The following is a 219,715-nucleotide window of genomic DNA, read 5'->3' as shown; positions in this document are numbered from 1 at the left end:
CGGCTCCTGCCCGCAGGTGCCGGCTGTTCCCCACCCGGGCGCGGCGGTTCGTCCCCCGCCGTCCCGGGGCAGTGCCGGCTGCCCGTGGGCAGACGCGCGAAGGCGGCCTTTGCGCGACACCCGTGGGACCCGCGCACGACGGAGATAGGAACAGATATAACCAGTTGAGAATGCAATAACCACCCTTTCTCCCCTGCTCCCTTGAAGCGCGGTGACCAACCCCAGCGGGAAAGGCGAGTTGGGATGCTCGCTCCTCGCCTTCACTTTTTCCTTATGTTCCCCATGTGCTTACATCCTGCTGTAGGACCTATCAAACATTTGTTTCACCCATTGAGGTCTCCTGGCACAGGCCTTGCTGCCCCAGAGGCTGCTCACTTGCTGTGGGACGGAGCGCCCCGAACCCCGGCTGCGCGCCGGGGGGTCAGCTCGGGGCACAGCCCTTCAGCCGGGCTGGAGCCTCCTTTCCCGGCAGAGCTGCGGGGCCAGCTGGCTCCCCGCGGCTCCACCACCTGTCTGCGCCGCCATGGGAAGGTGCCAGCTCCTCCGGCTTCCTCCTCAGTGCTTGTTTACAAGCACTGGGTCCCGAAGGCTGTCTGAGGACATGTCCTTACGTGGGCCACACAGACTGCTACATGCAGTTGATCCAAAACTTCAGGTGACCAGGAGGATACGAGTCAGAAGGATTAGCGCCTGTGTGCTCTTACCTTTGTTCTGTCCCTTGCCACCTTGTTACCAGCCACTGCCCATGGCAGGACGCTGGGCAAGACGTTCCACAGTGTGACCCAGTCCAGACACTCTTGACGAGCTCGTGATCTGGCAGATCCAGACATGCAGGAGAAGCTGAATACTCCCTGACACTTCAGCTAATCCATTTCCACACACCAGCTTTACACTTCATGCAGAACTGTTCGTACACATAAAAGCATAATATTTTGCTGAAATGGACTGCTTCGTCTTTTCTCATAAGAGGAGGCTGCAGAAAGTTCTGCCCATGGCACCACTGGAAGCATTCAAATTTACTCTTCTGATACCAACAAATGTAAGAGCGATACCTGAAGCAATAGATGTGGGTGCTTCTTAATGTGCCACTCAGCAGTAAAGGTAGAGAAAGAGAAGGTTACTGTTTTTAGCACTGATCCTGCTGACTGTCATGGTGAATGATGTGCCAAGGTCAGAATCACTGTCTGTAGCAGAAATTAGTTATTCAATATGTATTTAAGTGGGGATAATCCATAGTTTTCCTGCTCATACAGCAAGAAGAAATAGCTTAAGCTTCGTAAACTATTGTCTTATTCAGATGAGAGGTGCTTGGTGAATGCAGGATGGTTTCTGTTCCACAGCCAAGCGCCAGAATTCGTCCTCTGTTCGAACCAGTAAAACCCAGTCACAGGCATCTTTGCTTCTCTGCAGCCTTCAGACACAACACATGCAGTCAGAAGGCTAAGAGTGACTTCAGAGAGAAAGAAGAGAGTAAATAAACAAGTACAGAACATTTCAACAACAGCAGTGTTTGAAAACTGTCGCTGTAGCTGTATACTGTGAAATTTGAGGCTTGAAATGGGCAAGTGTACAATAATATAAAAATATTTTTTACCATGGAAGGATTTGGTTCTTGAAAGTAATGATATTGACCATCTTGGGTCTCTCCTTACCTTGAAGTCTGTAGAGGGTAACCAATGCAGAAAGAGGTAGAGAACGAACTTGTTATTGGGCAATTTAGAGTACACCACTCAGTCCTATTTTTGAAACAGGCTTAACCTGAATGTATTCTTTGCTGCATTCAATGAAAGGAGAAATCTGAACCATGAGTTATATATACCCCTTGAATAACAAACCTCTCCAGTGGTAGTGTGTACAAAACAAACTTGCGCAGCAAAGCATTTGAAATATAAATTACTTGGGAGAGATTACATTTTAGACTTCAGTTCTGTAAACTACTGCACAGACAGATCCTGCTGCCTACATAACTCTCCACTGAAGTTTGTGGCATTCCAGTCCATCTAGAGCAAACTGTAAGACGAGAGCTCTAGTTTATAGCATACTAAATAAGCACATAATAGATTTCTTCACAGCGAGCAATTGTGTGTTTGATACTATCTCAGAGAACCGTTCCAGGAAGAGACTGATACTTTTTTTAGTGTCCAAGGTAGCATATACATTAATTCCATAGCTGCATATTTTATTTCATAGGGAGTATGTTTAAGAGAAAAACCACTCTTTATTTTGTATAAAGACATTTACTTTTCTTGTGTTTGTTGCCATGGCAATACTGTCTCTGGTAGAAAGCTAAATTTACATTTAAAGAGGCATTTTTTAAAAAGGTAAAAGCAGATGGCTCCTAAGAGTAATTTATCTTGCTAAGAAGATTACATTTTATTTTATAGAATGTTTTGAGACAGTGGAAGAAGTTGGGTGGTGTTTGCTGGGCCCCCAGCAGACAGACGAGGATGCCACAAGGACTTCCTCATATTCCAGTTTGCACAGAATGATAATCCACACTCCCGCACAGCAGAAACACAGGGAGCGGCATAGCAATTAAATCCATGCCATGTACTTATTCAAACTTGGGGTGTCTTACTCATATGTCTGTCTTTTTTATATGTAAGGAAGAGACTTAGAGCTATCTCATTACAGGATACTTTTAAGCCCCCCACAAAAGCCACTTGATGTAGTTAAAAGTTGCTTTAAATAGTTTTAACAGTGTTTGGAAAATTGCTTGTAAAAATCACCTGCCCTCAATTTTCTTTGAATGTCTTTGGGACAACACAATGCCTGTATACAAACATTAATGTTTAACTTTCGCCTTCTTCATAGGTAAACAAACATTTTTCCTACTTTGCAGCTGTGAAAACAGCAAGTCGAGTAACATTTAGGAAGATGCCGGCTAGTTTGACAAAGCTTTTGCTGCTGACTGCAGGGTCTGTGGGATCTGGTCTTCCGTGCAGGGAGGATGAGCTCCCCAAATACAGCACCGCTTACATGCGACTCCCCAAAGTACACGTGCAATAATCATGGTGCTGGGTTTTTCTCAACTTTGCTGTTTCATATGAATGTATTCTAAATTACTCTCAAATATAAACCAATTTGAAAAAAAATGACAGAATTATTTCAGTTACTGAATCATACCAGAGACATTTATAATTTTGGAGCCAGAACAGGGATGAGATGTTACCAGTTTATTTGTTGAAACAACAGAATACAGAATGGGTGAAGATTATTATAGGATTTCATCTGAGAGTGAGTATTGGCCAAAACTGTGGACATTTCATGAAACCAAAGAAACCGAAGCTTTTGCACAAACTTCTGGATGTGCCACTTCTTGCTCGCATGTGTTCCAGCCCCACAGCACAGCATCTCACTGGGGAACATGGCAAAGCCACTTTGTGTCTAGCACAGCTCTAACTTCAGTGATTTTTTTCCTGGTACAGACACAGTATAACAAGAAGCCACAAGTTTATTTTTTTTCCAGGAACATGTTTGTATGAAATTTATTAATATTTCAAATTAGAAATGTAAAGCATGCAAATTAATGAAAAAGTAAAATAAAAAGTTTTAAACAGGTATTTCTGCATTTTTTTTAATCTAATAGGTTTAACCACTGTTGTTCTCAGTTTTATTACACACAGTCTGACATTCCTTTTAAAGCTCTTGCTTCTATACTAATGAATAAAATTCATAGGTTTTGACTAATTTCTTCCCCTCTTGTTAGCAGATATACCTAGAAAGCCGAAGCCCAAAAGCTCCAACAGCAACATAAAGTTAAATTCATTATTTGAGGAGTTTCTTCAAGTTCATTTCCTGACTTTTGAGGCCCTAACAATTTCAATTAGTATTAATTTTAAGAAATACGGGATTTAGAGTTTAAAAAAAGAGAGACATCTAACAGGTTGCAGGAAGACTGAACTGCATCATAGAAAGAAATCTTTGCAAGTAGAGAAGTCCACAAATGCAAGAACAGACACAGAGGGTATTTTTCAAGAGTACAAAAGAATGATGTCTAGCACTCCTAATTCAGTGAGCTATAGGTTAGAGAAAGCAGATAAGGCCAAGACAAAGCACTGAAAGAAATCCAGAACAGCCCTCCTGTCAATATAAAGCCGAAGCATTTTCATCACTCCAGCATTATCCTGCTTTGAGAGAAGCGTAATAGAATACGAGCAGGCAATATAGGCAGAATCTGATTAGTAGTATGAATATTTAAAAGGTACTCTACCTACATTTTAAAGAAAATTCACCACACTGTGCAAAGGCTTATCACACAACTGTTGATTGGTTATATTAGTTTTTAAAGACTGGTTCCAATGGGTTAGATGGCTCTGGTTCCTTGTTTCTTAGCAGAAACAGAAGAGCATCCCTTTGGATTTTTTTCCCCTCAAGGGAAATGTGATCTAAAGAGGAAGGGGAAAGTTCAGAACAGCTCCATCTGAGACTTGTTCTCCTGGCAGCACTCGTGTGTCCATCCCACCTTATTGCTTCCATTTGGAGATGAAGACATACGAGGTGCAGCCCCACATGGGAAAGCAGTGGCAACAGAGGAGCTAGTTTGCGGACCATCAAAAGGACCCGGGACACTGTCACAAAGCAGCAGTGCTGTACCTGTCGCTCTCCTGATTCTATATTGATAAGCTATAGACGGAGTTTTTACAGGTGTTGCACGTGGACCTGCAAACATTACTCTGTAGATAAGTGTAACCACACACCAGGGTTATGCACCTGGTCCACTGGGTGGATTTTTGTGGTTTATTTTCCCCCTGTTCCAAAGTAGAGTGACATTAAAGCTGTTAACTTGTTCAAGAGCTGCAGCTGAATATTACAGTAAATATATGCCTCTCTCATGAGAGCAAACCCGTTTTAAATGACAGGATACACATATTTTGGCATCTGATGATCCTCCCTCTCTCTCTCTGGGTTTTGAAATCTGTATACAGAGATGCAGACCAAAGCCACCTGGGTAGTATCACCTCAGCTATATTCCATCACTAATTGTGATGCATTACTTTTCATAATTGTAGCAATCTGTTGGAGATTTTTTTTTAAATACACTTTCTGCTTTTGATGTTTCTGATCACTATGGAAAGCTTATGCTATTTTATAGTCTGCTGACTAAGCTCATATGCACACCAGCTGCATTTTATCAGGGAACGTTTACCTTTTGAACTGGCTGATAGATTTTACTTAAAATGAAGAGAAGATATACATTCTTTGGCAACACTTAGAACCTTGTTCAGCACAATATCCATTTACAGAAAGCCATAGCCTCCAGCTAAACAGTGCACCAATCCATGTCTATCAGGCCAAGAAAGGCCAAAAAAAAAATTTATATCTATTACCTAAGAACCAGAAAGGACCCCAAGCTTGTCTGCTGCGTAACAAAACCAGGATCAGCACACGTCATTTGGACAGATGTCTTGTCCTACCTGTTTCTGAAACCTTTCAGAGATGGCACACCTTTTCTGAGCTATTTTTACTAGTCCTTCATTATCTTTCTTTTCCTTATACCTTATACCTTTCCATTTCCTTATACCAGCGTTAAACTGAGTCAAGGGTTTTTATCCCGCCTCCTCCAAGCATGAAGGTAAATTTGTTTATTTCCTCTTGCAGCAACTTTAAAAACTGAAACCAGTACTTAAGCTGTTACCTTGAAGAAGCAATCCCAATTCGTCAACCATTTTATGGCACATTTTCTAGACCTTCCGATTCCATTTATTACATCCAACTCTTTATTGAAACACAGCCCGACATACAAGCAAAACTTAGTCTTCAGCCAGCTGACTTCATTATGCTTTCCCACCCATCCTAAGACAGGTCTAGTAAAAACTGCTGACCACCAAATACATTTAAGGAAAGCTGTTTTGTTGTATAATACCCTAATTTTTTTTTTCTTGGAGCAATGCTTTCTGCCTCACCATTGCTTGGGTTCCTTTCCTCCTCTAAATTGTGAAAGAGGTCTCTTTTTATAGCTCTTAAAACTGGAAGGGAATATCAAATCATCTCACTTAAAGCAGAGACATAGAAATCATTCATTTACGTGTTGTGTCAGACAACCGTTGTTTTCTAGAAGCTGTGCTGCTGACAAAGAATATCGATTTGAAGGCATCAGAACATTGTTGTTTTGTTCGATGTTTTTGGTTTTTTGGGTTTTTTTGGTTGTTGGTTTGGTTTTGGTGGGTTTGTTTTGTTTTTTGTTTTCATCGGTAAATTGTTTTCCCCTATAGGAAACTGGGCACATGCTTTTAAACTTGGAATTTGCCTTTAGTTTCCAGTCATTGGCTCTTGCTATGCTCTGAAGTGATAGATTAAAGAGCCCTTTCACACTCATTCTCTCTCCACAAGGATTCATGCATGCTTAAATCACCTTTCGATCTCTTTACAAATTAAACTGCAAGCTTCTTTAAATGCCCTTTTTTTCTCTCTCCAGTCCCCGACTGCTTTATAGTAGCTTTCTAGCTCTATCTCCAAATTTTTCCAGCACTTTTATAAACTGACATTGTAACTGAATTTCTGCTAACTCTATATAACTTTGAATGCCATAAGACAATAAATCTGCCACCTACCTTTTATTCTCATTAATAGAGGTAATAAATTTTATCCTTTTAGCCACTCTGTCACATTAGGTGCTCACACTCCATTGTTTGTCCTTTGATCCAGGCATCTTGCGTGCTGCTTCTCAGTGCTGTGGCTACCAGTCTGAAGGGCTTTTTTGTTGTATATGTTTAAAACAGCAAAATGTACTCTGCTTTGAAGAGCCCAGTTTATGAAGCACTTACACAAGGACGCTCTCGCTGGAAGCTAAGAGGGGTCCCCAGGAATCCTCGGCCCCCAGGAAAGAGGGAGCTGGGACAGACCTCAGGACAGGAGCTCCTCTGTGTCCTCACTCCTGCAAGTGGTACAAGGGTTCAGCAGGTGATAGACAGCCCTCCCTTCCTCCCCATCTCTGACAAAGCCTCCCAGGCTTGTCCCGGGGTCTGAAATCAAAGCTGTCTATGATATATAGCATGATCATACACGGTGTGCAGGTAGATTAACGGCAACAGGATCATCAGCTCTTGTCTCGTATCCAACTTCCAGAGTCTACAAAACTTCTAGAGACAACATCCATTTCCACCTTGCAGGAAAGTATTAATACTTGCTCCTTCCTATACAGAGAGTGACTATGGTCAGCACTGGAAAAATGGTAAAACTTATATAGAAAAAAAATTACCCTTTTTGTTTAGGATTGCTAAACCCAGCAGATACGCACAGCAAAATACATCTGTTGATCCATAGGTTCCACACTTGAAATGGAAACCATTCGTTTCTGCCTCAAAGATCTTTACCATATTCCGTGGTGAGGAAGCCACCCTTTAGTCCCTTCCTCTGCTATTTTAACAGAATGTTACATTAACAGCTCACGGGGTGCATTTCTATGTAGTCGTGTATCCTTAGAATACAAGTGCAAGCTGTTTAAGACATTAGCAATAATTGTCAAAGGCTTGAAGCCTCTTTGGGGAGCAGGGGGAGGCTTGCACAGGAATTTTGAGCACTGCTAGAAATCCCTACCAGGCTCTGTTACTCTGCACTTGCTTCAGAAGGCAGCTTGAAGATGCATCTCATACTAGGAACTCTGCCACCTATTCTTTCCAAATAGCCTTTTAGTTCTTAGTGAAGTTAACTTTGAAAAATGGAGCACAGACAGCCTTTCAGCCTGTCTAGACATTCTGGATGCTGAATGTTTCATGCCCTGGTATAACATAGCTGGACCATAGCAGTGGAAAGTGATGAAGGCAGGAAAAACAATAGGCAGAACTTCTGGTTTAACAGGCATAAATAAACCCCTGCTTTAGCTGCTCCAAGCTGGTAGTCTGCAGGAGGCTAGGAAACAATTACCTATACTATGACAAGGAAGCTCTGTCTAGACAGATCAAAACCTCCTAGCGTGGAGGTTCACCCTTTTTTGCATACCCCTTGTCTCTCAGAAGTTGCTGGAAAGAACTGTTAGCCATCAAAAATCGACTCCAAAAGTCACCATTCAACAAGTCAAAGATGGGATCCGAAGCTGGTTTAACTTCCTTTCCTACCATATTCCTTTATGGACACAGTTCTTCCACATTCATATTTTTTCAGTCTTCTCCCCTACACTTGAAAAACAATCCACCAAGGTACATGAAACTAGATGTAACACACAGGAGGGAGAAAAAAACCCAAACAAACCCAAACAAACAAAAAACCTACAACCAACCGAACAAAACCAAACAAACAAACTAAAAAAAAGCCCCAAACCACACACACAAAAAACCCCCACCCCCCAAAAAAACACACATACAACCAACAAACAAAACAAATAAACAAAAGCTGAAATGCAACCCAAAACTTGGGAGCATCAGCAGCTCATCTCTGAAGTACTTAAGACCACTAACTTCAAAAATGAGGGATGCTTGACAATTAAGTTGATCATCTGAATTGAGAAACCTGAATCCACCTTTATGGTTTTGAGTGGCTGTAAAGTTTAAGTGGCTTACCCACTTGGTTCTCAGATACAAATCAAGTATCCAAGTTCCATTAGCCTTGGCATAGCAGAAGTCTCATAGCTAATGCAAATGCAGAAGGGAAAACATCACTATCTTCCCTTACTTCATTGTCCTGAAGGTAACACACAACTGTAACCACCACTACAATCTCTTGTAACAGCAATTTCAGTCTTCAATTGGACTAGCAGTTAACACAAAATATGTGCTTTCAGACTCATTTTTGTATAAAAAGTTCACTTAAACAACATGAAACAAGTGTTAAATTGATGGGACACAGAAGGTTCAAAGCAGATTAAAACATAAGAATACTGAAGTCAGCAACTGAGGCTCTGAGACGGTGTTTATTATAATCATGTCCTTGAACTTCCATTTTGCTTTCTGTTGTCGGTAACTTCAGAGGAGAAAGACAGCAGATTTGCATGACATTTGGGCAGATGAAAGCCCCAAATTACAGGTTTAATAAGAACCATTTGAGGCCTCCTCCTGTAAAGGGAATGTCACCCTCCCATCCAGGACATCAGCGCAGCCTCACAGACTGGCTCACCGCCCACCTCAGACCTTGACCTTTCTGAATCATATCAAATAGAGCTCCATGTAGTCATCTAAAGTCTGCTTCAGGTAAATAACATCGCTGGGATTACAAAGCCAGCAGAAATGACTTGCTGGCCTTTTCTGGAGTCCAGGTTACACATAGTGCTTTTAGACGTGGACCAGCTTGTGTTGGGGTAGTTTCTTCACACTGTGTTCTCTCATCGCAGCTCCAATTCCAACTCAATGTTTTATAATTTGGAGTCCTCTTTCTTTAGTTGTGGTCAGATAATGGATACTGCCATATAGTTACTGCTGCAGCCCAGTAGTACCAGAAGAAAGTGTTCTGGAAACAGCGTTTTGATTAAAAGGAAAAAGATGACAGTGGAGGGAAAAAATAGAGGACTAAGACATGAAGGTTCATCTTCAATTACTATTCTTCCTTTTGCCTCCCTTCGGCTATTTCTAATATTGGAGCTAAAGAGTATATTGTCCTGTTACTCTTAAAGCATGGTTAGTATCCAACTACAGAAGGGGTGGTACAGCACTCACTCTGGCACTCGTTAGGTTCTTGGATTTGGGACCTGACAGCGAGAACAAGCCCATCTGCAGACCACTCACTGGCAGGAAGTACGTCTCCTGCAGACCTGCACAGTCTTTGTCCTGCATGCAGCCACCTGCACACACCTTCAAGTTTCCTTCAGCAGGTGCTGTATTAAAAGTGGTTTCGCATGTTATGAACCTGTACATCCTAAAGCAGATCTTTCCTTAGGGTTGTTGAGTATTGTCCTAAAAAATAGTATGGGACAGGATCAGATAGGTACTTGTACAGATGAAAATCTGAGGAGACTAATTTATTAGATTTAATAGAAACTCTCTGGTCCAGAAGTGATATGGAACAGGAAAATAATGGTACAGGGAAGTACGATTGAGTGTCGGTTACACTGGGAACAGCAGCACTGCAGATACCTGCACCTACTGAGGACTGAGCACATCTTCCTCCACTAATCCTTCTTTCCAATAATGTTTTTTCCAATTGTGTCATGTTTAGTGTCAGTCGATGCCTCAGCTACAGAATAGGTGCTTTTCTAAGTTTTGAACCTTGCCATGTAGTTAAGACATACCTCAGGGAGAGAGAGAACTCCCTGGTGTGTACACTAAAGCAGCTGGTCTATGCTTGCAACCACAGAGCTGTTTTGCCGAAGGCAGGAGAGCTACCTGCAGGCTGAACTTCAGCAAACTAGACTGTGAGAGCCAATTTCTGCTTCCACCTGTTCCAGTCTGGGGTCACGAGAACCATGGGAGCACAAGGCACAACGTGAGCAGCAGCAAGGATGCAGATACAGCAAGTAGGCAGCACTGCTGGGACAGGAACCCAAGGAACACAACTCATAGGGGTGGATCAGGACAGAGATGCAGATGCCTTTGGCACCACAAAAATCAATAATTAATGTATAATATAGACTTAATAATAGTCAAGGTGTTTATTAATACAAATAAGAGTGGTTGCTGGAATCTTTTTTGAAGATGGAGAAGGAGGAGACAGCTTCTTCTCAGTGGTGCCCACTGAAAGGGCAAAAGGCAATGAGCATGGACTGAAATACAAGAAATCCCATTTAAACTTAAGACTTTTTCTACTGCGTTGTTGAACACTGGAACAGGTTGCCCAGAGAGATCGTGAAGTCTCCAGCCCTGGAGATATTAATAACTTGACTGAACATGGCCCTGAGCAGCGGGGTCAGACCAGACAATCTCCACAGGTCCCTTCCAACCTCAACTAGTCTGTGACTCCGAGACAACCTCTTCAGTCAATTAAATGACACAGCAACAACCAAACACAATATTCTGCTGTTAAGTTCAAGAAGATGAGCAAGTCCTTTCTCATCTCTCTGCTGATGTAGGTCTGCGCCTTTTCAAACTGTCATTATAAGATGTGATGTTTCATTACCATTCTTGCAGTAAGGACAGAGACAAATCAATTTCCATTCCGGCACCAATTTTGAATATAGCCTGAACAAATGTGAAAGATAGACCCTGGAACACTCCTAATGAGAACAGTAAATTAGCTGAAGAGGTTACTGGCTGAGTAGAAAATTTGTGATAGTTTTAATTGGGATAACAGTGCCAGTAAAAATAAGGAAGTCCTGTTGTTCAGTCAGTGTGGTATCAGTAATATCATTTGTTTACATCCTGTGCCATACAACTCTATGAAATAATATAACAATCTTTAACAAAGATGTAAATATTGTTAAATAGCTATTACTGAATTGCAGGACACAATCAACACTAATTTGTTATGCTTTTCTGACACAGAAACTCAACGAGACAGGCAGCTGGAATACAAGAAAGAGACCTATGTATTGGTTTTAATCCCATATGGAGACAGTTTACCAGCAGGAGAAAAAAACCTGCATCACACAACAACAGAAAGCAGAAAAGTTTGTTAAAGGGTAGTTACCACATGTGATAGTTACTGGTTTAGACAAAGCTGATATCAAACAATTGTGCTTAATGGTACATAGATATAGGGAAAGTACTACAGTTACATCAAGAAAAATGTAAACAAGTTTAGATAGCAGAGTAGTAAGAGAGTGAGGCTAAGATAGGAGAAATTAAGAAGAAGGGATGCTATAGAACCTCACAAAAGAAAATGTAGCTAGATTAATTTTGTAAGTGATCATCTATGAGCTTTTCTTTCTATCTCAGTTTCAGAAAGACCCAACTACTTTTTTTTTCCTAGACAAGAAAGTACTAATAAATAACATTGTCAAGTCAATAATTTTTCCCTACCTAGTGTACAGTTTAGTGATGGCTAACTCCTCTATTTCTCATCTCAGCTTTAGAGCTTCCCCAGACCCAAAGCTTCCCAGCAGCTTTTTGTTTTGTACTATGTAGCAGCACACTAAGCCATTTCCTTAAAGAGGTTACAGTATATCAGGATAAGTAACACCAACATCCAAGTGTTTTCAGGCTAAAGATCCTGTCAGCAAAAGCCCCTAGATCTGAAAAGCTCACAAACCTCAACATGATTCATACAGAAACTGGGCGCATTCAGTAGCAAGAAATTACCTGGATGACAGCAACAGCACAGTTTTTAATAGTGTTTTTTTGGTTTTATTAAAGATATTTAAGGAGCTTTGGGATAAACATCAAGAAAGTTAAATACAGAGTACTAATCAAATTATAAGGCTTGTGCCTCCTGAGTTAGAATTGTTAGAGGTGCTCCAGGTGCTCCCAGCATCCTACACATAGTAGATAGAGCACTTGGAATAAAACATCATAAATAAACATTATAAATAAAACATTTCATCTGGAATATTGTGTCCAGTTCTGGGCCCCTCAGTTCAAGAAGGACAGGGAACTGCTGGAGAGAGTCCAGCGCAGGGCCACAAAGATGATTAAGGGAGTGGAGCATCTCCCTTATGAGGAAAGGCTGAGGGAGCTGGGTCTCTTTAGCTTGGAGGAGACTGAGGGGTGACCTCATTAATGTTTATAAATATATAAAGGGTGGGTGTCACGAGGATGGAGCCAGGCTCTTCTTGGTGACAACCAACAGTAAGACAAGGGGTAATGGGTTCAAGCTGGAACACAAGAGGTTCCACTTAAATTTGAGAAGAAACTTCTTCTCAGTCAGGGTGACGGAACACTGGAACAGGCTGCCCAGGGAGGTTGTGGATTCTCCTTCTCTGGAGACATTCAAAACCCGCCTGGACGCCTTCCTTTGTAACCTCATCTGGGTGTTCCTACCCTGGCAGGGGGATTGGACTAGATGATCTTTCGAGGTCCCTTCCAATCCCTAACATTCTGTGATTCTGTGATTATAGTCACAGTTACTAATTTATTTTTTTAACTCTTTACTACACACTATACCATTGATGATAAAAGTCCTGATCTAACTCCCAGTTAATTCAAAGCATATCTATAAACTTATTTCAGTGCTAAATATATGCCATTCTATTCATCAGTGAAAGTACCTACTCATGAAGCAATCTGCTTAAACACCTTTCATCCAACTTAAAGAAAAATTCTTCTAAAAGATTCTGGGAGAACGTAAAAAAAAAAAAAAATCTTAAAACTGAAATAAAAGTCTGCTATAGAAGTAATAACCGCCTTCACATAATTGTTTGTTTTATTTTTTACTGTTGTCCATCTGCTAATCTCAAAAACCTACTAATTGCAAAACACAGAGCTAGTAATAGCCAAACATTTAGTGTCAGATAAAAATAAATACAAATACTCACACACTGGATCATCCACAAAGCTGGTGCTCCATAAACCTACATGATAGAAGCATACATTTCTATACACTGCTATGCCACTACCTAATGCCCTGCCAACAGCAGCAAAGCTCGCACTGACCTTTATATAGCTCAAGTGGGAGGAACCACTATTGCAGGTGAAGTTTCCTGGGAAAGTGATTCATCCATTTTTACGGGTGATTGGTTCCAGGTTTTATGTGTGAGTGACTGACAGGAGAAAGGAGCATCATTGCTGGGAGCAGCCAGCAAACGGCCAGTGTTTTCAGGATGAACACCAGCGCTGCTGCTCAGGCTCTGAATGTGCCCAGTCCCTCCTGGAGTTTTACTTTGTAGGCAGATCCCTTCAGCTAAATGAGAATTTGTTCTCAGTTCTGCCACTTTCTTCCAGGTGTTCCAGTGTACATTGTCCCAGAGAGCTCTGTTATGGGCTGACAGATGAGACTGCTGCCTGGGCCATGCCTAAAGCTCAGTTTGATTCTCAAGAAGTACCAAAGCCCCAGGCTGGCATCAGCAGCTGGCTGAAAGGTAGGGAAGAAACCTGAATGGAGATCTAGCATTACTAAGGTGACCACAAAAATGTTATACTGCTGCAGCCTGTGCATTGTCCTTGCTTTTAATGTTTGCACCTGTGCTAAGGGACCATTAGCCAAGGCAATGGCATCTTTCATAGAATCATGTCCAGCTTGAGGAAACTGAGAACATCTGCCCCCAAGCAAATTCAAAGAGGTTATTTTAGAGAGAGGTGTTATCTGATAAGGCTGAAGCAGGGCCCTGAAATTTTATCTGAGGAATTAAGCCTGTAGGTGTTCAGAGAAAGGTGGAGACTGAGAGCTTCGCTGTCTCTGTTCCCCCACCCCCTGCTTTTTACCTCTACAGGGTGTAAACTCCCCATGAATGAGGGTGGCTGTTTGATGCCAAGGTGCAGTGTGGCTCTAATGAAGCTCTGGCCTCAGGCTGCACTTAAATACTCACTGCAAAAAGTGGTGGCAGCTGTTAAAGGCAGTGCCAGCCCCAGCTAGAAAGAGGTGGCCAGGCCCATGGCAGAGGGCAAGCACATCTCAGCAGCTCCAGGGTTCAGCAGAACCTGCCCCTGAGGTTTCATGGAGCTGAGCTGGCTGACTGTGTACTTAAAACAGATGTGGTATGTTCATGGGGTCTGTTTTGCTGGCTGAAGTGTAAGGCAGTGATAAGTGTTTGAGGGTGACAAAAAGGAAGGGGAGAATATGGATGGTTTAATATCTCAAGATGTCAGCAAGCTTCTGAGGAAGGGGGTGCATTGAAGGCCATATTTGTTTAATTTGTTCAGCCATCTTCTGGTAATGCCGCAGTAACTGGAACAGGAAGAAATGTTGGAATCAGAGTGTGCTCTAAGTATTCATCTGTTCTAGGTTATAAATTGACTGTGAAACATCACAGGGAGGCTCAGCAGTGCTCCTTACTGTTGTCAGCATTGATGGAGTGGCACCCTGTGAACTGCAGTGTTTTCTAGTGCAGATATGGTTGGACTGATTTGCAAATGCAATAAACTTAAATCTTCCTCCTTTGTGTTGTAGCAACAGCCAGGATGGTATCGAGGAAGTCCTGAAGGCAATACCTGGACACTGTGAGGTGCTGCAGTCACCTGCAGTGTAAATATTGCAGTAAATTGGCAGCTGTTTTATGAGTGAGAAAGCCAAGAGACAGGAAAAGACTAGGACTGGTCAGTCAACAGCCCCAGGTAGAGGTGTGGCTGTAGACACTGTGATGCAAGTAATAGTAAATTGTCATATGGGATGTTAGCGGTAGAGACGGGGAGGTAATCCCATGAGCTTCAGCTCTTACTGTCATGGACCTTTGCACCCACAGGTGTTAAACACAGCCTTTGCACCCGTGCTAAATAGTGGTCTTTAAATAATCATAGTTTCCCACTGAACCTGTGACCCCTTCCGTGTTTAAGGACTGCCTTGCTACCTAAGTGATTGTTTTCAAGGAAGATGTTTTTGGAAGGATGCATTAAGAAAAGCCCTTTGACCTTATGTGGAAGATAAGGTAAGAGAACTGGAAATGAGAAGTTATTTTGTAGTAGAAATAGCTGTTTTTCTCTTGGTTATCAATTTTCAAGTTAAGTAACTTTTAAACCAAGTGATGCAAGTTGCTGTTAAATATAGATTCTTAATTACCTGATGCTGAATCCTGGAAGAGATTAAATGTGACTTTGCAAATTTCTGAGGAATTATGAATTCAGAGGAAAGTAATGTTTGCTGTCTCCCAAGGAAAAGTAAAATAGATCTAAATGCATACAGCACAAGATTTTAGGAAGAGCTGGTTCTGTATTCATTCTGCTTCAGAGTTATGCCAGTGAAAAGTCATTTTGCCTTCCTCTATGAATTTTCCTCCCAGCAAAGGAGAAATAACCATTTCTAAATGTAGTATTTATCTGTATGCAGAAAGTGCAATTACTGCAAATACAGGCCATCCAGCACTTGAACTTGAAAGTTAGAAAGAGCTCCCAGTAAGATCCTAATTTTGCAACTGACTGATGTGTATACTTTCAGAGAAGTGAGACTGAAAATATTTAGGAAAAAAAATACCATTTTATTTAGCACTCTGTGCAATTTAAAGGATAATGTTAATACACTATATGTATGAGAGCCTTTTCAGGTAATTAAATGCCCAGCTGAAGTGGGCTATATAGCTATAGAAGCCAAGATATAAACAGCACCATCAATACTTTTTCCAATTATAGCAAAAGATAGAAGATGCCGTGATTTTGAAATCATGGAAATTGCTTTCCTTGTTGCTTGAATGAATAGAAAACAGAGCCTTGTTTCCCCCATCTTCCCATTCCTACCCCTTTGCAGCAGGACCAAGCTGCCTCTTTCAGGTGGGCTCAGGCAGTTAACATTGTTTTGATATGCAATTTTGGGGGAAGAGAGGATAGACCTGGCAGGTCATGTCTAGTATTAGTGTTGGGTTTTGCTTGTTGGGATGGCCAAATGTTTTTACTGTGCTGTAAATCTTGGTAACTGAATTGATCAGTCACTGTATTTACTGCCAAAGCTGCACTGGGGCCACGCAGGAGTGTTAGGGTGGAGTTTCCCAAGAAGAGCCTCCTTCCCTGGGGCTCAGCCTAGAGGCATTTTGCTCCTGGCTTTATTCTGGACTTCTCCAGCCTTAAAGTGTCAACTCTGCTTTGGTGTTGCCCATGGGCTCTGAGTGTTGTTGCTGAACTCAGAGCAAAAATCCTCTGACTTTCTCATAGTAATCTAGGAGAAGAGGCTTCCTTAATGCTATTTTCTTCAGAAGATGCCCCAATTCCTACCATCCCTAATCCTTTGAACCCTGATAATTTCAGTGCTTTGAATTTTAAGTTCAAGTGTTGCATAATATTTATGAAGAAATGGAGGAGGTGTTGCTTTGAAAAGGGAATTATTGTATTGGTTTGACACCTGCAAAGGCTTCTGAGAAAGGCAGAAGCCCTACTGAAGGGTGATAGAGCACAGACTGTCTAAAGGTCCATCTCTAGGCTATTTTCAGCCCTTGGGCTGCAGCACAGCATCATTACTTTGTTTTGTTGCGTCTGGGGGGGGCTCTAAATTGATTTATCCACATCCTGAGTATTTAGTGCTCTTGCAGTTTCCAGCACTTTGCAGAGAAACAAGGAGAGAAGGAGAAAGCAAAGAATAAATGGGTAAGGGAACAGAGGCAAAGAAAATGAAGTTGCTGAAGGCAGAAAATAATGTTCAGCAACCTGTGGGTCTCTTGTACACTGACCCATCCGAATGTAGTCATTTTGGCTGTCCTAAAAGCATATATGGGTAAAAAAAAAAAAAAAAGGTGTTCAAAGCTGAATGACTGCTTGCAAAAGAGTGAAGAGCTGAGATGTGGGGTGACTGGGGAGTGAAGCTGTCCCGGTGACACACCAAGGCACTCCCTGAAGCTCTTTTCCCCTGGTCTGTGTGAAAAGCTGATCCAGAGCAATGCTTGGCGGGGAGCTGGGCAAAGGTCCTGCCCTTCTGCTTTGGCACCTGGGATCTGGCAGCTGACCATGGGAATTAACACCTCAGCACTGGTGTTACTTGATCTTACTGATATGTTCAGGTGATAACAACTATAAAATAATACCGCGTTGAGCAACAGCCTTTAGTGAATTCTAATATATATTAGAACATAATTCTGGTGCCAGCAATTTTTAATTCGTACCAAAAATGCATATCACAAATACTTGATTCTTAATATTTTGATATTCTGTGATAAATTCACAAGTTTTGTCTATTGGAACCATGTAACAGCATATTTTATGGTTTGCACACTAGTCTAAGTATACAATTCAATCATAATCTCAAATTACTCTTTAGCTAAACAAGAGAATCTAATAACTACAAAGAGTTTTGATCTGATTAATATTTACTTAGTTGTCCTTGTAACTTCTTTTTATGTCTTATGAATAACTGTCCTATACTTATATGTTTTTGCTCATTCTGCGAGACTGTGGGACCTTTTTGGCAGTTGTAGCACTACCTTGAAATGTGAATGAAGATCTCAGCTCAAATGCACTGTGGTTTCTCCTACAGCTTCTGAGGAGCACACCTCCACGCATCCCTAGTCTGCCACCAATGGGATGTCAGGCAGCTGTAGGTTCTTATAGAAATGTTATGTCTTGTTAGTTATTCTAATACTGTGAACAAATATGGTGAATGATGAATTTTTTTTTCCTTTTCTTTCTGTTAGTTAATTTCTCTTGTAGCAGAAGTGTTGTTCCACTGAAATATATGGGAATGCACTAAATTGGCACTCTAGATTTATTGCTTTTTGCCTCATGATCTATTTTTCAGAAGTCCACTATTCAAACTTGCTTTCTAGCGCTAGGTGAGAGATCATTAACCTGCTCTCCTGAGAGCAAGCGGACCAGCAAAGAAAGGCAGAAGTTCATGAATGCTACATCTCTAGATAACATGAAGGTGAAAAAAACCCTCTTAAGATGCACACACGGTGTTACCACAGCATGACTACAGGCTTCGTGGAGCAAACAATAAACTGATAGCAACTGCTACAGAACATGGCTTTGTCATGTGTTGCAAGCCAAGCTGTTGGTTGAAGCACACGGAGTCTCTGAGCTGACTGCTCTCTCAGCCTCTGCTCAGTGGCATCAAACAGTGTTTTCTAGCCCCGAAGTGCTGTGCCCGTAAAAGCCTAAGCTGGGCTGAGCAAGCGGTGCATTCCCGTTGGGCTTCGTGGTCCTGCTGGCAGTAAGGGAAGATGGATGGTTGTCTCAGCTCGGCTAAGAAGAGGCTGAGCCGTGGGGAGAAGGAGCTGCCGATGGCAGATCCGCTCCTGGGGAGCCGGGATCACCGGCAGCCCGGGCTCCGGGAGCCCCGCCGGCGGCAGCCACTGCTCAGGGCCAGGGGAAATGCCCGCGACAGGCTGTGTCTGACACCCCGCCGTGCCAGCGGGGCCGGGCGGGGGGGTGAGTGAGGCTGTCGGTGCCAGGTCACCGGGGAGCTGCTTCCCCCGCGGATGGCGCAGCCGCCCGCACCGGGGGTGCCCCGGCGGGCAGGTGAGGGCTGGGCGGGGGGCGGCGGCGCGGGGCCGTCCCGGCGCGGCCCCGGCCGGACTTTTCGCCGCGCGGCGGCGGTGACCGCTCGCCCCCTCCCCGCGCGCGCTGCCTGGCGGAGGGAGACGGCGCGCGGCGCCGGTCGCCATGGCAGTGGGCTGCGTGGGCGGAGTGGTCGGGGCCGCAGCGCGGCGGTGAGCGAGCGCGCGCCCCCGGCCCTCCCCGCCCCGCGGCGTCGGTGTCAGGCTGCTGGCGGCGGAGCGGCCCCGCGGCGCCCACCCCCCCCGCCGCTCAGCCCCACAGCCCCGCGCCGCGCACCGCCATGGGCGGCCCGTAGAGCGAGCGAGCGGGTTCGGCGGCTGGTGCGGTGCCTGCGCGGCGGCGGCCATGGCGGTGGCGGTGGAGACGCGGCCGGAGCTGGTGGGGAAGCGGTTCCTGTGCGTCGGCGGCGAGGAGCCGCCGGAGAGCGGGCGCTGGCGGGCCGGGGTCATCCGCGCCGTCTCGCAGCGGGACTCCCGCAGCCCCGACCTGGCGGTAAGAGCCGCGTCCCGGGCCGGGGCGGGGCGGGGGGCTGCGGCGGGGCCGAGGCGGCGGCGCGGGGCCTGCGGCGAGGGGCAGCGGGGCGGCCCGGGCGGGCCCGGCGTGACACAGCCCTCGGGCTGGGGGGCGGCGGGGCCGGGGGGAGCGCGCGTGCGGGCGCCCCGGGGCGGGCCGGCTGACGTGGAGCCCGCACCGCCGGGCTCGGGGCCCGGCCGAGCCGCGTTTCCCCGCGGGCCGTGCGGCCGCGGGGTGGGGGGACGGCGGCGGCGGCCCCTCCGTGCCCCGGGCGCGGATGCGGCTCCCGGCCGTGCCGCCGCCTCCCGCTGCAGCGGCGGTGGGAGAGGGCGAGCGCCCGGCCCGGGCGGCGGGGGAGCCTCGGCGTGCGCCTGGAGCAGCGCAGCCCGGGCAGGGGGCACGGCTCTGTTCCAGGGGAACGCAGAAACTGTCGTCGTGTAGCGCTGACCGACTGGGTCTAACGTTGTGGACGCGGTAGTGAGCGTTGTTATTAAAAGAATGGCATTGTTTCCCTTCCTTTTATGTCCGCTGGCACTGTTTTCCTGAGGGGTGTAGGAATGTGCGCGGAGGTTAGCGAAGGAGCTGGGTTATGTTCTGTTGTGCTCAGACACACTCTCGCTGGGGGGAAACACGGCCAGGATTTCCTTGGGTTAGTGTTCTGAATGCATAATTGTAAAATGGAGTTTTATTGTGCTCTGTGGACTTGGTCGTTATTTTATTTTGTGAATTCTGTGGTCTGACGAGTGTTCCGTTACTGCCGTGGTTGTCGCCTTCGATGTTTTTATGTTATTTGGTGCTTCTGAAAGCGCACTTAAAAATATCACGACTATGTAAATGGGCATTACGTAGGCTGAAAAAAGGAATCACCGAGCTGTGCTGGGCAGCCCATGTTGCTGTGGTGAGGGGGAGGCTTGCACAGCCGCGCACGGTGCAGGGGGAGTGTTGCCCTTTTCACAAACTCATCAAGCAAACAATTGCCTGGTTTTAGGGATTATTGATTGCTTGGTGCAAGAAGTGTGATTCACGAAATTAAGAATTCTTGCTTTCGTACGTCTCAGGCTTTAAGCTTTGTTTTAGAAACAGAATGTATGTGACACTCGAAATGCTACTTCACTATATTGTGGGTTGGTTGTTTTCCACTCTCCAGCTATAATTCAAGTAGCATGCTGTTCATGCCCTTCTTTATGAAACGGCCTGTGTTTTCAACCTTTGGTTATATGTGAGAATCGTCTAGAATGCTTTATTTTTAGAATCTATTTTGGATGTTATTCTTGCAGGATAGTATTCTCTAGAAGCTATATACGATTATGGAAACATTGAGTAACGTTTAAGGAGCTATTTACTAACATTTACAAGTCAGAGCCACAATTTGTAAACTCCAGGAGCAGAAGTGACATAAACGGTGCTAAACCAAGGCATTTCAGGGGTTGTATCTGTTATGTTAAATAGGTAATGGATGTTGCCTATTCGAAGTACTTGCTCTTCTTCCTAACTTTGGTATCTGAGTGTTTTGCTCTTCAGATACTCTTTGACTACAATTCTTGGTAATTTAAGGGAGAACCGTCGTGTTATGGTTGGTTTCTGAGGCAGGACGACTAAGGGTATGCTCGCGCGTGTAGTGGAGCGCCATTTGGGTAGATCCAGACCGCCTGAGAAGCAGGATGGATGCTCCAGCTGGCGCTGGGTGCCGTGTTCCTTCTGGTATTCCGACTAGCACTGCATTATGCTATGTGGATATACTCCTAGCCACCTGGGAGTGCTGGAACGTTTTGGAAATGCTATCTAGGTCTAACGAGTCCCAGACTAGTACTTGACTACTGGGTCATCGTTGCCCCCTCTAAGCGCAGTATTTGGTTTTTGCGTTACTTGTTCTCTGTCCCAAAGGCACAAACAAGTATAAATCATAAAGGGGAAGGGTAGAGGAAGAAATGATAAGGTTTCTGTTAGCAACAGGTAGTTTCTGTGGTTTAGGCTCTCCTTTTGCATTTGTGATTAAGGTTAAACTCTCATTAGTTGATATTTACTAACCTGAGTATCCTCTTCCCCTGCTGCACCCAGTGAAGGACAAGGGTATTTTTCTGTCAGCCCTGGTTCCACGTGTACTATCCTAGATGGAGTGAATGCTGCCCTTACCCTTCCATGGCTTTTGTTTTAAGGTGGCCTTCCCTATGAATAGCTCCAGACCCTTCTGCTACTCCTCAGTGGAGTGAAATGGTAATTCTTGTTGACAGTTTCATTGCTGCCCACAGGGTGCAGCATAAAAATGTTGAAATTGACTTTTTGTCAATTTTGTGTGTTCCTGCTCCCTCTGAGTGGGGTGGAGGTTGCAGAAATACAGAAGATGCCCTCAGCTGCAGGAAAGGAGGATGACAGCAGTGGGCATTTTCAAGATGCTTTGCAGATGACCAGAACTGAGTTACCTTTGAATCCCGACTTCAGAAGGAAGTATCATTTACATTGCCTTTGTGTCTTGTCTTCCTTTGTAAGTGTGGGCCCTCCTCCCAAAAAACATAAAGACAAGGAGGTCACAGCACATTTTGTGTGGTCTTCCTGGAAGCAAAGAGGTGACCTCCAGCTGGCTGACCAGCATGCACTGAGCTTCAGACCAGCTACAGCAGATGCTGCCTCTTGGTCAGCACCATCCAGAGACAGGCAGGTGAGGGGAGGTGGAGCTGACGGGATGCGAAGGTGGGTTTGAGGGCATGACAGAGCTGTGCATTAACAAAAGCAGGAGAGTAAGCCTGAGTATTTGAATGTGGGGAAAAATGGAGAGTTTTATGAGGTGAAGGATCTTAGGGAGACATGGACAAGCTTAGAGGCAACTGATGTAATTAATGTTAAGTGGCCACAGGGCTTGTAGGAGCAAATCTGCAGGAAACCAAGCTTCATTAGTTCTGCTGTAAACAGAACTACTCATTAAATCAGGAACTCCAGACTTGAAGGCTGGACTAGCTGCTCTCCACTGGTGAGCGAGCAAACGAAGACTCCAGATTTCATATGCTGCTAAGTTGGCTTCATGATTTTATTTTCGTAACTAAGTTAATGAATATTTTCATAGTTGAAATTATCGTCTTGGTAAGAAAATGAAAAACTGCTATCCAGTGTTTTCTTCCTAATAGGTCTCTCCTACTCTGTGGAAGTATGTTAAATGACTCTTTCTTGATATTTCTTGTAATTGCAGCATAGCTGATAGGTAGTCTGTGTTTTCTTGAAATGGATTTACCTTTTTTTTCCTCCAAAGAACAACAGTATCACAGTGTCTTTCCCCCACTATTTTATGGAAATTTTGCCCTACTCAGCTTTCCTATTAATTTACTGCTACTGAGGAATGTGGTGAGAATAACTGGCACTGGTTGTGAGTACTGTTGGTCTTCTGGAAGATGAATGCTCTTGCCGTTGCATGCAGATCCTTCTTGCCAGGATTTGGAACCCACATCTCTTTCTTAATGAGCCTGTAATGTTTACAGATGTTTAAAAACACCTACTGTACAGGTACAATATATACAATTTGGTCCAGGAGTTTTCTTGACGATTTCATGGTCTGAGTCACAGCCTGACAGTGAGATCTCGTGATCTTTCGTTCTTGAACATTACTTTTACATGAAAAGCATTTATTTAAAAACAAAAATACAAGCAAAAAGATTTTTATATACATATTCGTGTGTATGTATGTGTGTTTTGCTAGTCCTTAAGAGAATCCATAACTATTTTTCCGTTTAAGTAGCAGCGGGTGTTATTAGAGGAAGCTGGGAACTATTTTTCCTCACTGCCAACTGCCTGGAAGAGCCTGTGTGCTCCTCTGATTGCAGTGATAACTCTGGGCAAAGAAAGAAATGGCCAGGAGAAAAGAAGTGGAGTCAACACCATATGATCTCCCTTGTCTTTCCTGTTCCAAAAGAATTACTCTCTGGGCTAAGATTTGGCATGGTGATGGCAGAGATGTTTTGCTATATTGTGCTTAAAAAGTGATTATTTCGAGGAGTAAATTAAAAAAAAATTACAATTATTTTGCTTCCTGGAAGTGCTTTAGACTTCTGTGAATTTCCATGGTCCTGCAGTTGTATATTGAATACAGTCATATATTCAGCTATATATTTTCTCCATGTGAAAGAGAAAATGAAAATAAGCTTTGAAACACGTAACGTGTAACCCTTAATAAAGAGTATAGTTCTAAGTTGCAGTGATTTGTAATTGTATATTTATTGATGTGTGAATTTTGCTGCCATGATGTCCACGGACTGGAATCAAAAACTGAGCACTTTGGTAGTGGTTCATATCTCACGCTAGGCAGATGTACCATTTAGTAACTGTGCATAGGGAAATATATTGTGTCAATCAGCAAGTTAGATATCCGTCATATAAACCTAAATATTAGTGATAGTTTGACGCAGTTGTTTGGGTTTTATTTACAGTAAAATTAGTAAGATATAGGTGGAATAATACATAATTTTGGTAAATTGTATTTTTTTTTAGTAGCTCATCTTTGGTAATTCGCAAATGGGGAATTGTTAAAAATTCACTATGTCTGGTAAAACCATTTGAAGAGAACAGCAGCAGACTTTGTGTGTCTGTTTTAACTGAATTTACCCTCACTTAGCAGTAAAATGGAAGTTCACAGAATGTAATGGAAACTTATCAGTACTGTATTAGAGAGAACATGAAAATAATTTGAAATAATTGCTGATAATTTAAGAACAAAGGAAGATATTTTTGAGAAGTACTCCATATGCTGAGAGTTTCTTACTAAAGATGAATTTAAATTTGCCTTTGCTGTGTGTGGAGCTGCTCTTACCCGGTCTTTTTATGACTGTAATTGTTTTAGTCTTCCTGCTTCTGCAGTCCCAAGCGTTCTGAATGTGGTGTGGCTTTGTCATACAGGCACAGAATGACACTTCTGTAGGTTACATTTGTTTTTTGCCATATATTGATTTTTAGTGCCATGTTTAGCGTTGTCCTCTGTTTTCTCTAAGCTAGTATTTAAGGAGAAGCTGAATGCATTAATTTTTGAATGCATTTGAGCTAATCTGTTTAAAAATGAAATAGATTTTTTCATTACTTATTTTAGAAGTACATGCTCTGCAGCTTTTACTTGTTAACTGGGAAATAAACTGGAAGATGCAGAAATATGCTTTAAACTAGTTGTGCATAGCTTGTTGGTGGTTAATGTAATTTAAAAACACTACATATTTCTGTACCAGCATCTGGGTTAAAGATGAAGAGCAAATTGTTGGTGGGGAGCCTGTCACATTATTTACTCCAGCTATGGGAGGTGGTGCTAAAAACATGCCGGAGTTCCTCATGTCGCTGCTACCTCTGGATCCAGACAAGGGGTGTTGTTGTAGAATGCATTTTGTGTGTATTTTGAAGTTAGTTTGAAAGGAGTGGGAGAAGCTCAAAATGCAACAGTGATTTAGACCATTTTCAGTTGTTTCTACTGTTCTGTATCAGTATAGAAGCCAACGAATCTTGGTGCATATCAGCTGGGCAATATTTTCTTGGCTCAGCAATAAAGAAAACTTCCTATTTCCTTTCTGTGTTTCTAATAAGATTGAGCTTGTCATCCTGTGCCTGTGAACGTCACCTCATCTGTCTTTCAGAGTTAGTCCAGTTAGTGTTCAGGAAGGAGTATTTCTTTCATAGTAATTTGACAAAAAGATCAAACACAGGAGTGTTCCTGTGAAACTGGCTGCAAGGATTCAATGCTTTATACTCTGTCCTTCCCTCCTCTTTGCTTTTGTACTAATAGAAACCTGAAGATGATGTAGATCAACAAGCAAATATACTTACACTGATGGGTTTTGAGGAAGGTTTATTTGAATGTCAAGATTGCAAACAGAATTTAGGTGTCCCAAGCTAGGGATTAATCAGTTTATTAATGTGTGTGATTTGCATAGTTGCAAAGTGTGCAGCATTGAATGAAATATGGAAAAAGAAGGTTTAATCATATGCTTAAATCTTTCAGGAGGCTTTAAGAAAGATATATCAGGTATTAATCAAAAAAGCATTCACTTTTGCCTTTACATCCAATGCATACAAATAATATATTATTCCACATTTGCATTACGAATGCAAACTTTGTGTGAATCTTTGGAGATACCTCAAAAACACAGGGTATAGCCATCCTAAAGAGTTATGAAGAGTGAGTAGTCATTTTATAGGAAGCCATTATTTCTGTGCACATGCCAAGATCTCAAAACTTGCTTGAGAGCAGCAGAACTGTTCTTTAATATTAAACTGAGTGAATGTAAAAGAGTGATACTTTAAAATTTGGCCAAAAATAAGCTCAATCGTCTTCTGATCCTACTACCGGTGAATTGTAAAGATGCTTAATTCCATCAGTGATCTTGAATTTCTGCTGGGGTCAGGCTTGACTTTCTTTTTCAGTAGGACTCAGTGAACTGCTGTCTGCTTTTGCTGGAAGAACGTAAGTATTGATCATCTGAGAAGTTTACCTGAGGTTGGCAACAAGGTGCTTGTGCTTTGAAGCTGGTGGATAATTCCAAGCTAAACTAATGCGATGTTGCTTCAAAATACTGACTTATTCAGAAAGTTACTGTTGGTTGATGTTATGTCCATGTACCACTAACTTTCATGTTATAAGTTGGAATGAGAGCAGGGGAACCAGAAGAACCTTGGGCATTTTGCTGTGTTTTGCTTTCTAGTAATTTTCTTAAAAATATTTTTATTGATTTCTTAAAATATTTTACTTTAAACAGCTGTTAATGCTTCTCATAAATAAGTGGGATGGGGCAACTTAATCTGCTTATGAGGAGGTGGCCTCTGTGTACAGACAGAAATGGGGTTTGAGCCAATTCATGTGCTCTGTTCAGAGCTTCATGGGCACAAAAGATGCAGGGTGAGCATTAAGGCTTTTAGTTTGACCCTCCCATGGGAACATTTCTAGAAGTTCTGGAGACTGTGGTTCTGCAGTCATTTCTCTTGGTGGCAGTGCTGGCTTATTTTTTTTAACCCTGAGCAGTTTCCTGATCCATTCACCATATGGCACTTCAAACAGTTGTACTGAGGCTGAGAAGGTGGTATGGGATCCATCAGAGGCAAATGGCAGAGGGTAGCAGCAGCTTAAGCTGGCACCATTTCCAGGAGAAATGTCTCTGGACCACGACCTGAATGAAGAAGTTGAAAACTAGCTTAAATATCTTTGCGAGATGTTCTGTCACTGTAACTAGTAAATGTGTCCTAACCTGCTCAGCTGTAATGTGGGGGTTTTGTACTGCAGTTGAATTAGTGATATTTATTCACTCAGTGTGAATAACTTATATTTCCTTATTCAAGTGAAGGAATATGTTTAACATAATCCATAATATGACCATTTGATGTCTGTTGACTCTATACTTACTTGCAAAGGCAAGTTTTAGAAGAATAGATGTGAAATCAAATGCTTTGAGGAAAACCTAAGCATCTATGTGTTAAAATGCATACACCTCTGATTCCTCAGTAGAATATTGCATATAATATTTCTGCATAAATATGATAAATTTTGAGTGTTCTGATCAGCACTGTAATTAATGTAGATGTTGAAATGATTGCAGTTATGCTTCACTGCAAGTAATGTACTGCCGCGTATGACAACTAAAGTAGATGCTGCTGACTTAGTAGTTAGATTGAGTCACCAGGTTTTTACATTTTTGCTAAGAGAACAGGACTCTTTTCCTAAAACGATGGTTCAAAATCTAGAGTACGACTGCTCTGTGAAAGAGAGAGAGCACTTGCTGAGTCATTGCCAGGTGGCCCAAGTCAAATCTCTTTAGTCTTGCATGTCTGGTGAGGAGGGACTGGAAAGCTGTATTTTGGTGGAGCGTTGGCAAAGACAGTTTTGAAACAGTCTTCCAGCTTATTTCTGTGTTTTTTGTTCTTCTTGGCTTCTTTCCTTTCATGAAACACAGAATGTAAATTCGACTACCTTTCAAAAAGAAACAAAACAACCCAAAACCTGATATCAAACAAAGAAACTTGTTGGGATCATCGTAGGAAATACATGATTTAAACTGTTCAGTTAGTATAGAAAATCTTGGAGAAGTGGTGACAGGAAATTAGTAGTGAACTCTTAGACTGGAGTCTGTCATTTATCTGTAGTTTTTCTTGCATCCTAGTTCTTCCTGAAACAAAACTCAAAGACTTCAGTTTTGCAGCCTTGGTCATCATCAAGGGCCGGAGTGAACAGGTGCAAGCAAGGCATGGGGCTTCTAGGGGAGAGGTTAATGACTTGGGCTGTAGGCCCATGGTGATCTTCAATGAATTAGGAGCTAAGAGTGGCCTTGTGCCAGCATTTTTGTCAAAAATACAGAAGCTGATAAAGTCAAAGACCGAATGTGAACGAGGTACTGTGGTTTTAAGAGCTGTTGTTGTGACACCTAGCTGTCGTATCTCTAAAATTATGGCACATGGTTGCACTTCCTCAGTGTTTCCTTATGGTTATTTGGAGCTCAGGGCCTTCATCCAGCAGAGGTCTTTGGGTTTTGTAGCCCTTGCTGATTTTTTTCCTAAATGAATTTGTAGGAAGCTGTTTTGAATCCCTGTGAACTTTTCAACAGGCTGTGACAAAGAAGGGTCAGGCTGTAACTGCACATTGTATTGGGGATTGCTTGCTGTTGTTTCAGGTGTTGTGAGGTACAAGGCAGCAGTCTCCCCGCGTTTGAAATCTGCATCCCACTTATTCTTTTATTAGCTCTGCTATACTACTTCATACTCTTCTCTTGGAGCATATAAATGTTGCTATGTTCTTTTACTGTTTCTTAATCCAAGAGACTTGGAGTTATCTGTTCTGTCTGTCAGTCCCTACCAACCCTGTCAAGGTAAATGTCTGTTTGAACCAGATTATTCCGAAGAGTGTGCAGTTTGTTTGCATATCTTAAATGGCTATCTACACCAAGATGCATATCTTTATGTTATTTCCTTTCTGCAGGTTGTTCTGAATAGATTTAATTTAATACTGTCATGTTGAGTTTAAATTTTTTCAGGAAATAAAGTAACATTTTAAATTATTTTTAAATTGTAAAAATTTATTTATTCACTGGAATATATTGAATTTTTTTCAGTTATGGTAATGTAATTGTCTAGTGCAAATCCATTTATATTTGGTATACGTAGGTGTTGGTCAAACCTCAGTGGTGATCTGTTTAATAACTGTTAAGCAGTGAAGGTATGGGGTGGTAATGAAATACTTCTGGCTTGGTAACTATTAATCCAGGTGGACTGTCCTAAATATACCTGATCCTTCTGTATACTGTCATATTTTAACATTTGTATATAGGTCAGAACATGACACGTGAATATTTTTAGACAGTGTCATTACCACTTCTTAATTCGATGGGTAGCTTTTCTGTATAATGCGGTACTTATCTCATTTTGCATGATGTTTTAAAAGAGCTCTGTCTTTGTATAAATAGAAGATATTTCAAGTGCTTTGTTATATGTGCCATATTTTACCTCTAGAAATTTGTAGTCTAGATTAATCTGTTCCTTTACCTGAAGTTTTTTACAAAATTTCAATTCAGTGGGAGTCAGGCCTAAGACTATGTAAAATATAAACCAAAAAATCTTGTTTGAGAAATTATTTATTGACTAACTTCCTAATTCTCTCAGATGGTTTTGTTTGAAACTGAATGTAGTACTTCTATAAAGCATTGTAAAGATTTTTGTATTTTAGAATGGAAAGACTTGACTTTCTGTTGACACTTGGAAGAATGGGTTGCTGACACTACTGTTTCTTTTTTGAGTTATGTAGTAGTGTCTCGTCCAGGTAAAGTGAGATAATGTTTGTATACTTCGCTATATTTTTTCTCTATGTCAAAATTTTTTTGACATATAATAGATTTTATGTTATCTAATTTTGAATATTTAAAAAATATTTTAGCTTTGAGATACATTTGAGCATGGCTTATGTTTCAGTAACATGGCAGTTGATCACTGCTCACCGTATGGTTTCAAATGTGATAAACAGAATACAAGTTAAGTCCTAAGTTTGCCCACGTGTTACTTTCTGCTAAATTAATGAGCAATAAAGAGCTAAGTAATGGCAAAACTTAACAGGGCTCTTCAGGTGGTACCTTTCAAATGGATGAAGTCTGTATCTCCAGAGGGTTCTTGGGTTCATTGGCTGAGGTAAAAGGACAGCCTTCAATACCTTTTTATGTTTTTTTCTGGGATGTGTTTTATGTTATGGTAGTCTACCGGTTTCTAGGTGCCTGGAGCTTGTGAGTTCAGCAGTTTTTACTGGTATATTTCAAAGAGTTTAGTGCTTCAGTGGAAAGAATGGAAAATATATATATTTTTTTTTTAATTTGGGAAACATCTTTATCAGTTCTTGAGCTTTCTTTGATCAGTGCTTCTTATGGAAAGACTGGGCAGGCACGTACAGGAACTAGAGTGTACAGGTCAATCAGCAGAGGAGGCAAGGAAAGAAGAGAGGACCATGATGGTTTAGATGTAGAAAGCCATACGTAGTTTGATGTAAATTGACAAAAGGAAGGCTCCTGCTGTCTGCACAGAAGCCGGCATCCCTTCCTGTGAGGCTCCTGAAGCAGTGGGTCCATTCTGTAACACAAGGAAATATTAATTTGTAAAGAAAAAACCGTAAATGTTGAAGTTCAATACCTGTATTCAGTTTTACTCAAAGCCAATGGTTCCTTAAACTCAGAGAAACAAAACCTCAAAAAGCATCGGTTATTTAAAGTCAGAGAGCGGAGATGAAGCTAGTATTGCTCTTTCATTATTGATATGTAGCTTGGGCCATGTGCAGTTTTGTTCCTAAGGCTGTCAGTCTGGCATCTCTCAGGGCAGTTGTAGAACTGGGCTTTTTTGCGACTCTTTTTAATTGCTTTGTTTCGTTCTCTTCCCGGGACTGACCTGCATCTACTTGTTAGTTGTCAGATTTTCACTAAGGGACGCTCATTTGTAATGGAGCAGGCATACACTGCTCTTCCGTGGGACTGCATGTACAGGACAGAGAGCCTGAACTCAAACCTTACTTTATAGCGAGGTAGATAATTACAGGCTGGCAATCTAAGTATCATGGAGAATAACACAGCAGCATAATTCTGGGAGTTGGAATGTTAGGTCTTATGAACTACTTCCCTAATAAATATTGTGATGGAGGGAGATTGGCCTGATACTGTGGTAGATTTGGACTACCTGTGGATCACAGAAAAGTGTCTGTGCTAATGCAGTCAAGTTGTCTCTGAATTTGTGCTGCTTGGTTGGCTGCTCCTTCAGCTGATTTTTAACTAAGGCTGCTGCTGAGTTGTGTTAGTTAGAAGAGCTCAAACAGGCAGGTAGCCTTGATGGGGATTAGTTTATCAGATGTCTGGTAAAGTGCAAACTCTGACTGCAGCTTTATCCACCCTCAGGCTATTCAAACTCTCTCTGCAGTGTGATCTTAGTGTCTGAACCAGTGGAGCTACAGACTTAACCTTTTTCAGTGTGGAGAGGTTGATTTTTTTTTTTTTCTTTTTCCTTCAGAGCTTAAAAGACAGTGGTATCTAATTTGAATATGTGAGCATGTCACTGAAAGCTACTTTTAATTAATACCAGGTGCTTTCTTCACTGCATCGCTGTTGGCTTTGCCCACATCCCATACCTTTCTTTTTTGGGCCTGTCACCTGGGCACTGGCAGCACATGGTTTGGAACTGCAGGCGTGCGGATTAGGCAAGCAGCTGGCTCGCCATCAGTAAAGCGTTGTACGGGTTTGCAAGCCTCTCATAAGAAATTAATGTGTAGACAGAAACTTCCAGATCTTCTGAAATTTGGCAGTTGCTTAAAGTTAATAGGGAAGTCTTGACTGGAGAACATGCTTGAAAAAATATATACCTAGAAACAGTAGTAGAAAGTAATTAAAAAAAAATCTGTGGTAATAACATATTGTCTACTAGTATTGGCATTTATGGTGATAAAAACTAGAGGTATTTAATAAGAAAATAATGTATCCACTTTGCTACAGAACTTGAAAACTGCTGCTGTAATATTGGTGCTATGGAGCATGCAGGACTTTACCTCTGCTGTGTTTTGTTGGTATTATTGGTTGGGAGGAGGGAGCTGGGGTTGTGGGTTCTGTGGTGTGCAGCACTTGTCATAGTGGTGAAGGCTGTTACGGCGAGCGGTAGTGATGGACTAGGAGCAATATGTGCTGTCAAAGTTGTGCTTTGAGGTATTTTCTGTTTCTCCATTGGTTGCTTCTGTATAGTCCTTGTAATTGTTTCCTAACACTCTATTAACATTATTTAAAATGGAAAATACTTGCTGAAATGCTCTAATGAATGATCTAGTAACAATCTGGAAGAAAATCAAGTCCTGTTCTAGCAAAGTCATGCCAAATGGGTGATTAGCCTGTGACATTGGGTCAAACTTACAGTGGTTTATAACTTAAAGTATGTGTGCATTGTGGGAAGTGTACACCAGGGGAAAAGTTACAATAAAAATTTTCTACAGGTTATAATGTACAAAAATAAATTGCCAAGAGCAGTTAATATCATGGGCATTCCAGCTGAAAGGCATTGTGGAGGTGCTTCGAAATTAGTGCTGTAAAATAACATCCCTATGCACATTGCTGTGTTCTGTGGTTTTTCATATCTTCCAGTGTTAGAAATAGTAAACCACCAAGGTAGCCAGCATGATAAAATTGGCAATGGTTAGTGTTATCCAGGGAGACCCTGTCTTACCGTTGTGTAAGTATAAATAGGAGAAGATCAGACTCTGTTTTTTCTGGGTGTCTGAGTCAAAATTGAAACAGCTTTAGTCTTCCTCTCATGCTGTGCAACACACTCTATCTGATGGTGTCCTAGTCCTGTTTAGCATTTCCTGTTCCCTACCTACCCCACTGATGAACTATTTTTAAATTTCTCCTTAGATCGCATCTCTTGCATCTTTCTATCGTCAGAGCACTTCAGGCCTTTCATAAATACCTTGTCCTGTCCTCACAGTTGGAAGACTTCCAGTAAACCTCCCTCCTCTCAGGCAATAAGATATTGTTAGCTAACTAATAAATTCCATTTTTACTGTGAAGCTCAAACCTACTGAAACTGTTCATCGCTGATTTTAAGAGAGACATCACGGCTGCTTCTGTTAGCAGTAGATGGTTGCACAGGTCTGGCGGTTTGGTTCTGTAGGTAATAAATGGAGCAAAGATTTAGTAGTGGTGTGTTTTTGTTGAAGGTGATCTGAAAGATTGGGATGATTACCTTCAAAAATGGACCTGTGCGTATGTGATTTTGTTTGTCTGAAGGTAAGACTGAGATGTTCTAGGGTAAATAGACTGTGAATCGTATGATAAACTTCTGCCAAGTCTCCTTGCTGGAATTGCTGAGATTACTGTTTCTGTGTCCATGCAACTCTTGTTTACTTTGTAGGACCAAGACCTCTTTGTGGTAGGTGCTGTGCAAACACAGAGCTAAAATTGTCCGTGCTCGGAGTTTATGAAACCCGGAAGGACGAGGAGCTGGAATGAGGTTATAATGATGTGTTGTTTGTGTACAGCAGCTGAACCTTTGGGAAATCTTGTGACAGAGGAGAGGCAGGAGAGGTTTTTGAGATGTATAACAAAGTGTTTCTACCAGTGTTTCTTGGGTATGTCTGTCAAACATAAAGGATAGCCAAGGATAAAACTCAAATGTGGCAGGCTGAAACTTTTATCCTTTTTTTTTTTTAATTAAAGCAGCTAATGACAGAGGTTCTGATTAAGCATGGATCAGAAGCGGGAGTTGGCATTTTTGTAGCTGAGTCTGAAGACTGTGAAACCAAGCCTCAGTAAGTTATGTTGATAGAGAAAGGACGCAAAATGATGTAGAAAAGACAGGTACTGTCATTGTAATGCAGTAGGATAATTATTGTGTAGCAGCATTGTGAGAGGATGTGTGTGGAACAGGGTTTTGTGGAGTCCAAAGGAGAAAAATGATGTAATAAGTGAGGCGAGAAGCTTGGTAAGACTTAAATATAGGTGTGAGGGTAGGGACCTTGGAGAAGTTGATAGAAACAGTATTGGGATGAACACTGAAAGCTCTGCCTTAGCCATGTTGTGCTTGAGGGTGCAAACTACACAAGTGGGTGAGTTTAAGTGGTTTTTGTGACCCTAACCATGGGGTTTGTTAAGTAGTCTGATTCAGCTCCTATTTTAAGTACATTCTGGATTTTTTTTTTTCCTCAGCACAGAGTGTATATTTTTAATTTCCATCACACACCTTCTGTTTCTGTGATATGAACTTGGGAAACAATTTTTTAAATGGATTACACTAGTGACTTTTGAATTGCGTGCAGACCATTTGTGGTCTATGAAACTTAAATGGTAAGTGGAATGCAAGTGCCTTTGTATTTTTAGTAAAAGTCTAAATGAATACTAATGTCACAAAGTTTGAATGCTAACAATAGCTTTCTCGTCTTAAAGGCTTTGGAATCGCTTTATTTGAATGTTTTTCTGATGATTTAGTAGGCCCACAGGCACTGACATCTCAATGACAAGGGTTGGTGGCAACTTGAGTTGCCAGCAGGCTTTTTCATATAACACTTGTGAGTTGTGGTCTATGTTTTAGATGTGGCAAAGACTCCTTGCTTTTCACTGTATTGTAGAGGTTTGATTAATTGGGAGTGGCAGGAGTTGAGTAATAAACAAATGAACCTGGATTGCTTAAACATGTAACAGTTGAGATTCTTTTTCTGTGAGGAACTGACTAATTTGTCAAGATATCAAACTGGTCACAAGCCAAGCTAATCACTTCTGCGGGTTGCATCAAGAAAGACAGAAGAAATGCTCCATATGTTCAGATTTGTATTCATTCAGTTTTGCCTAACAAAATTTTAGGTGTTAAGTAGGGTTTGTGACACCTTCTTGTTTTAACATCTCCAACTTGTGAAAGTGGTAAAACATGATGAAATCTGGACCATGCTATCATTAAATGCCCTCATGATTTAGTTCTTAATTCTTCCACAGGATGACAACCTTAGGGTTGCCAGGGGAGGCAAAAGCATCAGTGTACTTGCAGTCCTCTGAGGTTTTATGCCTCTTGAATTGGGAGGGAATAATTATCCTAATTTGATAGATGTGGAGGTACTCTGGGTATTTTATATTGAGCAAGTTATTGGAACGGTTAGCTGTGTGAACATATTGGTTTAGTTTAATGGGGAAGAGGAGGTGGAGGTGTCTGGGGAAAATAGGCAGGAACAGAAAGATTTTTATGTCTTGGCAGAGAATTTGAGTGCTGTTAAACCAGTGACTCTGTCATCCCTTGTTTTTCTTTTCCTTTGCTTTTTTCTGACTTCGTTTTTGATTAAGCCTACAGGACTGGTGTTGTTCAGAAGAACCAAAGCTGAAAACGTAAAAAGGTGGTTTTTTTTCTTTTTTTTCATGTTTTCAACTCCCACTCAGAAGAGTGGGTTGTAATAATTCAAGGATTCAGACTGAGATGTAGGAGTTGTGAAAATGGGTGTGCCTGAAAAAATCAAGATAGCCTTAAGTATCATCACAAGATGTTAAAATAGACATTCTCTAGGCTTTTTCCTTAATGTTTCTCTCTTCTTGTGCTTAAATACAAATAGGAAATCCATTTGATCACAGATCTCTAAAAAGATCATCTAAAGTATCAAAGTTGGTAAACGAGGTAGACCCACTGGATGATGATGAGTAGTAATGGTAGTTGTCACAGGGTTTTGTCAAAGAGCGTGATCAGAGGAACTGGATGTATGGATAGGTTCTGATGGAGCATCTGGGTCCCTGGAGGTGGATGTGCTGAACCATGAGTGAGAGCAAAAGCTATTTCTGTAACTGAACACAAATTTTGGTTGTCATCAATTCACTGCTTGGAGAATCAGTGAACTTCTGCCTTATCCTGCTATGATGGGAGAGAATCTGCCTTTGTAAGGAAAAGCCTTAATGAACTGGGTTGATGTCAGCTTTTGTATCCTCTGTTTATGGGGTATGTGTCTATATAGTAGGCTGTCAGTTGATAAGGCAACTGAGAAAGGGGCATCATCTACATTTGGCAAATGTGTGAAGAAAAAATAGGAACCCTTGAAACATGGACATTATTGTGCAGCTGTATTAGAGTGTAGACAAAACAAGTTTCAAAGGTAGAGAAACTATTAATTGGGGGTGGGGGAGGCAAAAACTAGACAAGCTTTTGGCATCCAAGCCTTTGTCTTTGAAATGGAAGCAATTGGGATGAGGGGATGGGAAGAGGGAGTAAAAGAAGTGCTAAAATGATGTTGTCATCCAAGGAAAGCAAAATAATTTAGTTTGATGTTTGGAACATGAAGAGGTGAATGGAGGGGAGTAAAATTATTTGGTTTGTGACACTTTCTATCTACTGAGTTCATGGTTTTTGGTATTCAGTGAAGCTTGTTCCCAGGTTCATATTTTGGAATACGTTTTTCCATCATGGATCAGGGCAGAGATGATTATTTTCTGAGTGATGTCCCACTCTGGCAGATTGATATTTCTGTCCTTTGTAAACGTCTCTTTAATGAGCTTCAGTATTACAGCGTCTGCTTAGCTTCCATTAGGCATGTAGTGCATTGGATGAGTAATGTTACATTCTGGAAAGTGCAGGTGCAAGATCCCGGGATTTTGATGTCTGTATTGCAGAATGTGTTTACTGTGGTGGCACTAGATGTGCTGGCAAGTCATTTTCTGTCACTAATGTAGCTGCTAGGCGTTGCAACAGGAGCCAGCTTAGGTTTTTGTGCAAAAGAGAACCCTCTAAAACAGAAACATAAACTGATTTTATGATCTTTTGTGCTGAGTAGCAATTGGTTTATTCACCATCAGTCCTGCTCACAATTTAACCGGTGGTTGTGCATTGACTGAGAATTTTGACAAACCGGAGGTTGCAGTAAATTGCAGGTTTGACCACTCAGGTGCTGCTTGTATTCATGTTCACAGATCACTCTGTCCAACTCCTTTCTAATGTTTTCCTAGCTGCTCTTTGTGTATCTTTCTTCCAGCATTGGTTTTGCTCATGTGGCATTCCAGGCTAATAAATCTGTTGCCAGTTAGGTACCAAAACTCTTGAGTTCACTTAGGCAAATGAACTGCTGCAGTGCAGATGCAAGGCAGCTGCAGATCCTTTGTAATTGGCGCTTGCTGGTATATTCTGTTCTGGTTTATTGCTGAAACTAATGATAAAAATGAAAATCTAGATTTCTTATGTTTATAAATGTCTACTTACTTGTTAGTGCACTATATAACACAGTGAAATCTTGAGCCATAATTAGTGTTCAGCACTGTTGTCAATAAAAAGTAATCCATTTAGAGGATCTAATAATGATCTCTTGATTAATCGAGGCTATGAAGCTTTATTGTAGGTTGTCTTGCTGGGTTTTCAAAATACATTCACCAAGCATATTTTCCAGGAACAGCCTTTAGGCTTGATTTGAAGGTTCTGAGTAGTGATTCCATCTTCCTTTGTTAGTGATTAATCATTGTTGTTAGAATAACATTGTATTTCCTTTTGAGAAGCACAACAGGGTGAATTTCAAGTCCTGTGATTCCCCTCTCACTACTCTGATGCCTGTTACCAAGGCTCTGTCTAACTTCATTGTGAGTCTCGCTTTAGTACTTGAGCCTTGTGAGTTATAGATTGGCAAGTCCATGAGATCTTGGAATCCTACAGTGCTGTCCAGAGGCAGGCTTTCAGTACAAGTGAGATGTAGCTAAATTTTAAAGTGAATAACCTTTTGTTAAAGTACTGAGCTTTTTGAAAGAAACAAAGCATCTCAATGATCATTGCTGGTGCTCGGCTTGGTTTTCAAAGTCAACTGTGCTTATTGCAGCTGAGAACTAATGGAACAGATTTGCAGCATGTTAGAAAGAAACTCAGTTCCTCAGTTCGTTTGGCACCATCTTCCCCAAACTGGAGCTCATACTGGGGCAAAACATCTTTATGAAAATTCAATGTACATGTTGTTGTGAGACTTCCTGCTGCTCAGAGCCTTTGTAATTAATTACTTGAGGATATCAATTTATTAGCATTCTGCTAATGAAAAGCTGCCTGATGTAGCATTAGGTTTTTGTAATGCAAAAATGCTTTTTCAAAGAAGTCTCAGATCCTGGTGGCTCAGACAGCATTACCACTTGTCTTCTCAGCAGATGATCTGTTTGGATCATGCAAATATACCTTGCCTTCACAAACAGCAAAGAAGAAAAGAATCACATACATAAGTTTCATATAAAACTGGTATCTCTATACATGTAACTTTGGGACTTCTGACTGTTCAGACATTTTAGTGCTGATAAGAAATAAAGTTTATTTGTGGTTTTAGGCAGAGAACAAAGATAAGTGGTTTTTGGTTTTGTTGGCTTTTTGTTTTGTGGTTTTTTTTGTTTGTTTGCTTTTTTTTTTTTTAAAAAAAAAAAAGGAACGAGCCCCACTCATAGTAGACTTTTGATATCTGGTGTTTTCCTATGAAGTATTTCCTGGTAATACTTGCAAGTTAGAGTCATGTTTTTCTCTCTCCTTGTTAGTAATCTGAGTATATGGCACTAAATGGATATTCCTACTTATTTTCAGTAACTTTTCAGCACTCTTGTGCATCCTTCTTGATTATTTTTTTTTAGCATGTTTTAAAAAATGTCGATATCAGAGGTGGATGCGGTACTTTAGCTTCAGTCTCAAAACATAAGTCAGATAAAATAATTCTGTTGCTTCCTGTTTCTGGTGTTCCCCAAAGTTTCATTAATTTGGCATCGCATTACTCAGAGGAGTGCTGCCCTGCCACAGTTGAATGTATAGATCGTGATCAGCACTGTTCATGGTCATAAACCATTTATTGACTCCCAACATTAAATTTTTCCTGTTTGTCTTTTTACATAATGATCTTCTGTACTCTAAATATAACCTTTATGTTCAGATGCATGACTGCACTTCTCCACTGTGGGTATGTTAAAATTTTGACAAACAGTCCCTGAATGTGAGGTCCAAACATCAAGTCTGATCCTCCTGGAGGGAGCCTACAAGCTCTGACATGGCAAATTCAGTGTTTCAGCAAACATTGGCTTGTGAGCAGCGGGTCATACCTTTTAGTAGAAATAGCTCTCGGGTCCCAATTTGGAGTGAGCCTCTTTCAAAATGTTTGCACGCCCACTGTTAATCAGCCACGGGGGCAGAAAGCTGCCGCCTGGCTTCTGCTGAGCTTCAGACCTCCAGAGCTCAGAGCAAGGAGTTGGCATCTGCCGTTTTCTCGCTTTTGGTGTCCTGTGTCTGTGAAAGTTGGTCTTTGGACTCCTGATGAGTTCCAAACTCAGTGGAAACACGAAGGCGTGAGGAATAATGTTACCAGCATGCTTAACTTCAAGTGTAAGGGAAAAAATAATACTATCCCAAACGCTTTGAGAAGTTGCCAGCTTCTGTTCTAGCAAAAGAAATGAAGCAGTGAGTTGTGCTGGTTTCTCAGGCCTGAGAAAGGAGGTGAGGTTTTTTTTGAGATTTGCTAACATTTATATTTTTTCCAGGGTTTTTACTTTTACTCCCAGAGATAGCGAATTACTACATTCAAATCCCCAAATGGAATTAAACACCAGAAAGAAGCAAGTTAATGCTTAAGCACATGCAGGATTTTTTTGATGTGGTTGTGACTCTGGATTTATTATTGTTCTTGTTCCACTTCTGTTCTATTAAGTGGCCCACCCTTCTACTGTCTGCAGTTTCTGTTGTAGAACTGTCCCGATGGGCTTTCCACCCTGGCATTTCTTGGTGTGGCTCTGGGCACTCTTATAAATAGTTCTCTACATGTGTTTTATTTATGTATCTCCAACATATTTCTTGTATGGGTTACTTTGAAACCGTGTTGTTAATTTCTAAATTACTTGTGAATTTAAGAATGTCACTAGAAATCTTCTGTTAATGGTTCTTTACCTCATTATTTCCTGCCTTTATGCAGCACCCATTTGTATGGACAGCCTTCTCCACTCTTTGAGAGGCTTGACAGACCAGGACCAGCTGTGATCAAATATGCCCTTCTTATAAAATACATTCCAACCTACGAGACCCAGCTTGCTGAAGAAAGGAGAGCAGATAAGTGGTGAGGCCCAGCACTAGGGCTGGGCTCTTTGTAGCTCCCTTTGCTGTGTGGAGCCCGTGAGCGGAGTGGCAGCAGGGAACAGGACTGCACAACTCCAGCCCTGTGAACCAGCTGCAGCAAGTGGTGAGGAGAGAGGGCCAACACTGCGCTGAAACAGCAGCAGCTCTCCTTCCCATAGCGTCCCTGCTTTGCTGAAGCACTGACGTTCTCATTCTAATCTGCTCTTTACTCCTCTGGCAGCTCTGAGACGCCTGGCATTGCCCGTTGAATATTCTGACAATAGCACCAGTGTGATCCAGCCTTCTCCCTGCACAGTCTCCCCTGTTTCCCTTTGGCTGTTTGTCCTCCCGTCTTTCTGGAAATCAGACAGCAGTCACTCTGTCTTTCACCAAGGAAGAGTACACCTGAATGGGCAGATCAATACTCATTGAAATGTCTGTCTGGGGAATGGCAAGAAAGTGGGATCAGCCAAATTGATTTGCTTAGATGTGGATAGAGGGCTCCACCTAGGCTGCAAGCGTACTGAGCATAAAAACCAAACCAAAACAACCAAAAAACAAACAACAAAAAACCCCAACCCAACCCACAAAACCCCAAACAAAAACCCAAACCAAACCACCTCCCTGCCCCCCCATTTGACAGTCAGCAATGTTTTCTGCCATGCCTTGCTTATTAATACAGTGTTACCTGCTTACTGATTGCTGGTTTTCTGAAGTGAGGTGGAAAGAAGTTGGAGCCATTGTTTTGGCATAAGAGGCTGGCTTTCACAGGCCTCTTTGCAGAGGAAACTTACTCATAATTTCTTCCTAGTGAAGAAGCTTTGTTAGGTATGCATGGCTTGAATTTCCTCTCCCATCTCAATGTTACTGCAGAATGAGTAAGATCTGCATTTATGCTTTATTGAATATTGTCTGTAAATTGTTTGGCAGTCCTAAAATTACATTTGGCCCTTTTAAGGCAACTGCAAGGCTGATGTGGTCCCCAGTGAGAATGAGTTTGACACCCCTGGCATAAAGCATCCTGTTTCAGAAGGACCTACTTTTAAAATGAATGTTTAACTAGAAGAAATCTTTTCGGATTTTCAAACAGCTCTCATCGTGATAAGTGCTGTATCGCTGGAAAGATGTGCTATGTGGTCTTCATATAAACGTATGAATTTCTCACTGAAAGTGAGATTTCAAGGTAAGGATTCTAAACGGTGGAGTTATTACTGGAGTACTGTAGTATAATGGTCTCATGCAGTTGTGATTTAGTAAGCTGTACCAGATTTCAAGCTGTCTGCATTGCAGCCTTTATGTTATTAATAGTTAATGATATTCTTCTCTGGCTGTAAGCAGATCCTTGCTTTCAGCCTTCCCTTCACTGCCCCCCTCCCGCAATCCATAGGACCTTATCTTTTGTCCTCTCAAGTGGGAATAGGTACAGTTGCTTTCAGAGCTCTTTGGTAGATGGTCTGAACAGATTTTGCCTGAGCAGAAGAGGAGCTGCCCTGTGTCTGGCCCTGGCAGCGCTGCTGGGCATGAGAGTCATCCCACTCTGCTCGGCTCGCCTGGCAGTGCAGCCGCTGGCTTTAGCCTGCTCATGACCCTGGATTATGTTCTTGTTCATGACATGTCTGCAGCGAGTGCAAGTTTTCCAATTATTTTTGCCTTCAGGCGGTTCTCAAGAGATTGTGGGGGGAGGAGAGGCCAGGGAAGAAGATAAATCATTTGTGGAACTTAGAAAAGTCTTTGGAAAGACCGTTTCAGGGAAGAAATCTGGATTTCTAGTGTAATCCTTATCTCAGACTTGTAAATCAAAATACAAATAACTACAAAATACGAGTCTACCTCTTGTTTTTTAATTTCTTTATATTTATCTTCACAAAAGGAACATTGCGAACTTGACAGGATTGTTTCGTGTGTAGGGGGGTTTTTTGGTTTTTGTTTGGTTTTTTTAAGCTAATGTAAGTAGAGGGTACATCCCAGAAAAAAGACAATTTTAATGTCTTGTACTTTAGAAACAGGCGACAACAGAACCGTGAACAGGAGCAGTGGAAAATGCTTTATTTTGCCACAGGTTTTTCTTTTTGCTGGTTGAATAATGTCACCAAAACTGCTTGGACAATACATTCTTTGTCCTTACCTCTGTGCTTGTCTGTTATCTCTTCAGTTTCAGTTGACTTCAGCTTTCCTACTGCTTTTACTGGTAAGCAATCTCTTTCAGGGCCTGGGGGCAGAGAAGGCGTGAACTCTTCACATAGCAATGAATGGGTGATATTGTCATGCCAAATGCATGACAACATAAACTATAATTGAGCCATCAATAAGACTTTGGAAATGACTATTCATAGCTTGTCTTGCAAACATATTAAAGAAAATAAAGACACTATGTTTTCGGCTACAGCAACAGTCCTGCAAGTCTTATTTGTATTTTCAGATAGATTTTCCTATTAAAAATGTTAAAAACAAAATGTTAAGAGACAGACTTCGCACAACTTTGTTTGAAACCAGTTGGTCGTAACTTTCATGTTAGTGTTCAGGTGACTGGTGTAGCTCCTTACTTGCATTTTGAAAACTAATTCAAGTGGAAAGCTGCTTGATGGCTTTGGTTTTTTTTTTTTTGTTTTTGTTTTTTTCCAAATATTTTCATTCTTCTTCTACCTAGAAACAATGCAACATTTAGAATTTTCAGAAGCTATCTTTGCTATTATTGAATTAACCATGCAGTTCCTCTAAGTCAAGAGTCACTGTTGGCAGACACCCTTTGCATGGGAGATTCGGCAAGTTTTCCCCAACAATACACACAAAGGGCTGCGTGCGGAGCCTTCATGTCATTGTGCTGTTCACAAGGGCGTAAAGGGCATTTTAAACTACCAGCATGTTCTACAGGGCTTGGGCAGAGAGTTGGGGTGAGCTCGTTGTGCTTTGTGTCATGAGGGTTTGTTCCTGTAAAGAGTGCGGCTCCAGCGGATGTTGTTTCTTTATGTAGTCTTATGTGAACAACTAGAAATAAATCACCTTCTAGTCTGTGGCGGTGTGCTGTTTCAGCATTTAGAAGAGAGATGTGTGTGTCACTGGTGGGCCTGAAGAAAACAGCAAAACTTCATTGCCTGTGTGTTTGAAAAAATAATTTAAATTTTCTCAAGGTGCTCCGTGGAAGACATACTGAATGCTGTCAGTGATCCAGACATTTGAGGGTGACTTAAAATAGATAATAAGTAATTAGGCATAGCCCATTCCCTCAGTGAGATTTCATAGAGTGTTCCTCTTACTGAGCAGACTCCACCTCTGTATTAGGACACTCGGAGTTCGGAGGTGGATTCCTAAGGGAATATAAGCAGAAGGCAAAGGAGCCTTGTGTAGAAAGGTACCTGAAAGGGCAGTAGAAATGAAGGAATTCAGATTCGGAGAGTCATAGAAAGACTGTTTAGCTTGAACCCAAATATCTGTTAATAGAACCAGCATGTCTATTCTGGCTTGGTGGATCAGAGGGATTTTCAGAAGCTTTAGTAGAAAGGGTGTTGTGACTGGTGATTTACTGGCCTAAATGGATGCCATTCATGATCAGTTTCTTGTAATCAATGATTCTGTTTGCTTTAAGGAGACAGTCTTCAGTGTTACGAATTTTGTCCCAAGGACAAAGGAAGAAAAGACCTATTAATTGCAAGTTGCATCTTGCATTAGCGAAGATAAAGAAAACCCGATCCTCTCATCAGTGTTTGCATGTGCTTTGATATTGCAGACATGAGTATTACAGTCACTGCGTATTTGGAATTGCCAGCAAGAGTGCGCTTACTACTTACTTGCAGTGCATTAACTTGTGACGTGCCCTAATCTAAACGAGCTTCATTCAGCAACAGGACATAGAGCTACTTTTTACTTCAAGCAGCTTTAATTGGTAGCACAACTCTCAATACCTCATATTTCTACACGTGGCAAAAAAGTAGCCTGCTTTTCTGGCTTTGAGTCTGCCTATAGCAATGCTTTTGTGAGCTTTCGGCCACGGCAGAGTGTGAGCCTAGTGGTGCTCGCTGACTGAGGAGGGTTTGCAACTTGGAGGAATGTGTGGCAGTGGAAAAGTCTGGGAAAATTAATATTCCTGCAGTTAGGATGTAAGAAGGATGAGATGGGAAAGAAGCTTTGTACCTCTGCACTGAAGACAGATTAATAAAAAGATAAGGGAGGAAAAAGCTGCTAACTTTTAAGGGTGCAGTGTTTGAGTAAGAACTCTGCAGCTAAGTGACTCAAAATATGCTGTGCTTGAGATCTTCCTTCTTCTTGATGCACTTTCAGGATAGAGGGATCTTTAAATGCCTCTCCTTTTTACAGATCTTAAACCAGATTTCTGGCTGTAGCTACCCAAGCAGGTTTTTTTATAGCTCCCTCAAAGTTGACTGGTAAACCAAGACTTTACTCATTTCTCAGCTATGACCTCAATAAGAGGAGTGATATCAGTGGAGTAAAACAGGTGGTTCATCAAAGTTGTTTCTTAGCCCTGTTCTGGCAGAGATCTCAATGTGAAGATGACTCCTGTGGTAGGTAGGTAGCTTTAAGGAGAGGACTTTCAGGAGCTATTAAAAAGAGCTAGCGGTCTTTAAATTCTTTTAGAAATGGTGCAGTCCTCCTCACACCACTAGACATCAACCCAAATGCCTTATTAGTACCTTTCAATCAGCTGCTTAAAATAGAGTAGTTTTACCATGAAAGATGATACTTTAAAGCCTGCCAAAGATCTGTGGGCCACATTATCTTCTGTTTCCACATCATCATACCATGCTAACCACATGAACTGGATACCTTCCAAGGGTTTGAGTATCTTCGCAGTGCTCTGCAATGCTTTCTAGCAGTTACGGCAATTAGAAATTAAAACAACAGTGCATAAAAGAAGTTTTATCTTCTAGGCAGATGGATGTCAATAAATTTTTTCTCTTGTCTTTTTCCTCTCTCTTATTTTCCAGGCAGAGCAGTTTATTATTAAGCTGTACTGTCAAAATTTGCTGGGGAAACAATCACTGATTCTTCCGCCAAACCATCAGGGAGCTTGACAACAAACTTCGCCAAATTGTTCTGGGTAATGGTTAATTGTCAGAGCAACACTTAAGTCTCTTGGCATAGCAGATACTGGTATTATTACAGAGGTAGATTCCCTATTATCAGAATTTTGGTATAATGCAATAAGTCTGAAAAATTTTTTATGTAGTACAAAACCAGCTAAAACTTTGATATGGTTTAAAGACTTGAATACTTACTGCAGGTCTTTGTGGTTAAGCAGCTCACAAAATTTTATGAGCTGTCTGTTGGTAGCAAAGTCTGTAGGTATAGTTATCCATTGACAGGAAGATGTCTGAATCATCCCTCGTCAGAAAATAGAGTAATTTGTGATTTGTTTTCCCTGGCTGTACCAGTCTTTGTAATTTTCTACAGTGGTCTTGGGGTTCCAGAGTGTGAAAGAGTTACATCAAGTTGTGTTTGAAATACAAAGCTATTTGTTGTTAAGCTTACAAGCCACCCATAACCGACAATAAATAGATGTCCTTGTATGCATTCAAATGTATACGTATGTGATACTACTTACAAGGGTTGCATTGGTGCATCAGCCATTTTTTAAAAAGGTAAATGTAAGACAGTTTGTTTTTAATGGTGAACAAAGCGAGAAAATATTATCTTGGAAATGCATTTGCTCTTTCATTGCCTGCCAGTCATTCGATCAGTGCTTGTTTAATTTCCTATGAGCTTTTGTGAAAACAACCAACCAGTTGCAAACATGAAGATCCTTCTGTCTGATTCTGTGTGGAATATGTAGATATTGTGAGGAACAGCTGGGTGGGTCAGTGTTACATGAATGGGGAGGTAAATAACTTGTCCAAAGCAGTCCAGGTGTGGGAATGATCGGTTGTAAATCTGAAGCATTTCATGGCCGTGGAGAGACTGACAAATTAGCCGACCTTCTTTGTAGTAGAACCTCTAGTTCATAAAATGGTCTCTAAGACAGTGTGTTCCAAGGCTGGTGCCTCTCAAATGGGTAGGGGAAAAAGGCCCAGTATTGGTTGTGGATCCTGGCTTAACTGGGGTGTTACTTCTCTTAGGGGACTGTTAAAGATCCAGGTAACATCACTAGTTCTGGGATAGCCTCACTGGTGTTGTTTATCAGACCTTGTACAGCAAAGTATCTGTGGTTATAGCATTATGTTTGACAGAGTAACAGTCACACCTAAGAGTTCACAAATTATCTGAGAACTTCTCTTCAGTCCAGAGTGCCTGTCTCTTGCTTGTCAGACTGCAGCAAAATGATGTAATCTGATTATGTGAAATGCTGTAATTGTGTAGAGCAAGATCTATTTGCTTAATTCCTAGATTGTTTTGTTTCTTTTGGTTGTAGGAAGAGTAGTTTTTGGCACACGCTGCTAAAGTGGGTTACAGATTGAGGCATAACAACGAGTGATATCAACAAGTGCTCCACTGTATGTTGGAAGTTGTTCAGCTCAGTCTCAGACTGCCTTCAGAGCTGGCTTCAGTGAGGGGTTGGAGAGAGGCTACGTGGTCTTCATGTGCGTGCTAACCCAACAATGTCCTGATGGAAGCACTGGGAACAGATGCAGTGAGAGCTGGCTCTCTGATCTTTCAGCTGAATTTCTAGCTTCTCCTACATGACCAAGCTGCTAAGTGAGAGTCGCATGTGCGGATACTTGAGCAAAAAGCTGTTACTTAATATAGCTATTGTGCTCAGGAATGTTCTGTACTTGCTGATCCGGCAACTTGCCCTCTGGTCGCGCAGCTCGGTTGAATTTGCGCGGGCCCGTGCGGCAGCGTGGGTTTGCCTGGACCCCTGTGTGCCTGAGCCTGGGAGTGCGAGGGGAAGGAGGGTGCTTGTGTGTGACCCCTAACGGAGCCTGCTGAAGAGAGCTTCCTGAACTTGGGTTGAATGTGTACATTCATCATGGGTGTAATCCACATCTATAAAATAACCGGAATTGTAGTTACTACTTCAGCGTAACTTCAAAGTAATTATACTGTGGTGTAGATGGGTTTTTTTTGGCAGAGATGAAGCAGGTAAAAATGTTTATTTCAATATTTCAGCAGATTTACTGAAACTGCAGAATTGTTGTTATGCTTTTATGTGATTTTTAAAATATAATCCCAGAATGCGAGTTCAATACAAGTGTACCTGAAGAAACCTTTTCCAATTGACATTCTTTACTCCAGTAAAATAATTATCTTGCTTGCTTTAAGTTATGTTCTCTAAGAAGATTAAGCTCATTTTGACAAGGAAATATGATCTGCTCCCTGGAGGTTATTTAGTAGATGTGGCAGACTATTCTATTTACAAGTTCATATAGCAAACATTCACAAGTTTCTATTTAAAGGGAACTAAAAAAACAAATGAGCCTTAAACTGTAGCTATTTTTATTGCTATCCACTTCTAGATCCCCATTTCCTCACTTTCTCAATGTTTGCAAGCATTTTCAAAAGAAAATAGTGTTGCTATATTGAGTCCTTCTTTGAGTCCGTGTTAACCAGTTCTTTCTGGCTGCATTTGGATATATGGTGTTACAGAAACACGTCATTCAGGTATAGTGGACGTAACTCATTATGCTGATTTTCTGCTTGCTTATTCTTGTAGTATGGGCTTTCCAAAACATATTTAATTCTTTGCACTTAAGAATTCATAGATATTTTCCTAGTAATGTAGACATATATTTTTGTTCCCGTTGACTGGTATTGCATGCCTGTGCTGATTTCTAGCTGCAGGAAAATCGAGCTGTCAGGAGACTCTCTTTGCAGACTTTGCTTTCAGCTCTCAAGTATAAGGTAGTTTGCAGACTAATGCAGTGATAATCTAGCTTTAAAATGCTAGCTTCACCTAATAATAAACTCCATTTCTTCATCATAAGCCTGTTGATCTTATGGATATTTTTGTTTTCTGGGAGAAAGTTGATCAGTAGTTTCTGTCTGACCCATTTTTTAATTGCTGGAAGAAATCTGATGCCTGGCTCTTGCCATTTTGGCAGTCTCACAAAAGGGCTAATATATTCTGCAAGTCCTGACTTGCCCGATGTATGAAAATATCTCTCTGCACAGATAAATCAACAAGCTACTGCAGTATTTTGGATGTCGTACTCCTGGGCAGGTAAAGTATTCCTAGGTAAAGAATCCCATGTCTTTTCAGAAGGAAACTTGCCAGGCTGTTACCAGATAGCGATTTTTTTCCATACCACCTGAGTTTCTCGCTTTCTCAGACAACTTTCTAACCCATTTCAAAATAGTTTAGGCTGCTTTATCTGAAGGGGGAAGTGAGTGACTTGTGGTGTGTGTGTATGTGTATATGTGGGGTGACCTGGTAGCAGCTATCCGTTTGATGTTTATGATAAGAGGCAATGTGGTTTACATGTCCTTTTTTTCTAAAAGGCTGTAAAAGACACTCTAGCTGTGGAAGTTCAAGTTCAGTTTTATTTTTTTTTTTAAATGAGAAAGTGTTTAAATCATTACTTTTATTGTACCCCGTATTTTTTTGTGGCAGTATGTCAGAAGAACTGACTGGGATCACTTCAGAAATGCCGGGGTCCCTCTGTCACAACGTCGGTGACTGTGCCGCACGCGGGGGCCGTTGATTCCAGCCGACCCCCAGCTGCCGTCATCTCAACATGCCATCCCAGCATTGATGTATTGTTCACATTCTTTGTGGTGTCACTGTTGCTGTTGGTTGACAGGCCCTTTTGCCTGCCTGAAAGGTCATATTGAATTTTATTGGTTAGAGGAGCCTGCAAGAGATTGGGGAAGATGCTCCAAGTACCGCTTATATAGGTTATATACCGTCTTTGTATAGGTTTTGATGTTTTACGCTGGTTCTATTATGTCTCGAAGACGACTACTTGAAGTGAGTTGGTGCCTCTCCTGCCAAGTACAATCACGTACCCAGGAGCTTCTGATTCTGTTTTTCCGATGTATTTTCTTCTGTTATTGATGCTTAGACATCCCTCTTAAAACGATTAATTATATGAACCATACCTACACTCTCAGGAGAAGAGGAGGTGTGTTTCCTTGCCGCCCCAGTTCAGCTAGCAGAAACACAATTTTAAAGGTCTGCTCTCTAAAAGCATTGTATTTGGGTGTCTGGCCAAGAGTTTGCCTGTTGTTTCCTACTCTATAAATGTTAACATAGGTGGGAGGCAGTTACTAGGTAGTAGATATGCTGTCCTGAGAAGTGGTTTATAGTAAAAGAAAGGATTTAGACCTTTGATGCTGAGTTTTTTCACTTTTCTCATCTTTATCCATTTTTACAGGCATTTCAGTTTGTAGTAGTATGGTTTGAAGTAAAAACTGCATAGTGCAGTAGATATTGGATGTCTCAAAGTACTTAGTTGCCTAGTTGTAGTGGGTGTTGCTGCTTTAAGTCTATTAAATTTAATAACAAGCACTCCATGGTTTAATCTCTCCATGATTAAACTAGAAAATTGGGGAAGTTTTTAGACTTTGTTGGAAACAAAACAACATACTTGAAGAACCTCCTTTGCTGTGCACATCTGTCTTCCTAGATAAGAATTTCCTTTTTTCTGTAACATTTAGTCTCTATTTCTCTGCCCCTTCTCCTCCAGCTCTACCAGCTCCTTTTACTGGCAATTTTGGATGACTTTACTGGTGGGCACATCTCCCCATGTCCTTCAAAGGCAAAGCTCTCTCATTATGTTTATTTCAGGTTTGTGTTCTTTTATTCTTCCAGCCTGGTGTTAGAACAGATGCAAAGAAAATTGGGACAGTGGTGGGTAAGCTTAAGCATTTCCACGCTTCTGTGTGATCTGTCCATTCTCACTGATACTGGAATGTTGTGACAGTTTTTAGTGAAATACGTGGTGCATGAAACTATGATAACTAAAGATAACTTTTTTTTCTTTGTAGAGAATTCAATGAAAACTGATGTTTGAGTGTGTGGACGAAGTCCAAATTAATACTTGGCATACAAAAGCGCAGGGAGCCCAGCAGGTGATGATTTAATTTGGTCACAAAGCAGTTGTGCAGAGTCACGCGTGTACTTAAGCCCCAGCGTGTGCCGTCATATCCCCAGCAGCCCTGGCTGAGTAAAACTGGAGGACAGAGTGCGGTGGAGGGAAGCTGGGGAGCGAGGTGGAAGAAGATTTGGGATGTAGTAAGAAGCTGGAGTGTGTTATGAGAGGGAACTCAATTTTGCAGCTCCATAGGAAATTCAGAATAATGTGATGAGAATATAATTGGTATCATAAGAAACCACATACTTGTCTTCTGCTTCTGGAAAAAAAGTTTAAAAAAAAAAAATCATAAGAAAGCCGTGATGTGGATGGTCTGTCCTTCATAAGCCACTGTTAATCAGTATAAACAGTGAAGCAAGATCTAATCCCTAAAGCAGTTTATGTATGTGATGTGGAAATTGTGGTTGAGGTGTTTATTTTTTTTAATACCTACACCCAGGTAACATCATTCAAAATTGCATTACCACAGATATTCTCTATACTGGCATGAAGATGTCATAGAAACTCAGGTTTTACTGTTGAAATACTGTGAGAGACTTGAAATATGTTATAAAAAATCAGAATTGCAGACTTTGTGAAATGTGTTCATCCTTTGTGAACTCTCAGCTGTCAGGTATTGACTAAATCACCTTTCGAATGATAGCAGCATAAACTGAAATCAGAGCCTAAGCAATTATTAAATGAGCACAGACACCGCCCCCCCCCAGCCCCATAGAGTATTGTATTTGTTAGGTCTTTGATGCTTTCTGTTGCAAATTGAAGGAAAAACTAAATATTTCCTTGGATTTCTGTAAGAATTAATGACTTGAAATATGTCCATACTGCTTGTTGGGCTTGAGCTCTACACAAGCGCAAGCTGGGCAAACTGCTAAGGCAGCATTCATTGTTGTCTATGGTATTCCTTAGTATTTGCATCCATACCTTTATTTGTGTTAAGTCTTGAATGCTAAAATTTGGCAAGGTAGACTTTGAAACATTGGGGTAAAGCTCCCTATAAAAAGGCTTGAAGTACTAATTTTCAGGACTTGTTTCTTTTTTCCTTTTTCCCCCCCCACACGCTCAGATTTGGCTGACCATATCATGCTGTTTTGTCTCAGCTCATTTCTTCTGTGAAATTGCACTGGCAGGCCAGCTGATAGGTGAATTAAATAAGAAGTCAATGATTACAGTTTGTAGGTTTATGTGATGCTACTCTGAGAAATAATTGAATGCTGCCTGGGTATTCAATGAAATATGGAAAGGTGCTGATTCTGGGAGGTAGGAATGAAGTGAGCGTTCTTGTCAGACTTGGTAATTGCAATACTCTTGCCTGTCTGTCAAGCAATCCTGAATATGCTCGTGTTTTTAGAATAAGGGAATTGTCACAACACTAAAAGTGGTGACATACTTCACAGATGCAGGATGAACAGCAGCAAATCAAGAACTTGTACATATTAAAAAAAAAAAAAAGAAAAAATAAGAAAAAAGCAGGCTATCTTGGGACTGTTTTCTGTTTCCTCTGAATTTTCTGGTGATGAAGTGCTTGAGTGGAAGAACCAATGTAGCTGTTGCCATCTGGAAGTTTGCTTTCTAGTGTGCAAGAGTCTGGGTTTGATGCTGGTAAGTCGCTTCAGCCATTGTGTTGCAAGGGGTAGATCTCTAATGCTTAGAGTTCATCACTAATAGGTTGCAAGTATAATTGGGTATAATGAATGTATAAAATTCTAATAATTCAAGAAACGTCTTAAAGATATTAGTGTTTTTTCAGTTATACTGTAGCCATTGCTAGAGTGTATGTCAACTATGTTTAACTTCTCAGATGCTGGTAACTTATCACCTGCATGAGGTATTATTAGTTGGCCCTGCAGGGTCTGTGAATTACTGGTGGAATAATGATGCCAGAGCACTGATGAGATCTGGCATTTGCAAACTTGGGCATGGTAAAACCTTTTCCTCACGTTTCATGGGTTTATTGCATTTGTGCATCTGTTGCAAGAATATATTCTTTGCACCATGTGAACTGTGCAAAGTGGTAATTTAATTTCCTGTTATGCATAAGCAGAAGATGTTACATGAATCCCATTCCATCTCCAGAGAAATAAGAGGCCACACATGTATGGTGGCAGGTTTGGCTGCGAGTTGATGTTCGCAGTGCAAACGCGTGTTTTGCTGTCCGGATTCTGCCTGGCTGTTGGACACGCAATACAGACTTTCTCTTAGTTCCCTTGGTAGTTTGGGGACTTTGGTAGTTTTGTGTTTTTTCTTCTTTCCCATTCTGCTTCTGAAGGAGTAAATTAGTCTAATTGTTACATTATATGGCATCCTTGATTAACTTTGCAGACTGCTGCCTTTACAGACAGTTAAACTAAAAATCTAACTACTTGTATGCTTATGGATTAGAGTTTAATTATGCTTTCTAAATTGATTTATTTTTGATACTTTTATTAAACTTTATGTTCACGTCCTTGCAAGTGGGGAGAGGAGGGAGTATTGTAAGTGCTACATGCAAGAATGTTTAATGAAACAAAACACATCAAATTAGCTGGTTGCCTAGCATGCTTCTCAAAATGTTGAAAAAGGTATAAAACTCAAGTGCAAAAAACCTGCAGGCATCTCTGACATAAAAGCTTCTTGGCAGCTCTAGTTAAGAGTGTTGTTTATGTCGTTTGATGTTGTTTTATATTCTTTGTTATTCCAGTGCAAAATGTAATTAAAGATAAAGGCTGCAAAATTAAGCACTAAAATGTCAGGAAATAGTAATGCTGTCAATTCAGCTGAATAATCCTATCTGCCGCAGTTTGTAGTTTTAATGCATTGCAGCAAAATCTTAAGGTCTGCTAAGTTAAGGTAGAGAATTAGATTGGTAATTTAGGATGGGGGAGAACGTAATCGTCAACCAAACAACTGGAGCAGTAAAACCATAAACTTCGGAATAGCATTTTAAACAGACTTGCATAGCAATTGTTAACAGAAAATGTCAAGGAAAATGGAATTGGCAGTGTCTGTTGTTAAAGCCTGCGTTTACCTGAATTTGCAGTTAATTACAGTAGGCATAATTAATAACGTATTTTAAACTTACAAAGGTTGTTTTGTAAGTCTGTGTTGTGTCATCCGCGTGTCTGTCCCCCGTGTGTTCCCTCAGTAAAATGCTTCCTTCGATTCTAAATTAATGACTTGAGTCAGCCTTTGTGTAGTTCTCTTCTGGCAATTTCTTTGGCTTGACCCATCTTTCACACTCCGTGGAGGCAGTGTTCTTACCCAGGTCATACAAAAGAAAATCCCTAAAGAGTGAATCTATGTTAAATAAAGTGGACTTTTAACAATTTGGAGGGTCAGTGTGTGATGGCTGTTTTATGTATTCTGGAGCTATTAATACAAAGCAACTGGAGAATGCAGAGGCGGTTTAGACAGATTTACAGCTGCTTTGCCTCACTGACTCAGGGCAACAGGACCTGCAGTTTATTTTCATTCTTGATGTTTTGTGAACTCCTGAATTTTCTCATTTCCTTTTTTTCATGGTTCAAATATGCATCTATTTCCTCCTTCTGTGTATCCATCTTGTTGGCTGGTTCAGATACAGCAGGTTTGAGGATGTTTAGGACTGAGATGAATTTTTAGAGAAAGGATCCTCAAATCATGTTCCCCTGCATTGTGCCTGCAACTTCTCATTTTTCAGTCTGACTGAAGCCACAACTGCCTGAACAAAGATGGCCACTACTTGCCTTCTGTTTTCGCTACTGGGAATGAAGCCAATTGCCCCCAGGGGAGAAAGTGGCTTCCTATCTGTGAGGATATAGATGATGACTTTGAGAAAGGATGAAAGCGAGGTAACAGTTATTCTTTGCTGAGAGGCAGCCCATGGCATCCGTCCTTCTGAGAGTGTAAGTAAATGGCAGCTGTTGTGGAAAAAGGGCGATTGTTTTGAGAGGTTCTCTGGAGAACATTATTCTTCATTCTCTGAAGAGCCATGGGAGAAAATTACCGCTAAATCTAAATTTCTTCTCATAGCCTTTTCGCTTCACTAGATAAACTGTAAGTTATGAATCTTAAATATACATACATGGTGATGATTTGGGGAGCAATTTTGGTAGCACATATTTAAAGAACATTCTGTATCCTTTGAACTAGTGAACTTCTGAGAATTATTGAAAAAAAAAATCCATTCAGTACAGAATGAGTAAGTGCTGTAATTCTATAGGGGATAACTATAGTTATGCATGACTAGAAGCTTTAAATCTTAGGTTTAAGTACTGAACTTCTTCCCAAGTATTTGAAGCTAGGATAGTGTCTATCTAATGGTGACCTATTTGTGCTTTTCTTGGGTTAGTCATTCACTGTACAGTTCTTTTGGAAACAGCATTTAGGCACCTTTTTTCCTTCTCTTCCCTCTGCTTAATGAGTAAATTTGTGACTTCTCTAGTACAGTTCGCTCACTGGTACAAGGTGACATTGGGACTCAGGTGTGTTACGGAGGGTTGTTACTGATGACTTCAATAATTTGCTTCTCAGTGGATTCTCTAAAAGCAGCGCGAGCGACCCACATTAGGGAGTAAAGCGGAGGAAGCTGACAAGTCTCTGGATGTGCAGTGCAGAGCAGATGTGCTTGAGCTGGGCTTAAGCTGTTGTAGCCACGGTAAACATGGAGTTCAAAGTAAATGCTTTGGCAGTTGGCCTGCGCTCATAAAACTGGTCTTTGCAGATCTTCTAGCTCACTGCTGACATGTCTCTCCCTCATTTGTTGGCTAACATCCAAGCTGTACACTAAATCAGTAAAGGTAGTGTAGGTACACTCTGCATATCTAGGTCACGTTTATCAGGCGTTACAGGCCCTTGGTCTCTTAACCTACTGCTTTGTGGGGTTAATAGTATGTCATCAAAAAACCTCCAGAAAGTGGCATTAGTGACTTAAAACCTCTCTAAGGTAGAGGTGGATCTACATGTACTGAAAAGCTGGAGAAACTAACCTTGTTTAGTATCTTTTCCAAAAGTAAATTCTGCTGACTATTTATGATACAGTTCTGTTTCAGTACTGAGAGTTAAGCATGACTTTGTCCTCCCTTCTGTAAGAGCATAAGTAATAGGAATACCAGGCCAGTATTCTCCCATACGCATGTGTATGGAGATGTGAACTAACATAAGTAATTTGGGCTCATATATATTCTATATTCCCATCTGGCCAGGCTGCTTTTTGAGTATGATACTTTTTAAAATAAAAACTATACTCAAATATGTTAATGCAATTGGTAATGTTTGCATATAAAAGCACCCAGATTCTGCAAGCCGTCACGGTTATAGGATATTATTGATCTATGGTACTTCTAATGAATTGCTTTTGACACGTATGTTGTTATGCTTCTTGCCTTATGAGTGACAGGCTGCTTCTAAACACCCTTTGAAGAAACCCCTTTGTTGCAAGTTGTACAGACCTTCTGGAAGAAACATAGGGCGTGATAGAAACTTTTATTGGTCATTGCGCTCTTCCCTGAAGCATCTTGTACAAATGTTTGTTCATTTTCTTGGCTTGTCTTGAGTGGAGAGATGGTTGAATGACTGAAATTTAGCAGACAGCTGAAAACTGATGCGCCTTTTTGGCACTGCCTTCTATTTTTTTTTAAGTGTGACAAACCTCCGTACCCCTAAGTGTCCCAGAAAACTGGGATCAGCCCAAACACTGGCAGTGAGATGAGGCAAGAAACTGTCATGAAAAAAAGGTTGCTCAAGGGAGCTGAAGGCATTTTTCAAAGATTAAGTGGAACAAGTATGAAGAAATATCTCTCTCCTTGAAATATCCTATAGTCTATTGCTATTCAGCTTTAATAAAATAAAATTGAAGAGCCTCTTAAATTCAGTTTCGGTAACTTCATTTTTGTGTCTCGAATAGTACCAAGTTTGATCATGCCATTAAAACTTTGTGGTAGGTATTTGTGATTTTGTCGTTTTGCCATTGCTGTCACAAACGCCACTTTCCAGAGAGCCTGGTCTTGCTGGGGTAGTGCTCGTCCTTTCTCCCATGCTCTGCTGAGCAGTCCTCTCCTTTCGCCCAGGATAACACCTTCTCTGACCCACGGATGGTGCTGCTTCTGCCATGGTAGTTCTGCTCTGATCTGCCCAGCCTAAAATTGTAGTTTGAAGATCACACACACAATCACAAAAACCAAGCCCAACACACCAGCCCTGAATTCCATCAGATTGCTTTGTTATTGGCCCTTCTCTCCTGTGTGCAGAAGGCTTTTCTTGTAAATCGATACCAGATTATCCATGTATAAAATAATGTTTTATCTGTAAAAATAGAACAAGCTCAGCTTTTCAGCAGCATCAGGATCGATCATTTATTTCTTCGGCGTAGGCTCTTGCTAAAGCTCCAGTTTTATGGCATGCGATAAGCTGCTGAAATACAGAGGATGTTGTTTTTAGTAGAAGCCAACAATTCTCTAATCTGTTGGGATATTTGGATTATATTTCTGAGGTTGCTTAGTAAGGTTTTTAGGGCAGAATTTTATGACTTCAGGCTGTGTTTTAACTCTAAAACCTATTTTTTAGAACTCGGTGGCGTAGGGTTTCTTTGAAGTCACTGAGTTTAAACAAAGGCACCAAATGTGTGAATATTCAGTTCTCTGAAACTGTGCTTTTATGTTTTTATTTAAGTAAAACCCCCTTTTGTTTAAATATATGTTCATTTTTTCCCCTTCTTTATGTGGTGTCGGCTGAACATTATTTAGCAATGCAGAAAAATGAGTTGCCAATTAGTAACGTGGTTTCTGCTATAAAAAGCAAAACCAGAATAAACGTAAACAGCCATTGCCAGGTAAGCGGGTGCTATGTGGCGAGGGAGGGAAGACTTTGCTGCCAGTGTTTTGGAAGATTTCAGGCTGAGTTTCTTTGCTTATGTAAAACAGTGGTCTTTGTTTGGCACTTCCAATGGCGCTGGGAGTGTTGTGTAGCTTCATTGATTGCTTCCATGCAGTGGAAATCTGACCTTTAGCAGATGTTTGAGAAATTGCCAGCATTCAGAGTGATCAGCAGACTAGACAGTTTTTTCCTTGTTATGTCGATGAGAACTTCCATTAGATTAGTAACGTGCATGACAGTGTTAAGCTTTTAGATGATTAGTAAACTTTCTGAAACAAGGCAGATTTTCCTGCAGTGTAAAGCTGCATCGAGTAATTTATTTTCTTGTATACGTAGTTTTGCAAACTAGTTAGCTAATACAAATATTTTGATAATTTAAGTGTGTGGGGTGTGGTGTTTTTGTTTGTTTGTTTGTTTTTAGTAAAGACTTTTAGATTTTAAGTTTTGCTTTATCTGAATTTTTCTTAAAAGGTCAGCTTTAGCATGCTGTTATAGCATCAGTTTGGGGTAAATGCTTTCAAAGAAAAAAGAACAAGCTCAAATGAGCTGGGGAGGGGGAGGCAGCAGTGAAACAGATCCCATCTGGAGCATTTGGCTTGGAACAGGATGTTGCATGACTCCATGTGGAGTCTGCTCTCACGAACAGTATCCCAAGTAACGTAGGAGATTCAGCTGCTTAGCGGTGGGAGTTTAGCATGAAACGAGGTCTGTTTTCTCAAACTATAACGGGTAGAACTACAGGAAAGAGGTGGGACTTCAGAGGAGATTTATGTGATGAATAACTCAACAGCACCAGCAGTTGCCAGATTAAACCCTTTCCTGCAGGTGCTGGCTTTCCTCAGAGCTCTACAATTGTTTTTCAGTGTGTTGCATGTGGGAAGGAAAATTATTTAAAGGGTTAGAGCTTTAATATGAAAAAAAAATGACTATGTTGCCTAGTTCTCGTTTTCAGTTTAAAAATCAAATAATTGCAAAAGGATCAGTCTTGTCTTGGCATTAGATATCTTGCATACTTGTGCACTTTTTGGGGAGATCTGTGGGGTTTTTCCTTTTTTTTTAATTAGCATCTTGGGTACAGAAAACATATTAAGAAACCAGCCTGTACTGAAAGCAAGGGGTAGTCTTAACAACCAGTTCTGCAATTCTAGACTCCTGGGCAAAGTGTATGCTGTTGCATATATGGGGTTTTTTATTCAAGGTTAGAAAGGAAGGGATGTGATGGTAAGAGAAGCCACACACGTTAGAAAGCCTGGAAATCCTTGCCCTTTGCTCTCAGTGCTCAAGAACACTTAATTTCTCTGGTGCTATGGAACTTGTCAGGTATGTTTCTTTGTTTTTATGATTCGCGTGAATTTGTGCCAAGATTCCTTGGCAGCTCATTTTGGTCTGTAATGATCTATGTACCAAATCATATTACGAGTTTTTTCAATATATGCAATATTCTGATCTCTTCTTACGACCCAAACCAGAAAAGCTTTCCTTGCCTGTGTGTAGTGCATTTAATGTTACTCCTGAATCTTGTTTATTCAGCCTTCATCTCCTGATTTAAACATGAGGTAGTGGGAGACTGATTCCCTGAGTGGGTCAGATGTTTGTTTCTGTCTGGTTCATCAGTGATCTTCCCATCATAAGAGAGTGACTTAAAAATTCCACCCCCCGTCTTTTTTTCCATGCAGTGACTGGAGAATAAAGCATCTTGGCCTTACTGGTTTTGTGGGAAGCGAAATGCACGAGAGAAAAACATGGCACTTGTGTGTGTGGTTTGGTTTGGTTTTTTGTGTGGTGGTGGTTTTTTTTTTCCTCTCCATGCAGTTTTCATACATACACTGAATAAAAATACTGGTATGTGTATTTGTCTGTGATGTTGAGAACTATTATCTATTGAAAGTATATTGCAGTTACATGATTGCAGGCCTTGGCTATGTTTAATTCCTTTAATAGATTATGATGTGAGGTATTTGTATCACAGTAAAATAAATATCAAATGCTGTGAGAAAGCCAATAATGAACATTGCTTTCAAAAGTATTTATTGCATATTTTTTTAGTTTATTGCAGTATTCATGTTTAACAGTAGAAGACAGACATCCCCATGCATTTTTGTCTTGGATGCTAAGCGAAGTTTCACATGATTAAAAATTGTTCCTTTCTTGTTCATACTAAGTTTACTGCAGTACAAGGTATATTATACATATAATTTCCGAGGAAATGAGATGGATTGTTAGAAATAACATCCAGATGTTAAGTAGTCTGTACAGTGAAGCAGAAGGCATTAGATAAAGAAAGCTAGAAAGCTTAGTTGTTGTTCCCTGATACGTTTTGAAAACAGATTCATTTCTTTATCATGATCAATGAATACTTGAGTTACCTTACACCACTAAGAGTTCTGCAGCTGGTGACTCCTTCAGTCACAAAATGTCTTACAGTGTCTTCATTTTACTGAAGGGAACACTTGTGTCCCTTAACTTGAAGGGTAATTTGATTGCTCATTCCCAAGGGGAATGGGAACAAGTATCATGTGAGAGTGCTATATTTTCTCTTGCACTATTTATCATAATACAATAGCATTGTTAAATGCAGGTTCACTCAGGGAGGGCTGTGGTTGCTTGAGTTACCTCTGGAGGTCAGAAAGGGCCTCCTTAGTTACTTGCATATTTTCCTGAGGTCTTGTCTGTATTCTGTATAACTGAAGCAGTAGGTTCACGGTCTGTTGCAGTTTCTGTTTGTTTTGTTTTCAAGATGTTTTGCCATTCAGAAAACTTGAAGTAGGTGAGGTGTGTTAATATTTATTACAAAAAAGAACTTGCTTGTGTTGCTACATTTCTTTAAAGATTCTGATTAGAATCTAAGTTTAAGTGATTATCAGAATTACAAGGAGCTCCTCAGAAAATAAACTTGCAAATGCAGAATTAGGGCTAAAAATCTGGAGGAAGTTGTTCTGCATTTTTTGTACATAGCAATGGTTGAATCAGGGGATACATAGAACTATATCTTAATTTTAAATCAGCAAGGTGATGGTGGGGAAATAAAGGGGAGAAAGGAGGAGACGAAGACTACCAGTCCTTGTATTTGTACTTCAGACTTCACAATTTAATTGTTCAATTCTATAAATGATTTAAGTAACTTTTATAAATATCCGAGTCAACACAGTAGATACATTTATCATATGTATCATTTCTAGCATTAAAAGCTGCCTTGAACATACAGCAAATGTTGTGGGTTTTTTTTTCCAGGAACTTGCACAGATGGTGAGCAAATTACATACAGTTCTGAATTAACACTTTTTTATTCTCTTCTCTGCCACAAGCATTTTGAATTGCAGGGAGGATTTTTTTTTTTAAATCCCAGGCACAGCCCTTGTAGTTACAGCCTGTAAAATCATTGTTCATAAACAAACTTTCGTTTGATTTATCATCATCATCACCTTTAAAATGCCATTTATTAAAAAATATTATCCTTGCTCTTGTTACAGGGAATGTCTGAGTTTTTACACCAGTAAGTTACCCAGAGATAGCTAATGCAGTAATTAAGGTTATTTATGTGGTTCATTAGCCTGCTTTTGATGTATAGTCATTGCCTTAACTTCTAGGCTTAAGCATTAAGGGTTTGATTGTGTTGGATCTATTCTGTTGGCGTTATCAATGGATCTATTGTTCTTTCTTGAAAAGATCTTTGCAAGAAATTACTAGGAGAGCAGAAAATGCATAACATTGTGTTTCCTTCACTTTTTTGTTTGAGTTGTACATTGGAGATTTCTAGGAAAATTTTTAATTGAAAAAAAGGTATGCTGTTTGTGTGTTTGTTTGTGTTTCGTTTGTTTGGTTTTTTAATGGTGCAATTGAGGTAAAAATCACAAACATTTCTCTCTAGTTTGGAGAACTGTGGTACTGAAATAAGTAAGCTAATAAGATATAAAATGTTGAACAACCTTCACAGAATCACAGAATGTTAGGGATTGGAAGTGACCTCAAAAGATCATCTAGTCCAATCCCCCTTCCGGAGCAGGAACACCCAGATGAGGTTACAAACCTTCCTTACGTACTTGATAAATTTTCTTGCAGGATAAAAAATGTTAGATGTGAGAGCAAAAGTGTATCTTCAGAAAAACACTAGCAGACAAACATGTTGAGAGTGAGTTTTTACGTACATTTTATGAATGATTTCTGTAATGTGAAGTGCTTTCCACCCTTGTATTCCTGAAGCTTTTGCGTGTCAGTAATTCCATTTATTTGAAGCAGTCCTTCCCGTGTTGTAGCCTTCGCAGCAGCAACAGCCAAGTGGGCAGCTGTTCAGAGGAGCGGGTCGTCTTTTCATTTCTGTGATCCAGCGTGGTGTGTGTTGTAACACCTCAGTCACACCTGAAAACCCACTGATACCACAACTCCATTACATTTAGTATCATGTAAACGTTTTATCTCAGTTCACAAAGAATTTGTGATCAAAACAGGCAAGAGAAGTGATTGTATTCTTGTTCTAGTGTATGGGTACCAGAGCACAGAGATTGCGACTTGCCCAGCGTCATTAACCGAGTGCAGAAACTTCCCATTCAGTATCAATGTCTGAAGTGTGTGTGTGTTTAAAAAAAATCCAAACCACAAACAAACAACTACTAGAAGATTTTTGAAATACATTGACAGAAGATGAGTATTTGGTTAAGTTGGGACCAAATTGTCTGTGTCCATTACTAATGAGGCCTCATTCTGATGTAAAACATCTCCTTAAGACTGTGCAATGGGAAAGATGATTGCTTAAGTGACTTACAGTGCTGCTATATTTCTTTACATATTATTTATAGAATTGTAATTTTTTTTTTAGTCAGAAAGTTCAGATATCTATGATGGAGGAGTGGCCATTATGGCAAAGAAGAGGTTGAGGACGTGGATTAAGACAGGTAGAAAACCCAGGAAGCCATGATTATGTTCATCCTTCTGCTCCCAAAATAATGCTGCTTAATATTGGCAGGATGTTTCCTGATGTCTTGTTCGCTCACATGTGCCACCACCCCGGTCTTAATCTTCTCTGGCCTTTTAGCAAGATACCTCTTGGAGATACCTCACTTCTGAGTTGGAATGAACCTTGATCCCAGTTTGTGGAGATTTGGGCACGGGTGTACTGTGAATTGTAATCACCCAGTTCTTCTCTGTAAAGTCCAGCCTTGCAATTTGGTATCAAACAGAAAATTAAGGGAAGTCATATACACTTGAAGAGTTTTAATCCTTTGAAGCTTCAGCCTGTGAGTATAGATTTTTTTTTTTCTTCTCTAATACTGCAGTTAATCCATAGGGAAGTAGACTTGTGTAAATTTTGTTTATGAATTCTTTGTTAGCAGATTTTAGCTACATCAGGAATGTTACATGATTCTGTTTTTGAATGAGTAATGACTCTCCAGTATGAAGGACTAGACAAAAATCAACAATGTGAAGGAAATAGAGATGTAGTTCTGAAAGAACTTGCAAAGGAGATTGAAACTCACAGGCTGGAATGGTAACAATGGTAACAAGAAGCTGTCTCTGACAACAACAAAAAAGTCATTCAGCTTGTGGGATAGCACTGAATACAATTCCAGCACTAAAGGAGAAGACTTTAAGAATTCAGATTTCCAAAAACAAAAATTGAAAGCAACAGCAGAAGTGAAATACCTCCATGCCTTGGCTAGGAAGAACTTAAAAAAACTGTTTGCGTTTATTATATTGCTTAGAGGTGAGTTAGGCAGGACTAGGGAAACAGTTTGCAGACTGTGGTTATAGATAGCATGTTAAGTGGAGGAAAGAGGACAGCAAGTTACTATTAAGACAGTAAAATGTTCTTCTCTGATAAGAGTTAAAGCTTTAAAGTAATTGGTATGATACACTAACTTACCTACTCAAATATTCTAGGCCTCTTATGAAGGAAAAAAATCTGAAAAATGTCTTCCAATATTTGAGTGGATAATCAATGAAGTACATATATATTTCGCTAAATTTCTGTTACCTTTCAGGATTCTTGTCTTGATGCTTTTGAAGATTTTATTATTTTTTTAAATCGTTATTATTTTCTCGTCTACTTGATAAGATTTGTTTGGTTGTCTTGTTGCTTAAGGTTAATTATCTTGGTTATAAGAGCAAATATTGCATTGTCAGAACACAGAAAACGACCATTTTGTAGTTGATAAATAATTTATAAAAAATACAGTATACTGTCTCCGTTTGGTAGATGAACTTTTCTCTTGGTTTCCCAATTATTCTTTTAATATTTCTTCACAATTCTGTTCATTCCTATAAGCTGACTGAAGAACAGTGTGAGGTGGTCTGATTGTGTTCCTGCTGTTAGTATGATTAGGCCTTGAGAAAATGTCTCTGGTACAAACAAAATCTGTTGACCAATGTCCTCTGGTGTTGTGTGTCACTATGCTAAAGCTTTGCTGATGTCTTTGTGGTGTCCCTGACAAAAAGGAAATTGTTTGTGAGCCCACTCCTGGTTGGTTTGTCCCGCTGTCGGGAGAATGATGTGGACACAGATGGCAACCAGGAGGCACTTGGCCTTTTTTCCTAGTCTGGTACAGATATCAAAAGTTCGACACAAAACCTTGCTTTTATTTTGAGGTCTCTTTTCTGTTTGACCTCAAAGAAAAAAAAAGCTGTTGAAAAAGATGATGTTTATTCAGGCACTGCACTGTGGGTTTGGGAGAACATCACTTTTCATACCAGCGTACAGAACAAATTGAACCTCGGTTTGGATAGATGTTGGTACATCCTTCTAGGTCTGGTCTAATCTAGAGGTTAGTCCATGGCACCTGGGGAAGATGACTGTTTTGGCTCTGCACCTATTGAAGGTAGCTAATGGGATTGTCTTGGTATAAGTGGGGAAAGCTGTTCAGCTGCAGTGAAACATCACAGAAACTCATGTAATCATCGTAGCTCTCTGCTCAGGTCCTGGTCATCTCCTTGACTTCCAGTTGTGTGTGTTCAGACTGTTCCAGGAGGACTAAAGTTGTCCTGTTTCCCTGTGAGTGGCTTTACAGCTGTACCTTGTTAGTTTAAGGCTCGAGAGACATAATTTCTGTTTGTAGCTAATTCAGATTTTGGGGATGAAGAACAATAGCAAATAATGAATTTTAACTAGGAAGTAACCTATGCTTTTCACCACACACTTTAATTCAGCCTCCTGTAGTGCTTGGTGTTCACTAATAACTGGCTAGACAAACTTTATCTTCATTAACGAGCCATTGCACTGTAAAAGTTGACTGAAAGCCATTAGCATTTAACAGTTAATAATTAGTATTTTAAATGCTCTTATCTCCATTCAGTTGTTTTTTACCCAGATCTTCAAACATGAGATATATACAGTTTAAAACCAGCACAATCTTTTTCAAATTGAGATTTAGGAATATTGATTCCTTACTAAATGACAGGTATTGGTCTTTTATTCTGACATTAAAAATGTGCATATATGCACATATGAATTGCTTTTAACTAGCCATCTCATCAGATAAATAGTAAATTTTTTTGTTCACCTTATCTAAAATCACAAATGTCTCATTCAAACCCAAAATTCCCTCTATTTTTAAATTGAATATTTATGCTTTCTATAGTATCTATGCTGCTTAACAATTGCTTTTAGAAATTAACATTTAAATATTTAGATACAGTAAGAAAAGTTTCCTATGTTTTGTGAGGGCAAAGAGAGTTTGAAAGATTTTTTTGTTTGGTTTTTTGTTTTTGTTTTTGTTTTTTTTTTTTTCTTTTTTTTTTTTTTTTTTTTTTCTCCTTCCCCCAAGCCTGAAGGACCAGGAGGTTTTTGTGTAATGTGTATGTATTTTAACTAGTTGTTGCTGTGATTTAATGGTTCATGCTTTCTTAAAATTCTAAGTCACTTCTATTTCTCATTTTGAATGAGTAATTAATTGTATTTTTGGCATCTAAAACATTTTAAAAATGGCGCTACTTGACTTCAGTTTCTTTGGAAGTCCGGTACAGTCATGATTTAATTTCTGGTTTGCATGTCACTTCATTTTGCTGTTAAGGTCTGAGTTTGGAAGAAGATATGCAAAATAGCTGTCTCAAATAGTTTAAATACCTAAGTGATTCAAGTAGCTTTTAAAATAGGATTTTGCACTCCTGTGGATTATCTTTTTGTCAGGGACAAATCTTTTTTGAGAAACTAATTTAAAACTCTGAATCACATCCAATAAATATTTTTTAATGCAATTCATTTTAGTTCATATTTTCTTCCTTCACCTTTCTCTTTAGAATATGCATTTTAAATTGAGGGATGAAAGATGCATGCGTGTTTTAAATGGTTCTGCTTTTCAAATATGGTATCGAGGCATCCAAGTAGGATATTTTTTATATTCTGTTGTCTTCCCTACAATCTTACTTTGTACTCTACTTGATGTGCTGGTTGCTTAGCAATCCCAGCTACAGACTGCAGCCGGCTGTTGAAATAGTACTGGTATTTTTCTTCAGTTTTGCAACCATTCTTCTCTGCTTTTTTTCTGCAAAAGCTACTTTATTGTCAGTGTTCAAGCATGCATTTCAGGGAATGTAGAACTATGGTTTCAAAATTATCCATAAACTGTACATGTTGATAATTGGTATGTTTATTCCTCCATAATGTATCTTGAGACTACTGTTTGCCTGAAATAAATGTTTGTACTTGAAGGCCTCTCTGTGTTTGTAGGCTTTTTAAATTTTAAAGCTTATATAAGGCAGCTACCTTGAAAATTCATGTTTATTGAAGCGTGTATTTGGTACATCTGGTCCTGTTCCCTCCTGCACATGGCGTGTATTTGACATGTCTTCCAGCAAGTGTGTGTCTCCGGTTTATTCAGAAGCCCGTTGAGAGCAGGATTGTCTTCCGCATTCTTCCATGTCTGAAGTGTATTGAGCAATGTTGGCCTCAGCCTGTGTGCCTGTCGCTGTGTGTCTTGAGGAAGGGTACGGGCTCCTCTCTGTAGTTTTATAAATTTTGAGCAGATGATCCTGAGACTGCAGATTTTATTTTTACCTCAGTAATGAAAGGAGTGGTTTTAGAGGGCTTGTCTCTTTATATTTCAGAGGAGTTGTAGCTGGATGCTGTTCTGCAGTGGTTTATGGGTGAAAAAAGTGTTGGTCCGCTCCTGCAGGACAGAACCAGAGCCGTCACACTGCAAAAAAAAATTTCCAGGCAGTTCTGAAACACCAGAGACTTAATACCCTGCAGATAATGCACTAACCTCTTCTTTGGTACGCTGCAGCTTCCCAGGTTGTAGCTGAGGACTGTTTCTGGGACAGTACGCCTCTTCCGTTTTCCTTTGAATAAACAGAATTTAAGCCTTCAGAATTATGAGTATGATGTTTCATGGTAGGAGGGTGTTTCAAAGGGAATTAATCTTTGAGGAGGTGTCCTTTCGATTTCCACAGATCATCCAAAAGTAGCAGGACTTTCTCTTTCCATTTGAGACAAAATGAAATTTTCTGCCATTAAATTTCTGTTACTACATGCAAGCTCCACAAATAATCAAAACAGATGTGCAGATTTGAAAAGTTGTTCAAATAATTTCATGGGTTTTCTTTAAGTGCTGAAATAGCATAAAATAACCAACACTATTAATTTGTCCCATCTTCTAAGGAGCTTTCAGTGTTCTTTCCTGTAAAACATGTATCTGATTCTACAGCTTTTTTTTTTTTTAAGTGTTCGAGAGTTTGATGCAGAGCTCTTACATTTTTGAGACAAGCTATTAAGTGCCTTAAATGGTGGAAGAATTGTAAAAGTTTGGTTAGTAACATATACCAGTTCTGTCAAGAACATTTTCAGGTCTTCTAAAGACTTACCGTGGCATTGTGGGTGTCTCTACTCACCCCTGCTAAAAACACACACAGTGCATTTAGTATGTCTTTGTTGCAAGTAAATACTTTCATGTTGACAGAGATAAGTCAAATTTTTGTACTTAGGAATGAGTATGTCTGATTGCCAGTAAAAATGCTGGCTGTTTTTAAGAATACATGGAGGCAATAAATCCTATCTTTTAATCGTAAAGAATTTTGTAGTTTAAGACCAATCTATTGCCATTATTCCGGCTGTTTGGGGTGGTTTTATGCTGCATGGACTGATGCCAATGTATTTTCAAATACTCTTTTTTTTCTGTACTGTTTTGCTTGAAGAGTTTGTAAAATGCAAATGTATATAGCATCTGAATATAGAAAGGAAGGGGTGTGATGATTCTTTTATGAGTTCTTTTTAATGTAGAGTCACTATGAAATGCTCATATGAAGGATTGGGTGCATTTTGGTAGCATAGAACAGCGTTGCAAGCCCCTTCTTCAACAAAAAGCCCTACTGCTGTCTTTGGTTGCTATTTCACCACTTTTCCATGTGGAAATGGGTAGCACTTGTATAACACAGTAATAATTTTACTGTGTTAAGCTGTTTTGCTTTAGAGTAAATTGTGCTTTGATTGCATTTGATTAGTTAAAGATATATTTAGAAAGACTCAACTGCTGGGTAATGCCATTTCCATCAAAGAAACAATCTGTAAAAACCTGAGAAGGCAAGGATATTGGGAACAGGATGGGAAGATTAAGTTTTATAAAAACACTCTTATTGGCTCCATTCCTTGCGTACTCACAACTCGCTGTAGTTTATACCAGTAAGATACTTGGCAGTCGCATCCATCTCAGTAAGTAGTTGGCGAAGTTTGTCGGAGCCTCGTGTGCTTTGTTTTAATTTTCAACTACACACGATGCTAAAAAAGCCCAGTGGAGGTAAGAGGGCTACGGGAGTGGTGTGGGGTTCACATCTGCAAAAACCTTCTAGCCAGTTCCCGACTCACATCCCTGCCCGTGCTGCTTTGGTGTGGGATACCCAGACTCGCCATGGGCAGCAGTGCGGGGCACGAGCTGCTCGGATTTTCTTTCCTGAAGGCAGATTTTTCTCTCAAAATTGGGGAACTTCCTGCACTCTCTTCACGGGGCTGAGAAAATAAGCCATTCTTAAACATCCCATAAAATTAAAGTCTGCAGATTGCTGTTAAAGCTATTTTGGACTTGCATTTGAATTTGCCAGTTTGGGAATTTTGTCCTGACATATTGTGATGTAGTTTCTGATTCTCTTAGTTACTAGGTGTAAATTGGAGGCATCAAACAGGAACATTATTTTTTTTCCTCTGATGGTACAATGGGCTTTAAAAGCAGAACACCGCCCCCCCCCCCCCCCCCCCTTGTAAAATATTTGTCATTGAAACAAGTTCTTTTTATACTTGGATATTTTCAAGTAAGTTTCTGCTAAATTACACAGAGGGTTTACTTTCTTGTATTTACCTGACCATACATCACAAGGTTGGGACATTGACAAGTAGTCTTTGGTATTTGGTTACATGCTAAGAGTTTTAGGTCTACCTTTTAAGTTGTGTAACTCAGACTTTTGAATTCCACAGATAATTTTTAGCACCTGAGTTTTGACTTCTCAACTCTTAATAATGGCATATAAAACTAACATGTATTATAGTTGCACATGGTGTAATAATCTGTCTCTTCGTTTTAATTTTAAAATGTTAGGACACAGCACACTGGGTTTCATTCCTGGCATTCACCTTTTAGGTCAGTAGCCAAATTTGTGTTGATGAAAGACTATTTGATGTGGTAGAAATGTAGAAGTGTGGTTTTTGCCTCTTCAAATACTTGTTAAGAAAGACTGCTTGCTTGTTTTCTAGAAATAAATATTTTGCTAACGATCTTTAGGTGAGGAAGGGGAAACTTATGAGAGAAACCTTAGGAGAGAAGAGAGAACTTCTTTTAAATACAAATCAGTCGGGTGTATGGATCACTTTAGCAGACCAGGTTGGAAACTTCATAAATAAATGCTATACAGCACTCTGTTTCTTTGTTACTAGAGATTACTTTGCCTCAAAATGATGCAGGTTCTGAGTGATTCTTGTATTGCCTGGAGCTCTCGCCAGGGCAAACCTGCTCTCAAGTCAAGCTTTGGATTGCTAAGGCCGCAGTTGTCTTCACCGCCAACCAGCCCATGGGCAATGCAGATGCTGCTGTCGCGTGGGGGGGTTACATGAACTGTGCTTTTTAGCCTTATAAGTCAAATTTGCTGCAAGTCCACACTGGTTTTTGTGATGGCGTAAAGGGTTTCAGAATTTGTTTGGTCAGCCGTACTTATTTGGAGCAGAAGTGACTGGAAAACTCTGGATCACAGCACTGCGTGTAGAGAATTTACCGTGATTGTTGTGTTTTGGCTTTGAAACAGCAATACTTTGTTGCAATTGTTTGGCTGACTTGGTTGGAAATTAATTTGTTCTCTTGCTTTACTTGGAAAAGCATCCTAAAAGCTTATGCTGCTTCCTGTTGGAAAATAGGAGTGAGTTACAAAATTAGCACATTAATGCCAATTATAAATATAATATCATCCCAGTGGGAATTTTTCCTTTTTATGCGAGTGAATGCATATGCAGTGAGACGACTTCAGCCACTCTGGGAACATGAACTCCTGTATAGCTGACAAGGCAAGGAAGGAAAATTTGGCTGAAAAATCTCAAAATCAACATCCATTCTTAGGGAGGCAAATGTTGCAGAGTTTCTTGCTGTACAGAGTTTCATCAGTAAAGCAAGAAGGATAAATATTTTCAGTCTTCGCGTTCCTTAGGGGGTCTAACTTTGGCCCCACATTTTATTTTGTTGGCATAGGTTGCTGGATTGCTTCCTTTCCTTCTCTCCCCTTCTTATTCCCTTTCATAAATTGTGCTGCTTGGGATACTGCTTTTCTCTGTGTGGTAGATAAGTGTGCAGAGAAATATGAAGCCCCTGTTCTTTAGAGGCTTTACTGTTGCCTTAGAAAAAAATCAAAATGGATTTTCTTGATTTAAGTAAAGTATTTCCTAAAAAAAAAAGGGGGGGGGGAGGGAGGGAGGGGCAAAGGGTTAAAGGATTGGGCTCTACATTTCATCTGTGTTGTTTCTGCCTTTCAAAAATGAGCTTTGAAAAGCCAGCAGATAGTTAATAGTCTTGGCATCGAAATGTGAATGTGGTGGAAGCTGGCAGGAGTAATTCCCAAGGAAGGTTGTGTGTGTATGGTGGTGGAGGAGGAATATGGTGCCCTGGGCAATGGCAGCTGGCTCTGCGCCACGCTCCATTCTCCACTTTTCTTGGAACTGCTCCTTTGAAGATCTAATTATACGGTGCCAGGAGACTCTGCAGATAGCTCAGCAATAACTCCCACTGTCGTCGCACTGGATTTTGGTTTATTTGGGGTGCAAAACTTGCACACAAACACTAGATTGTATCGCAGTAACCCACAAGTTTTGGCGAGTGCCCAGAAGATACAGTATGTTTTCATGTGGCAGTTTCTAAACTGTGAACTCTGGTTTAGACTTATCTGTGTTTTTCAAAAACATTTATTCATCTGATTCTCCTTGCCTCCTGTTTTCTTTAATTCACTGCTGTGTGAGGTCTGGTGCTTAACCTCTGTTATAGACTACCCAAGCAAAATGGTTTTTTTCAGATATTAAAATGGAATTATTTGACCAGTCTGGAATAATTGAGTGGAATTTGGAGAAAGGTGACTTTAGAAGATGATTTTTGACTGTACAGTCACTGAAAGTTGTCTTTAAGTTTTGTCATTTGATCAACTGCAGAAATTAATTTCTCTTTAGAAGAGTTCAAAGTAGCTGTAAATACAAGATACCACTGCAAAGATGATTTGAGATTTGATCTGCTTTCCTGCCAGTGCTTTAAAACATTACTGTGTCTACCCTTAACTCTATTTCGATTGAGAAATTATCCTGCAACTTTAAGTATTTTAAAATGAATGTATAGAAATTAAGTTATTAAAAAGTGCTTTTTAGTGAAAGGTGTCAACTTACACTTTTTGGTTTTGAGGTTTTGCTGCTGTTTACTACATGTTTTGTTAGAATAACAGGCAATGGCTGTAATAATGCACTATTGAGGCGAGAGGATAATTTTATATACAAACTGTTCCTATATGGCTCATTCTAATGCTACTGCAAAGACTAGCAGGTAGGTTCCTGATAGTTTCAGTGTGTGAAACGGGCAGAGGAAAAAGGTAAAAAAAGTAGTGGTGTTGATGAACAAGGTGATGGGCGATGACTGTGACCAGTCGGGGTGATGGAAATGTCAGAGGAGTGGCTGCAGGGAAACGGCAGAAATTCCTGATGTGGAGGTGGTGAATCCTGAGGGCAAGCAGAAGGAACAGTATTTATTGCAGGTGACCATCCCACACATGCTCTACCTGGCAATTAAGGCCAGGTGAGAAAGAAAATGAGTAGCAAGATGAGATCTGAGGTAAGAGACGGAAAGACCAGTTGGCCGTAAATATTGGTGACAGTGAGCAGCACAGGGACAGTTGGGTGTCAATATTTGGCCAAGGGGATGTGGACAGTTGGGTGTCAGTATTTGGCAAAGGGTTGGATGAGAAGGCGTCGGGTGAGCAGTGAGCAATAGCTGTGTTTAGTCAGAGCAGTGAGCAGTTCATGGAGTTTGTGAGGAGGTGGAACAGCGAAATAAATGGATAGACTGAGTGTAGTTTGACAGGAGAAGAAACTACTTTTCCTTTTTATTTGGACAGCTTTTAAGTGGAGATGCAGTAATGGGCTGTCATAGAAGAAAGTAACTGCAGTAAGTTATTGTCTTGATGTTATCCTTTAAAGAGGGAAGGGAAAAGGAGTGTATAGGAACAAAATAGCAGTAATATGGGTTAAAAAAAAAAGTGTGGTGATGAGGGGGAACCTGGGATGATGAATTTTGATACAGGAGTGGAAAGAGGCTTGGTGCAAGTTTAAGTTGTGTACACAAAGGAGAAGGACAAGATGAGAAGGCTCACTGTGTAGTACATGTTTGGAAAATGTGAGGCAAAAGCTGGACAAGGAAGTATGTTGCAGGCCTAAAATTAACCCAAGTTAAAAAGACAGGAATATTTCCATGACTATGATTTAACTTCTCAGAAGCAGATAGAGGAAGAAACTCCCGATTCAGAAGTTGCCATGGGTGTGGCTGAGAGCTGCAATTCAGGAGGGCAGCAGAGCATCTTTTCCCTTCTCCAGTTTGTGTGACAAGCAGTGAGGTTTTTTTAAATGATGCTAGCTGGTGTTTCTTACGAGTTTTCTCCTCATTTGGAAAAGCAAGTAATTGATTATGTTGATTGTATTTTTAAACTTAAATAAATTCTGTAATTTGGAAATGTCCTGGGTTTAAAAATGTTTGTGCTTGCTAATGCAGATAGCTTTTGGATGGCTTTTTGGCTCCGAGTTCCCTCTTCCCTTTACAAGAGGAGGCAAAAGGTTTGGCATGTTTAGCTTTGTGAATGCAGCTGAGGGAGAGTGTGGTTGTTGTCTAAGAGTGCGTTGGGGAGAACCGTATAACCTACAGGACAGGGATGGCACAAGATCAAATAGTTGCAAGCTTGCTCCAAATTAATTTAGCTGGAAACAGAATTTGTGTGTGTTTGGGTCTTGTGTGTTTTTTGGTTTTGTTTTTTTCTCTGCGTCCAAAGGAGTGGGATTCCAGAAGGACAGAAATGGCAGGAAACTGAGCTGCTTCTGTTAGGTGCTGAGTGTTGGGCTTGCTTGTAGTAACAGGGGCTGCAGGCTCGGGATGGTTCTGTTCCAAATGGCTTTTTTTTCTTGAAACGGTGTTTCTTTGGTTAGTTTGTATTATAGGATAAGTATTTGAACTGAGAATGAGAAGTATTCTTAAAACTCATTTACTGATACGTAAATAACTATATGTATTACTTGAATGATAATAGTAAATACTTAGCATTATACTTCTCATTCATGAGATAAGATACCTAATGTTAACGGTGGTGTTCGAGAAAATGTAACCCTCCTCTCTTCAGCACAAATGCACTGCCAAGAAAAGTTTATTCTGTGGTGCAGGAACTGATTGTGTAATTTCAATATCATAACAGTAAAATGGGTAATACTAAGCTCTTGTGTTAAATTTTAAACCACATGATTTCAAAAGTGCATGTAGATGCACACGTGCTGTGTATATGTAATAATGCATATCCTTTCTTCTTAAATTTCCCCAGGTATATGTGGAATTTGATGACCTTGAATGGGAAAAGCGAGAATGGGTTAAAGTTTATGAAGATTTTGCAACCTTCTTGGTGGAGTACCAGCTGGTCTGGGCAAAAAGAAAGGACCCAAGCCAGACTCAGGGATCAAAGAGCAAACAAATTCAATGGCCTGCACTGGTAAGATACTTAAGCAATTGCGTTTACTAAACTATTTAATCTCTTCAGTTCTGTTCTTCTTAGGAAATTATCTAAGTTACTTAAGTGGTGGTGGAAAGTGGTGAGCATGGAGGGGGAAGAGGGTAAGAGATGGATAAGAACATACTAATAAAGCACACTTGTGTTGAAAGGGTGGAAGTAATGTGATGTGATAAGTCACTCATTTTTGCATCAGCTTAGAGGTCTGCAAAACTAGTCTCTCACAGAACTAATGGCACTTACCGCAGTCAAAGCATCTTGCAAATACAAACTTTCAGCAGCACATTTTACTACTTTGTGGAGGATTGAAATTTAAGGTGAAAAATAAACCCTTAAGCTTGTGATCCTTTTTTTGTGGGAGTTGAGTGTATCTAGAATTCAGGTCAGAGTTCAGAAAGATGAGAAAAGTGAGCAAAGATCAGTAAAGCAGGTGATGATTGCTTGCCTGGTTTGTGGGATGATACTTGTGACTCTCATTCTTTCTAGATGCGTGCTCAAATGTTAAAGCTGCTGAGAGAACTGCTAGGAGGTTGTGTCTGTTTTTGACATGCCTTTAGACAGACCTGATGAATACTAAGGATCTGATGAGATAATCTAATAAGCAATAAACATGTATTCCTTTTTTCTCCAAAGAAACTAGTAGTGCTGTCAAAATCTTCAGAAGAGCCAAATGGATATGAGATTTTAGGAACCTACTATATTGGACGTTTTTGATTTGTAGAGTTGGGGAAGATTTCTCACAGACTGGCAGGTGAAAGGGGGCTCCAGCAAACTTGTCGAAATGGTGAAGAAGAGAAGGAAGTCTTAGATATATTTGATATTAAGCTTAGTATCTGTAACTTGAGTGTTTAGAAATTTGTAGTTGTAATGGATTTAGATGATGGTATTTTTTTTTTCCTCCAGACTTCAGCTGTATCTGTGTTTCATGTAAATATTCCCTTTGTATTCTCATACATGAGCACTTGATGGGCTTCCTGAAAGGCTCTCGCATGTTTATTTTTCTGGAGCTGTGGTTGCAACAGTACTGTTGAATGTCATGAAACAGGCTCTTCAAGACAGCTTAGTGATGGAAGAGATGCATAAATGGTTTAGGATGAACTTACCTCCTCTTCAGTTAATTTTTCTACTTGACTGGCCTTGTATGTTTGTGCTGATGTGCTAACTTTCTAGATGTACAGCCTGTTTTGTATATTTGCTTGTACAGGCAAATTTTCTGTTTTACGTTGGTATATCCTTGAGCAAGACCTTTTAGAGAGTCATGCCATTTGCTGTTTAAAGCCACCAATCTCTCCTCGATTGAGATGGGTATTTTAAAATCTGTTATCAACTTAGAATTTAGTATTAATATCTAAGTACTCTGCTGTTTTACATGTTTTTAATCTTGCCCTCTAGGATAGAGATCCTTCTTGGGTTTAGAAGGGGTGTATTTCTAGGAAGTGTTCTAGTCTGGCTACTGATCCTGTCCCCAGGTTAAAAGTATGTCTTTGCTAATGTGCAAAAATGTTTTAGTTGCACCTCTCAGCAGAGACTTTTCCAAACTTGTGCTGGTCCAGCAGAAGGCAGAAACACTTTTTTCTTTCATCTCATAAATTTTAAAATTATTTTAATGTTTACGTTCTTGAGGTAGCTGATAGGCATGGGAAGGAAGGTTTATAAAAGATCTTCCTTCTGCTTTTACAATTAAAAATTGAAATTGTATAATCCAAAGTGAGTCTCAAATAGCTTGTTGGGTCACAGTTTCCAGATGTTAAACATGACAAGTTCTCAGCATTTGTACTTGGCCTGCCTACAGATGTTCTAGCAATTGTTTTCTGAGTCAAACCCTCTAGTCATTCATTCCAGAAAAACCCATATTTGAGGTAAAGTACGGATACAGGATATTAACTCTGGTTAGAGCAGATTCCTCACATAGAGTCCTCCCAAAGTTTTGCTCTGTATCAATAGCTGCACTGAGCACGCCAGGCCTTGGGGAACAGGGAGGATGCTCAGATTGCTATAGGACTTTTGGGTTTTGTTTCCAGACTATCTGAACACTGATGTAGTGGAGTGGATGATCTCTATGAAGGTTTGTGTGGGTTGTGTGTTTTGGTTTTGGGTGTGGTGGGGGTTTTTTTGTTGTTTTTTTGTTTTTTTGTGTGTGTGGTTTTTGGCGGGTTGGCGTGGTGGTTGTGTTTTTTTGGTTGTTGTTAAAACAAGACTTATTAAAAAAAGAAAAGCAATGGGGAAGGTGGTAAAGTTTTTTTATTTGCCAAACAGCAATAGGAATATCTGTGCTTTTATATAAAATCCTGAGTGTGGATGTAATAATGCATGCTTTTTGGAAAAGTTGAATCTTGCTGTACTTATTAAAGGAAAAGTCTCAGTTTTTCCCATGCATACAAACTATATTGAAAAAATCATTCACGTACTTGACTGCCTTCATATTAAATACCAAAATAAAAGTTTCTGGTACAACTTTATTTTGGATGCTAATGTATATGTGACAAAGGAATACTTAAGTGTATTTTTGCAGTAGTTCTACAGCAGTGGTGTCAAACTCATTTTCACTGGGGGCCACATCAGCCTCGCTGTTGCCTTCAGAGGGCCGAATGTCATTTTAGGACTGTAGAAATGTAACTATTCCTACATTTCTACAGTCTTAAAATGACATTGGGCCCTTTGGAGGCAACCACGAGGCTGATGTGGCCCCCGGTGAAAATGAGTTTGACCTCTCTGATCTACAGGATCTTTGCCTTTAGTGGAGTGAATGGAAAGTGTTTGTTTATTTAGATGGTTATCACCTTCTGTTCTTCTGTGATCAACATACTTTGTACTTACTGTGTGGTATTCAAACCTGATCAAAAGACAAGGTCTGTAATTTCCTGTGGGGCTTTCTTGGGCAGTCATCAGTCTGGTATCCATGTACTTCACAGTTACTGACTTCTTTTATTACTCAATTGTGTGCTACAATGTAATCTTCACTTTATAGATTAAATGGCAAGAGTGCCAGCTGGTCCCAGATGTTTGCTGTTTTTAAATGCCTGAAGTGTAGCTGTTCTTGGAAGTACAGTGTCCATTGACCTCATGTAGCTGTGCTTTTAAGATTTGAAGGTTTTATGTCAGGTGCTTAGAAAGGGAGGAAATGAGAAGTACTCCCTCTCTTTCTCCTTGTCTAGAAACTGGGTGACAGAGGAGGGATAGATTATCCCCTGAACTGAGTTTCTCTCACAATAATTTCTTTTAGTAGGGCTCCTGCTTCATTCACTCCGAAGGTGAAAAGTTGACCATAAATGAGCCCACAGTCCTATTGGCAGCAACATGCTTCATCGTATCAGGGTCACTCTCTTGATGATGACCAGATACCTGTTTCGGGATGACCAGAGACCGGTTTCTGGGCTGCTGTGCAAATCTGTGATAGAGAGAGAGGAAGCGTAGTGCCTCAGCCTTATCATGCTGTAATCAAATGCTTTTCCTTCTTGTGAGGTGGTTTTCTGGGAGGAGTGGAGAACTTTTTGACGGCCTAGCTGACTGGTGTAATTGGAAATCACCCTGCATGTGGGGTTTTTAAAAGCACAGAAGAAAAGTCTATCGAGAAGCATACAGAAATGGAATGGTAATAAGTGATGTCAGCATAAGATACAGCCTAGATATTGGGGAAGAGAGTGTTTGGTAAACAATGCTTGTCATTTGCTGTAAGTAATGGAGATGCTTTACAGATGTCAATGCAGAAGAAAACTTCTTGGCCAAAGAGGTAGCATAGGAAAAAATGAAAATATGGATTTTGAAAACTTAAGGGTACATAGTGGAAGTGAGTAGTGTGTCTTTCCTCATGAAGGAATTAAGAAAAGCAGCCTAAATAAGGTGTTGAAATTGAAGGCACCAGCTGAGTTTGGTAAACAAGGGGGGCGTATGTGTCACAAAGATACCAAAAGTGGAGAGTGATGGGCTCAGCGATGCACATGGAGAATTATCAGTACTTCAAAAATAGGCAAAACTCATTTTTTAATTTCTCGGGAAACAACTTTGAAGTGATTGAGATGATGGATAAAATTGTTTGATATGTGATAGGTAAGAAAAATTGTATTTGAGGGGTAATAAAGTAATCTCACTGTAGAAATAGTTTGGGTACTAAGATGTTAGAGATCAGTGATAAAAATCATGCTTATAATACAGGTCAGTCTGCAGTCTTAGGACTATGATGGTACCCCCTTGGCAGCCAGGAAGGGAGATGGAAATGAGCGTGTGGGCAGGGTGACAAATTGGAGCCAAGGTTTTAATGTGGACAGAACAGAATGTCAGTTTGAGCTTATTACTAACTCTCTGATTGCATGTTAAAATATCTAGAAATAAAGTGTAGAGAGAGAGAAAGAGGGGACTAAGGACTTAAGGCACTAGGGAAGTTTTAGAGAGTAGCAGAATAATGTGGAAGAAAAGTTCAAGGTGATAGATTAGCTAGGAGAGGACACCATAGCAGAAATTTAGATAGCAGGTCTATTTTTTAACAGCATCAACTTTAAGGCATAGGAAGGTGTGGACTGAGTGCCTTTTCTTAATTTGTTTGGGAAGAGGGTTTTGGAAACTTCAATAATGTGCTGAAATGAAAATATGTCATTGAAGGTCTACAGGTAGGAGTGAAAGAAATAAATTTAAGACAGACATTTTAAGAGGCATGTTCCATCATCTTAGAAAGAAAATAAGGGAAGAGGGATAATTGAAAATGCTATTAAGATTAAAATAATTTAAGGTGGATAGATTACCGTAAGTTTGTACTTTCAGGAGAAGGAACTAGGAGAATATAAGAGGTTGGAAAGACGTATTAGAATTGTAGAAAAAGAAAAGTGAATGCATTGAACAGGGGCACACATGAGAAACTTCTGCACTTGCAACAAGAAAGGAAGAGACTATCCGTAGAACAGGGGAAGGAAAAGTATTATCTTTCTTTGGCCTTTTCCTTTTGGAAGGAACTGGCAGGCTTGTGCAGTGCAGATGTCAAAGGAGGGAACAGTTTGACTCGGTCTAATGCACTGAAAAACAGGGCTGGGGGTGGTACATCTGGCTGGCAGGGCAGAGCTGGGTGCCTGGGAAGGTGACACACAGGCACCGATGGTGGATCAAGGGTTTCGTGTGTTCTCATGGGTATGGTTTGTTTGGTAAAGTATGTGTTACCCGTTATTATACCTATAAATAAAACAGTGCTGCCTATGAATTCATATATAATAAATCAGAGGAATACATACTACTTCTCTGTTGGTTTGAACGTGGAGACAGCGCTTCACTAGTGTTATGGTACTCGTCAAAGCAACAGATTGGCCTTATGGTCTCAACTAATACAAAGGTCTGCAGTAACTGTATCATTCCCAGTTTCAGTGCTGGCATATGGCAAGAACTGGTTCTCCCACAATTGTGTAATTCTGAGGAGTGTGTGTGTGTGTGTGTATATATATATATATATGTAAACTAAAATATGTTTCATGAGGAAATCCTGGATATGCTTGTCTCCTAAAGTAGGGTGGCTGCAGGAGCAACTTAATTTCCCTCCTCACCCCAGTTAAAAAAAAAAAAGGCGTGTGTCTGTTTGCCTCTTTTTCTTGGAACAAGTGAAGTCATTGCTAAACCAGTGGCTTGAGAACAGTCTTTCCTGGGACTCTGTCCAGGGCTCTGCAAGAACACAGAGCTTTAGCCAGGCTTATAACAAAACCACGGACAAATAGTGGATCTTCTTTGGCAATGACTAACTCTTCTCCACTGTGAGAATCTGGAGCTGATTTATCGCGGCCAGTGCCAGTGGCACCTGTGAGCCCTCAGTCTGACTGTCATGCTAATGAGGAGGTCAAACTGCAGAAGAATGAGATGAGGCTTGTTCTGGGTGGTAGTGGATGCGCTTGTTCTGGTTAGATGTAAATGAGCACATACGTTCGTGTGCCGACTGCGCGTTGGAGTACTTGGTGGTGAAGTATGAGAGTAGAATTGTTCGTGGACATGTGGAAGATACTTTTCCTCTGACCTTACGTAGCCGTTTCCCCCTCCCTTCCTGCCCCTCTGTCCCAGCTGTCAGTTGCAGAATCCTTTTCCTTGACCGCATTCTGCTTCGGCTGGCTTGATTGCACTGGATTATAAAGCAAATGCTTATAAAGTGCTAGTTTATTGGCATTTGTGTCACGATTAAAGAAGAAAGTGTACAGAATGAACAACAGGCTTCTATAGAGCTTCCAGAGATTCTTGAGACAAATTGAATTCTTTATTTTTGGCATGATGATGGAAAATAGAACAGGTCCCTTGTACATTTCTGTTTATACCATGACGCATTACCATTTTTTCACTCTCAAGGATTTGTTTTCTTCCTTGTCTTGATGGTCTCATTTTAGCATTTCCATGGAAGTTTCTCTTTCATATGTTGGCCCCATGGATCAGATTGATCCTTTCAAAGTCAGGAGTTTCTGTAGATGCTGCTAATGTTCCCCCTGCATATTCAGTTACTTCACTGCAGCCTGTTCTCCTCCCTCTGCACAATGAAAAATAGAGGTATATGCTGCCAGATACTGCCACCAAATCCTCAGCAGACAGTCAAAATACTCTAACAGTAAAAAGAAATAAGTTCACAATGATTACTTTGTATATGGAGAGCAAGGCAGAGAGAAGACTCGGTCTCCTAAGTCCTACAAATAAGTAAAAACTTTGAGAATTTTTCAAATTTGAGGGGAGGAAGTGCTGTAGCTTCCAGCGAAAACAATTGAAAACTAATAGTGGATTTTTTCAGCTTCTTCATTCCCTGCATCAGAATTCTAGTGCTTGCATACCTTGCTAATCTGGGGTAAAGATGAGATGTATACAACAGAGGAGAAGATGCTTGGAAACTGTCATCTTCTTGGAAAAGATTTAAGATGCTTTAGAGCCTGGGGAAGAGAAAATTTAAGTAACTGACTCAGCAGAGCATAAATGACCTGATTTTTGCTGCATTGTGAAAGACAGTAACATGCAGAAACAGCACTTGGAGATGGTTCAAAGATTACTTTGCTGGAGAGTACGTTACTGTAATATTCCCACAGAACATAAATGTCTCAAGCAGTACCACATCCTGCCTGTGTACTTTGGCACTTGCTTTTTTTAAACTACTGCTTACTGGGAGCCCCTGGTCTCCACACACACAGCCTTCTAAGCAGAGGCCGTTACCTTCCCAGGCCATGCCCCAAATGAACAGCAGTAAACTGAAATCTGTCTCCCCAGCTGCTCTGTTGTGAAATCTGGGTGTTGTCCTGTGGCTTCCCACTCTGGAAATGAGAGATAGAAGAGAAAACCTCACTGCAGTGCTGACTTGGATGTGGCCCTGGTACTTTCTGTGCACTTCATACTGCCGCATTGTTTGTTCAAAAGATTTTTTTCGTCTCAAGGTGTTGGCCAATGGCAAGCTCATACTCAATTTTTGTGTTCTACCTTCTTCTTGTTAAACTTGCACTCCTAAGCAATGGAGACCCTTTTTATTCAAAAGGATGTAGTTTTGTAAGAGCATGCTTCTGCATATAAAATACAGAAACTATTTAAGCGCTAAGCTAAAATTTTTTTTAATGTCAATTTCATTTACAGGAATGCTAGAGTTCCAAATAAAATGCAGAGTATTTTCTAGACTTTAGCCTTAAAATATCAGTAAGCACAAGTCATTTTGATCATATGGGGCTGGGATTTGCCATTTTGGCAGCTCCCCTAGAGAAAGCTGCTTTGGTATGTCATAGCATCCTGGAGGTCTCTGTACTTCAGGTTCTTTCCTGCTGGTAAAATGCTTGTCCTTGTTCTCCAAGGATGATGCAAATAAAAAAACTCGATATTGTTTAGCATCCTTCATCTGTAACATCAAGCGGTGCTCCTGGTTGAATGTGCTCCTGTCACTTGCACCTGTTCCAAGACAGTGCTGGTAATAATTTGCATGTATTTCTGTAAAAGATAGACATAAAGCTTCTTGAAGTTCCCATATTCAGGCTAGGCAGTTTGGGTAGCAGAGCAGGCACAGTTGCAGGGAGCTCAGTGCAGGATAACCGCTTGCGTATTGATTTTATAGCTGGTGCTGAAACCAGCATTGCCATGGTTATACTGTTGTTGATACCCCCGTCAAGTAGCTCCAAGTTAGCGTAGGTGTATCTAAACTGCTTTCGCACATCCAGCTTCCATGTTGACCTGCTCCACAGCTTTATCAGGTACAAAAGCAAAGAGCTGTGCTGCTGGGTCCTCTGGAATTGACTGGAAAGTCCGGAAGTCTTTGATTTTTTTTTTTTTTCCCCCCTGCCCCCAACCATAGCATTTGTACAAATCACTCTGTAGCTCTTCATATTGTCTGAACTTCTTCACTGAACTAGAAAGATCAGCTCAACTTCGGATATAGTGATGAGCAGAGTATAGGCATATTGATGGTTGTTTCAGCACGGTATTTTGCAAATTCAACTTCCAGAACTTGAGCTTTGGAAGAATGACTGAATTCATGCAGTGCGTTTTATGTATCTGCATCAGTCTGTTCACTTGGTCTATTTGTTGCTGTTTATATAAATTATAACTTATACAAATTATACATATATAAATTTTATATAAGTGTATATGTGTGGGTTTGTATTTATAAGTGTGTGTATATAGAGATATACATACACATGTAATATTTTTCTCTTTGTGTTTAAAATATTTTTTAAAATTCTCCTGACCTGTACCTGTTGAGAGGCTGTGCAGCGAAGAAAGGGTGTCAGCGTGGGACTTGTCCTCCATCCAAATGGTGGCTGCCCAGGATGAGGAAGATTGTGCCAGAAGATTCCCATCCACAAGCAACTGCTCGGTGTTTTTCTTGTGATGGTGGGGAGGAGCAGCTGGGCTTTACACCTGTCGAATCCACTCGGCAGCTAATTTTGAAAGCCACCCACTGTTAAAATCTCCACTGCTGCTTCTGTGCATTAATGACTTGTCAGCTGTGCGATACTGAAGCACTGCGCTCTTCATGCTGACTTGAGTAAGATGAGTTATGGAAGATGTAGCCAGAGTTTTATGAGTTTCTTGTTCTCCTCTCCTAGAATTCCTGCAGCTTCTTCTGGGTTTCATTGTGAATCCAATGATGTGCTATATGAAGTCTCAATATCCACTTTAAATGTGTGGTGAGTTGACCCAGGGTGGATGCCAGGTGCCCACCAAAGCTGCTCTATCACTCCCCTCCTCAGCTGGACAGGGGAGAGAAAATACAACAAAAAGCTCGTGGGTCAAGATAAGGGCAGGGAGAGATGACTCACCAATTACTGTAACGGGCAAAACAGACCTGACTTGGGGAATTAGTTTAATTCATCACGAAATCACATCAGAGTAGGGTAACTGGAAATAAAAGCTAAATCTTCAAGCACTTTCCCCCCACTCCTCCCTTCTTCTCTGGCTTAAGCTTACTCCTGTTTTCTCTACCTTCTCCCCACCAGCTGCGCAGGGAGACAGGAAACTTTTGCTTCTAAGGTCTCCTTTTCTGTGCAGTGACTCCACCGAGCATTTTTGTCATGTCATGATTGCATTGCAGTATTTTAGCTTCTCCTCTGTCAGCCACGGAACTGGCATCTATGAAACAGTGTTATCTTGATCTCTGGGAATTTAATGCAGCACTTCATTCTTTTTACAGCCGTAGCAGCAGGTCTTGTCACTGGGTGTGACCTTTCACAATTTTGAATAAGCAGAATAAGTCATGGTGGGGGATCTTGTGTTGCTAGATTCAAAAAGAGAATTGCGTGGATTTGGGAGAAGACGCAAGGGAAGACTTTTTAGTCCTTTGAGCTCTCGTAGTGTGGAAAAGGGTGTTAATATTTGGGATAACAAGGAAATTGAGTTGAAAAAAGGATAGTTTCTTTACCTCGTGGGGTGAATGTGTTGCATGTGTCAATGGTTAGGCTGTTGGTAGGAAAAGGTTGTCTCCTTCATGTGATTTTTAACAGAGCCTGTAAAAAAAAAAAAAAAAAAAAAAAAAGTCCCCTTTGCAGCCCAGAATTGGAGCTCAGTAGTGCTATGGTAGCAATTTTTAAAGTGCTTTTGCTTTGCAAACAGGTTAAAAATGAAACAAAAACTCCCTTTCAGCTTAATCAGTTAGGGATGTGGTTGCAGAACGAATTTAATCTCTCACTGATGCTCAAAGGGACAGTGCTGCTACCTCCCCCTTTTGGTACTTTGTCTTAAACCCCCTCAGCTTCGGTTAGATCTGCAAGCTCTGTCTGCTAAGGTCTGTACGCCTTCATGGCCACCCCATCATTACACAAACATATTCTGTGGTGTAGTTTACACTAAGCTCTTGTAAAGTAAGCAGGGATCTATGTGCGAATGAAGTGCTGTTGTTTATTACTGTGTTATGCATTGTCTGTACTTCAATAGTATTGATCACTTCTGGTTTATTATATATTTTTATTTCATTATGTCATTCTGTGCTCTGCATTAGAAAAGGATTTTTAAATGAGATCTTGGTAGTTAGTTACTACCGTTAACAGAAACTTCTTTTGCTGGCAGATGTTGCAGGCCTTCAGTTATGCTAAAACAGACGGAATAAAGTACTAGAAGCAAATTGTTTTTTGTTTTTTTTTTTTCTCTCTTTGTCATAGATGCTAAGGCATTGTAAGTGTGGTCTGCGTGATACATTTATCATGAGCAGTCTGGTTTCAGATATGGCAGTTTTCTTGAGGACCACAAAAAGTAAAATTTCTACAGCAACCTCATATACTGCTTAATTTGTTCTAGAAATGATTTGGTGGTGTACATCTGGTATGTTTACTTTTAAAATTTATATTAACTTCTAAGAAGAAAACTGAACATAAGGAAGAAGTTCAGGAACAGCCCATCAGCTTCAGGTATTTAACCCGCGTGAGGAGGCTAGCTGGGATAGAATCCATATTTTATATTTTTGGTGTCCTAGAATTTCTGGTAAATTCATTTTTTGACGAAGCAACTATCATTCTTATTTTCTGAAAACGAAACTCTTTAGTAAATGCAGTACGTGCTGTTTTCCTGGCTTCACTGTCGTAACAGCAGCCTCCTGGAGTACTCACCAGTTCCTTGGGGTGCGTGTTTGTATGGGAACACGTGTTACTTTCTGAACATCGTGTTGCGGCATTTACGTGGGCACAGATTTCATCAGCCTTTCTGAAGCCCTTCTCAGATTTGATGGCTCTGCTTGCGCCCCAGCTGGGCAGGAGGAACGGGAACGTGGGGTGGCCGCAGGTCGTGCCGCTCGCGGCGAGGAGAATTGCAACGTGATTAGGCAGTAACCACAGGCTGGTTGGAATTGTGAGGGGATATTGGTAGGGAGAGGAGGATAGAGGAGGCTGTTGAAGGCACAGGTTTGTTCCTTCTGCTGAGCAGGTGTGTGGTTTCTTTTTTCTTTTAAAAAAAGAAGAAAAAGACAGTTTTTATTTTGCATGCCACATCCAAGTGCCTGCAATGGGTTCAAAATTCGTTCACGCTGTGAGTACACAGAGGCCAGGGCTGGGAGCACATTGTTTTACCGCTTCCGTTCTCGTACCCTTGGTTTAACATCCTTCCAGCTGCTGGCCAGGCCAGGAAGCTGAGTCAAGGGCCAGAAATGGCAAATACACTTTCAGTGACTTGGTAAAAGAAAAAGCAAAAACTTGAACTGAAGATGTTTATGTTTCTCTTCACAATGTGTGTCCTGTTAGGATGATGTCAGTCTTAAATGACGAACAACACTGAAACTGTTTAGTTTTGTTAAATTCATCAGATATTGAGAAACACCCGCTTTGTCACATCTGTGGTTTTACAACATTTCTGCTTTTCTACCCTCTGCTGCATGGAATATTCGCATAAATGGGGGAAGGACAAGGTTTTTATGTGTGTGTGGTTTGTTTGTTTGTTTTCTCCTATCTTATCTGCTCTTCCTTGCAGCAAAGTTTGAGGTTACTTCAACAGTAGTTATTGGTATTTCTCGAAGATATTTTGTCTCATCTAGTATGCATTGCATGTTTAAAGCGTTATTACATACAATATCTTTAATACTAGAAAGTGAATCAATGTTAAGAACTGTAAATTTAGGGGTATATAAAGTCTTTAGGAACCAAAACAATTTCAGAAAAATATTCATTAGACTGACTTTGTAAGCAATCAAGATAGTCTACTATTGATTAGGAAATGGGTCTTTGTTTGAAAATAATATCCTTTTGCAGTAATTAATATTTTACTAGAGAAACATGACTGGCCTCATCTAACCCTGAGTAAGTCTGACTTCTTATTTACAGGCAGGTGAAATATTAATGCAGTTAATGATACAGTGTTTGTTTTATCTACTGACTGTCATGGGGTCTACACCAGTCATGGGTAGAAAAAAGTATTTTATTAAGCTTTTCAGTCTTTTACTAGCTACTTTTGTGTTCCGTTTTGATTGCTTTATGGAGCAGACTTGGTCTATTAGTTAAGCAATTGTTAGAAATTTATATGAAACCTCTCAATATTCAATTTTTGAACAGAACTGTTTAAGAAAAAAATTAACTCTTCTTATGTATAATGCATCGTTCTGGAAAACCCTTGACTGAGTATTTTAATTTGAAATTTTTCGTCAATTTTGACTCTAACACATTGGGTAAGTACCTCATTTCTTTTAATAAATTATGCAGAATTATATTTCTGTGCATGGATTAAGTTTCAGATGCTTTGAAAAATTCTTACGTGTTTCATTGAAGGGCTTTGCTGGGATTTTAAATGCATGTACTGAATTGCTACAAACTATATTAGTACCATCACAATAGGAATAAAGTACTGATTTTTGGGGCTGACCAAATGGATGCCTTTTGTAACCACTGAAACTTTCAGCTGAATCCTAAAATGAGCCGAATAGCACTTCTTATCATTGGCTGATGAATTTAGATATTTTGAAACGATAATAATAAAGCTATGTATTAACATGAATACAACCAGAATCCATTTATGTGCTTTATAGGAATTTTTTAACATCAAGAGTGTATTAAGAGCATAACTGACTTCTTAGAGAACAGTGTTCCTGTGTATTTGGGTGAAATAAGCTGTATGTGTTCTAGTGAGGCTGTGTTACCAAGCTAAAGCCTGTTGGGTTTGGTTCCAGTATTTCTACTTGTCCAGGTATGGTTTTGCTTGCTTTTACTCTTCTAAATTACAATGCTTTTAGTACTCTTAAGTATTCTAAGTGACTAATAAAACTTTTTTATTGCTTTTAAATTTAAAGCCAACTTCTTTTTCCCAACTTCTTTTTCATATCATGATTATCTAAAGTACTATGGGAATGACAGGGTGTATCTTTGTCGCTTACAGAAAGGAAAGCTTGAGGATGCCCCCAAACATGTTCCCATTCAGGAATCTTGTTAGCAGTGGATTGTATGTGATTGTCGTGTGTACACAAAGAGGTCTTGACACCTCTACGAACTGCTGCTACAGGTTTGCCAGGATCAGATCCTCACTGAAGTTTGAGGCAAGGTGCTAATGGTTTTAATCCTGAAGACTGGGCATCACCTCTGCCTTTCAGAGTGTCTTCTTCTGTAGATTACTCGAGACAGACCTAGTCAATACTGTTTTACTTTTTGAGTAAGAAGTGTTTACAAGGTCGTTTGAGAGCTGGTAAAGAATCTGCTATTGATCCTTTAATGGCAAGTAGAGTGATTAGTATTTGTGTGCACAGTTGTCTTAGAAGACTTATAATGCATTTAATTCATATGGGGAGAATGAGAAATATTTGGGGCAATTTATAGACGGTTGTGGGGTGGGGGCTGAATTAAGTGAGAGAAGTCTTTTTGGAACTTTGTCACATTGGAAATAATGTAAAACTAAAATAGAATCATGGTGTGCATTTATTAAGTACTATAGGTTTTATGGATGTTTTCCTCCTTCCTAGTAAGATACTAACTTTTGTCCTGGCGGGAAAAAAGGAGGTTACAGGTCTGAAATTGCAGCAGAACTTGTTTGTAGCAAACTGACTTCCATCAGGCATCACCTGGACAGACAGAATTGTGTGAACCTGAAGTGCCATCAAGTTGGCTGGTGAAGGCAGCTGCAGACAGCAGCAGTATCTGAGCAGTCAAGACTGGTGCAGTCCTAGCAGAATAATGTGTTTGACTTGATTTGCAGGCGAAGGGATTGCAGATGATTATTATAGGCCTGGCCAGTATGTGTAGTGTATAGAGAACCTGCTGTGACTCTTCGTTTCTTTTCCTCCCCCTCCAAAATGCAGTCAGGTAGAAATGCAGCTCTGCTGTCTGTCTCAATGCACAGCAAGTTGTGTTTCCTTTAGATATGTGTCATCTCAGATGAGCATTTCTTAGGGAAGAATTTATGCAGTTTTCCATATGTTCTCTTATTAACAGTTTTGATCTTCAATCCTTTATATATAACCTATATCTTGGCAGTTAATCTGCATATGTAAGTGCTGTGGTATTTATTCTACTAAAAGGTTATGCTTGTGGGGGGCTTGACGGCATGCTTAATTGATCATATGGTTTTTCTACGCCAAGCTATTTTCCTCTGTTATTATCAAAATGCCCAGGGGACTGTGATTAATCATATTTTGGCACGTGGCTCTGAAGTTACTGCCACTGCTGTAGAATGTCGATTTCGACATCTTTGACTGCTGCAATTGCACAATCTTTTAAAGATAGATGTACTTGGAGTTCCTTCAATACAAATGGTATTATTGACACACATAGGATTGTATACTAGATTATTTGTTAGAATAACCACTGTACCTTTTACTGGGCCTTTAAAACCCTCCTCTGAATAAGCGTCCTTTCAAAGTGTCAAAGTGACCGATGTCATCTCCTTCAGTGGTACGAACGCAGGCACAAGGTACCAATGAGAGCAGGAAAGGCCACTGTTCCACATGCCCAGGCAAGGGAGGGTGACACCGTTGGATGTCGTTTGGCTGGTCCTTGTGCTAATATACTGTGCTAATATACTGTATGACATTGTACCTACCAAGAGAATTACAAAACTGTAAGTCGTTCTGTGCCTGCTTGCCTGCCCCAAGTCTTTGTGTTATTTTAAGCAAATTTCCGATAGTAAGGGAGACAGACAGGCTTTTTCCCAGGCTTTACAGGATTCGCGTATACATTGTGAGTTTAGAGTGCTAGCTGCAGTTAGCTTTCTCAGCACAGTTTTGGTGTAGTTCTTTCAACTAATGTGATCCAGATTTTTTGGTAGTTGCCTTTAGAGTTTGTATTTTAAATGAACTAAAAGATCTGTTTGTTTTCATAAATGAGAGATGAAGATGAGAGATAAGAAAGTCATTGCAAGATTTATAAAACACAGTAAATTCTGAATACTGTTGTTTTGTTGGCCAGCAGTAACATTTTGACTATAAAAAGTAAATGGAGAAAACCCACTAACAGTTTATATCAAATTTCATATGGAAAATGAGCCATTAGGCCAAAGCAGATACTTGCTTCTCTCTTGAAATTCTATTTTCAACCATCATCCAAAACTCTGAGGAGCCAAAGAATATTGGTAACCACGTATGGTGATGTGAATTTATCAGAAACTGAGGCTTATTTTCCATTTCCAAGGTAGACGTAAGAATATGGGCAAGATTTTCAATCTTTTATGTTCTCAACTGTTGTCATTCTTGACCAGTGGTTTTATCATGCACTTAAAGTCATTCGTTCTGCACAGATACCTTGTTTTGTACAGTGTTTTGGATGTCCTGTGTCAGAGACTGTAGCTTGGACCCACCTTCACTGATTCTCCCACCACCCTCTCCCTTCATTGGTGTCTTTGATCAGTTCACTAGACCATGTTTGCGTCTCTTCTGCCGTGCAGATAAAAACCTGTGTTCTCTTCTTTACATTTTACTGCTCATTGAACTGTCTTGCAGGTTAGCGACCCTCTGAGGGATGAGCTTGCAAGTGGGAGCAGTTGTACAGTGGGGAGAGTAAAGTAGTTCCTGACTGCAACCAACTGATGAAATGGGTTACCAAAAATTTCATCTTTATGCTGTATGTGGAGAAATGCTATAGTTTACACTACATGGGCATGGGCTCAGTAATGATTGCTTTGAGCTAAACGGGGCACTTCAGAGATCTCAGTCATGTCTCCAGACCCATGCAAGCAATGGTTCGGAGCCTGTGAGTAGTTCTAGGCTCAGCTTGTAACCATGAAGGCTGGAAACACAATTTTATTACTGAGATGTCGTTTTCTTGAGTAGTTTTGTGGCAGGAGGTGAGTTCAGTTTTGATTTCTTATGATCACTAGGCATAGAAATAGTAAAGACGACTTTTTTCTCCCCTCTTTTTTTGTCTGATTTCCAGTTCTGATAAGATTTCAGCAGTTGTGCAAAGATTTGGCTGCACATTATTCTATAATTCCTCTTTTGTCTGCTGGGATTGCTGCTCAGCTGAGAAAGGAGGATTCAGTCACTTCTTCCTTTGCCTCCAGGATGTGCTGCTTGTTTTGAGACAGGAGGTTGTATCTCTCTGTTTGAAAGCAGATACCATCAGTAACAGGATAGGTGTGAAAATGGTAGAGTTGTCTACTTGAACGGCTCGTATTTGGTTCCAAGCTATGACTGGTGCCTGGTTTCATTCTCTGCTGCTGTTTGATAACAGCACAAGCAGTGTTGGTTCTTCTGGAGCTGACTGAGGGGCTTGTGCTGGGATGGAGGCTGCTGGCAGGGAAAAATGGGAATTGGGAATTCATCAGCAAAGAACCAAAAACACTTGGGTGTGAGGGAAACTGGGGGAAGAATGTGAACATCACAGTGTAGTTGTGCTGTTTACCATTTCCTCTGGTTGTTTTGATTGTTTTTCTCCTGTTTCAGTATCAGCTTTTGTTTGTCTGGATTTAATTTGTTAGCACATAAGATTCAGTCTCCAGCAGTTGCTGATTCACGCTTTCCCTACCTGTAGCCAGGGTGAAGTATACATTAAAATATAGCTTTTTCAGGCAAGCGACTGCCAGAATATAAGGTCATCTGTCACCTTCCAGATTCACAGAACTGTTGCAGGAGCTCACTGGTGTCAAAAGGGGGAGTCTTTGTTCTCCCTGTTCTCTTCTCTGCCAGAAGAGACTGAAGGTGGTTCAAATGATTCTGCTCTTTCACTAGAGCACATACATCCTACTTGCTGAGATAAACAGAATCACAGAGTATCAGTTGGTAGCTGTTGTCTCCATTTTACCTTTGGAAGGAGGATCAGTGCTGCCAGAGAAGATTGCAGATCAGAATAGGATGGAATCCAGTGGGTTTCTCCTTTTGCTCCTTTGTGATGTTTTCATGCTGTTGTTTTCGCCATTCTTGGAGGAAAGGATGGGAGAGAATCCCTTACTGTGATTCTAGATGGGGTGTTGAATAGCAGAGTGGCTACTGAAAGGAGTTTGTATGTTTGTGTAGAGTCTCAGATTACCAGTGATGTATTTGTACAGCTTTCATCAGAGCTCTCGGAAGAAAAACTGAAAGCAGGAAACACCCCATGCTGCTTCTGCGTATGAAAGACTAAGGAACTGGAGTGATGGTCACAGACAGAGCAATGTTATTGTTTCACAAATTCTTCACAATATAATCTAGGATTGAGGAATCACTCTTCCCTTTTCTGTAAGGCCTACAAATTCCTCACTTCAGCCGTGTATAGAGCTGAACAGTGTATCCCTTCAGCAGTGTTCTCCTCTTCATCCCCAGTTGTCTTCCTCATTTTGCTGGGTGTTGCGCAAGGATCCATTTCACAAGACTGACTGTAGGGAGGTCATCTCAGCCAAATTTGAGATGTTATCTGTATAATATAGAGAAAGCTTTTCATTCCCAGTATTTCCTAACCCTTTAGGAACTGAGCAGTGAGCTGCACAGCCTCTTCTGAAGTGGTTTTAGAAGCAGCTAACCAGATTTCTGAGGAAATTCACAGGTGTGTATAACAATCTTGTCATGAGTTTCTTCCTGTGGCCTTAACAAATAAAAGGTCCTCTGGACCACACTTTTGAATCCTGTGCCCATAGTGCTGTTTGCCAGGGCAGTGTGTAGAACATGCTTTTTGAGGTCAGGTATAGGGCTTCCAGTACAGACACCTCATCGTCTGCCACCTCCTGAGTGACGAAGCTTTGTCTTAAACCCAGTGCTTTTTAAAACCTCTTTTTCTTAAAGGTTTCTCACTAACTTCCAATCTCCCTTCTCCAAGGGCTCCTCCCCTTGTGGGAACTCTGGTTCCATAGTCTGCTGAGAATTCAGCTTTAGTAACCTTCATTTTGCAGAGAAACTCGAAACCATAATAGTCTAGACACGCACACAAAAAGCAGACATTCCAAATGTAGACACATGCCAATGTGCCATTTGTTCCTTCTCTATTATTGCCTTTACAATCCCTGAGAACCATTTGGGGTTCATTCAGTGTCCTGGACCCTCGGTCCCCTCCTGTGCTGTTCAGCTGTGTTTTCATAGTACTGGTACCTGCCTCGGGTGTATGGTGCGTGCCTATGGGAGCTATAAGAGGCTTCGCTTTCCACCCGAATCAGTCCTGGGACAGTGAAATGAGAGCTTTGCATTTTCTGTTGAGTACAGGATTGTTAACAAATATCTCCTTTAAGTAGGCTTCGTCATCCTCAGAGCACGGGATGTTTCAGTTGTTCAGTTGCTCTCCACAGCTCCCTTTTTGAAGCTCAACACCATGTGTGTGGTCAGTCCCAGCAGTTCCCAGAGCACACAGTACACAGCCGCCTCCAGAAAATGCATCACTAAGGCGATGGAGCGCATGTTTACAGGCGACAGCTTGTGTTCAGTCACCTGCCAAGGGTGCAGTCTCCGTCTGCTCAGGTGCCTTTGCTGCGGCTTTGCTGTCGGACGGGTAACGAAGCTGCTGGAGGGCCCTCAGTGAAAGGCAGTGGGTTGTGGCTGCTGGAGCAACTGTCCTACCTGTAGCCCCATCCCTACCCAGCTGGGGAGGCCAGCAGGAACACTCGCTTGCTGTGAGTCACGGGTGACTCTTCTGGGATGCTTTCAGGTATCCCAGGATGGGAGCTGACTCCTCCCAAAATCCCGTTTGGGGCTGGTGGTGCAATCCCCAACATGCTGTGCTCTGGCACGTCACAGGAATGAATTATATCCCTGGGAGGAGGATTCACTGGAACTTGTAAGAGCCTGAATGTTACCACAAAGCCCATCATGCTCCTGTGATGCTGAACACGATGTTTAAGGCAGTCGTTCATCTTCAGTTCGACAGAGGGAGGACCATTATTTGAATGGGAGGGGAATAAGTTACTCAATGAGTATCAGCCACTCAGAAATGTATTATAAAGGTTAATAGTTTTTTGAAAATGTTTTTCTTACATATTGACAGTTTCTCTATGTGTTTTAATGGCAAAAACATTGTAAGTTGGTATTTATTATGGTATGCAGGCCATCTTAATTTGACCAAGTTATTATTAATTCTAAAACCAGAAAGAGGCAGGAAAAGGCTTAGTAAGCTAAATACCAAACCAGCTTGATGACTTACCACATATTGAATTTATGGAGGACGACTTGGGAAAGGGATTAAAAGAAGTATAGAGGGGTATATAGATAGATAGATATGTAAATAAATTTATATTCCTGTTTATCAAGCCATAGAGTGCTAAAGACCTATTATGTATTGGACATGCAGTTGACATCATCCTTTAATGACAACTTTTTTTTTTTGGAAAAAAATTAGTTCTAGATTTATATTCACCAATTATGGTACAGATCTCTAGCACTGGAGAAAATTATTGTAGCAACGTAAAATGTACACACAATTATTTTCTGATCTCCATATTAATACCAGTCTCAAAATATATTTTCTGTCTCGGTTATTTATTGCTTTACCAGGCAAAAAAAAACCCCAAAAATGAACACAACTTACATCACTGAAGATTGAAAGTTAAACTCCTTGCTAATGAAACTTTTACATTCTAGGCAGCAAGATCGATTCTTTTAGTTTGAGAGTTTGCATTATATCATAGGAAGGCACTAATTCATCATATATAAAAATATTAGCAGATAAAAATACTTGGCTTAACTCATGGATTTGTTCTTTCTATAAGAAATAAAATATTAGAGTTAGGAAATGCTTTTCTCTTTGGATGACGGAATTCTATTGAAAAATCCTGCAAGTGATAGGTAAGCATGTAGCAGTTATTTTGAGGGTGGTAATGAGCAGTGGAAATGAATACATTTTTCATGACTTGTTTCCAGCACTGTAGGTTAATGGAGTCGATAGTGTCTCTTTATTGTAGAACCACATCCTGTCTGGTTGAAAAGGATGGGATTATGAGCCAAGTCTGTCTCTCCCTGACTTTCTTGTCAAGACAGGAACTGCTTCATGCCACGCCGTGTGACAGCGTTGCTCAAAAGCTCTCCTGTCACACGGCCTCCTTTCTACCAAAGGCACTGGCTCCTTTTCGGAGGGGTTGAGATGAATGTTAGACTCCCTGAAATCTGAAGGTGTGTTTTGGATGTGATTTGAACGACTTTTGATGTCAGTGCTTTCACCGCAGTCTGCTAGTAACAAACAGTTGATGCAAAACACTGGCATCTATTTACCTTACTTTGGTGTCAGGCATCTCTGATGTTTCTTTTGGGTGCTTACATGATCAAAACGGATGTGCGTTATTACTGAAGGTGGTAAATTTGTAACATCATTACTGAGGTTGAAAGGCAAGTTGCTATACGCAGAATTATACTAGAGGTTATTTGCATGTAATATTCAAAGAGGAGCAGACTTAGAATTTACTGTCTGCTAATGTTGATCTGTTCTTTTGATTTTGGCAATGTGCTGCGTATGAATCATATTTAATGGCACAGAGAAGGCACTGCGCTCTGCGAGGGAATGAGGCCGTGCGTGTTGCATCTGTTTGAGTCAGCAGCCAGCGTGTTCTGCCGCAGTTCTTGTCGGAACAGTCTGGAGGTTATTTGAGGTACGGTGAGTCACAGCGGTGCCTTCTTCACCGATTGTTAGTCTACAGGGTGACCCGCGTCTCTGGCGCAAACCTCTATTCGTTTGGTTGCAGGAAAAATGATTTAAAATAAAAAAAAGGAAGTGTGATTACTTGAAAAAAGATTTCTGGTTATAAGGGGGGGAAAAACATATAGTAATAAGTCTGTCATCTTTCTAGGTAATGAGGGACTTGTTTGCAGGTGGAATGATTTCCTTAATGTGCACAAGCGCTAGCCATTCTGTTTCTATAGGACTTGCACTTTCTTTATATAAAAACAAATCTGCCAGATACATCCCTAATACTGTGTATGTATGAACTTACTGCTTCAGCTGAGCGAATAATTCTTTAAATATAAGGCCGAAATTTTGTAGGAAGCATAAGTATGAAATTAATTATGCATTAATTCTGGTTGTGACCACCTCTTCTGTACATTTCTGTGGATAACAATGCGAGTATCAACTCATCCCAGTTTCATATACCCATTATGGGAAGATGTATGAGCAGCCGAAGCAAGAAGTGCTGTAATTTCTCTTGCTGAAGTGGTAAGAGCAGTGAAAGCAGAAAGAGGCCAACAGGGATTGACCATAAAAAAGCATACTTCCTTTCAGAACTAAAAATAAAACCTGTGAATCCTGAGTACCAAAACTTGTCTACCAAATAATTACAATGCTCATTTACATAGCCTTTCATCTCCTCCTAGGGACTGGTCTGAACAGTCTTCTGTTAAAAACTGTTCCAGCTTCTGTGGTTGCCTTGCAGCACAGGTTTTTAGGCTCCTTAGCTCAAAAGGCATCTGGTGAGGTGGGGTGGTTTTGAGCAAGGTCTTCAGGGTTTGTGTTCTGTGGCAGCCTGCCAGAGTTTCTGCTTCATCAGGAGGAACATAGCTGCTTGGCTTCTGAGCGGAGAAACATTTGGTGTTCAGTTCTGGAGGCTCAAGAAGATCCTCATCTCAGGTTGTCATTTTGTTTTAGAAGAGAGAATATTTCAGAGTAAGAGAATACATGTAGTTCCAGACTGGGGCCCTCATGCCTGCTGCTCTTTCATCCACTTCATTGAGTTAGTAAGTGAAATATAAAGTTCAAATTAGGCTTGTGATCTCTGCGGGGTCAATATACTTCTGCATGATGGAGTTTCTGTAATACTGATTTCCTTTTGGAGTTTGGGAGACCAAGTGATTTGTGCTTCTAAAGCCATTATCCAGGTTGCCAAGTCAGCCCTTGAAAAATTGGAAGACACCTTGTTTACCTACGTGTAGATGAGGCTGGAGGGTTAAGCTACCTGTGCAAATTTTCAGTCCTCTGTTTCTGAACTTTAGAATTTTGGTTTACTCTTAACTGAATAAAATTGTAACTGAGGTTGCATGTGTAATGAAAGGATGACAGTATCTATGCCTAAGATTCTTTTTCAGTCATTTGTCAAAATCAAACTGATAGATATCTACCAGTTTTTCTGTCAACAGTGTAAGATGGTCCTTGTTTGGAGCCTAGCGATTCACTATGTGTTTTTCATCATTCTCAAACTCTTGAGTATTCTAAAATTTTTAACAATGCAGATGATGTATTTTTATTCTCCCTTCCCCCTGTTACCTTGCACCTAGTGCTGGGCATTGTCCAGAACGTGCTTATTCTTAAAAACTGAAGAGTTTACTGAATAGCTGGGATAGGTGAAGACAGGTGAAAATTTCCGTTGAGTTCTACAAAGTACTATGGTGGAATATGGCAGGGAGCATTATATGAGATCTAATTTAATAACTGTAGCTGAGACATAGTTGATTAAATTGTGTGTATGAGAAATACTTTGGAGTGTCTTTCAGTTATTCTGCATTGAAGTACTTTAGCATCTTAAAAATATTCAGAGTACCGATTTTTACTATATTTCTGTTGTATTTAAAAAAAACCCTGAGCAGGTAGTATCTTGATGCATGGTATATTAAATGTTAATCAGGAATTGAGTTCTTCCGTTCTATCGCTGATGCTATAAAAATAGAAATGATCAGGTGTCTTTTTAATAAAAGCGTCAATTTTAAATGTTTGCTTTAGGTCAAGAGTTATATAAGCCTTATTCCTAGTATTCCTCAAACAGAATTTCTGCTCTACTTTCTAATGCCCAAAATAGTTTTCTGGTTAAAAAGCATTAATTCTGAAGACAGCTATACCTTGTTTTCCTTGTTTATAAAAATTCATATCAAGAATGCTGTGTGTTCAGTTGAAACTGAAGTCAGATCGATGGATTGTTTTATGCCAGTATAGCGCAGAATTCAAGCTTGCTTTTAAACTCTGAAAAGAACAAATATTTTTATTTATACTAAAAGCCATTGTTGGAGAGTAAACTACAATACGTATGTCTCCCTTCCTGTCCAAAATGGGTTTGTTGATAGATGCCTGATGGGATGTTGTTGCCACTAAGAATGCGCTCTTAACAGTCTAAAACCTTATAAATGCTGTCTTTAAATGTTCAGGAAACATAACGGAAATTTCTCTCTTCCTTGGCTGAAGCATATAGGGGTCTTTTGTATGATCTTGAAAATAATATCAGTATATCTTTCTCCTGCCCAGTCTGCATTTTTACAAGCTGCTTTGTTGGCAAACATCCTTTTGAACAGCCTCAGGAAGTCTCTTTCATGTGAAGTTCACCCAAGGCAATGATTCAAAACGCTGTTTTGGTGTTTGTGCAGGACACCAAGGTGACATTTATCAATACATAAAGACTTAGTGAAATAAAATAATGAAACTGGAAAAAGTATAGCTTTTTCTCTGGTAAGAGGTATGGATTTCTGATGGTCTAGAGATACTGTGTACGTGGAGATTTCCTTGGTTTTAAGTCATCAGCTGGTCTATTAGCTTTTTACAGTTGTATCTCTTGATACTCTCTCTCCTTCTAAGCCTTGTCTTGCTAACTTTTTCTTGTAATATTTTGTCTGTAAGACTGAAGATTTTATGGTAAATTTAAATAGACATTTGGTATGGCAAAAATTATCTCAGTTTTTTTAAAATGCTTAAAATAAATGCATTAGAAGTGTTTATCTAAGCCATCTTTTTGACTACTGTCTGTAACAAGGGAATGCAAATCATTGCTACAGCCTTCTTTCTCTAAAAATATAGATATTTACAAATGCAAACTTGTTTCAGGGTCCCATAGTAAAACTGTCAACATGTTTTGTTATTTTGGCTTGTACCCATCTCTCAAATGAGGCACACATTGATTTCACACGTTTTGACAGTGTCAAGTACTAATGGAAACACAGTGTTCTGGTAGATAAGCTGCTAATCTAAAATAATGTTATTTGTAATTTAAATTTTTTCGAACTTGGAATTCCATAAAATGAAGAAATTCCTTTGTCCAACTCTCCGCTTTGATGTAAGCCTCTCTGTGAAGTGCTTTCATTCAGAAATGCATTGATGGCGTTTAAAAAAAAAATGTACTGGAATACCACTACCCCTCTTAAATGATTAAGTCTGAATGCACACACTTGATTGTTTACCAAGCATTTTAGCATCATTCTAAAAAGCAGGTACTAGTCGCGTGCTCTTAACTGACCTTAACTATGGCTTGCTGTTTCTGGCTTGGTTTGAGCTCTAGTGTTCATAGCAGGAAGCAATAGAAAAGAGTAACAATAAGGACAAAGCAAACCCCCAAATTACGTAGAAACTAACAGTGCATGTCGGCCTGGCATAGTGACTGCAGTCTAGTTACCTCAAGGATTGTGTAGTGGAGCTGGAGAAGTAGAAAGCGTCAAAAGAAAATATTGAGTACGTGGTAACTTCTCCCGAGCGTTAAGTGGGCTTGTGTTCTCTGGCTTGGGAGTGGGCTGATGGAGGGGTCAGACTTCTGTATGGCAGTGAATGCTGTTGAGATAGCACCTCGAAAATTATCGCCTTGAAGTACCAGTGGATGCCCAGTGCAATGTTGAAACAGTAGGTTCACCACAAGCAAAAGGAAGTACTTTATCTGCAAAGCGAATAATAACGTTATTGCCACATCACCCTTGCTGCCGAATGCTGTGCTGTGGCAGTAAAAAATGTACGTGGATACGGCAAGTGGTTCTGCTGACTCGGGGAGGACGGTGAAATAGGATGTGGACTCTGGCTCAGGAAGCCGGTCCGTAAGCTGCTGTTTGCCAGGAGCTGCTGGATCATTGTCTGTGCCCCTTGCTGTTTGCCAGGAGGGGAAAGTGTGTTGGGGTCACTGCCGAAACCAGGTAGTGACCTAGTCTGACTGAGCATCTCTGCTCATATTCTTGCGAAGGAAGAAATGGGAATAACACTAGTCAGCAGTTCCTTCTGCTATTATACACCACTTACACAAGATTTTGTCAGCTAGCTTCTTCAGGAAATATTTATTTTCTTCCCTTTTATGTTTCTGATTTTTTTTTTTTTTCTTGTACATGATTTGGTGTGGTTTAGGGTCAGAGGGGGAATTGTGCTGTTCCATTTCGACATGCCTTTTTCAAGGCTCTTTTCTGCCCTCTTGGAAGTTTCTCTTTATGCCCTCTTGTGCATTAAAGTGCACAACTCTCTCTGTAGTGATTTCATCCTCCTCAAAGAAGACAGGATAGCCAATGTTAACAGCACAAAGAAATGAAGCTGTAAAGTCAAATTTCTAGGCCTTCCCAGTTTTCTTTCTGTCTGTCATTCTGTCTTGCCTGAGCAGTTGATTAGCATTGCTTCAGCTGCTGCCTGGGTTGTAAACCCCCATCGCTCTCCCCAGTCCCCTTCTGACCATCCCAACTTCAATTCCATAGCATTACCTACCGTGCATGGTTGTGGGTATTTGTCAGCCTAAAGGATTTCTCACCTGGGACTTCAAAGCAGGGCATGAATCTGAGAGTGGCTTTCTGACAAATAAAAGTGTCATCCAAATCTAATGTCACTGCTTAGAAGTATACTTTACCTGAAAAAATATATACAGCAAGACCAAATCCATAGTTTTCAGTTTGTGATTTTCATGGTTTTGCCAGGAAATCCTTGTGATCCGTATGGCTGTATAGGGTTTATTTTGGGCTTTGGAAACACAAGGTAATATTTCTTTTCTAGCCAGAATTAGTCTATGCAAGAAAAAAAGAAAATCCAAACCCAAACAATAAAGCCGTTACAGAGGTTTAGCTTCAAAGTCATCGTATGTCAGCCTGTGTTGAGAGCTACCACTTACACGTCTGTGAGGCACAGAGATAAAACCAGTGTTTCGTCAGCTGCCTGATGGCTTTGTACTCACGCAGCCTCACCAACCTTGGCACTTCGTATGAAAGAGTCTTTGGTTTGAATGCACAATTACCCAATGCTGCTCTGTGCACCTTGAAGAGAAAAATGGAGCTATGTGAAGACAACTTCCTGCCATCAGTCCCTGTTAACAGACGTGGGCGATCAGCTGCTTTGCAAACAGCAGAAAAAGCAAAAGAATAAGTGGGGAAGGCCAGATGAAGAAGGTTCCGGCTAACCTGATAACCGCGTTAGTTGCGACAAAGCTGTGCTAAAAAGAGGGCTTGAAATCTCAGGTACTGAGGAAATTGATATGAGGAAGCCATTTTTACTTTTGCAAAAAATCAAAAGTTCGGGTAGTACAATAACATGATACTGCCACAAATTTTCCCGAGTGAGGTCTTTCATAAGCTGTTCTCAAGGAATGGTAGGCGATGATCTTCCCATATGCACTTCTTGGCAGTCGTCTTCAGCCTTCATCTACCCACCTGAATGTTCTCAAATAACAGGAGTGTGGATTAAGCTTTTATGTTGCGGGGTGGTATTTTGAAGCCTTAGCTGTAACACATGAACTGAGACATGACATAGGCAGTCCTCGGTTACACTTCCGTACTTCAAATTTGAGTACCCACAGTGAAGTAATACACTAGTAGTACTACACAGCACTTGAATCCTCTTCTTTTAAACACAGATCTTCTCTCTCAAATGCACCGTGTTTTCACTGGTGAGGGTTTACCGTATGTAATGGTGGAGGGAAACAAATTTTCATAGTCTCAGGTGAGTACAATGTGCAATTCCAGGGCCGTTTAGGTACAGCTCTTCAGGTGAGCCCCAAGCTGTGTCCAGTGCCAGGAGCCGGGCCGTGCAGCTCGGGAGGATCTGCAGGCTCCTGCACGCGTGTGCGCAGAGATGGGCAGCGCTGGATAAACTATACCAGGCACTTACAATGTCACATGCGCAAGAAGTAAACACGCCACCTGGCTTGCTTCGTGTTCTTTGATAGTAGCGTGGGTGTTTTGATAGCAACTCTGCATGTTGAGACCTGTGATTAAAAGCTGCTGCTTTTCAGTCCCGCCCCAGGTTGCTTTTGTCAGTCAGAGCGTTTCTCATGTTTGAGGTTTCTCAGCTGGGGTGATTATCTTTGTGGGGCTGGGAGAGCTTTCTCTGAACCTAGCGAAACACAAATGGGTGATGCAGGTAGTGCTTTGGTCTGCTCCATCGCACCTGCAGTTTTGAGGAAGGCAGAATCTCTTTTTCTCCTTTAATAATTCTGAAAATAACCCCTCGTGTTTGCAAATGAAGTCTTGAAATGTGGTGTGAATGTAACAAACACGGAGACATCTGCTTGCTTCTTCAGAGAAGCAGAAGCGGTAGATCGGGAAGTTATAAGAGGAACCATATACTGCAATAAAAGAGTAAATGCCAAAACACATGACTTCTCAGGGAGCCTTGCCAGCACCAGTCCATCAGAAGACTTGTAGGAAAAAGAAGTGTGTAGTTACTCGCCAGCCTAGCCCGGCACTTCCTGGCCTTTGCAATAAGACTAAGACTTCCTCACATCAAAAGTCTGCTGGTAAAAAGAATGTGAGTTGTTGCTACTTGTAAACAGAGGAGGGCTGCTGATGTGTTTCACGTAAGGGCCCGTGATGCTGCCTCTGCTTCTGTAGGAGAGAACAACTTCCTAAGGCAGGCCCAGGAACCTGGAGCAGCTGGTGACCCTACGGTGACAAGCAAGAGCCTGGCGGTAACTCAGGCCGTGCCTGCTGAAGCAAATGATGTGGAGCAGCACGGCAGATGGGCAGGGTGCGATGTCCTTACCGTGCACGCTCTGGGCATTTCTGCTGGACTGTTGTCATCTCATCTTCCAGCTGGGAGCTCCCAGAGGCGGTGGGAGTTCCTCAGCAGCAAGCCTGGTGTGCTATTTGCATTCCTGGGGCCGCACGTGGGGTTTGGTTCCCAAGTCCTGCACAAAACCAGCCGATTTACACAGGCACGACCACAGTTCCTTCAGTCTGGCTCTAAGGACATGGAAATATATTGGGTACATCAGCCAGCTGCTTCCGCTACCTTTATATTATGAGCAACTCTAATATAAATGGATGAGTTTCATGGATAGACTCTTGCTGATGAACCACAGTTGTTCGAAATCGCTTCTGTTGAGGGTAAGAAAGTAGATAATCTGCAGTTAAGGAAAATAATCTGAGGCAGAACTTAGTTTCTTTCTAATCGCATGTCATACAATACATCTACATGGTAAGCTTGTTTAAACAGTATGTGCAAAAAAATGTTAATCTGGTTACTTCTTCCCAGACCTATGTTAGTTCACTTTTTAGTATAGGAACAGATCTTCTTCCAGGCTTGTTTTTCTGAGAAGCATCTAATCGTATTTAATGCTATTCAGCACAACCTATCTTCTTTTTCTTAATCTGGTTGGGGGCAGGGGGGAACAAAGTCCCTCATTCATTTACATCAGTTTTAGCTAGCTAAATTGACACTGTAACACAATAGGCCTTTAATGCAATAAGTGCAAGGATGTTCTACATAAATTTTTCTTTAACCATTAAAAAGTTAATGATTGCTGTAACATGGTGGTACGTAGAAGAAAACGTATTATGGAATGATTTTATTTTTCAAGATAAACCCAATGCTTAGTTTAAGTTTTGGTTGGTCCCATTTCACCTCTTTTCTTTGTAAATATGAGAATTTGAGTATTTAATTAACAAACATAAATGCTTCTGAAATTGATGGTCATCTAGGCTCTACTTTTAGTGTGGGAAAAACTAGAGTAATTTCAGATGTCCCAAGGTGGTAACAGTTGTCAAAACAGACTACCCATGGGAAATCTTTTCGCAAAACTTGGTATAAAAGTCTGTTTTTTCTGGATTAAATGCTGCCCTTCACTGAAGACTGTACAGACTTCAGAACTGATGGCCAATACCCTCTAAAATTCAGTACTTTGCTCTAATGCAAGGGCGTTTTCCCCCCAGTCAGCTGTAATAATATGGTAGAGGTAGAAATAGCTTTTGTTTCCAACTGAGAAGTCCATTTAAATTAGCAAACCAAACTGGATTAGACCATCAGCCATTGTTAGATGGTTGAGGCAGCCACAGAAATGCACTTTTTGGTAAAATAAACTGTTTCTGAAACAGAGAGAAATCTCATGGAAACCTTCACGGGGGGGTTCTTTGGCCAAGTGGCTCTTTTCCCTGCTGGAGCGTGGTTTTGTTGTTGAGGTGGGAGAGAGGGGTTCATGTTCCTGGTTCTGAAGCAGACGGAAGGGGATCTTGAAACTGGGCTTCCCTTTTCAAACGCTGGCGTTCCTCCGCTCCGCTGCCCGCCTGCGCAACACGCTGAAAAACTAACACCCGATTCAGGAAATGTTAGAGCTGCGAAAGTTGTCATGAAACAGGACTGAGTTTTAAACAGAAATTACGTTCTGCACACAACGCAGAATCTTGCTTGAGTGTCCCTAATAATCTGTGTTTAACTCATCAATCAGCAAGCTGAAATTCAATTTTTGCCCAGAAATTTTAATTCCTAAAATGATAGACAAAATATATTAAAGTGTATTTGAGCTGCATCCCTTAGGAGTCATTTGTAGACATCAACCTTTACTATGGAGTGTCTTCCTCTTGAATGAGAGTCTGATTTCAAAAACACTGCTGGAGGATTAAAAAAAAAAAGTGAATTCATTGCATTTCTCAGCTGCATTGAATGTGGCATGTGAGTCCCCTCTCCATGCCCTGGTAAGGAGCGGTGGTGAGAGGGGTGCCGGCATTTTTTTTTTTTCTCTTTCCCATTCTCATCAAGCTACTTCAGTCCTTAAAATGTCATTTTTAGCCCAGTGTTAGAGTTCTCTGTTCGAAAAAGCTAGATCATGCAGCAGAATGCCAACTCCAATAAAGTATGCATTTTAGATTATTGAAACTATTATAATATAGAGTTCAGTCGGTAGCATCTGTGCATCATAGGGCAAGCACTTTTGAAAAAGGTCTGAGTTTCTACATGCGGGAAGTAGAGCTGCAAGGTATTACCAGACTGGAGGACAAAAAGGATGGGTTTCGCTTCTTCTCTAAAATAACCATGTCTGGAAGAATGTCTACCGAAATTGGAGTTGTCTGCCTTCTTGCTAAACCATCCTGCCAAGTATTTCAGTAACTTGCCAATGTTCCTCTAAATGTTTAAAATGCCCGAGTAACAGGTCCGTTCCTCTTCATGGCTGCATTGCCAATGGTAAGATCACACGCATGTTGCGTACTATTGGGAATTGCATTTTTCTAGCCTGATTGATTGTTGTGTTCCAGTCTTGTGGCTAACTTGATATATTTTATATTAATAATTTTTTCCCCCTCCTGCATATGTATGAATCAAAGCGGTTTCTAAAATGAAGTCCATCACACATTGCATAGTGCAGCTTTTCTGAGTACTGCAGCTTTCCTCAGCAGGTTGCATTTTTTTCTGCTTATCTGTCCTACAGGATCTGGTGTCTGGTTAAAATTGAAATGAAAATAAATTGAATGTATTTGGAATGGAACATCTGGAGTTGCTGGATGTTTTAGACATGAAATAAGTGAGTTAGGGTCACCTTGACTATTTTTAATAAAAGCAGACTGGGAACATGTCAGTGCTCAGGCAAAGAAAATCAGATGTAATGAAAGGCAAAAATGAAGTAGGAGTAATTTTCACTCAAAGAGTCCACTTGAAAATACTGTGTTTCACTTGCAGAGGATCAGCTTTCTGAAGTCTATGTCAATGACCAAAAGCAAAAGAGTAACTGAAGTGTAGCAGAGTTCAAGGGGGGAAATGCAATGGAAGAAAAATCCTCAATATTTTTGTGAAATAATAGGTGGAGTAAGGCTTGTAGAAGAGCTATTATATTTTATTGGATTGACAGATACAGAAGGAATTAAACTGCTAAGCTTTAATAATGCAAATTCTTCTTCAGTTCTGAAATAGAACTGTCAGTCTTCATCCTTAGACCTTAATAACTACAACACTACTACTGTAACAGGTATCTGGCGTCATAATGTGTTAATTCATTTCTATTTGAAAGCTCATAAATAAAAAGCTGATAATGGAATGAATAGCTTTGTCCTTTTAATTTTTTTAAAGATGTAGAGCTTAACTAGTTAGGCTTTACTTCCCAATTTCATATGCCTCCCATCTTCAAGATTAGTTTTAATTTTGATGTTATAATTACATTTTATACTCCTCAGCATTAAAGATAAATTTCTTTCACTTTTACTCTCTTTTGCCACTCATGCTGACATTCAGGAGCTCTGATACCAACTTCGTATGACTTCTTTTGCCCTTCAACTGCAGCATGTTACTATCCTCAAAAGAAAGGTGGTACTTCTAAATATAGAAACCTAATTTAGATTCTGCTGTGACAACTAGTGGTCCCTTTCTTTTTCATTACAGTGATGAGGTATTTATTTCTGAAGTCCATCGATATGTTACTTAAGTCATTTTTTAGCTTGAAGGCAAAGAAAAACTTGCCAACAGGGGGAAGGTCCAATTCTGGGAAACATACTTGAATTTTAGAGATGTTCCATAGCTAAAATATGTCTCTTCCATCTCCCTAAACTGGATATGTTTTCTTCTACCATTAAAACCATTATCATAGCCACTTAATACAAACGGTCTTGACTGCTGCTGAAATAAACTCCAAACTGTGAATATAGTTTTCTTTATCCCCTTTCTTTCCAGGATTGTTAGACTTAAAGAAAACGCAGGGTATAACTCGGTTGTAAAGAAATTTGCAGAGAAACTGTTTCAGAGACTGAATAATGACTGGGAGCGAGAAATGAAACATTTCTATGCAGGTATGCCAGAATGATTTTTTTTTTTTTTTTTTTTTTACCAGAACAGGTGTGGGGTGGAACAGGTTATGTTTTTTGCTTTTTCTAGGCCAAATGGCTATGTGATCTGCAGCTGGGATTTTTGACCAGAAACAGGTCGTTCACTTTATAGATTCTCCTGGAGTAATGCAAGGTATGATGTTATATAGCACTATGAAATAGAGGGAAAAGATGTCCTAGAGATGTAGTGCTTGCCCTGTTGTGTAGCTCCATTGTGGGTCTTGGTCTGACTTTCAGAGAAAAATAAAAACTTGTCAGTGTGAGTTACTCTTGTGTTCCCTCAATACATGGGTAAAGCTTTTTCTTATAACTCTAGGGCTGGGCAAAGGAGTGAAGTTCTTACTGTCATTTTACAGATAAGAGGATATAAAGAACAAAGGGTGGCTTCATTTTTAAATGTCCATCCGTTGTTTGCTTTGTATCTTGAATAAGCACAGCTTGAGGATTTCTTAAATAGGGGTAAAAAACCCCCAAACATTGGAGTAGTCCTAGATTTGATGCTGTTATCTGATTTGTTGTTAGTTTTGTATCAGTTACGTCTGACTTGTTGGGCCGAACCAGAATAATTTAATTTTAAAAGTCAATTGAAATACTGTTACAAAAAATTCAATGTGATTAGGGGAATTAAAAAAAAAATTACGGGAGCTACTATACGAAGTTAAAAGGCAGAAAGAACTACAGTGTTTGTCATCCTCACATTGATATGCTGTATCTTGCAAATGGCAAAAGTACTTGGGAGTGATAGAGGGCAGGAGAGAGGAAGGGGCCAAACAGAACAGTGTATGGGGCGAGCGCACGGGTGATCTCGGCTTTGGCACTCTTGAGAACAGATAGTACTTTCAGAAATAAAGTACTGCTCCTTCCAGTCGATTTGGGGTGATGTTGTTGTTTTCACACCAGTTGGCTGGTTGTTTTTGTGGCCCAGGTACAAAAAAAAGCAGTAAGTTGTCTTGGTAGAAAACAGAGGAATGTTGCACAGGGTTTTGAGGTGTGTTTCCCATGTCTGGCGGAAAGGGCGTTGGTAGTACCCAGAGCTTTCTAGTCTCGTTAATCCATTGCCAGCTGTTGTGCCTCTTCACTCTTTCTCGCACTTCTGGTGGTTCTTTTCCTGCCTCATGTGCCTTCTCCTCAGTTTGTTTCTCTTTTCCTTTAGCGCTGGGGGACACTTTCTGTTCTGATGTCCGAGGCCATGGCCCTTGCTAGTGAGGAACAGCGACTGCCAGGAAAGAAAACCGCCTCCTGCTTGCAAGCACTTCTCAGTCAAACATCTGTGAACTCTTAAATTTTTTTTTGTTGTTGAGGCTTCTAACTGTGCCAAATTTGGATAGACTTCCATGGGAATAGCCAAAGCAGACATCTTTGACACATCCAGTTTGTATAAAGCATTGAGCTTTAAGAAGAGGTCAACAAAGCCAGCACAGGACCCTTTCCTCAGGGGGCTGGGAAGCAAATCTTGGTTTTTGAGGATCAGTGACTACTATTTGGTTTGAATGTAATTTACGGACAGCATTTGAACCTGAGTGTGAGACCAATTCTTGCTGCTGACCACAGCTGGACTAAATGAAGGGCTGAAGTTCCTTTAGACAAAAGGTTTCACAAGTCAAGCAGCTGATGGGTAGTTGCTGTGTAACTGGTGTGTATATCAAGGGAGTTCAGCATGCATCCTTTTCGAAGGCAGGGTTTGAAAGACATGAGAGTTAGTGATCAACGGAGCAGTGGAGGAAACTTGAAAAATGGCAGATTTAATAAAGACAACTAAATATAGTATGCATGAAATGACTAATACAGTTCAAAAATGAAATGGGGGAAGGAAAAGGGAGAGGCTCAAGATGCAGCAGGCAACGAGGCTGGAACTTAAACCAGATCCGAGAATTAAGAGAAGGTTTATGTGGCTGAGGAATTGCAGACTTCTTGGTGGGACTTTTGATGTTGCTGAATGGGAAGATAAGGAAGAATGAGAAAGCTGAGAAAGATCCTGAAGGGATTTGAGTGGGAAGGAAAGACTCCATCATTAGCCTTCATGATAGGATAAATGACAGCAAATTTTCTACCATGGTGGATTACAGATGTGCATACAGTACTGGAGAATACATGGAGTAGATGATCTGATGATCTTAAGTGGAATTACGGTCCCTGGAGGAGAGAGTCCCAGGGAGAGATCACTCTTACATCTTGGCTCTGCCTCCAAGTACCTAGAAAAATTACCTTTAGAGAAGGCAGCTAGTGCAGTGGCTGGGAGCTTCAGTTTGGGGAAAAAAGCTTTGACCAACCGATGCAACTTCATTCAAGCTTTAGCTGTCAGGAGACAGCTGTCGGGTAAACCTTTGTTTCTGTCTCAGCATCTGGAGAAGTGCCAGTGAATAGAAGATTAGTGCTGAGAAGGAGAAGAGCTCCAAGATTAAGGAAAATGATAGTCAGGCATTGCAGCTAGGGAAAGGTTTTCACTGGGTAATGGGAGGTGGTTACTAAGAAACAACAGAAATGTTGTGTATACATATCGAAAGCCCGGACGATAAAATGGAGAAATCCAAGCTTCTGATAGAGGTCGGGATATAAAACGTCTGAGTATCAGAGGTATGGTAGGATGGTCTTAATAACTGGACTAGATGTATTTAAAGTGCTTTGTGTCGTTCAGAAATAACTGAACAAAAGCAAAAGTTGTGCAGTAGTAATTATGTGCTAGATTAGAAGAAATACCGTGGTGTAAAAAGGACAGACTTGAAATCAAGGCTTGAAATCAATTTGGAGAAAGATGACAGAAGGAGTAAAGAATCTGTTCTTAGCCCCAGGGTTAGACTCGAACAGGGATGGGGATCTCTGTAGTGTTTTTAGATAAATACTTCTTGTTATGAGGTGGTTTACTTTCCCAGGTAGAGATTAGAGAAGAAATGATAGAGCCAAGGTATTCCTGGATGTGATTGCTGGCAAGTTTCTTCCTTAAACTACTGAACCAACAGGAAATCAGTGTTGCTTCAGACTTCATTTTGAAAAGTAGTGAGGATATTCTAGAAAATAATTTTGGGTTGAGGATTCGGTTCCACTTTATGCTTCGTCAGCTGGTGCAGGAGCTGGCTTCACTCTTTCCGCCCCGTCTAGCCGATCCGAGCAGTCCGGCAGCCAAGGCGTGAGTTCGGTCAGCAAGGTGACCCCAGAGAACGTGAGTCAGTCGGGGTGCGGGGTGAGCTGCGGTGCAGCGAGGCCGTCCAGGACCTTCCCATTCAGCACCAGGTTGCAGTTAATCAGATGAAGTGGAACTCAAAATTGCACCCTTAGTAATCACGAGTTGTTTCTGTTTGAAATACATGGCGGGGGGGGGGGGGGCGCGGGAAAGGAAAGTTGGTTTGGAATCTTAGGTTTTGAATCTTAGTGGCAAATTTCGATAAGCAAAGCTGATCACAGGTGTAAGGAGCCTGAAGACTCAGTTTCTTGAAGCCACAGATATGTAAAATGTGTCCGGAAAATGAATCTCAAGTCAGGATGAGTTCTCCTCGTCTGCAGACCAAAAATGGATGAATAGCCAGCCTGAAAATATATAGTAAGACTGATGCAGGAATCTTGTGAGCAAGGGGCAGGGGGGAAAGACTTAATTTAGACTTATTTGTTTCTGAAAGTTGAATTTGATCTTGCAAATGATGTGAAATCAAAAAGAAAATTTTGTATGGTGAGAAGGATAGAGAATAACAGTAATAAACAACTAAAACATTAAATATTTTAGCTTAATTTTCAGTAAGGATGATGATATCTACAGAGGAAAAGGCAAAACGTATAATGAGAATAAAAGAATGGAAATTACTGCAACCAGAAGGAACTTAAGGGTCGTAAAATACTCAGACCAAGAGAAATTTCCATCTCAGAATTAGGAAAGAATTAGTGCCGATCATAACTATTCTAGCTAATCTTTCCTTCAGGGTGGTACCAAGGATTGGAGGAAGCAGTGCCAATTTATAAAGAGGAGAAAGGAATAATTACACAAGCAATTAAAAGACTGTCAGTCTGCCCTCATGCTATGTAAAGCTTTGGAAGGCATTTTTGGGAAGAAAAGAAAATATCAAGGACTTGGGAGATTAAAGAAAAGGATGTAAAATACAATATACCTACTTCAAAGAGACAGCTTTAGTGACCCAATACCTGTCAAAAGAATTAATTTTCTAGACGAGGAAGGCCAGACTGTGGCCTTCGGGTCAGGCATGATCTAGCAGAACCTTCCCCAAGGTCTGCAGGTAGATCTTCCCTCCGCTCCCTTGGTGGGATTAGGTTGTGTGGGGGCAGCCGGGACCTCGCCGCTCTCCGGAGTGCCAGAAAATTACTGCCCGGGAGCGACGCCTTGAGAGTCATCCTTCTGCATTGCAGCCCCCAAAGGACCAGCGGTTCGTACCTGTTGAGAGAAGCCATGAAGTAGGTGATGTTGGTCAGAGAGGCAGGCGGTGCAATAAAAGCAGACTTAAATATAGCATTAATTTGCGCATGTGTTTCTAAGTGTTGTTTTATTTGAGAGAGGAAGGTGACCCTGCAGATACCATAGAGTTGTAAGACTGAAAAAGACCTTGAGATCATCTAATCTAAATTAAGACCATTAAAAGTTGTTGTGTCTGCTGTAGAGATTAAGAAATTATTCCTTGCAGCATCCTGTTTTCATAGCTGGAGACACACCCAGCTCTGTTTTCCCCTCCCAGTCTCTTCAGTCTGCATTCATCCTTGGTATTTTCCAGAACTGCTTGCTTTATTGCTCTCTTTTGAGTGCATACCTATGTTGAACAATATCCACAACTCTGCTCAGTTTATAGTACTCCAGATGAGGCTTTATGAATGCTGAACACAGGTTGTACTAACATCCATGTATCCCAGTCTTGTGTTTGCATCTTTTACAGCGTGATACCGTTAACTCATAGCAGTTCATAAACTGAACCCAACTTCTCTCTTTTCTGTGGAGTTTCTCCTTAGCCAGTTGTTTGCCGTTCAGTATTTCTGCTGTTGACTTCTCCTGCCTACGTGCAGTGTTTTGCATGTCATCTTTTTTCTCAGACCTCTTGTCCAGTTTGTCTTTTTGTTCTCCAATGTAATTTGCAGTCCTACCAAGCTGGTTGGTTGTCAATTTAATAAATGTAGTCTCTGTTCTATCATCTAGGTCACTAATGAAAATGGTGAGTAAGAGCAGACCCAGCGTAGGTGACTTTGGGAACTGCATTCAAGATACACATTTGGACAGTGAGCTAGTGATGCTTTCTGAATTGTTTTTTGTTTTGTTTATTCCTTTTTTTTTTAATATGCATCCACTTTAGTTTCATTTGAATCTAATCTGTTTACCTTGTGTACATGAGTATCATAGGAAGCAGTGTCAAAAACCTTATTTAAGTCAGGATATTGATCTGCTTCTCAAGTCTGCTCTTCTATTTGTAAAGGAAATTGGCTTTCACATATGTATTATTTTCAAATTCATTCTGGCTTTTACCCGTTGCCTTGTATTTTTTTAAGTGTTTATAAATAGACTGGTTATATCTGCTGCCTGTTTCCTCCCCTTCCACTTAATCATGGACAATTCTTGTCATCAGCACCTTGAAAAGCTGCATCATGGACCCACTTGAACAAAAAGGTTGGTCAGGTTTGTTCCAAAGCAAGAAAATGTAATTTGTATCATTCATCTGCACTTTTGTAATGAATTCTACAGTATGTGAAGTGAGGAACAATCAGAGGAAGATGGGGATTAGTAGCGTGAACAGTAAATTAGATAGGAATTGTCTTATAAGGTGTTAGCTATGTGGTGTTGAAACGGGTGGAGCAGTGTGGTGATGAAATAGGTACTGGCTACCAGTGGGGTTGTTCAGGCGTTTTGGGAATGACTTGCTTAATGTTTTCACTAAAATACTTGGACTAATTAATTAAATCTGTTGATGGTACAGAATAGGAGGAGCCATTAACACAGAAGATGAGGGGGTTTTTTATGCAAGTAAAATTGAATGTCCTTGAGAAATGAAGTAATAGAAATGGAACAAAACGTGACTGCATAAAACACCAAGTGGTGGATTTAGGAGCAGATGGCGAATGTAGACAAGAGCCTATCCAGTGGAAACACTGGCATGGAGGAGGTTTAGGCCTTCTGCCCAGTCAGAGGACTGTGAACCCGCTGTGTGGCGGTGAGGTGGTGGCAGGGGTGACTCTGGCGTGTGCGAGGTGGATCTTCCAGGAGCAGAGGAGTGCTGGTGTCCCCTGCAGCTGCCCCAAGAGTGCTCGTACGCCAACACACGCAATTCTGGCCAGCCGTGCTCGAGAAAGAGAAAGTCAAACTGAACGGGATGCAGGAGAGGATGGTGAAGGTAATCAGGGTGGAGAAGCACAGTCTAACACAGGAGACTAAGTGGGAGTAGGTAGTGTAAGCTACGAACATTGTCATGTACGCTAGTATGGGAGGAATGAAGGAATGTAATAGTGCTAAAATAGATCGTGGAGGTAAATACTGTCTGATATACTATACAAACAGATCCAGAAGATCCTGAATTCACAATACATGCCTGAGACATGCTTTTTTTTTTTTTTTTTTCCCCAAAAAAAGAGGGGTACATTGCATCTTTCTAACCTACCAGAAAGTTTGAACTTGGAAAAGATATGCATTTCATGTTTAGTTGGAAACTTTTAAGTGAGACATATTTCTGTGACCTTTCAGGGACCCTATAGAAAGGAGATGAACAAGGTCTGGATCATTTCGATTTTATCTTTAAGCTCACAGCTGTCACAGTTTGAAGATGAGTGAATTTATAAAAAGTGGAAAACTTGTTATCTCAGAGAGAAGTACTTTCAACACCATCTGTCCTATGTTTTCCTGAAAGAGGTGGCGGGGGGGAAAAGTTTGTCCATCAAGGTTGCTACTGGACAAGCATGTAGGAGAGCAGATGCGAGAATCTAAAAATAACACTGGAGGGGGAATCCATTATGATATCTAGGTTATTTTCTAATTTGTTTACTGGATAGACTGATGGTGTTTCAACATTATTTCAGCATTATCCTGATGATGGGGTATATTGACCTAACCCCGTCTGTTCCATCAGACTTTTTATTATCAAGTGTAAACTTTTAACCTCGACTTCTTAGTGATTTATGACTATAAGGTTTTTTAGAAGTTCTCCCAAGCCTTCTGTACCATAGAGTCAGGAAGCAAACCCAGTGTATTAGCAACTGTATCTCAGTGTGGAAAGTCTTGACAAAATCACAATATGATTATAAAACAATAATAGCAGGAAAAAATACTGCTCAAGAAGGTTAAAAATATTTCTGTATCTGAAACTAGATTGTATCTCTCCCCGCTTACATGACACATGAAGGTGAGGTGAACAGGCTGACATTTTTGTTTGAGGAGTGTATACACTACCATGTTGTTTCAGTAAGAGGGAGCTTTTATGCAAAGATAATTAAAACACTGTGCATTGATGTTGCTTAATATTTGTCAGTATTTGGAAATCTGAAAATATTACTTTTAAGATAAGATACTCTTATGCCTGAAGTGTGTATGTTTAGGATATAAAAAGGATGTATCACAAAACACAGAGAAATATCCAAGTATGACTGTACTCCCAACAAGCTGGGACTAAGAGAGCCCAGAGGCACTGAATCTGAAACAGCAGAAATCCTCTCCCGCCCTGCATGGCCTTTCCCTATTAAGGGAATCCAGAGACAGCCAGATAGAAAGCTTGCAGAACTGGCAAATGGGGTTCCCGATTTTTTTTTTTTTTTTTTTTTGGAGACAGTGGAAAGTACAGAAGGAGGAAGAAATAGAAGTTGTAGACTTTTAACCGTTCACCAAAAAAACCCCCACAAAACATTCTGAATATACTGCAAGTTGAACGCGCTTATTCCGCAGCTCTTATTCTGCCTGACAAACACTGAAATACGCTGCTGTCAGTAGAAGGGGGAAAATGTAAAGACTGGAGGAATGGCTTTGAGGAGTCTTTTGCTTCTCAGAAATGGAATCCAAATTTATGTAAAACAACTTCATTCATATGATAACCTGAAGCAGGTATTTCCCTCTTTCAGCCTCTACAGGATGTATTCTTCTAAAATACTGCTCTCTGTTCTTGATACTTTTTTCAAGATTTTTATACTTCACCTTTTGTATGTTTTTTGAGGCTTTTGTTACTCGAGAGAGCTCCGAACAGGAGCACCTATTTAACAAATCTTTTTCTCCTGATCCCAGCTCAGTTGCAAGAGCAAATTCCACTCCCCATAGAGACTTTCTACTCAACTGAGCTGTTACAGCCTATTCAAGTGACCATTTTATAGCATGATGTCAAGGACATGTTGCATGCCCTGGGTGTGGTGTCAGGCATATGGAGAGCATTTAATACTACAAGAGTCACTCGGATACTGCTGTAGGGCTGTGGGAATGGAAAATACCGGCACGGGTGCATTCTCAGCACTGCTGTGACGGAGGAAGTGATGCCTGGAGTGCGGCTCCTTCAGAACCGCACCCCGTTTGGCCTCCATGGAGCCAGTGGCTTGTTTCCAGGAGGTGGCCCAGGACCAGGGGCTGCTGGCAGCCGGAGCAAGCGGGGAGCCCGAACTCCAGCGGGAAGCCCAGCTTTCCACGGTGAGAATGCACCCCAGGTCGTTCTGGATCAGAACGAATACAAAAATGCAAAATAAAATACAGTCCATTTAACAGACGGGAAGCTGACTAAGCTGGTGAATAAGATGCCTTAGACGAAGGAAAGAGAGGGAGCGGCAGGGCAGAAGAACTGAAAAACCAGCAGAATTGGGGGGAAAAAATAGTGCTCTGGAAATAAAGTTAATGAGGTTGTAGGAGGTGAGATGGAAAAAGGTGAGGCAGGTATGTAAGCTCTGGGAAATAAAACCAGAAAGGGACCTTATGAGAGGTAGATGTGGGTGAGACTCAGAAGTGAGATGTGCTTCAGGGAGGCAGCTGGGAATGTGGGATGAGGGGCAGGAAACGTAGGAGGGTGAAAGGTGGAGTCCTGGTTTGTAATGGCCATCAGTTAGTGGGAGGTACGAGAAGGAAGGCAGTGCTGGATGCTGAATCAGAAGAGTAGCAATTCAGTGGATGTAAGAAGCCCAAAGCTGATGTTCTCAATCAGGTTGTTTTTCTGGAGACGAGGCCTGGTAAATGAATGTTGCCTCCAGGAAGTTCAGGGGAAAAAGGATGCAAGAACACTGAATGTTGGCAGTGGAGAGAGTTTGGAGTTATTGTGAGGGAAGCAAGAAGGCTGGAGAAGCGTGAAAACTGGAAAACACGGATGTGGATGGCACCCAAGTTAAAAGGGTTTGATGAATATTGCGCAAGGAGTGTGGGTAAGAACATGATGATCTTGAAGCTGTTGTGCTTGTTTTGTGGAAGACGGAATCCAGTCCCAAGGATAATGATTGTTGTGGCACATCACCATGACACTTGGAAACTCATATGAAAGTCCAGGATTTCATTGTGCAATGAGTTATAGGACAAACGCAGAATGAAAAGGGTTCATTTCTCCACACAGTTAAAATTTGAGAGTAAGTCAAGGGCAGATGGGAAATGGGAGGCATTGCTTATGAGGGAAGATGAGGCTTCCGTGAAGCAGTGGCCAAGCCATTGTCAAGGTTTCAGAGGTCAGTACAGCAAAGCAGAGTTTTAAGGAGAAAATGGAAAGATGTCAATGAATCAACTTTGCAAGTGTTGCTAGTAAAGCTGTTCCTGAAATGAATGAGTGACAGTAGAATAGGGAGATGCTGTTTCTGAAAGTGCAGTTTGATGTGACGGGACTGCTGGGGAAAGGAGTGCCAGGAGTGGACATGGTGGGCTGGAGGTGTTTGTGACAACATTCTGAGTGGATCTGAACACATATGCGTTTATTAAAGCCAGAGGAAAGGAGGCTTCAATAGTAAAAATGCAGGATGAGTGTGGACTGGTGCTCTTAACTATGGGAGTGGGTAGAAAAACCTATGTTTTATAAGCTTTATAAGAAAGATCTGCAAGAGTTTCATGCAACCTGGACCCAGAAGTGAGAGCGCACAGGTCACACTTAAAGATGACATTGATATTACTGGATTTGAGTGGCAGGGTCACAGCATTCTTGCTCAGCTACTGAAGCGAGAAAGCATGGGAGAACACAAGCCTGTTAGAGCAATGCTGGGCTTGAGATGACAGACATCCACAAAGGGATGACCAAGAGACTGCTCAGTATTTTGATTTTGGACACAAATCTGGAGTTACAGCACTATTCTGTAGGTTCCAACTATAAGGAATTTTATCAGTAAGTGGCATACTGCAGAGGCTAGGTAGAGAGAAAAATGTCAGCAACAGGCTGCTAACAGAAACTGAATTAGGGAAAGGTGTAGAATGGGCTGGGAAGAAACTAGGGTCAGCAATTGTAAAAAACCAAAACAAACAAGAAAAGCCCCAAAAAAACTATTTAGGTAGCTTAGACCTGAAAGAATGAGTTGAATTTGTACAAAGGATTGGGGTTTTGTCATTTAGTCTGAACTTATTCATCAACATTCAAAATTTGTAGTTCCTGAAGTCTGCAGATAAATTAAATGCTGGCAGCAAGTAAGCAAGTACTTAAGTAAGCAAGCAAGTACTTAAGCAAGCACTCCAGCAAGTAAGAAAATTCATGGAATACTATTGCCTACAATGATGATTTTTTTTTTTAATGCCATGCTTCTGGTTTTTCTTTTACCAAGATTATTGGTGTCCTGTTGCAGCAGGAACACCATTCAGCCACAAAAATAGTGCAAGTTTACTGACAGAGCTTATTCCCAGAGCTGTGATAACAGTACTGGTATGATGAGATAGGTGGGGATGAAGTAATGGGGAAAATTGCACAGTCATGTTGATGCATGCAGCATGAAACCCCATGGTGCTTGCCCAGGACAGGACAAAAGTGATTTTAAAAGTTGATTGAAAATATTGAAACCAAATTTTAATTGGATTAGTTTTGACATATACTGTAAAATCAGTTAGTGCTGATACGCAAGTGCATGTATTGTATTGTTGCTTGTGCTCCTCCAGGTGCACTGTTGTCCTCAGCTTCTCAATTTTGCAAAATTACTGAAGATGGCCTGGTGAAGTTTTTGCATGTCTGTATGTCTCCAAGTCAGATTTGTTCACCTCCGTAACCTAAAAGGAAAGTTTAAATGAAGAATTTGCCAAATGAACAGGCACCTAAACGCCAGTTACTCTATTTTATGCGTTGCAGCCTCAGTAGTAATGATTGTTTCACACACATTGATTCCTCCTCTGGACTTTGGTTTCTGCAGTTAAGTACACTGTTTGAACTCAAGTTGGTTTGCACAAGTACGTAATCAGAAAGTTAATTTCTCCTCTAACGTGACACTGTCCATAGCTCTGCTCTTACACTGTGTTAATAATTTCTTTGGGTGTATCACCGTGAAACAGTTCTACTTGCTAAGCAAATGTAGGGCAGCACACAGAGGAAGAAGATAAGTAGAAAAACACTGATTTAAATGAAGACGACTCATTTAAATAACTTTGATTTGTTTTAAAGTTTAAATATTTACTCATTCGCAATATTTACATGTGCTCTCTCCTTGCCAGCAGCACCGCACACACGGGTTTCTGGGCTGAGGTGCGGGGAAGGAGCGTGGTTTGCAGCTCAGGGGGTTTGCTGCCTTCAAGAAAGGAAAAGGAGGGTGACAGCAGCACCCCCCAGTCTGTGTCCGCTCGAGTTTCCCCATGTCCTGGCGGGGCAGTGACTCCGGCCAGCCCGCGGGGACAAGGGCTGCAGCCACCCCGGTGCTCCAGCAACGGGGCTGTGGGGGCATTGCTGGCCCTGCCCGGCAAACGTCCCTGTGCCCGGGTGCTCAAGTGAAAAACCTGCCAGTGTCTTAACCTGGAAAGATAAAAGGGGGAAAAAAAAAAAAAAAGAGAGCAGGTCTTGTAAAACCATGCCAGCACAACCCGGCGTGCCTTCCGCCTCAAAGCAAACAAAAACCAGACTGAAAACCTCCAGCAGAGAAAGGCGAAGCCGTATGCCACCTGGAATGTTTCCTGCGGTCTCTAAAAATAAAAACCTGCAGTGCTGCCATCCTCGCATGCACCGCCTGAACCTGGGGCGTACTGCTGCGGCACACCGGAGAAACGCTTTGCCGTAGTTGAAGTTAGAGCTGCGATTTAAGGAAGGGAATGTTTGCATTTTTCCATCAATTTTCACGATTATCTGTAGTTCTAGCGATTATCTGCAAAATAGGGCACACTGTGTTACCCGTAATACATGTATCCTGTGGCAGGGAGCCAAGACGGTAATTGAAGGTCAGGGATTGTTTGCCGAGCGCAGTTCAGTGTGCAGCCTGATTCCATAGGGGACTGGCAGTGCCAAAGAACAAAGGCAGCTCTGTTCTGCAAGCTTATAGAATGGCTTGTTCAACAGAGTTCAGCCCCGATTGTGAGACGGAGCAAACAGTAGCTGGAAACAGCGCTAAAATAATGTGACTGTTAAATAAGCCACTTACATGTGGAGTATTTCGCAAATGTCATAACCAGGCTTGGATGGGAATGTGTTCCATAGGCTTTGGGACTCTTAAGATACTCATCTTTTAAAATTCTTGTTTAAAAACCAGTGTTAGTGCCTTTACATGGCAAGTCTGTGTTTTATTAAGAACACACACATGTATTTTGCAATAAATTTAGTAAGACATAATGATGTTAACGTTGTTTTACGTTGCCTTAACGTACTTGACATTAGCAATTGCACCAGTAGCACCTTTTTTTTTTTTTTAATACTCTTGAAAGGGATCTTCCCACCTCGCGGATTTTTACTGAGATTGTCTTTAAGTGAAACCCTTTTGGAAATAGAGTTGCTGGGTATTCCGCATGTAGCTGATGCCACTTGAGAATTTTTAGCAAAATCCCTCTGCGGTAATGAATAGGTGGTGCTGCGCTGGGTATTAATATTCTTTGTTACTAAGTTGCAGTCTATTAATAAAGCTTTGTCCAAACAGGCAAACTTGCCTGTCCTCCAGACAGTCTTGTGATATGTATTTTAACAGTGTCTGTCTTGGATATTATTAAGGATTGCCGGCTTTGACAGTTGCACTACATACCGCACAGCTATCACAGCACCATTAGTTTAATAGCAGCATGAAGTATGCTGCGCTCTGTAATAGGCATAAGTCATTTGTTTGCCCCTTCTGAGATAACTATTAGTGTTTGGACTCCTACTTGAGAGAAATGGTAAAACAAACCCCTGAAACCACATGAGAGAGGTATGAATTTGGTGCTAGTAGCAGTAGGTCTTTGGGATGTTCAGTACTTCTCAGAGGTAATCTAAAACACGCTTTAAAAATTAAGTTGAAGATAATAAAAGTTCAAATTTAAGTTTGGAAAAAATACTTTATTTCTTGAGTACTTGGTGAAGTCTGAGTTGAGAATATTTCCTTGTGTTGGCTATTACTGATAGGTCAAGTTTTCTTTTTCAGAGGTCATGAGGCCTCTGAAGAACCAAGTCAGTGAAAGACTGCCCCCCGCTCACTGAACAAGCCGCCCTGTTGCTGTTTGGGGGCAAAGAATGGGCACGCTTCTGCCCCAAAGGGAGAAAAGCGGTGCAAACTGCAGCCCCAAATGTGGAATGAGGATGTATTTTAGTCCCTGCTACTGCATGGCCTGTCTTGGACTGGTGAAAATGACATTATTCCTTCCTGCCCCAGGGGAGGTGGGGTGAAGAAGGAGGAACTGGAGAGAAATCAGGTCAAAATGGTGTCACTAATTTTTTTTTTTTTTTTTCCTTTTGCTCTGGAGATGAAGGAAGTGCAGCCCCACCGGATTGCGGCTGGGGCAGGGGTGTGTTTTGGGGGAGCAGAGGCGATTAGAGGAGAGCCCTGTGCTCTGCTGGTGGTAGCAGGCAGCCTTCCCCTGGCTAGCCCTGTGGGCAAGCGGGTCTGGCGAGGGGCTGTGCGCAGGGGCGCCGGGGATGAGAGGAGCAAGTGTCCAGCCCGGGCGGTCAGGAATAGATGGAGGCTGCTCTGGCACCGCCGCAGCCTCGCTGCCATATAAGGCTGCTCAGCCGCTCGGGCTCGCCGGGCTGGGAGACCACTTAAAAGGGAAAATCAATACAAGAAACTGCCTCTGCTAGTGGCCCTTCAAAGCCAAATCCAGTTTTGCAGTTACGTGGTTTGAGCGTAGGCTGGGTGGTGTCCAGAAACCGCGGACAGGTAGCGCGGTTCCTGCCCTGCTTGTGTGCACGCAGTGTCACGAACTGTTGCGGAAGAAATGCAGGTGCTGGAGAAAAGTCCATGGTGGGTAGAGAGTCTTCCAGTTCAACTTTAATTTTTAAATGTGCTTAAGCATTTCAGAGCTCAGTGTTTTACAGCATTCCAGTCCTCCTTTAAGCTTACATCATTTGGAATAATTCAAGATGAGAACAGAGAGGTAGTCATGCATTGATTTCCCATTATTCTCATACTTCCTTGGCAAACTACACACTTTATATTTTTCCATGAAGTTAAAAATGTACAGCTGTTTATGTTTAAAGGGTTTGGAGGAACCTCCCTTGTGATTTTATTTTTTTTCTTCTATACATGCTTGTGTGAGCTAAACTCAAGGAATGCATTACAGGGGTTATTCTGTTTGGAAACCATTTTCTCATTAGATAGTGCCCCATGCACTTTTTTCTCCTGGACTCTTCAGGTGAATCGATGGTTTTGTATAAACTGTAAACAATTAGTTGGTTAGTGCCATTAACTTCTGTTCAACAGTGGGAAAACGTTTTATATGTTTGGTTGTGGCGTGTGGGTGTTTTTGTTCTTCGGGTTGTTTGGGGTTTTTTTGGTCTTTTTGTCATCAAGGACAACGTGTTGTATGGTGAAAATCAGAAACTTGTGCTTGAGCAGGTGTTGCGCGGCTCGCTGGGCTGTCGGTGCGCGCAGGTCCCGGCGCGGCGCGGTGTTGGTGACCGCGCTGGTGGCGTGGGGGGAGTGGAGCGGAGTTCGATGTGGACAGAACCGCAGCCCTCGGTTGCTGACTTGAAAAAAGCGCAGCCGCGGGCGGGTTAGGGAAGGGCTTTCAACAGCCAGACCCGACAGCGTGGGGGCTTTTCCGGGGGAGGGAGGACTTGGGCTACAAACCGCGTTCCAGGTTTTGCAGGGTGCCAAGGTCCGGCGTGGGCCGGGCGTCCTCCCCATCCCCACCCCGGGCAGCGGGAGCGCCGCGGCCGCCCCGGCCGCCGCCACACGTGTCCCGCGGCTCCGCCCCCGCGGGCCGTGTCCGCCCGCCCGCCCCCGCGGGCCGCGCCTGCCCGGCGCCGCCCCTTCCCGCCCGCGTGCTCCCCTCGCGCGGCTGCCGGTGGCCCGGCCCGGCGAGTCGCGGCTCCTCCCCGCCCGGCACAGCGCCGCCGTGCCCGGCCCCGCGCACCCGCGCTTATGTAAGCGGCGGCGGCGGCAGCGCGCCATGACCCAGCAGCGGGGACGCGCCGGGGCCTCCACGGCAGGCCCAGCTGCGCGCTAGCCCGCGCCGGCCCCACAAAGGGCGGGCGGCGAGCCGTGCCTCGCCGCCGCCGCCTCCTCCCCCGGCCCCGCCGTCCCCGCCCCCGGCGCGGCCACCCGGCCCGGCCCGACCCGGAAGCGGCGCGGCGAGAACCATTTTCCTCGCGAGTTCAAAGGCGGAGGCGGGTGCGGAGGTCCCGCGGGCTGGGCCGCGCCGCGGGGCGCCGAGCGAGGTGCGTACCGACGGGCGGGGGGCTCGGCTGGGGGCGGGGGGCGCGGAATCCCCCGCCACGACTCGGGGGGGGAAGGAGAAACGTGGGAGGGCGACTCCGCGGCTTTCCCCGCAGGAGCGCCTTCCCCCGCAGGAGCGCCTTCCCCCGCGGACATTTTAACTTTCCGAGGGGCGCCTCCGGCGCTTTGTCTGCCCTCCAAAGCCGCGGGGGTTCCGCGGCCTCCCGTCCCCGCGGCGCGGCGGCTGCAGCGCGCCCGAGCGGCGCACGTGACGGGCGGGCTGGCGCGGAGGCGGGCGCGGTGCGGCCGCGGCTTTGTGCGCGGCCCCGCGGCGGCGGAGCGCAGGCCGGGGAGCCCCGAGTACCGGACACCCCCCTGCTCCGCGGCAGCCGCAGGGCGGCCTGCGCCCTTCGGAAAACGGGAGCAAAGCAGCTCAAAAAATCGATTTTTTTTTTAAGATTTTTTTTTTTTTTTTAAAATTTTGTCAGCGAGGCTAAATTTCTGCCGTTAACAGCGGCTGCTGAAGTTGACGGGCTCGTTGCTGAGGCGTTAGCGGTAAGGAGCCCCGCCGTTACCAAACGGCTGCGGGAATGGTTGGAGCGCGGTGCGCGCTGCCATGCGGCGCCGCCGCCGGGGAGGGGGCCCGGCCGGCGGGGGCTTCTGTCTGCGGGGGCTGCGCACCCGCCGCCCGCCGCTCACTTTGTTCTGCCCTCCGGGGAAGGGCCGAGAGAGTTCCGTCCGGAATAACGCCTTCGCCGGTACCGGCTCTGCCCTGGGGAGCCCAGGGAAAGCAGGCTGTAAATGAGAACCCTCGATATTCAGGTTTTATGTCAAATCTATTTATCTTCCCCTCTTTCCAGTCGGTAATTCTGCTTTTGAGTACGAACCATGGCAACAAACAGGCATTGGAAAAGAGCTACGGCTATTTTTGAAGTTTAATGATTAAGTGTCATAATGAAAAGGTGCCAGCGTTTGCGCTATTGCAGACTAAACAGCAAGGCTAAAGAACAATACGTGGAAAAGTTTGCTGAATAGCACGTATAAGTTTACATGATCTTTTTAATTTTTGTGGTTTAAAGAGGAAAATACGTAACACGCTACAGGTTTAAGAATAGCTTTCTTGAATAAATTCTTAGCTTTTCAAAAGTCTATTCTTTTTATGGTATAAATTGTAATGGATTAAAAAAAAGGGGGGAGTGCAAATGCAGTACATGTGCATAGGAAGAAGTGCTTTTGTGGTGTGGGGAGCGGGCTGTGGGCTCCACGGGGCAGTGGGAGCTGCGGGCTGAGCCGGGCAGCAGCTGCGAGCTCAGCTGTAACCCGAGCGTTTGCTGCAATGAGCCCTCGGGGTGTCACGGGCTGGCAGCGCCCAGGCTGCAGCAGCCCAGCTGCGGCGGCTCCCCAGCCCCGGCCAGGGATCTGCCCGCTCACACGGTGGGGGCGGCTCGCTGCAGCTGCTAAACTGCATGAGGCAGAGATAAAAACCCACTGCCTGCTTGCTCAGTACGGCTTCCTCGGGAAAGCAGGGCCCGTGGTTGCCATGGGGGTTTTGAAACGATAAATAAATAGATGAGTTGTGTTACTGGGTGTTAGAGAAAGCAGTCCGTGAGTAATCTGCTGTATTCATGAGTCTTTAGTGAAAACCATCAAATTGTTTTGAGATTGTTTGCTGTGAAGTGATGGTACTTGTTATTTTCTAAAAATTTGTTTGTATTACGGGAATCGTAGAATCGCTTGGGTTGGAAAAGACCTTTAAAATTGAGTCTGACCATTAACCTTCTAAACGAACTCAGTCTCAGAGGTGCGCCAGATGCTTCCCTGAGGCAGGTTATTTCTTGCATGAGCTGGGGTAAAATCATGGGGAGAACGGGGGATGGGGGGCAGAGTAAGAAATATGTTTTATTCTGTATCGGGGATCTTGGTAGCAAAGCAACTGCTTTGCAAAGCAAAGCACGGGTATGTGTTCATAGAGCTCCCTTTGGCCAAGCAGGGAAATTTGATGGGGAAAAAAAAAAAAACAACTGGGATTTTTTTCAAGCAGCTGCTTGCATGAGTGCTAGAGTCAGGTGTCACTTAAAATTGAGTGCTTGAGGCCTTTGCTTAATTGTGGTCTTGGGGGAGCTGGCTTAATGTAGATGGTAAAAGGAAGCTTTATGCAAGTTTGAGAGGGAGATTTTTGTTTGAAGAGATTCAATTTTTCCTGGTTTCAGCTAGTATGCCTGAGTCTCCCCGGAGTTGTCCTCCACTTCAGGAATGGAAAGAGGGAGCGTCTTCCTCTGAAAGTCTGCAAGGAGCTCGTTGGTCTTTCTTATATCTATTTTCATGTTGTTACATGCTTCACATGCTTGCCTCCAGTAGCTGACTCTTGCCTGCTGTGCTCTTAGTCTGTTTTCCTTTGCGCATATGCAATGCGTGGTGTGAAGTTTGGTCATGTCTTCTGTCTGAAGATTTTTCAAATCCGAACGCATTCCTGTTTGGGTATCTCCTTGGTGGCCTGCCTATCTCCTGGAGCTGGTGGAGTCTGGACTTTGCTTTCTCAAAGAAGGCCTGCTTTTTTTAAAGGGTGGGGTTTTGTTGTTCTTTGATAGCGGGAATGTTTTCTAATAGCATCTGAAAAATCTCAGGTTTTGTGGCTGAGCAGCCATCCATGTATGAGGAGGTGTGTGACATGGCGTAGTTTTGCTTTATTTATTTACATACTTTTTCCTCTGTGCTTGTGGGATAGTCTGCATCCTCCACATGGGTGTTTTGGGGGCGTTGGCCTGTCTAGAGGCTTAGATCTATGAAAGCAAATGAGAAGGCATTACATTTCTCAGAGTAATCATGCTCACAGATCTATATTTGGAACTGGTTCTTTTAATACCACCAGTAAGATAAACCAGTGGCTCACACATACCTTAATCTGTAGTGTTGTCTGAATCCCGAATGATAACTGCAAGCCACATTCCACACAGTTTGGGTTCAGCTAATGATGTGGTATGTCCTGTTGTTTGTAGTCGGAAATGCGTTTCTTGACCTGAATAATAGCACAGAAAGTTAGGAGCCAGCGTGGAAAGAGTAGAGCAGCGTATGCAAAGACGCGGGGGCACATTAAGAACTGAAAGACTACAACGTTGACTTCTTTAAAAGAAAAGTTTGTCCGCCTGTGAGTTTATACACTCAACGCTTTGCAATTTTGTGATGTGAACTCCACCCTCTGTTAACTCAAACCATTAGTAATACAAGATCCATTGTAGAAAAGTGATGCAAGAGCAAAGGCCCTTTCTTAACTATTCGAGGTTAAATAATTATTTACTATTCAGACTCTGTAGTTAGCATATTATCACATCCTCCTGCTTCTCCAGCCCTTTCATCTAGTTACCCTGTTGTTGAGATGGCTGCCTGGCTGATAGGGTTTTTTTTCCCCTTGTTTGCATGAGAAGGGATAACAGCTGAAGTGAAACCTTAAATAAACGGAAACAAGAATGCAGTACGTTAAATCTGAGCATTCGTAGGGTTGGATGTATTTATGAGAAAGTATTACATATCTCCAATGGAGTGTTCTGTCATGTGTTCGTTAAGTGCCGAAGCTGAAGCTCCAGAGGCGCTTGAGTTATATTTAGCCTAATCGCAAAGCAACACCTTCGTAAAGTAGGTAATGAAGTCTGATAAAACCTTGAGTGCATCTCTTAGGAGCTGCCTGCAGACTGGCTGAGGGCAGGTCGCTGACTGTGCTGCTGCCCTGCTTAGGTGGCTTTTGTGCAGTTAGGGGATTGCTTTGTGCCTCGGTTTCCCCATAAGCGAATCCAGCCCTCCCACTGTAAGTGCTTGGGGTCTGTTGCTGCGGGGTGTCGCATGTGAGGTAGTGATGTCCTGTTGTGATAGCAGCATCTTAACAGATGTTGGTGTAGCATTTGCACAACGCTTCATGAGGTTTGACCTGCCCTTGTTTCTCCTCTTTGTCTTTTCATCCTGCATTTTAAATTTAGAGTCAGTCTCAAAGGGCTTTTTTCTTTTCCTGTTTTCCCTTGTTACTTTTTTTTGTCCTGTAGAATAACTTTTCCCTTTTTTTTTCTTTTTTTTTTCTGTGCCTCTGTGGTTTTTTCCTTATATCCTGCGTATTCTTTCTGCTGGTTGTTTCTTTTGTTCACCCGTGCCTTCCTCTTGCCGTTCCCGTCTGTCTTTGGAGTGGCGTTTTCTTTCCTCTCCATCCGCTGGGATTTCCTTTTCACCTGACTCATCCCCTGTCGGTACATCCCCACTCAGTCACGCTTTCCTCACGCTTCTGTTCCAGGAAACCCAGCCAACAGGGAAGGGAACTGCCTGCTCGTCCCTTCTCAGGGGACACCCACTGAAGCGGTGGCTCCCTTCCCACTCACCTCCTGCATCAGGCGGGGTGCTCTGCGCAAGGACTGTATGGGGGCATCGAGGAGCCTGGCGTTCCCTGCTCCTCTTTCTCTGTGCCTGGCTTTTGCAGCAGGGCCGGGAGGTTTCCTCCTCCCTCCCATGTGCTGGGAAGCGGCGAGGGGCCGAAGGAAGGGGGAGGAAGGAGGAAACCTCCCGGGCTCTGCTGCCAAAGCCCTGAGAGCGGGTGCTGTCACCTCCAAAGCCGTTTCACTGGAGCAGCCGGTCGCTGCAGGGAGGAGCGGCTGCAGGGGTGGCAGAGTCAGAACAGTTGCAGAGACAGGCAGGGAAATGAGATGTTTGACTCAAGGCAAGGTGAAAGATTTCAGAACAGGAAGGGGGGGAGCGTTTTCACGTCTGCAGTCAGTTTCCACTTGAGTGTCCTTAGTGTAATTACCACTGCACTAGCTAGTCCTGCAGGCAGAGAAGATCTGTGTGCTAAGCTGTATGTTTAAGATATAATCGTGCTCCTGTACTTTGAGCTTCTGTGGTAAACACTCTTGCTCAAGCACAATGAGGGAAAGGAAGAATGTATGGTGTAGTTCCCTTTTCTAGCTGCTTTTCCACCAACAATGCAAAGGAAATACGACAAAACACAAAATCCTCCTTTCTTCTATAATTAGTAATTGTTATTCTGTTTTAACTTGTTTTGATGGAAGAATTACGTCAGCGTTTATATGGTCTTGGGAGTCTGATGTGCTGAGCTTTTTTAAATTGGTTAATTTTCTTTTATTTTTCTTGTTTTTCCCATAGACATTCAAGCCCTTGGTTGGAAAAAGTGTATACAATTCAGTTACTGCAGTAGAATTCCTTGTGGACAAACAGCTGGATTTTATAACTGAAGATAGTGCCTTTCAGCCCTATCAGGTAAGAAATCTGGTTAGTGTATAGCTACTGTCTGTTTAGCTTAGTTAAAATCCATGTGTTTATAATTTTTAAGTGCATTTTACAGTCAAGTTGTGTGTTACAGGAACAGTTTCCTGTGGATTATTGGCAGAGATTGTTGTTCATTTTGTGAAAGATTATGTCAAATACTGATTCTAGTGAATCTGATCATGTCGAGGAGTACTGTGCAACTAATATTATTGAACCACCTTCAAGTAAAATACTTGACCCCTTTAAAGGTTAATCAGTACCATTAATTGTAGAGCAGATAAAAGATAGTATTCATCTTTCTGAAGCTGGTCTTTCATTTCTAGGTCTTTGCACTACTGCAGGAGTATCTCACTGTTTTCTTGAGAATGTGTAGCAGAAACTATTAGTTTCTTAAAAAGAAAAACCACTTAATTTTGCTGTTGTTTCTGAGCCTGCTAAAATTTCCAGTATCCTTGATTTTAATGTCTTTTTCACTAGGTAGAAATGCATTAATATTTGTGTATTTAAAGAGCAAGAGAAACAATTATTTCCTCCGTCCCCCCTGCCCCCCCTTAAAGGTCAAAAAATCTCTTCTCTGACAAATAGAAAAACATTCGATACTTGAACTGAAGTGATGGCAATTAGAATAGCTATAAATTCTTTCTTACGACTGGCTTGGTACACTGCAGTGATACAGAAATAGTACCTCGAGACTTAGAATAACAGATGGCCCTGAATAAATGCTATGTAATTTTGTCCTGACACCCCTTCTTCCCTCCTCCTTCACCAAGATGTTTTTTTTCCCAGTACCAAATATAGAGCTAGAAAAAGAGAAGCAACAGAGAGAGAATCCTGGGGAAAGGAGAGGGAGGTTCAGTTTGTGGAAGGGCTGGTGCTTTTGTGTGTCTGTGGTGGGGAAGCCAAACGAGTTCAACGCTTCTTGTCAGGGTGATGTTGCGTGTTACAACTTGAGCTGCTTGAACAGCTTGGCTCTGCTGCAAAGGCTGATTCCCACCATCAGACCCCACGCTAGCGCCTTGAGCCTTCTAAACCAGCACAACCTTGATTTTCAAAAGCAGGGGGGAGGTAAAAAAAGCCTGTGGTGTTAGTGAGCTGAGCAGGATTAGCGCAGGGTGCAGTGAGCGCTGTGGCTTCCTCGGGGAGAGGGCAGGGTGACGCAACGCGGAGCGGGATATCCTCCTTTGGCAGCAGCGACCTCTTAAATCAGCTGAGCCATGAAGTGTAAATTCACCCTCAGAGTCCAGCTGCAATCTTCCAGATTAATTTCACAAAGGAAATACTGGTGCTAGGGCCTGTCCTTTGCCTGAGATCTATCAAGATCATGTCTCTGATAATGTTCATTCCAGTAACAGTAATCAATCTCCTTTTGGCAGTGGATCGTTTCTTACAAGATGAGCTGAGCAGGATGAATTGAATACATGAGAAGTGCTGCCTTTTGTAAAACAATGCTATTGCCAGGCCTGGCTGGCAGTAACATAGTGATGCTATGTGCATTTTAGGTCCTTCAATTCGAGGAGTATTTACTGTTACAGTATTAGGCACAGAAGCACCTTAATTTGGAAAGGTGCATACAAATTGAAGGTATCATTTTAAAAAATGTGTCATATGAACAGCTGGCTTTGTAATATCTCGGTAGATAATACTGTAATTAACAGCATTAGCAACTTCAGTTTTTAAAGAGGTGTTGAGCAAAAACTGGGACAAAGCAGCAGCTTGTGAAGAATAGTTCCAGATATAAGCTTGGTCTCCCTGATTCTTGGGCTCCATCTTTTACACATAGAGGGCAACTCTGTGTGGGAAATGAGGTTGTTCTCCCTCTCTCATGGAGCAAACAGCCTGAGATGGAGGCTACCGATCTGTCAATCTTGAGTAGTTTGGTGACAAGAGATACCTAAATTGTCTTTTTGTTTTAAGATTACAAAAAGGCTGCTGACGGATTCCTTCTAAGGCATCTAGAATTTGCATCTTAACTGAATATTGCTCAGATCTCAAATGTAGATACATAAAGTAATACTGAGCTTTCATCAAATAGAGGTTTCTTCATTTGAACAATTAGAAGAAGTTTTAGAAACTGCTTTCATAGGCATGTCTCTTTGCAGGGCTAGCAATGTATCGTTGCCAAGTTGTAAGACTTAATTGTACAGATCAGAACTCTGGTGAATGGTAACATCTTTAAGAGAACAGAACCTCGTTTTTAAAATACGCTGAGTTATGTACCAGTAGTGTGCTAGCAATATTAACTTGATCTATTCATTTGCTTGCTTGTTATTTTTTGTTAATGCTAGATATGCCATTCCTAGCCTTCAGTCACTTAATGTAAGGTAGTTTTTAGTTGTACCTTCTTTCTGGCAGGCCTTCCTTTTCTTTGCAATGAAAACAGGTTGTAGATAAATCTCTGGTAAACTTCCTGTCAAAATTTGCTTCTCTAAAAAGAAAAAATGGCCTTTTTGCTCCCTTGTTTGGTCTGAAATACTGTTAACCTGCTTTTGAGCAGAATACAGAACTGAGGACTATTCTTTGCAGAGATGAGTTAACTTTTGAGTCTTTCTAAATGTGTTTAGTTTTCGGTTTAAGCTCTCATGACTGTATGTTTTCAATATGAAGTCCTTAGAGACTGTGGTGATCTAAACACTTTTTTATTGCATTTTGCTATTAGTGCCCAAAATTCCAGTACCTTTCTGCCAAAATAAACAAAGTTTGAATCTGTGTGGGAAGAGTTCATTTCACTTCAGATACAATTCTTAACTACTGAGTAATTTTTCCCATCGTTGCGTACACACGTAATACCTAGTAATGGGCAGCAGACGAGCATTTGGTATGAATTCTACTCAGATTGGTTCTCATCAAAAACGATAGTGCTGTTCAACGGTAACAATTGGGCTTCATGAAGAAGTTAGTGCTGTCTGCTTTAAAGGTGACAGCTGCTCAAGGCGAAGAAAACAGCACACTTGACATCCTTTTAGTCTTGGCAGGAAAAACAAAGTTTGAGTAGGCAAAGAACTAAATTACTGTCTTACCAGAAGTGGTTCTTCCAGAACAAGAGTAATGAGACTTTGGCAGGACTCGCTGGGGAATCGTGAAACATGGATTCCCATGCCATGTCTGCTCTTTGCGTAAAGAAACATGTTTCAATTGTTAAGAGATCCAACAACCTTCGTAAGAGCTAGATGAATATTGTTATTAAAAGTAGGGTATGCAGCTGCACTGCAAGAGCCTTTTTCCATTTTTTCGTATCTTCACAAGGTTTTCTATAGCACGTATTAACACTTGTCAGCGAATTTATTCTTTACAGCTGAATGTGCTATGTGGTTTTCCTTTTCCCTTATATGTGTAGTGCTTTGAATCCTGCCCTTCTCTGTAAAACTTGCTTGGATTCTGTATGTGTGGTACCTTAAACACCAACCTACAACTGATTTCCAGTGGCTTTTATCTCTGTTGCTTCACAGAGGATACAAACAGTATTATTGTCTACGTGAAACTTGTGTGACTGAGAATGACTCATTCATTAATCTGGGATGGTCAGACCGTTTAGTCATGTAGTTCTTTTTATGGTGGTGACAAGGGGATCTTGAAGAGAAAGCGGATTTGAACATTTGCCACGGTCCTTTGCTTAGCAGTGAGATGAAAATCGTGTCCTTTGCAGGAAGTGATAGACATGAAATTTACAACGTGCATTTGCTGTGTCAAACTAGTGTCTGTATGAAACTTAGTCTTGAAAGGGGATGCCTATGTCGGGTCCTTAATATTTTTCTACTTTGCATTCACAGTAGATTATGTATATTTTGTGATTAAGTAAAAATTCACAACCAGGAGGTTTTATAGTGGCTCTTGCTATAGGTTGACAAGGAACACACTTTCAAATATGTTTGCTACTAGAATATTTTAACCAAAACTACAGTAAGCTTACACAATTACAAGTGTGACCTGAATCAAATAATTAAACAGAAATGGTTTTCTACGATAAGTTACTTGTACTATTCCGTGACAGCTACGTGCCTATTCATTACAATACACATAGCAAGTTGAGCAGCAGCAAAGCTGATCATGCCTTAATTTGTGTAAGCATTGTAGTTTACTTGAAGGACTATAGATGGGGATGTGAAGCATTAAAGCTCAGCATATGGTATGTGTGAGCTCATCAGTGTGGTGTTTTTGTCTGGGTGGTGTTTGGCAGTACCCGTCACTAGTGTGTGATTCTGCTGTTACTGGCCGAAGCAGCTGGAGTCAACTGAATTATACTTTAGACAAGCAAATAAAGAGTAAGAAAAAGTGGTTTATATCGTGTTTTTCTGTAATAAAATACACTTATGGAAAGACTCTGCTTAAGCAGTCAGGGCATTTCAGCTGTGTGTCTGGGTCAGGTAGAGCAGGGTGCATGATAGGTTGTAATATTTCTAAACATACACATTTTGTGTGTGTGTGATAATATATTCCCAAAGGATTTGTGAGCACACACCACTAGAACTTGTACAGCTGAGCCTAGGCAAAAAATTTAAATTAAGTTCCATCACAGTCATTAAACTTCCTGCAAAGAGAGTATTTCACCACTCAAAGGAGGCAGTGGAAGGGTGTGCGTTTTGAAAAGTCATCCTGCATATCAGGTTAAAAACCAAACAAATCTGCAAAGAATTAAATGAAGAGCACGCTTCAGTTCCTCTCTATGGTGGAATCTCTCCTCTATCTTGAATCCACCCTACTTATTCACGTTCTCATTCAGAACAACTTTTTTTCCTTCTTCTTCTCTCTTTTTTTAAAGACAAACTCGCTTGCCTTAGTATTTCCAAACTATAAGGTCTATCTGTCTACCTCTGTGCTGAAGGTTGCAGATGTAAAGATAGGGTACTGAGAAATCCCTCGTGGGAGGTGTTACATGCAGAGTGACACACGTGTGTACTTTGCTCTTTTTCTAAATGTGCATTGCATGTCTGAGAGCTGACAGGTCGAACATCTGACACACCTTCAAGGTTGTTGAAGTAATAATAAACTTTCTCAACTAATCATGAAATAGGTACCTCATATTCAGGATCTAATCCTGTGCTAATCTTACTTGATCTATTACAAATTCCAGTTCTATATGCCATTGAAGGTAAGGCTTGAGAAAAGGGCATTGTGCAACTCTTGATACTCTCCATTTCTGTTTATTACGGGCAGACACTGGGTATTGCAGGCCTGGATTCTTTTGGGTTTCATGACTTCTTTGCTCATAAGAGCGAGCCAGTTGTGTAACCTGGCTTGTGTAGTTATGACATGTACACATTAAGAACTCTTTAAACGTCTTGAAACAGGGATAAAATAATATTTTTCTGTCTGTATTTTAAGCATCCATAATCATATGTGCACTCATCTTTTGGACTTCTCTTACTTTAAACTTCAGGCTTAAAAATAGTTACTGCAGCTGAAAATTGCTTTTCCCATAAACTTTCCCCTCCACTGACCAGGCAGGCAGGAGCTTTTGGGTTGGTCTCACCCTTGGAGGTTGGCAGAAGCTGCTCGGGAGCTCCGGGTGCTGGCCACGTCTTGTGCTCACCTCTCGCTTTCGGTTGCCCCACGGCTGACAGGCACACGCACCTTTCTGCATCTTTAACTCTTTCCAGCATCGTCTTTAAGAGCCGTTTCTGTTCTTTCCCATATCGCTGGTGTCTGGACCACCCATAAGCAGTCCAGCTGGCTTCTCTGGCAGCATCGTAAAGAACGATGGTCTAAACAGCTTGTTACCGACACTTGTGTGTTTAGGTGTATGGTTCCAACGTGAGGGGAAGCAAAAGGCGGCATCCAGCTAGAAGTGGGTCAGATGACTCATTCCAGTCCTTGCTCCCAGTTACACGTGTGGGACAGAAGAGAGAAATGAGGGAGGAGGGGTTGGTTGGCACCCTCTGTTTCTTGAGCAAGAGAGGTATGTACACCTCCCCATAGCCTGTATTTGTGCCTCGCTTTGAAAAAGAGCCGCTTCCCTGAGGACTTCATCTGTCTTTATTCCCGAAATAGCTGGAATAAAATTGCACCTTTCTATTTTACCTTGATTTCTTAAGAAACAGGGGCTCTAGGTGCTTTTTTGTCTCTCTCGGAGGGGTTTGACGCAGGAGTGGAGCTCTTCCAGATCTGCCAAGCCTGAGGGAAATGAGCAGCGTGGAGGGGAGGCCGTCAGCAGGTGGGTGGTGGAGATGCCACAAATAGCATGGCTCCTCCAGGTAGTAGGAGGGAGCTCAGGTGGAGCTGCTGAAGGCCGTGGGAAAGTACGCGAGGAGGAAGGGAAGAGAGTTGTGAGGTCTCTGGGAAAAGCCGAGGTTACTACAGCACAGGTATGTCTCAGATCCATAAGAAAAAAGGTTTCCTTCCACTGTTGTAGAGGAACTTGTTTTACTCTTCCCACAATTTTTCAAAAATCACAGTTGGTTACATTGTTTGACTTTGCTAGTCCTACGCCAGGAGATAACATTGAAATAAATAACTTAAAAGTTAGAAATTAAAACCGGAACAGATAGAACAAAGCTTGTTTCTTCTTTGAAGATGAAGATCACTGAAGTATCTTAGTACTTCTCAAAAGCAGTCTTGGGATTACTGAATTTACAAATCCATCAGTGCTTTGGGGTAAGGAACTTCTGCGTTTTATCACAAATGATTAGTTTTTTCACCAGTAAAAACCCATGGAAAATACCACTCATTAGTAAGAGAAGGATGCCTTCTCCTCGGTTCCGCATCCTTGAATTTTCAATCTTCACATGTGATTTGCTAAGAATGAAAGTTTAAAGTATTTTTCTTATGTTGTTGACCAACATTATTTTCGTAATCCAGACATGAAGTCAGCTCCTAGCGAAGTCTGGTTCACTTTTTCATAACCAGATGGTGCTTTGCCAGTATGTCCTTGTTTTCCCAAACAGTTGCTGTATGTTGCGATTGGGAATCCTTGGTGCTTTGCGGAACTCTGAAGCGTGAATGAGGGTAAAATCCCCCAGTCGTTGCATGGGAGTGCTTAGCCAGGGAGGGAAACGAGTGTGGAGTTCAGGTTGTCGAAACGTGTTCTTACCAGAATTAACCTTTAGCTTGATGCGATGAACACGATAGCTCCCTTGCTGAAGTGCTCCTGGGTTTGTTTGCTCTCGTTCCTTCCTCTGAGACAACACGGCTTTGTTCAGGGCTGCTACTCTATGACTTTTTCTTACAAAGTGTATTTGTGAAATTCCACCTAATAGAAGTACTAATTTGTGGTGTAGGGTTAGTGCTTCATGAGAACTGCTCCACAGCCTTCAGGAAGCTGCAGTTAGTGGAGGCTGAGAGCAGTTCCAGGTGTGTACATGGAATTCCTTTTCCAGGCCAGACATCTGGGGAGAAACTCCAGTAATTCGATACACACTTGATTTTTTTTTTTTTTTTTTTTAAATTAAACCCAAGTATGAATCTTACTATTCTCTTAAACGTTGGAATAACTTTACTAATAAAAAGTGCAGTATTTTGATGTAGAGGGATTGGTGTACACAACATTTCCTTATCAAACATCATTTCTTTTTAACTGTATACTACCTAATTAAGTATAGTTATAAGGGGTTTTTTACTACCATTGTTTGTAAATAGTGATTTCTCCCCCACTTCAATCTAGCGAACATTTCCTGTCTTTTGAATGGACTTAAAATTAACTATTCCTGTTTTTCCCCCTGCATCTCCCTCTTCTTTTGTGCATCTGCCAACACTACTGGCAGCAGTATTTTAGAACGCTTTTGCTGAGCAAGTAGGTTTGAAGCACGGTAATGTATGTGCATCTTACAAAATATTCTGTTTTATTATTTTAGCAGTGAACTTTAAGCATACAGTTTAGAAATTATATTTCAACCATAGAGGCTGGGGTTTTACGCAGTGTGAATATTTTCTTCCCTTTTGTTATCTTCTTTTCACTACTCCACACCGCTTTGGTGTGCAACATATAAAATCAGGTTAAAGCAGATTTCAGGACGCATAAGACCAGTGGCTAAAGTATAGTGCTTGACCGGCGCTTTTTTTTTTCCTTTTTTTTTTTTCTTCAAGTGGTGTAGTTCATCTTAATAGGAATTTTTTGGTTCTGTGTGCTAGTAGATTTATCAATAGAAAATAGTTGTGAAATAGACGAGCATTGTATCAATTTTAAACACTGAATGACTTTCCTAAGTTTACCCCAAGGAGCTCTTTGCAGCAGCAACTGAAATGTCCCTGTTTTCTGATTAGCAATTTAATCTTTCTCATCTTTGCAAGACCGTCATTCATCTGTTCTATAAAAGGCACAGGCACTGCTTTCTCCGGAGTTGCAGAGGGCTGTAGTGTTAATCCAAATATGATATACATCCCAGCTGGTCAGACCTCTGTTATTTATAGGGAAAATTCCTAAAATGGCTCCAGCAGGTCAGAACGGAGCTCTTAGCAGAAAAAAAAAGCACCCAGTGATGGCTGCATTGCTTCTGATACCGCTTTGGACCCTAGGCAGCATTTCCATTTTTGCAGGGCGATGGGCTTGCTGTCGTATGCTCAGCCAGATGGTTGAAGACACTCTGTGTTGCATCCATAAGACCAGAGGAGTTCGTTCTTCTGAGTGAAGTGCTGCAAGAAAATGTGCAAATTGTTTTCTCAACACAGATGCATTGCTTATGTGCAGTAATGCCCTAAATCCGATTGGAAATTAACTTTGAAAAGTTCTGTGCAAATACAGCAGGACTTGTTTAAAATGTGAGAGAAATGCGTTTTATTCTGAACTACTTTCAAATTCTCAGCATGTTGGCCAACACTCTTATGTACCATTATTCTAAGAAACGTGTTTTCAAACAAAACCTGGAAAGCCACTTGAAAATAAAACAGTGATGTAATAGTAAATTAGTGGACCAAACTACGCTGAAGCTGGCTTTCAAGAACATTTTGAAGATGCCCAATGTATTCTTTCCTCTTGACAAAGAAAAAAAATTACTTTTATTACTGGGAAGGATTTCTATTTTGCGCATAATCCTCGTGAACTTTTGGGGGAAAGGAGCTGGAAAGTTGTGTGTTCTTGGAGAGTTCAGATTTCGTAAGCAGGATTGAAGATGTGTGGAAGAGGGGAGGTAGCTCTGTGACTGCTGGTAATCTAAGTTGGTGGTAGTTCAAATTACAGAGCAGAGTCAGTCACAAGAGTGAGACGCTTTGGAGCACGTTTCTAGGAGGTGGTGTTAATTCTGGGAGCCGTTGCCAGCCTGCCACATGTTGGATAGCGTTTTACCGTTTTCTGCAGATTTGAATTGAGAGATCTTTGCTCTTTAATACGGTAAGCTTCTAGTTATCAGTAGTCTCGTCAAAGAATACTGTGTTGCTGAGTAATTCAGCTGATAAAAGATTTGGTGGAGATAGCTGCCATGAGATAAGAAATGAACTATCCGGTCTGTCATTACGTGATGGTGGTATGCAGCTTCCAACTCGACCAGTTCAAGCTGCCGCAAGTAACTTCTTTCGCTGATATAGGGAAGATGTGTCTTCTGTAAATGATCAGTCTCTGAGCAAGAACTGATCTCTTGGCTTGGTTTTTGGTGGTGTGAGATTGCCTTTCTAGCAGCCCGCTAGTCCAGACAACTGATGATAAACAGCAAGCACTTTATTTTTTGCTCAAAGACACCTCAATCCATACAGCATGTCCTTCAGCTGATATGATTTGGGGAGTTGTTAGATACCTTTTGAAAGCTGCTCACAGCTGATAGGGTGTCTGGGGCTCAGTTTAGATTTTAATATCAATGTACAAAAGATTTTTCTCCGATCTACTCGCTTAGCTGCTCTCCTTGTTAGCATCAACTTCGCTTTGCTAATTGCTTGCTTCGGGGAAGTGTCTGCACTTTGAGGTGTATTTTCCCATAGTGGCACTGAGTTGCTTGGTAAGTGGCTCAAAGGCTTGTTCTGGTATCACCACATGACTTGGGAGTTACTGGCTGAGTAGGGTAGGCCCAGTGCTCCCTCCCTGATTCTCTTAGGAGTAGATAAAACAAAATGCAAAATTAGGACAGTTGCATCTTGCTGAGATGGTGGCGATAAATTTATGGAACCTGCAGTGAGGAAGGGGAAGGAAGTGTGACTCAGTGGAAGACGAAAGAAAAGCAAGTGTATGGCTGTCATCAAGATGAGGGAGAAGATGGACGTGGAGCAGTGCTATTCACTTGGCCTTTGATTCGTTTGTATGTGGAGAAGAATGTAAGAAGTACAGAAAATGGTCACTGCAGTGCTCTGAGGGGAAGCTGACAGCCCCCCGAGTTTGTGAGCAGTTTGTGAGCTTGGTTGGGGAAGTCTTTAGATCAGATGCTAAAAAATACATCTGTCACTCCGGGAGATTTTGCTTTCTGTCCCACTTAGCCAAACCAAGTAGTTTTCCTGTTTTCTTCCTAATCTGTAGATCAGATCAGGACCCAGATTTGAATTACGGTGACAGCACTTTGTCCCAGCTGCTCAAAGAGAGGGTGGCATAACCCATGAGCATAAGGGTCATCAGGTTTTTTTTAATCTCTGTTTTCAAATGCAAAACTATTGTAGAAGGCACTAGAGCAGTTTTTAGGTTGTTTCGTGACAATATCTGCCTGGCCCAGGTTTGATTCTGCTTATCCATCGGTGGCTCCATGCTTGTTTTGTCTGCTGCTCCCGTTTACCTTTTGTGCCTGATTCTCATCTACAGATACAGGAATGACGAGCTGACTTGTAAAAAAAAGCAAGTTCGCCAGCATAACCATTTCACCTGAGACACCGGTAGTCTTACAGGAAGACGAATATCTATTTTTGTGTTTGTGAGTTAAAATCAGGGAAAATATTAGACTGAGTCAAATTTTTTTCTGCATGTTTATATTCCTAACTTTATATTTTCCAATGCGTAATCTTATTAAAATTAAAAGAAATTGTTAAGTGTGTGAGTTATTCTTCCAGAACTGAACTAATTGGTGCAATGATGCTTCTTCAAGCCTGAAATCATGACTTGGAGGAGTGTGCGCAGCCCTGCTCCCCTAATTCCCAAACCTGATAATTAAAATTTTTAAATCGGTGTCAACTCTTTAACTATTGAACAGGTGAAATGAGGAAAGGAGGAGTAGTGTGCGGGGAGTAGTATTAGGCATAGGTAAGAGTGGGAAGCCCCCCAAAAATTGTTATAGCTTTTCCTGAGAGATGTTAAGTTTATTGACAGTTGGAAAATTATTGAATTTTTAGTCTTGATTTTTTTTTTCCCCCCCCGTAGTTTTAATTTTCTGCTTACAGAGGCGTAGTTCTTGCTGTTAGACGCTGAAAATAACCCCTAATCTTAAATGTTTGTGGTCCGACATATCTGTAAATGTTGGTTCTTTTCTGAACAACGTGTTCAGAGCCCCTGGTCGGGAAGGGGTTAGTGATCCCGGTTGTCCCCCGGTCCCCGTGCCCCCGCACGTGTGCGGGCAGGGCTGCCCTCAGCCCCACTTTGTTTCTGGTGTCAGGGTCAGGGTTGTGCCTTCAAGCTTGACTTAACTGGTTTAGATGTAGCCCAGCAGCTGCCGGGTTTGAATGAGGTAAATTGTGACCGTGCGCTCAGAACAGCAGAAAATAGGTCAAGTGTGGGCTGGGTTTACATAGAAAGCGCCAGCGTCGCCTGGTAAGCCTAAGCCTCTTCTCTCTGCTCAGACAAAGCCGTTTAAGGTAAACTGGGAAGTCAGGGTCTCCCCAAGAAACTTTGTCGCCTTTTTCCGGCTGGGAGATGTGGCCGGCGCTGGCGGGTGTCGCGGAGCGCGGGTGTCGCGGAGCGCGGGTGGCCGTGTCCCCGGGCAGGGCGCCGCGGGCCCGGCGCGGCCGGCACCCCGCGCTGGCCTCCTGCCCGCCAGCTGCAGCGGCCTGGCAGCTGCGCGCCTTGCACTTGGCAGCGAGGAATAAGGAGCGCACTGTTTACCAGGGCTTTGTGCCTGTGTGCGGCTAGAGAGGTGGGGGAAGCAGCACAAGAGCCGTATATTTTCATCTCGGCTAAATTTGGTGGGTTTTCTGTAGGGTTTTGGTGTGGCCTGTGTGTCCTCCACAGCGTTTGCCCGTGGTGCCCTCGGGGGTGTCAGTCACTACCAGTTTCTCAGTGTTTTAGGTAGATTCTCATGTTTTGCCACTGGAAAAAAAAGCCTTGTAGCAGGGTTGAGGGACAGTGCCATTTAATAGCTGCTGTTGTTAAGATCTTTGGTGTTCTGCCTGTCCAGTTCTTATGTTACTGTTTTGGTTTGTGTGGTGATGTTTTGGTTCTGTTGGGTTTTTTGTTTGTTTGTTTTCTTCCTACTTACTCTGATGTCAAACAGGACATTATTAGGACTGAAGGTTTTGTTAAAAAGTTACAATCAGTGAAAGGGATTACCAATCAGTGATATAATCAGATATGTTGGGTGGCACAATCAGTGAATGGTAAAAGAGGAAGAAAAAAGAAAAGGAAGGCTAATTATGAAAGACCTAAGGATTTTTTAAATTTTTTTTTTTTTTTTTAATGAGAGCAAATCATCTTCTAAAAGATGGCATTAGAGGACTAGTATAAATTCTCGGCAGCCTAGATTTTAAAAACAATACTTTTTGCTGCCACTGTTCTCTGAAGACTGCTGGGGCAATCAGTAGGCAGATGTTGGCTTATCTTATTCCTTGTTTTTCAGACTGCAATATCCAAATTGAATTTCTATGCAGCTGAAGTTCCATGCACTTGTAAAAATGATTGGGGAGAGAGGAGGGGCTATTTTATAGAAACCGATTTCAATATATTAACTCATGAAAAAAGAAGAAATCTAAAGGTTCAAGTTTTAGACACTTTAAACTCTGAATTTTTCACTTGCATTGTTTGGATTTAAATGTGGTCCCTCTACCATTAAAGTACTAACAAAACGCTTATTTCCATGTGCAGCGCATGCTGCATAAACATGGTAAGCAGGACTCTCAAGTTGGTTATGTAGTAGTTTTCATTTAATTCGTGCCCTAAATTATCAGAAAACCTCTAAGCAGCCAGAGGAAGCTATAGTTAATTAAGCCACAGATGGTGAGGACTAATGTGGTGTTGACCTTTGCGAGGACTGCAAAATCTACTTAGTCTTTCTCTGTAAAACACTAGCTGAAATGAGTTCCTCCTGATATTAAAAACATGTCCTTGATGCATTGAAGCCAAATGCAGTGATACTGTGGCCAAGGAAAGCGCTTTTACAAATAAATGTTTGCAGGTTCTAATGCACGGTGCATGCCGAGACTTGATCTTCAGGGCCCCGATTTAAGCCCTTCTAGTGCCAAAAGTCACTTCTCCGGGACTGATTTTCCTGGAATGCATTTTGTGGATTTTCCTCTTCTCCTTCAGTGAACATGGAGAGCTGACAGCTGCCCGGAGTTTCTGTGCCCTCCCATGAGCAGCATGTGGGCTGAGTGATGGGGGTAGGGGCTGCTGCTTGACTCCACTGGTTCATTGTTGTTTGTGCCCAGGGGTTTCATCTCTTGATTTCACAAAGTCGTTTCTGCCCCTCAAGTTTGTGAAGAATGACTTGGAGAAATATTTTAAAATGCTGAGGAAACATCTTGCTCCAGTGGCGAAGGTCTTGTTGGGAAGGTAGAGAGCTGTGGAAGTGTGCAGGCGTTCCTACCACACACATACCCGGCTGCCCAGAATGGAAAAGGAGCTTGTGGTCATTTGAGCCTTTCAGAAGGCACTTTGTATGGTCTCTGGGCAACGTGCAGGTTCAGCTCATCCAGGGATGCCTCTCGGTATCTTGAACAATATTTTTTTTGTGGATGGGGCTTGAGGAGGAGAATTCTGTATGTATTTGGATTTTGACTTGTTTTTCTGTGGGTACTGTTTTGGAAATTCCTGTCCGGTTCTTGACTTAAAGAAACTTAGAAGCATTACAAGTGATCTGCACTTGTTCACCCGTGGCTTTGAAAGATAAATTGTGATTGTCTGAATAAGCTCTCTGAAAATGCTGCTCTGAACAAAGATTCCGACTTGCTGTTCTGGGCAGCGTGGTATCTTAACCTGATGGTATGGTCCATAGTTTCTAACCCATTCCATCATTTTGCACCAGAAGAACAGATATACTCAGAAAAACACTGGATCACTTTGTTATTTGGGAAAATTTCATTTTTTATTCTTCTCAGGGCTTCCTAGGAATGAAGCACATCCCCAGCAGGTGAGAATTCTCCCTTAGAGAGACATGCAGCTGACTCAAGTATTCTTTGGATAATTAAGCAGAAAGTCCGCTCCACCAGAAATGAATTCCTCTTTCGGTCTGGAAAGAAGGAAGAATAGCAGCAAAGATCTAAAAAAGACTGACATGGGTTGGCAGCCTTCTGATAGTCACGTTGCTTCATGTGACTGTCTTCCATAAGGGCAGGAAGGATTATCTCCACCATATCTTTCTAGCACATACGCCCTTTGCCTTCTTCCCAGTGTTGCATATGGAGCAAGGGGCGCTGCTGTATGAAGTACGTAAAGAGCTTCCTACAGTAGATTTAAAGAAGAAAGTTGCGGTCCCATTTATATGGTTTGCATTCTGATTTGCATTTCATAAGGATTTCAGACCAGCATTAACATCCTCCTGGAGGACGTATTCCAGGATTTGTGGAAAAACTAGTCTAGGAGAGGGTACCGTACATACTATACTGACTTTTGTGAGTAAAACTACTTTCAACGAGGAAAAGTCTGCAGGAGAATCCTACAGGGCATTTAATTCTGCTGTGGATTAGTCTGTCAATCTTGCTACTTTGACCAAAAAGGAGGGCAAAACTGAAAGTCCTAATGGCCAAGGTTCAAATCTATAAACAGAGTTGTTTCCTGAGCGGTATAAATACAGGGTAAGGAAAAAGACTGGGCACTGCTGGGTCGTCCGCTCATCTTCAGTGCTAAGCCAAGGAAGAGACTGAAGTCCCCAGCCTTGCTTGTTGCCCTGTCTCCCTGGTCTGTCAGAGTTCATGGAGTGCACTAGAACAGTGTGCCTAAGGCCATCACCTACAGGTTAACACATTATGCAATTTCCTGGGTTTCAGATGTTCAGATTTAAGATTGATGGTGGAAAAAGATCAGTCATGGTACACACTTTTTTAAAAAAAAATTATTATTCACATATATATGTAATACGTACACAAAAGAACAGAAGTTTTGAGATTTTGAAAACCTTTTTGTTTAGTATCTTGATACTGCACTCCAGCTGTCAGTTACAGTTTTGCCTTGGTGTACTGATTTCCATTGACCAGTGTATAACATGTTCATGTCTAGAAGCAAAACACTTTTTTTTTTTCCTTTCCCCAAGTGATAGATGATATGTTAAATGTGTTGGTTTTGTGTGTGTATTCACAAACCCTGGGTTCTCTGCATATTTCCAGTCATACCTTCATGCAGTTTATGTAATGGATCTTTGACCTCACTTGTGCCTTTAGTAGCTCGTCTTTGAGATGAGCTCACCTTTCTCGAAGAATGAGGAAAATGGACTTTGCAGTCTCCTTTTCTAAGTGTTCACACCGACTGCTCTCAGTGAAAGGTACAGATATGCTGTGCATCTGAATAGGAGATAGAACAATAAAAAGTTCAAATGTACTGTCTATGGGATCACCAGTATCAGCAATGTCAAGTTCAAAGAAAGCAAAGATGCTTAGGAAGGATGTGATATCTAAAAAAGAGAATCAGCAGTGTGTGTTGCCTTCAGAAACAAATCAAGACAACACAGAGACTCAAAAACTTTGCATAAAGAACTCATTGAAGTAGAATAACGTTAAGAGTAATAGGTCTGACATTATGGTACCTAATCATGTGTATAGTCTTGAAATGAAAATATAAATTTTTCTTAGATGGGACTGAAGGAATTACTGAAGATGTACGAAATATGCGTATTAACTGCATTTTTAAGTCAGCCAGACTTCCAGTATTGCAGTGCCTCAGTCTGTTGCTTAGTTCTAATGCTTGTGGGTCTGAGAGGGGAAATTTTTGACACAGGAATTTTCTGCAGCTGCTGTGCAAGAGAGTGCATGGGATGGGGGGGACAGATGGATGATCATCACACAGCTCCAGTTCCAGGGTCTGTCGGGTTCCCCTGGCCAATTATTCCCTCTTTCCAGTGGTGGCGTTGCTGCTGTATGTAGGATCAGTGCAAAAATGGATTTGCACAGCAAAGTAGAACAGCTTCCATCCTTGAATAAATGTCAGTGTTGACCATCTTGTGCCTCTGGTAATGCTAGCAACATACTTGCTTGGTTGAGGCTTTTAACCTGGTGGTAGAGGTCCCGTTGATCTTTCTCTTCACTTTTACTTTGTTCCACTCCACATGTATTAAACCAATCTTCTTGACCATTCCTTTTGGATCCGAGGCCGTATCTTTCAAAAGCATAAGGAGAGAGTGTGATTTTCTCTAATAACCAAAGCATTGATGCATTCTCCATAATGAAGCACAGCAAATCTTCAAGTGTCAGGAAGTGAATTTTGAATTCGAAATAGGCATCCTGTGATCAGTGGGCTAGCAGGAATAATCTCATCGAGATGAATAGAGAGAAATTGCTTGTGTCACTTGAGGGCCTGGCAGCGATGCACGATTCCCTGAGTGTTGCTTGGATCTTTATATTCTATGGCTGGAGCTCTTTGTAATAAATTGTGAAACATCAAGGAACTTGTTGGAGATCAAGGAAAGAAATTACTTGATCTCAGCTGCAGTACTGATAAAACTTTTTACATTTTGTATGTGGAGAATTGCTGTGATTATTTTAGCTGTCTGAAGTTCTCTCAGCACAAATGAATGTTCCTGCCGCTCACAGATTTCCAAGACCATCTTCTTCACGAGGAGTCACTGGGCTGCAGTGCAGCTTTAGTTCTCTGCCACAACCTCAAAGGCAGAATTAGCAAGTTTGCTCTGAAATGAAGAGAAATAGGTATTCTGAAAGTCTAGAGATGAATGATGATTTAAGTCGTGCTTTGAATGATCAGAACCAGATTTTGTACCTAGTTTTTCCTTGTTAGGAGGACAGTGCCACCAAATAAGTCTTAATTTCCCAGGTGAAGTCTTACTCAAATAGTGAAAAAGGATCTTGTCCAGGAGAACTGAATACAATAAAAGTAAAAGTTGAAGCATGTCTTATTTCAAATACCTGAATAAAAAAGACCTACATTTTTAAAAGTCAGGAATGATGTTTCTCTGAAAATGTTTGTTTCTCTAGAAATACAGCTATTTCTTACGCGTTACCTTTGTGGTGTTTATATCTAAGTTTATACTCAATATGTCCATATTAAATTTTACAGATGTGAAAACCAGCTTTTTTTTTTTTTAAGTAATTTAATCATTATTTCTGCATACCTGTAAACATTGAAGTCTTTAAAGGGCAATTTTGGCTGTAGTAAGACAGTATTTATGAAAGTGTGATCCTATTAATAGCTTACGAGTCTGGCCACATGTGGGATCTGACATAGCGTGTTCCCATGAAATAACTTTAAGGATTATGTTGCGCTTTTAAGTTTTTTTTTCTGAAAATAACATGGGGATTTGTAGGCAAGTGGTAAAATTAGCATCAAACTACTTAATATTGTACTCTAAAATACATCTAGGAAAATAAACAGAAATGTTACAAATAAACATAACATATGGTTCTTTTTTTAATCTCTACTTTAGGACGACGTAGACAGTCTAAACCCAGTTCTCAGGGATAACCCGCAGTTACATGAGGAGGTAAAAGCCTGGGTAAAGGAACAAAAGGTTCAGGAGATTTTTATGCAAGGTAATTATGTGGGAAATTGTGTTACTTTTATCGTGTGTTAGCTAGTTTAAGGCCGTTAGTTGTGTGGGGCTCATCCCATAGCATTTTTGATATAATGGAGGCTATATTTGTAATTCGGAAGTTATTTTTTGGAAGTATTTGTTAATTCCAGAAAACAAGAGTGTGTTAGAAGCTGTGCATGACTTCTTCAGACTGTTCTTGTTTGATGTCTTAGTGATGACAACAAAAGCTGAATACCATTAGTCTGAATCTAAATATTTCGTAAAATTTGTTGTGAAAATAAGTGTGTATGAATGATAGCCACGCACCTTTCAGCATGTTTAAAACCGTTCTGTGCTTTGTTGGTTACTGTTATGTGCGATAACTTCTTTGCTATCTGTCTGTGCTTGTAATTTTTCCCAGTTGGGTCACAGCTGATGAGCACTTGCAGATCCCACCCCATGCCCTCACCACTGATTGATTGAAAAGTGCCTTTCGAATCAGTTATGATCTTTAACTCGGTTCTAATGCTGGAAGGTTGCAGCAAATGCATATGTCATTTTTACACTGTAGATACAAGTTACATGAAAACTAGTATGAACTAGAATAAATTATTTTGGCTCAATCGTGCTGATAATAAAAATATTATACGTATTTGCAGTATATTCATTAAATTTCTGCAGAACTGACAGCTCTACAGAGGCACTCCTAGCGGTGGGGGACAGAAACTAACCCCTGTGAGTCTGCATTAAAATCCCCAGGCAAGCAGTAAAGCAATTTGAGGACAAAAATGCTTAAGCAGTCATTCTGCAAATTAGGACAGGCGTAGTAAATAATCTGATATTATAAGGATGATGCTGAGGGTTGCTTGCTGTCTGGTTTCTTTGATAAAACTAAGATTAGAAGGCCAAAGGTATATGGTAAGTATAATACTGAAGTTGCACTAAAACACTTGTGCCTTCTGTGGAGTTTTTAATTTGACTGTATGTGATTATTCTTATGGACCACAAGACAGGATGCTGAAAAAAGCAATGCGTGGAATTGTGTAGATAGTAAGTTGGTATAGCAGTGTTAGTCATTTCAGATTGTATGGTAATATTCTCAGGTACAACATGAGTTAATAGTCTGTTGATGAAATTTGCAGCCATAACTGGATTGAGAGGTGATGTGAAATCAAATTAGAGATACATGAAAAGGAAACTAAAATTGAGCTTGTTTATTGGATTTCATTAGAGTCACAATAATAAGACAATTATAAAAGCCTCGTTTTATACTGGTACAGAATCAATACTTGAGCAAGGCCCCAGCAATATTGAAACAACCATCTAAATGAAACTGCCAGCCCATCGTCGACACCACTAATTTACATCCCATCATTCCAGGAACTGTATTTTTGTTTTTATATATATAATTGTATATAGTTTTTCAAACAGATGTTTGGATACTTAGAAATGCCCGCATTTGGAGTAGTTTAGACGACAAGATGAATCTAATCCACAGGTCCTTGCAGACGGGCTCTCTGTGTCTAAGGAGAAGCTGCAGTTCGAATGCGCTCGCTCACCGGTCCAAGGAGAGATGTGCGTCCTCGGGCAGGGACATGCCGTCCTGTCCCCCGCCAGAGCCTGTGCGGTGCTGCGGCCACCGGAGCCCTGTGGGACGGGGTCAGCTGGCACAGGCTGCTGTCACGTCATCCTGGAGCATCATCTGCTCCTGGTCACGGAGACACCGTGTTTGGCACAGCCCATCCACTGGCTCACAGGAACCCTCTGGCAGTGCTGCCTGCTGTAATCTGATCGTGTTATCCTTCTTTTCTCCCTCCCCAGCCCCTCCTTCTCTGGTTTTCTTCACCTTCTCTGTTTATGACCATTTTCCTGTTCCCTGCAATTTAAGCAACATTTTCAGTTCTACCTTGTCTAGACACATCTATTATGGTTGTTACCATATTCTTTTACTTCATCCTCTACAGCGTTTTTAGGATCCAGCCTTTTCCTTGTCTGTGATGCTGAAGCCTTAATCTCGTATCTGTATTTTCCGCTGTATCACAGTTAAAACAGTTTATCTGAAGAACAAGGAGGGTTGGAAGAGAACATTAAAATAGTGTTCCAGGTGTTTGAAAAAAAAAAAAACCCATGCCAATTTGAGGAGGGAGAATTTGAGTCAAAACTGGTCCAATTGTTTACAAGAATGAGACTAAAGAAAAAAAATTGGCCCTTGTCACCTTTTCTCTGGGCGGCAGTCACAGCAGTGTGCTTTACAGGAAAAATTGTAGGTTTGTCAGGAAAGTAGTTTATTCCTTGTTTTTTAAAAAAACAACCTCCTCCCAAACTTGGCTACGTTGAAGGCTTTTGGGACAAATAAAACCAGTTCAAGGAGCATAGTAAGGTGTCTTTGACTTTTAACAATTAAAATCTTTGACGTTTTTCTTCCTATTAGATTTATTATCGCTACGATCTCTGAGGCTGCATGTATAATAATGCTCTTGAAACAGAGCGTGCTTCAGCCCTGAAGATATTTCCTGATAGTGCTGCACAGGCTGTTTCAACAATGTGTAGCTGAGCATGATTCAGCCAGGGGCTGAGACAAAGCCAGGCTTTTCCTGTAATGGCTGCTTGTGGCTGGGCTGGGCTGGAGCTGAGCTGTCTTGTGTCGCATGACCACAGTTTAATCTTTCTTCTTCTTCCTGACACACCAGCAGCATGTAAAAAAAGAAAAAAATAAACCACCCCAAACCACATACACACAAAACCAACAAACCCACAACACTTTTTATAAAGGTATAATAAAGTATCTTTTAAAAATAGATAGGATAACAGCTGGGATGAATGGCAGACACAGATTAGGACAAGGAGTAAGAGGAAAGAAATTGGCACTGGGTCAGTGCAGAAGAGTGTAAGAAAAGCTGGAAGCTGATGGAGAAGGGAGGATGGAGCTTGTAAACTGAGAAGACTGGGAAAGGACTTGGAAGGCAGTGGCCTGGAATCGTAAATACTAAAATGAGACAAGCTGGGGAGAGGCTGGTTCTGGTTATGCAAGAGACTGAAAAAAATCATTGTGCAGTTAACAGTAGGATGCAAGAGAGGGGGAGCTGGAACAGGAAAGCAGTAATGGGAAATTTGCAAGAAGAGACACAAGCAAAATTTTACTGAGACTGTCTGAACAAGGCAGAGCTTTGGGGCAGCCGTGAAAAGTTTGAGACGTGTTGGGTTGGGTCAGACAGCCAGAAGTGTGGGAGCTGAGCTGGAGGCGTTTTGCAGGGGCATATGGAGTAAGGGTTGGAGAGAAGCCGTCAGGAAATGTGTCCCCGCGGGAACAACGTCTGGTCCAAGACCAGGAATATGAGACATGAGCTTGTAGATTCTTCGTCTTTCTCTGCCGTGCGTCTCAGTGATCGGCAGTGCCCGTGCTGGCGCTTCTGACCCTCGTCTGTGCCACTGGAAACGCGCTCCAGGGATGAGTTAATGCCGGTAGCTCAGAGGGTTCAGGTGGCCTCGAGGGTTCGGTTGAGCAGTGAATGACGTGGACATGAGTGAAAGAAGGGTGCCATTGCATGGTGTTTCTGTTTCCCAGCTGTTTTAAAGCATACATAATCACATACAAAAGGTATTTCAAAAAACCTTGCGAGGGTTCCAAGTTGAACGTAAAGACCACTTGGAAATATCCAAATTATTCTTGCTTCTTTACTTCTCATCATCTCTCAAGAGCTGATGTTAAAAACAGTCCTTATGATCACACAGCTTCTTGTGCGGAGAGTATGATGGACCCAGTCGTGTCAATGCGGATATTTTACTAGAGAAAGCCGTCACCTGCGACGCCCCTGGCCTGTTTGCTGCAGATATTTGAGATTATTTAATGTACTAGGTGGGGATTGGAAAAGAAGGATCTTCAGGAAAGACAGGGGAATTCTGGCCTTGCCAGTGTGGTTAAGCAACAAGGCACTCCTAAATCTTTTAAGTTAGGCTTTTTGTAGGTTGTCGCTGACTAGTTTTGCTTCCATTCCTGTGAGTCTGACCTGGGGTTTGGTTGTGGAAGTCGTGAAACCCACATGGTTGGAACCGAACTTGGTGGCAGCATTGCTTGGTCATACAAAACACCTTATAAACACTGAAGTGCGATGAAGCTTACGGTCCCAGTGATCAAATGAGACATTGAACATGAATAAAATTGTTGGATCTCAACTTCCGGGTCTTGCAACAAACTATAAAATATATACTGTATCATACTGTCTCACCGTGGGCTTTTGGAGATGAATTAAAGTGGTCTTTGCAAAGGGACAGTGGCAGGGTTTCTATCTGAAAAAGGAGCTAAAGTCTTCACAGTCGGTGTGGTTTTGAGCGTTCTGTGTGGCCGTAGCAGGGACACGATCGCTCTGCTGCCTTTGCAGAGGAGCTCTGTGGTCACTTATGGGAAAGGCTTGGCAGATGCAGAGCCCAACCGCCAAGATGTAAATCTTTTCACCAGCAGAGCCTCTGGGCATGTGACTAGCCTGGTAAATAGCTTCTGTATAACCTGCTGCTGCTGCTTTCTAGCCTTACAGATTACTTTTCTATGGTTGCTGTTTGTAGGCAGGAATTTTCCCATCGTTTGTCATCATGGTTGCAGAAAGATTTAGTTAGATAAGAAAATTGTATGTTGAAAATGTTAGCATAATTGACCTTAAAGCATACTTAAATATACCATTTGCATTTCAAAATGTCTTCCTGAATAAAAGTAAAATCCACAGGCAGTGCTGCGCCCGAATTGCCTGTAGTTTGCAGTCCGTGCCCTGTACGCTGTATGTTTGCTATGAAGCTTAAGAAACCAGGAAAACCCATTTATGCTGCTTTTTTTTCTGAATTCCTGAATGGCTTTTTTGTTTCTTCCCCTCTAAAGGTCCGTACTCGTTAAATGGTTACAGGGTGAGAGTGTACAGACAGGATTCTGCCACCCAGTGGTTTACTGGTATCATAACCCATCATGATCTCTTCACCCGCACTATGGTGGTTATGAATGACCAGGTGAGTTCCGTGTGTTGTACTCAGAGAACAGGCTTCAAGTAAGCTGCACATAGGGAGTTCTTAACATCTTTTTCTGGTGCTCTGAAATAGACTGAGTTGTTCAGTTCCAGCAGGGCGAGTCTATTACTGCGCTGAAATGACAGCATGACTTTGCTTTGGACTAGCGGTGAAAACCATCCTGGAGCTGAATGTTTGTGCAATGATGTGATTAATACCAGTCCTACAGTTTTGCTTTTCTTCTGCTGTGGCTATTTGACTAGTGAAGTCTTTGAAGTGAAGCAGTCTGGTTTTAAGAACAGGTCTTCCCTGTCAGCTCTGAGAATTTCTTTTCTCAACACTGAAATCTTTTAGAACTGCAGTAGCGATAACTCCTTCCAAGCAATTGAAATATCCACTTTCCTCAATTTATTGAATTAAGCATTTACTGCAACCCTAATTTACATTTACTGTGGTGGGTTTTAGTTGTATTTCTGAAGTTGATGTTACAAAAAGGATTAATGCTGGTATTTTTAGTGGCAGTAATGAATTATCTTTCAGGAAACCAGAGTAATGACTTGATGTTAATATAGTGAGTGGTCTGTCCGCCTTGAAATGACTGACAAAATCATGTCTGACAATAAAAATTTAAGACTAGTCTAATGCTCAAATATATTCTTTCTCTTAATTTGCTCTAATTAATTTTCCCCAAATATTATTTTTCTTCACTTTTTGACACATTAAATATTTATTTAGCATTTCCTTCTATCTGAAATATCCCGTACTAGTAACACTCCACCAGTCTCAGAGTTTCTCTCTCCAGTCTAGTTCCTCTCTTTCAGCAGTTTTGCTTCTTTTGGAAGTAATATTGTAATATGCTTCTGCAGTATGTTTAATAGTCTATTAAATAAATTTTACAAAGTATTTTTTATTATTATTGCTATTTAAGGGTTACTCTGTGAAGAGCTTAGTGTCATTTAGTTTCAAATTTGCAGGTCAGTGAAGGGGGAAGGAAGTGGTGATGGGACACTTTTTTTTAAAAAAAAAGATATTTTTACAGTGATTTGCATAGACACGTTAGCTTTGGTTTTAATCTATTCCCAGCCTTTTTCGAGTCATATGCCAGTTCTGCCTGTCAGGATTAAGTAGGCTTTGATTAGTCTTTAGCACACAAAATAGACTGGTGAACACTGATACAGAAAATACAGATTGGGCAGTGTCTGAACATCTGCTGATTATTGTTTTTTCTCTCTTTTTTTTTTTTTTTTTTTAAAATAAATCAGGTGTTAGAACCTCAGAATGTTGATCCTTCTATGGTTCAGATGACCTTTCTAGATGATGTTGTTCACTCTTTGTTGAAAGGTGAAAATATTGGCATCACTTCACGCCGACGGTCTCGTTCCAACCAGAACAGCAACACAGTCCACGTAGATACATTTATCTTTTTACCTAAGTATTTTCGTATGTTGCAAATATTAAAAATACATGTTTAAAGCCACGAATTACAATTGTATTGAAATCAATTAATCGCAAAATTATTTTTAGGGTCATTATACACGTGCGCAAGCAAATAGTCCCAGACCAGCAATGAATTCCCAAACGGCAGCACCAAAACAGAATTCTCACCAGCAACAGAGGAATACTCGGCCAAATAAGAGGAAAGGCTCTGATAGCAGCATGCCTGATGAAGAGAAGATGAAAGAAGAAAGATATGATTATATAGGTCGAGGAGGTAAAAGCAGTTATTGTAGAAGGGAGGGAGAGCTGCTTAAAGCCATATTAGACTGCCAATGTGATAGACGTGTTTTTATCTTTTACAGAAAACCCCAAAACCAAAACCAAACACTTCCTTAGTAAAAGAAGAAAACCTGAAGAGGATGAAAAAAAGTTAAATATGAAGAGACTGCGCACAGACAATATCTCAGATTACTCTGAGAGCAGTGACTCGGAAATTTCGAATAAAAGATTAACAGATTCGTCCTCAGAGCAAAATTCAGAAAATGAGTTAAAAAGCAAGAACACTTCAAAGATAAATGGAGAAGAAGGAAAGTCTCAAAGTATTGAGGGAGTAGAACAGACACTAACAGAGAGGCGGTCTCCATGGGATGAAATACAGGAGGATAAAAACCATGAAGAGACAGAAAGAGTGAAGTCATCCGTTCTGGATCAGCAGGAAAAATCTTTACTCCGTGCGGCAGAGCAGCCAACACCTTATGAGCGGAATGCCAAGGATCCACACGTTCAAGAGTGCAATGCAGAAAAACATCATCCTGCGGAATTAAAAAATGAGCAATTTGTACCCAGACCTCCTACTCCAAAATGTGTTGTTGACATCACTAATGAAAACAACTCTGAAAAGGAGAGCCAGAGTAATGCTGCAAGTACCTTTGGTTTGCAAACGGTTCAGAAAATAGAATCTCACAGCAGTGATTTAAAACAGCAGTTTGCAAATGCAAATTTCCTTGAAGCAAGAAAACAGGAAGCTGATCAAAGTTGGGGTAGCAGTGTTGTTAACAAAACGGATTTGATGCAACCTGGGGTTGTAAAAACGTTATCAGTAAATGAACACTTAAATCCTGACAAAGAAAAAGTGCAGTATGGCTCCTTTATGTCTTCGTTAAATGTAGCTTCTCTAGCAGAAGAGAGTAAACTGCATAAACAAAGTCCAGCCCCCGATTCTGTGAAGTCAAAACCTAGTGCTTCAGTTGATCATCCTAAAACAAAGTCACCTGATGTTAAGCCTAAATTCACCCAATCTTCCGATACTGTGAAGTCTAAGGTTAGTTCCCAAAACAGCCATGCTACTGGATTAACAAGGTCAGCCAATAAAACTGATCATGATTTGCCCAGGTCTAGTTTTCATCCAGTGCCAGCTAGAGTTAGTGCTCTAGAAGCTACTAAAAGTCCTCTTATCATTGACAAGAATGAACATTTCACGGTGTACAGGGACCCCACTCTGATTGGACAAGAAACAGGAACTAATCACATTTCACCTTATTTGCATCAGCATAATTATCCTCTGCATTCTTCATCCCACCGAACCTGTTTAAATCCAAACGCTCATCATCCTGCATTAACTGGTTCATCCCATCTGCTAGCTGGGTCTTCAGCGCAGGCTCCCTTGCCCGCTATTAACACTCACCCCCTTAGCAGCGCATCTCACCATTCTGTTCATCACCCTCATCTACTTCCCACAGTGTTGCCCGGAGTGCCTGCTGCCTCCTTGCTGGGCGGCCACCCGCGACTAGAGACTGCTCATGCTAGCAGCTTAAGCCATTTGGCATTAGCACACCAGCAGCAGCAACAGATGTTACAACACCAGTCTCCACATCTTCTTGGACAAGCTCATCCTTCTGCTTCCTATAATCAGCTAGGGCTTTATCCAATTATTTGGCAGTATCCAAATGGAACACATGCTTACTCAGGACTTGGTCTGCCTTCCTCCAAATGGGTCCACCCAGAAACTCCTGTTAACGCGGACGCTTCCTTGAGAAGGGTAAGTGGAGCTTGGTTTTTTTTGACGTATTGAGCCGGGGCTGGTGTCTCCCAACAGCGGTTTTCTAGGTACAGATTTGGTAGTTTGTATCACACCGAGTGTGCGGTGATGGTGGGTTTTTTGAGTAGGCAGAGAACCAGGAATGGAAATCCAGTGGTAACTACGGTCTCAAAGCGGACGCGAGTAGGGAGTTCTTCCAGGCCTTGGTTCCCTAAGTATTTTAAGGAAAGACTGAATGTTTGTTTTGAGTTAATGACCAAGTGAGGTCAACCAGCTGCTTTGGGACTTCAAGTCCACAGGGTAAATATTTGCTACCTCAAACTGTGAAAACCATTGTGTAAGTTAAATACTAAGAGAGGTAGGACAATGGTCTTCATAGCAAAACTTTGTGTGTGCTCACTGAATAATGTAGAAAGGCTGAGACAGAAGGAGTACTAAATCTAGTGGGAAGTTCTGAGCAGAAGTATTCTAGCATTTATAAATCTTTCTTGCACTGTACACCCATTTCTCTTGTCTTTACACCTATCTGTGTGCCCTCTCTTGGCATATCTTTTTCTCCCCTTCTGTTCCTGTTGACACACATCCCTGCCTTCCCATCTGCTTTCTACTCCTCTGTATTCAAGTCAGGATGATTCCTCTGTCTGCGTGCTGCGTGTAACCACTGAAGTCTCAGCAGAAATGGTCTCTGTTTTTCAGCCTAGCGCCCAGTGCGGCGGCGGTGTTTGGCAGGCAGACGTGGCAATTACAGGAAAAGTTTTCTCAGCTCCTGCAGGCTTGGGATATGGTGTGATCATTGCAGGCACCTTAGAGGAGCACTGTAAGATGGAGCATGTGTAGTGCAGACAGAAACTGTGGAGAGCTTCACTGCCAGCTTCAATCAAACCTCCACTGAGCATGTGCATACTGATTTTTAGAGGCTTACAACTTGGCCTAATTTGGGCAGATTTTCACAGGGACCACAAAAGGCATGTCGCTGACAGTGGCCCTTCTGCCAGATTGTAAGCCTTTGCGTCAAAGCTTGGAGTTCCTGGATGGTTATAAAGATTTTTTTTTTTTCTTTCTCATCATGGGGAAGGCTATTCTTCCCCGGCCTCATTGTTGGGAAAAGCCAAACCATTGTGGCTGAGTCTTTCCCAAACACTCAGCTTGAGTTGGCCTTGTAATATGAAGTCAGTTTGATCTAAACTGTGATAAAGCCAAACACAGCAAAGAAGAAAAGCATAAGAGAAAACTATAGATGGATTTATCTTTTCATGTTGCTGCCTGCTCCACCCCATGCTGAAGTCCATTTTGAAGAACTTAGGATAGACTGTTTTCACTTTGGCTGCCTGAAGTATGCTGCTCTGCATACCGAGGCACGTAGCTTTTTAATTATGTTGATATGTGGCAATTGTCTTGTGGTGACTTGTCTTCTGGCTCTCGCGCTGGAGGCCTTTTTAAAATGTGTCTTAGCAGCCCAAAACGGGCGTTTCCAGCGTTGGTTTGCATGGATGCCACGGTCGCAGAAAGGGATCTCTGTTTCAGCTGTCGCAGCAGCAGCCACCCTCGGCTCGGGGCTGAGCCGTGTCTGTGCGCTGAAGGAAACGTGCCCCGAGCCCACCTCTCCCTACCCTCCGCAGGTGGCCCTGGCAGCTCCTGTCTTTGGGCTGGGCCGTGGATGGTTGCAGGTGGAGTCACAAAGCTGCTTGGGCAATGCTTGGTGCTCAAGCAGATGTTCCTCAGATCCTCTAGGGAGAAGGTGGCAGGCCTTTTTTGCATAATGCTTTAATACAGCTTACGAGTTATTCGTGGGAACTCACCGCAGCGTGGGAACTCCTGGCCCAGGAAACGCGTGCACTAAAACGGTTAGCAAAAACCCAAGTGGTTGCTTTAAATATTCATAAGCGTAGAAATCAGAACTTCAAAGTTGTAGCACCTGCATATCTGTTCTGCGCTGCGTGCATGTGGCATGAGAGCTCTTGGCTCCCCTGCTGCAGCAGCAGCAGCTCTCGACTGGGGATCGCCCAGGCTGGGGAGGAGAGGAGCAGAGCAGGGGAAGAACTTCTGGGCAGTGCCAGGAGTCAGGGGTGGAGGGGCTTTGGGGTGCTCATGAAAGTTCTGCTCGCTCTCGTCCCAGTCCCTTCTGGGCTTGTCCCCAGCTCCTGAGCAGCACTGGAGCTGTGTGCCCTGCCTTGCCGCTGCTCTGCATCTGTTTCTCCTAAGCAGGTCTCAGAGGAGAGAGGGGAAGGGGAGAGATGGAGAGCGGCTCTTGATCTTTTCTGCAGAGTTGTTACACAAGTTTCAGAGAAGACATGAAGACAGAAATTTACTCAAGTAGTCAATTAAAAATAGTTTTATAAATTAAGATTATCAGTGTGTGTAAGTGAGGAGGTCGGTATTGCCCACGTCTTGAGGAATTGGGTACGCAGCACAAAATCGTGCATACTGTGCTTTTGCCATGCTGCAGAGTGTGGTGGGTGAAGCAGTTTAGTTAGGATTATCATACTTAATCATTTAGAGGGGGGGAGGAGAGGATCTGTCCAGGAAAGAGATACTTCTGTCTGTTGTGATAGAAGATACTTCTGTCTATATCGAAATTTGTTATAAAGCTGGAGATGAAATTGTTTTCCAGAAGCACTAAACCGTGTTTGTCCTTTGAAAGAAATGTTTCTTGCAATTCATTGAAGAGCCGATGGTCTGTTTACTAGTAACTGAAGTTAAGTGCTGTCCGACTATCATTGGTTTGATGAGCTTGAGATGCCATTCTAGAATTAACTAGTCACACTGAATACTTGAAAATTAAATGGTTCCAAGAATACTTCTGAAACATGTAAACTATTTTATATGCCTCAAGTCCAGGGGAAGTACAGCCAGGTGTTTCACTTGACCAAAAAGTGACTTAAAATGTTAAATTTTATTTACTGTGTATGACTTGATGGTGAAATACATTACTTCACTCTGATCATTGGTTCTACTTGATACAGTAACTCTCGTGGTCCTGTGATTATTTTGAAATCTGATTTCATTGTTTTGTTTTGGTTGGTGTTAACAGAATACTCCCAGCCCCTGGTTACACCAGCCCACCCCGGTGACCTCAGCTGACAGCCTCGGTTTACTGAGTCACATTCCCGTGCGACCGTCCAGCGCAGATCCCCTTCGGCCTCTCAAACTGACAGCGCATTCCAGCCCGCCGTTGTCCAAAAGCATGGTAGAGCATCACAAAGAGTAAGTTTGCTGTTTAACACTGTGTGAGAGGGTACCTTTTGGCAGCTGATGTTTTCTGGCTTATTTTTAGTTTATTTATAAACATGGGTGCCCGTCCTAGAAGAAGGTTTGTCAATGTGCTGCAAAACAGACTCTACCCTGTTGACTTGGAATGGTACTTGAGTGCCTGAGTCATCTGAAGGCTTTTGAAAATTGTACCTAATATAAAGAAAAGTTTATTTTGTGTTAATAAATAACTTTGTTCAGAGCATGGGAAGAAAGGTCTTCCCTTTAGCACATGCGCTACATTCAGACTGACCTGTGTCTGCTTAACCTTTTTCAAACAGAGAGCTGGAGAGGAAAGCATTTATTGAACCTTTACGTTCTGTTACAACTGCACCGGTAAAGGCGGAGCTAGAGCAGAGCAGAACACAGGCAGCAAAGGAGAGCCATATGCACAGACATTTTGCAGATCCAATGTTGAACCAGCTGCCAAGGCCGCCACAGGAGTCTGGGGAGCGACTGAGCAAATACAAAGAAGAACACAGACGGATACTCCAAGAAAGTATTGAAGTTGCTCCTTTTACAGCTAAAATGAAGGCACTGGAGGGAGAGAGAGAGAACTACTCCAGAGTAACGTCCTTATCTTCAAGTCCCAAAAGCCATTCGGTAAAATACGACAAAGACACTGAACGCTCTGTGTCAGAACTGTATAAAATGAAGCATTCAGTTCCACAGAGTTTGCCGCAGAGTAACTATTTCACCACCTTGTCTAACAGTGTAGTAAATGAACCACCAAGATCGTACCCGTCAAAGGAAGCTTCAAGCGCATATATTGATAAGCAAACTAATTGTCCTTCAGCAGCTAGTCCTCAGTCTCTCCCCTCTTATATTTCTTCTCTTTCAAAACCTCCACCTTTAATTAAGCACCAACCAGAGAGTGAAGGCTCTGCGAGCAAGATCCCCGAGCAGCTTTCGCAGTCAGTGCAGTCTGTCAGTTCTTTTAGAAGCGACAGCAGGAGCCCTACTCAGTTGTCAATCTCGTCTTCAAATACACTCCGGAGCATGCCTGCCTTGCACAGAGCCCCCGTGTTTCACCCCCCCGTGCACCAGAACCTGGAGAAGAAGGAAAGCAGCTATAGCAGCCTCTCGCCTCCAACTCTGACCCCCGTTCAACCCGTTAATGCTGGTGGTGGCAAAATACAGGAGTTGCAGAAACCACCAACTTTAGTACCTGAGCCTAAGGAAGCTCAGACTGTTTACAAGGGTGCTTCTGAACAGAATTTATCAGAAATATGGAAGTCAAATAATGCCGCAAATAATGAAAAAGTGGATTGGCACATTGAAAGAATGAGTGGAAAGTCACAGTCCGCTACAGCATCTGTTATTGTGCGTCCTCCTTCTAGCACGAAACACGATAGCGTACCAGCAGCGCAGTCTGCTTCCAAAGATCGAGTTAGTGAGAGGTCTTCAGCTGTGACAAATCAAGCAGATTGCCTGAAAACAGCGGAAGCCAGGGAGACTGGAAGAATCATTCTGCCAAATATGAACTCAGACAGTGCTCGCACACAGTATGAAAAGAAATTTCCAGCTGTCTCGCAAGGCAGCATTCCTCGTGCTGTCACCCCCACCACAACGATGATCTGCAGCACCAAAACGGGTGTCACCGCCTCAGCCGCAACCACTACCAGCGTGTCAAGCTGGGGTAGTTCAGAAGTGACTTACTCCTTATCGAGCACGGTCTTGGCCTGCGCGCCGCTGGAGTGTCCTGCCTCGAGAGCGGCGAGTCAGGCGGTGGCGCAGGCCCAGGAATGCAAGGTCAGCACTGCAGCTCCGGTTACACCCGCCGCTGGCAAGACAGGCAGCGCTGCTCAGCCCGGCTCGGGGTTCTCCACCTCCACCGACTTTGTCCATTTGAAAAAGCACAAGGCAGCCTTGGCTGCGGCTCAGTTTAAAAGTAGTAACATCAGTGAGACTGAGTCCAACTCTGCGAAAAATCAGACATTTTCAACCTCTCTCTCCCTAGACAGTGCTATCGTCTGTAATACGATAAACAAAGCGAACTCTGTAGGCAGTGGGCAAACTTCCCAGACGAGTCAGCCAAACTACCACACGAAACTGAAAAAGGCTTGGCTAACGAGACATTCGGAGGAAGATAAAAACACTAATAAAAAAGAGAATTCAGGGAACAGTGTTTCAGAAATTATTAAGCCATGTACTGTCAATTTAATAGCTTCTACATCAAATGATTTGCAGAATAACATAGATAGTAAAATCTTGGCAGATAAGTTTGCGAAGGAAGAGAAGCACCCTAGGAGAAAAGCAAAACGAACTTACGAGTCTGGCTCTGAAAGCGGAGACTCTGATGAAAGCGAGAGCAAGTCAGAGCAAAGGACTAAACGGCAGCCCAAGCCAACTTACAAAAAGAAACAAAATGATTTGCAGAAAAAAAAGGGTGATACAGAGGAAGAAGTAAAACCGAATGGTGTTCTTAGCAGGAGTGCCAAAGAAAAAAGCAAGCTGAAGTTACAGAGCAGCAGTAACAGCAGTGAGTATATTAATCTGATTTGGAAGAGACAGACTAATATGAAGTCTAGCAATGTTAATCCTGGAGGGTTTGTCATGCACGATAGCTGGGAAAAGACTTAAAAAGCATATTTGTGTAAATGAGTAGGTCCGGGTTTATATATCTTGAGGCCATTTGAAATATCCTGGGTTTAAGAAATTTGGCGTTTTGTATATGTGTGTTAACAAACTGGTTCTGGGCCTAAAAATGAGCAGTAAACAAACTGGTTTATGCCGCCCATCAGAATTCAACAGACTGGTGCATATTGTGTCGCTTATATTGAGACAGGTATCTATTTTAAAAGATCTAATGTGTTTATTTTTAGAGCACTACTGAAGGGAGAGGTTAGCTATTGTTGAACTTTGTTCATCCTTTGATCAGGAAGCCAGAGGCAGTTCCTTGAGAGCCTGATGCCACTCTGTTACGATTTGGTTAATTTAATGAAAGGTTTGAGGGAGAATCATTTCATACTCCTAATGAGCATGTGTATTTACATGGTGTTAAATGTCTCTTGTTTAAGGAATAAAGAAATTTAGGGAAATAAAAATTTCAATTTAAATGTAATGCTGGAGCATGTAGCAGATTGTAACTAGATTTGTCTGAAAAAAGAAACTGGTCTGCCAGCATGAGGGATTTTATTTAAGAACTTACCTTATTTTTGTATCCCAGCTTACTCTTCTCCAAGGCCTAGTCTTTTGTCTTTGTTCTGGTCAAGTATGAAAAAGTCTAGCATTAAATTACTTTTTGCAGTCATTTTTGAGTACAGGTAATAAGAAAATGAGCACTGCTCCTTCTAATTACATTCTCTGGCTTTTCACTGCATGGTGTATGAAGTTAACTCGTCTGGTATCTGAGAGTGCTTGATGCTGAAGTTGAACAGGGTGCTGGAAGTGTTGCAGTCTGAGCTATTCTGGCTTGGGTCCAGTGAGAGTAGTATTACCTTCCCCCTGCCCCCAGCTAAAGGGAAGATCAAGGAGAACATGTCTATAAAGTCTTTCTCTGTTTTCTTAAAGAGTCCGTAAATATATACACGTAACATGTTAGGTCTTTATGACCTTTGTATTGTTGCAAAAGATTCTTTATAGGTTTGTTGTAGAAGGATTGCGTACCCAAGTTAAGGGCAGGCAGTCGCTTCGTGTTTGGCTAGTGGTGCCTGAGTGTCAGAGTGATATATGATAACACATTATGGAAATGGGTAGGAGTTGGTATTACGTTCTCTGGTGAGTCACACAGCCCGTGCCCTGCACGTCGACAGGCTGGGCCTGTGCTGTGGTAGCAGCTTCGTGTGCTGGCCATCCTCTCTAGAAATTTTAATAGGCCTTGGATCTTTCTGCCCATTTCTCTTACTTGACCCATTGAATACATGAGTGTCTCTGGTACTCCTGTCAGTTTATCTTGTGGAAGCTTCATGTTAATTTCTGAGAGCGTGCTGTTCAGAGATTTTCTTACAAAAAAAGACTTGCCACAAAGACATACAAAAACATAATCAACTCTGAGGAGCTGTCAGGAAAGCACAGGTCCCCCAGGCTCTGGGTAGGCAGCTGAAGATAACTGTACTTCAGGGCCAGGGGCTTGGTGGCAGTTTTGCCATGTGGGTGGTATCTGGTTACTGCCAGGCTTGAAAACAGCTTTGTCCCGATGCCGTTTTGGAAGCCCCCGGGAGGTTGTGTGCAAGCCAGAGCCCTCAGAGCTCCGGGCTGCGCGGCTGCCTCCTGCAAAGCCAGGCATTTTGCAGTCCTGCTAGCGCCGCGGGTCTTCCAAGTTCCTGCCCACAGAGCTTGAAGTCTGGCAGCTCCCAGATGACTCCCAGATCTCTGGTTCCAAGGCAGGAAACATTGGTTTGGACTAGCAAACCTGTACTTTGGCCTTTGCTACTCCCAACTTTTAATCCAGATACCACCGTGCTCCTCGGATGAGTTGGGAGGGCGTTTTGTAGGCCATGAACTGAGGAACAGGCAGTCTGTCACTTGCAAAGTTTGCACAAGTCATCTCTGGCAAAATACAGATCCAAACTCAGGTACCAAGTCCAGAGTTAGCACCCTGACCTCTGTCATTCGACATCAGATCCCCATTTACAGGATGTGAACTTTCAAGAGTGGTAGTAGGTGAAAAGACAGATACACCTATCTATCTGTAGATAAAACTGGTGCCACTTTTAAAAGTAATTAAAATGAAAGCCTGGTTAAATAACAACAGGGTTCAGTTTCAAAATGTGTATGTGAAAATTGCACAGATTGCTCAATAGACTTGCTCCTCGTGTTACTCAGTGTCAGATCTGCTGACTTTCAAGTTGAAAATAGAACTGTACTGGTCAGCCTGCTAAAGCCAACGAAATTGACGGAGGGTAGAGGATTCTGTTCTTCCTTATGTCAGATATTTTGCATTAAGTTCAGTTGAGTTACATGTGAACAGAGCTGCTCTTCAGTAATCATACCTAACCCCAGCAAAAATAAATTTTGAAGAAGCAGGATTTTTTTTTAAGCTCTGCTTTCACTGAATTGTTACCTTTTTGCATCTTCATCTGAAACAGAAGTAGAATGTTTCTTTCTTGGGATATTGTATTTCTGGTTTCATAAGAAGGAGAGTCTGAAGATGTTTTTTAGGGGAATATTTGGTGAGTGATAAACCTAATATAAAACACAGTGTCCTGGATATTCCTGGTAGCTGAGCAGGTAGTGAACTGTGCTCCAGCCTGTAAAAGGCTAGTTGGTACCTGTGCCTTTCAAACTTCGGTGCTGATAGGTGAACAGATGGAAGTAATAATGTTACGCAGGTAACAAGTGTACTTGTTGAACATGGACTGATCTGAGTGGGTTCTGCAAATAAGGGCTACCAGTACTTCACCTGAAACTCTCCTTCCCTTGCAGCTGGCATACCTCGCTCAGTGTTGAAAGACTGGCGCAAAGTAAAGAAGCTGAAGCAAACGGGAGAGTCCTTCTTGCAGGATGATTCTTGCTCTGAAATAGGACCAAATTTGCAAAAATGCAGAGAATGTAGGTTAATAAGAAGTAAGAAGGGAGAAGAACCAACTCACTCACCAGTATTTTGTAGGTTTTACTACTTTCGGCGGTAAGTACAGTGATTTCCTGATAATGTGGTGGTTTAACTTTTAAAAATAACACTGACAAAGGACTTGCATGCTTGAAAGCTTGTCTGATTTTTCTGGCTCAGTCAGTCTGCCTGATAAAAGACACTGTCTAATTTAACAGTATTTACATTTGTATTTCTGATTTCTTTTGTGGATTGACTTTATTGCTGTTTAAAGCTTTATAGCAAAGACATCAGAACAGCTGCCCAGGGTACCTTAGGCAAGTAGAAAATTCAGCACATCACCATTACGCAGGTGTCTGACATTTGAAGTGGGATTTTCAAAAGGCAAGCTTCAGTTATTCTGGACAAGCTGTACAACCGCAGAGTTGCGTTAATTTGTAATTGTTCTTATGCCAGTGGATGGTGGGAATGCTGCTCCGGGTTTTCTGGCAGTTCTCTGAGGACAGAGGAGCTGTGACCTGCTTTTTCACAATTAATGGCTAATCAAGGAAAACTCACATGTTGGAAAGAGAATTTCCCAGGATGCAGCGTAGCGTACTTGACGCAAGCAGAACAGCGACCGAAAGAGAACAAAACAGCTTTAATTTGCACGTGGGCTGTGTTGTCAGTGTATATCCAACTTGTTTTGGACAGGAAATTGTTCCCTAGATAGGGTTTAATTTTTTATAATGAAGGTTTAGTTACAAGACTTGGTAGTCCTACAGGAATCATTTCAAGGTTGGACTCGGAATACCTTCTGCATAAGAATATTTGCTTCTTAATGTGGCCTTGTTGAAGTTTGGGGGCTTTTTTATCCTGTATAAAAGAGAACATCAGCGACAAAGTTCTACTAACATTTAAAAACACAGTTATGGAATTTAAAAATGTGACTGTTTTGAATATATTGTGGTAAATTTTACAGCAGATAAATTATTTTCATTGTGTTTAGATAGTAGGGCTTGAATTGTAAATGAAATTTCCACTACAGTTGGAAGTCACTGTTGTAACTGAAAATTCATCATTTCTTCTTATTCATTAAATACGCGTCTGAGTATTGGTTTTGGTCTTAGTTCTGAGTTCAGGACTATTTTACTGGCATTGCTGTAAAATTCCTTAACTATATAATAATTGCATATTTATAATGAATTATCCTGTATATGCAAGATGGAATAATTGTTACTGCTTAAAACCAGGCTAAATGTAGGCATGGTTAGTGGAATGATATCAGGTAGGATAACAGGAAAGCCTTTAGTTATTTTAAAGGTCAGCAATTAGCGGCTACAGAGCTGTTGTCTTGTATTAGTGATTTGTTCTGCCTATAAAGACTTAAATATAGTGTTATAACTCTTGTTCTCTGAGTATGAGAGCAGTAGGATAGACCTATAAAATGAGTGAGACTGAGCGATTGCTGTCACAGGCACTCAGAAAATTAAGGGTGAGGAATAAATAGGTAGAACCAAAGAATCAAACTTCGCAGGGCGAGGGGGGAAGAGAGAGTTTTTCTGTCTGCAATTTTAAAGCAGTAATAAATGTTACAGAGAGAGAATGTTGAGTAAACCAAATGCAAAAAGTATGTTTTAGTTTTCATACTGCCTTACTGTTTGTTTTGAAACTAGTTCTGGCAGCAGGATTTATTTTTAAAGAATATGGCAGGATGCTAAAGAAATTAAGGAAAACTTGTAAGACGTAAGCAGTAAGGTAAATTAGCAAGTTAAACTATAAATCTCAGACTATAATGATATATGCAGTTGAACTATCTATTTTCATTTTTAGGTTATCTTTTAGTAAGAATGGAGTGGTTCGGATAGATGGTTTCTCCTCTCCTGATCAATATGATGATGAAGCACTGAGTTTATGGACGCACGAAAACTATGAGGATGACGAACTGGACCTAGAAACTTCTAAATACATTCTAGATATCATAGGTGATAAATTTTGTCAGTTAGTAACATCTGAGAAAACAGCTATGTCCTGGGTGAAAAAAGACGGTAAGGAAGTCTCAGATACTTTCCAGTGTTCTGCAGTTTTACTCGAGTGTTTGCGTTCATCATGACCCACTGCTTCCTTTCCGGTAGTTCTCTTAATTGGACTGTCACGTTGGTTTTTCCTAGGTTGTTTTGTAAGAGGGTATGCTGGGAAGGGGCAGGGGTGTTCCTCAGTGAGCCAGCCCGTTCCCTGTCCCTGCGCTGGGCCCGGGCCAGGCTGCTGCTGGGCCTGGAGCAGCCTCGCTTCCCAGCTGGGCCTCCAGCTCCCCGCCGGAGCGGGCAGCTCCATGCCAAGGCCCGCGGCGAGCCAGGTACCGACTCCTGCCAGCAGACATTGTGTTTCTGACGTGTCTGCTTCCCAAAACAAAGGCGAATAACGTGACAGCGTGGGCCCCGCAGAGCGTGTGCTGACGCTGTTGCCTCCTCCCCACCAAAGCCGCAGTTTGTCCTTCTGTCCCGCGGCAGATGGGCACAGGCTGGAAACGGGCTGGTGGCTCCACTGATGGCAGGCAGGAGGAGGAGGAGGTGGGGCAGAGAGCCGCCAGGTCTCCAGGACACGCACCTCCCTCCCCTCCTGCCCACTTGAACCCTCCGACTCACCAGTTTGGCTGCCCTTGAGATTAAACGTGTCCCGTAGGCAGTCAGATGAAAAACCCAGCTCTCTCCATTGCATGGGGTTGAAAGCGTACGTTAAAGAAGTTCTTCGTACTTCCAACCCACTCATGTGGAGCAGGAACGTTCTTTCTGTATTGGTTTAGTCTGTGATTTTTGGATGCTTTAATTTCTTTATAGTGTATTGATACTATCATTGATGGGGATGCCATGTAATGCAACTAAGTGGGCAGATGGCGATGGTCTGTTTATGAAGGATCACTTCTTTCCCCCACACCCAGTTGCTTCTGAGGGGAAAATTACGACTGCTTCGTCTATAAAGACTATTCATTCTGTGCTTTGCAATTAAATTTCAGTCCTTTTATTCTGCTTATTTTGTATTTCAGCCAAAATTGCATGGAAGAGAGCAGTGAGAGGAGTCCGTGAGATGTGTGATGCATGTGAAGCCACGTTATTTAACATTCACTGGGTCTGCCAAAAATGTGGATTTGTGGTCTGCCTAGATTGTTACAAGGCAAAGGAAAGAAAAAGTTCTAGAGGTCAGTTCTTTATGAACTAGAGTATTGTATATGCTGTTTATTCTCATTTGTTGTAGAGCTGCTGACCCACTAGTAGAACTGCCTTTCTGTAAAGTGTGAAATTACTGCTTGTGCACTTTGATTTCTCTTAGATCTTTTTCGCCTCCTTTTTGTCAGTAGATGTAGAATCCGTCATTCAGAAAGCAACTGCTGTGGGGGCTATTTTAGGTCTTTGCTTTCCAGTCTTTTTGTGTGGATTGTCTTGGATTGCTTGTGCCTTGCCCCCCAAGGTTAAATCTTGTTCCTCAGCTGTGAGACTGGAACTCCCATTATGCTTCCCTGCTTTTTGGTGACTCCTTGCTGTTAAGGCTTGCCTTGATTTGGGTGATTTCTGGAGTCCTCCTTCAGAAGTACATGGTTTGTTATATAGACTTAACAGCCTATTTTCTTCTTATAAAAAAAAAAAAAAGGAGAGATGGAGAAAAATACTTCACGTAGTATTTAAAATGAGCATTAGTGGAGGTTTCACAATCCAGCAGCCCACACACATAATCAATTTAATCTTAATTCTGTGCTTCAATGAAAGTGTCTAGTCCGTAGTGAAGTATAACAGGAGTGATTTGCAAACCTGTATTTCCTGAGTGGCCCAGCGTGGTTGCAGTTGCAAAGAGGAATGGCTTGGAAGATTGATCTGGTTGTTCAGCCCTGGGCTGTGACATGGGTGCTCAAGGGGTGGCCTTCCCCGGGTGGCAGGCGTTGTGCCCTGGCACGGTCCTGCGGGCAGACGCTGCGCCAGGAACTGATTCAAGTATAATGCCGTTTGGAAAAGCATTTCCATGTTTGTCATAGCAGCATAATGTCACAGATGTGAAGTGTTAGTAAAATGAAGCTTTACTGTCAGATGGCAAATCTTTAACAAATAGAGAGACTCATCCACTTTGTCCTTGGCTTGCAGCGAGAGGCCTCCTACACTGCGGTTATGGGATGTTCCCAGAGACTTCCATTAAAGCCTGAAGTTTCTAGGGAACGAATGTTGGTGTTTTCCAACACTGAGAGCAGTCTCTAGTGCTTTAATGCTGGAGGCTGCTTCAGCAGCTCTTAACTGGCTTGGGTCTGTATGTGTGCATGTGTGTGCATCCATCTGACGTGGCTCGGGATAGAGGCCCAACGTTATTTACCCCAGTGGGAACATGCAGTCAGAGGCTTTTTATAGTGTGCGTGTTAACCCGCCAGGAAAATTTTAGTAAAATGTCTTCCTAGCTTAAAAAAGCAGTATACAGAAGCAGGCTGCTTCTCAGTCTTCTAGCAGGGAAGACTTTCTCCTTATTGTTGGTCACAACGTTATGTGCAAAAGCAGAAGTACGATAGCTTCCTTCTCTGCAGCTTTATTTCTAATGATGCTGTAGGATTCATGTGAACTATCTTGCTCTTTTGGCACTCTTACGAAGTTCAGAACCACCCACCCATCCCATATAATAGCACTTTATATTACACCATTTTTCCTGGAACTGGTGGTTGTTTTTACAGTTGCTAAATGTAACTGAGAATACACTGGTTTTCCCCTGCTTCAGCAGGAATGTTAGAGGTTTAAATATTTGTTATTCATATACTTATCAATGACTTCTCTCATTACTTTACTACATGAATGAATGAATGTGCAGCCATTGTTACCTTCAGACAGTTCATGGCACCATCAAGTGGAATGACATGGCATTTCAGTGGTAAATTGCATTAAATAGATACGCTGTTTCGTTTTTAGATTCAGTTTATGTTTGTGACCAGTTATGTATTTCAATGTTTTAGGAGTTACAAAAACTATAAAATAGCTAACTAATCTAATATTTGTCTGAAAGGAAGATTTGGTACATTCTGTATCTATTACAGTGTAAGAAAATAATGCTTTAAATGTGCTAAATGCTTCCTTTAGTGTGCTCCTTAGTTTACTTTGCTGGAGCTGAGCAAACTAGTAGAAAGATTTGAAGAGTCTCTTAAAACTATCAGTTCAGTGGATAGGATACAAGACTGGGGGTTGAGACACAAATTACATTCCTGTTTCTGTCCCCAAATCATGTAGCAGCTCAGTGAGCAGTTGCTTGGCCAGACATTTTTTGCTTTCTTTCTTCCTCTCTCTCGTCATTACACCACGTGTTTTTTTGGGAGGGACAGCCTTCCTGAAACTTAATCGGAAGCGTCTCTCTCCTAACAGTTAGGCCCTCTCTGCTGCCACAAATGATTTTTCAACCAGTACATGCAGACTTGTGGTTCACAGTTGCTTTAATCTGACATCAATCCATGATGCAACTTCCCTCTCCTTTGTGTCACCAATAACATTGGTGCAGCCGCATGGTTGGCAAAATCAGAGAATAGGTTTGCTTAAAAGTTCATCTTTTTTGTTTGTTTGACCCTCTCTGGTTGAAGACAGCCACTTTCAGTTGGAGTGCGGATTGTGTCAGATTAAACTACCCGTACAGTCGCAGCCTAGTTGTGTCTTTTCTGTGTTAGAACTGAGTCTTGCGCCTCAATAGCAACTGTAAAGGATTTTGGCTTCTGCTAAACTGACAACTCACTAAATGTAATAAAGGGAATATACTTTGAAACATTGAGGTTGTTGGCAGGGGTCTGTCTTACAGCTGTGGCTATTTTAGATTTCAGTATTGTTAAAAATCTTTATTCTTTTCCTTATTGTGAAAAGTAGCTGTTGTATGTGAATCTTAGTCACACAGGGTACCAGGGCAGAAGATTTCACAGTATGTAGAAAACCATTTCTAACTAAAGCAAATCTTGAAAAATGTTAGTTAGCTCTGTCTGTTCACCACTGTAAGGAAAGTAAAACAATTGGCAATGTTATTTTGCAGACAAGGAGTTATATGCCTGGATGAAGTGTGTGAAGGGACAGCCTCATGATCACAAACACCTGATGCCAACACAGATTATTCCAGGCTCTGGTAAGACCACCTGAAAACAAGCCGGATGTGTTTTTCCCCACATCTTTCTGTAAAGAGAGGCCAGAGTTGTTTCTTGAAACTTCTCGTTTTCCACTTAAAAACCTGCAAATTGTGTCAAATCATCGCAGGAGGGCAAGTGATTCTGGGCACGTACCAGCAAGGAGCACAGATGATGGAGAGAAAGAGGAGTATGCTGACAGATGTCTGAAAGGATTTTGGGGACAGGCAGTGAAGAAATTCAGGGTGTTTGTGACTGTTTTGTACCTTTTCAGAGTGGAATAAAACAGCCAGAATGTACTTAATAAATCCGACCTTAGCTATTGAAAGAAAATCTTAGAATAGTACTGCTGAGGAGCATTTTGTGGCAACAGAGTTTTGGGGATTTGTTTTTCACTGCTTTGGAGATCTGATTGAGCATCTTAAAGCAAAACGCAGTGACAGAGCTTGTGATAAATGAAAAACTAAGCAGTAATCCTAAACCTAGCTAAATTCAGAGTTTTTCTTACAGCCAAGTCAGTTTTATGAAGAGGTGCGGTTAGGAGTGGTGGTGGTTGTTAGCGCAGCTTTGCTTGTGATTGTGGCAGCATTGATGCAGAGCAGAGAAGAGAAAACTCAAATGTGACCTTAAACTTGTTAAGTAAATTCCCAAGTTATTTTAAGCTGGAAATATAGACTTGCTTATTATTTTATGGGTTGTTGCATGTTAGTTCAGGTAGAAATGAAGGTTAATAAATTCAAATTGTGACATTCTCCAGAACAGGTTCCAGACTGAAACTGGTTTTAATTGTAAATTGTGAAGTGAACCACTCATCTGGAAACAGCACAGTCAAGGCTGCCTACATAACCTCAGTTTTGTTCTTCTGTGCCTACCCATTACCAAACAGCCTTAAATTACATGATGACATACTAATTTTTTTGTCAAGACATGGCTCACTTCAGTCTAATTTGACGGTTTTATTAAATGAAGCAGTGATGCACCCGTTGAACAATGAGGAGTTAATAATGAATGGCTGGCTGGCTTGGTGTGTGCCATACAATGGGAATGCAGAGCAAAAGTTAGATTATTCAGAAGAGTAGCATGCAATTATTTAATTAAAGACTTTGTCTCTTTCTGCGTAAGCTTTAAGGTAAACTGGGCAGTCCTTCTATAGTATTCTTGAGTGATAAATTTAGCATTTTTAATAGTTTAAAAAGGTTTGGAGATAGCATTTTAGCATCACAGTGTGTATTTTAAAGAGGCTCACAAAATGATTGAGAGGTGGTGATTGATGGTGTTCTTAATTGTCTCCTAGTTTTGACAGATCTTCTAGATGCTATGCACAATATTAGAGAAAAATTTGAAATTAAATCCCATTGTCAGTGTACCAGCAAGCAGAGCACACAAGCCGGCAAGCTCCCTGCAATGAATGGCGTATCTCAGGTGAGTCAAAAATGTGTCCATACATGGCAGCTTGTTCAGGCGTTCCAGTTCCTGTGGATTTTTATATTTTAATACTATCAGTTGCATTTTAATTTGCATACACAATGGTTAAATGCTAGCCTTGTCTTTAGAAGACATTAAAGCAAAGTTTGAGACTTAAAAATTAATCTGTTCTTTACAGGTTTTGCAGAATGTCCTTAACCACAGTAATAAAATTTCTCTGTGCCTGCCCGAGTCTCAGCAGCAGAACACTCCTCAAAAGTCTGAGACAAACGGGAACACGAGTCCGAGGAGCGATGTAAGTACAGACAGCAAGTCAACACCGCCCGAGTCCCAGTCCCCGCTGCACTGGTTAGCCGATCTTGCAGAGCAGAAAGCCAGAGAAGAAAAGAAAGGTATTTGTTTGAAACTGTCATATCATGTCCATGACTTTGGGAGCGCCAGTGATAACACAATTGAATTAATGAGGGAAATTCATGCAGTTTTCTGTTCAGCAAAAAGCAAAGGTGATGTTCTTTTGCCCCTTAATTTTAATCTTGAAGCTGCAATGCCTTCTCCTGGTGGCATCAGAGTCTCTTACCAAAAGAGCCACTAGTGGAACGCACGTATGATGTGGCACTATTTCCAGCTGCAGCATCTTTCATTTGTGACAGGTACTCACTCAGCTGCCTGTCTGAGATGCTGAGGAAGGCCTTGTCACGGTCACACTCTTTGACTGCATTTTGAAGGATCTAGTTCATCCTCTGGTGTGTTTTCAGGTGAATAAAGCACTAGTGCCACAGTATGTTACCGCCACTATAAAATGCAGGATACTGGTGCTGTTCCTATGTCTGCATTGTGGTACAGCGTTGTAAACTTTCATTTTTTATTTTTGTTTTAGAGAACAAAGAATGTCCTTCTGGAAAACATTTAAAAGAAGAGAAAGACCAGGATAATTTGGAGGCCCAAAACTGTAAAAACTCCCCTCCTTCATCCCAGAACAATGAGCAGGGCTCAACCTTACGAGATTTATTAACTACAACAGCCGGCAAACTGCGTCTAGGTTCTACAGATGCTGGTATTGCTTTTGCTCCCGTTTACTCTACAGGAACAGCAGTAAGTGTTTACAAGGCACACACGTTTTATATCAGGTTTTGAAAATCTCTATCATTTGTTTTGGTACGTTGTAGTTAGAGCAGTTTGATAGCTGTATTGCTTTACATACTCATTGATCTTTAAAACTTTATATGCACACACACATTTGCGTTAACATTTTATTTATTTTCATGTATATACAGTGATAATTGATGCATACTATGAAGAAAATGTCCATGAAGTTAGATAAAGCCTTAACCTGACAAAGGAAGATGGCAATATATTGAGTTTTGTAGTAACTGTATATTTCTGACTTTTTCCATGTAAGAATGCATGCGATTTTTCTACAAAGGAAGCAGATAACCGCAAGCTTCTATTTGGTAATGAAATGCTGTCATTCTACTGCAAAAGGAATTGTATCAATTTTATTTGCTTTTACATTGTTTAAGCATATGTTTGTTTGTTTTCTATTAGAGTGGCAAGAGTGGAAGGACTATGCCAAACATTCTTGACGACATAATTGCTTCAGTAGTGGAAAACAAGATCCCACCAAACAGAGCACCAAAGATAAATATAAAATCTGAAATAAAAGATGAGCCAAAGGATGATGGAAAATGTATTCAGGATGACAGCAGTAAACTGTACAGTGATATTCAGTATTCGTGGATCTGTGATAAGCACGTTTTGTGGCTCAGAGACCATAAAAACAGCAACAACTGGAAGCTCTTCAAAGAGTGCTGGAAACAGGGAAGGGTGGGTACTGACCGGCTCGGGCTGTGGAGTGAACTCCGTATGGACTCCGGGGAGTCGTGTTGAAGGACAAATTTGCCTGACTCTGTGTCCGACAATGTATAATTAGCGGGCAAAAGCTTGTCAGGTACAGCCCACACAGGAATCTTGTGTAGTTTAAACTTCAGTTAACTGCTGATGATAAATATGAAATAACTGTAATTCCAAAAGGTGTGTGTAGGACTTACCCGGTATGGTTGCTGTTGGAGAAAGTGTGAACCGCTCCGTAAGGGCCGAGGTCTTCAGGGTGTGTTTCAGATGCATTTGTGCTTGTTTAATTGAAGGACGTGTTTACTTGAGAAAGGATAAGTATTGATTTTTTTTGTTTTGTTTTGTTACAGCCTGTGTTAGTGTCCGGTATGCATAAGAAAATGAACTTCAGCCTGTGGAAAGCTGAGTCAATTAGTCTAGATTTTGGAAACCAGCAAGCTGATATCTTGAATTGCAAAGACAGTATTATTTCAAACACCAATGTCAAAGAATTCTGGGATGGTTTTGAAGATGTTTCAAGTACGTTACTTTAAATGTATTATTGCATTGATTCTGAACATGCTCAATGTCAGAAACTGCAGTTAAAAATATTTTTTATGGATCTTGAGGCTTCAAAGAAACTTCAATTTTAAAAGAAAGCTCTAGGTAATCTGTTCCCAGACAATGCAATGGGAACTTGTATTTTGTACCTTTGCAGAATTAAAGATGCACTATATACTAGTGAGGTCTGACTAAGAAACCAAACAAATGTTATTGTTCCTCAACTGGTTGAGTGTGGTTTGTATCATTCTTGAGTCTTAAAATTAATTCTCTCCTGTGTGATGGATGAAATCTTTCTAGACAGGTTAAGAGTTTGGTTATATATTTTAGCTGAATAAAGTAAAACACCTATAGTGTATTAGTTCTTAGTAATTTCTGTGTTACTTGCAGAACGGCAGAAAATTAAAAATGGGGAAACAGCTCTACTAAAACTGAAAGATTGGCCTTCTGGTGAAGATTTCAAGGCTATGATGCCAGCAAGGTATTGAGTTCAATATTAGATATTCTTAAGTCAATCTCCATGTTGGTTTTGGGTTTTTTTGTCTATGTAATGACACAAATTCAGTTACGTTCTTCTTTTTCTCCTCCAGATACGAGGATTTATTAAAAAGTTTACCCTTACCTGAATACTGTAGTCCAGAAGGAAAACTAAACTTGGCTTCTCATCTGCCGGGATTTTTTGTCCGTCCAGATTTGGGACCCAGGCTCTGCAGTGCATACGGTGAGTGTGCCTTAGTGCAGCAGTTTCCTCTACCCTTAAAAGTGCAGAATATTACACGTTATAGTGTTGGACGTGCTTGGAGGATAATTGTTCACTGAGTGCAGGAGAAGTACTTGACTGACTGGCATATTAGCATCTCCAGCATGAGAGTTTATTTGCTTCTGCGTTTCTTTCTCTCTCTTCTTGTGCTGTAAGCATATAAGTGGTTAGATACTTCTGCACAAAGACAAATCCCACCTTTAATAATGCTCTGTGACAAAATGCCTCATGGAATATTATTGCGTTCATAATTCTGGTAATAAATAAATCTCACCATATTTCTCATAATTTGTAATCGTATGCTGTACACTCAAAAACCTGTTTAGAAATGGTCATTTCCCTGAGACCTTTTCCAGCTGCTCCTTTTGCAAACAGTTTTGTTCAATTCTGTTTTACAAATTGTTGTAATAGGACAAGAAATCAGTTTCAACTTGTGTCATGATGGCTTTGATTTAAAAAGTTCTCCAGATGTCCTTTGAAATAAACACATTAATGATAGTGATCAAGGCATGGGTCTGAAGAACTGAATCATTAATGACACTTTAATGTAACACTGCTGCAAGGCTCAGTGTTTTGAAATGTCCTTTTGACTTAAGCGTGTATGTTTTTACCTTTTAGAACTAAAATTAATTTTCCTCTTTGCTTGGGGATTTCTTAAGAGCTCTGCTTACAACCATGCATAAAAATGATACATTTGATTTGATAACCCTCTGTATTCATTGTACTTATATTCTGCCCTGAACAACTTGAAAGGCTGGGAAGGAATGTAGTGGTCAGGAAATGTCTTTTATTATTATGCTGAAATGTGTTTTGTTCTGACACAGCTGCTGCACAGGGACAGTTACCTGGGCTAAGAGATATCTCAAGGTCTCTGTTAAAGTTACATTTTCTTGTTTAGCAAGTGAAACAAAAGCATCTTTGTAGTTTGTATATCTCAGTATTTTCATATTAAAGGCTGTCTGTACATAAAATGCTTTTCTGTGAATCTTAGTGTACCTTCAGAAATTTCTTCTCAGCTGTTGCACGTTTCTGTTTGAAGGTGAATATGCAACACAATAAATCTTAATTTTCATCTTGTAACATAGGTGTGGCTGCTACTAAAGACCATGATATAGGAACCACAAATCTCCATATTGAGGTTTCTGATGTTGTGAACATCCTTGTTTATGTTGGCATAGCGAAAGGAAATGGAGTACTTTCCAAATCAGGTAAATCTCACACCTTGTGAGAGGTGTAGAGGCACTGAATGATCTGCTGCTTTTAAAACTGACAGTGTTCTTTTGAAGCAGATGAAAGATATCCACAAGTACTTGCTTAAACCTGGGAGATTCTTTGTTTCAAGAATTTGCACACACACTAATTCTGCATAAAATATGCTGCGGTTCATGAGTTATGAAATGATATTTCAAACTCCTTTCACTTTTTTTGCCATTGCCTATAATTGATCCACCATTCCTGTGCTGGGGCTGGCAGAGCTAATGAAAGTGCAGGGTGAAGGATTTTCTCTGGAAGCTGTGGCAGTTCTAACAATTATGTCAGGATGATATATTTGCCAAACCTTCTGTTTGTTCTGCTCCCTCTGGACGTGCCGTGTTTGCTCTATTGAATTTGGACTGTAATGTAATTTTTCAGCACCAGAGAGCTTAAATTGGTGTATGTTAGGCGTCTGTATGAGGTTTATTGCTCATGTGAAAGTCTTTAAATCACTGAAATAGTTTTGTTTCTTTCCCCATATTCTTTTGTCCTCTTATTCCATAATCAGCAAATGTAGATTTGGGGGTATGACTAATAGAGCTGCAGTAAGGTTTGCTGGTTTTTATTTGCTTTGTTTTCACTTACGTATGCACTGAGTTAATAACAGCAAAACCTGAGCGTATTGGGAGAGCTCAAGCTTCTTGGCTACCTGCTGCAGAACAGCACACGAAGCACAGCTTTTGCTGACTGCAGGAAAATACCTTTTTCATATTTGAATGTTTTGATGCCAGCCCTGCTTGTTTATTTCAAGTAGGAGAATGTGTTCTATCAAATTCAAGCAAGCGTTGTTTTTAAGGTATTTATGGGGCATTCATGTTCTACTAATTACAAACACAGAACAAAAAAATCACCTGGGGGCTTCCATTGTATTCAACAAACTTTTATCTGTCAATCTCACACAAGAAATATAGAAAGAAGGTGTTTAAGTTTTTCCTCTGTCTCACTTAAAAAAAGAAAATTTTTGTTGGATTTTAGGAGTTCTGAAGAAGTTTGAAGAGGAAGATTTGGATGATCTTTTAAGGAAGCGGTTGAAAGATTCAAGCGAATTACCTGGTGCTTTGTGGCACATTTATGCTGGCAAAGATGCTGACAAGATAAGGGAGTTTCTGCAAAAGGTTAGATTTATAGTACATATTTTCCAAATATCATCTAAGTAACTTGTAAATCAAAGGGGGCTGGCAAAACCCACAAATGCCACTGCTATGCGCAAGGAATGTAGGGAAGCAAAATTCTTTACAGCACATAAAATAAATAATTATTGACCTGCTACAGCATCAACAAAATCTGTAACGTGATGGATGTTCACTTCTTAGGATTTACAGGTAGCCTGCAAACTCTGAAGGCTCATGGTTGCATGGAGAGCCATTCTGGTCCTTCTCTAATACAAAGGATAATTTGTAGGATGTTTTTCCGTCACTGATCCATTCTTGCGTTACCAGGTGCTGAAATTTTTGTGAACAGTCTCATGCAAAAACCCTTGACCTTGCAACCCAGCTGCCACTGACCTTCATAGGGGCTCTGTGTCACGTCCCTTGGCTCAGAGAATGTCTTGGCTCTTAGTGAAGATGCAGTGATGTGGGATAATGTCCCAAGGGCAGCAGACTTCTTCAGTGTTAGCTACAGTGCAGATCTTCCTTCAGCAGCATGTGATGAGCAGGTTCGAGCCACGTCAGAACCTTTCAGGCTGTTACCTCAGCAGAAAGAGCGAATATCCACCATTAGGCCGTTGATTGTCATCAGTGGCATTAAATTCAGAGATACCATCTTGGAAGCAGTTTCCTGTGTCCTGTCTTCGGCATGTTTTCAAATTCTAGAAGACAGTCTTGAGAGACGACATAGAAGTACCAAAATATCACTGCAGTGGTTGCTTGGGGAAAAGAAGTCTTCACTGTCTTCTACTGTGGGAAAAAAATCAGAAGAGTCTTAACTGGCTGTGGGTTCCATAACCAGCTGGAGGCCAAGGGCTGTGCTGCGAGCAGAAAGAGCCTGTGAAATGGAGCAGTGAAGGTTCTCTTGGACAATCAGACAGTGTTTCAGTCCTGGGGCAGCTGAACTCTGGGGAAAAATGAGCACTAGTAGATAAAATACAGCTAGTTCCAGGAGATTGTGAATTACAGAGCGAGACTTTTTCTGTTCATTCAAAAAGTAGATGCTTGTAAAGTAGATGATTGCTCTTCAGTCTGGAAATGAGGGTTGTGAACAAAATCAGGAATGCAAGGGAATAGGTGGATGATGAGTATTATTCAACATTTCTTCTTTCAGAGCAGTTAAAGGATATTGTGAAACTCTTTGAGTAGCAGGTTTAGAACAGAAGCACTTAAGACACTGTGTAATAAAGTTTGTCATTTGCTGCCACAGCTTACAATGGTATCCAAAATGAATTGCGTACTGCCTCGTATTTTGGTGCGGTGGTATTTTTGAAAGACTGAATCAGAGAATAATTGATGACTAGACCTTAGGACCACTTTGCCTGCTGGTAAGAGGTAAAATCTCAGTATCTTGTTAGTACAGAAGAAAGGTGATGATACACAAGAACAGTTTCAAGCCCTGCATCACACAGTTAAGTACATTTAATGTCAATATGAAGAAAAATCAGGGTTTAATGAGCTAATTATCTCCTGAGTCATGACAGATGGATTGGATATGTGTTTTTTATCTTTAGTCACTTTCTTCTTTAGTCACTATGACTGATTAATTAGCAATTGATTAAAGGTAATATTTGTTCCCCAGTGGTTACCTTGATGAGAAAAGGTTCTTGCAGTTAAGTCTACCACTGTTGGGAACTATTTTTTTCAAATTCCTTGGTAGTATAGTAGGAAAATAACTTCTTAGGTGGTTGAGATTGGAAGGGGACCTTGTGGGGTCCTTTAGTCCAGCTCTGTGCTCCAGCAGAGTTGCCTGGAGCAGGTTGCCCAGGACCACATGACTCTCAGTTTCACCTGCTGCTTTTTTCCTGAGCCAGGGTTGTGCTGTTGAGTGTCTGTGTCGAAACTGAAGGTTATCAGCTTAAGGAGTTGGCAGTATAGGAACTCTTGAGGTCAGATTTTATTTTCTTGATGAAAGAGGTCACACAGAGAGCATGTTGCTTATTAATAGGTTATTGTGCCGAGTTCTTTAAAGCTCTGCAGTTCAGAGTAGGAATTCTGCAGGTGTCTTCAACCCAGTGGGACTTCCCAGTTCCTTTGAGGTTCTTCTCAATCTCTAACTAACTTTCTTATTTGGTTATTGATTGGGAACAGAGTAGTGTTGCTTCCTAAGTTAGGTATAATAACAACTTAACAGCAAGAGATTCAGCTTTTATTGAAAGTGACTTGAGATCTTTTTTGTACTTACAGATAGCGAAAGAGCAAGGCTTAGAAGTTTTACCAGAGCACGATCCAATACGTGATCAGAGCTGGTACGTGAACAAAAAACTTCGCCAAAGACTTCTCGAAGAATACGGAGTAAAAACGTGTACAGTTATTCAGTTTCTCGGTGATGCTATTATTCTACCAGCAGGAGCGCTTCATCAGGTAATGTACAGCTATTTAAAGATACACAGGACTAAATAACATAAATACAGTGAAATAACTTGTTTTCAAAGACATAACTACATCTGTACTCAAATTAGATTTTACTTTCTTACTGGTAGCTACTGGTGTATAGGAATTTATAAGGTACATCTGCTTGTATAGATGACTAGCCAGTACTGACACACACCAACTTGAATGCTTGAAATGATACTGTTCCTTTTTTCCTTTAAAAAGAAAAACAAGCAGAGTATTGTTGACCTCTTTTTTTCACTTTTCATTCCATTAGCAAATTTCTGAATAAACTGGTGTTAGTTACGGCAAAGTCAGGTTAGTCTTTTTTTTTTGGTTTTAAACCAAAAGTTAACCCCAGAGAGGCTGGGAGAGCAACCCAAGCAGCTGAAAATACCCAGATGTCAGGTGTCATCAGTTTTGTCTTCTGCTATGGGAGAATTGTAGAGGCAGTTTGGGTATAAGAAGATGTTTCTGTAACAGGATTTGGAGGTGGTTTTCCTGCTCCACATTAAGTTCCTTTTTACACAGAAGGTACCTCAATCAGCAGGAGTCATCACTGTCCCTTCAGCAGCCTTCCCGGCTGTCAGAAGGAGTGGTACCACCTTCGCAGCAGCTGGGCTGCTTTAATTCTTAGTTATGTATGAAAAAGTACTGCCAGTAGAGGAGGTCAGAAGAAGTGTGGATTTGTGTGGCAAGCTTCGGTCCTTTCCTAGCACGTGGAGTTTGTTACTTCATTTTGTTTGATGGAGGTTTGGTTTTGTTTGGTTGGTTTTTTCTCCTCACAGTTTGCAAACTGCTTCTCCACAGTGAAAAGAGGAGGAAAGCACAATTGTTCAGACATGATTTTGGAACAGTTCTAGATTTACTTATTTCTTCACTCTATGAACCTTTTCCTGTTTCAACAGGAACTGGAGCCTGGTTTCTTGCTGCCTTGCCAGCTGTCAGGCACCACTAATGAGGTAGCTGACTATCGAGGAATGAGGAGCATCCCCACCCTGCAGCAGTGGTTGTAAACCAGCTCGCTGCTAAAGACTTATCATTGATCTCCACCCGGGTGCAAGCGAGGCCAGGCCCTTCTGAAGAAGATACCATTTGGTTTCTGATCCTGCAGATCAGCTTCCAACCGCCGCTGCTTCTGGGCAGAGAGGAAGCGATGGCTTTAGTGGGTCACTGTGACCAGGGCAGCAGTGTTTTCTCTGGAAAAAAAATGACTGGGTTGTAGTGACGACAGGTGTCGCGTCCCTGGTCCGTCTGCTGGCTGCGTCACTCGCTGGGGCACTGGAAGCAGCAGGTACCTTACGCAGACTAGATTCCTTCGTCATTCCAGTCAGTCTTTAGATGGGTTTCACATGATGGTATGTGAACAAATCTGGGGTTGTTGTAGGTTGCCTTGCCCTGTACCGTGTCTCCAGGGCTTCACATTGCTTCACAAAGGTGAAGGAACACCTGGCACTGATGTTATTATTAGCTCCTGTTAGGCTGGAGCAGTTAGGACTCCCAGAGTTGGGAAGATTTGTATTGCATCCTCCAGTAACCTTACTCTGATCTGTGAAAACACGGGAGATATCCCAGATACAAGAGGGGAAAGGGAACCCACAGAAAATAACAAACACACTGGGAAATTTCTTTTATATAGCATATATGGCATTATATAAAGGCATACAGAAATAAAACATAAAGTAGCAAGACTGGTCCATGTTTCCCTGTAGTTCATAGGCTTAAGGACCAAAAATAAGACCATTCTTATCTTTATCTCCACGGCTTTAAACTCCAGATTGCTTTTGAAGTGGTAATGTTCTAGCTTCTGGCACCAAGGAGTTAATAATACAGTGTTTTTAAACCTTGGTGGGTGAATCTGAGAACCTTTTCATCTTCAGTAAGAAGTTCCTGTGAATCTGCCACGTAGGAGGAAATGAAAGCATAGTGTTCTTTCATGTAGGTGTATAGTACTCTATATAGAGATGCATAAATACTGACCCTAGGGATCAGCACCAACACTTCATATATACAAAGCACATTTAAACGCTTAAAAATAAGTCTGAACAAGAATGCATACCAGGTTAAGTTTACACGTTAAGTGTTTCAGATTTACATGTACATCATGAATCTTCAAAACTGGATGAGAGTTGGTACTAAATTTGGAGGTAAATTAACTTTTATTTTTTAATTTGTTCACTGGTAGTGTTGTGGAGCAGAGGAAATGAGGCTGAGGGATGGAGTTGGGGAGCAGCCCAGCTGCCAGTGATCACTGTGTAGTGCAGCTCAGACGCTGCCATCCTGGAGACAGTTAGGACTCTGGTCATGCTGCTGCTTCTCATGTGCTGGTCTAGAATTTTACTGCTCTAACTTGGAGGGGGTTGTGTGTGTTTCTTCTCTTTTATTATTTCCCGGGTTTCCCCCTCCTCCCTCTGTACTTGCAGCCAGTAGTCACATCCCCTTGTGATCATTTCAGCAGGCAAAGTCAAGCTGTTTGGTGCCGGGGTGGGAGGGAGAGCCTCTCCCATGAGCTGCAACGGTCGGAGTAGCCTTGTTGGTAGCTCTTGCGGAGGGAGTTGCTCTCTTGGGGGTGAACCATCAATAGGCACAGCGTTGGATTGATCTCCTCTGCAGATGCTTCCCTGAATGTACTGTGGGTGACGCATTGTGGGGTTGTATCTCCTTTCTTCTTGGGTGGATGAGTAGGGAAGCTCAGAAGAGTCCCAATTTGCTCACGTCTGGGCCTTGTTCTCTCTCTGGCACTTCTAACAAGGAGCCCTGAGCTCTCCTTGGAAGCTTCCCCAGCTAAAAAAAGCTGTTTGTTTCTGTTCTTTTTGAAGGATTCGTTGTTTTTGATGCTCTGCTCTGGGTCACCGTGTGTGACTGTCCTCTGGGGATGCCCCTCCCCCAGTTTTAATTTAGTGACTCTTATCCAAATTTGTAAAATATTTTAGTGATAAATTAAAAGATAGACACACTCGAGCTGGTGATTAAAACGTGTTGCTCAGGCTACGTGCAAAAGTTGTTCATAGCGGAACAGGTTATTACAATGCTGCTTGTGGTAGTGGTGTCTTGATTTAACAGCAGGATTCTATATTGTAAAATAACATGCTGGAGGTAATGTGACATCCCGGTGATGCTCTGACAGGGCTGTAGGATAAAGGTGTGGGAGCTGCTGTGCAGAGCTGCGCGCTGGCTGCGCGGGACACAAGGACAGGAGGGAGCGGCTGTGTGGCTCTGGCCCTTTCCTCCCTTTTCCGATGCTGCTCCTGTCTGCTGGGCCCTGCCAGGAAACCTCTGTTGTGCCTGGGCTGGGGAGCAGCTGTTGCTGCGGTCCAGCTGGGAGTGGCGCAGTCACAGGAGCGCTGCATCCTCATCCCTGAACCTCCGGGGAATCCTCGCTGATCATATTTATTTGTGCGTGTCACTGTATCAGCTTGTATCATAAATATTACAAGTAGGAATGCCTGTGGGCTGTCAGCAGGGCATTTCCATGGTAAGTACCAGACCTGTCAGGTAAAATCTGTCTTCCCCCGAAGACTCGCACACTCATCAGACAGGCCCTGGAAGGGAAGGAGGTTTAAGGTGCAGCAGAACAAAAGATCTGAGGGCAACAAATACTGCTGGTCCTGCAACGGAGAGAGAGGGCATCAGTAAAACCTTGTCTGGGCGAGGAGGAAGTGAAAGAGCGGTGTGGGATTTGCATGGGGTGGAAAGGCAAACAGGGGCAGGTAGAGACTTGAGAAGGGTGAGAAGCCTGTGAGGGAAGAGAGGGGGCTGGAGCTGGCAGCTCAGCTGCACTGTGCAGAGACGTTTCAGCCGAAGCTCTAGGGAATTCCCCAAGCAGCAGCGAGAGCCTCACAGTGGTACTTGTGCAGCTGTTTGCAAATAGTGTGGCATCAACAAACCCTCTTCCTCTCTGGAATGGTTTCTTTGCTGATTAATGCACGGGAGGGAGCGGCACTGCTTTGTCCTTGATGATTACGAGGCTGGAAGAACCCCACGTACAACACCAGTGCAGAACTGGGGGTCACCTCTGGGGTTTCACCTGTGAAAGGGGCAAGCTAACCTTGTAAAATCAGACTTGGGGAGTGTTTTTGAAGAAAAAAAAAAATTTTAAATGAAGTGCTGTGTCCTCAACTGTGGAGATCCTGAAGGTTTCTTTGAGTGTCAGGTATCACAATGGAAATTTTAGAGTATGCAGTAAAAAAACTCTAGATTTTGCTAGGCTCAAGCTTAAAATATGCAGAACTTCATCAGCACTGAGCAGGGTGGGAGTGTTTGTTTGCTGGGATGGCAAAGGCGGCCTCCCTGCCCCCAGGCTTTGGTAAGTTTGCAGAACTCATGTTACACAACTTAATGAGCAGTTAGAATTTGGGAAAATGAGGTTTTTGACATGCTGAAGAAACGGTGTCATTTGTAAAGGTTTTGGGGTGAAAGCCTGATGCTGTGTGTCTCTGAAGAGGACAAACAGGAGCTGGTGGTCAGGTCACAAGCAGCAAATGGCCCGAGGAGGCGGGTCCTGCGGGACACGGCGCTGCAGGGTCACTCTGTGCTGTTGTGGGGTGGTGGTTGAGCGGGGCCAGAGTATGTGCAATTAATGTCAGAGCTGACCACAGGAAGACACTCTGGAGCACAGGCAGATGTGCATTGTTCAGCGTGTACCTTTTGCCAGAAGCTAACTTAGATAAATCAAATACGCTTAATTGCTCTGTACGTAAAGTTTATAAAGACGCCCTTTCGTCTGATAAGCCTGTGGTTTAAGACATCTTGAGGCCCACTCGTTTCTCAGGTATCTCTGCCAAAGAATAACTCCCAAATACTAATTATCAGTCTCTTCTTGTTATTTTGGATAGGTGCAAAATTTTCACAGCTGCGTTCAAGTAACTGAGGACTTTGTGTCTCCAGAACATCTTGTACAGTCATTTCACTTAACACAGGAGCTGAGGCTGTCAAAGGAAGAAATCAATTATGATGATAAACTGCAGGTAGGAAATGAATTCTGCTCTGGAAGCTGTTGCGAAGGCCGGGCGTGCTGGGGCTCATTGGGATGCGGAGCGGTGCGTGAAGCTACTTCCTCACTGCTGTTCACACAGAATAACAATGAGCAGCAGCCTGAACGGCAGGGCTGTGCAGGACTCTCCCTCGAGTTGCTGGGTTTATTTATTTCATGTTACATTTTAAAATGTGTAAAAAGGTGTTTCCTTTTGTACTGCCTTGGGTGTAGCCTTCCTTTTTTTCCATCCTCTACTTAGGGCTCTGTCCTTAAAGCCAGTTATTTTGAGAGTTCCTCAGTCATAGATCTTACTAAAACATGTCTGATGTTCTTGCAGGTTAAAAATATCTTGTATCATGCAGTTAAAGAAATGGTGAGAGCTTTGAAGATTCATGAAGGTGAAATGGAAGATATGGATGAAAACTAAGCACGCTCTGCTTTCCTGTGTTAACATCAAATGGAGGTTATTTTTTCTAATCTATGAACAGTATGCACACTAATTTAAGCTTCACAAACCATCGGTGCCAAGAAAACATCGTCATAGTATTTACTTGTTAATGACACTGCAACGGTAGAGCTTCATATCACAGCCACTGTGATGACATGTTAGACTTGCAAACAGTTCCGCAGCGTTCTGCTGTCCTGTATTATAATGTACATGAAGTTTGTGAAATGTCAAAGATTTAAGATGATGTATTTATTTTTGGAAAAAAAAAAAAAAAAAGACAAAATTCTATGCTATATTGTTGATCAAATGTAAATGTGACTTGTACAGTTTGCTAAAATAATTCAGATATTTTTCACTACATTGAGACAGTTACTGTGAGAGTAGGACACAACACCAGCTATTGCCTGCATTTGGGATCTTGCTGAGTCCGCACAGCAGTCATGTCATAATCTGAAAATTACTGCCAAATAATTGTAAACTTTGTAAAATATAAAGTATATAAAGCAGATATTAAATACAGACACTTCAGTATTTTATTGAAGCTATTCAGTGTACAATTAAACGTTTTCAAAAGGTGTAATTTATTTAAAAATTGTCTCATTTTGGTAAAATTTATGTGAACTTTTAAAGCTAAATATTAAACTTAATATGCTATGTAAATATATACATATATACATTCAATGATGTATTTTTTTAAAACATTGGCTTGCTTTAATTTGTTAAAAGTGCAAGTGTTACACATGCTTTGTACATTGAAGTTGAAAGGGGTTTTACATTTTCCATTAAAATGACTTTATCAAATGTTGTCTCCTTGTGTTTGTTTTCTATGTTGGTTTTCTGTTTGTTTTCTGTGTTAGTGCTGTGGTTCCTGGGCACCGCTCTGCCCTCTCTGGGTGTGAGACAGAACTGCACAGCTCAGACGGCTGAGCCAGAAAGAGCCTCTCCTTAAGAATAAAACAATTCAAACATCGCTTATGTTCTGTCTTTAATAATCCAACACTTACTTGGGGCAAAGGGGGAGAGGAATTTCTATAGAACAATTTTTTATAGCATGTTGGCTCTTTACAGTCGAAGTCATACAGCAAAATAATGGATTTTTTTTTTTTAATATATCTGTTTCTATTTAATAATGATAAATGTTAGACAGTTGAGTGGAATTCCAGCTCTTGGAGTTAGTTTGAAAAGTTTAAGTGTACATGGATTTAAATTATTAACACTATTAAAATGCCTACATTTCAAATGAGTGAATTTTAGTCTTAAGTCTAAATATTCCCCCTGAGAAGTACTTCTAACATTTGTAAAATTTGCTGAGGCTGCTGAAATTCGCATTCCTGCTGCAGATGCCATATCCCCCCTGCCTTGTTTTTTTCCTGCACAAAGAGCAGTTGTTCAGGCCGGGGCTGTGGGCTGCATCACAGCTCGCTCCTTGTGCTGGGGTCCCTGTAGTCAATTTGGTTACTAGAGTTTATCTGTAGTAAATTGTTACGGTAGTTACACCAGATGTGTAGTTTTAAGAATTTGTGGTTGCGTCTGGATTTGCAATACATACAAACACAACCTGATGCATTTTGCAAACAGCTGTGGGAATTGGTGCGGGTGGGACGGCCTCATAAACTGCCTGCAACAATGATGCTGTTTCCCTCCATTCAGAGGGGAGTAAGCCAGAAGTGAGAGAAGAAGGAAAACGTGGCACAAGCTGAGTGCGGGGAGGAGCGCCACAAAGCATTTATCACTCAAAGAGACTCTGCAAGTCACGTGCTGCATGCATTAGCAGAGCACAAGAAATTGGTAAAGGTAACAGCTACTCCAAATATTGCTAAATGAGGCAAAAAAAAAATCTGGTGTTTTTTGGGTTTTGTTTGGGTTTTGGGTTTTGTTTGGTTTTTGGTGATTTTTGGTTTTGTTTTATACTTAGTGTACCAAATTCAACTTACTCAGTGCCTTAAGGTTTCTGGCTGTGTCAGGATGAAGCAGAGCTCCTGGCTCCCCCAGGGCAATGGGAGCAGCAGTGGGGCTGCCTTGCGCTCACTGCCAGCATGACCCCAGATTTTCACAGACCTCTGAGACTACAGAGGGGTTTGTGGGGAGCTGGTTTGGTTTCAGGTTAGTTTTCCCCCCTTGACCATTTCCATGTTCTGTGAGGCATTAATGGGCATATTTTTCCCATCTTCCTAAGGACTCTCTAGGAGGTTTTCTGGTCTACAGTCTCAACTATTGTAATACAGCTGAAAGTATTCGATGAGATCAGCTGAAGCTGTTTGAGTGCAGGAAGACTGTCAACTCACAGAACAAGAATATGAGGTACGATGTCATCTGCCACCTTCCTACTGAGACCAAGCTCTGTCTTGATCTGCTGTGCTCTCCATGAAACTCTTCCTCTCTTTTTTTTCTGTCCGTCAAAACCTCATGTCTCAAAATCATCAAAACTGCACACCCTGCTCACCACACACCCCCTCCTTCCCTCACCCCTTTCCAGCTCCTTATCATCATCTCCATCCGCTGTGCTGCTGTAAATGACCACAGCAGTTTTCTTCCTGTTGTAAGTAATTAGCGATCAATAAAGGGCTGCTATGGCCTGAAGTATTTCAGCAAGGCTGGCGGGCTGTGGATGTGGTTTAGCTGAAACGGCAGTTACTGGATTGCTGGAAGTGCCGGCAGTGAAACCGTGGTCCCCATTATGCAGGTCAGATGTAGGGGGATATAACAATCTGTTTTTAAATTCTATTTATTCTACTCTTACAGCTTCGAGGAAATCACTCAGATCTGTGTGTGTGAACTGAACCCCCGTCTGATCAGCGCTACGTTCTCATGCTCTCTGACCTTTTCGGTAGGTGGTAATTTTGTTTGTACCCTCTCCTGCTCTCACAGCTGACAGCCTTCCCCGCCCCTAACTGGGAATTTCCCTTCCTTCCTCCTTTCCCAGGCACCGGCGCCCCTTCTGCCGCTTTCCCGCGCAGGATGCCTGTGCTCTCCCCCACATCCGCGCTGAATGAGCTGCCTCTCCCTCCTGTGACCCCCAGCCCAAGCCTTAGCTGTGCCTTCCCCTCCTTGCCGGGGTGTCAGCTCTCCACTGTGCTCCTGCTCCCCACCTCTTGACCTGCGGCTTTTCCTTCTCCGCCTTTGCGTTCCCGTGATACGTGTGCCCCAGGAGGGCAGGGGAGCACTCGGTGGCGCAGGGGCTCCTCTGGTGCAGTGTCCTCTGCCACGTTCCTTTCTTTCCATCTCAGCGGGGCGGCCTAGGAAACTCTGACCAGGGAGCAAATGGTCTGCAGTGTTCACAGCACACACAAACTAACCTCTGCACGTCTTTCATTTGTTGTCGCAGGGTTTGAAAAGGAAGTTATGATCTATATATAGCTGCTAGGAAAATCTTGCCTCACAGCAAATCAAATACATGTTTTACCTGATGCGTTGTGTGCAAACAGTTGCATTTTATACATGGGCCTTTCTAAAGTGAAGTGATAGACTGAATGATTTTTTACTGTTATGTTTCAAAGTGAACATTTCTGGTACCTTCCAACCACACCAATACAACATATTCTCAACACAGATGCCTGTTCCTTTTTCCAGTCCCAGGGCATGTGGTTTTATCGTAGCTCTGTGCTTCCTTAGTGGAATTAAAGAGTAGGGTTTAGTAGCTCTGAGGCAGGAAATCCTGTATTTTCACAGCTCTCAGGATTTCATATTGTTTGATCTCAGTAATACCTTCACTCCTGCAGCAAATGGGCCTGAGGGAACACTTGAAATGATTACAAGACAAAAAGCCCGGGTAAGTTCAGGTTACTTCTGGTAAAACAAACATGGGAGAGAGAGGAGGTGGAAGAAAAGACGGCCATAGCTCTGAGTCTTTAGGGAGCGGTGAACTTCTTTTCATACAGCTGAACTTCTTTTTATATAGTTGAACTCCATGGGCCACATACTCGGCCTGAAAGGTCTGGCAAATGCTGCCCAGCCTATACCTGGTTTGTGGCAGTCACACCGCTCTGATTACTTCTGAACAGTTCTACCAACTGATTTTGTCTCCCACTGTATTTTAGTCTAATTCAGTAAGGGATTTTATCAGGTGTTGCAGCTGTACTTGCTTTTCTTCACCTATTTTGTGAGCGAGCCTGCTTTCACAGGACCATAGAACAGCTCAGGTTGGAAGGGACCTTGAAAGCTCATCTGGTCCAGCCTTTTGTGGGAAAGGCAGCCTATACGGGGTGTAGACCCCACCATGGAAACAGGTCACCAGAACTGCAGATGGCTAAAGAGCTGCTGCTGACAGGAGTTCAAGGCCAGAGTTTCTGAAAATGCGGTCAGATGAAGAGGTCACAAGATCTCTTTTCCCTGAATATAAAACCAAAATGTAAACCCCAACACTTCTGTGTTTTGGTTTTAGTTGTCATTGTAAGTAGCAACTGGTGGTACAGTCTGCAGATTTTATTCTCAAGAGACTCCACGTTGCTTCCCAGTTGACTTTCTTTGGTTTCTCCTTCTGTGGAGATATAGCCAGAGCTTGGGTAATTACAATGTCTTTTTGCAAAGCATATGTTGGCTATATTCAACAGAGATAATGTATCTGTGTTCCAAGACAAGTGGTTTCTGTGGTAAAGCAAAGCCTACGAATAGAAGTCAGTGCCTGTCCACGTTTAAAATTGGTTCTTGGTGAGACGCTTTGAAATAACGGACTACAGAATTTTTTAGTTCTGTGCAGTAGAAAACAATACAGATCACCCTCCCTGCCTGTGGGAATCTTTCCATGTATCGTGCCAGGCTTTGTTTACGTGCCCCGTGACCACCACCAACTTACCACTTTGTTGTCGCTGCTATCGTTCGTGCAAAACGGCTTACTTTCTGCCCGGTATTCACATCGTTCTGCTCTTCCTGTTATTCTGGAAAGGCTCGGGGAACGAGCCGGTTAACATGCGGACGGCGAGAACCGGGCACGGGCAGGGAAAGCGGCTCAGGAGCCGGAGCCCGCACGGCGCGGGGGTCCCACCAGGTGGCGGTCGGCAGCCGCCCAACGCGGGGACACGGCCGGGGAACCCCCTCTGGTGCGGGAGAGGGGGGAAAACGGCACCCGGTGGGTGGAAGGGAGCGTGGAAGAGCTGGGGAAACAATAACGCCAGCTAAGCCAGAGGTGCAGGGAAGGAAGAGCGGGGGTTTCTTTTTATCATTTCACAATGCTGGAACTCAAACGAGCCGAAAGGCAATAATAATTTAAACCGGTTTTAAATTGTTGGGGCGTAAACTAATTGCTGACAGACACTGGAGAGGAATGGCCTCAGATTTATAACTATACATCCATAAAACTTGTCCTCTAGCGGTGAGTATTCTCTATACAACCTTCCATTGTCTAAATGGACTGTGTAACTGCTTAGCTCTGAATTCAGACTGAAGAATTCCTTACTTACTGTTCCTAGTCTGTTAAAGGGAACGTTGCACCTGCTCTCCTTCCTGCGTCACTCATGGCAGTGGGAAACTCTGGTGCTAGGCCACGCTGCCTGGAGTTTGATTTCAGCAGCAGCCACGCGTTGAGCAGGCAGACTGCAAGAACAAACAAACATTTGCATTGCAGGAGAGGGAAAAGTTTTAACATCACTTTCAAAAGTGCCCCTGCTTGGCTATCTCCCTACAGAGGAGCTTCCTTCAGATCTGGGGCTTTGTTTATGCAGCTATATATGAAGGGACAGTTAAAAACAGGAGGTAGAGTTCGCAATTTCCCTACCCCACCGCTGCAGAATCCTGACTCTTCAGCAGAGGTAGCTGAAATGTCCGTAGCAAACAGCCCTGGGCTATCATCCCTGGCGTGATGTGGGATAGGTGCTTAAATGATTTTATTTCCTTCTTGTGAGCACATACGATTTTCTTTGCTTTACCTCCATGAACAGAAACACCGTGCTCCCCTGCCTCGTCACCTGTAACAGCCAGTCAGGTAGGCGACGGTGGGGAACATAACGTGCCCTTCTGTGGGGGCTGACCTGGAACAGGTCACCTCACCACAGCTTTTCTGTGGGGCCACCCGCTAAACTGCTCCAACCGAAAAATAACTTTTTTTTTTCTTCCCCAGTAAGATTAGTTTCCCGCTACACTTCAGCACAAGGGACCTCCTCTGATGAACTTGTCTTACCTTTATAGGCTTTTTCTAGCCTCCAGTCCCTATTCTCCTTCAAGCAAGCACAGGAAACACCAGGTATACAGAGGTAAGGGGAGAATTTGCAGAGCAGTAAGGTGTTCTTGCTGCACTTCCAGGTCTATTCTGGAAGAAAAATGTACCCTTAGAAAGGGAGCTTACCTTGTAACAGCACAAGAATAACTTAAAATGGGGTCGTTTGCAACACTTAACACTTTTCATCAATCAGTAACAGCTGAAGTTAACTACTGCCCCATTACACACTGCAACACGCCCTGGGGTGTACAGCACTTTGCAGGTGTCAGCAGGCAGCGACCAGCAAAGTCAATGCACCTATAGGCAAGGCCCTCAGAATCCAGCCCAGCTTCCCTTATTTGCTGGATGATGAAAACAGAAGTTCAGCTGTACGTGTGTGCTTACACTGTTAGTACGAATCTTAATTTGTTTTCTATGCTCTGCAACATTTGTAGAGATTTAACACATGTTTAGTGTCAAAACACCTTGGTTTTTATTTTCATATCCTTTTTGAATCAGGTTAAGCTGTAAACAATTTCTTTTTCAATCAAATACTGCCAGCTAGAATGACTTCCATTCATGCGTCACTGAAAACAAAAAGGGTATTTTTCCTTAAGCACAGACTTTTCTTTTTTAAACAATGTCACTTTATACAGAAACCAATAGCTAGATTCGATGCACCCTGATTAGTTATGTAAACAGATAACCCTCCAAAAAAAACCTCGTCAACAGAACTAAGAGGTTGGTTCCTTCATAGAATGGAAATTAAAATTTCTCCTGACTTGAGGTTAACATGCGCAGGAGTATAGAGCGTGGCACATAAATCCATCTAGGAGGTGTATAAATTGCACTGTATCTGAATTAACAAAGTTATGCATAATGAAATGCACAGTTTAAATTCATGCTAGAAAGCATTTTTCAATATGAAGTGGCAGCCAACTGGCAACCAGAACAGTTAGGTTCTGCACCATCATTTATGGCATTATAGATAACGATTACATATAGCATACTTTAAAACCCTGAAGGATTGTGTTACTTGAAACATTCTCCAGGCAGTCATTTGGTTTGAAACACTGGGAGAAAGACTAAAGAGCTTGCCATCTTATACCGATTATGGTACCTTTAACTTTTATGAAGTAGATCAGATATGATGTGTATTTCACAGTAACAAAGTTGCTTTAATGCCTTTTCTCCAACAGTAGGATTGTGTTAAGATGTTTCTGCTCTCAGATCACCATTGTCCTGGTGGTTTTCCCTTTTCTTAGTGCGGGTAACTACATTGAGCACTTTTCCTGGTTTTTAACTATTCATCAGTCCTTTCAGTATATCTTCGGAGAGTTCCAGCAGAGGGAGTTCAGGGGACGGGATGTCCAGGGGGGGAAGGTTGGGTATTGGAATGTCCTTTGCCTTCCCAGCAGCTGTTGCAAACTTCTGCCAACTTGCAGCTGAAGAAGTAGTTTCTGAGTGTTGCTGCAGACCCCACAACTCTGACTTCTCAACAAAGTCAGCATCTACATCCAGCTCCTTTTCTACTGGAGATTTTTGGAGTCTAGCTCTTTCTGCTTTTAACTGCTTATTCTCTCTCCTCAATCTCTCATTTTCTGCTACAAGAAATTCTATGTGCCGTTTCAAATCTGCAATTTTGGTTGCCTGCTCTTCTATTATTGTTTTGTCATCTTTTGGAGCTTTACTCCCAATACATGCTTCCACCGGCTCCTTTTTTTTCTGAAGCAGAAATAATAGTGTATCCGGGTCCCTGTCAAAGACACTCTGAATATCGTGTGGATGTTTCTCTGTGGAAGGACTGTATTTCTGAGTAACAGGAACCAATATGTTTTGATCATCAGAGTCTTCAGCAGATGGCTTATGAGAAGTCTGAAGATGTGCAGCTAATTCCTTGTCAGCATTCTGCTGGGCCTTCAGCTTTTCCTCCCTCTTTGCCCTTTTCCACCTCTCCTGGATGAGCAGTAACTGTTTCATGTGACTATCCCTTTGTAATTCCAGTGATAGCTGAGCCTGAGTAAGAACAAGATTAAACAATTTAACTGGTGATCCCTTATCCCATCTGAATATTCATGCATGTAAAGTTACATGTACATAAATATTTACATAAATAGCATCACAGCATGCCTGAGGGAGAGGGAGGCGCTTTTGTTATTCAGATACTAAATCCAACAAGAAGTGCTCTCTGCTTGTGCAATGCAACAGATGCAGCTACGTCACCCAAATTTGGCATAACTGCTGGTATTGCGAAGGAGTGAGTTAACGTTTGGTCTTTTTGTTTGGTTGGGTTTTGTTTTTAAGTCACTAACCAGGCTGTAATACCTCTGAGTGGAGGCACTAGGCATTTAACTGACCTATGACCAACACCCATAAGGAAGAGATTCACTTGGCATGCACAGCCACACTTTAACTAAGTAATACAAACTATTTGTACGCTTCTGTCACGTTATCTGTGTAGACATATTAATAACACCCAACACTAAGCAGAAAAGTGCTCTAAGGCCAGACATGGTCCCAAGTGATTCACCCATATTTAACAAAGGGGGTAGCATGGTGCTTAATAACTCACAGGAACCACCTGGGTAAGAGACTATAATTTTTCCACAAGAATGACCCTTTGAAGGAAAGACGGATGTTGGATCTCCAAGGGTTATTTGCTTCAATAATACAGGCTAACTCAAAGCCTGATGCTATAGAAGTGCTGAGCAGACTATACTACTACATTCACAGATAGGTTTATGCAATGAATAAGGAAAGGTGTAGGGCTGATATTCTGGAGATCCCCCAGTCAGGACGAGTGAAACCAAAATTACAGACTGTAGATGAGATGCTCAGCTTTGTGTCTCAGCAAAACAGCCTAAGTGCCTCACAGCAAGAGTTAAATATGAACCTAGTTTTATCACCTACTTGAAGATGCCTTGCAGACTAGAAACCATAGTAGAAGAGCCCTTGGATGGGTTAGTAGTTCTCTTGTCCCTGCTCCAGGTAAACTTGGAAAAACACTCAAGGAAGACTGGAAGCATTGCACTTCTAAAACTCCTGGTGCAGTTACGATGGGTTCAGAAAACTATGCAGAGGCTAATGCCCAAGAGGGGTAGGATGAGTCAGGGCACAATATGACACACAGGCACACAACAGAGCTATGGCAAATTCTTGTGTCTGCTGCATTTTGGTCTCACCTGCTCTGACTGGGTCAGCTTCATAGCATCTGTAAGGTATGCTGCAGAAGAGAAAATTGATAAACACTTAAGACAGGGTTACAAAACTTGAACATTTCCATAAAAACTAAGAAAGGGCTTCAGAGCTTCTGTATTCTGAATCCCCACATAAAAGCAGCAGTCCAGAGGCAAAGTATTTACCAAGTTACAGTGGCTGGAAACACCTGCTGTTTTTCAAAAATCTGAAAAAATTACTGTAAGATCATGTAATACACTCTACACCCTTCCCATGGCATCCTGTTGGCTCGGCTTGTTCCAATTTGTTTTTCAGAGGAGGACAGCAGCTATTTCCAGAAAATCTCAAAACAACTTTCCCATGAAAGGAAGAAACACAGCTGAGGACCAGACTTTTAACATACAAGCATTTTAAGACAAAATGTAGTAAGCAAAATCCTCTCGCCTGTGGCGCACCAGTATTATGAAGTCATGCTTTTAAATTATATTCTTGATGAAGAGGTATAGTCTGTAGTTCCCCACCTTTTTCATCAACTTCCACTCCAAACCCAAAAACGCGCTGGCTTAGACTCAGAGCAGCACTTTAGACTTTGAGCATATCTTGCTAGTGCTGAAAATGACAGTGTATAAGAAATTCTTAACCATATTCAGAAGGATTTAAGATAATGGCATAGAATCATCAGACAAAGAAAACCAAGAATCATGCAATGCAGTTTTGGGCTTTGTCTTGGTATATGAAGTGAAAGAAACCAATAAGAAAAGCCTGCCTATTAGAATGTAAACACTATCCCTCGTTGCTTTGAGTATGCATAAATACCAAAGAAATGATCAGTTTCTCATTTTATGAGGTTTTCTAGTATTTCTGAATGGCAAGCGAGAACACCTGGTATCTAGGTTACAATGTTCGGAGTAGCCACTTATTTTGTCTCCACACAAGCCCTGTCACTGGAAATGTCCTACTTGTTGCACCAATTAAGATGTCCTCTTTCTTCTTCTGCCAAGCAGTTGCTGCGCTGTCAGGCAGCTGAGGGACTCCAACACAAATAATTGAGCATGACTAGTTAAATGGACAGGTAAGAGCACAAAGTCTCACTTAGGAGAGGCTGTCAATCGCAGGGTCAAGGCCTGCGATGCAATCTGCTGTTTTGCTTGAGTCCTGGGAAAGCTGAGCTCATCACCTGTTCTTAGCTGTATTGATTCAATCATTAGGAAAGGGAAGTAAGTAAACTTTCGTAAGCAAATATTTGTCTAAGTATTTCCTTTATCAACAGAGAAAGCAGGTGACTTCAGCTATGAAAGCAGCGAAGAAAATACAAAGTGTAAAGTGAAACTAGGTTACAGCAGGTCCCCAACTGCAGTTTGTGCTGGACACAAGGTACTGGGTTCATCTTGAGTCAAGAACTGCCTTTGAAGTGATAACCTCCCCAATGAAAACAACTTTGGAAACGTCTGTCTTTAGCCACTCGTATTAGAAAAAAGTTTCCAAAATGATGCTTAATTTGGGCTGAAAACCAAATTAACATTTTAAGAATAAAAATTTTGCAAGTAATTAAATATTCTACTTACATGAGGCATGCAAATCTAGAAACTGATTTTAAGAGCTGGAATGTGAGAAATACCTACTCACCAGCAGCTTTTTTGTGACAAAAAATTGCTTCTTCATATTTCCCTGCTGCCAACAAACGGTCTGCTTTTCTGCTCTGCTGGTGAGCCTTAAAATAAGAAGAACATTACATTGATGAGGGTTAACTGACAAGTAGTTATATCCATTTTAGAAGTAATCAGTACACCTAAGAAACCTGTACCGAGTCCGATTCTCAGGCTTTTAGGCTCAGATCTCCCATTCCCTTCCAAGCTTTATAATTTGATTTCTTCTTTAATACTACCTTTCAAGAAACTGTATTGTACAGGTAAGAAGTGAGGTTGGCTAATGCAGCAAAGATGGTGTGTACACAACAAAATCCTTTTGAAGCTGTTCCTCAGAAAGTACATATTCTCCTTTATAGGCAGACATTTAATGTAGGCGTGTAAAAAGACCTGTAGGCCATAAGAAGTTATGAGAGGCTGTAAGTATTTAGGACCAATTTATCTAGCAGAATTCAAGATATCTGAATTACGTTACAGCTGGTTTGACATCTGCTGCTGCCCCAAGCCCAAAAGGCCTTGCCTCTTGGGTGAAGAAATTGCAAGAGATCTTTGGATTTTTTTTTTTGTTTGCAGCTTACACCGATTAATGGAAGCATCACAGCCATGGTCAAAGATACCAAAGTCACATTGTTGCTGTACAACAGTTGAGTCTATACTACTATTTGTAAGCCACTAATGTAAACTACTAAGATAGACTAAGGATATTGCTGAAATCAAGCAACAGATGCAAGTATTTGCATATGTTTTACTGAGAAACAGTATTGCATAACCAGCACTGCAACATTCATGAAAGCAAGTCTTTTTGTCATTACTACAAGACATGAATTTCGTGGTACTTCCTCCAAGACAAGCTGTGTAACATAAAAAGCTACAATCACTAACTGGCGAGACTGTCAGTAACACAGACTATTCACAACTGCTTTACCACATGTTGAGTTTAAGGTAAACAGACACTAGGTACTGGGCACTGACTGTGAAACAACACGACAGTTATGACTCTGAAGAACGTTTGCCTGTTTCTTTGTTTGGGGTTACTGTTTCTCAATAAAGCCTTTATCAAACCTATGCTGACTGAACCTGTAGGGGAAACAGAGCTGAAAGCCTTGAAATCTGCTTCTCTAATTCTGTTTTTGACACATACAAATTCTCTATTCCCTCCCTTCACCCAAATAAAAGCATAAGATGTATCAGACTTGAGATGTTTGGTGAATACACATCACCAACTCAATTTAAGCATGTTCCAGGATCAATGTAAAAATGAGCATATTTGTCCATATCCTAAGATGTTAGAATGGCTGGTTCCCTACAGGCCTTATGGAATTAACACTTTTCTCTGTCTCCTGCAGCGTTGGTAGAAGCATCAAAGGTCAGATAATCCAAACAGGACAGTAACACAATTCTATCAGAACTAACATGAAACTTGTACTAATGCCCACTTAAAAAAACTTCCAAAAATGCAGGGCAATTTGTCATCTTTGTCCTCCAAACTGACTTATCACCTACAGTGTTACAGTAAGTTCCATTTTCTACCAGAATTTTAGCAGCTCTGACACCACAAAAGAGAATGACTTCTACAGAAAACACTCTTTTGGGCAACAGCTGTTCTTAAGCAATCCCTAACAGTTATATCACTGCGTTTAGACATTTGGCTTTTCTAAAACTGCTTTCATAGGCTCCAATGGAGCATTCTTAAAACAAAACAACCACTAACCACAGCTCTTTGACTCTACACAACAAATATTTTGGTTATATTCTTCTTCTTCTTCACCTCCATTCAATTCTCAGAGCACTGTCAGCATTCCTTGTTTCTTCTGTCCTGAAGTTAAATAATCTCGGAAGAGGAAGTGTTTTTGTATTGGAAAAATCATCTATTTTATGGTCTTTTTCCATGGACTCCTACAAATGACAGAAAGATAAACTCATTTCCCACAGGAATGAACAAATGGTATCAGCTCATCTGGAGCCATCTCCTTGGTTATTCATGGCAGCTCATCCAGTTACAAATTAGCTATGTCAAAGACATAAAAACACCTGAGCTAGCTCCTTGCAAAACAATTTTTCCTATATATTAGTACTGATACAGCTGCTTCTACAAACTAGCTGGGCAGGTCTAAAAAAACAGGGAAAGAGGAAATAGGTTAGCTAGAGACAGAAGAGCTAAAGAAGCAATTCAACAAGCCAGGGGACTGGCCCCATTTATTAGTTTCTACCTATAAGAATTTGAGTCTGTTTTCACAGTTATTTTCATATGTTTTAAACTACTGGAGCATGACCTTACTCAAATCACTTAGGCACATGCAGAACATTTGAGGACAGTCAGTTGTTATTTGATTGAGCAATTAAATTATTTCCATTCTCAATTAACTCCCAGTGAAGCTGAAGGGAGTCTGAAGAAGTTGGGCTAGACCGTGAATAAAATTAGGAAAACAACAGTCCGGAGACGCTAGCAAAACGAAAAGCTAGGATCTTCTAATTGCAAGGTCAAAATGCCTTTCTTGCTTGACATCAAAATATATAGATGTCAGGCCATCTTAATCTGATGCAGAGCAACAGACTTCCCCAGTGGAAACAACAGAAACTGCAGCAGAGAAAAATCAGTTTCAGCACAGCCTTGAGTGAGAAAGCAAGGTGATTTGCAGCCAGTCCGGGGGGTGGAATTCCTTATTTTGTATGTTTTCCTGCCAGCTTGACAAGGAAATATTTGCTCATTTATTCCACTCTGTATTTGTTCCAATTAGCTGACTGTGGAAGACCAAGGAATTTCTCCCTTTTTCAAAGTAGATTATTCATCACCAGCAGTTTGAGGAAATTAGTGGTGCTGGTTCCCCGCAGCAAGTGATGAATCTGCAGCAGAAGTACTTGGATGCTTAATAGCCACGTATCGTGGATAAGCTGCTACTTCTTGTCTAGTCTGCTGGTTTTTCTTAGTGCTCAGTTACACTTAGCCACACAGTATCCAACCATTGTTAGCAAATCTATTTTGAAGCCGGAGTAGCCTGTATCCCATTATAAAACTGGCAATGGAAGAATTTGTCCTATATTATTATATATAAAAAAAAAAAGTGGCTCTCAAGTTTATCCCTGGTCTGATGTCATGCTAGAGGAAGGTGTTTACACCGACAATCCTGGAGCTGCTACGCTCGTTCACAACAGATTCATACAGGACCAATTTGACTTTGGTCCTGCTGCTGATTACAGAAACACATGCTGCATAACTGTAGTGGGTTTATATATCTGATTTATCTTTCCTCTTCCAGGTGTAGTGCTGGAAATGAATGTGGAACGTGGTGTAAGAATAACTATCATTTATTAACAAGCTATGGAATTGAAGGGGGGAAGCAGGTCAACAACTACTTGCAGATGTCCCTCCCAATCCAGACAAGCAGGATTTCCCAGTAGGCAAATGGACAGGTGTAACAACTTGGCTCTTGTAAGAGGAAGCAGGTGTGAGGGAAGGATGACCAAGCTATAAAGCTTCCTCACCTTGCTCTAGCATATTTGGTTCTTAAGGGATTGTGTGTGACCTATTGCATCACTTGAACCACTCTGGATCACCTATGGAAGCAGGTAAGCTAGACAGCTTTCTTTAAAATTTCTAACTGTAGCTGAGATGTTAAGGGATGACACCTGTGCTTGTTTGTACTACCATTCCAAAGAAATGTTCCTATTTGATTCTCCACCCAGCTAACCCAAACTATTGCCTACGTAATCTCTGAGCAACAGAACTTAAAAAAAAAAAAAAAATCAAACAACCTTGTAAAGCAGCAATGCAGCTTTCCTCTTTGCCTAGAGGTTTCTTTAGCAGCCCAAAAATTAACACCCAACTTGTTTTTTTCCCAAGATAAACTAGACAATGATGTGACTGCAGGCCATGAGAAATTAAGCCATAAGGGCCACTTGCCAGATTTCTTATAACTCGCTCAAATGAAAAAAATAAAAATGCTAGTTTTCTCTCCGTGCACCATTACAACTTAAAGGATTTAAGGATGTCATCCTGGCTTGGGATGGGGAAGAAAAAAATAAAAGAAAAAAAGCTGCTGCTTTTCCCATATGATTCTAGTTGACGGCTAGCTAGTATAGAAGGAAGAGTAACAGAAAAAAACCTGTTCAATTCTAACATATTTTTAAAAGGTAGATGTAGTACTACTCATTTTCAAATAGGGTAAGTCTACTACCCTCTCCTAGGAGCAGTAATTTGCAACAGTTCTCCTGCAGCTGAGATAGCTAGTCTTCCGGATGTTTTGGTTTTCCCTGTTCCTCTAACAGGAACAGCTCTTCACTGGACAAAGCCCCTTGCACAAGACATTAAGCTTACAGCCACCTTTGTTTGTTGTAAGGGACTCTCTAGAAAGCAATATATTTTAATATGATTATGAAGCACAGATTATAGTGCCTTAGTTACTATAATAAAGTTACAAATAAAGGTAGGAAAACCCAGCTGCTAAAATGATGGGGCCTGAGGAAAGCTAACTGCAAAGAAGTTGCTGCTCACATCATCTGTTTCATGCTACAGACTGTAGATGCCAGTTATCTTTGCCAGAAAGGATCAATACCTATGCTCTCTTACTGCTGAAAGCCAAGATGAAGGTATTTTTTTCAGAGATGAGGGATCTATTTGGGGATTTGTTTCCTTAAGGATATAGGGCCATTTTTCGAATAATGTATATGGGAGAAGGGAAGAGTCAGACATCAAGTGCTCCTTCAAACCACAAAGTGTTTCTAGATGTACTGTTGGGACACAGATAAAACTGATCTTTCCCCTTACTGTATCTGTCTAGTGCCTGCCTGGAGAGCAACACACAGCTACATGAAACGCACCTGACTGCACTGGGCCAGTGTAATAAAATACATTCTTTCTTCATGGCTTCCATTAACTGTGGAATCTGAAAAGAGACCTGTATTGTTTGATGTCATGTTCAACTGGAAGATTAGTACTAACTTGCCATGTTGTTTTAACCTCCTTCGGTCCTTGCCCACCGCTTATGTCCACCTTCCATATTTCCAGCTGACCATTTTGATAGAAATTCTTGACAAGTGCTGGTCTGATGGGCAGCTGAAACACATGCTTCTCATTTAGAGGGTTTTCCTTATAATACTTCATGCAAATTTGTGTCAAGAGGAAGAGGTTCTCATGTTTAAGATGAAACAAGACTGTAGAGCTGACCATTATTTCCAGCATACGGTGAAGCTTTTGAACACGATGAACTTGTTCTTGTAGATCAACTGATGTGGAAATGAAGTAATCCAAGTAGGTTAATGTTGCAAGTTCCTGGCCTGTGAAAAAACTGACATAATCCTTCTTCATCTTATCCAAACCAACCTCCAAAAGCATTTGAATTGGAGTGATGCCACTGAGGGGAACCGTCTCTATCTTTCCATGATAAGACTGTTGAACCAATTTACTCAGCGAACTGCTACTGCTTTGATGAATCTAGGGCTGTATATCACCATGTACCAAGGATTTTATGACCAGTGTCAAACATTCTACCAGCTCCTGATATGAACTGACACTTCTCATTTTGCACCACAATTGTTCAGCAAAATCCAGGTCTTGCTCACCAAAAATTGATGTTATTGAACTGCCCACTGCAGCAGTGTCAGATTTGATTTTCTCAGTTTCATTCCCGTTTCCAGATGTACAATATCCATCCATCTTCCTCTTTAAATCAGTCAGAAATTCCTGGACCAGTTCAACAGCTGATTCAGACTCCAAAGGCTCAGGCCACTCAATCACACCCATCTTCAAACCTTCAGCCAAAGCAAGGAGGAACTGCAGTTCTCTGTACACCTGATAGACAGGACTTCTGGGGTCCCCAGACTCCAGCATAATATTCAGCGTAGCAGCTGAAGTTAGAGGGGGCGTCTCCGGAATCTTATCTACAGTATTCCCTATCATATCAACATATATATTGCTTTCAGAGCCGCCAATTGTGTCCTCTATTGAGGGAGCTCTAAGAAGCTCATATTGTGTCCAGTTCTGGGCCCCTCAGTTCCAGAAGGACAGGGAACTGCTGGAGAGAGTTCAGCGCAGAGCCATGAAGATGCTGAAGGGAGTGGAGCATCTCCCTTATGAGGAAAGGCTGAGGGAGCTGGGGCTCTTTAGCTTGGAGAAGAGGAGACTGAGGGGTGACCTCATTAATGTTTATAAATATGTAAAGGGTGAGTGTCAGGAGGATGGAGCCAGGCTCTTCTCTGTGACAACCAATGGTAAGACAAGGGGTAATGGGTGTAAACTGGAACACAAGAGGTTCCACTTAAATATGAGAAGAAACTTCTTCTCAGTGAAGGTGACGGAACACTGGAACAGGCTGCCCAGGGAGGTTGCGGAGTCTCCTTCTCTGGAGATATTCAAACATGCCTGGACACCTTCCTGTGTAACCTCATCTGGGTGTTCCTGCTCTGGCAGGGGGATTGGACTAGATGATCTTTTCAGGTCCATTCCAATCCCTAACATTCTGTGATACTGTGAAGTGCAGGTTGCATTGCTTCCGTATGGTACAAAAGAGTGCTAAGTATCTTCTGTGTGGATGTTTACAACAGCAGGCCACAAAGGGTGGGATGAGGTGGTGCTCCACTGCACAAATGTTTGGTCAGTACTAGACACAGAAGTCTCTTTCAAACCCGTTCTTAACAGGAAATTGAAAATTTAGAGAGGTTTGAATGCATATGTCTGCATACACATTGAAAAATGGAACTAAGAGAGAATACAAATGGAAAACAACCTGAGAGGTCCAAGAATAAATAATGGCCATCTTTTTTGAAGTGCAATCATGATGAATAAGACTCAGGGTGACTATGGAAAAATGCCTGCATTTACACTAAAAGTGAGAATAATAGCAAGTTCTACTGTAACATGCTAAATAACAGGAAAATATGTGCCACTAAACCTAAAGAAATGGTAATGTGTAGCTTTATCAACAGAAGCAAGCCTCCTTAAAAATACTCCTTGTGTTCTGTAGAGAAAGGTAGAGAGAAGGAGAAACAAAAAATGGCAGAACTCATTGTGGCTGCTCAAGCAACACCACTAGCCACATGTTATCTCAATTTTCTGTCTTTGAAAGCTAGTACTTAGCAAGGTTGACAGAACAATGACTCAACTGTAAATTACAAGTGAGTGTAACTATAGAGCAAAACGAGTATGTGAAATGCTCATGAGAATGTATTCTCAATATTAACAGACTCCTCACTTTGTATTGAACTGTAAAGATGTTGAAGTTCAACTTGCTTGTAAGCAATACTATTAGAATTTAAATAGATTGGCAGACAAGAAACCAGTTGTTTAGGCAACCAACATTAATTCACCAAATAGCTCTAATTGACTACGTGTGTGTTCCCAACCTATTCCAAATTTAAGATAAAACGGTTAGTCTGAGTTCCTCACCATGCAAATGCAATTAAGAGATCTGGAATGACACCAACTCGCATTCACACTGCTCATGTTAGGTGGAGCCTTCAAAACCCCATACAGGAATACTGCAGTTCTTTCCTTGATCACCTGCAACTTTATTAAGGTGTGGTCTCCTTTTACCTAATGCATAGTCAAATCAACCCCATCCTCTTCCTTTTCATCTGTTTAGTACGATAAAAGCATTAAATGCTTCAACTTGCCTGTCAGAACCATTTTGTCTACCTACAGTTCTCAGCAGCTTTGGTAATGCTTTTCTTGTTCCCATATACAGTGCTGCAGCTGGTACTACACAAGCCTTCCTAACTGGAGGTTATGAGCTAAATGAGAACGGTCCCACTGCCCTGATAATAAACAAAACCAATCTCACTCCTATATGTAGCCCTAAACCACATGGCTCAAGCTGTTACAGCCACCGAGCTATCCCTCAGTAGGGACAATGGAATCAGCACAACAAATGGTCCAGTAAACAAACTATTCCAGGACTGACAATTTCAAATGAGCGTGGCAGAAAGACTTCATCCCAACTTCAGTCTCTTGCCTCCCCAGGCCTCTGTGAGTTGGGTCTTTGAACTGTTGAGTACGCTTACTCAGAGCTGAACTGCACAACTCAATGACACACATCATCCCAGTGTGATGTAGCAGAAAGGCACTGCTGGTAGGTACCCAAACTGCACGGATGCCAGTGAGGAAATAATGCTTCTGTCAACCACCCCAGCTTGGCTAATTATGTTATTGACTGGGAGCAAGGTGGTGTATGTGTAACATGGAATAGTTTTGTATTGTGCTTTAACAGTGGTTATATGACTGAATACAATGCTGTTGAGCTTTTCTAAGGAGACTATTACTGATCTGGCTGTTCAGCTGAGTATCTGATGCATCACCTCAGTCACTTTTCTCAGATATGCTGCTGCCTCTGTGGGTTCGCATCTTATATTTCCACCACCACGGTAAAAACAGACTTTGTGTTAGGCATGTGTATATAATGATATTTCCACTTTTATTACCTAAAAGCTTGTTTTCTGTAGTTTGAGTTGAGAACTGAGTGCATCTGCCTCTCTTTTTTTCATTTTAGATTGGAAGAGCAAGTATAGCAGCTTTCAGATTAAGCTTTATTAGGAAAAAAAAAATCAAAGAAAACCAACTGGATTCAGTGGATGTTTCTGTAGATTAACACAATATTCCTGTTTTTCCAGTCAAAGTAACAGAGGCGCAGCTTGGCATTAGGTCTCAAACATATTCACCCATGTGGTTTAAATCCTCTGGTCTCTGGTAAACTTTCATAGATGCTTTCTACTTTCTCCTCCTACCCTTCCATATTGTGTATTTATTCTGCTTGTTATTTTCCCCTGTGTGGATGCAGTATTTGCCTCCCTTCCAAACCCGTTCTTCAAATAGGTCATTGATTGGCTTGCACTGGAATGGCTTACGGCATTGAAAGCTTCCATTATATGAGATTCTTGCAGTACACATTCTGTTGTGTTATTTTCACTCTGGCCACTGGTCTGTGCTTTCCGTTTTTCATTAAAAAATCAGCTCTTTAAGCTGGGTCCCTTACACTTCAAGAAACTTACAGGCGATAGATATTCACCAGATTTTGGGTTGGTTTTTATTATAAACTATACAAAGTGCTATTACCTTGTAGGAAGAATACAAGATAGAGGTGGTATGGCTCCTTAACAAATATTCTATAGGAAGATATTGAGGTATTAAAGTAAAATCTGCAGAGTGGAAGTCCTGGGTGTCAGACTATTCAACAAGCAGCTTCCTTTTTAGTCTCTTCTTGAGGTTGATACTATTTGCCTCATATTTTTACTGCGTTAATTCTAAGCTTCTGGTGGTCAGCAGTGCACTGTTGTGCTTCTTAACTGATATCTTCTGCTCTTATACCTAAGGTTAAAATTATTGCTGGATGTGAGATCAGAATCCTTTGCCTAAACCCAGATGGCAGCAGGAATTGCCCCTACAGCAGGTAGCACAGAGAAGCTCTTAACTGCACTTTTTTATGGAGTGTCTTTTTTTATGAGACTTCATGCTTTTGCAGTAAAAGGTTTTAATCTGTTAAAGAATGTTGAAATGTCTTAGTTTATGGCACTGGGTTACGTGTGAAACAAATGTTCAGTTGGACTAGACATCTGCTATATGGTTACCTGCCAGTGCAGGGACTGCACTTAGTCCACTCCAGTTTTAAGTTCCACAGCACAACCTACATATTTTACTTGTAGGGTTGAAGAACCAGCTTCCTTAATAGTGAAAGCATAAGGATCAGGACTTTAACACATTCTTTCAAGATTAGATGATGTTTTTCATCTGCAAAGCATACAACACACTAAGTGTGGAGAGCGAAGAAGGGAAAAGACAAAACGAATTCTCAAGTAGCAGGGCTGCCCCAAAACACCTTCCCATGGCTCTAACAACTCAAAAGATGGCAGCAGATTTTGGAAAAGTTGTTTGACTTTATTCCTAAACGAAGAATCACTGAATACAGTGAATACCTTGAGGACAGCGAAGTGGAAAAAATCAAATCAGCAGTCAGTATTGTAGCACAAGCCCTAGAAAGGTTAAAAGAAGGAATTATAGGGTTAGACTCAGGATGAATATTTGTTAAGCAGGCAATAAGGGCACAGAATTTATACAAAAAGATAAGAATAACTTTAAAAGGGGAAAAAAAAAAAAAGAGTCTGAAGAACTAAACCCCAAATTCTAAAAAGACAGGTCCATTCCTCATTGAAGGCATTAGACCTGAAGGTCAACAATTAAAACTTCCACTAAACAAAAACCACTGTAGTGGTGGATTTTTTTTTTTTTAACAGATCTGGAAAGCAAATCAGTATTTGTCTAGTGCCATCTACAGAAGTAGATCAGTGAATTAGGGAAACCAAAACGTAACTACACTTAAGAAAAAGAAATATTATTGATAGTTTAACCCATTAATTAAGATCCAAATACTTAGATAAAATACTATTTTGAGGGAAATGTATATTTCAGAAGGTAGAAAAAATAATGTAATTGAAGTCAGCAGAATACAACAAGGTGTGGCATACCACCTGTAATTAGGAAGGCTAAGCAAACAGTCAAATATATAAACAACAACTGAAACTGAAAGCCATCAATACAAGTGATTAAGTGCAGACCATGTGCTACATGCTGACAGAGAAATGGAGACATTAGGATACTGCAAAACTACTAAGGATTTCTTCTTTTGTCAGATCAGCTCCCCAGGAAAATAAGGACAGCATCTGTGCTTTACAGTAACTAAGACTAGATGCTCAAATACACAACTAATGAACAAGTTTTACAGTACAAAGAACTATAGCACATTCTAAGGAAATGCCTTAACTAAAGAGAAATCAATTTCACAAAAAATAGCAAGCCATAATACACTGAAAGAAGGAAAATGTACTTAAGTCTTTGATAGCAGATAAATAAGCCTAACAATTAGTCTATCCAAAACCACTTTGTAGATTAGGGATTTTTTTTGTTTGGTTGGTTGGGTTTTTTCCCCCCCTTCTCTCTGATGATTTGGCATCTTTGCAAAAAGTTGTGCTTTTCTAATCCTCACGAACTAGACTTAAGTAAGAGATTTATAGAAGAAGCAAGTGAAATACATGACACTTGATAGTATCAAAAACTTAAATGAACATTCTTATACTGGAGGTTGGCACCTTCCCTGAATGTTGTTACAAATCTGAAACTCAGCTGCAGGGAGGGCCTGTGTATAGAAGAGCTCTGCAAAACTCTAGTTACTGCTGTTCATGTCATCGTAAAAATGTATGCATGTTCTAACCATGGCACTGTACCCATTCAAGCTCTTGTCATGAGGAGTTTTCATGGTGCTTGACATAACCTGAAAAGACAGGTCATTTTTCTATGTAAGATGATCCATGACTACATTCTGCAACAGTTTCAATAAAAGTTTTTGTATTATAGGATGCTTCTTAAAAGGAAGTGGGGATATATGCGCAGGCAACTTCATAACTTTCTGTACAAAACTATATAAAGCAACTTTTTTCCTGTATCATCCGCTATGCAGAAGTGTCTTGATCTATCACTATGACAGGTGTGGTAACTGCACACTCCTACTGTGGTCAGAGGATCATCAACCAGGCTTCATTTATATTCTTGTCACTTAGTAAGTCGTGTCAGGAAGAAACACTACTAACTGGTGATATCTGTATTGTCACAAAATTGCTACTTTCAGCCACCTACTAGTTAATATTCAATTATTATATTCTCCTTAGAAGCTCATGCACTAGATCTACTTTTAAAAAGGTTTTTGCAGTGTATGTGAAACAGCTATAGTTTATCCCTCCTGCATCACCGTGCTGCAAGTTTGTCTGACTTTAAACCCATCATATCAACAAGTTATAAAAGCCTTCTTCTTCCTGCTGTTCCTTATTTCAATCAGGCTTCCAGTGTAGAGAGAAAAAAGTCTGAGACAACATCATGCAGACGTACCGAGAGCAGTTCTGCACCCTTGGTACAGATCTAAATAGATCACCTTCCTGCTATACTGTCAGCCCTAATTCCATGGCCGGTCTGCAATGCCAATTTTACAAGATTTCTGAAAATACAGAGAGCAATCCAGAAATATCTGACTCTGTATACAGCAGGCAAGGGTTTGTCAGGGCTGACACCATGCTGGAGTAAATAAGCTTTGATTAAAAACTAAACTGACACAAGTCTCTGAGGTTTGCATGGCAATGTCTCAACACTTTCTGGATCAAACTCATTCCTGGAAGCACTACAGCTGTGTTCCTGGTGGGCAGCTCCTGGTTAATTGGACTACTGGACCAAAGCTAGTCTTCTAAGGGAATGCTCTGTGTATCACTGCATCTGAGGCACAGTCAAGATACAGCTTGGATCAAACCCACAAGGCAGTGGAGAATTAACTGTCCTTGACCCTAGATCTTGTCTATGTGACAGAAAGGTACCAATTTAGGCTATTTAAAATCTGATTATCTTTTGTGAAGATGCATTTCTCAGACATCTGTGTTTCACTTAAAGCTCCTTAGAGATCTGGTTTAAGCAGAGTAATTACTGATTTAAGATCTTAAAGCATTTCACCTTCCGAAATTAAAAGAAGTATTTAGTAGTGGGTCCTGATAAGTCTCCAAAACTCTTTAAACTCGCGTAGCTATGGCCTGTGTCATCTAAACGTTTCCTTCCAGAACTTCCCTCGCGGTTGCAAGTTGGGCTGGACTCGGCACCTTGCCCCCTCGCCAGCCCAAACGCGCCGCTGCGGGCACCCCGCGCTGTCCGGTTCTCCCGCACAGCGCCGGGCCCTGCCCACCGCTTCCTCAGCCACCGGACCGGACCGTGGCGACCACAGCTTGCCCTCCCCGGGCCGCCTCAAGCCCGGGGCAGCCGCTCGGCCCCGCTCCCCTGCGGGCCGGCCAGGGCCCGGTGTGGCCGCGGCAGAGCCTGGCACAAGCCCTGAACAGGTGCGGGGGGGTGAGGGGGAGCGGAAAAGGCCCTATTTGCTATTCGAATGGCGCTTCTCCGTCCGGTTACCCGCCGGTAAAAGGACAGGGCTGTCACCCTCTCTCCGCCGCCGCCTGAGGCCCGAGCGCGGCGGCGGGACCGGCTGACAGGACGCCCCCCCCGACCCCGCGGCCGCGCGCTCACCAGGTTGAGGGGCCCCTCCATCACTTCCATGGACGGCGGGGGCTGCGGGCACATGGGCGCGGAGGCGGCCTGCTCGCCGCTCCCGGTGCCGCCGGCCCCCACCGCCCGGTCCGGCTCCCGGCGCCGCTCCTCCCGCGTCCCCGCCCCGGCGGGTTGTAAACACGGCGGCCGCTTCCGCCCGGCCCGTACCGGGCGGCGCCGCGCGAGAGCCTCCGGGTCGCGCGAGACCCGGGCGGCGTCGCCGGGGCAACGGGCGCCGCTCGTGGCCCCGCCCCGCCAACGGCCGTCCTCGCGCCGCGCCAACGGCCGTTCTCGCGCCCCGCGGGCCCCCCCGCTGAGGGGAGAGGGGGCTCGGTCCGAGGGACCGGGCGAGCGGCCCCCAAAAGGCAGAGAGGTAGCGCCCGCGGCGGGGCACGGCCGCACCCGGGGGAGGGGGACACACACTCAACCGCGATTTCTTCAACACCCACCCCCTCTTTTTTTTTTTTTTTTTTTTTTTTCCCTTTTATTCAGCGCTGCGTGTGGCGCAGGTCGTCGGTCTGTAGATGCGTGCGGTTTCTGTGAGGAAAAAAGCAGCCAGCGCGGCCATGGAGCGCGGCAGGGCAGCGAGGTCGGTGCCGGTGTCAGGTGACGCAGGCGGCCCGCGGGGACAGCGAGCAGCCCCGCCGCTGCGAAGGGACAGCACCAGCGCCTGCCCCGAGCTGCGCTAGCCGGTACGAGCAACGGTGAGAGCGTCCGGGCTGTTAATTCAGCCCTGGGCACACAGCTTGTCACAAGGGTGGCTGGTTCAGCTCTCTCCGTGAGGGGCAGAAGGAACAGCTGTTGCTGGAATTGCAGGAATTGCACTGTGTGAGAGCAGGTGACAGTAACGGTGATACCAAAAGTGCCATGTCACCGTGTATGTGCAAGATAGTGGTAATAATTATTCAAAATAAACTTTCTTGAGAAAGATCAGCTAAGCAGGGCGCTTGAACGGCAAATAAGCTCACCAGCTAACTTAATGAGCCCTATGATACTTATCCTTACAATGTTGTGTTTTATGAAGACTATAGAGAAGAAAACTGCCATGAAGGGATTAGGTATAACTTTCTTTGGTGCAACTAAGGATGGCATGAGTTCTTTGGAGCATGGCAGTAATAGACTGAACAGGGAACGAGGCCAAGAAAAAAAGGGGAAAGAGAAGAGAATGGAAGGGAGGGGGGAAGAGGAGACACCTAGAAAACAAGAAGTATAAAAGCTAATTAGTAGCAAGTAAATAAAGTCCAAGATTCCCTTTGTAGATGTGATCCTCAGACATGAGTGGCGTCTGTGGGTCTCTGAGGGAGCCTACATGGCCTGATATGCCATAGCTCTCAGCCATCCCTGTGCTGTGGGGACTAGCTTTTCAACGCAGGAGTGCTGGGGGGAATTTTCCTTCCAACATATGTGGTTAGACAAGATAGTTTCTTCAGGCCGGGAGCTTCCAAAAGATACTTAGCTAGTTCCTGTTTTCATTTGCAATAATTTATCTATCACCTAGATTAATTATATATCACCAAGTCAGATTCTATGTAGTCCAGAATGATTTTGATCTAGAGCCTGCTGATTGAATAGTAAATAGATGAAGTTTTTCTGCATCAGTCATTAAAGGGATAGGTCAGCCTGGGTGAAGAAAAAAGGCTACTTGGCACTCCACTGCCAGTACGTACACTCAGACATATGAGATCATAAAATGTAATTGCTTTGTTGTACCAAGCCGTTGTGTTTTCCTTTCTCTTTCCTTTCTCTTACACTCACGAAGAGGTAACATTTGTCATCTGAAGGAATAGAAGTATAGCTCCCATCTTGACCATCCCGCTTGGTCCCTGTTCCTTTTCATCATGACAAGCCCTTCTCTAACCCTGTGCTGCCTGGCCTTTTTCTCTCTCCTGCTGGTAGTGCTGCAATATGAAAAAGTCTGCCAAAGGTCTTTACATCTGAGCACAAAACTTCATTTTTCAATTGTTAATGAAGTTCTACTGAGTTAATGTGTCACAATTTACTGATTCTCTTGCATCAGTATGTGAGATCTTGTACACTTAGCTGGTTGATTATCCTTTTCTATACTGCATTAATCCAGAGGCAAATTTTTATGATCTTGCTAAATATTATGTAGGATGAGATTTTTAGATACACTGGGAGTTAAATTGCATACCGTCAAGCTGTTATTTCTAGCCACTTTACTAATTCTTTTTCATCTTTAATAACTGAACTGCAGATTTATTTTATTTATTTGTTTAAATTATACTGCTAATCTGTTTGTACCTAATTTTAAATTTTGCATTAAATGTTTGACTCATGACAGGTAGCTGCATAGCTGGTTTTTACTATGTGCATATCAGTCCTCCACAAATCGTACCAATTTGCTAGAAGATCATTAGGTCAAACACTTTCTTAGAAATAAAACAAACTAGTTCTGAGAAATGTTTTCCATTGCTCCTGCTGCTGGCTCAGGAAAGACAATTTAATTTATTGGGTTTTAAGAGACAGTCAATGTTCACTTCCAGACACTTTAGTGGAAAAAGGAGTAAGATGCTGAGCCAATTTAGCACTTGTGGAATGGGAGCTGAAGGAGTGAGGAATATCGTATCAACAGAATAAAGGTTTAAGGAGCCGTATTACTGAGTCAAGCCAACGTGTTACAGCATGTCTGTTGTTCATGTAACCAGCAGTGGTCATTACTGTTCCTCCAGAGAGGCTGGCAGCAACTCTAAGTCCCTCTGGGGACTTGGCTATGCCTCATGTCATCCAGGGACTGTTAGCAGATGCTTAAATGGGCATCTTCCTTGACTTGCGTGTCAATGTTTTGTTTCCTATATCTAAATCTGATCAAAAACTGAAAGCAAATAAAAAGAAATCTGATGAGATTACTTTTTTAAATCTTATGTTTTAAAAACTGCTAGTGATATACAGGATTTGATTCAGAACCATCAGTGTTGTCATTTGCAGTGCTGTATTCAACTTATTTAGTTCCTGGTGTGATTTTTTTCCTGATGGGTAGTAGTACATTTTGGCTTTGGCAAAACGAATATATCTTTGTGCCCTGGTCCTTCAAGAAGCATCATGTTGCCAATTCCTGAAGCAGCTGTGGAAAGTGAGTAAAACGTGTAACATTATCTGTGTAACATTATCTGTGTAACATTAGTTGCAATGTGACATAGTGATTTTATTGCTACTTCCAAATCTAAATTTGTATGGAAGTTGTCCTTTACTCAGAGAATAGTCTTGGGGCACTTTGTAGATGTTTGTCCAAAATTCCAAGATCCCGGGGTGCTGGATGTTATATATTAATTCTAAATGGCGTGTTCACCTCCATTGCACTGGACTGAAAGCAGCTACCATTTTCTACCAGTGCCTACAGAGTTGTTCCAAGAGATTTAAAGTTGCCCTCCGGAGAAAACAGAACCATAGTAAATAGTCTACTACATTATCTGTAAACTCATCAATGAAAACAGGATGATTATTTCTTTTCATTACCACCCTTTCTGTGTTTTGCATGTTTTGCTCCTCCTTAGGGACTGCATGGGAATAGCATGTTGACTGTGTAAGTATAAATTAAATGTTCATCTAAAAGAAGAACTATTAAAATGTAATTCTGGGCAGGATGTGCCTGTCAGCAGGAAGATTCCTAAAATACCCTGTGTTTTAAGAGTGGAATTTTAGAGTGGGAGGGAAGTGTAGAATTGCCATTTACCTGTCTGATGCTGCTTTTGACACACATGATGAGCCAGCTTCATTTGACTGTCACCTCCTTAGGAGGCAGAATTCCTCAGCCCACACTTTGCTTAGCATTGACTACTTCTTTATTTGCTCTTTGTGCCTTTGCGTTTTATCTGGACTGTGCATTTTCAGTTAAGCTCCAGTTAAAGACAGGCTTCTCAGTCATGGCATTGTAGGAGAGCCCACAGAGCCTCCCACACAGTGCCTTCCTCAAAGAGAGATGGGGATGACTGTTTCTTTGAAGAAGCACTTTTGAAACAAAAGGGATTCCCCTATGCCTTTGACAATTTATTTCCAACCACACATGTACAGAGCCATTGGAATGACAGGTCTCCTTCCATTTGTCAGATTCTTCAGAGATGTGCTACGTCTCTTTGGGTTGCCTCTGGGGGAATGCCTGAGAGGAGCTGTGGGCAAGGCAGTGCATGAAGGAGATCTTTGACAACTGGGGCTGGAGGAGCCTCATTCAGAGAGCTGGGAGGTTCAGGACAGTGAAATCTTGGAGAAGGTGTAAACAAAATGAAAATCTTTTCCTGTTGCCTTTCCCCCTTCTTTTGTGTCTGTTTGGATTTTGGCTTCTCAAGGTCCTCTGTGACCTTTTCCCTTATAATTTCATGTGGTCAGCAATCAGAACCAAAGACCAAAGAGTGAGTCACTAAAATGGGCAGAAAACTTGCAATTAAAATGCCTTAACATGAGAATTTTGTTTCTGAAAGAACTTCAGCACAGCTTAGAAATTGGCAGTCACAGTTTGACACTTCCCTTAGCTACCAGAGCAACTGGTAGAATTTCAAACCAGTCAGATTTGCAGGGAAGAACGAACTGGTGAGTTAAAAAACAAGAACACAATCAAGACCATGTCTGAATAAATTTCCAGTCATCTGTACATAGACCATTTATTGAGAAAGATAAGAAAAGAAAACCTGAATTTTCATAATCCTGATTACATGCAGAGGATTGACCCAGATGCATGATTTTAGCTGTATTTATTATATTTAAACACAATGTATGCCTTCACATGTGTTTACTGAAAATAGGAACCACCACCATTTAAATTAAATGTGTTTTTAAATATTACTGTTTAAAAAAGAAACTATTGGATTCCTGCATACTAAGAAGTAATGTATATGACTGTGGTGCTCTAGAATTAATTAGGTCTCTCATTTTAGTTTTAGAATCAAGAAGATATTTTCTCCTTGCTTGCAGAATAAAATAGCTAAATCCTCTGCTTAGATCTGAAAGTAGTTTTGCCCACAGCAATCAAACTAATATTTTCTTTATAGCTCATTCTCTCTGTAAGCTTTCTGCTGATTTCATTAGGCTTTAGATCAGGTTCCAAGTAACTAATTATATTTATAGTGTGATTTCTTTGCTCAGTACAACTAATTTAGGTAAAGGAGTTGGTGGGAATGGTGAAAGGCTAACTAGTATTCCTTTGCATTACTTTGTCCAGCTGCAAGATACCAGGAAAACTGTTTGGTTTTTGTATTCATAAGCTCTCAGTATTAAGCTGAGCAGAATCTTTACTATTTTCAGTATTTTGTGAGAGCATAATGATGAACAGTTAATATACTGACTTTTTTCTTTACATTGACTAGGGATGACGTATTTCTGACAGCAAAAATGGGGGTCAGAAAGAGCTGGCCATTTGCAAGTGGTGATGAGGACTCAAAGTTGGGTATGCGAGGATGTCCATGTTTTTCACTCGTGTTCCATTGCCCCAAGTTTCTTCCTAACATTTCTTAATACATATTCTCTCCTACAGCTCTGCTGTAAAGCCACCACCCTCTCTTTCATCCCCTTCCCACCCTTACCACAAATCCCCTTTCACTTATAGCCCACAGGCCTGCCCCTATTTCCCAAACTCAGATCTGCTGCTCCACTCATGCTCATCTTTGAAAGGGCCAGTGCTGCATCATTGCTTCTGTTGCTGCCTTAATAAATGCTGCCACAGGCAGCTGAATAATGCTTCTCTCAGCTGGCCCTATCCACAAAAATAAAAGACCCTTCAGCTTTGGTTTCTGGGGATTTAAAAAGCTTGGACAAAAGTAGGTTTGTTTAGCAGCTTTACTTTGCTAAGGGATATGAAGGTTCTGTTCTTGGATCAATAGCCCTGATTCCTTTATCTTTTTTAAACTGGTTCTTTTATCCTGACTCCACAGCTGTGTTTCTTTACCTGAACAGAAAACTATTCTCTTACTTGCCCATGCAAATATCCTATTTTTCGAAATCCAATGAACATCACCTATCCTGAGTACTTATTCAGTATTTTTCTGGTTTGTTATGGTTTTCTACTCTCAGACTGCAAAGAAACAGGCCCATTTCAGGTTGACTTTCTGACAAGAGGTCTGGTATTTGATACAACCTTGTAGACTACAAGGCTGTGTCTTTAAAAGCTGGACATTGATTTTAACAGAGGAGTATAGTGCAACCCGGCAGCTTTTTGGAGGCCTGAGCCATAACATCATGCTCTGATCTAAAGTTTACTGAGGACCTTGAGTTACCTCTTTTTTTTTTTTTTTTCTGGTATGTTTCCATTCCTGAGAAAAGCAAGAGCTGCAAGACTGACTTATAATATACTCATTCAATTAATCAAGTGAGAGTGAATCAAACCTTTCCAGGCAATTTTGTTTGAAGTGTCTGCACTCTTCTCTGCATCACATGAGGTGCCAACACCAGTGGGAGTTTGCCTGAGGTAAGAACTGTGGGTTTGGATGTATTCTTCCATTTTTATTAGGTCTTACACTCACAGGAATTTTGTGCTTTTTAATCTTGTAACTGTACAAAACTTATCTGGGTATGGGGGAAGATAACTTAGTGATTTGCTTTAATTATTCTCATAACTGTTCACATTATGTTAAGAGAGCAAATCATACTTAAAAAATTCAAACCCCACTTTTACAGCAAGATGGTGTGAACTGAAATCCTTGTGCCATGGGTCTGACCGATTTGAAACCAGGAGCTCAACCAAGCTACCAAGATGCATCAATACTCAGCGCTCCTTCCCAATTGGTCCCAGTTGGTCATTAATTTCATTGTATCCATTTTAGCCTTTAAATTTCCTTTTCTCTCTCCCTTTATTATTTGTATGCTTTATCTTAAAATACTTTATATGGAATGACTTCTAGCAAAAAGCAAGTTGTTAAAAAATTGCAGCTAAACATGTTAAATATTTATTGCTCTTAATATTCAGAGTATAGCTGCAGTATTGAGTAGTATTTATTTGGTGTGTGCTAATACTGAGATTTCCCTTGCTGATAAGCATGTCCACATCATAGAAATCAGTCTTACACCCCTTATAATCTTTCAAGATAAGAGATTGAAAGTGAAACCAGGACATGAAGAGGCAAACAAACTTTGAAAAGGTATCATGGCAAGTACTGTGCAATGCACTACATTTTTGAATACAATTAACTAAGCAGTTAAGCTTGTACACTACTTCACATGCTCAAAGTAAGATCCAGTGACATCTGATATCTTGGGATTAGAGACTAGCAAAAAGATGGTCATATGACAAGACTGTTTTCTGTTTTTAAGGTACAAACAAGTGAAAGAAGAGAGCTGTTTAGTCTGTACCATGGGACTGAAATTCTGTGCAAGCGTAATAATTGCTTATAATGCTGAAAGTTTAGAATTAGCCCCTGAGAATATCTATTTCTAGGAGCTCTAAATTCTTTGGAATAAGTTTTTTTTTCAGTACAGGTTATTGCTTGAAATGTTATGTTGCAGTCTTTTAGCTAGAACTCCATCCAGTATTGGTATTTAGAGTTCATAATTTAGCTTCTGAAGAGTCATCTGTCTCTCATAAGGAGGAGTTTATTCTCTGGGTAAATACCTTGTTCCTTACAAAAAAGAATAAGTCCTTAAAATTGTAAGTTGAATCTTTCAATTAAGGAGGCAGGAGGAGATGGATGTCCAAGGCAGGCATAGGACAACATAAGCAAATCCCCTTGGACTTTTCACTAGAACAGGAAGTGTAAGTAGATAAACACAGCTCTATTTTAATTTCAAACACCTCAGTAAAAAGCCAGTTCAGTGTTTCATTTCCTTGCTGCCAGTTACAAATGCAATATAGAATTATTGACAAATATGAGTTCCAAATTTTCAGATTAACAGGTTCATTACTGACTTAAAGCTGAAAAGCAAGCTGCTATCTGCAGCAGTAGAGGCACATTCTCTGGTTTTCCTGGATAAAACCATCTTACATTTGCAGATCTTGGCTGTGAACACAATCCCCCATCTGTCTGCCTGTCCACCTTTTGCAAAGCAACAAGAGCATAATTTGGGTAAAAATGAACAGACCAAGTGTATTCCATGTGCCTGATGCCCTGCTTCTCAGATCATTGCAAGGTTTTAAATAAATTGGGCCAATTTTTCACCACTGTGGAAAGGAATAATGTTGTTTTTCACTACACAGGCCATCATCTTTTGGGAAAAGCCCTCATGCAGAGTATATGTTAAACCATGCTTTTGAAAGAATGAGACAACTTGCAGTAGAAGAAAACAAAACATTCATATCAGTTACAGACACTGGAATACTTTTGATGGATCTAATATTCAGCCTTTGGCTGGAAGGCAATTTTAAAAGAACCAACTAGTTGAACTTGAGATACTTCTATTTCCTCATAAGATTTACTTCTCTTCCTTAATCTGTAACTCTCCGTAGTGAGTTTCTCTAACCATCAATATGACAGTACAGCAATATTGCCTCATCAGTCATGATTTACTTAATGTTTTCTGAATTTAGTAATATTTGATTAAAATTTAATGTGAACATATCATATCATGCCACATATATTATTGCATCCATTAATCAGGTAACCATAATAATGAAATGTCGGAAGATTGGATGAAAAAGGAGCTGAAGTCTTTGATATATGTTTGGCATGGTTTTGTGAGTGATTAACGAAAAGATATCCAGTCAATTGTGTAAAGCTTCATTAATATACATTTACAATCATCTATGTACTGTATCATCAGATATTTTTAACCTGAGTTAAACTTGATTTTTTAATTTACTGAATGACACTAAATATTAATAATTCTGAAAAATATATAGTATTCTATTAACTCTCATAATGCCAGAATGATTCATAACGTGTCTTAATGTTTTTGTAACAAAATATGTACTAAAAATATTGTCAGAGTTAATGGATCAGTTTTGTTATAGGTGGAATAACAAATGCTTTATGCATGGCTCTATAAACCTCAAATTACACCATTGTATTAAAATAAATGTAAGTCAGTATTTCCATCTACTTTTTTAATATGCAAAGGTAACATATGACATAATTTAGCAAAGCATCCACTCCAGTTTGGTAGAAGAAGTATTGAAAACAGTAAGACTTGAGTTCATACTTGTATTTCATTAAACATATACTTTCCAGATTAAAAAAACCCCAACTTTAAATTCTTAGGCTTCGGCTCATGACACAAGATAAGAGCATATTCTCCAGATAAACTTTGAGAAATGTGGTGGTGTTTTCCTGATATTTGTGGCAAGAATCAACTAAGGTGCCGATCCTACAGCCTGAATCTGTGTAGGAAATTCTTCACTGTGCAATGGATCTCTGTGGAACTGTTTGTAGTGGCAGGAGTGCACACATGGAGCTTCAGCCGTGCATGTTCTTGCACTCAGAGCTGGATGCAAAACAGGTCAGAAGACATGTGGTTCATTTGTAACATGCTGAATGTTCCCACTGACTTGGCATACATGTCACTCGTATATGACATGAAGTGCACTTACAGTGTGTTCTGAGGTCCCATGTTGAAAAGCTGCAGCTGTTGTATGTCTGTTATTTGCCTCATATCTTCTCTCACTTTTTGTGAGAATTTAGTTTATTTAGTTTTCATTTATTGATAATTGTGAATCATGGAAGACGCTATTATTTTTTTTCTGCAGCTGCAGGTAGGTAAGTACATTTTTACACTACAACAACTTCAAAAACCAGATCTCTTCAAAATACTTTCAGCACAGAGATGCCATGTGTTTTTTAACATGGCTTATGATTTTGAAGTGTATTTGGTTGGAAGATGTGCACTGATCTCTACACTGAAATATTACAACTTTGGAAGGATGCGTGGAGGTCATTGTTGTGTGATGTTAATGTGTATAAGCACTGTGCAGTATATCAGCATCCAGTCTATATTTTTATTCCACAATGTCTTGTCTTCAGCTGATTCAAGGACAATTTCTTCAGTAGCATCTAGTGAGCAAAAGCTGATAGCAGTAATAAGCTACTTGGATAACAGTTTAGTTCTGAGCATGGTGATGTGCATACTCATCAATCTACTGATGAACGGCATTAAAAACAAGCCAGATCTATGAATCTTCTAAACAAATTCAGCCAAAATAAACCCATGCAATTCCATCTAGCACCTATTCTGTTAAGAAAGGTGAAACCATGGATTGAAATAAAAATGATGAGTGTGAATGTATTTCTAAATAATCTCACTGAACACTAGCCTCATTTTCCCTCTGGCCTGCTTACCTGGAGATTGACAGAGACATAAGTGAAATAGTTATTATTCCACCTGTAAATAAAACGATCTACCCATGCCAGCAATATTTTTAATACATTATTTAAGTTAAAAAAAACCCAAACATGTGAGTGCACAAGCTCTGTATAGCATTGCACCATTTATTTCACACTACTTAATTCACATAATACCTTTACCCCAATAGGTCAAAGCATGTCTTGAGTGTGCAGACTGGTGATGAAGAAAAACACATAGTGTATTTTACGTAGCTGTGAGGAAGAATTAAGAAGACACAGAGTGCAGAATTCTTTCCTGGGCTTAGGTGGACCTCTGGAAATGAATTTGCTTCTGAGCTCCTGTCAGTTATTCTAGCCATAACTCATTTTCTGTGGCTGTTAATCCTGCCTGTGAGGGGGTAGGGATAGTCATTTTCTTTGCAGCTGAAGGCAGGAACAGCATCATAACAAATAATGACTTTAGGATAAGTCTAAATGGATGAACTGCAATTGCAGTTGTCCTTCAAAATTAAGAACGAGAGGACAAAAAAAATGCAAAAAATATGATCTAAACTAATATTGCTTTCAGCCCAGGACCTGTAATGGCTTGCAAATGCCAAGGCAATGGATGTTGAAACATCTGTGTTAAGTTATTTATTCACATTTTTACAGGTGGGGAATTCAGAAGCTCTGGGTACAAGTGTCCCTTGTACAGTTAGCAGGAACACAACAGTGAGTTGTACCCCAGAGACTTGTGCTTTGACTTTTAGACAATGCAATTCATCACTGTAATAGCACATTGCATCTAACATGCATTTCCAGTCTTTTCTGTAAAGCAAGATCTTTTCCTTCGCGTTCACAGATTTGGGATAGGAGAAAACCCATCAGAGATTTGGTGACTTTAAACAGTGTTTCATCTTTTAACCTTTATTTATAGCTGGACAAATGGTGTCAAGTGTAGGCATAGAAAGCCATGGATAGGAACTCCTAAGATTCTATAGAAAGATCTTATTTTGGTCATTGTTTTTGATGGAAGGGATGAGAAGTTGTCTTTGGGAATGTGGCAATTGCTGCAGAGCTCTTAAAGTTATTTCCTCCTAGTAGCATCTGTTTTTCAGGAGAGAAAAATGCTGAGATTATGCTACAGCCTGGAGCTCTAGCATGTCAATGAGGTAGAAGGAGTCCAAATAAATTAACTGTTGTCAGACTGATTCCAGTGACTGGAATTTTAAGTTGTCGGGAAAAAATGATCTTAAGTATTTGGAAAATTATAGCCTGTTTTGGCAAGAAGGAAAGTGAGCAGATCAGAGAGTGTTTCTCATGTCATTGGAGAGATCGAGAACTTGTCTCCTGCTGAGATAGAAGGGAACTTTCTGCAAAATTAAGTCTGTTTGTTACATCTATCTAAAAGGTGTGGCCCTTTTCTTGATATAGGAAGCTTTGCACAGCTTCAATGTGCTCTTCTGGGCTGGGGAGGTCTGCCTTTTAGCAGTCAAAGGGGATTTCTTTCAGGGAAGAATTCTGACGCTTTCTTGTTTTTGTGTTGCTGGATTATGTAAATATTGGTGTGGGGCTTGAGAAAAAAGAGCAATATGAATTTGCAGTGCTAATGTTCTTGTCCTTTTTCTCTGCAGCATTCTCCAATATGATGAATGAAGTGTTGCAAATACTTTTAGTTATTCCTTACTGTTATGGATGCAAAAATGGGACGGGGAATTGTTTATGGCAGACAGCAGCTTGCAAGTTGAGATTGATTTGCTCATGTTCATACTTCTGCATTTTTATATTCAGATCCAATGTCTCTCTCATGGGCCTATGAGAATTATGGGGAAATGCCTGTTACACTTTGGATTTTACAGCTTTGGATGTGAAGATGAACTTTATTCTGTTCTATTCCCTTCCATTTTTATAGACTTATACATTATGGTTTTCAGCATGGTATTTGAGAACTTAATGGTGCTTTAGGCACAGGTGGTTTGTTCTCCTCGTGCTTGCAACTAACTGTGAGAGGAACTGCATGCAGCATAGGTAGGGCTTTCAACAGGTGTTGTAGGGCTTTAGTTTGTTTATTTGGAAATGAGGGTGCTGCTGTGTGTAAATCAGGGAGACTAAGGTGATGAAAGGCTACTTAGCAGAGAGCAATTTAGTTGGGATAACTTGTAGATAACAAATCGTGCTGCACACTCAGAACCGACCATTGAGAAATTTCTGTCTCTTCTGTACAAACAGCTAGCCACTCAGTAGAGGCCCCTTTGTGCAGCTCTGAGCTGAGTTACAGTACCTGAAATTTCAAATGACAAAGGAATCTTGCTGTCAGACTCTCTCTGCTGAGTTGCTGATACAAAGGGCTGTGGGAGGCGAGTAGGAACACCAAAGCATCTTCAATTGTTATCAGATAGCTGTTCACAGAAAGGTCTTCCCAGAGTTTGCAGCACAGAACGCACAGCCCACACATCATTGTTATTCATTCGTTCAGTTAAGAGGCTTGTTTTTCACAGATGTGCTCTTCCTGTTTGGCATTTGTAACTGAGGATTGTTGTTAGTTGAAGAAAAGTGTCATCCAACTATGAATTGAGATTTTCAGCTGATTCATGAACACCTTTGTTAACTACAGCATAAGAAGGAACATGGCTGAGCATGAAATGTAGGTTAAGCTGTATTTCTATCCCAGTATATTATACTACTCTGGAAAGGTGAAAAAGAAATCTTAATTAACAGCTATGCAAAAATTTCCTGCCTATTTTTATCTCAAATAAAATTAGTAAAGCAATTAGAAGACAGAGGTAATTGCTGTGTACTAGCTTCTCTTATTAATATAGAGCCTATATATAGAGAGATGTATATATATGGATTTTAAAATAACAAAAATTGCTGTATATGGCAAGTAAAGTAAGCAATCAGTATGTTTTACTAAGGCTTTCATGTCAGAAAATTGGCCAGACATGCTAAGAAAGGGTAGTAAAACTTGGGAGAAGGGAAGGAAATGAATTATCTCAGAATAATGGGACCAGAGCCATTCGTGCATGTATAGCAGATAATCTGTGGAGCTTACATTAATGTGAATCTTGCAAGTTTTGATATCTAAGTTAATGCTACAGCCAAGTAGCATGATCACAGATAAGTGGCTGTTTGTTGTTGTTCCAGGGACTAATGATCAGATATGAGTTATTTCTGCCCGAGTTTACTTCATATACATGTCATCTCATTTCTAGCTTTACTAAAAGCATCCAGATTTTTCAAAAAAGTAATCAAAATGCTTTTAGAAGTGATTTTAAAGTAGTCCTTCATATCAAAGTGTAACTGTGAAAACAGTTCTGACTTGTCAGGTCTGATTTGACAAAACAGCTTCCTTTTGGCACATGAATTAAATGTGCTCTCTGACAGTCCCAGTCACATCTGTATCTGGCAGGGTTCTCCATCTCTAAGAATTCACATTCTTCTGAAAAAATATTAGGCATGAATCTGGCAATTCTTCAGAAGGCTAACCTTGCTTAGGCTTCTTTAGATCACAGTGACTTTTTAAATGGTAAGGATATCTTTTTAATCCATAAAAGTTCTAAAAATTGGTAAACACTGAGAAAGTGCTCATAATTAAAACAAAAAGACTAAATAACAGCATTTGCCAATACAGCAAACTCTGAGTGCAATTCTGCAGCAGACTGAGAACCCAACATATATCCTTTGAAAATCAGTTTACTAAATTAAGTGTAAAATAATTATTCTGAATTATTTAGTTGACTTTTCATTCTCAAGGTTTTATTTTAGCAACATTCTTTTAAACCTAATAGAAAAGATCTAATTTCCAGTACCTGAGCATTGTCAACGCATTGGAAAGAAACATCCAAATGGGAATCAAATTTATTCACTCTATAAATTACTGCTGTATTTTACATCGAGCATTCTGGTATTCTTGGAAGTCTTTATTTTCAGTGAAGTTATCACTAAGAAGCCAGCAAATCAGTTTTAGTGGTATTGGCATGATATGTGTTCAGTTGGAAAGAATGAGTGAAAGAGGGAAGAGACATCTGGACAGTGTTACTTCTGCAAAGAAAACATATACACTCCATTGTATGGTAGAATGAAGCACCAGAGTGGCTTTTCTGGTGCTACGCAGTTGTGATTGTTCCCCAGCACATCCGATTTCTGTTCTGAGACATGATTTTTAAGACCTCTTGACCACAGAGGTCCAGATCCAGACATATGACACGAGTTGCTCTCCTTCAGGACTCTGGAGATGACTTGGCTCATACTGAGATTTACAGGGACAGAGGCTGTAATCTTCCTGGCAGCTGCTCCCAGCTAATGACCTGTCTGTCCTGGGGAAGAAGAGCACTGGCAGTGTGCCCTTAGTTCCAGTCCGTCCTCCTGTTAGCCAGTGTGGGGTCTAGCTGCTATATGTCCTTCCCAGGTCTCCACAGCATGTGTCTGGGTCTCATCCTGGTGCAGCATAAGGAAGCAGTCCAGGTGTGCTCTCATGCCTTCAGCCCACAAGCCAGGATGGCCATGGGACTGATCACCCTCAGAACAAAACATGAGACCTCTCTTTGCTTTG

At 41.4% G+C, this 219,715-nt stretch overlaps 3 protein-coding genes across 4 annotated transcripts; 1 reads left to right on the top strand and 2 right to left on the bottom strand.

Annotated features, from left to right (window-relative positions):
* Nucleotides 1-19,034: 19,034 nt before the first annotated feature.
* JMJD1C (jumonji domain containing 1C) lies at nucleotides 19,035-181,600 on the top strand. 2 transcript variants are annotated; one of them, XM_065638640.1, is made up of 26 exons: nucleotides 19,035-19,361; nucleotides 72,221-72,385; nucleotides 125,109-125,222; nucleotides 142,802-142,907; nucleotides 147,756-147,880; nucleotides 149,140-149,283; nucleotides 149,402-149,588; nucleotides 149,677-151,352; nucleotides 154,384-154,556; nucleotides 154,883-157,083; nucleotides 159,969-160,170; nucleotides 161,905-162,119; nucleotides 163,115-163,267; nucleotides 166,102-166,191; nucleotides 167,484-167,611; nucleotides 167,793-168,006; nucleotides 168,492-168,706; nucleotides 169,160-169,438; nucleotides 169,816-169,984; nucleotides 170,396-170,486; nucleotides 170,596-170,726; nucleotides 171,851-171,973; nucleotides 172,995-173,134; nucleotides 175,355-175,531; nucleotides 180,376-180,507; nucleotides 180,853-181,600. In XM_065638640.1, exons 1-26 carry the CDS (start codon nucleotides 19,215-19,217, stop codon nucleotides 180,940-180,942), a joined length of 7,587 nt encoding a protein of 2,528 aa, XP_065494712.1. In that variant the 5' UTR covers nucleotides 19,035-19,214; the 3' UTR covers nucleotides 180,943-181,600. The 2 variants fall into 2 exon arrangements, with proteins under 2 accessions (XP_065494712.1, XP_065494714.1); XM_065638642.1 differs by lacking the exons at nucleotides 19,035-19,361; nucleotides 72,221-72,385 and adding an exon at nucleotides 119,864-119,974.
* A 5,984-nt stretch (nucleotides 181,601-187,584) lies between these two features.
* NRBF2 (nuclear receptor binding factor 2) lies at nucleotides 187,585-205,126 on the bottom strand. Its single transcript, XM_065639181.1, has 4 exons — nucleotides 204,950-205,126; nucleotides 191,897-191,981; nucleotides 190,276-190,316; nucleotides 187,585-189,109 (listed from the first exon to the last, which is right to left on the bottom strand). Exons 1-4 carry the CDS (start codon nucleotides 205,001-205,003, stop codon nucleotides 188,393-188,395), a joined length of 897 nt encoding a protein of 298 aa, XP_065495253.1. The 5' UTR covers nucleotides 205,004-205,126; the 3' UTR covers nucleotides 187,585-188,392.
* Nucleotides 196,720-203,165, bottom strand: LOC135990842 (protein zwilch homolog). The gene is given in 3 exon segments (XM_065638944.1): nucleotides 196,720-196,828; nucleotides 196,830-197,901; nucleotides 203,069-203,165. Coding segments are annotated over 3 exon segments (1,278 nt in total).
* Nucleotides 205,127-219,715: the final 14,589 nt, after the last annotated feature.

The sequence above is a fragment of the Caloenas nicobarica genome, chromosome 7 (assembly GCF_036013445.1).
Source record: "Caloenas nicobarica isolate bCalNic1 chromosome 7, bCalNic1.hap1, whole genome shotgun sequence".
Lineage (NCBI taxonomy): Eukaryota > Metazoa > Chordata > Aves > Columbiformes > Columbidae > Caloenas > Caloenas nicobarica.
The sequence above is the reverse complement of the archived record's forward strand: the minus strand, read 5'-3'. Positions and strand labels throughout refer to the sequence as shown.

Excerpts from the sequence above, each read along its gene's own strand:
- NRBF2 (XM_065639181.1), bottom strand. The coding sequence starts at position 205,003 with ATGTGCCCGCAGCCCCCGCCGTCCATGGAAGTGATGGAGGGGCCCCTC. Across the intron at positions 191,982-204,949 it reads TGGAGGGGCCCCTCAACCTG|GCTCACCAGCAGAGCAGAAA; the intron begins GTGAGCGCGCGG and ends TCTTATTTTAAG. Across the intron at positions 190,317-191,896 it reads TTGTCACAAAAAAGCTGCTG|CATACCTTACAGATGCTATG; the intron begins GTGAGTAGGTAT and ends TCTCTTCTGCAG.
- JMJD1C (XM_065638640.1), top strand. The coding sequence starts at position 19,215 with ATGGCGGTGGCGGTGGAGACGCGGCCGGAGCTGGTGGGGAAGCGGTTC. Across the intron at positions 149,284-149,401 it reads AGAACAGCAACACAGTCCAC|GGTCATTATACACGTGCGCA; the intron begins GTAGATACATTT and ends AATTATTTTTAG. Across the intron at positions 169,985-170,395 it reads TGGTTTTGAAGATGTTTCAA|AACGGCAGAAAATTAAAAAT; the intron begins GTACGTTACTTT and ends TGTTACTTGCAG.